The 236371-nt window shown below is 37.2% G+C and overlaps 12 protein-coding genes across 27 annotated transcripts; 10 read left to right on the top strand and 2 right to left on the bottom strand.

The window, feature by feature from the left end:
* The first annotated feature begins 3533 nt into the window (after positions 1-3533).
* Positions 3534-9330, top strand: LOC127956787 (uncharacterized). Its single transcript, XM_052554986.1, has 5 exons — positions 3534-3889; positions 7102-7293; positions 7406-7562; positions 7642-7827; positions 8555-9330. Exons 1-5 carry the CDS (start codon positions 3709-3711, stop codon positions 8778-8780), a joined length of 942 nt encoding a protein of 313 aa, XP_052410946.1. The 5' UTR covers positions 3534-3708; the 3' UTR covers positions 8781-9330.
* A 1782-nt stretch (positions 9331-11112) lies between these two features.
* On the top strand, positions 11113-13391 carry ssbp1 (single-stranded DNA binding protein 1). 3 transcript variants are annotated; one of them, XM_052554682.1, is made up of 7 exons: positions 11113-11215; positions 11671-11733; positions 11821-11878; positions 11966-12106; positions 12611-12698; positions 12784-12872; positions 12963-13391. In XM_052554682.1, exons 2-7 carry the CDS (start codon positions 11710-11712, stop codon positions 13001-13003), a joined length of 441 nt encoding a protein of 146 aa, XP_052410642.1. In that variant the 5' UTR covers positions 11113-11215; positions 11671-11709; the 3' UTR covers positions 13004-13391. The 3 variants fall into 3 exon arrangements, with proteins under 3 accessions (XP_052410642.1, XP_052410643.1, XP_052410644.1); XM_052554683.1 differs by having other exon boundaries at positions 11172-11215; positions 11653-11733; XM_052554684.1 differs by lacking the exon at positions 11113-11215 and adding an exon at positions 11314-11400.
* Positions 13392-13982: 591 nt separating this feature from the next.
* On the top strand, positions 13983-32383 carry creb3l2 (cAMP responsive element binding protein 3-like 2). Its single transcript, XM_052554681.1, has 12 exons — positions 13983-14437; positions 25673-25901; positions 25984-26138; positions 26220-26304; positions 27309-27490; positions 27569-27715; positions 27803-27861; positions 28598-28666; positions 28816-28915; positions 29021-29144; positions 30962-31205; positions 31292-32383. The coding sequence occupies exons 1-12, from the start codon at positions 14342-14344 to the stop codon at positions 31344-31346; spliced, it is 1545 nt and encodes a 514-aa protein (XP_052410641.1). The 5' UTR covers positions 13983-14341; the 3' UTR covers positions 31347-32383.
* Positions 32384-33484: 1101 nt separating this feature from the next.
* dgki (diacylglycerol kinase, iota) lies at positions 33485-70918 on the top strand. 6 transcript variants are annotated; one of them, XM_052555008.1, is made up of 33 exons: positions 33485-34135; positions 50444-50552; positions 51036-51131; positions 51558-51629; positions 52730-52786; positions 52902-52970; positions 53053-53121; positions 53212-53328; positions 55059-55133; positions 55319-55414; positions 57383-57465; positions 59058-59118; positions 59388-59501; positions 60458-60583; positions 60666-60744; positions 61645-61700; positions 61791-61853; positions 61958-62031; positions 63180-63291; positions 63375-63574; positions 64768-64830; positions 66239-66339; positions 66474-66553; positions 66744-66788; positions 67651-67720; positions 67805-67845; positions 67929-68053; positions 68153-68178; positions 68903-68940; positions 69116-69236; positions 69318-69354; positions 69442-69541; positions 69622-70918. In XM_052555008.1, the coding sequence occupies exons 1-33, from the start codon at positions 33924-33926 to the stop codon at positions 69736-69738; spliced, it is 2904 nt and encodes a 967-aa protein (XP_052410968.1). In that variant the 5' UTR covers positions 33485-33923; the 3' UTR covers positions 69739-70918. The 6 variants fall into 6 exon arrangements, with proteins under 6 accessions (XP_052410968.1, XP_052410967.1, XP_052410966.1 ...); XM_052555007.1 differs by having other exon boundaries at positions 33486-34135; positions 51555-51629; positions 52905-52970; XM_052555006.1 differs by having other exon boundaries at positions 33486-34135; positions 51555-51629.
* Positions 70919-71472: 554 nt separating this feature from the next.
* LOC127956205 (apoptosis facilitator Bcl-2-like protein 14) lies at positions 71473-74480 on the top strand. 2 transcript variants are annotated; one of them, XM_052553993.1, is made up of 6 exons: positions 71473-71551; positions 72543-72802; positions 72894-73001; positions 73096-73157; positions 73641-73913; positions 73998-74480. In XM_052553993.1, the coding sequence occupies exons 1-6, from the start codon at positions 71535-71537 to the stop codon at positions 74034-74036; spliced, it is 759 nt and encodes a 252-aa protein (XP_052409953.1). In that variant the 5' UTR covers positions 71473-71534; the 3' UTR covers positions 74037-74480. The 2 variants fall into 2 exon arrangements, with proteins under 2 accessions (XP_052409953.1, XP_052409954.1); XM_052553994.1 differs by having other exon boundaries at positions 71474-71551; positions 73099-73157.
* Positions 74481-75374: 894 nt separating this feature from the next.
* On the top strand, positions 75375-115240 carry rassf3 (Ras association domain family member 3). Of its 4 annotated transcripts, none has more exons than XM_052554267.1 (6): positions 75375-75932; positions 83350-83483; positions 108031-108138; positions 110127-110382; positions 114248-114363; positions 114446-115240. In XM_052554267.1, exons 1-6 carry the CDS (start codon positions 75395-75397, stop codon positions 114593-114595), a joined length of 1302 nt encoding a protein of 433 aa, XP_052410227.1. In that variant the 5' UTR covers positions 75375-75394; the 3' UTR covers positions 114596-115240. The 4 variants fall into 4 exon arrangements, with proteins under 4 accessions (XP_052410227.1, XP_052410228.1, XP_052410230.1 ...); XM_052554268.1 differs by lacking the exon at positions 75375-75932 and adding an exon at positions 78116-78251; XM_052554270.1 differs by lacking the exon at positions 75375-75932 and adding an exon at positions 82514-82661.
* A 1888-nt stretch (positions 115241-117128) lies between these two features.
* Positions 117129-121702, top strand: zgc:194209 (uncharacterized protein LOC570908 homolog). Its single transcript, XM_052554272.1, is given in 10 exon segments — positions 117129-117389; positions 118661-118750; positions 118837-118958; positions 119037-119135; positions 119559-119711; positions 119894-119938; positions 119941-120005; positions 120079-120239; positions 120323-120521; positions 121194-121702. Coding segments are annotated over 10 exon segments (1293 nt in total). The 5' UTR covers positions 117129-117237; the 3' UTR covers positions 121401-121702.
* A 213-nt stretch (positions 121703-121915) lies between these two features.
* Positions 121916-128656, bottom strand: gnsa (glucosamine (N-acetyl)-6-sulfatase a). Its single transcript, XM_052554266.1, has 14 exons — positions 128300-128656; positions 128091-128150; positions 127650-127856; positions 127478-127543; positions 125603-125701; positions 125353-125520; positions 125192-125274; positions 124992-125110; positions 124797-124900; positions 124384-124485; positions 124079-124189; positions 123885-123995; positions 123607-123767; positions 121916-123470 (listed from the first exon to the last, which is right to left on the bottom strand). Exons 1-14 carry the CDS (start codon positions 128477-128479, stop codon positions 123395-123397), a joined length of 1647 nt encoding a protein of 548 aa, XP_052410226.1. The 5' UTR covers positions 128480-128656; the 3' UTR covers positions 121916-123394.
* A 715-nt stretch (positions 128657-129371) lies between these two features.
* On the top strand, positions 129372-142677 carry tbc1d30 (TBC1 domain family, member 30). Of its 5 annotated transcripts, XM_052555179.1 has the most exons (14): positions 129372-130037; positions 130941-131105; positions 135052-135113; positions 135264-135329; positions 135432-135557; positions 135991-136176; positions 137017-137185; positions 137278-137446; positions 137549-137654; positions 137821-137927; positions 138698-138840; positions 139348-139554; positions 139640-139705; positions 141077-142677. In XM_052555179.1, exons 1-14 carry the CDS (start codon positions 129536-129538, stop codon positions 141970-141972), a joined length of 2970 nt encoding a protein of 989 aa, XP_052411139.1. In that variant the 5' UTR covers positions 129372-129535; the 3' UTR covers positions 141973-142677. The 5 variants fall into 5 exon arrangements, with proteins under 5 accessions (XP_052411139.1, XP_052411141.1, XP_052411142.1 ...); XM_052555181.1 differs by lacking the exon at positions 139640-139705; XM_052555182.1 differs by lacking the exons at positions 129372-130037; positions 130941-131105 and adding an exon at positions 133141-133570.
* Positions 142678-164696: 22019 nt separating this feature from the next.
* Positions 164697-180110, top strand: ntf3 (neurotrophin 3). The gene is made up of 2 exons (XM_052553996.1): positions 164697-164846; positions 176698-180110. The coding sequence occupies exons 1-2, from the start codon at positions 164829-164831 to the stop codon at positions 177463-177465; spliced, it is 786 nt and encodes a 261-aa protein (XP_052409956.1). The 5' UTR covers positions 164697-164828; the 3' UTR covers positions 177466-180110.
* A 1501-nt stretch (positions 180111-181611) lies between these two features.
* LOC127956820 (putative golgin subfamily A member 6-like protein 3) lies at positions 181612-187672 on the top strand. Its single transcript, XM_052555041.1, has 6 exons — positions 181612-181867; positions 182092-182134; positions 182297-182419; positions 182526-182594; positions 186618-186710; positions 187124-187672. The coding sequence occupies exons 1-6, from the start codon at positions 181773-181775 to the stop codon at positions 187211-187213; spliced, it is 513 nt and encodes a 170-aa protein (XP_052411001.1). The 5' UTR covers positions 181612-181772; the 3' UTR covers positions 187214-187672.
* A 4594-nt stretch (positions 187673-192266) lies between these two features.
* On the bottom strand, positions 192267-227263 carry ano2b (anoctamin 2b). Its single transcript, XM_052553987.1, has 26 exons — positions 227163-227263; positions 225951-225989; positions 225292-225627; positions 220348-220446; positions 219974-220131; positions 219760-219814; positions 219455-219506; positions 218760-218815; positions 218631-218678; positions 218479-218543; positions 218088-218222; positions 217464-217624; positions 215983-216065; positions 215420-215503; positions 214926-215012; positions 207004-207078; positions 206710-206911; positions 205885-205996; positions 205610-205667; positions 204943-205043; positions 201478-201623; positions 198230-198382; positions 198083-198135; positions 197049-197230; positions 194385-194490; positions 192267-193556 (listed from the first exon to the last, which is right to left on the bottom strand). Exons 1-26 carry the CDS (start codon positions 227220-227222, stop codon positions 193197-193199), a joined length of 3066 nt encoding a protein of 1021 aa, XP_052409947.1. The 5' UTR covers positions 227223-227263; the 3' UTR covers positions 192267-193196.
* Between the last annotated feature and the right edge of the window lie 9108 nt (positions 227264-236371).

Genomic DNA, 236371 nt, shown 5'->3' with positions numbered 1-236371 from the left:
TAACACACGTTCTAAAGATCACATTAAACCCAGAGCCTATATCTCAGAATTAGTTCTCAGAATGCATTGAGTGCTGTACATCAGTCAATACCTAATCATGTGTGTTTTCCACTTTTAGCATAATAGTAGCCTACATTAAAACAATTATGAAGAAATGTTGAGCAAATCTTCATGATGTGTGTCCTGACATGATTTTTAAACTGGAGTTAATCTGTACTGCCACTGCAGGCACTCCTCACATTTTCTTCATAAAATCTACATATCTAGTGTTATATTATATTCTTTATAATAGTCCTATATATTTAATTAATATGCATATATAATTTATAAATTGTACTATGCAATTAAAACAATTATTTATTTTTATTACAGTAATATAATAGTTTTTGTTTTTGTAATATTTAAATTAAATAATTAAATTTATTGTGAATCATTTTTAAGATATGTATATTAAACGCTAATTACATCATAAAATAAAAAATATGTAATTATAATTATATAATAAATTGCATCACAAATGAAAAATATAATGTTTTAGAAATTTGTATTTCCTTTTTCATATGATATTATATTATATTATATTATATTATATTATATTATATTATATTATATTATATTATATTATATTATATTATATTATATTATATTATATTATATTATATTATATACAGGGGTGCACATATTTTTTTTCAGACTGGTTCTCAGAAGAGAACCTGGAGATTTGGTTTGGTCCTCACACTGCATATAGCGTGACCCATTAAATGCAACTATAAAAAATGAATTAATAATAGTTAAAATATTATTACACTTTATTTATTTAGTTGTTTTTTTATTCAATAATAGTAAATAAACTAAATAATAGTGTGTGATAATATTATTAAAAATAAAAAGCAGTCCTAGTATTAAATACAAAATCATTTAATCATTTAATCATTAAACTTAAATATTTACTACTATTTTTTTTTTGCCTCTTTAAGAAGAATCGCTTTATGTATTCCCCAATTTTAAGTCACTTTGGGGGAAAAAAGCGTCTAAAAATAAATAAACAAAAGTGTTTTCATCATATTCAAACTTAAAATCAGCAGGCTTTTATTTTGGCGGGTTGCCGACAAGTAAGTATACGCGCTTCCGGATTCCGGCTGTCAGAACATATTTATATTAAACATTTTTTATTTTGGTCGCGCATGCTGACCTGCGGACCACTTATGTGCACCCCTGATTATATACATAATAATCAGACAAATATCTACCAGTGGTTTCTTTGTCAGTTTCTATTCTGTATATATAATATGCATCTATTTTACTTTTGTACAAAAAAAGCACCAAATAAAATAAAATGAAATTAAAATGAATTACAATATCAGTCAGAATCTTCAATCAGTCCAATAAATTTGACCATAATGTGCATAACACGCCACCTAGTGGAAGACAAGAGCAATTACTGTAACTGAATTGGGATTTTTCAAGTAGAATTTTGTTTTAAAGACTGTGCTGTTACAAGAAAATATCTGCAAAATAATGCAGCCAACAAGAGGAATAAAAATCTCTGTTTGCTGATTTTCTGTTGTGTAATGTGCTTTAAGTCTTTGTAATTTCTTATGGAGCGAGAAAACATAATCTGAGAAAATGCTGTACTAAAGCAAAGCTTTGTTTGTTCACATTGGGGGCAGAGCTGTTTGTGTTTTAGACTTTACATGTTTGACACACGTCTAAATCATCGGTCTGCTCTCCATACAGTCAGTAAACGGCAAATACAGGGTTGCATAACCTAATCAATGTTGCCTAAGTTACCTGTAAAGCTCTTTAGGGTTTTAGCAGGGGATGAATGTCAGGAGAATGGCTGTTCCTGCGTGAGGCTGTGAAAAGGCCGTGTTCTCCATGACACAATGCTGAAGATTGAGTGCTGTCCTCCTCTTGGACAGCATTAAAATGGTTTGATAGAGTGAGAGGAGCCACTGAGATCAGGTTTATATGCCACAATGTGCATGGGCGAGGATCTTAAAGCATTACAGAGACAGGCCGAGGTGTTTGATTAATCAACCAAACAATTTGTTATTCATACTGAAGAAGTCTGACGCTGAGAGGGAAAACTCCGAAAGACATCAGGACTGTTTGCTCGGATGAAATGAAAGTCTGATTGTTTTCCTCTCTGCGGGGTCACGCCGTCTGTCACCAGCATCACTGCACAGAGACATCGCTGTCAGCTCTCAGCGGGATATTATCAGCTGCTGTTGCACTGATAGTGCTTAGAATCTTCAGGATAAATGATCAATATAAAAAAAAAATAATGAATAAAGTAGACAAATGGATGCTTTTTGACAGATTGTTTGTCAAAATGTGGCCCAAATGACCTGAACTCACTTGAAATCAATCAATCAATCAAATGACTTGAAATTGCATCAGTGATGTTGCCATGTGTGAGGTGACAAAGGCTTTACACGTTAACTGGTATAAGTTTTAATAGAAAGGGAGAGATTAAGGCATTTAAAAAGAATGACATCATTAAAAAAAACAATTAGATAATATGATGTCTCACACTCTAAAAAGTGCTGGGTTAAAAAATAACACTTTGTTGTCACACTTTTTGGAGTCGTGATGGCACATTATGGGTTACGCTGTCAGCTGTTTACACTGACACTGATTTGAGAACAAAACATTATTTGGAATATGAAATATATGGAATATACTATATAATTATACTCCATTTTTTATATATTTGAAATAAAAGTTATTATTTTAAGTTATTATTATTGTTGTTGTTGTTATTATTAAAATAGTTAGTTAATTTTTGTGTGTATGTGTGTGTATAACTTATTAGATGTTGTAATACTGCATATGTTACATGCATTATACATATAATTTATTATATAATATTGTATATTTCACAAAAAATATGAAACGGCACAACTTTTTTCAACATTGTTCAACATAATAATACTGATAAATGTTTCTTGAGCAGCATATTAGAATGATTTCTGAAGGATCATGTGACACTGAAGACTGGAGTAATGCTGAAAATTCAGCTTTGCGAAACAGAAATAAATCAAATTTCACAATATATTCTAACAGATTAATATTTAACATTTTTTATAATATTTAAAATAGTACTATTTTAGCTGTATTTTTATCAAATAAATGCAGCCTTGGTGAGCAGAAGATAATTATTTTAAATATATAATATTATCCCATACTTCATTTTCTGTTGTTGCATAGATTGACTTTATTATTGTTATCATTATAAAAATAAAAATAAAAAGAAATATATTTTTTTAAATATTTGTGTGTGTGTGTGTGTGTGTGTGTGTGTGTTATAAAAATATGATGCAACTGGAATTTTAGTTTGGAGGAGGGTTAGGGTTAAGGTTTACCATAATTGTTTATAACTAAAACTTACTAGCAAATATACCTGCACATGTACATGAAGATGTGTAACTGACTGCAGAAACGACTTCAGCTCTGCCGTGTGTTACATTACACAAGTGGCTCATAATCAGCAGTGGAGCTGCAGCAGCGAGCGGCTTACAGAGGACAAACACACAGCACTCCATCTCTCTCTCTCTCTCTCTCTCTCTCTCTCTCTCTGTCCCTGAGCAAACAGCCTGTGTTTGGCTTCTGAAGCGCAGGAGAGTTTCTGGACTCACCAAGGACCAGTGGACATGAGTGACGGACATTCACACTTTCCATCTTCATTTTAATACGAAGACTTAGATGGCTTTGAAGGAGAGCTGCCTCACCTGGGGCTTCCTGCTGTGGTCTGTGACGTGGAGCTCTGCTCTGACTTTTACGCCACATGAAGGATCTCCGGTCAGTCCCATATTTCATCACATCACTCCACCTGCCACCAAGACGGGGGTGAATAGCACTGAAGCCCCTATGAGCAACTATACAGGTTTGTACAGTGACAATATTCTGTTATAATGATATAATGAATTCATATCATCATACAGTGCAATGCAATAATTATCAAATGCACTCAAAAAGTTTTTGCATGTGTACAGTAAGTGCATGCTTATAAACTTCTATGTTTTGCATAACTTTTTCAGATTTTTCAGAACTTTCAGCATTTACAGTAAACACACAAATATATTAATCATGCAGTTATTGTGAAATTCACATGTTGGCCTTAACATTTAAAATCTTCTAAAGGTTTTACATACAAACAGAGCTTTCATAATGGCTCAGAAAAATTCATCAGTGCGAATCAGATCAGCCTGAACTGCATAGAACTCAGATTTTATTATGATTGGAGAACATATAAAATATCCCAGCCATGCATACTTTGACTGTACTTTGCAAATAGCTTATTGATGTTTCCTGACCTAAAGTCAATATGCATGACAGATTTGTGGATCTCTGATATTATCGAGGTAATATATGAGTTTAATTGCAGTATAATGCATCTGTGAAGGAAAAGACAGCATCCTCGGGTGTCAGTTACCTTGAGGTTTTTTTGCTCAGGTGAAACAAAGGATGCTTTTTGCCACGTGGCAATGGCGGGCAGTGGGATAGTTGGCAGTTTGTCAGTTCCGTTACAGAGTTGCCAGCTTTGAAACTGAAATGGAGGGGGTTTATCGCCACCGTGGCCATGACAGAATTTGCCCTGCCTTCAGTTTTCAGTGCACTGCAAACCTGAGAGAGTCTGAAGGGGATCTGTCCCAGATAAAATGTATTTACTGTAAAACAAAAACAAACAAAAGAATAAATTTGTCTTTTTGTTTTTGCATGTTATTTGTTCTTGTACTACCTTAAGTTTAATTTGAGAAAATCATGTTTTTAGAAAATATTATTACAGTCATGTGTTGCAATGCATTATAATAAATGTATTGCATCACAGAATTTATAAAAAATGCTAAAATTAATTATGCAAAAAAAAAATCTCACATTAAAAAAAATTATATATTACAAATAATTTATAATGTAACTTTTATTTATAAATCATGGTAGTAATTCTAATGCCTTAAATTTATCTTGATTCTAAATATAAAAAAAATATAATAATATTTTTAACTACATGACAGTAATGTGAAATTAATAATCACTCTAAAACAAAGAACAAAAAAAATAATTCCAAAAATATTCAAGTAATAAGAATTTGGAAGAAAAATGGATTGCTATAATAATAATAATCCAGATAATCCATAAAGCAGAGTTATTTTAAATTGATACACTAAAATAAGTCAAACTTAAACTGAAGTAAAAAATAAAAAACTATATAAAAATAATTTTAAATGCAACAAAATCACTAAAACATGAACTAAAATTAAAATTAAAACATATATAAATATAAAGCATTATATGAACACCTGTAAAGTTGTTCCATTCACTCCAAGTCACTCATTTACCTGCAGCACACATACAGAGGCTTCAGTGTCACTTCTTTAAAGGGATTACTTAACTGACAGGGCTAAAGAGAGAAAGCCGAAGTGCACAGGAATAGCTGCTGAGCTCAGCTGACGGGTTACAGTTACACGTTAAAGATGTAAAGTCGTACCACACCGTTCCTTGCTGAAGTTAAATAATCATGCATTGACAAAACTGATCCACTCAATGTGCAGCATGTGGTCAGACTGCACCATCCGGGCCTCCTCAGCTGCAGGGACTTGTGGGTCATACATTTTTAATGCACGGCCCAATGCTTTATTTAATCGTGTTCTATTCTCAGAGAAGCTCTCTGGTGCGACCCTTGGGGAGTATGTGAGACGGGACAAAGGGGTAGAAAAGAAACTGACAGTTGAGTTATTTATTTATTTTGCTATGGAGTCGGATTGCTTAGCGCTAGCAGCATTGCCAAGCCAGTTAAGCTGAGCTTAATGAGAACAGCACAGGACTGGAACTGGTGTGAACAATAAACACCATCCAGTGACCCTGCCAGCTCAATCACACTGACTCCAGAACAGTCAATATGAGCTTTACAGCGACAGAGGAGATGAACAGTGCAGGGATGGCAGTTCTCAGCAGGAGAACACAGAAGATGCTGAATCCTCTGTGGGAATGTAGAGGGACTGGAGCAGAGGTGGATTATGGGATAGAGTGAGGGAGAATACACCCTATGGGTACTGATGGAAAGAGAGAAGGGAAAATACTTTCATCTCAACCCTTGAGGATAACTACGTACTGTTAACTAAGTCCCAGGAAAGCTTTCTTACACACATACACTCGCAGACACACTTAAAGCTGTCATTTTGATGGATTTATGCACTTATGAACATAAGTCTTGATTTTGTGATTATTGACATTTATTTTTATACTTTTATTCTATTCCATTCTGTTCTATTCTATTCTATTTAGTCACATTATGAAAAATGTATAGCAATAAGTTACACTCTATTTTATTCTATTTTGTCCAATCATGAAAAAGGGATAGCAAAAAGATGTATTCTATTCTGTTCTATTCTGTCACAGTGTGTGTGTGTGTGTGTGTGTGTGTGTGTGTAGTTTAGTCCAATCATGAAAACAACATGTAACAACAGTTCTATTCTATTCTATTCTATTCTATTCTATTCTATTCTGTTCTATTCTATTCTGTCACAGTGTGTGTGTGTGTGTGTGTGTGTGTGTGTGTGTGTGTGTGTGTGTGTGTGTGTGTAGTTTAGTCCAATCATGAAAACAACATGTAACAACAGTTATATTCTATTCTATTCTGTCACAGTGTGTGTGTGTGTGTGTGTGTGTGTGTGTGTGTGTGTAGTTTAGTCCAATCATGAAAACAACATGTAACAACAACAGTTCTATTCTATTCTATTCTATTCTATTCTATTCTATTCTATTCTATTCTCTCACAGTGTGTGTGTGTGTAGTATAGTCCAATCATGATAAACTGATAGTAAAAACAGTTATATTCTATTCTATTCTATTCTATTCTACTCTGTGTTGGATTTAGTCCAGTATTTAAAAGTGACAGCAACAAATGTTATTCTATGAAAAGTGATTAAAGTAAAGTGTTCTCTTTTTTCTATTTGATTCTATTCTTTTCTATTTAGTCAAATTATTAAAAAGTTACATTCTATTGTATTCTATTCTATTCTCTGTTTGAGTAAAGTATTTCTGAAGTCTTAGCACATTTAGAAGTGGTGTCTAACCATCTGTGGTTGGTGTTTGCAGGCCTGAGCTGCACATCGCTGCTTCCCCCTCGGCGAGGTTCTTTCTATCTAGAGAAGGGCAGTGGGATGTCGGTTGGAACAGTTTTGGCGTTCTGGTGCCTCGAGGGGTACCAGCTGGTGGGCAGCGAGAAGATCACCTGTGTCCTGCGTAGCGACACTGCTCACTGGAGCAACTACCCACCCGACTGTGAGGGTCTGTGTTCACTGCAATCATTTGTGTTTTAAGAGAGAAAAACTCATAACAAATGCACTCATGCTAGTTAAATCCCAGATTTTCAATGTGCACTATTGTGTAAATGTGGTAGCCATTCCTAAACCGGAGGACCGTGGGTTGAGAGCGGCCGTGCTGGCATCGGTAGTGAGCAGCATCATCATCCTCGCCATGTCCGTGTCCTTCATCATCTGCTGTCTCCAGGAGCGCATGAGCAAAAAGAGGTCAGAACGGACAGAAGGACGGGGCAGGTATGCACATCTGGGGAGGAAGAGACAAGGGAGCTTAAAATAGCCAAAGAGGATGCTAATGATTTCTCTGACTTTCCAGGGCGAGAGACAAGCGCAAATCATCCTGGAGGAGCAAGTGCTGGCTGGAGAGAGACGAAGGAGACTGGGAAGCTGTTCCACCACCTAATATTTACAACCTTTCCCATCATCTTGATCCCCATCTGACCCCTGAGAGCCCGTTCTATATGGGGGGACTAGCTGGTTGTGATAACCGCGGGTATCAGAGGTGAGAAAATCAGCATTGTTAAATAAAAAAAATTATGGATTAATTGATAATACTTGTCACAATCATCAAATTTCTGGTTCGATTTAAGAGACACAGTTATAGTGAGTTTATAACAATGTTTTTGTAGGCTTCCATCATGTTTCCATCACATTTTTTTTTTTCTATCAATTCTGACTTTTTTTGTTATTGCAAGTTTGTCACAATTCTGTCAAAACACAACCAATTCATATTTTTCTGAATTACCTTTGTATTTTGTATCCCATGGTGGAAACAATCTTTCACAGTAAACAGCTGTGCTGCTTAATATTATTATGGAAACTGTTATGCATTTTAATCCTTATGTATTTTTTTAAGATTCTTTCCTAAATGTTCAACATTTATATATATATATATATATATATATATATATATATATATATATATATATATATATATATATATATATATATATATATATATATATATATATATATATATATATATATATATATATATATATATATATATATATATATATATATATATATATATATATATATATATACATACATACATACATACATACATATATATATATATATATATATATATATATATATATATATATATATATATATATATATATATATATATACATTCCAAATGTCTTCACTGCCACTTTTGATCAATTTAATGTTCCCTTGCTCACTAAAAGCATGCATTTTTTAATGCTATTTTTGTTTTGCAGGAGTCAGGAAAACCTCCTGAAAGCTCCTCTTCCTGGTCTTTACCGTACAGAAAGTCAGATGTACCCACATGTGGTCCTGCAGAGGGTTCCCACACCCACAGTGCCGAGTGCCCCCAGCGCGCCCATCTACTTCCACTTCTCCACCCCTCCGCCCACAGAAAGCCCCAGTGAGCAGCCCGCTCTTCCACCGTACCCCAGCGCCGCTCCACAGCATCTGTGGCCATAGATACACACTTTTATTCAGAACTGGGGATGGATTATGGCCCCTACGTGGGAACAGCTCCTGGGGTTCAGAAAACCAAGAGAAATGATGGACTCAAACTAGAGCCGTCTAGATCAGCTCACACAGCTAGATCTAAATGTTGGACCAGGCTTGGGTCCAAATGTAGTGACATTTAGTGAGTAGCATATGTGAGTAGATTTCTGAATGACTGTAAGGTGGTCTGTTGTGTAGTTTTCTGAAGATGAAAGTTATATTAGGAAAAGTGAGGACTCCATACTGGTACTGTGATCTACTCCAGGGTTTATTTCTGTTCATTAGTTAGTAGTTTTTATTTTTGTTGCAAAGGATCTGATTACTTGCATTCATAAAAAACAAAAATGCAACTGTGTCAGGTCACATTGGAGCATCAGTTTAATATTTCTATGTTTTTTATACTATGGAAGGGTAGGAGAATTACACTGATACACAGAATACGGACATACATTGGGATCTCATAAACCTATTATACTTCAGACTTGATTTTGTTTATAACAAATAAAAAGATTTAATTAAATATTACAAAGTCCTTGCAACATCTATATATAAAATGTTTTGTAAAATGAAAAATCTACTGTCAATTTTGATCAAATTAATTCATCCATCATAACCAAAATCCAAGCCATGCTAGTTATACAGGGACTGAGTGAATGCAGAAATGACTTCTGTATGGTATTGAATAGCGCAAGCGGGATATGGGACGTAGTGTGTGTGTGTGTGTGTGGTGTTCAAGGTGACATTCCCATGGGCAGAACCAGCGCGTGCGGGCTGCTACGCCACAACAACAGCAAACTGGACTCTTTCCTCAAGAGTAACACCAGTCGGGATGTGTACGACCAGATCCGGGTCTGTTAACGTTGAGAGAACTTTGCTGGAATATTAATATAACCAGGAGAACAGGAGTGAATTGCAAGTTTTATTGCATTAATACTTTATTGCAAAATACGTATTTTAACTTGGCCACACTCTTGTGAACAGGATTCACATGTTCCTGAAAAAAACTGAAAAACAAAGCAAATCCTGCACACTTTCAATCTTTGCAAAAAGTATCAAAAAAAGTTTTATAGTGGAAAAACCTGGAAATATTATGAAATTTTAAAAGTGTGGTTGCTAGACTATTCAAGGAGTTACAATTTGGTTAGATGCTACTCTTTGTGAGATCAATCTCCTTAAGTTATCACAAATGATTAAATAAGTCATGGAAAATCATAGAAATGAATCATCCAAAAAATGCGGAAGCATTTTACACGACAAGGTAAGCTCTTGTATTTACAGCTCAAAGCATGAGTCATGGACCGGAAAACACACAGATCAAACATGTAAATGTCACAATTACAAAACCACATGGGATGTGCTTTAAACCTTATTAAAAGCCAGTTAACTCCTGTTTAATTTTCATGGATATTTGCATTAGCTTCCATATCACAGCGACTGTTTGAATGCAGTTCCCGTTCGTGGGCTGTCAGGCCCAGCAGCTGGTTCTGGTTCGGGTGGGTCCTCGGGATCCTCTCAGCCCGTATCAGGTCTGTCTGAGCAAGTACATCAGGACGGGGTTCAAGGAGGAGTCAGGTTCATGAGCTTCAGATATTGTCAAGGCTGACACACAGCTGTCATATCTCTTATAATATCCTCTGTTTTTTATAGGTACTATGTGAAGACGTCAGGGCTGGAGGACAAACTGCCCCAACACTACCCCATCAGACAGCCTGCACAGTGCCTTCTTTCCCACATAATTGCTGAATGGGTGTTTTTGTATATGCAATAAATAAACTGCTTAATCTTATTTGATTTCATACATTTATTGTATACACCTGATCTTGCTGTTATAATGCAAAGAGTTATTTTTATTGCCAAGTCCAATCAAACAAACTATAAACTGATATAAATTATTTTCCCACAATACATTTAGTGGTTTGTCTTTATTTCCCTCTTACGATTTTCACATATATAAGTTTTCATTTGTTTTATTATGGATTTTCTTTTTTCTTTCTTTCTTTCTTTCTTTCTTTCTTTCTTTCTTTCTTTCTTTCTTTCTTTCTTTCTTTCTTTCTTTCTTTCTTTCTTTCTTTCTTTCTTTCTTTCTTTCTTTCTTTCTTTCTTTCTTTTTTAAATCTGGGTCTGGGGCAATACAATTAATACTTTTAATGTGACATTCGTGCATAAATGTTCATTTGACATTCATAACAAAAATCATTTTAAATTTAAAATATACATCATATATTTTTTTAAATGCCCACAGATGAAGGCACGAACGTATAACTGAACAAAATCGCTATTTTCTGAGTGTGATAAAAGTACAGAACGGGAACCGGCGTTCGTTCGTGTTTGTTTCTGTCGGGGAATGTTTTCCCAGCGCACCGGAAACAGCGTGGGGTTATTCAGCATCAAGATCTTCTGAACTTGTAAGTCGAAGTTTATCTTTGCGTTTGACTTTTAAATAAACTGAGAAGACGATATTGATTATAATATTATAAATCGTTGGTGTAAAGAGCACACTCATTATTACATGCGTCTTCTAAACGTGACTAGTTGATGTAGGTTAAGTTAATGGCGGGAGATTAACATGTGTTTCATCATTGGATCTGCTGTAAGTTAACTTAAATACAGATCTTAATGATTCTAGTTTAAAGTATTCGAATATGACTCTTTACTATACGTGATATAATAACATTGCATCTACTATTGAAAAAAAAATATTTTGAGAGGTTAATATGTTTTTATCTTGAACTGTATCTACTTTACAAGGTATCCCGGTCTTTGCATACGGTTAAGCATAAGACATTTAACTTTACTTTTATGTCATTTATGTTTTCTATTATACCTATTTTACTCTGATAAGGCCGTTTTCTCGTGATAGAGTGAATGAGCTGTCAGCATCCTCCACAGAGCAGAGAAGATGTTGAGAAATGCCTCCGCACAGGTAACGTTAACTAAACAACATGCATAAGTGTTCATGTTTGCTCTGAAGGATGATTACAGGCTGACTGTTGTTATTCTGTCCTGACAGATACTCAAACAGTTCGTCCGGCACAGGACTACAGATACTAATCTGATCTTGGAGAGATGTGAGTGTCTGTCAGTCTCTGTATGCGCTGGCTTTTGAGTGACATGTTATTGATGATGTCCCTCATCTTTGTTTTGTCTCTTGGCAGCTATTAACCGGGTGCAGCTGCTTGGGCGAGTGGGACAGGACCCCGTCATGAGGCAGGTGGAAGGCAGGAACCCCGTCACCATCTTCTCCATGGCAACAAACGAGATGTGGAGGTCTGGGGAGGGAGAACCCACGAGTACAGGTTAGATCAGGCTGTGCACTACTCCCATCATATTTTTTATTATTATTTTTTATCATTAATATTGTTCATATATTTCCTTCATGTTTGATTTTATTTGTTAAGTACATATTTGTATTTGACTTATTATTATTATTATTATTATTAATAATAATAATAATAATTTGTATTTTATTCTGGATAAATTAAAGTGTATATATATATTATTATTATTATTAAATAAATACCAGTGTGTCCTTTGAACATATGGTACATGATTTAAAAAAGGTGATAAACAAACAGATCAGTTTAATGTATGTGAATATGCTTTCACAGAAATTGACATTTTTACAGATTTTATTTTTTAAAAAGCAAGTTGTCTTCATGTTGCAAATATATTGTAAAAAAAAAAAAATATATATATATATATATATATATATATATATATATATATATATATAATATAAATTATGTTTTATATTGTCCAATTTAAAGATCTTAAACAAATGGTTTTGTTCTTTTTTGCAGGAGATGTCAGCCAGAAAACAACATGGCACAGAATCTCAGTATTCAAACCAGGCCTCAGAGACGTGGCGTATCAGTATGTTAAGAAAGGGTGCGTTCCATAATTGTTTTCGAGCGATTTATAGATATAAAAATAAATCATACAGCTGTTGACCTAGAATAAAACTTATTTTCAGGTCTCGGATTCTTGTGGAAGGAAAGCTTGACTATGGAGAGTACATGGATAAAAACAACGTCAGGCGACAAGCAACAACTATTATCGCAGGTCAGACTTCACAACAGACTATAAATGTCTTAACTGTTTTGTTTTTGCTTTAATAGTTCAAAATTAGTTATAATTTGTCTCTTTCCACAGATAATATTGTGTTTTTAAGTGAAAATCTGCGAGACCAGTAATAAAGACGCCTTCCCAGACTTAAGGAACCTAAAGAAGATATTTTATATAGTGTTACTCTGCTCACTGACATTAAACTTTGCGTATCCTTCTGTCCAGTCTTACAGTCATACATAGAAGAAGTGATGTTGTTTGTATGATTATGTAATGCTGGTTTGTTTCCGACAGAGGGCGCTGACAGATGCACTTTGACATGTAAACACTTTCCAGAGCCATGAACTGGATTGAACTCTGTTTTAGGGGGGAAAAAATTCAAAATTTCTCTTTTTTTTTTTTTTGGACATGAAAAATAAAAGCATCATATCTGAAGTTATGTCTAACCAAATCCCGTCCAGTTTGCTGTTATGTCCTGCTAATGTTCATAAATAAATGCAATAGTTTGTCAGTAAAGGGTTTGTTTTGAATACTTAAGCCATCCGTGTCTATATGTGACTTAAAATGTACAAGACTTGTAAAGCACCACCTGGTTTCAGAAATGAAGCTTCTGAAACTGAGAGAACAGTAGTTTCAATTCTTATGTTTTTTTCAGTCTTGTCCATTTGTTTGTGAGCATTTTACCCATCGTGTTATGGTCGTTTGATTGTATTTTTAATGTTTTTTTAGCCTATAGAATATACCAAGAGTATCTTAAATGCACTTTTAAAATGAGTAAGATTACTTTTTCATGGTATTTACATACAGCTTAAATATTTTGGCAGACATTGGACTTTAGGCGGTGCATAGAGTTTGGTACTCTTGTCTTTATACGGTTTGTCAAGAGATTATGCGGAGTCCCCTTTAATTGGAGCAGCTTCACGTCAATCATCCATTTGCGTTCTTTTATTGGACAGTCGGCCTTTTTTTCTTACGCTCTGAGTGCGCTTTAAACGTAACAGCCAATCTGATTGGTCGCCACACGGATTCCAAGGGCGGGGCATTGGATAGAAAAGTTTTGCTTTTTTAAGACGAACACGCGTGGTGTTTACAAACAGCGTTAAAAAACTGAGAAAGCGCATATAATAATTTTTATTTGGAAATATCCGAAAGGTACCTGAATGTATCACAGTCCACAAACAGACCTCTGTTAAAAAAAAAAAAAAAAATGCAACTCCCATCATTTCCCCGCCCCGAATTCCTGCTCGCCTGAGAACGAAGGGGCGACATTTCTCAAGGAAGCTGAGGGGAAAGTTTCGATAACACTGGCGACGTACGAGCAACTTAGACCCAACTTTGCGCTGACAGCACCAAATTCACTCCAAATCGCGACCTGACGAGTGTTTTTTTACGGATACGCTGATAAATAGTCGTTTGTGGAGTTGATAAAGCGACGCTGCGCGTGGCCATTTACTACAAATCGAGGCATGGAAATAATGGATAGCGGGGAACCGTTTTTACAATGGGACAAAAATCTCAGCGAATTGTCCGAGCCCGGGGAAAACGACATTTTATACAGCACTGTAAGTTGGAATCTTCTTATAATTTCGTGGCACTATTGCCATCTTCACTTACACCCCTCATAGCATGTGTTGATGTGTTGCAACTAGTGTCAGATCACCCACAATGTCTCTAAACCTCATAGTTTCCTACGTTTAATCATATACACGCTTTTAAATGACTTGGTCTATCACAGAGATCGACCAAGTCAGATTACTAATGTGCCTTTGGGTTCCACTTGGCTCCAAGGGATAAAGTTCAGATGGTGCAGTCATCCAGTGACTGTATCTTGCTTATGCAGTGCCACACAAAGCAATTCAGATAAGTTTAACCCATTTGGATAAAGTCAGAATATGGTGCCCAAAGCCTTGAAGAGTTGCTGCAGGTTATGTAATAATAGGTTTGCGTTCCAACTTCTGCTCAAAGGGGCCTCTACTTGTTGCATAATTAGGGGGTTCACTGTTAGTGCATAAAGATCCATGTACTTTTTTTGGTTATCCAACATGAAGATTTTAGACTAGAATGTACATGAATGCATCAGGGAAAGTGTATTTTGGTCTCATGTTTGTAACTATTTTAAAACCTTATGTTTGTCTTACTCTTAATGACAAATCTTCACTGCATTTAGGCGTCTTTTACACACAGAATGCTGCTCAGAGATGGAATGAATGCATTTACACAGATACAGATATTGCTCTATGCTTTGATAAAGGTCTTGAATGCTTTTTTTTTATATATATATGCAGTATTGCAAAACACAGCAGAACATGTTGAATCTTAAATTTATGATCCTGAACGCGACTTCGAATTAAGTTAATTCCAGATGTGTGGTGCATTAGGAGACAAGCCGACATCCCAGTTAAATTAGCAGACAAGGTGCATAACGTCTTTCCAGACGGCATCAAAGGAGGTGCAGCAGTTTGGTGTGTCTGGTATTCATAACCCGGCAGTATCTGGGCGGTAACGCACACTTGCAGGAGAACTGTATATGCTTTGTAAAGGTTGTGAAGGGTTCACATTCTCATTCACCTTTAGAACAGAGCGGGGTCTTTGTTTTAGGGTCCCATCGGCCCCCTCTGAACACACACGCTCCCCCACCTCATGGGTTTGTATGTGCCGGTTCTCCTCACTTTTACTTTCGCTCCCCAAGGTTTGTTGACATGGAATTCCACACAACAATGCAAACTGTTCTCCATTGGAGAGAATAGAGCTTGCTTTGTGAGTTCAGCCTGTTGCATATGTCTGTTATCGTTACGCAGATTGCATGTGGGCTGTTTCCTTCTGCATTGTAATTCTGCTGCACTGTCATTGCATGGCAGTTGACTTTCGAAATGGAATTTACATTCAAATTTTAAGGCATTAGGGTGAATAAGGGTAATATTTAACCAATAGATATCTTCATAGTTCCTCAGTTAATTCATTGCATTATAAATTTTTTTTGGTGCAACATGTTTTCAGAAATTTTGTTTCAATATGCAAATGAGGCATTATATACTTTAATATGCACACATTTCCAGAACAAAAACATGAACACTAATTTATATATATATATATATAATGATCAGAATCAGAAAATGCTGTCAACAGCTTAGAAAAGGACATTTTTTGCATGTTTTAAGGAATTAAAAGTCAGACAAATAATATATGCACAAGCACCTCTGAATATAAATAAAATAAAACTGAAAAGTTTGTGTGTAAGTGCTACTGAAGTGATGATTTCTGGCTTGTGATTGAACACATGCAAATAGATAAAATTACATGAAAATAAAGTGTATTTTGGATGTTTTCTTTCCACTGTAGTGTGAAACAACACATCAAAAGCCAAACAGTGCAAAATCTCAATGTTTTTGCCTTGTCTTGACTTAATAAACATCTAGGAAGAACAATCTTATTTAAGGAATGCAATCATGCCCTTTTTAGGCCTAGTAATTGTCTTCTGTAACGAATCCGATTATGTCTTCATTTGTTGTCAGCTTTCTGTTGGGAAGGGCTTGTATAGAGGGTGTGTGTTCGTACCTACCTGTAAAACAGGGTTTTTTGTCACTTACTCTTGAACTAAAGTCTCACGTGTCGTATTTCAGGAGGTTTGAAATAGTGAAAATAACCCAAGGCTCATTCTCTGCTTCAGGACGGAGGTTAAGGAGATGCTGAGGAGAGCAGTTGGGCCGTCATGCTCAGCATTTCTTAGTGCTGATAATCACAGCGACACGATTAGTCTGGAAAGCACATTATCTCATGCAGCCGGGCCTTGTGGCAGCCAGATGTACTTTCCAGAGCGAACATGAGGAAAGGCATGCGGTTGTGCACTAACCTGTTTATTAGTCGTTCATTTTGTAGCATTTCAGCTGTAGTAGTTCATTGCTTATTTGCATATCTTCTGTATCAGAAGATCTCATTTGTCCCAGCTGATGGTTTATGATGTTATGATCCGCTGATAACACATTCAGGATCGATTCAGGGAAGTGGGGTTTCAAAGAAAGATCAGCCTGATCTCTTGCTGATACACTGGTTATTATTACTCGTATTGAGTTTGAGTCATTTTGACTCTGAGAAGTTAATGATATCACATTGGACTAAATCTGAAAATGGGTTTCCAGTGAACTATAGGGTTGGGTGATTTTATCAGTTTCTATTGTACTACGGTACAAAATAGAAATGTGTCAGAGTTTGTTATACCGGTTAAACTGTACTACATCTGTATATTATATTTACACATGACATGTCCCAAACTCAAGTCAAAGCATGGGTGTTTTTGCATTTATGCTAGACTTCTATTTATTTTGTTATGCATTCAATTTTAAATGTTACTTAACATATTAATCAGCTTTTCCTTAAATTTCCTTTGTGGTTAAAATTGTGATAAACTGGTATAAAATGACCCATACTCTGACTGTGACCACACACACAATCAGTGATGTGAAACACTGCACTGACGAGGATATCTTAAGAAAATAAGTCGTCTGTCTCGACCGTAGGGGCCGTGTGTGACTGTAAACACTGCACTGGAGTCTGGCTTCAGATTTGGGCTTTTTTGACTTTGTATTTTTAAGGTCTTCTGGGACAGAAACAGACTGAAAGGTTTCAGTGGTCAAATTTGCATAGTACTTTTTGCATTTTTATAGGAAATAGTCACACACGGCCCCTACGGTCCCCAGAGTATTTTCTTAAATACGTTTTTAAGTTTTTAAAAAGGGTTTGTATAGTTATCTGAACTATAAATATAAAATTGAAATTTATAAAATTGAGTTTAACTTGATTACCAAAATGACTAAAAATGGAAAATATAGAAATAAAAATAATAATGATACTAAAATACCTTTTTGATACTAAAGTTTTTCCATTTTGATATAAATTAAAATAATAAATTATTATAAAACATGCAGCCAACAAGAAACCACCTAGCAAAAAAACAAAAACACCTATTTAGATGCTTCATATCAGGTCTGATTATCGACAGCATCCTGGTCCTGAAAATGTGTTTGGTCAGTGCATATCATGTCAGGACAGCATGATCTTGTGTCCCTGAGCTCTCTGACATTTTGCTAACATTTGTCACTCAGGAATCACGTGGTGGTCTGGTGAGTGAGAGACCCTCTGTGCTCAGTGTGTTGGGCAGAGCCTCTCTGCTCTCTGTGGGACGGGGGGACACAGACTCGGCCTGTTCTCCGAGAGGGCAGGGCTTACGTCCGTCGCTCTTGAAGGCTGTATCTGCCACACACATTCTTGCACTCTTGCTCTGAATGGATGGTTTGTATGAGCTGCAACTTGAGCCTGGACCTTTCCTGAGGGCGCACACATTCATTACTCATTACCACGTCCCAATTTATTCCCAATTTATTACCTGCCCAGTCATTCTAAGAGCCCCTTGGAGGCTGATCTCTCTTTGATTCAGTGTATTTTGGTAGTGCAGAAGATGTAATTGAGGTGCTGTGATGCAGTAAAAAGGGTTTTCGTTTTGGAAGTACAATGCCTCATGTATGCAAACACTTTTTTTTTCTGTGACCTCAAAGCCACTCAAATTATTTTTTTTCTGAGCTATACCTAATTTCTAAGCCCTAAAATATATATATATATATATATATATATATATAATGTATAATGTATAATATTGTATACAATATATTAAAATATGTACAATAGTTTATCTTTAAATGTATAAATTCATAAATAATATATGTTAATAAATAAGTAGATTATTTTTTACATTTAGTAGCATTTTCAGTGTGCCACATTGGTATTTAAACAATTGTTTAATAGAGTCTTAGTACATTTCTTTAAAAAAAAAAAAAAAAGATAAATTAATCATGTAAAATGTATTTAGGGAAATCCAGTAAATTAAATACTTCTTCAAATAAAAAGTGCGTAATTTCATTTATTTTTCTATTCTTATTATTTGTGATGTGATACAAACAAACCAAACAATCAGATATTTAAATAAACCATACATCTGACTCAAAACAGTAAGACAAATATTATAAAACAGTTTTGGACCCATTCCTCTCTGTATTATCATTTAGATCCACGTTATTATTTAATAGTTTTCCACATAAATGTTTGTGCAAATTAAAAGCATGTTATAAAGGTATACATCCCTCATTTACAGCATTGCTGCTTGTGTATTGGGCATGCAGGGTGTCTTTCACTCCATTCAGTCCGAGGTTTCCTGTTCCTCCCTTGAAAGAGCAAACAGATTGGTGATCAAGTGTTTACATTCAATCCACATTGATTTATTTGCTATCCGCTGTATTTGCTATCCGCTTACATCCCGCCTCCTTTAGGGTCACTATTGACCAGATGTTGATTCCAGTGGAGCCGTTTCCCGAACCCCTGGAGCTCCAGAATCACCAAAAAAAAATTGGCGGGGGGAAGGGAGGATGGGACGGTCCCGAATCTGCAGGATGTGTTCAGTCATGTTGTGAATTAGCAGCACAATCAGTCACTATTGAACGGGAAGTTCCCCCAAAAAGAAAAATGTGCTTTAGTTTACACAGCCTCAGGCCATCCAAAATGACTTTTTTTTTTTTTTCTTCTGTAGAACCGTAAAGATGATTTTTAGATCAAACCCTGGTCTTTGGTGATTCATACAATGCAAGTCAATAGCTACCATCACTTTGAGAATCAAAAAAGCATTTATAGGCAACATAAAATTAGTCCCTATACCTCCTGACAATGTATTGAGGTCTTAATATAATCGTGTACATTTGATATGATTGCAGGATTATGAAATCAAACTGGTGAATTTTTTTGTTTTAGCCAATTAATGAAATCAAACTGACTGAACCAGTTTGCAGGAAATGATAAGATTTCCCAATTTATTAATGTTGTAAATAATGTTCAGTTTCTTGTATAGACCAATCGTTTCACTTCATAATTTTGTGTTGCTTGTCTACTTTTTTGACTCTCAAGTGACTAGCATTATATGTATCGCCAAAAACCAGCGTTTCAGCTAAAAATCTTCTTTTACTGTTCCACTGAAGAAAAAGTCACCTACATCTCAAATGGCCTGAGAGTGAGTAAATTAACAGCAAGTTTTTATTTTGGGGTGAACTGTCCCTTTAAGGCCTCTTTCAGTGAATTAAGCTGAAGATGACACACATTTCATGCTCAGCAGTTGCACTCAAGCAGCTTGAGCAAGAACCAGGCCAATTCCAAACACTTGGAAAGTGACTCATGGAAATAGTGAAGGACTTGTGGTGGGATTTGTCTTGGCACAACTGAGATCTGCAAACTGAACTTTAGGAAAGGGATACAAAACTTTTCCCAGACTGCTTTTGTCCCTCGCTTTCTGTCCAGATTGTCCTCTCAACTAGGGCTACATGATAAATCGCATGATTAATCATATACACTCAACAACTAAATGGGACTTTCACCATTAATTGTAGTAAGCTTTGTTCTTTCCAAATCTTGAGCGTCTCGCAACAATTCATGGAATTACTCTAGTTTGTTGATTATTTATGAGCTGATTATTATTACTTTACCCTGCTTATTGATGTAGTTACTGGAAGTTGTACTGAAAACTGTTTTGAATCACAACAGCATTGCAGGCACACATTAAACTCTACACAAACGTCCTGTATGGAGGGGTTAAGTCTGTATTTGGGTCAAAGAGACCCTTGTAATCCAGCTTAATGTCACTTAGCATTGGCTCCTGTCCTGGAATACCACTACTTAGTAATGAGACATTTCTTTTACAACAGCATTAGAAGAGGTTCGTCAACCGTGCTGGACTTGTTTCTGAGGACAAACATTCTGGCTTTCCTTAAGTCTACAGCGCTCCAGTTCAAGACAAACAGATTTTTAGTGGCTAATATCAGTGAGTCAGATCCATCCACAGATGTGTAAAGAACAAGGTCCAGCCTCACCAGCGCTGATCTTTGTCTCCTGTGGGTTGGTCTTTCCTCGCATCTGTTTTGCTGCTTAAAGCATTGCGTCATCTGTGTCCACATTTGGCTTATAAACTTCCTCTTCCTGCATACACATTCACTGCATCTTGAGAAGATAAATTACAGGCCGCTGTCCGCTGTCTCTGTCTCTGTCTCTGCGGCTCCTACTATCCAGATTCTCCAGCTGGGTAAAATCTCAGAAAGAGTCAAATTGCAGTTCCCTGCCCCCAGTGAAACCATATGTACTATAAACCCATCCAAACTAGGAACAAAGAAGCCTTCACTCTCAGAATCCACCCAGCTGGATGCAGGCGCTCGTATCTTATTCAGCAAACTCCCAAACTACTCGTACTGTTTCACTAGTATGCAATATGTGTATAGGGATCAAAATTGTGGAATTATTTTATCAAACATTAAACAGTTATATTTTTTTTAAGCATTGATCATTTGAAAGCTATAATTTTTTTTTATATTGCATATTTTTTTTTAAATGTATTAAAATAAATATTTTTATTTAAAAAGTGTGTGTGTGTGTGTGTGTGTGTGTGTGTGTCTGTCTGTGTGTGTGTGTGTGTGTGTGTGTGTATATATATATATATATATATATATATATTTATTTATTTATTTATTTATTTATTTATTTATTTTTAGCTTTTAATACATTTTATATTATTTTTAAACCTGATTTCTAATTAACTTTATTTGGATATATATATATATATATATATATATATATATATCTCCAAATAAAGTTAATTAGAAATCAAATATATATAAATATATATATAGACACACATATACCTTATTTAAAAATAAATTTATATGATTTAAAAGTAGTAGTTTAATATATATATATATATATATATATATATATATATATATATATATATATATATATATACAGTACAGACCAAAAGTTTGGAGACACCTTCTCATTCAAAGAGTTTTTTTTATTTTCAAGATTGTGAAAAAGCAGATTCACACTGAAGGCATCAAAACTATGATTTAACACATGTGGAATTATATATGGAGTTATATACAGAACAAAAAAGTGTGAAACAACTGAAAATGTGTCATATTGTAGGTTCTTCAAAGTAGCCACCTTTTGCTTTGATTACTGCTTTGCACACTCTTGGCATTCTCTTGATGAGCTTCAAGAGGTAGTCACCTGAAATGGTCTTCCAACAGTCTTGAAGGAGTTCCCCGAGAGATGCTTAGCACTTGTTGTCCCTTTTGCCTTCTGTCTGCGGTCCAGCTCACCCCTAAACCATCACGATTGGGTTCACCCCATCACTCTCCTTCTTGCTCAAATAGCCCTTGATGCCTTCAGTGTGACTCTACAATTTACATAGTCATGAAAATAAAGAAAACTCTTTGAATGAGAAGGTGTGTCCAAAATTTTGGTCTGTACTGTATATATATATATATATCATATACACACAAATTTCCTAGATGATAACTGATGGTATGTAAGTGAAGTATGAACTGTGGAGTATGTTGGTAAAGGAACTGATCCCAGACCTGGTACTTAAAAGTGATTATTTCCATCTTCAAACCACAGGAAACCTCACATCTGTCCTCCTCGGAGTGAACGCTGTCTTCTGTTCCTCTCAGAGAGAACAGTCGACACCCTGCAATTTCCAGCAATCATCATAATCATCTCATCACACACTCAAGAGTGTCAGATGTAATTGCATATCAGCCGTGACTGATGCAGAAACGACATAATAATACAGTGGCTTCATACGGCCATAACCATGAGTGAATTCATACAGAAATGACTGGTGCAAATGCATCCAGGGCATGACAACTATGACATGTCATGTCACACAACTTGAGGGTTTCACCCTCTCCTGACCTGATTTGAACTGCTGCGATTTTCTCTTCTCCGTTCAACATGAAGCGTTCACCTTAAGTGGCCTTGGAAATGCTTGCGTTTTCATTCTATGGTTTTGAGCCGAAGAAAACAGTCCAGAAAAACAGTTCTTTGCCAAATATGAAGTTTAAGTGAGTTCAGAAGAGAACACACTCTATGTGTGTTTTTGGTGGACGGCAGGGCCTGTAGAAACATCTGTGACCTGCATGCTTTCTCTCCAGACGTTTTCTCATCATGGTGGGCGCAGACAGAGCTGCTGTTGAGTAACAAAAGTGGAAAATGTAGGGCAAGGCATTCCAGAGCGACTTTGTCACTTGCACTTCAAATGGTTTCTCTCTTCTTGTTGCCTTATGTATAGGTTTAACTGTTGTCTTTCTTGTCTTTCTTGACTTGGTTGACCTCTGAGTCAGTCTGTAATTGATCCCATACGCTGACTTCTCTCCATTTTTCACTCCAGACTCCATTTCTTTCCTTCCTAGTTTGCTCAGCTTGGTCTTGTTTAACTACTCTCTGCCGAAACCTTGTGAGCTGCCTACCTAGACTGCATTGCTGTTGGTCAACGTGACCAGTTCGAACCCGTTGCCAAATCTGTGTGTATTGAAAGGAGTAGATCTTGCCTGTGAAGATTTACTGAACAACAGTGGATTTAACTTATCTTAAAGCAGCATTGTGTATTTTGTGGAGAAGGCAATCCCATAATTCATTGCAAATGTGAAAGACAGGGTTTCTGCAGGTCTTTAATTCTTCAAACTAAGGCCTTAAAATTACAAAGTAGTGGATTAAAAATTGCATGCACTGCATAGAATAAATCTCTTTTTTTCCAGTTTAAGTATCTGAACCTCTTTAAATCAAGATACATTAATAGGCAAAATAAAAATAGCTGAAGTCATGTTTTATGATAAATTGAACCAAATCGAGTGAGTTTATGCTTAAAACAGGAACAATCATCAAGGAGAAGGGGGTGAAAAGCCCATTGGTGGATGTTTGTTGTTGTTTTCGGTGTAAATATGACCTATTATCATGTCTTTTAATTTAGAAATCTTTTAACAATTATTACCTACGAATTAATTAATTGGTCTTAAAATGGTCTTTAAAAATCTTACATTGGCTTTCATAAAACCTGCTGAAACATTGGAGATAAATGTTGATTTTAAGTTTTTTTTTTTTTTTTGAATATTTTAAGTAGCCTCGGTCTTGTTTTTTCCCCACTATGAACTGAGCCCTCAGATAATGTTGACAGACCGTTGTGTTTATATTTAGTGTGAGCCAAGCTGATCTGCTAAATGGCCTTGAAAGAGTAAAGTGTGCAGTGATAAGACCTTTTCATAGCGTAACATCTCTAGACTAGATGAACAGATGCACACACAGTGGTTTGAATGTCTGTGTTGCATCTCTGACTCATCTGTGCAGATGGAGACGAGTCCGTTGTGACTGAGCAGTTTCAGATTCATCATAAATTATATTTTTATGTACGTTTTCTATGACAGTAACTACCATTAAAAAAAAAAAGGTTTAAAAGTGTGGTGTTTTTTTTTGTCTATATAAATGAAATGTTCACCAAGGCTGCATTTATTTGATTAAACATAGAGTAAAAACACTAATATTGTGAAATATTATTACAAATTAAAATAACTATTTTGTATTTGAATATATTTTAAAATGCTATTAATTCCTGGGATGCAAAGCTGAAATTTCAGCATCATTACTCCAGTCTTCAGTGTCACATGATCCTTCAGAAATCAGTCTGATAATTTGCAGATGATTTAATTATTGTTTAAATTAAATTACTTTAATTTTCTTAAACAAAAAAAAATAAAAAATAAAAAATGTAAATGATTAAATAACTGTTTAAAATATTTTTTAATTCACTTAAATAGTTTAATTAACTGTTTATAGCTAAATTCAATAATTTATTTACATTTCTTTGTGTTTTGGGCAAGTACACATGGCCTAAGTGTGATCTGGAATAAATGCACATCGATCAAATGGGCTTTATTGACAAATTGACCCAATCATGATGATTCAAGACCCTGTTAATGACAACGAGTCAAAGATGCTGTAGACTGAGCTCAACATGTTGAATTCAGAACATTCCTCTAAACTGCACCTGAGGAGAAGAGCTGAGGAAACCCTCTGACCTGAGTCAGTCTTTAAGAGATGAAATCAATGTCTGGAAGCGCCTCAGCCTGTCCAAACCCGTTTGAGGCGCAGGAGACCTTCTTAAGAAGGGCTGGGGGGCTGGAACGCACCCATAGGAATGCCAAGGAGTGGGGAGGCAGCTGTCTGTGGGTTTTGGCCCCGAATCAAAACTAGGCTTGGAACGAGCCATCTGATTGGACGAGAGAGAGTGTGATGCACTCTGATTGGTGGAGAGGGTTACCCTGTGGGCACTTGCTATCATGTTTAGTCTGTTCCTCTAGTCTAGGGTATGATATCTGATCTTCAAAGAAATGTGCTGATGTTTTACAGTCTGCAATTAAAGTGTGTTTAACTAGCTGTGGTTTAATGAGCACTTGATATTAGCTCTGAACTCACAGCTTGATCCTAGACCTTAAACCTCTCAGCCAAAGGTAAAACTCTAGTTAGACTGCATTATTTATGCTTACTCATAAATAAAAGGGGATGAAATATTGACAGTAGTTTAAGTAACATAATACTGCTAATTAATTTCATAATATATAATTTCAATTAGAATTCAATTATTAAATAAATAAAAAAAATGTTTTTGATATTTGAGGATAAAAAGAGAAAAAAATTACTTCTCTGAAAAACTAAAGAATGGTTTTAATTTTTTAAAATATTTTAAATAATAGTATTTTGTTATAAATAAAATAAAAATAAAATAATTATAACAGTATTTAAATTAATTAAATGTAATTAATTGTATTTAATGATAATTAATTGAAATATTTATTTATGGAGAAGAAGAAAAACCGTATTACATGTTAATCATTTAATTTTAAAAGCCTAACTCTCACATTGGTGTGGTTCCTGTGCAGCACTTCACCGAGCTGCTGGATGATCTGTCCCAAGAGGCTTTGCTGGGTCAGTTGTTAAGTGACCCGTTCCTGTCCGGCCGTGGAGATGCTATGGACACGGAGGAGGATCTGACCCCTGCGTCTCCAGTGCCGCCACACATTCAAGCCGAGCACAGTTACTCGCTGTGCGGAGACTCGCGCCCACAGTCGCCCCTGTCCCATCTGCCCGGGGAGCCCGGCAGCGACGCCGGTAAGACTCGGCCAGAATCTGCTTCTAGTTTGTTAACAGAAGTCAAAATCCGTCTCTAAATGCAATTTGATGTGTGTTCTAGGTGACACAGACAATGAAGAGTGGCCCATGGAGCAGGAGGATAAAGGGCTGAAGATGGAGCCTCTGCTGCTGCCCACCCTGACCCTCACTCTGACCCCCGAGGGTCCCGCCTCTGAGCCTGTGACTGACGCCTTGCTGACCCCTCCGGCCGCTCCGGTCAGACCGCTCGCTCACACACACACACACACACAGTCAGTGGGGTTTTACTGAAGTGCTGGTGTCTGCTCGTATCTGCAGGTGAAGGAGGACCGCGAGAGTCTCATCCCTCAGATTAAACTGGAGCCACACGAGGTGGATCAGTTCTTAAACCTCTCACCCAAAGGTAAAACACTGGCTCTGATATTTTTGGGTTATTGCACAAAAAATAAAGATATCGGAGCGCATTAAGGATTACAGTAAATAACATCATTTATCATAAACAGCTCATGCACTTGATTCATCCTGAATGGGTTTATTTTTCAATAATGACCCGACTGTACATTATTACACACAAAATAAATAAATGTGCTTAAATGATTTTTTTTTAATAAATAATAAAATATTTTTTTTATATTTTTCTCTAAATATTTTAATTTAAATCATTTAATAATTCTTTTTTTTTTTTGAAAATAAAACGATTTAATGCATTACATTACTTTTGTGTTTAATTTAATGCAATTTTAATTTTTAATAATTTCATTGAATAATATAATTAAGTAATTGAAACAGTACTTAAGAAGAAAATGACTTATTACACACACACAAAAAAAACTTTTAGTTTTCTAACATTTAATTAGATTTTTTTTTTTTTAGGTACATGTGTAAAAAGTATTTTTCATCTTAACTAAATTATTTAAATTAATAACATACTGTTTAAATTATTTAAATTCTATTTCGATTAAAATTACTTTTTAAACTAAATCAATATTTCATGTCTATTTTAATTTAAGCTATTTAACTATTCAAAACAGTAATTTAATAATCAAATAATTTCATGAACTAAATAATTTACTTTAGAAAAGAAAAGCGCTTAATACTCATACTAATTAATGTACTTGGCAGAAAAAGATTAAGGGATATAAATATTGAATTTTAAATAATTACTTTTTAATAAATAAAATATAATTTTATTGAAATTAAGAAATAATAATATTAATATTTAAAGAAAGACTACATAATTACCAAAAAAGGGTGATTAAACATCTAAAAATATTTATTTTTAGCTTTTATTACTATTTGAGAAGATAGATAGTTCAGAGTAATAGAAGAGATATGAAAGTCACACAGCTATGTAGAAAAGAAATCTGATTTGAAGCATCAGAATTGATGTGTGATGTTCTTGATCAGGCCTGGAGTCTCTGCAGATGCCTCCCACTCCTCCCAGCTCTCACGGCAGCGACTCGGAGGGCAGTCAGAGTCCCGTTCACCCCTGTGCCCCCGCCAGCCCCACACAGACCCCCGCTGTCCTCAAGGTGGCGCCGAGAGCCCCGTCTTCCCTCTCCAGCTCTCCTCTGCTGACCGCACCTCATGTGAGTACAGAGGCATGTTGTTCACTTCACTAACAGATGTGTTGCGCTTTCTTAACCTCCTCTGGTCTGATCTGACAGAAACTGCAGGGCTCCGGGCCTCTCCTGCTGACGGAGGAGGAGAAGCGCACGCTCATCGCTGAGGGATATCCCGTGCCCACCAAGCTGCCCCTGTCCAAAGCTGAGGAGAAAGCACTGAAGAAGATCCGCAGAAAGATCAAGAACAAGGTCAGTCTCGTAAAGCTGTAAAACACTGATGCACTCTTTAAATCTGAGTGCTAAGATTCATATCAAACTTAATATCATGACTTCCAGATTTCAGCACAAGAGAGCCGCAGGAAAAAGAAAGAGTACATGGATGCTTTGGAGAAGAAGTAAGTCTGATAAATATTCATCAGATTTAATTAGCATACATAAATGTGACATTTCTGAAAAATAAATAAGCTTTTTCCACTCGAGTTCTCAGAGGTGTTGAAAATTTAAAGATCAAGTTATTCAAGCGTAAAAGACTTACTGATGCTTAAAAGTATGTTTATTATTGTGAATATTTCATAGCTGCACTTTTTTTTAAATCTTCATTTAAAATATAGTAACTTGCTCCATTTCTAAAACCTTTTCAGGTTTTTTTTTACATTAAATATTCTTTTTCAACTATAATTAACTCAAATTATCAAAGAAAATACACATATACGGGTACATACATACAAATACATATACACGTGTGTGTGTGTGTGGGTGTATGCATGCATGTAATTTATTTATTTAGATATATACTTAAAATATAATTTGATTCTTTAAATATTAAATATTATTTGTATAGTATTTTGTATAGTATTATTTGTATATAAAATTCTGTAAATTTTGAAATAAATTGATTTGTGTATATATATATATATATATAGAGAGAGAGAGAGAGAGAGAGAGAGAGAGAGAGAGAGAGAGAGAGAGTAAAATGGGTTGCAAATCAAGTTTCAAAATCATGTGATTATTCATTTAGAAATAAGTGACATCATGAAGGTAAAATGGGTTGCAAATCCAGCTTCATGTTAAATAAATGTGCAATATTTGTAATATCTGTATGTGACATTGCAAGTGCCTCTCCATCCACAGGGTGGAGACCTGCTCCAGCGAGAACAGTGAGTTACGCAGGAAAGTCGAAACACTGGAGTGCACCAACAAGTAAGAGCCTCAACCCTTCTTTCCAGTACACTCTTCAGCCATCATTCGCTCATGTTTGGATCTCACACCTTCTGTTGCAGGCTGAGTTGTAATTTTCAGTCATGAATGATAGATGCTCTGTAAACAGTGCTGTATTGATTGTGTGGCAGGTCTCTGCTGCAGCAGCTGCACTCGCTGCAGGCGGCGGTGGCAGGAAAGGTCCCGCGGTCCTGCAGGGTGACGGGCACCCAGACCTCCACATGCCTCATGGTGAGCTCTCTCTCTCTGTGTGTGTGTGTGTGTGTGTGTGTGTGTGTGTGTGTGTGTGTGTGTGTGAGAATGAGCACTAACAGAAGCACTGCTGTATGTGTGCAGGTGGTGGTTCTGTGTTTTTCTGTGTTCTTGGGGAGTTTCTACCAAAGCCTGAGCCCCTGTTCCTCCATCACCAAAACAGAGCTGAGCAGAGAGATCTCCATACAGGACTCATACACCACTACAGGTATGCATGCTGGGATAGCAGTGCAAAAATATACAGAGACGCACAACTTCTAATTAGATATGATATGCATTTGCTATGTAATCATACATACATTTGTATATATTAAAATATATATTTTTAAAATAATATAAATATCTAAATAATATATCTTATGTGTGTGCATATATATAAATTATTTATTTGCATTATATTCATATATATTTGTAAACTTTAAAAATGATTTAATTATCCATTTAAAATTTAATCATATTTGTCTTTAAACATGCCATTTGTCTTTATATGTAAGGTTTGTATGTGTGTGTACACACATGTAAAATATACATTTTGTATATATATTTGCATATAATATAAGTAAATAATTATTAGTTTTACATGTATTTTTTTTTATTTGTATTATAGTAGTATTACATGCAAAGTATTAATAAGTATTATAACACATCACCATTTTTCCCAGTAAATATGTTTCTAAAAGTACTGTACTTTTTTCCCTGTGTCATTGCATTTTATTACACAGAACTTAATTTCTGAACTTGGTTGTTTTGTTTTCTTTGTGTGTATGGATTCATTGCGTTGTTACAGACGTCTGGTGAAAATTTCATGCCAACAGCATTTTTAGAAACATTTTATTTCTGGGAAAAATGGTGACGTGTTCAATACTTATTTTACCCGTTGTATTTTCTAGTTACTGGTTTAATAAATGTTCCTGTTGCATGATATAATAATCTGTAACACATCTTCATCAGTTGTGTGAGGATGTTTATGTGTTGATTAAAGTGTGGATGTAGTATTAATGCAGAGCTACTAGAGCGTTTTCACTCGTGTCTGTTGCAGTCCCTGCTGTATTTTGCTCATTATTCTCTGTCTCTTGTTGACTAATAAATGGAGGAACGGCTGGATTTGGATCCATATTAGTGGTCTGCGCCTCACTCTTGAGCTGCTGAGAGTCGTTATCAGTGCTGGAGTGGGCCAGTAATTATCATGCCTTTAAAAGCAGAGCGAACGCTTAATCATCGCTGATCTCTGATCCGCCCGCATCACGTTTCTCCCACGCGCGCCATTCAGTTAATGCACCGCTTCAACAAAACACTACTGTACTAATAAAAGAGCTGTTTACACCTGATATTAATATCCATCTCATGTGATACCGTCACAAATGCTCAGCCGAGACATCTGCTCGTATCAGCAAGAAAGAAAACGGTTGACCTGCCGGCCTTTTAGGGTATAATTTATAATTAATTATTAAAATATTAGATATTGAAAAAGTCCTACAATTATTATGATCAGTAAAATTAAAAGATAAGTATATAAGTGAATGAAATTTTTTAAGTTAAATATATACTTCTATATCTAATATATCTAAAATATCTGAAGAATTATTTTTATTAAATACATTATTATTTATTTTACAATTTGTTTTTATTACATTTTACATTCAGATGTTTAAATATAAATAAAAAAAGATACTTTAATATAACTTATACATTTATTAATAAACACACACACACATACAATTACTTATTAATTACATATATTATAAGATGTATAAAATATCTAAATTATGAGTGTGTGTATATGATCTAGTATGTGATTGTGTATGGTGATTTATGTAATGTAATTTATTTACATTAGATAAATATTTTACACAACACACAATAAATATAATTTTTATATAATATTTTATAATAAATACAATAGTAAATATATATATATATATATATATATATATATATATATAGATCTTTACCATTTGCATCTGTTTAATAAAAAAAAAAACAGTAAGGAAAGTCCTTCAGCGTGATGTTTGTTCATTTCTCCAGTGAGGTCCCGGAACCTGTTGTCCATTCCAGAGCACGGGGGTCTGGACGAGCCTTATCCCGTCGGGCTGGGAGGAGATTATCCCGATTGGGACCGTCAGGCCGATGTAATGGCAGCTTGGCGTTTAGAACAGCAGCACAAACAGGAGCAGGCGGAGCTTCGTGAAGCAGAGCCCCGCCCACTTATTAAAAACAGCAATGAAACACAAGGACAGAAGGCCATTCTAATAGACCTGCACACACACAGGTAACGACCGTCCTTCTGTGGCTGCTTCGATTTAAAGATTGGTTTGATAACACATGGATGCTGAACCCTGGGTTTTGTTTTGGCAGGTCAGATCAGTGGTCAAACGAGACGGCTAAAGTCTTACAGCTGGAGAGGACCTGAGATCCCTGCAGCGGCGGGCCATAGGCCTCATATTTATAGTACTGATTTACTTAGATATCCTTTTTTTTTTTTTTTAATAAACACAAAAACTCAAAAATGTATTTTTATTCCATTCCAGCAGTATATCAAATTTTGCTACTCATGTACACTGTTATCTTTTTTTATGTTTTGAATTTGTTTTAATATTCTTTCTTTTCCCTTTTTCGCCTATTTGCCCCATGCTACTGAGATTTTGTAGTAATATATTGCATTTGCATCTGTTTCCATTTTCACATGACAACGATGTAGCATGTCAATCAAAATACAGTTCCAAAGATTTAAAAAAAAATAGTGCAAAGATTAAAACTGTATTACGATTATAGACTAAAAGCTCTGTTTGCAGTTTGAAGATGGCGAATTTCCAAAGCATTTGTCTGAATATGTAAATATTTGCAGTATCCTGTATTGTAAGTGAGATGGGAGAGATATGAATTGATGTGATTGATATCAGTGAAGATGTGGGACAATATGGGCTTGACATGAAAAGGACGGATGCTCTCTGTCCCTGAAGTCCCTCGTATGACGTTGCCCTCTTTATTAAGGACAGATGGCCCTTTTTGTCCTCATCTGGCCACCATCCAACCCCCGTCTGCACTCTTGAGGGAGTAAAAGACGCTCGGTGACAAGTCTAGCGATATGAACAGTTGTGACGACCCGAGTCCCGAGCGATCTGCGACTCACTTGCACTGCGTCCTTGTAGAATTGATCTGTTATTTATTATTTTTTAGCATGCCTGCCATCCTTTTATCCTGGAAGCAAGAGCATTTTTGAAGGAGATGGTTTTGTCGTGATGTGATGCATTCAGATGCAAACATTTGTCACGCAACATCCGTGTCGGAAATGGTGTGCGTTTCTAATGGATTTGGCATAACGTCTTAACTATATTACACTTTCATTGCATCACAATGCAATCTCTGGCTCTTCCTGAAATCACTGTGCATTATGTCCTGTTTTTTCTGTGAGCAAATAAATATTTTCCTTAGTAAAAGCATTATAAATCAGACGTCTGAGTCGTTGTTTTGCTGTGTATCCATTTTAGCTTTCTCTATATTAAATGACAAAATTAGAATGATTTAAATTTGTTTGTCTTACTAGGATGTAAAGTTATATTTTATGTCATCTAGTTGCTTGACTATTAATTATTTTCATTACGACTGGATCTGCATTGTAATTTTCCTGCCTCTCAGGAGGTTTTATGCAAAACATAAAAGAGGTGTTTTCTCCACATCAGAGAGCTCAGATGATGCACCTCAGACATTAAATCACATTAGCCAAATTGTGTTAGAAGAAAAATGCATGTAGTCTCTAGACTTTCATGACTTCTTGGAAAAATGATATGTTAACCCTTGGTTAAATGTACTGTTGTGAACATTTGAGGTGATTCTTTAATTGTGACAATATATCTAGGATATTTTGGGAAAATGCATTTGTTCTAGTTTGATAAAAGATTAAATGTGCTATTTTTTATTATTTTCCTCATTTTTAAAAGGACGTGCTAGGATGTCCTCTGAAAAAAAGTAATATACTTAAATTTTTTATACATTTTAAGTTAATTTATTGCTCACCCAAATGTTTCTCTAACAAGTGGAAAAAAAATTTTTTTCTGCTCTCAATTGTCAACAATTGCCATTATCAGTATCAAAATGCACATAAATTGCACATACAATTTTATTTTATTTTTATAATTTTTTTTTTTATAATTTTTTAGATATTTTTACTAAAATAATCCCATACCATAGTTTTTTGTTGTTGTTTTGCAGGATTAGAATAAGCAGTGAACACGAGTAAAAAGTGAAACATAAAGAAAGGCACTGAACTAACAAATATATGATTTAATGTAATCATTTTATATTAACATTGACATCCATGGCTTTTCTGACAAATCAAATACTGGGGGTGTGGCCAAATGATATCAATAATATTAGCTCTTCTGTCGTAACGAAAGGTATGGGGGCGTGGTCAATATGTTAACCCTGCACAATCTGGCAGTTTTTAATAAAGGAAATATACAAGCGCCGTAAATCTAAAGAATTATTAACTAGAATGTTTATTATCTAAACAAAAAAAAAATTATATTTATTTATTTTTTCCGCTGTGTCTCAGGAGGTCCCTGACCGAACAAAGGGTTTGTTATTATAACAGTCAGGTCCGGTTTAAACGCTCGCGTCAACACGCTTCTTCTGCGTCGCGTCTGGCTCGCGCTCTCTCCGAGGAGACGCTTCAATCGCGGACACGTCAGAGATCACCACGCATTTAGCGTGTCCACTCAGAGCCCCCTCTGCCCTACTTTCATTCCCGATGCTGAAGGAGGATGAGGAGGCAAATCCCAGAATGTGCTCGCAGATGGATGCAGCTGTTGTTGTAGTTCTGCGGATCGTGCGTGCGCGCAACGTGAGTGAATCGTGAATATATAGACAGATAAATAGATAGATAGATAGATAGATATTATTAATCCCATGAGGGACATCGGAGGACGGGGTTGGAAGGACTTTTAAGCTCCAGAGGAGAGAAGGGGGTCCACTCAGTGCCGACCGGAGCATGATGGACCCCCTGGCCGACATTCGCGCGTCTCATGCGGAGCGCAGCAGCAGAGGAGCCGCCGGTGGAGAACCAGCGGACGAGCGGAAGCGCGGCTGCGGGAGAGACGCTGCGTTGGGCGGCAGCGACAGTCTGAGCAGCTTCGCAGACATGGAGGACTCGCTGGACGAGAAACTCAAAGGTCTGGCGTTCAAGAAACAGATCTCGTACAGGTAAGAAAAAAAAAATGCGTCTGTGTTTCACACTGCGATTATTTCTCCACCGTATGGAGCGGTGAAACGTGTCAGATGATTTGTTTTTTGTGCATTACTAAACAATGCGAACCCCATTTGTTGTGCAAATCAACACACACCCACCAAAATAATCCACATTGTCCCAGGATATCCTGTGAAAGGAGATTTCGTTTATTTTCAAGCGAACAGCAATGACATTAGGGCTAGTATTGTTAAATGTATCGCATTATGTGAAAAAAAACCCTTCATCTCTTTATGTTGTCGTTTGGCCTGCTATTGATTTGCAAGCACGATTCAGCTGTGTTTTCCTCTTGCACATGAAACCCTTGGGCAATCAGACAGGCACTTGTATTGAATTGTTTAATTGACATTTGACCAATTATTATGACACGAACAGAGCGATGCATGGCTGTATAATAATGAATTAGACTTCATCTGCTGTAGAGAGACCTATTCCCACATGTCAGGGTCATAAACGACACGCTTTGACACATTAAAGGTCATTTCAGCACTACAGTAATGATACACAGTATTCTCAATAATCTCTGGTGCACCCATATAAACTAAAGCCATTGATGAGTTTGTTTGTGCAATGGGGCTCAACCTTAAAATTGTCCTGGACATGTTGAAAACATCTGAAGCTTGCTTTTTTGGATGCATTGATCCTGTCGTCCATTCCTGATCATGTAAGAATTGAGCCATACAGACCACACTGGTTTCATGCGGTCTCTTGAGAAAACTTGCTACTGTTCATCTCTTCTCAGAGACCCCCAATTTGACCTCTCCCTCCCCCGTTTTCCACCTGTCCTCGGAGGAGGGTCACTACCACCCTTACTGCTCCATCAGCGTCTAAAGGTCAATCCTCCTCCGAGCAGATCAATCCTCCGCTCACAATTAAGGCCAGTCTCTGAAGAAATGATCAAAGGCGTCCTCTCTTTCAAAGGAGCGATCTATATCCATCTCCAATTCAGATAAGACGTCAATAAGTCTCGTGAAACAAACAGACACAAGACAGCATGGCCTAAAATGCAAAGCATCTTAGATAAAAGTTTGGCTTTTAAAGCAAAGCTTCTAAATATGGAAGCTTTCAAGTTTGCCAAAGACAAACACAGGCACTGTTCCAAAATCTAGTGAGCTGCCTTGGGGTTTACTGTCTGCATAGGCAGCATCTTAACTGTAATGACACCTTATAAGTGATTGATGCAGATTGAGCGCTCTGTATAACTAGCATTCTTCAAATGAAATGTACAGTATTTACATGATACTCAAATACTACAACATATATGCACCCATCCACAAATATTGGGTAAAATAGTGTGTATATATATGTGTGTGTGTGCGTGCGTGCATGTGTGTGTATATTAAGATTATATATAAAATATTTGTAAATTTTTTCAAAATATATACTGTGTGTGTATTTGTATTTATATATATATATATATATATATATATTAGTATATATATATATATATATATATATATATATATATATATATATATATATATATATATATATATATATATTAGTATATATATATATATATATATATATATATATATATATATATATATATATATATATATTAGTATATATATATATATATATATATATATATATATATATTAGTATATGGAATTGTATTATATTATATATTGAATATATAATATATTAATATAATATTTAATTTAATTGAATTGTATGAGTTTAATATAAACAGTATAAATATTTTAACAAATATATTTAAATATAAATAATAGCATTCCTTACATGAAATTAAATGCAAAGAAAAGTACATTTACAGTTGATTTCAGTGTGATTTTTATAAATCACATGTACATAAAAATATACAGAATCTATAAATTGTATTTTCACATATATTAAGAATTTAATGTTTTTTGGCAACATATTTGTAGCATGTTTATCATCTCATTTCTCTCCATTATCTTTTTCACTGAGCTTGTCGTTTAACATAGTTCTGTTCCAAAAATCTTTAACATAGATCTTATAATGCAGCACAGTCAGCATAGTAATCATGCTGCTACATTTTGAAACAGGCTTCTTGTCTGAAACGTATCTGATGTCCTAAAATGCTGCCTAGGTAGGCAGTTCACTAGGTTTTGGAACAGAGCCATCGTGTTTTTCTTCATTTCACTTGAAAAGTTAAACATGCATATTTATCACGGTCTGCTCAGGATCAGAGCCGGCCTGCAAAAAACTGGTTGTGTTTGCTGAGCTTCTGCCAATGGTGGACTCCATTGACAATGCTAAATGGATCGACCAATCATGATCAAGTGTTTTGAGGAGTGATCTTACATCTGATATGTAATGAAAAAGTATATCCATTAAGGGAAATAATGTGTTTTTACTTGGATTTGAATAACTGGTTTATATGGTGGGTGGATGGAGGGGGCGGGGCTGTAAAGTGTGAGGGATTGGTGATGTCATCAGAACAGGAAATTTGTTTTAGAAGCGGAACAAATCACATTTTGATGAAGTATTTAAAAAAAAAGTCATAATAACATGCAATCATGTGTAATTAGACTAGGGCCAGTTTGTTCATATATTTTGAATCCAGAACATTCAGTCATCACAACTAGGAAGCATATTACAAGCCAGGAAGTGATGCATTGTGCCACCAGTGGTGCTGCAGAATTGATGGGAATGGGTTTAATATTTGATTGCATACAAGTGTTGTGTTTTATCGGTGCAACTTTAATAAGGGCTCTAATGCATTTAGTCATCTGTCAAGTTGTGCCAGTCCTCCTCCCGTTTGGCACTTTGCTTCGTGCGTTTGGCTGAAGACCGTAGATGCTGCGCCCAATTAGGACGTACCCTTCACAGTCAGTTTAGCACGCTCTGTTATTTTTTATAATTCTAATTTCTAGCTGGCATTGATTCAGGATGTGAAATGGCTGCCACACCTTTTGGAAATGTGGTTGATGCCCAAGAGAAACTGTGTGTAAATACTGCATGTGTGCTGAAATCAAGAACGAGGTGTTTGTGTAGTCGTTCCATCAGGGACAAAATGTGCACATACCTTTTTTGGACCCGTGATTGCCCTTTTGTAAGTTGTGCCTCATTGGCCAGAGTCCAGCTGATGGGTTTAATCACGCAAAGGTATGTGTATGTCCCTAAAACAGTGTCTCATTTCCTGCAAAATGTAAAACCCGGGAGCACTCCTGATGGCTGACGTGAATAAGGATTTTACATAAATGGTCATAATCTCTCCTGAAGTTGGCTGTGCGTAAAGCGGACGGCTTAACTCTGATAAAGCAGGTCTTTTTGCTTTTTTTTCGCAGTGGCGGGGGGGAATTGGACTTTTGAAGCTTTTCCTTATTAGGTATATGAGTTTAAGAGGCTTTTCCTCGGCTGTTCTGTTTGGTGAAACATCCGGCTGATCCGAGCTGCACCTTATCAGGGTTCAAAGCAGAAATTTAGTCCCAGGCTTTTGTTTTGTAGTAGGCCCGAACTGCATTTCCACTGATTTATGAGCCAAATGATGGCTTGGGTGATATTTTATGCCCATAAATGAATGTCGTACATGTTTAGTTTGTTTGTTTGAGGACGTTGTATCATGCAGTTTCCATGCATTCATTTTCTTACAAGTGGTCTGTCTCCTGTCATTCCTCTGCGTGACTCAGTCCTGCACCTGAAGTCCTGGCAGAGGAGCACCTGCAGACAGCCACCACACTGGAGGTGTGAGAGACTTCATCTCCCCTCCATCTCTTCATCCGTTCTCCTCCACTTCAGCGGGAGTTAACACTGTCTCAGCGATCTAATTCTCTCTGACACTGATGGCTCAAACAGGCTCGATGGTGTTTTATAAAACATGCTATGGCAGCTGCATTCAGTGTTTTGGTGGAGCATCAAACGAGAACGAAATGTGGTTTTAGCTGTTGTAAGTGTGATTATGTTGTATGGACAGGCTTTGGTTTATTGCATCTCTTACCCATTGTGTTAGTAATTGTTTCTTAGGGTGTATTCACACCAGGAAAGTCTAATCCGGATTTTAAAAAAAAATCAGTTTCACACTGCCCTTTTTGCAAGTGAACCAGAAACTGTAAACTGAAACCACATGTGTTATTGAGGTCATGAGTTAATTGGTTCATCCATTCAGCCATACCAGAGTTCGTTTGGAAGCGGGCCGAGACCACCTCTTCAACTGGGTCTTGCCTCGGTACAGTTGTTTGGTATGCACCTGAGTGTGATTGCTGTATTCACACCTGCCCAAAAGATCCGCACCAAGAGTGGAAACGAACATGAGTTCGATTCAGTCGAGCCACAGGGTGTGAATACACCCTTAGAAGTTTAATGCACTTAAAATGATTTAACTTATGTGAAAAACCTTTAAGCAAATATAGGACAAGTGTTCTACCCTCACAAGATATTATTAGTTATAATGTTAATATTTTTTCCATCAGAAGATTTAAAATATACATTTTCAGAAAAAAAGTTGTTACAATTAAATGTAACAAATATTGCATTTGATATTGCGTACAAATAATGTTAAAGCATCTAGATGCGACAAATTAATGCTACTGAATTACGAAGCAAAAAATGTAAGATGCAAAAAAGTTATTGTATTTAAATGCGTAAAATGTTATTGAATTTAGACTCAATAACAATGTTATTGCATTTAGATGCAATGAAAAATGTTCTTGCATATATATGAAAAAAATAAATAAATGTTGCATTTAGACGCCAATATGCTATTTCACTTAGATGGCAAAAATGTTATTGCATTTATATGTGCAAACTACCATCTCATTGCCATGAATCAAATTAATTGTGTCCAGTATCATAAGTGATATAAGAATATATGGTTCGGTTGAATTAATTTTAATTTAATTAGTTTTAAAATGGATGAAGGACAGAAATTGCAAGTGGACAGGTCTGTAATTAAGAACAGAAATCTCCAAAAAAATTTGTACATTTTTGTGTTGATTTTAGGGGAAACTCCAGACCTCAGTGTAATGAATGTAAACATGGTGAATGTGTTATATGCGTACTACATATATACAGGCTGTACTGGGATTACTGGGTGGCTTCTTTAGCCGATGATGTGACAGGACTGAGTCTTATTCATGATCTGAATCCTGACACTGAGTAATTTAACTGATTGCCGAGGCAGTAATGTTGGTGGGTAATCCTACCTACTGGACCATTTTTATTCATTCATGTTAATGGCATATTAGAGGATTTCATCCTCTTGTGCTTGCTACTGTTAGTTACCCCAGGTGCATGGAAATGTCCACTGGGTGCTTGCTAACATGGTTTGCTCTTTTTGATATAAAGTAGGTGGTCTGTCCAAATTGTACATTAAAATATGAATAATTTTACATCATGGGTAAGAAATTCATTTTTTTATTCAGGAAGGACACATTAAAGATCTGAAATTTATCTTGTATTTCTCAGGTTGGATGAGGTTGTAAATACATGCAGCTCATTTGCATTTGCTCTATGCATGCATAATCTTTTCAGTACAATTCTCTGGATCTGTCTCTCTCCTGGTCTCTTTCTCTGTGTAATGTGCTCACTAATTATAGTTCGCCTCTTGTCTCTCTCCAGCTGTGGTCTGAGAGGTTGTGTGTGTGTGTGTGTGTGTGTGTGTGTGTGTGTGTGTGGATGGGTTCAGACCTTTACACACTGATAGCACAGGGTTACAGCAACCCGGGCCTTATTTAGCAAATGATTAATTCAATTAGGCAGCCAGGACCTCAGGTGGAAAAGGAAAAACCTCTGAGGCCCCTAACACCTCCGAAGCCCTGCGAGAGGCAGAACGGAGGAGATCTGGTCCTGCTTTTACCACACTAATGGAGGATTCAGGGTCCTGACACACATTAGCATTGCATTCAGACCGCTGTTTTCAACACACAACACAACATTTACCTGATCATTACCAGGAGAGCCATCTGCCAGCAAGCGTCACTCTGTGTTCAGAGGCTTTTCGGGACACGCAGGGATTGAGTGGAGCATTTGAGCAGCACAGGTCACAGATAACAACTGCATACTCATTGAGCTGCAAGTCATGAATGGCTTTATTCGACATGAACGGTAGATGTTTATTAACATTGCTAGAGATTTAAGATGTCAAGGGTTAATTTTCAGTTCAAAACTTGTGATGTTATATATCAATCCAGTCACAGAGTAGAGATAAATAGCTCATAACTGACTAGTTGATTGAGTTTTTCTAGATTATTTAGATTTTTTCCCTTGTTTTTAGGTTTAGCACTAGTTCTAGGTTTATCAGTAGTTTTTTATTTATTATTCTGAGCTTTAGCTCTGAGACACTTTACATGATAAAAACCCTCTCGGAAATGTTGCATCTTTGAATTCAATTTAAAATTGTAAAATTCAAAATTAAACCACCTTTCTTTACTTTTTAATACATTTTTATGTCTTTTGAGATTTTTATCTTTCTTTCATGTCATAGGTGTTTATTTACATTTCATCTGGCTTAGGGTGTCAAGGGTTAATTTTCCATTTAAAAGTTGTGGTTTTGGACATAGTCACAGAATAGAGATGGATCAGGAGAGTTGATTAAGTGTCGATTGAGTTTTTTTTTGGGGACAGTGTTTTTAATGTGTGTGTGTGTGTTGCAATTTTAGGATTTTAGGCTGTCAAGTTAACCCCACAGGAAAAAAAAAAGCTTTATATAGCTTCAAGAATTTAATTTTAGATTAACTACCACTAAACTTCGTAGCGGTCCGCCAGAGTCCACCTCAGCCCTGAGCTTTGCTCTTGATGGAGGGGCTATTTTGAGCAGATGGAAGGGTCAGATAATGCTTCCGATGCCTCCCCCGCACCCTGCACCGAACGCCGAGGTTAATCATGGAGGTGTCAGCAGCCAGAGGAGGAGAACAGAGAGAAGAAAGAGTGAGAGGAGGTTCATGTACAGGCAGGAGTGGGATCCATCCCTCCCACATATCTCCCAATAATGCTCTTAATCTCACACACACACACTCACACAAAAGCATCACCGTCACAGTTCTGTGTAATTATACAGTCCGATCCCACACGCTCCCACTCACGGAGCCCCGGAGTGCGCACGACGCCGAACTGTCAGGATAACATACATCTATAACGTGAGAGAACATTGCAAGCAGTGCAGAGCATTCAAACTCCTCCACCAGCAACACGTCATATGTGCATTATGTATTGCGACAGGGTAATATATTGAAAAGCATGTTTTTGAGCTAGATTTTTGACTATTTTAGTTCTTGCATTAAACATTTATGAATCGAATTAGATACAGCGACTTTTCAGTTGCAATAATAGCTATTTCAGAGCAAATTCTTAATTATCATTTATATTTTTGCGTTTAGTTGATGCTTTTATCCAGAGCGATGTGCATTGCATTCATATGCTCATGGATTTTCAGGGAATTTAACCCATGACCTTGTCTTGCTAGAATCAATTACTGTTTAAATGACAGAAATGCAAAGCTACTGTATATATTGGATATCATCAAAGTATTAAATTTTTTTTTGTAACTGTTGTAGGTGGTGTTGTTGTTGCTAAACTCCTAGGGACCAACCTAACTTGGTTTCCTGTCATTGTTGTTGGCCAAAAGGCAGACTGTGTGTGTGTGTGTTTGTTAGGTCACAGACAGTCAAGGGAAGGACACAGAAACTGCAGGGGGTCTGGACCTCTCCCTCAAAACACCGGGAAATGTGTCACAGCTGTTTCTGTAGCACTGCAAAGCAATTGAAAGAACACATTTTACATGCAAGAGCAAACTGTGCACATAACGCCACATTATTGTATCTTGTATTGCATGTCAGCACAGGAGAATTCACTGTTATTTACAGCGTTAATAAAGTTGTGCTGTCCGTACGGTTTACCCGGAAGGATTTACTTTGATGTAAGATGTTATGCTTTAAAAGATAATGAATCCATTTATCAGCAGAACCTCTTTGTGTTTAGGACGAGCATCGCTAAAGCTATTAACCATAAGAATTAGACATTTGGTACACTGTTTATGCCGCAGACACGGATGATACCTCAAGTTGTGCTGTTTATTGAATGCTCTGTAACTTATCAGATGATATTTGAGCTAAAATGTCCCATAGAATTACATTGGAGGGGAGAACCAAGCCAGAATCTAGAGAACAGACTTTTGGGTGAGCCAGTAAGCATCCACCCAGAACACCCCAGCAACTGTAAAACAACAAGATAAAACCACTCAGAACAACATAGAAACTCAATAAATAAAACTTGACGCTGTAACAACCGCATAGCCCTGTGATAAAACCCTCTCAAAACACACTCAAAACTCAAAACTCAAACTCAAAACCCTCTCAAATCCACCCAGAAACAATTTTGCCATTCAACTTGGTACCAGAACATTCAGACACTAAAGCATAGTGTCACTGAGTTTTGCTTAATCAAGCACTACTTTAAGGGGTCATGAACTGAGTAACCAAAATATACATATAAGAGGTCATTGTACTATTAAAAACATACCGTGAGTTTCAGAACTCAAAACTTTCTTGTTGGTTGCTTCTATTGAAGCCAGTCTGCCAAAATAACAGCTTGTGAAATGTGCCCCTCTATGATGTAATAGTGTGACTAAACACCGCCTCCGCAGAAAAGATCAGGCCTGCTTTTACATCACTGCTGGTTTGGCCCCGCCCACTGATTCACACATACAGTGTCATAGGCCACGCTTATTAGAACAAAGCGCTTAGATGAGGGGATTAATAACAGGACAGAAATAAGCATTTTTTTATGTAAAAATCTTGATAACATAAGTGGACCTCGGATAACAGAAAAATGTACAAAAATCTAGTTTTAGATTTTTACTTTTATATCTCCAGTCAACTGAGTGACCAGATTGCTTTGGTTCCTCTTCTTCTTTTTTTTAAGAAATCACCTTTTTCTTTTGTTTTCTTGAGTCTTACAGTGAGCTGAAGGAATGTAAAATGTGTGGCAAGAAGCTGGTGTCACTACACATGAAGATCTTCAACAGGAGAAAGTGTCAGAACGCAGGAGAGGCTGAAGTGAACAGAGCGAGAGGCGATTACCCAGGAGCACTTGGATCCGTGTGAACGGCTCTCGCCAAAGCCAGACCGCCCACGGTCCCTGGACCCGCTGCTCTGCAATAAAAAAAAAAAAACGCTCTCTTAATCAGTATTTTTGTCTTGTTTTCCTGACGAAATATCCAAACGCTCTTAAAAATACTTGAGAAGCAAAATTGCATAAGATTATCAGACGAGTAGGAGAGGGATGAATGTAGGACAAAGGGATGGGGGGAGAGTGTGGTGAAGGACGAGGTGCATGTGGCCCACAGCAGGTGAAGTTTGACCCTGACGGAGAAAGAACGGGAGAAGGATACGGAAAGAAAGGGAGACAAAGATGGAGTGAGAGTTAAGGAGGAAGGTGAGAGCGCTGTAGACCTGAGGTGATCTTGAGAAAGATAAAGGGGAAACTGTTCTTTGATAACATGCCCTACGTATTTAGTAGAAGAAGAAAACTGAGAGACTTGATTGAGGAACAGATTGTCACATCGCCATGAGGAAAGGACACATGATGGAAGGCAGAGCAGAGAGAGGACGGACGGAACGACATGTGAGGGATGACAGTCATTAGTGGACTGTGGAGGGAAAGTGTGTGTCGCAGCGTGAGGCTGGGTGGTGATGGATATAAATATCTGAGCGCTGTTGTTTGGGGAGTTCAAGCGGGAAAAGCCCAGGCTTCCTGTCTGACCGCTATACCAGCAGGATGGGAGTTCTGTTGCACACTTATACGTTTTGCTGTGCTTTTATTGAAATGCTATAAATGAATATGGTACTACACAATGAATGCATTCACAAACTAATGTATTTAAAGATTTAAAATGCTAGAAAGCTACTCCTTCCCAGATTGGTCTAACTGCTTGACAAATACTGTACAAACGCCTTCTGCCAGTGATCAGTTAGTCCGGATTTGAATCATGCATTTAAGGTGCTGTTATCAGAAGGCGCTAAGTTAATTTAGCTCAAATAATAGCGAATCGCTAAAGATGCGATGAACATTTATCAGTCAGTGAATCAGGCTTGCTGAGCTTTTCCATCATCGGCTCAAACGCAGATGTTATCCGTGTTTTCAAGAGCGAAGGCGACATCCCGAGAAGCATGGCAGTAAAGTTTGTTCTGTATGTGTGAAAATATTGTGTGAAGTACCCAGTGCAGAATTCAGTAGGATTATGAAACCGTGTCAGTGGAGAGCTTGAGAGAAAACTGAGACATTCAGGGTATCTATTCTTTGTTAGTAAATAAACTAATGTGGAAAAAAACAAGAGTTTGTTTTCTCACTTTTGGTCTACCGGGCCAATGTGTCCATAGTTGAAGAAACACCCATTTATAACTGGATCTGCCCACGGATATGTCCACCTACCTCTTCCATTTCTTCCTCATGATCCGGTCACAAGTGTGATGTATGTGCTGAGTTTGCGTATGTGTGTGTTTGTGTAGTTTTCCTGCCATTGTCAGTGGGTGTTTGTCAGGCTGCAGTGACGGAGCTCAGGGGCAAATGAGAGAAATGTGTCTCCATCCACCACACAGATGAACACATAGTCACAACAACAACATCACGGACACACATGTGCAAAAAGGGAACTGGAGGGAATTCAGCCTCGACACATTTAATCCTAGTGACTAATACTGTGACACATTTATTCAGGAAACATTAGTGCAATAGTTTAGAAACTGCATCCTTGCCTTGGGACAGGGTAAACAGCCAAAGCATTCCTAGTAGCTTGCAGGGTCTGAAAATGTTTATCTCTCTTCTGAGTTTACACTGAAATCAGTGCTTTGTTTTCTCTGAGAACATTTTGAGGTTGTTGGGAACCTTTAGGGGTCACCGGATCGAAAAAGTTTGGGAAACTGTGAATTAGTAGATGCTTTTGTGCAAAGTGACACACTGTTTCAAGCACAATGGTGATAATTTGTCTCTTGTTGGGTTCAATCTGTAACCTTATGGATACTATTTTCCACTTAGTGGGACTCTTGTTTGCAGTAACCAGAGGGTTGTCTGTTTGAACCCACTAACAAGTTAGCCACAGTCCCTCTAGGGATATGTAATTTATGTCCCAAATCTGACACATATACATAAGAGGACTTGTGAGACGCCTGCTTGCTGTAATTCGATAAACAGATAACAAGACTATGCTAAAAATGAAGCGCTGATAATATGTTTTGTGATGTTCTTATCTAGAACACTCTGTATTGCCTCTTGATATACTCTTGTGTTGTTCTGTTCATCATGCTGTTATCAGGACGCTGCTGGCTTCAGATAAAAGCACGAAGATTGAATTAGCCTAATCACTGATCTGCCCGAGATTTCTCTCAGGCTCGGGGTCTCGCAGGAGCTCTGCGAACGTGTTGATTTTGTTACACTTATTACCTTTGGCAAATCTTTCTCTCGCTTGTGTTTCTTCACCCCACGGTGCTGAGTCTTAGATCTTAATCTCTGGAGTGAGAGAGAGGCATGAGAAAAAGGTCCATGTCAAGGACTTTCTACTCTGAAGAGAATGAGGAGAGGAAGAAGGATTGTGCTATGAAGCGCCAGTAGCCTTGAGGAAGTCGGTAATGGTAAGGCTCAGAGAAGCTGTCCTTCAAGTGCATGTTTGCCAGGGCCCGTGGGCAGGAAGAGTCACAGCGAGCACACTGACCCAGTTAGAGAGCCACAAGGAGGGATGGAGCGAAACAGAAGTGGAGAGAAAAAGAAGAGTGCGACAAGTTCAGAGACTCTTCCTGCAAGCAATTTCAACAGATCACGTCCAGATTGATCATTTGCGTAAATATATGAGTAAATTGCATGTACTCTGGAAACTACTCCAGATTCACAAATGCTTCGTAAACTTCAGTTTTAGCAGTTAAATATGTGTGCGTTCATAAATTCCAACCATTCGTAAATAGGGCGCTCGTGCATGGTCATCCACAATTAGCATAATTCCCGCCTATGAATTACAGCTACGCAAATTTGCTTGTCCAGGAACTCATTGGAATATTATACTCTCTCAGGTTTGACTCCAGTATATTGCAGAAATGCAAGAAAGACTAATAGGCCATTTGCCTAACAATAAATATTCAATAAGGTGTCCACCAAAGAGCTTTTAGCCAGCTAAAAGAGTTCAGGCTGTCTCTTCAAAACGACCCCAGCTGGTGGTTGTTATGATTTGGAATATCCTCAGTGGCAACACATTACTAGTATCGAATTTTTTATTTATATTGACTTCTCTGTTGTTGTATGGATTCACATTGTCGTATGGTTGGTTGGTATTTGTCCCGCCCCTTCTCCACTGATTGGACGGATGGGTAAATAGTGACAGTGACGAGCACTGCATTTTACAGTTATCAACTCGGCTACAAAAAAGGGCAAGGGCAAATTAACTTGTAATTTCTTTAGTACCAACTACCATTTTCATGAATGCGAAAGTTTACGTCAGAATGGATTTACACAAAAATTTGTTCTGCTCGTGTTTCGTGAATGAGGCCCATTGTCTTCTCATTACTTGATTGACATCACTTGTGTCAAGACACAGAAGGATCATTCCCTTTCAGCCACATTTTCAAGAAATAACCTGAACAGCACGGATCCATGACTATTAGACTTTACATAATCAGACAACTCACAAAAAACTTTGCATCATCAGAGTGTGAGGTCATCGAATGGAGTCACATCCTGTAGAGTCATTAGATTGCGACTCGCTCAGTCTGGCCAGAGCAGAGAGCCATGCAGTCAAATACTGACAGATCCCTGGATAAAGTGTCCCTTTGTAACAGGTCGCCCATAGATTGTTTTGCATAAGGTCAACTTGGGTTACATAATGGACCTTAAAATAGCTCCAAGTGCTAGACGTGGGGCTGGCCTTGCGGTTTGGTTTTCTGGGGGTAATGATGGTAGTGATGATTGTGAGAGATTCTTGTCTGTCTCTGGTGACAGGACAGGACCTGACACCCATACACCTCCGGGTTCTCAGGTATCCTCCATCAGGTCTCAGCTGTCTGACGGCCTGATGATCTCAGCGCTACATGGGGAGTGGGAGGGTGTGCTAGGTGTCCTCCGGCTCTATCAGATAGTCATGTGTAACAGTGATGTCAGCTCACCTTGCACCGGTGGAAGCGAGCTGTCAGCTTCGGATGCTGCTGGAGAAGAGGTACGAGGCACACCGGAAGTTAGGAAAGGAGGATACAAGCTGAGAAGGAGAAATGGAAGGATGATTAGGGCCCGGAAGATGGTAGAGGAGAACCGAGTATGTGGGAAAGGGCGGAAGCGGAAGGTGACCTGGTACCACAGGCTTCTCGGCTACAGGTTAGTGACAGTCTAGTTTGACCAGGTGTTTCTGCATATCTCCTCAGCAGCAGAACTCCACTCTTTTACTTCTTTTCTTACTGAGATCGAGAGTGGGTGGCGCAGAGAGATGATATCATAGCTGTGTATGTGGGTTGACACCTGACTTAAAGCGTGGACGCAGTTTGCATCCTACACACAACTACAAAACCTAATTGGCCGAGACAATTGGAGCGGGAACAGAGATTATGATGCTGACAACACGATTTAAGACTTAAATACACCAACGGTGGCGTGTGTTGGACTGTTGCCATGCCTACGCAGGAGGGATGATATTACCAAAGGGTGTTGTGGGAAGGAGCGGCCGCTAGATTAAGCACACATCCCCTGCGTACACACACGTAAGCCCTCTGTCCATCCCTTCATGCCGGATAAACAGGAACCCGCATGGCAAATTAATACCGGCCGATGATAAATGTCACACACATGCACATCATCCTTCTGCAGTCTCTCGGTGAAGCCAGACCTCTGTCAAAGCTGGTTTTAGTAGAACTAATTCCATTATGGCAGTCTCACTGATTGCTCTTCCTGTCTGTTTCCACCGGCGTGTGGCATATTCTTTATCTCAAATTGTGTTCCATTCAGCCTGTGCGGTGTGCACTCAGTTGATTACTTTATAGTGAAATGTTCTGCTGTCTGCGACATGACACTGTGTTTACCCAGGACCGATTGTGCAACCTGATGTATGGCATCTTTAAACAGTGGACATCGTTGATTGATTTGCTTAATGCCATGGAATAATATTAAACAGAAATGTGTTACTCATTTACCTGACTGCAATGGGAAAGAGGACATGTAGGTCTCAATCTCTTTATTTCAGCCTGTGGATTTGATCATTGTAGTGCAATCATATCCTCAGAGACATTTACACTAATGATTCAGCATTCAGGATGTTTTTTAATGAAAGCTTTCTTACTCAGCTCATCATGTTGCATGTTTTCTTTTGGTCATGGATGGCCTTTTTCCGATGCCTGTGTCATTAAGTTTCACATTTTGTTGCTCACAAGTCACTCTTTCATTGCTTAAGGAAAAAGACATTGTTGAGCTCTGTTCTGAAATCTTTGAGAATACATGTTAGACCATTTTTTGCCAGGAGAAAAATCTGAGAGCTCTTGTTTCAGAAAACCTGGTTTAGATTTTATTTCCTACGCATGTGTGACATATTTGTTTATGTATATTTGTTGTCATGTTCCTGGCATTCACCACAGTGGCACGTTTCCAACGCACATGTCATCCACCAGGGGTTCTATTTTTAGCTCGGAGGGTTAAGGTGCGTGATCCCGTGGCCCCGGCTCGCTTTACAGAAGAGCTCGTAACTGGACTCTCGCTTATGTTCTTTCTGAACGGGATAATTTTAGACGAGGATTTGAAACTTTCAGCAGGGTGTCAGGTGTACGGCCCACCATTTCCTTGTGCGTTGTTCTTTTCACCCCCTGTCTCCGTTGCTTGTGTCGTGAGTGTGTGTGTGTGAAATTATACACCGAACGTTGGGTCACTTTCAACCTTCGCTTCAAAAGGGACGGCCATATGGCAGTGTATGCTTACTATGTTAAATACTGGAGGAACATCAAGTGGCAGCAGTTTTTGAGGAAGGAGCTTGGAGTTTCATCAAGTTCATTTACACATTTTAATATGCATTTGGACAGCTGGAGATGCTAGCATGCATGCTACATGTTTTTTTTTTTATATATTAGTAACCTTAGATTTTTAATGCATGTGTTAACGTACATGAGAAATGTTTTGGCAATACATACTATTAACCTCCTTAAAGCGGTCATGAACTTCCTCTGTTTTTAATTTCTTCTCTGAGGTTCACTTATAATATTACATCAAAAACATCCTAATTCAGAAGTAATATGCAATTTTTCTGTCCCGTTTTAACCCCCAAACACACACTCATCAGAGCGCTGTTTGAAGAGGCGTAGCGGATTGTAGACTCGGAAGTAAACACCCACTGATATGATTAGCTAACAGTTGAATCCCGGGCCCCAGCTCAAGGGCCTTTCATGATCACCCCCCCCCCTCTCTCTCTCCCACTTTGCTTTCTGTCTCCTACACTGGCTTATCATAATAAAGTCAAAAACACCAAAAATAAATCTTAAAATTGTTATTTTTTAAATGCATTCCGGGGCTTGGCAACAATGTTTACGAGCATAGACAACACACTACATATGTAAATCAGTGGGTGGGGTTAAATCGGCATCTCTGTAGAAGCAATCATTGATCTTTTCTGCTGAGACAAGGTTTATTCACACGATTACATCATAAAGCGACAAATTCCACAAGCGGTTGTTTTAGCCGACTGGCTTCAATAGAAGCTGTTTTTAGACTAATGACATCGTTTTGGGCTCTGAAACTTACAGCATGATTTTATAGTACAATGACCTCTTCTTATACTGTATGTCTAAAAATGAAAGGAATTTTGGGTTCTCGGTTCATGACCCCTTTTTGCTCTCTTTGTGTTTGTACGGACAGTGTGGGTCTTTTTTCGAGGGCTGTATTTGTGCAAATATAAGTCTGAGTAGATCTGTCTGGGATACTGGCGTGGGATGATGTCTAATTTAATGGAAGAATGACAGACAGAGGAAGTGATCACACGATACTGACTCATGCAAGTCCCTTGCTGGGACACAGAACAGTCTTTGCTGATTTCATACCATATGAGGCGGAGGCTCTTCTTGCATGCAGGGAATTATGGGAACTTCCTGGCCAAGCAGACTGGTTAACAGATTGGTCTGGATCATTTTGATACTGGCACAAGGTAGCCTGGCGTCTCCTGTTGTGTGTGTTTGTAGTGTGTACCTGCTTTGATGATGACTAGTCCTTTTATGTGCAACAGCAAGGAGCTTCAGCCCACATCTCAAAACCTTCAGTCCAGCAAGGCCTCATTATTTTCTCTTGAATGTGTTTACTCTTGTGTTGAAGCTGTTTGTGGTCGTTCTGCTCCACAGGAAAGCCATCTCACGCTCGGGACTCCAGCATTTGGGTCCGTCCCACAGTCCATTCCCTGCCCTGAGCAATGGACCGGCCAAGGAGCTTCGCAGCACAGTGGACTGGAGCGTAAGTGTTCTTCATCCGTCTGTCCAACTGTATGGTATTACTATTATTATAATAGTTTATAATAATAAAACTATATGTTTTTTATAATAGTGGTTTTTATTAAATAATATTTAATATATGCAGATATTATATGCACATGATGAATATTTTTGGTTTGTTTTCCTGAAAGAGCAAAACTGTGAACATTTAAGATTGCATTAGCATGGCTAATTAACTTCAAAGCTAACACTGCCCTAGAGTTGTTACATTTGTCGGCCAGCTGTATACGTTACTTTGCTGAGTGTCAATAATGTACACGGCCAACAAATGTGAGCTTTGAAGAGAGAGTCCATTAGAGTCCAAGAAATGACATTAATTTATAGGAATAGCAAGATTTATATTGGTTACTTTTCTGAAATGAGATATATGTGACCTCCAAAGGAAATGAAACACATAAATGGATTAAAAGCCACAAAAGCTTTCATCTGATCTCCTCATTTGCAGGAGAGCGCAGTGAACGGTGACCACCTGTGGCTGGAGACGAATTGCTCCGGCGATCTCTGCTACCTGGGCGAGGACACGTGCGTGGTCAAGATTGCAGTGAGTATAGCGTGGTTAAACAGGTTAAAACGGACGAGAGAAGTCAGACGGTTGCTGTATTTGCAGGGTGAGCTGAAGGCAGAGAGGAGATTGTCATTAGAGCGTTTTAGCAGGGACATTTTCTTTCATGAGATAATGTGAGGCTGGTGTGTGTTGAAAGGAAGAGGCAGCTATTAGTCTGAGAATCTACAGCAAGTAAAAGGATTTTGTTAGGCTTTTGTTAAAGCTCTGATGTTTTCATGAGCCGTGGCAACTCTATTATTGCCACTTCAAGCAGTTGGCAAAATCCTTCCTTTCCTCAGAGGAAGCTTTTTGCCGCTGAAGATGAGAGCATATTCTTCTTACAATAAGATGGATCGTAGATGTGTGCATTTGCTCTGTGACAAATTGCTGTGTGTTTTGTGCTGTTGGGTTCTCTTTAAGAAGTCGGCTCCCCGGAGGAAGTGTGCCGCCTGTAAGATCGTGGTCCACACGGCGTGTATCGAGGAGCTGGACAAGGTGAGCGGAGGCAGAAATATCTCTAATTCTCATGCACGTCATCAGTATGCCCTCCACAGATGAATGCTGACGTTTGTCTCTTCAAGCAGACATCAGGAGGATGATGAAATGGGATGAGAGGGTATAATCTAGGCATTGCAGTTATGGTTTTAGGATCAGGAGTTGTTGGTTCCTGCTGTTGCAGTGTTCAGATATATTTGTCAGTGCAATTGCACAAATAGATTTGAAAGGATAACAGTATATAGCTCAATATATATTGCCTTGCTGCAAATGTAATGAATAATTTACTATGTATTCATGTCGGATTTGCGATTTATTTCATTTATTTAATTGTATTTTAGAAATTATATAAATAGTAATGTTATATAATGTTATATAATACAATTATAGTTGAATATTCCAATACATTATGCTGAATATTTCAATACATTATGCTGAATATTTCAATACATTATTTCTAAACTATTATTTATGTTTTACTGACTTTGTGGTAATGTCTGCATTTGGCTAATTTATTGAATTTAAATATATTAGAAATTCTTAGAATTATTTAATACTTGAGAGATCACTATTTTTTAATATTTTGTCATTTTTTTAAATATAATTGTAATATGGTGTAAATATTTCAGGTTGTAAACATTATATATTACATTATATATTAATTGCTATATACTGTATAATGCATGAATATAAATAATATAAAATAATATAATAGTTCCATTTATCAGTGCAGTTGCATGAATAGACAACATTAAATGAATATCAAACTTACTTTGTATAATAATGTATATTCTTTTTGCTAGAAATGTAATAAAAAAAATATATATTTTAATAACAATACAGTTATTTCTGTTTTTTTTAATAATATAAATATTAGAAATTGTTTAGAATAATTTGATGGTTTAGAATTATTTTTTGTTTGTAAATTTTTTAAACAATTAACATATTGTATTAATACTTATGTGTCTGTATTTCACATTGTAATTGTATTTTATCAATTGCATAATGTCATTTAATATAATATGATTTAATATAACACAAGCTACAACATTCAAAGCATCTCATTGTATTATAGTTCTGCTTTCGTTGTCTCCTCACAGATCAACTTCCGCTGCAAACCCACCTTCAGAGAGGGCGGCTCTCGCTGTCTTAGAGATGTGAGTCCACCTCATGGCCACACCACTTTACATCATGCTGAAGTTTACCGTGCACTCACTGAATGAACCCTTGTTGGCACGTTTGCATGTGACCCGTTGTGTCTGTTTGTGACAGCAGAACGTTTTGAGACATCACTGGGTCCATCGCCGGCGGCAAGAGGGGAAGTGTCGTCAGTGCGGAAAAGTATGTCAAGCCTTCAAAGTTTAATGAAGAACTCCTTCGCAAAAGTCTAGGATGTTTATACCATCTTTCACAATCATTGCAGAGTTTCCCGCAGAAGTTCTTCCACAGCAAGGAGATTGTGGCCATCAGCTGCTCCTGGTGCAAGCAGGCAGTGAGTGTCACGTCAGCGTTTAACGCACTGCTTTATTTAACGCAGATTTGTTTCATCTCTTTCTCTGTTTCTCATCTCTCTGTCCGTCAGTTCCATAACAAGGTCACGTGCTTCATGCTACATCAGATCGAGGAGCCCTGTTCTCTAGGAGCTCACGCCGGGGTCATCGTACCCCCTTCCTGGATCATCAAAGTCAGGAAGCCGCAGGTACGTTTTATCAGCACTTCATGAGAAGACCCGAGTCTGAAGTTTATGTAATGTCCTGCAGGAGATGCTAATGCAAGGTGACACTAGACTGTGTTTTGTAGCTAGGCTGTATGATCTTGTCTTCTGCACTCAGTTATGCTAAATACGCTTTGATGCTAAAAGATTTGATAACAGTGTGTTTCATAAAACTCGTCTACGGAGCTGCTTTCAATGTTTCATACATTGCAAAAATCACTTCTTACTCAGTATTTTTGTCTTGTTTTACAGTACAAATATCTAAATGTTCTGAAACTAAGAAACCTTTACTTGAGAAGCAGAATGACTTAAAGTCTTGAAAAGTGTTTTCTTAATAACAATAATAATAATAATAATAATAATAATATATAAAACTAAGTTCTGCCAATGGGGTAAAAAAGAAATAAATTGCATTCAAATGTATTTTTCTTACGATTTTGGCAGATATTTTTCTTATAAGCAAAAATGTACTTCATTTTGATAATATTTTCAGAAAGCAAACATATCTTGTGCAGTTTTGCTTCACATGTAAATGTGCCTTGATTTAAGAATGATTAGATATTTGTAGTGGAAAATATGGAGGATTGTTTCCACCATGGGATGAAAAAATAAAGCTAACTGCAACATTTTCCTCACAATTCTTTATATCTCCGAATTTTCACTTTTTTATTGCAGTACTGAGATTCTGGCAAGTCTTACAAAATATGAATTCAGAATTGCAAGAAATAAAATTTTAATTGCAAGGGTAAAAAAAACAATCAAGTCAAGATAAAGTCGCAATCAAAATTTTAATTAGTTTTTCTATTGCAAAAAAAACAGAATTGCAAGATACAAAATCTTTTGAATTACTTGATATAAATTTTGAATTGTGAGATATAAACAAAAAAATTACAAAAAAATTATTTTTAAATTATCTAGCAATTTAGAAAAAATAAATAAATTGTGAGATGGATAAAGTTGCAATTGTGAGGAAAAAAAAAAGTGTCAGACTAAGAATTGCTTAGGAAATCAGGACAAAAATACTGAGTGAAAAATAAATATATATTTTTGCAATGTAAACTTTTAACATCACAGTTTATCTGTTGCCTTGAAAGCCAGAATGGAATTCGAAAACTGACCCATCATATCTTCAGTCATAGCAGATATTTAGATCACTATGATTGGTGGATGTATGCTTCGATGGGGCAGCTTTTTGCTGCTTTCAGTTCAGGAGTTGCTCAAAGGGAAGTTGCTTGCTTGTATTCAAAGTGTTTTTGGAATAGTTCAACCAAGGAAAATCTTTTTATTGTTTTCTCATCTTCATGTCATTCTGAACCCACATGACGTTTAATTCTTCAATATAAAAGTGATGTTTTGCAGTATGTTTACACTGCTCTTTACTTACAGTGTCAATTAGTAAATGTGTTTTGTATTTTCTTCATTGTATGACTTCAGAAGACTTTAAACATAATATAAATATCATACTATTTTTAAGATGTTTTATTCTTTTTGGTGTTGGACAGCTGTCAGCGTTTGCTTTAGTTGGTAAAAATGAACAGTATTTGCATCAGGTTTCTTCATCAACGGGTTCAGAGCGATATGAGGGTGAACAAGTGATGAAAAGTTTTCCTTTTTTGGGTGAAATAGAAAAATATAAATTTCTAGCCCAAACTAAACTTGGTCGTGCTGGAGTTAGTTTTGGTATGTGTTGGCTTTGTCTCTCTCCTGTGTCCCAGAGCTCATTTAAAAACTCCACTCGAAGGAAAAAACGGACGTCGTTCAAAAGAAGAGCCAGCAAGAAGGGGACGGATGTGAGTAGATCTGATTCCTGTCCCTCCTTTGAAACGATGCCACAGTGTTTTCTGAGGGCTTTCTTCCCTTAACTCCTGCTCAGTGATCATCTGTCCTCACAGTTCACTCCAGCGGTGTGTGTGTGTGTGTCTGTATTTGTGTGCAAATGTGCGTTTATTGAAGTATAACGGAGTGACTTCTGCAGGAATGGAAATGGCGTCCGTTCATGCTGAAGCCGCTGCCCTCACCGCTGATGAAACCAGTTCTGGTGTTCGTCAACCCCAAGAGCGGCGGAAACCAGGTGATCTTCTGTATAAAGACCCTAATGGAGGAATTATGTACAGTCATTATAGTACGATAAACCCTGAAAGAGTCATTATGACCAAATTAATGTACATTAAACTGCTTAATATGCAACTACTTAGCATAAATATTTCATTTAAAAAGAAATGGATACATTGCATGAACAGTTTCAGATGAAATCAATATTTCATGTTCATTTATTTTATTGTGTGGGGAGAGAGTTAAACAAGCAATCTGTGTGTCTATCAGTCTGTTGGCCTCTCTGCCATTCTTTCTATCCATCCATCTGTCTGTGTTTCTATCTGTGTGTCTATCCATACATCTATCACTGTTGTTCTGTCTGTGACTGTCTGTTCTATCTGTCTGTTGTTCTATCATTCTGTCATACTATCATTCTGTCTGTTGTTTCATCTAGGAGTCGTTTTTTCTTTTTGTCTGATGTTCTCTCTCTGTCGTTCTATCTATCTGTCTGTTGCTCTGTCTGTCTGTCGTTCTACATATCACTGTGTTGATCTGTCATTGACTGTCTGTTGTTCTGTCGGTCTTTCGTTGCATCACTCAGTCATTCTGTCATTCTCGTTCTATGACTTTTTCTATCTGTCTGTCGTTCTGTCACTGTCATTCTGTCTGTCTGTCTGTTACTCTGACTGTTATTCTATCTTTCTGTTGTTATATCTATGACTGTCCTTCAGTCTGTCTGTCGTTCAGACAATTCCAATCTGTCTATCACTCTCTGTTGCTCTCTGTCTGTCGTTGTCTCTGAATCTGTCTGTCGTTCTATCTATCAGTGTGTTGTTCTATTACTGTCTGTCATTCTATCTGTCCATTGTTCTGTCTATGACTGTCTGTTGTTCTGCTTGTCTGTCGTTCGGTCACTCTGTCATTCTATCATGCTGTTGTTCTGTCTGTCATTGTCTCTCATTCTATCACTCTGTTTAGCTGTTTATCCTTCTTGTTCAATTTGTCAGTTGGTCTATCTATCTATCTATCTATCTATCTATCTATCTATCTATCTATCTATCTATCTATCTATCTATCTATCTATCTATCTATCTATCTGTTGATCTGTCTATCTATCTATCTATCTATCTATCTATCTATCTATCTATCTATCTATCTATCTGTTGATCTGTCTGTCTATCTATCTATCTATCTATCTATCTATCTATCTATCTATCTATCTATCTATCTATCTATCTATCTATCTATCTATCTATCTGTTGATCTGTCTGTCTGTCTGTCTGTCTGTCTGTCTATCTATCTATCTATCTATCTATCTATCTATCTATCTATCTATCTATCTATCTATCTATCTATCTATCTATCTGTTGATCTATCTGTCTGTCTGTCTGTCTGTCTCTCTATCTATCTATCTATCTATCTATCTGTCTATCTATCTATCTATCTATCTATCTATCTATCTATCTATCTATCTATCTATCTATCTATCTATCTATCTGTCTGTCTGTCTGTCTGTCTGTCTGTCTGTCTGTCTGTCTGTCTGTCTGTCTGTCTGTCTGTCTGTCGTTCTGTCTGTCTGTCTGTCTCTCTATTTATCTATCTATCTGTCTGTCTGTCTGTCTGTCTGTCTGTCTCTCTATTTATCTATCTATCTGTCTGTCTGTCTGTCTGTCTATCTATCTATCTGTCGGTCTGTCTGTCTGTCTGTCTGTCTGTCTGTCTGTCTCTCTATTTATCTATCTGTCTGTCTATCTATCTGTCTGTCTGTCTGTGTCTGTCTGTCTGTCTATCGTTCTATCTATCTATCTATCTGTCTGTCTGTCTGTCTGTCTGTCTGTCTATCTGTTTACCTTTCTATCATTCTATCTATCTGTCCATCTATTGTTCTATCTTTCTAACGCTTTATTGTTCTATATCCTTCTGTCAGTCTTTCTCTCTGAGTGTCCCTCTGTCGTTCTGTGTGTGTATCGTTGTGTCTGTCTGATCTTCTGTCTGTGCTCCTCAGGGGACGAAGCTGCTCCAGATGTTCATGTGGATCCTGAACCCTCGGCAGGTGTTTGATTTGTCTCAGGGAGGGCCCAGAGAAGCGTGAGTCTCTCGATTTCAGCGCTCTCTTTCATTACATCTCAGATCATCTCTCTCTCTTCCTCCCTTAATGCGCTTTAACCCACCATTTCTTTGTCCTGACCACATTAATTATGTAGTCGTTGGATCTGAGCAGTGCTGTGTTCTGTGAGGGAGTACAGTGTTCTAGAAGCTTCTCTCCCCGCTCAGTAATTGAGCCGTGAGGCAGCACAGCACAGGCGATGGGCTCTGATGGGCTCTAGCGCTGACAGAGAGTATTAAGATGGGAGGGCAGACACAGCTGGGCGGCTGGACGGCTTTTCTTCAGAGCTGTCTGACAGAGCTGTGATTAAACTCACTCTATTAAAACAGAAAACCAACACACACTCATGCAGTGGCCCCAAAACAGTTCATCTACAATTAAAAAATGCCATTGCATTAGAAGGAAATCATGAAAATATGAAATGAAGTGTCATTTATTTCAAAGAAAACGATTTATCTATATTTTATATCATACCAAATGGTTCCAAGAGTAATTGTTTTATAACGTGAATGAACACTGAAAACGACGAGAAAATTGGTAACACTTTACAATAAGGTTTCATTTGTTAATTTAATTTATGCATTAACTTAACATTAACTTAAAATGAGCACTACACGTTTTTACAGTATTTGTTCATCTTTGTTAAAGTTAGTTAACATCTGTTCATTGTTGGTTCATTTTAGCTCAGAAACATAACATTAAAGGATACAGTTTTTGATTTTAATAATGTATTAGTAAATTATTAGATTCATAAATGCTTTAGAAGTATTTTATTGGTTATTTGTTAACTAGTGTAGTTAACTGATGTTAACAAATGGAACCTTATTGTAAAATGTTACCACAAAAATGCTTTAGAAAACACGTCTGAAGCATTTATTAATCTTCATTTCAAAGTTTACTAATACATTTTAAGCTGTATTATTAGGAATATTATTTGAAAACTTGAGCTTACATGAACTAACGATGAACAGTTGTAGTTTTTATTAACTAATGTTAACAAAGATTAATAAATACTGTAATAAATGTATTGCTTATTGTTAGTTATTGATAGTTAATGCATAGTACCCACTTTACATTAAGGTTAAGTTTGTTAGCATTAGTTAATGCATTAGATGCTGATGATAAACATTTTACTAATTTACTAATGATAAATAGATTGCATTTACCAATCTAGGCTAATTATTAAATGTATTGTTATTAACGTTATAAAATGTATTAAAATTAACGTTAATAAATGCTGTAAAAGTGTTATTTCATGATGCATTAACTAACAATAACAAATTCAGATTTATTGTTAAAGTGTTACCAATATCAGTGCAAAATGGCTCTGAAATGTGAAGTTAGTTGTGATCAAGTGATACTTGTTTTGATATTGGTTTCTAATTCGTAACATTATCAAAGCATGAATGCATGAATGTCCGTGTAATTCATGCTTTTAAATGTGCTTTAAGTGTCCAATTCTTGTTAGGGTCTTTAAACAGCGCTTATGTTTGGATTTGTTATGCTTAATGGAGGATTCTGTTAATAAGCATGCATCAGTAACACATCACTGTTGTTTCCCTCGGTCTGTCAGGCTGGAATTATACAGGAAAGTGCCAAATCTTCGCATCCTTGCCTGTGGAGGAGATGGAACGGTAAGCTGCAAGGCATGTTGGGATGCTAATCATGATGAAGTTTAGAGGTTTTGGATGCACCCCCCTCTGGTGACAAATGTGTGGAACGACAATGAACGCGCAGTGACAAAACACTGTAATTAGCTAATGGTGGCTCTGTGCTTTACAGTGTCACGCTTTCTTGTGATTAATCTCTAGATCTATGAATTATCTGAGTTAAAACTTGGATTTCCTGAGCGCTTCTGTCATTTCTGACCCCGGGTTTGAGTGGTTTGTCCTCTTTTGTCTAGGTGGGCTGGATTCTCTCGGCCTTAGATGAACTACAAATGAACCCACAACCTCCTGTAGCTGTGCTTCCTCTTGGTACAGGAAATGACCTGGCCAGGACACTGAACTGGGGAGGGGTGAGTCAACTCCTCTTAAAGCATCTTTACATTAAAAGATAAATGAATAATTGTATACCCCAGACAACTGCATTAGTCTGATATGATCAGGCTGCTCTGATTGGCTGAGAAGCTGTGATTGTGCTGTAGGTGAGGCGCTTTATAGTAAAAAAATAAGTCTAATTGAATTTTTTTTTATGTCTTTTATTAAAAAAAAAAAATTCAAAAAATGTTGTTTAAAATAGATGCCTAATTTTTTAATAGTGTGTGTGTGTATATTGTGTATCTACACAAAATGTATTTATATATATTTTTAAAATGTCTGAAATGTTATAAAATGAAAAATAAAATTTGAAAATTAGTTTTAAATGTCTTAATACCTATTTAAAAAGAATTTAATATGCTTTTTAGAAACGGTTTTAAGTATCTTTGAAAATATGTCTAAATATTTTCAAAAATGTCTCATTATGTTTAAAAAAAATTTTTTTTTTGAAAGTTTTAATATTTAAATATATGTTAAGTGTCTAAAATGTAATAAAATATATGCCTTAATATTCATCTTGGTATGTTTTTTATGTTTATGTGGTATGTTATAAAAATTCTTAATATATTTAAAAAATGTAATTTTTTTATTAACAATTTTCCACCCTTAGAAGATATATATTTCAAATAAGTTATATTAGAAAAAGCAATTACATTCAAATTTATATTAAAACAGAATCTGAAGATGTGGCTGCTGTGATTGGCTGAGAGGCTGTGATTGTCACTTATAAATGCTTATATATGCCGTTATACTCTGACTGTGTGTCTGGAGAAACACTGGTCTTAGAATCTGGAGTCTCCATGCCTCAATCTGAAGTCTGTTATTAGCAATGAAGCGGGTGTAATGATCATTTGTGTTGACGCTCTCATCATTGCATTTGATCTCAAGTTCAGTGAGTGAACCGCTCTCACAGACAGTAGCTGTGATGTTTCAGGGTTACACGGACGAGCCGGTGTCGAAGGTCTTGTGTCACGTGGAGGACGGGACGGTGGTGCAGCTGGACCGCTGGAATCTGCAGGTGGAGCGATCGGCCGTTCAGCCGGAGGAGGGAACGCAGAAGGTGACGGCTGTGTTCATAATGACAGACACAGAGATTGGGTCGTGTTTATACGCTGCTGATATGTTTGTGTGTCTGTTCTCAGCTTCCTCTAAACGTGTTCAATAACTACTTCAGCCTCGGCTTCGATGCCCACGTCACCCTGGAGTTCCACGAGTCCAGAGGTCTGTGACGCTCGTCCTGCTGGAGACCGGAGCTTACACCACATATATGAGGCGTTTAATACCTGACAGTGACGCTTTAGATGCCCTGAACACATTCTTCAGCCTTTTAATAATGTTGATATTCTTCAAATATATTCTTTAAAATGTGTATGTATTTAAAAAAAATAGATACATCCACATCTAAATAAAAGTATTCATATTTTAGTCGTAATGTCATTCAGATTTTAAAAAATTAAATTTTATAATTTTTAATGTTTATATTTTAAGAGATATAACAACTTCATATTTTTTATGAGACACATAAATGTTAAAAAAAGTCTTAATAATTTAGTCTTAATGCTTTCATATTTTAGTAATTATATTTTTTTAAATACATCTTAATATTATATAAAAATAATATATTTTTTAAAAATACAGTAATATTTTTATAACATAATAGTCTTAATGCAGTAATATTTTAATTAAAGAAAATAATCTTAATATTATATAAACTTAATATTTAAAAAAAAATGCCATCTGTCTTAATATATTTTTAAAAAACTAAATATTCTTAAAAAAAAATTAATCTTGTCTTTACATTTTTATAAGGATGCATTTTTTTTATGTAAAATATATTTATGAGTTCAAGTTCAGTTCACATTATTGTTCATCAGAGACTTTTTCTGAATACTAAACAGATATTCATTTGTAATGTAAATGTGGGCGGGGCTATGTTAATCATTATACTCCAAGGGATATGACATCATGAACCATGAAATTTAGTGCATATTGAGATGTGGCACATTGAACGTTTTCTATGATTTGACATTTAATAAATTACGTCTTTAATAAAATATCTTTATGTATCCATTGTTTCTCTTTCTCTGAGTCATGATCATTTGTCGTTGTGTTCCTTCACAGAAGCCAATCCCGAGAAATTCAACAGTCGCTTCCGTAACAAGATGTTCTATGCAGGGGTAAGCTGTGTCCCTGTCTGTCTGACAGACTGAGCAAGTGTGTGTTTCTGTGTGTGTGTGTGTGTGTGACTCGTACTTGTGTCCCCTCAGGCGGCTTTCTCTGACTTCCTCCAGCGGAGCTCGAGGGATCTGTCCAAGCACGTCAGGGTGGTGGTGAGTATGAGACTCTGCTCTGGCTGTTTCTGTCCACTCATGCTAACTTTACCATTCTTCACCTGATCTTCTTCTGTGTAGTTATTTTCCTTCTTTATTGGCAGTGTGATGGTACGGATCTCACACCCAAGATCCAGGAGCTGAAGTTTCAGTGCATCGTCTTCTTGAATATTCCCAGGTCTGTTAAAAAAAAGACTCGGTCTCAGGAAAAGTGGGCTTTTCTTTTAAAAAATTTTTTTTTTATCATGAATTCTGGTTATAGCTCTCTGTTGGTATTAAATCAGAAGAAAAAAAAAATTATATATATATTTGGATATTTACATATACGGATATTCAAAATACAGTATATATCAAATATAATTTTTTTAAATATTCAATATTATTCGTAAATATTTTAAAGATAATTTTTTTTAGATTGTGTTTTGTTTTTTGTTTAAAAATGTTAATAGAAATCTTAATATTTTTAAAAACATGTTAAAATATATTTGTCTAAATATTTTTTATATCTCTTTTAAAGACACTTTTATTTTTTTATTTTGTTTATTTTTTTTGCAAAATGCTTGTACATATAATAAAAAATATATATTATATTTTAAGCATATTTGGATAATAAAATGTTTATATGTTATAGAAAATTATTATTTATTAATATTAAATATGTTTAATTGGACATTTTAAATGTTTAGATTAAAATTTATAGTTTTTTTAAACACGTATTCATATTTAAAAAGAAATATACAAGACAAATCAAAAAAAAAAATTCCACTATTTAAACATTAAAATATAATGGCAATGAACAGCGTTATGCAAACTGAATAAAAAAAATACATGAAAAAAATAAAAAATTTTAAATGTATGTATATATATACACACACACAGAAATGTATATGTGTAAATGTATGTGTGTGTATATATATATATATATATATATATATATATATATATATATATATATATATATATATATATATATATATATATATATATATATATATATATATATATAATTTTTTTATAGAATAATTATTTTTTTTTATCTTTTGCTTTAATTAACCCTTTGAAATATAATAGTGATGAAAAGGGTCATGCAAGCTAAAAATAAAACTAAGCTTTTAGTTAAAGCTCATTTGTATTATACATCGATCAGAGTTGAATCTCTCAAATAATGTCAATAGTTCAATCATCTGATAATTATATCAGTAGTAAGTCATGAGGACTCAAATGCATATTTCCTGACTGTCTGAGGGTCTTCACCTGAAGGATTCGTTCATCTCAGTAAAGTTGTACACGTCTGTCTTCACTCTCCTGTTAACCTGCCGTCTGTAGGTACTGTGCAGGCACCATGCCGTGGGGCAACACGGGCGACCACAGAGATTTCGAGCCTCAGAGGCACGACGACGGCTGCATCGAGGTGATCGGCTTCACCATGGCCTCTCTGGTGAGCGCTTCGGATCTCTCTGTGAGTCAGAGAAAGAAGTGTAAGGCTCATGACTCACATGTGTTTCCCGTCTTCACCTCAAGGCGGCGCTGCAGGTGGGCGGTCACGGCGAGCGTCTGCATCAGTGCAGAGAGGTGGTCCTCACCACCTTCAAGACTCTGCCGGTGCAGGTGGACGGAGAGCCCTGCCGCCTCGCACCCTCCACCCTCCGAATATCTCTGAGGAACCAGGCCAACATGCTGCAGAAGAGCAAGAGACGCACGTCTGTGCCGCTGCTCAACGAGTGAGTGCCTCCGCTGCAAGACACCGCCTCTTACACAAGCTCTTTAAGCTGCCTTTTTCTCTGTTTCATAGATTTTTATTTGAAATATTTATTTTTTGAGATTAGAAAAACATGTTTCTTTGTTGTTTTACTATATGATATTTGGCAACCTGAACTAATCTTGTCATTACATTACAAGGTCAAAATGTAATATTATGAAATTTATATATATATATATATATAGAGAGAGAGAGAGAGAGAGAGAGCGAGAGAGAGAGAGAGAGAGAGTTATATTATTTGTTTTTATGGTTTTCTTGTCACAAAAAAGCTCCCCAAGCAGCTAACCACTTTTTTATTTAGCATAAATAAATAATATAAAAATGACAATATACAATAATAATATACTACTGTATGTAAATAAATAAAAAGTAATAATAAAATAATTGGGTTTGGTAAGATATTTTCTATATATATATATATATATATATATATATATATATATATATACAGTTTTGTAAAATATATTATTAAAGTTTCACATAAGCATCTTCTATTTGAATATATTATAACATGTAATTTATTTCTGTGATCAAAGCTGTATTTTCAGCATCATAACTCCAGTCTTCAGTGTCACATGATCCTTCAGAAAGCATTCTAGTATGCTGATCTGCTGCTCGGGAAACATTTATTATTATTATTATTATTATTATTATTATGTTGGAAACCATTGTGGTGCTTAATATTTTTGTGGAAAAAATAATACTTTTTTTTTTTTTTGTGGAAACAAAAAATTAAACACATTTTAGAGGTGTACATTAGTGTATAAATTAAATTTTGATACAAGTTAAACATTATATCACATTACCCCCAGCTGATCTCTCAGAACGAGGGTTGTTTTAGAGCGTTCTCCTCACACACACACACACACACACACAGATGTGAGCGTCTGGACGAGAGTGTGTCACTAACAGTCTAACACTGTGCGTGTGTGTGTGTGTAGTAACAGCACTAATCCACGTCTGCTGGTTCTGCTCTCTGTGCTGCTCTCAGTGGGGTTTTCTTTCTTTGTCTCCATCTCTCTTCTCCACCTTAATCACCGGTGGCCCTTCGTGTGTCTGTCTGTCGGTCTGTCACCTCGGTCCCGTCTCTCTCTGTCTCTGTGCTGACTGGCTTGGCTGTGCTGCCTGTGTTCCTGTGTGGCTGCGCTGACGCAGCATTCAGAAAGTGTGCGCAGCCGACCTGCGCCGCCTCTCTGCTCCCCCCGACTCCTTCTCTGTGTAAGTACGCTATCTCTCAGCACACACACACACACACACACACACTGAGGCATGTGTGTATCTGTGTGAGTCGAGGCCTCTCACTCATGAGTGTTTTGTGTTTTACACTCAGCTCACTGCACATCTTAAAGTCAACATGAAGCTGAAAAAGACCCTGTTTATAGACTAAATACAGCTTTCTGGTCTTATTATACACAAATCAGTCAAATAAAGCGTTTGTATTTAGAATCAGAATTAAAATAATATATATGTAATATAAAATGTATACTTACATATCTCCTTTTAAATTGTGTGTATGTATGTATGTATGTGTATATATATATATATATATATATATATATGATTGTATAATTAAATTATATATAATAAAATATATTGAATCAGTATATAATAACAACATATATGTATATTTAATATAAAGTAATATGTAATATTATTAATAATATAATTAAAAATATGTATCATAAATTTATATATAATTTACACTTAAAATGATTTACATGTATATTTTTACAATGATTATTATTGTTGATATGCAATTAGGATTTATTATATATACATTTTATAATAATACTTTTTATATAATTTTATATAATTTTTATATAATATTTTTATTATTTCATTATAAATATATTATTTATTTTGACTGTAATACTTTAAATATTTTTCATGTTTTTTTTATATTTTTATATTAAAATATTTTAAATGAATTAATAATGATATAATTTTTCATTTAAAAATCATATAAACGTTTTCAATAAAATAGAATATTAAAATTATTTCAGACAATAAACACAGTAAATAAATATCGGTTAATGTATTAAAGGCTACAGAAATTTGAGTAAATAATGATCAATTTGACTATGTAACTATTCTTTTAAGGGTCAATCATGTTGACTTGAATAAAGATGACAGATTTGGTCTAAACAGACCAAATGAACACGAAAAGCATTTTTATCCATTAATGACTGTGATGTCCTTACATGAATGGCTCACTAGGTGGCATGCTAGTTTCTTACTTAGGGGGTGTATAAGAGAGAAGAAGTGTAATGGAGTTGTTCCAGAGAATGCAGTGCATGCAAGTTACTGCTTTAATGAGTTATTAAAAGTTTCTGAGAGAAACCCATTGCTGTGTGTCTTTCCGACATGACAATGACTTCAGTCCTTCCTGATCTTCACCTGTCCTCTTGTGAAGCTCATTTCCACTCTTTTTCACGAGCTCCTCATCGTCTGCGATTAATATTGTTTTCATGGTTATTCATTATGAATCAGTGGAGTCATAAAGTGTTGTCTGGGCATAATCAGCAAGCAGAAGATAAAACGCAGAGCATGTCTGTTCCACCTCCACCTTTGTTGATTAGATGTTTCATTAATGTGGCATCAGTTCTCATTTGTTGTCGTATCGCAGCCCTCATGCCGTCCCTGAGCGTCTGCGTCTGCGTGTGAACCGCATCGGCCTGCAGGAGTACGAGAGCATGCAGTTCGACAAGGAGCGTCTGCGTGACATCTGTAAGTCAGTCAGAAACCTTCCCACAATTCAGTTCACTTGTTATTATACAGTGCTGCTGTAGGACAGGTGAGTGTGATGTGACTGTGTGTGTGTGTGTGTGTGTGTGTGTGTGTGTGTGTGTGTGCTTGTTCAGCGACTCCTGTTGGCATCGTGGTGGTGAGAGGAGACTGTGACCTGGAAACCTGTCGCCTGTACATTGACAGACTGCAGGAGGTGAGCACTTCCCATGATGCTTCTGTCAGACTGACTTCATTGAGCACTGAATCAATGCAATTACTGAACACAACTCAATTTAGTTTGTCATCCTGCAGTGTTGAGTTATTTCAGGTTCAACATTTAACCTCAAATCTAACTACAGCTTTGGCACCATCATGTTTAACTCATTGTTGTCTGGTGTTGACAGGATTTACATCAGGCGCCCTCTACTGGTCACAGAGTGCACTACCAGGTAAAGACCTGACCGCTCAATTCAAAACACAAGATGCTGAGTCAGAATGACAGGAATTGGAATCGATTAATACAGAAAAGAGATTAATTAATTATTGATAAAAATAATTATACCTTAATATTCTCATATATATGTTCAGGACTATAAAAATAATTATTACTGGCATCAAAATATATGTTAAGAACCACAGCTTGTTCAAATAAATAATAAAAATGAATATTCACTTTTTATACAATTTAAATCTATTAATTGTGTAATGATAACTTAATAAAATACTTATTTAAAATATTCACATCAGTATTTAAATCTTTACATTTTGTAATGATAGCATAATAAATATAAAGAGATAAAATATTTACACCAGAATTTATACCTTATTAATTGTGTAATGATAAAAAAAAAATAATTACTTAATAAAATTGTTTAAAAAAATATTTCCATTTGTAATAATAACATAATAATAATAATAATAATAATAAAAAGAAAATATTCACATCAGAATTTAAATCTGGTAATTTTTGTGCCAACTAAAATTTTATTCACATAAAAATTTGAATCTAGTAATTATGTAATATTTTGAGTAAATTGTAGCATAGTGTTAAATGAAGTAGTCTTCAGCTGTGGTCAACAAAATAAAAGTTAATTTATTAAATATAGCGATTTATAAATAAATGACGCCCCATATGTTTATAGGTGATTCATATTGAAAATAAAATATGTATGCATTCCATGAAAACTACACAAAGTAGTTATGACGATTACATTTTATTAGAATTAATTTGCACTTTTTGTATTCAAATGCACCTCAGTGGAGGAACTGAAGTAGAACTGATAGTAAATGTGGCTCTGAATTGTTTGTTAGGATGAGAGCGCAGGTCTGCCGCGGCCCAGCTCTGCACACAGACTTTCACCAAACTGGAGCTTCCTAGACTGTGAGTCACTTCATCTGTACTGGAAGACGACTACTTCTCTGTGTCAGTAAATGCTTACCGCTGTCATGTTTATTCTGTTTCCAGCTACATCAGCGGACCGGTTTTACCGCATAGATAAGGCACAGGTATTATGACCATACAATGTGCCTTATAAAACATTTATAAGCTTAAAGGAAGCTGAGTAATGTACAATTGTGTGTGCAAACAGGAGCACCTGCACTATGTGACCGAGATATGCCAGGATGAGGTTTTCATCTTGGACCACGAGGCCCCAGCGGTGAGCCAGGTCCGGGTCCCAGGGATGCCAGACGTGGTGGTGGAGCCCAGTTCCGGGTGAGACTCATCAATACCTTGTCTTTCTGTTCATTCCTGATAGGTTTATACCTGGCTACAAAGGTGACCTTTTATTTTACTCTGGTTTCCTTATTACAGGGTTGCCCTGACCTCAGACGAACAAGGTAAAGTACAAACGCATATTTCTCTGAAGTGAAGTGGTGATGAGATAGGAAACAGGTCTTGACTGTTTAGAAATGGATCAGGTTTTCTTTAGAAGTTGATGTTTTCTGTCAGAGGTCATGTGTTAAACCAAAATCACCAGCAGCAGAAATTCCCACATGCATTTCTTAAAGCTGCAGTAGGTAACTTTTGTAAAAATATATTTTTTACATATTTGTTAAACCTGTCATTATGTCCTGACAGTAGAATATGAGACAGATAATCTGTGAAAAAATCAAGCTCCTCTGGCTCCTCCCAGTGGTCCTATTGCCATTTGCAGAAATCCATCGCTCTCGTTAAGAAACAACTAATCAGAGCTGCGGTCCATAACTTTGTTTGTGTTTAAAATGTAGAAAAATGTATATAATAAGCGAGTACACCATGAATCCATTTTCCAAACCGTGTTTTTAGCTTGTCCTGAATCACTAGGGTGCACCTATAATAAGTGTTTATATTCGGACTATTTTAGATTGCTTCGGGGGTACCGCGGCGGAGTAACCCAGTACCTTTGTGATTCTTCATAGACATAAACAGAGAGAAGTAGTTCCGGCTACAATGTTCTTCCGCAAGACGCAAGCAGTTCTGTTTATTAACCGCTAGAGCGTCAAAAGTTACCTACCGCAGCTTTAAGATACCTCATGTATGATTGTTATTCATTGTTTTGACAAATTCTCAACCGTTTTCCAGCTCTCCTGTCAGCTGCTGTTAAAGGAGATGTAGGCACGGTAAGATTGTTTGCATCTCCTTGTTTGAATTTGAAAGTGGAAGTGTTTTTGAGAAGTGACTCAGCAGGGTGGCACACAAGCACTTGTGCAACTTGTTTGTTTTTCTGATTAAAAGTCACCCGTGTGACTCATTCTGTCACTCCTCTGGACTCATGATCTGTTGTGTGTGTCACAGGTGTCGGGGTGCCGCACCCGTGGGGTCAGTCTGCTGGTGCGGGACTCCCAGGGGTGCACCGCTCTGCACCTGGCCGCCCAACACGGCCACACGGACATCGTGAGTTTTATTCTGGAGCACGGTGAGTGAGAAACAAGCTCATAGACACACACAACCATGTGCTTGAGTTCTGAATTGCTAAATTCTGTTGTTGTTTTTTTAGGTTCAAAGCTGATGCTGGATTTAACTGACAGAGACACGTACGTAGCTGCAGGTTTATCTGATGATTTGCATGTTAATGATGTGAACTGGCATTTAATTTGCCTTCCATTCCTTTTTTTTTTCAGAGGCGACACCGCATTGCACAAAGCAGCGGCCCAGCAGCATGTGGAGGTGTGCAGACGTCTGCTGGAGGCCGGGGCTTCCCTCAGCAAAACTAACTTCCTGGTGAGAATCTATTTGTGTTTCCTCTTTGTTTTGACACGTGATGTGAGACTCGGCAGAGACTGTCACATTGTCCTTTTCAGGGAAAAACCCCTAAGGATTGTGCCCTGGACGCCGGGAACTCGGAGTTGGTGTCTCTTATGGAGAGCCAGCCGGTGGAGGAGCCGGAGGCGCACGAGGATCTGGAGACGGCTGTATGAACGGGCTCACACGAATGGAGTCGGAAAGATATTTACCCACAGAGAGTGGCTGTCAAGCGCTCCTCCGATCATCCGCTCGCACTCGCAGAGAAAGAACGAGAGAGCGTGAGAGAACACAGACGGAGAGCGAGGTGTTTGGAGAGCACCTCGAGCTGAGAGAGTCCTCGGGATCGTGTCTAGCTGTTGTTTTTCCACTGATGTCGCTGTGGGGTTTTAGCATTTATTTATTGCTCTTATTTATTATAACTATTTATTCAAAGATGGATTAGGTTTTGTTGCACCGCAGGTTAATTTTAGACACAAAAGACATTAAAACATGCCAGAGATAGAAGCTGTCATGCATCAATATTGTGTGCCAAAGACACACAGTGAGGAAGAACATCAACTGAAGAGAGTTCGATTAAAGGAGGATCTTCTTCCAGACTTTTTACGATTGGACCGAATCATCGCATAGATTTTAAACTCATACGTTTGTGTGCCGTTACAGTGTCGTGAATGTGAAATTATCTTCTGACGACGAGACAAGATCTGAGCCATATTCAATGCAATATGAATGGATGACATTTGTGCATTTATCTATTTAATATTACATTACATTAATGTTTCAAGACAAGTAAAGGAAGCTGATGTGTGTTTTTTTTTTTTTTTCATTGATGGCAGCTGATTGGTTTCTGAAATGCACAGGTTGTGGTTTGCTCGAAGAATGACTTTACCAAATGAATGATGTGGTGAGTTCAGTGTGGTATTTTGAACATATGCTTAGTCAATGTTATATGACTCATGCTGGGAAATTCCCAGAGAAGTTTCTGCATGAAAACAGATCATGCTGAGCCTTTGTGAGATTCTTTTACATAGAATACTGTATCATTTTAAAGCATTATTGTGCATGGAAATTGTTTTACCTCTCTGGATGTTTCTACCCCTCAGTGATTATGTAATGAAATGGCATTATTCTTTTTTTTAATGAAAAATATGAAATTGTTCACTAGTTGTATTTTTTATTTTTATCTTTTAAAAGACGAGACCACTTGAATGATTGTTTTTTTTTTTTCATTTCTAAATATATATTTTAGGTGTGTATGAGTGAGTAGACATGAGGGATATGTGGAGATGTGACAAAAATATCATGTTATACGATCTCAAAACTAATGTTTCTCATTAAAGGGCAGTCGGATGGAAAGCACCAGTATTCAGTGTTTTCTGTACAGTCACAATCAACCTAAAATTACCGTTAAGAGAGAAAACGTGCAGTTTTTCACCTGGCCATCACAGAAAAACCTCACATACTCTCATCTCAAAATTACGTATGACATGAACGCAGCATTTTTCGAAAGTGAAACATGCACAAAAATAAAACGTTTAGCATTACAATGTTCATAACGTCCATTCAATGCAATAAAAGCATAAGAATGTATGTAAAAGTAGTGACCGTTTTACTAACCGTAACTTACCTAATAGAAACGACTGATTTTGATATGAATTATGCTACTGATTTTGCATTTCGGTTGTTATGAGCTGTTAACATAATATGAATTTCAGAAGAAATATGCGTTTCCTACGAATGTTCTTCTTCTTTTTAAATTTGTGTCAGGTTAGATGCGTTTATTCTACGAAATACCATGGTTTCTGATAAATCGTTTGTCTGACTGGCTCTGAGTCCGTCACATAGACAGTAAAAGGTCTGTCACCGCGTCTAATGATCAAATATGTGTGACGTCTCACATTGGCTCCGCCCACAGCGCATAAAACCTGACCTCGAACCTTCACTGTACTCCGAGTCTGGGATAACATCGGACATGGATCACGTAGTCATGTAAGTGGGTCAACTTTCATTATATATGTACGGTTTTTATACATATATATTAACCAATTTTTAAAAAAATCACTATCTCATACTCTTGTATTTTGTTTCTGGTTGTTTCTGGTTAACACTTCCGTGATTTCGTGTTTATACGTAAGTTACAAAAATATGTCTAGAGTTTACAAAACATCAAGTCATGCGTGTGATTTGTGTCTAAACTTATGGAGATGTCTGAGACTGAAGAAAACATGAAATAAACGTCTGGAGTTTATTGTAGTGAGCGTTGGTGAACATGCCCAGACACATTCACTCATCAACACGAACGCGACTTAATACGATCAATAAATAAACGTCCGGATTAAATCACTTACTTGTAAAATAATTCTGTTAGAATAAATGTAAAATCAAAGAAAATTCAGGGTTAAATACGCTTAAATTAGAGACTTATATCGCTAGTGCATTAATGCACGAAATACTGTCCGGAGGATATATATATATATATATATATATATATATATATATATATATATATATATATATATATATATATATATATATATATATATATATATATATATATGTGTGTGTTAATTTTTAATTGATTGATTGGTTTTATTTGTAGATAATTTTCATAAGGGATATCCTCGTTTTTTGCTACACATTTCTTGCCATGAAAGCATATAAAATGTAGTCCATGACTACTTCACTGTATATTTAGTAAACAAAACCTAATTATGTTTATAAAATGAAATGTTTATAAAAATTATTATTAGTGAAATTAAATTTAAAGTAAAATGGAACATAGTTAAATTAAGCTTAACAAATCTAGCACGGTTTAAATTAAACTTTATTGTTAAACATTTGTTTACACACACATTTCACTTAATATCCTCATTATTTCTAACATTCTTAAGCTGTTAAAACATAAATAATAAAATCTAATATAAATAAACTTTACAAATATGTGTTATGGTTTGGTGACGTGTATTTCATATGTGAGCAGGGATCAGCAGCACGGTAATGGTGATGTCCAGACGTCTGCATCCGACAGTCTGGAGTTCAAACTCCTCATGGCATACACCCGTAAGAGACGACCCGCCGACACCCTCCTGAAGCAGGACGTCCCGTCTTCACCACAGCCGGCTGAAGATCACAGCAAACCAAAGAAAAATAAAAGACACAAGAGACTGTCTTTCCTCTTAAAGTGTATTAAACCACAGACAGATGAACCAGCAAACTTAAAGCAGCCAGCGACACTAGCGGGTGAGTTTGAAATATTATATTGATCTTAAAGTATTTTTTTTTAAAACCATCCCTACTGTGGAGATACCAGCGTCTGGTTTGCTTCCTTCAGGTTCAGATGATGGGGAAGTGGATAAGATGGAAAACATGGTCAGTGAACTGACCGAGATATCAGACTCTGTCCACTTTGCTCCTTCTGACATAGAACCGGACTCTGAAGGTAAGATTGAGCTGTCTTCTCTTTTGATTTCTGAAGTTTCGGTTGCTTTATGAGAGAAGAGTGCAAACTAAACTTCACGTGTCTGTTCTCTCAGTAGATGTTGTGGAAAAGCTGGTGGAGCTCCTCCGAGAACATGGCGATAAACTGGACAGAAAGGTCAGTGAAATCAAATGAGTGCTCATGATGTCATTTAAGCATGAGATGTAAACCCTGACCACCAGGTGTCTCTGCAAGCATAGTTACCTGCACTGTAATATTGTCCACCGTGCCTGTTATAAAGTACTATGTGCTTTTCATTCCCTTTTTGACAAGAATTAACCTTGAAAAAGTCCAAAAGTCTTTTATGAATGATAATGTGATTTTTTTTCTCCCATTACAATCTATATTTGTATATGTTCTTATAATATCCTGAAAATATGAAATGTTTCTATTGTTGTTTTTTATATAGTAAAAAAAAAATATATATATATATATATATATATAATAGTATAAAAATGTTGTTAACTATGCTTCAAACCAAATTCAGGGTATTCAAAAACAGGATAAAGTGCATGTTAGACCTGAAACCAGATTTGCCGTCACAGACAGTGAAACATGCTGTATACTGTAAACATCTGTTTTGTCCTGTTTTTGCTGCAGATTAAGGAAGACAAGGTGTTACACGAGAAGCTGCAGTCCTCTCTCACATACGGCTTCTTCAAGAAAGTGATGGAAGCTTTCTGTGGAAGTGTCTCTCCAGATGTGCCTCCAGAGCAGAAAGACAAGAAAGTAAATGTGGCTCTGGTCTGTGAAGCCACCAGTCAGCTTGTTGGCATCCACTACCATCCGATGACCCAAGTGCTGGGCTTAGGTGCCCAGTATCTACAGGAAAAATACTCCACGTGGATAAACAAAAACATGCATGCAGGCAATGTAAGTGTTTCAATGAAAACGCGTTTATTCACAGCAATGACATCTGGCCTGATAACACATAGAAACATGTTTCTCCTTTCACAGGGAGAAGTTGATGACGAATCCAAAGAGGAAGTCCAGTGAGCAGAAGAGATGCTCTCCACACATTACAAAACTTTCTCAGGTGCACAGGCACTTTATTAACCCGAAAAAGTGATTTATTTGTTTACAGTGAACCAGCAGGGAAAAAGCTTGTTTTTGTTCATCTCATAACATCCACGAGAGAAAAAGAGGTAGTTCAAAGCACCATACCTCACTGAAAGTGCTACAGTTACTGCCTCCAAGCATTGCACCAAAAATACATGTTCTATGAAAACCAGCATTATGTGTTTACATGATTAGCTCCACTTGTAAACTATTTTTGTAATTTAATTTGTTATTTGACCTTTTGTTAAATCTGTACTTCTGTTTTTAAATTAACGTTATTTATTTTCTTTATCACTGATTATTACAGTGATTTGTTTAAAAAAAAGTCTTATTAATGTATTTGAACTTTAACATCATAACATTAAAATAACTTAAATTTTCTGTCATTTTGTCTGTATTTTTTTTCTTTTTTTCTCAACAACTACTGTATTATAGAAGTATGTGGACCGACTTCTAATTAACAGGCACAGGAAGTTGATCAAAAAAGTTCATCAAAGTTCCTAAGACAAGAACGCATTTTGGTTTTAGTTTTTAGGACAACTTTTGATAAAAGTTTTTGATCCTCTTCAAATGTTGATTACTATATAAGTTAATTAGTAGAGGGTCTTTGCATAGTTTTGGCCATCTAGTGTATTTTATCAATTAAAGGTCATCACTTAATCTTCTGGTTTATATCTACAATAATTTCTAGTAGAATCAAGATACTATTATAATCTTTAATAACATGCATACATATAAACATATATATTTCTTAAATATATACATGCATACACTTGTATTTATAAAACATAATAAATATATGCAGTACACACTCATATTATGTAAACAAAAACTTATTTTGGATGTGATTAATCGTTTGACAGCACTAATGTGTGTGTTTGTGTGTGTGTGTGTGTGTGTGTGTGTGTATAGGCTACAGTATGTACAACACCTCTCGGGGGGGGGGGGGGGGGGGGGGGAAAACTTGATAATCAGCATACATAGTGACTGACTATGTAACTATGTATTACCAAGCATACAGAACATCTAGTCCTACAATCACTTAATTCTTCTTGACAATCAATCATACAGACATCAAAAAGAAAGTAGACCTTCTTGCCAAACTCCATTACATTCTATAAAATGAATCTGAGACACAATTTCTGTTGTTGTAACAACCCTGCTTGTAGTAATTGTTTCGATCTAATAACCAGAGCCGGTGGGTGTGTGCGCGAGTGCGCGCAGCTCGCTCAGGTGAAACATGAGACGCGCATTGTGCACCTGTCTTACCGGCTCGAGCGCTACTCTTCCGTCTTATGAAGACTGAGAAATGTCTTATCGCAGACGTCCACGAGCAGGCCTCTCAGATCTACAGGTATTTGCGTGTGTCCTCGGGCGCATTTGGTAACGCAGTCATGATGCATCACAGGAAGTACTCACCACCGCGATACTGCGCCGTCGGCTCACTGCTAGACCTGCCTCAGCTCAATCGATTACCCACCTTTCGTGTGGAAGAAGCTGAGCCGATGGAGAAGAATTCACCCAAAGCCAAACCCAGAATGCGCAACGCCAAGGTGAAGGCGGTGAGGAGGGCTCTGTCTCCCCAAGGACCGCGAGTCTCTCCAAACCCCGCGCAAAGCGACGCGCTGCCCAAGGCGGCAGAGAACGGAGGACAGCGGTCTAGAAAGAGGGGCTTCAAACCCCCGGATGTGAGGACGATATTTGAACCTTCGGCCAAAGACCCGCGCGTAAAAGAGGAGAAAGGAGAAGGACACACGTTTTGTGTGTACGCGACGCACGCTTGGTGCGATGTGTGCTGCTCGTATATCTTTCAAGGTGGCTTGACATGCACAGGTGAGAACTTATTTTTATCATATTATTACTAGGCCATATTATATGATTAGCTTAGACAAGGTCTATTCATTAGCATAGTGTACTCTTCATCAAGTCACTGGATATTGTTCCTGTAGTAGAAATTATAACATTATACTTTTTCATAAACACATCATAAACTCTGTGCATGTTCTTCAGATTCCTCACGCATCACACACTCATTTACAGGCATGCTGACAGACTGGTTTAGGCTTGAAAATTCACTGTGTTGCACCATGGTCACCCACATTTACTTATGTCACAAATATGCCTAATAATTCTACATGACATTGCCTATAGCTAAGTGTAATCATAATTCATTTGATCAAACCCAGGACTCAGGTTCTACACAAACTGAACATTTGTAGCTGTAACGGTCACTGGCAGTGACGGTTAACATGATCATTCCTGGATGAATGCCTTGCATTGTTTCCAGTAGTGAAACCATTCCTAAAAAGCATATGCAAAACATTATCTGACCTGCAGCCAAATTTGTATTGTAAATTAAGTCATCCTAAAAAAGCACGATCATACTTCTAGATACTGGCTAGAAGTGAAATGCAAGGGTATTTCTTTGGGTTTTTTATTAAATTCATAAAACACTCATATGAATTTTACCAAAGTCCCCAGTTCATTCTCCTCAAAGTGTCTCTCCGTGTCAGAACTGCCTTTCTGCAGAAGTTGTCCATTCACAAGAGTTAACTCAAATGGAACAACTGGACAAAGGTAACTTTCACTGAGTCTTCTGGCTGCTCGACTCGAGTGATCAGGTAATTGAGAGAGAGAAAGTCACTGACTCGGCTGATCAGCCTGAAAGCCATCCAATTTTCATGTGATCTAGCCTATAATTTCATTATTAGTAAATTTTAAGGGTCCACTTAGAGATCCTGGAATATGTGGGCAGAGAAACCATTCATTAACTCTGCCTCACATATTATGTGAGAGAGAGAGTAGTGTCTGTTTTGATGATAATGAGTTTGCTTGCAGTGGTTCAGCGGTTGTTGGATTTGTTTAGGTTTGTGTAATGTGGGTGGACTGGTGTGGGTCAGTGACCATGTTTACATGCACATGCACATGATTAATTACCAGACTCTGTCATATTTCAAAATAAAACTAAATAAGACAGCAATAATATTGATATTGTATGAGATGTAACTGTGGTATTTTATTGTTAACTAAAACTATTAAAAATAAATTGTATATTAATGTTTTTAATCATACACACAGAGACATATATATATATATATATATATATATATTTATATATATATATATATATATATATATATATATATATATATATGAAATGTAGAAATAAAGTTAAAGCACTACAAAAAAACAAAACAAAAAAAAGCTAAAGCTAAACAGAAATGTAAACAAACTAAATAAACAAAATCACGTAACAAAAATTCCCTTAGTAATATAGACTGTTCATTTGCATATATTCAAAACAAAAGTGTTATGAAAAATGGTAAAAAGAACACACATAGATATGTTTATTCAGAATATGCTGATTGCATGTACAGTATACAGGAATATCCAAAAGCAATGAAGCATATTTATTTAAATATACATGCTTTTATATTATAAATTGTAAAGTGTGCATGAAAAAGTGACAGTTTCCTCCTCATGTATTGTATCTTGTGTTTTTTGAAACAGTTATGATGGAGTTTGCTAATGGTCTTAATGACTTTTTAATGCAGTGAAAGGGAGTTTTCGGCCTGTTAACTGGTTTCCACTGTAGCGTCTCTGTATTTCTCTTCACGTCATTCATTGCAAATAATATTCTGTAGCAAAATGAATAAAGATATCTTTTTCCCACCTTTGTGGGTCACATTCCTTTGGCCCTCTTAGTTAGACTGTATTGTGTGCTGCTATTTGACACCCACCTGTCGGCTCCCCAACGTCCATCTGTCTGTTTATGTAACGCCAGTGACAGTGTGTCTAGAGAAGACACACCGTCCTGTCACAGCACAATCGGATCACAATGGGCTTCCCCTCAACCAGCTGACACAGTCACAAGGGGACCTAGGGGGCCAGAGAACAACTGCACAAACACACACACACACACACACAATGACAGGAGACCACAAGCAGTTAGCAGAAACTGTAAAGTCAGTGAAGATATTTCAGTCTGTAAATGCTCAAGGGTTGAAGTGAGGCTCGATGTTGTTCTGGTCATGGGTCTCCGGAAAGCCTTTGCAAGAACTTTGAGAAGACTTACTGGAATCCTCTACCGCTTCCCAAAAGCCATGCGGCGTTCTGGGCGACTGGAAGTTAGTCTGCTGTGGAAGTCATCCGGTGGGTCCAGATCTCTTTAGTGTTTTGTAGTTTTTTATCAGCAGTACAAAGTCTATGGAACAATGAGGATTAATATTAGTGTCATTTAATCAATCTAGAATTTTTTATTTTCTTAAACATATTGTTAGTGGTTGTATATGCAAAAATCACTGCCATGATGCTATATGATGCACGTGGTTGCTAGGTCATTGCAATGGGGTTGCTTACTAGCATTAGGCAGGAGTCATTCTCCAGTGGAAATTATAAGCCTAAACTTACTCTATACTAGTCTTCATTGCATATAGCAGGGGTTTTCAAACTGTGGTGTACAGGGGGTCTTTGGAAATGTTTAGGGAACAAGCATTAAATTTATAAAAAAAAATAATAAATAAGATAAAATAAATAAATAATATAATCAAATAAATAAAATTATTTTATTATATGATTGAATTATTGTATTTATTTTAAATGAAAATAAATAAATAAACAGTAGCAGTAAAAAGTATATTAAAATAGATTTTAAAATGATGAAAACAAATAAATAAATACAATATAAATCATATTAAGTACAGTACTATAACAATACAGTAATTACAAATGTAATAATGTCACGTAATAGAACTAGACATCTTTCCAAATAATATTTTTGATATATTTATAATTGTATTCTTTACTTTTTTATCCTTTAAATCTAGTTAATTAAGACTAATCAAATGTATTTCCAATGTTTAATTGGATTTAAAGGATTAAACTGAATCTAAACTGTGATGTTGAGCAATGCTGTTACTGTATGAGATTGCTTTTCAAAAAAAGGAGAAAATCAAGGACGAAAGACAGAGCAACTGGGATGGTTAATCAGCACATCCTAATGGATAAGTTAACATGGTGCTCATTTTGTTCAGCACTGATGCCTGTTGCTCACAGGTTTGACTAAACAGTCATCATCTATAGACAGTGATTATGTGAGGGTCTTGTCTGTGTGTGGTATGTTATGTTGTGTTGCTGGGTGCCGTGGTGTCTCAGGTGATGTAATGTAAACCTCATGCTTTTTAAGGACAAATGCAGTGCTAATTATTACAATGCCAACAGCTACAGACTCCCACCGAGTACTAAAATCATCCACTGAAGCCAACACCACTGTGGGAAGAGGTTCACGATAACATGCCGAATAGATCACTGGTTTAATTTCCATTGACTAAAGTCATGCATAAGAATGGAGCGTCTTCTTAATGTTTTGTCACAGACAGGTGTTGCTGTGAGTTTAGGATGGATGGTTGTGTGTGTGTGTGTGTGTGTCCTGTCTGCGGTGTGTTGATCTAATCTCGGCACGGAGACAACAGAATGTGGCTCTGCCATGAGCGCAGACAGAAAAAGAGTTATCTGTGATCAGCTGAGTAAGGACAGGCTCGGCTACTTGTTTGGTCGTCACTTGCAGGTTTCCACAAACTGACTCTATTGTTTTCGGAGTCTGATATGAGAGAGATATTTGACGAGGAAATAGCCATGTCAAAAAACAAGCAACGTCAAATTGCATTAGTTAGCGACATCGATAAATGTCATTTTGTAAGTCTGGTGGACATATTTTTATCATACACATAAAAAAGTTGTACAAATGTTTCATGATTCATCATAAGCTGCTTGTGTTTTTCTTGCAATGTTTTTTTTGAGGACATGTAAAAAAAAAAAAAAAGTGAAAGAACAGCACTTCCACCTGTCCAGCACACGCATCTGTTAAATGAAGGAGACCGAGAGTAAAAAAAACCACCTGGATCTGACGTCAGAAGCTGCATTTTTCGTTAATTACACATCATGTGTTCCTTCTTCCTGGTTCTCATAGGTCAATCAGTTCATGGCAGCATCCCAGTTTGCATACAGTACTTTACTATTAAAAATATACACTTGCTCCAAGTTTTTAATTTACAAAAAATGTATACTTTTATTCTTCAAGGATGCATTAAATTGATCAAAAGTGGCAGTAAAGACACAACATTTATAATAAGAAATGTTTCTTAAACAGCATATTAAAATGATTTCTCAGAATTAAATCATTTCTAGAATGAAAACGCAGCTTTGCTGCTCAGGAAGAAATTACATTTTTATAATAAATTCACATAGAATTTTTAATTCACATTATTTTAAATTACAACAATTCACAATTATATGTTTCCTTCTCTATTTGTGATCAAATAAATGCAGTCTGATATGAGAGAGATATTTGACGAGGACAGCACTGTCAAAATCAAGCAATGCCAAACGATAGCAGATGACATAAATGTCATTTTTCTCAGTCTGAAGGATGGGTTTACAAATGTTTTATGCTGCTTCATAGTAAAGTATGCAAACTGGGATTCATCCATAAACTGTGATTGACTATAAGTTGCATAATTTGTCTTGTTTTTAAATTTATTTTTTATAAAATAAATGCAGCCTTAGTGAGCAAAAGAGACTTTAAAATGAAAAATAAAATAAAATAAATATTACCAACCCCCACATTTTAAACGATAGTGTACTTTACTGGTAATGGAAAGTACATTTTTATTTATGTATTAAGCCACTATTGGCATCAAATTATGTCATAATTATTGTCATTGTGGTCTAATGACTATATTATTCTCACATATTATTTAGAATGGCCTGTATGTTGATTTGGATGCTGTGTATATTTTCTTGCTCAAGCATGTTATTTTTCTCTTCCACTAGTTTAAGTGAAAGCAAATGCAATGATTTTCCTAAATGAAGCTTAACTGTATTCTGTGTGAGGCTGGTAAATATTTAGAAAGTGAGGCGCTGCTGCTGTGGGAATGATGCATTAGTGTTATATGAGCTGTCTGTAATGTGTTTGTGCTCGGGAAGAGTTTAAGAACTTGAATGACTTGTTCTCTGTCAACATGCAAAGTTTTAGAAACAGAGCTCCAAATATTGCACTGTCACACCACAGTCTAAATTCGGGACTCTGTGTGTGTGTGTGTGTGTGTGTAAAGTTTGCTCCTCGGGTAGGTTTTGATCGATAGCGCCATCCCTCATTACGGGAAGTGCAATTAAGGAAGAGACAGGCCTGCACTTCCCACCTGCCCCAGAGACCTGAACAGATTGTGTGTGTGTGTGTGTGTGTGTGTGTGTGTGGGCATACATTAGCTCAGTTCCTACATGGTCCAGACCGCAGCTCTGTGTAAAGAACGGCACTTTAAGCAACCATTACCCATCATGCCCCAGTATAAAAGATCCACTTTCATCACATCCTATCATTGCTCATCCTCTGTGTCATTCTGCTCTCTGCTGATCTTTTAAAAGAGCAGCGTTCCTCCTGTTCCCCAGAGGAATATTTTATTCGAGTCAATGTCATCTCTGGCACGTTACATTTAAGCATCAACTTTGTCTTAGATGTCTAAAATTCTTAAGGTGAAATATACAAAGATGTATATGAGATAAGTGATAAGTGTTGACATACAGTACAGTGTGTACTCACATAGCTCACATACTGAACAAGTGTTAGAGATCTCCGACTTCTGATTGTGTACTTTTCTAATGAGAGCACAGTTTGAGATTTCTGAGACCTTTCTTAAACTCTAAGAAAGAGATGTTTGTGAGTTTAATGGGGACCATGTACTCTCCATTCAATCGCACTGATGTCTAGCAGAAATATTTAAGATATTAACAAGATCTTATTTGTAATTTGGGTTTATAAAATGCAGAGAAGCAAGCCTCTTAAAGACTTTATTAAATCAAAACGTACGCCAAACTAGAGGTTATGGTTTAGAAAGTTTTAAATATGCATATTTTTCTTAAACGTATGCATCACTTCACCTCAGAAGACATTTATTAACCCCCTGGATCCATATGGAGCAGTTGTGTTTTAAAAAGTACTTAATTCTGAGAAATACAGTCAGTCTTTTTTCCTCAGAACTGGACTTTATGGACAGAATTGCAATTCTGAGAAAATTCTTTTATTTTTTTTATTAAGTGGCAGACCTGGCTTCCATAGAATGGCACCAGTTGTTGTGACGCAAACTAATTTGAGAACAATAATAGTCTAATAACTCTGAAGGTTATGGGTGTAAAAGTATCTAGGTGATGATAAAATGCACATTTAAACACAAAGTGCTTTTCACACTTCCTGTCATGTATGTGACCTGAGCTTCATCATTTGACAGTCAAATCGCCCGACTCAGCACAATGAGAGAGAGAGAGAGAGAAAGAGAGAGAGTTACTCACAAATGAGCTTCCGTGGAGATTGCATGGGCGAGAGGCAGATGAGTTTGTCCTTCTGTTCTGAGAGTGAACTGCAGAGGTTGAGCTTTGTTTCTGATGGGATGTTGTGAGTCAAGCGTCTGAGACAGAAAGTGTCATCACTCGTATTCTTGAGTGTGATGGGAGCAGCATTCTGTAAACTATACAGCAAAATTACCCAGCAAGTCAAACATCAATCTTCAGGTAAGGGTGATGATGGACTTGTGTGAAATGCCTCATGTAATCTACATTGGATGAACAGACAAGTGTATGTGCGTCATGTTTCTGTGAACACTGCTGAGGACTGGAAAGCAGAGGATGCACAGCTTATTGTCTATCCATTAATTCATTCATTTTCCATCTAGTGCAATCATCAGCATCAGAAAGCATGTTTCATATGCAATACATAAAATAAATGAATGCAAAATACATAGAAATAGAGATGATTTTAACAATGCATTGGATTTAATGCTCAAACGACTGTCAGTTTTATACTGTCGAAATGTGCATGGAGCTTTCTTCCACTTTCCTAAAACACGTCTAAGCTTTTCTACGTTAAGATTTTGCATGTGCGCCATCTTATTTGCAAACCAATATTTTGCTTTCCATTTAGCCTGCCGGAAACCACCGTATTTCATTAAATCTCCTACAGACCAGAACTAATATGATGCAGTTTGTTTAAGAGAGTTGTGCTATTACTAAGCACACCATTTATTTCCCCTTGTGGGTGAAAGGACATGATAAAACCACTCCAAATACCTTAGAAATGCCCTAGAAGACTATAGAAACCACAAAGAAACACCCTAAAGAATATTCTGAATCATATTGTGTGTTATTAACTTATTATTTAGCACATTAACACAGCTGCCTGTTCTTGTTTTCTCTCCTGCAGGTTGTAAATACACGTGTCATGCTCAGTGCCGTGACCAGGTGGCGCTAGACTGTCATCAGAACGGGGCCATTAATGGCTGCCAGCACAGCCCTCTTGTTCAGGACCATCTTAACAACAATCAGTCGTCACACAGCGTGAGTACAGAGTTAATTTGTGTCTGCATTCAGGTTTACATACACATTCAATTCAATATCACCTGAACTACAAGAGTGAAAGGGATAGTTCACCCAAAAATGAACTTCCATAGAAGGAAAAAAAATGCTATGAAAGTCAATGGCAACCACCAATTGTTTGATTACCAGCGATCTTCAAAATATCTTATTTTATGTTCAAAATAGGAAAGGTTTGGAACGATATGAGGGTGAGTAAATGATGACAGAATTTACATTTTTGGGTGAACTATCCCTTTAATTAAACTTTCCCTGAATGAGAACAATCACAGTCTGATAGTGATGATTAGGTGTGACCACAAGGGGGAGATCAGTTGCAGTTAAACAACCTATACGGTAATTTCAATATTGCTGTAAATGTAGCTTGAGCAATTTTATATTAATTCTTGGTCTTGTGCATGTTATTTTAATCTTCGTGTGCAGATAACTGATTAATAGTCCTTTAGTACGGCCGTTGTGGTGAAGTTTGAAGGGTGTGTTGATCATAGCTTGCTCTAAGTAATTATTGCTTTTTTTTTGTTTCTATTTAGACGCAATGGTGGGATTTAGCTAAAGAGAAAATATGATAATAATAATAGTAAGTTATTTAGCACCATATGAGTTTAAACTCACACAATCAGTCCTATTGCACCTGGCATGGAAATAACAATAGCAGTATATTACTCTTCAGCAGAATTCCTCTGGTCCAGATTTGTTCTCATGCATCTGTGCTGTGAAGACTCTCACCCCCGATGCTCTGTAAACTGTGCAGTATGAATGAAAGACGAGCTCTGTGAATGTGTGTCTGTGACCCAGCGGGGTCAAAAGACAGGTTAGTGTGGTATGTGTACTATTCAATAAATCTAGATCTGTCAGTTTAGTCCAAAGCAGGAAGAGATACTGGAATATGTAAATTGCTGCGTTACTGTATTGTGATTGGTTAAAATACAAAACCGATTCAAATTATTTATAAATGGGTGAATTTAATGAAAACTGTCAAGAACGTCAACATTTCAAAGCAAATGCACTCCATAATCCCAAAAAAAAAAAAAAAAAATAATAAGTTTTTTTTGGAATGTGATATTATTTTTATGATAACTGGTCTTATTCATTGCACCAAATTATTAGTAGCCTAATGTAAAGTAAAATAATTCTCATTACTGTATAGTGGTGAAAAACTGAAGATTCATGGTAGTATTTCTAATCTTTTCTGATTTAAATAATATTTAAAATTAAATCTAATTACATTTATAATATAACACAATAATATAATTTAAATGTAATTAAAAATGTTGTGCACCAACACAATTTACATAAATAAGAAAGGTTTCTGCATTATAGTAGTGGAAATTTGTCAGGATAATGTGCTTAATTGTTGTCAAAATACACTTAATAGTCCTAAAAAAGTTATTTCTTTGTGCAAAATATAACTATAGCTTATTTCCCTTTTAATTTTGGAGGTAAAATATGACTCACGTTTCTTGGTGACATTGACCCACATAGCAGAGCTGTGATTCATATAAGTCATGATAAGCTTTGCAAAAAAACTCAGCTGTCCTTTAGTTTAACTGTAGTTATGCTGCAATCGTGTTCATGTAACCAAGTTTAGTCACATTTTATTTTACATATACCAAATAAATATGTATGTGAATGCCAACTGTTGCTACTATTCTGTTGCTACTATTCATATTATGTGGTTTGTTTATTTGTCTTATGGATGTTCAGCGCGTAGTGCACCGTTCAAAGACGCTGTATCGTGTGTGAGATCTGAAGTTGGTTCGTTAGTAATTTGGGATTAAACATGGGTGTGTACATTCTCACAGGACAGTGAGAAAGCAGCTGTCTGTTTCAGTCTAACGTTCATTTTAGCATGCGTCTGTCTGACTCTTCATATAGCCCCTACATTCCAGAAGCCCTCCTCCCGCTGAGGACAGTTAGTTGAGTCAGCCACGTTACTCAGGGCCAGACAAGGTCATACAAACCGCTGACTGTTGAGGGAGGGCTGGGCGTCTACATGTAACACCCACTCAACAATGCTGAAACAAACCACTGACAAAATACTGGGGGAGAAGTACATCAAAACATTAAGACATAACATCAAGTTTTTTTTTTTTTTTTTTTATGAAAGATTTTATTATAAACTTGTTTATGTCTGTGAACAATTTAAGAGTGATTTATGTTTTACAGACAAAACTGTAAAGTAAATGTTTTTTATCTTTGGTGTAAGTGTGTTTTACTTTTGAAAACACTACTGTGTTATGACTGTAGTGTTAGGTCGGCAATATTGTGTGCAGAGACTGAGAAAGAAACAGAGGTGTATAATATATGATCCAAACAAAAATGAACAAACAGACAGATGTAGGAAAGAAAGAGTTTCCCGCCAGGAAACAGTTACAGGATGCCTGCGGCGTAACCAAGCCAGTACACACACACACACACACGTCTGTTTATGTTCACACACACATCACATCAGATTCAAGCACAGATACAAACACAGACTCACAGGTGCATTGACCACAATAATAATAATTAATAAGCACCAGTCTATATAAGTGTAAACTCATGATTACTGTAAGCCAGCAGGAGGGACAATAACTTCTACTTAATTTCTGCAGCAGCTCAAATTTTTTATTTTTTAGTTTGGCTATTCCAAAGAAAAGCATGTTAAAGTTCAGATTTAGCACAAGTATGTTTCATAATAATGTGGGTCGTCCATTTTTCTCGTGAGGCAGCAGTTTGTTGGCAGGCGAGAACTGAATGCTGGGAACTCTTTGGGTGGTGAAGCTTTAACTCCACCGCACTAACCACGCGCCCATTTGACTCCTACTAAGAGATATGAAGATACATGTTACGCAATCTAGTCTCTGATTATTATAGATTTAGCAAAGATTTTAGTTCGTGTAAGACTACGATTACTCTCAGTAGTGAAGGACAGATATTTGTCTGCAGTACAGTAGTAGATCATGTGAAGAGAATGTAAATCAGCTGGCTTTGATTTGATCAGACTGATTTGATTTGGCTGTGCGTCACATTTGATCTAGAGTTTATGTCTGCAACTGATGTCAGATGTCACAGATAACATGATGTTTGACTAGGTTAAACATGCTATTCTACAGGACCACATGTCATTATGTAGAAATGTGTGTTCAGTCCAAAACAATTCACATTTATTTGAAAACACTTTGTATCAAATACGCTTCACAGGAAAGTCAGAGTTTAGCTAATGTTATTATTAAATTATGAAAACGTTGTTTCTGAATGTTAAACTAATGTTTAAAACATTACATTTTTAAAAAGTTTTCATAACATTTAACTTGGTTAGTTTTGAATACTATATGAATAAAAACAAAATGTTACATCTAAATGATTTGACGAAAAAAAGGTGAATATTTTTGAGAACATTAGATTCCGTTTTTTGAGAACTGAAGAAATGTTCTATTAACGTTACTTGAAGAATGTTTGACCAACTTTGAGAAAACGTTACAGCAAAAGTTTTGAAAACCTTCCCTGTTAGCTGGGCAGTTGATGTCACATATTCATATAAGCAGAAACAATGAATATATTTCATCAATGATTATGTGATCAGAAAATTTGGGCAGTTTTTATGTTGATTCAGAATTGCTGTCATTTGATAATGCTGAAGTATCAGAGCACAACATGTTCTGGTTTCTTTTTGCTTTTTCTCTTTGGTAGATCTGCTGGTAGATTGCTCAGAAAGTCCAGCTGATCTTTGAGTGATTAAAATTAGTTAGGCCTGTAAAATTTAATGAGTGATTTTTTTTTTATTGAACCTCGATTAATTGTATAGCCGTAGAATCACATTTGCTTAGAAGGAGATTGCTAGAAGAATTTGGCTACTATTGGTCCAATAATGCAGCTTGGGAAAATATGTTCTTGGCTGGACTGGAATGCTAGAAGAATTCACTTTGGCTTTTAACTATCACATGATGAACTAAAGGAACCTATAAATACCCTACTATGTAGGTAAGGGCATTGACCTAATTGAAGACCACAATCTGTGACCATTACGCAACTTTAAAGAAGACAAACCCTTTTAGCAGAATAAGCAGGTACTGTATATGTTTTCCCTCAGGTCTGAGATTAGAAACTGTCTGGTTTAAGAGCTAATCCCTTCTCTTTCTTCAGATCTTCATTGCTAAGTAAGAGGTATCCAGTAAACCTTTTCTGCAACGTTACTACTGTTTTCCAACGGTTTGCAAACATTGCTATTTAATCACAGTGCATAAATGCAAAATTCTATAAGTTCTCAAGTCCTAAAGAGTGTTTTTAATTAAACTAGCCTATGTTTGTAAATGAAACCATGGAGTGCCCTTTGACAGAATACCAGAGTGCGGTTGCTGTGGCTACTTCTATATCAAACAGTAATAAAGTACCTTTCCATGGAAAAGCGCACCCAGCCTGTCTGCATGTGAATGAGTGCTTTCTAATTGCACCCAGCCATCACCACATTCAGAAGGACTGGAATAGCCGACAGGATCAGCTGGATGTAAAAGTGGAAAGCTCAGCAACGGGTCGGATTGCATATTGAGGTATTTCCAAACATTTTGGACTGATAACAAACCTGTTCCTTAAAACTTTTAATAGATTGTTCTGACTCCAAAATTTGGATAAGCCAAAATGTAATATTAGATGTATAATTTGAATCTGTGAAACAGGATTTAAAATGTCAAAATAATAAAGTTAAAGGCACTATGCGGGTCAGATTTGTTCTCACAATTCATTAGGCCTTATCTTCATCCTTTCCCTCACTTCCTCACTTTTCTTTCAATCATAGAGCCATTGTATCTTCAGTCTAGAGAGTTGAATCAAGCTGTTGTTTATAGAGGTCAGGTCCACCTCAGCCCAATGTTTATGTTTAGATAAATCAATTTCAACCAAAGTAGATGCTTTCCTGGGGGTTTGGACTGCTGAATTCAAAAGATTCTGGGATAACGTAGACATTTATGCCTGTATGTACTGTAGATACCAGACCGACATACAAAGAGCCTTTAAAACTTCAAGTGACCTTCTGAAACCCACCACAAGACAAGACAGAACCCGTCCTGGAGTCAAACTGTGAACTGTGGGCCTCCTTTGTGTGGATTCTGGTACTAAATTACATTCTATTTAGTCTTTCTTTACTGTCTGGATATGTGAGGTTTGGCTGGAGAAAAGACTATGATTTCCATCTAGGGATAGTGAACACTGATTGTTTGTGTAGAAAACCCTGATCTCGGGTTGGATCTCTGAGAAGCTGAGGTCACTGTCTGTTTCAGCTTCCCTCAGATTCTTGTCTTTTTGAGTTCACCTCTTATATCTTGATTTTCCCAAAATAATAACTTCTGGAGTATCTGAGAAGAGGGAAACGAACACTTTAAAATGCTACACCCTTATGCATAATGCTCCTTTTGGGTGTTTATTGGAGTCATGTGTCTTTTGTCATGCACTGTAGAGTTACTGTGCCTTTGGGGGCTCTCGTTTGCTTTACAGTATTAGTTACATAAATAACTTGGTAAAAATAGAGTGCCTGAGGATAAAAATATTTATTATATCACTTGTGTTTTTTGTGTTACATGAAGTTCTGTAAAAGTTTGAGCCAAAAACAGAATGAATTTTCAAAACTATAGTCATCTTTGCAAAGTAATGCTTAAGTCACCTTGATTCAATGGTCTCTTAAAGTATAATTAAAGAGCAAACACTATACATGTAGCAATTTGTCATTACAGGTTTAGCCTTATAATTTAGGACAATTAGAGGACTGAAATGGCTTTACGCTCTGACCTCCTAAACCACACACTCCCAGATGAGATCATTAATGACTGTAGTAAGGTGTGTACTTCCTGAGGTCATCTACACATCCACAGAAAACTCTTTCTTTATGTATAAGCAGTGGTGTCAAAAGTACTGGCATTCATTACTCAAGTGGAAGTATAGATACTAGGGTGTAAAAAGACTTTTGTAGAAGTTGAAGTATCAACTCAAGCTTTTTACTCAAGTAAAAGTTTAAAAGTACTGGTTTAAAAAACTACTTAAAGTATAAAAGTAAAAGTAATGTAAGGGGAAGAAAATGCCATTAAGAACAAAAGCTTAGGCCGCACCACAGGGGCCTATTGTGCACTACCCCACCGCCTCAAAAAAAATTTCTCTAAAGGCCATAGGCCATAATGACTATAATGTTATATTAAAATGTTCATGTTGAAAAATTTGGGATGCACTAGGCTTCCTGTTTCAGCCGCATATATGAAAATAAAAAAATGGTGTGCACATCCCAAACATCCAATTAGGACGCAGGTGCAAGACAACTAAATGATATAGACAAATAAAGAAGTGAAGTCTGAACACTGAAAACTACTGCTCCAGAGGAATTTAATCAAGCAACGTTTCGACCTTCAGGTCTTCATCAGCCGCATATATGCCCATTTAAAATGAACGCACTTTAGTACAATGCAAATAAATTAAAGGACTAGAGATATGATGACTAGTTGCCAATAAGTATTGTTATGGTGCAAAAAGTCAAACTTCAGAGGCTTGTCATCAATAACTTTTAATGGAATGTAAATGTACATCCATGATTAGCTGCAGGAATCTGCGAGGGCAATGGACAAGAACATTGGTGCAGGCTTAGTAACAATTACACTTATATGGTTGTCTATTTACAGTAAACATTATAGTGCTGTCAAAATGAATGATTAATCCAAGTGATTAATCAAAAACTAAAACTGAAAAAGAAATCATAATCCTGATACTTTCTTGATTGATAGCTTCTTGTATTTGGTACATACGTCTGCTATGTCCAGTGTTCGGGGGGGAACGAGTTACAAAGTTGGTATAGCCTACTTATCACAACTTTGTCAATCGCATCGTCAATCGAAAACGCTAAATTATTCAAACGTCTCGCTACCAAACTACCTACAGTAGCTTAATTTGTGGAGGACGAAGAAAAAGCACTCATTTGGTAAATGAGCCAGTGAGAAATAATAACTTTTAAGTAGGGTCCAGTGCCTTTTCAATACTTTTAAAATGGTACCGGCTCCTAAACGGTGCCTGAACCGATACTTTAAAAAAAAGAACCACAAAAAAACTATGGATAACTTTAAAGAACATTACAAATATTTAAAATAAATCCATAGCTTGTTGAGCAAGTTGTGCTTCCCTTAATCTAAGGCTAACAAATGTATTTCACAATCTGGGTCAATTATTTATTTGGTGTGTAAAGACACAGAATCCGCCACGCTTCTGGGACGCTTCAGACACGCGGCGCTCACGCCACGCAGCCAGTGTGTCACCGGCCTAAGACTTTTGCACAGTAGTGTATGTATAAAGTACGTATGATTAAATTAAGTATATTTAAGTAAGTGTAATTAAAGTATGTGTTCGTTCATATGTGTTAAGGGCTAGATTTTCGCTGGAGGAAACGGCTGTGGTGTAATGAGCGAAAACTACCTCGTGACCTTTTGTAAACTGTATTTATGACAAAGAACTGCACAGATATTGATATTCTAACAATCTATCGATAAACACATACCTTGTGTCCTCTGTTTGTTTAAGTGCGCATGCGCTGCTCCGTTCGCGGTTTGCGCCTCTGCGGATTGAAGAGCGCGCTGAAAGACGGGAGGAGACCGGTCTGACGCTGGTTTCATGTGAAATTTAAGCGGACTGACTCTGAGGCAATCGGGATACCGGTTCCATACCCAACCCTACTTTTAAGAAATATATTTTTTGATAAACGAACCCAAAACTGTCTATGTCCTGGCTGGACTGTGATGTGATTTGTGTCACGTGCAGGTGCGATGGATCGCGTACAGACCAATAGGGTGTCGGAATGGTGTATGTTTATACTTCTCATCCAACCACAATCAAATTCACTCCATCCGGATGGCGCGATTTATCTGGATAGGTTTTTTTCAAGCCGAAATGAAATATCAGTAACGAAGCTATTTTTAAAATGTAAGGAGTAGAAAGTACAGATACTTGCCTGAAAATGTAAGGAGTAGAAGTAAAAAGTCGGCTGAAAAATAATCACTCAAGTAAAGTATAGATACCTCAAATTTCTACTTAAGTACAGTAACGAAGTATTTGTACTTCGTTACTTGACACCTCTGTGTATAAGAAATTGTTAAAAGTTGATTTACGAGACATTCCACACGCCCTCATGTAAATACTGGCACATAATCAGAGCCTGTGTGCTGGGAACATGAGCCATGCCACTCAGCATAAGAATGTGGGCAATGTGTAATGAAGGTTACGGCCCACAGCCGGAAAAGCTACAGGTTGCAGTCACAGGTCACCCCTGTGTCCCTCCTGCCAGACCCCATTGTTCTGTAGCAGAGAGAAGTGAGCTTGGGAATGAGTTTCCTTGCAGACTGAGACATTTTCACACACTCCTTGGAAACACTGATTTATGGAAGTTGCTTCCACTTCAATTTGTTATGTATTTTAAGTAGTTTGTGCTGCATCGGCAAATAAAATGTATTTCAAAATAATTTAGAATTTTAGAACCATTGTCATTTTTGTGTGAGAACTAATGTTAATTCAAACTGATCTCATGACAAAATATAACGATTTCGACAATACGACAATTTCATATTTTATGTGTTTTGTATGAAAACGTATGATTTTTAGGAAAAAAAGTAAGCATTATACTCCACCTCTAAAACTAAACATGGTAAACAGATTGTATGAAAACATTATAAATGGGATTGTACAGACTTATAAATTTTAAGGCCCATTCACACCAACAACCAAAATGGTACGTTATTCAAATGAAAAAAAAAAAGTAAGCATAAAGCTCTACCCCTAAAGTTAACTATTGAAAACAGGTTGTACTAAAACCTACAAATGCGATCGTATGAACTTGCACAGTTTAAGGCCCATTCACACCAAGGACTATAACTATAAAGATCACTATAACGTTTAGTGTCCACACCAGCAGCTTGTAACATTACATTATTTTGTCGTCTGCTTTTTTCAACGTGCAAGTCCTTTAAGGGTGTGTTTACACAATAATGATTACATTAATGAATATATCCTTCACGTTTTTGAAGACATGAAGAAAAATAAGTAAGTGATGTAAAATGCATGCCATGCCAGTAGTTTTTGATGTCACCTGTAAAAGAAACGCTACACATTTGTGCACATACTGTACGCATTCGTATAGAATAAAATATGTAATATGCACGTGTATGACGTCACCATTTTCAGTTCTGCATCTTTGTTGTTTACACAGAAAAAATTATTGTATCATTTTCAAAAGTTTGCATGTTCATGTCAAAATGCCTTTTTGTATAAATTAAAAAAAATGCATAAAATGTTCAATTTTTAGACAAAAAAGTTTGCATGTAAACACATCCTAAAGCTGGGTGGATTCTAATTTGCTGTCAATCGTTAATCACATGGATTCCAATATTTTCTTCTGTTTCCTTATTTTTTATTTATTTATTTATTTTGTAGTGTGAAATCTCCTATTCTCATAGAATTAGAATTACAACAAAAGGTAAAAAATCTATGATTTGCAGTGAGATTGTGTTGGTTTGACATAGTACTGACCTACCACTGATGCCTGTGGTTTGCATGATTTGGCCGTTTCTCTACTGACATGGTATTTTTAGGTCTTTTCCATGTTCTTGGGTTTAAATTAAGCACTGCCCTTCCACAAACTTCTTGAAAGCCTCAGTTTGTGGGGCGTAGTTACCCTGTCCTTGATCTACTGCAGATGTTGCTTGGATTTCAGTCTTTGGAATCAGACATTTTTCTCTTGACTGGGTGGGCTGTTATCATCAGGGACACACTGTAAAATACAATATATACATGTATAAACGAAAATTGTTTGGAAACATAATATGATAAAACCTCAGTGAAACACAGTGTGCTCTTTTGGATTGGAGCTCTTAGAAGTTGATATAAAAACTGTTTGGTGGTGGTTGGAGTAATGAATTTCGCCTGACGGATAATGCAAGCCAAACCAGATGCGCTGTCATGGGTTTAGTGGAAAATTTGCTTAGGATATCATAAATGCTGTGCTCTTCTGAATATATAATATAACAATAGTTTTCTTTTTTTCAAGAACTAGTTACATGTGCTACAACTTACATGTGTAATTTTAGGACGACTTTCTAATTCTCCAGATATCTATGATCTGGAGAAAAGTGGGACCCAACATCTTTGGATAAATTACAAAGAGCGCCTAACCCCAGAAGTGATCGGTTTGCTTGTGGAGTAGAGCCAAAACCAGACCTTATGTCCAACACAAAGTCATAAAAATGAGGCTTGTAATTTGTCATTGGTTGGGTGGGTTAATTTTTTTTTACTGGTTTGCAGTTTCCACATGGAAGTTTGCTCTTCATAACTGACTGATCAGATAACTTTACTTTTAAACACATGACCTGAAATGTGAGAAGTTGTAAAAGTGGTGGTAACCCATATTTTTTCTGTGACCATGGTCACAGGTTGTTGTCCAAACATGTTAATTAACAATCACAAGGGTGATCACAATGTTGTCGTTCTCATGCTAGTTTAGCTCACCAGGCCCAGTTCTACCTTGCTATGATACACACACTTGCACACATCTTTTACAGAAGTCTGTCATCAAAGTGTCTTCCACTTTTACACAGTTGGACTCATGTTTGCATTGGTCCACAGCTACACCCTTTCATATGGGCGTACTGCCTTGTATTAAATGCCCCAAACCTATATTTTTAGCTCAGATGGTAGGCCTGCACCAACTTGGGAAGTAGTCCATGCTATGTTTCAAAGAAGGAAAATAAGAAAGCTTGCTTCTGTATGTTGCATTCTTATAGAGGTAAGTGAACGTACTTTTTTAAAAGATTTCCAGTAGTAGTACTCTTCAGGCAGATAAATAACATTATTACAGTAGAAAGTTAAAACTATCAATGAATGGATGACAAGCGCTCGAAGCCGTTATAAAATTCCCGCCGACCTTAATTTGATTTCTGTATTAATACGCCAAGCCGCAGCTGTACTTTGCGTGTCAACAATACCGAAGACAGACTAATGGACTATTTTATGGAAGCATATGGGTAGCATTATTCAATTTGGGATGTAATATGCAAAATGACAATGCAATATGTAAAATGGCAATGCATTTCTGTATTTACATTTACATTTTCCAATACATTTGTGCAACGTTTGGTGCAAAATGAAAATTAAAATTAAATTACATAATTTTCATTTGCCATTTACTACACCAGTTTTAAAATGTAAAATGAATATTAATTTTAACGCTTTATAAGTTGCAAAATTAAAATGAAAATGTATTACAGAAATGATTAGATATGTCTAACATGTTCAAGCAAAAACTGTGGCAAAATGATCTTTTAAATGCTATTTTTCTTAATTGCATTAACACTCACAGTCAAGACACTTACGATTGCATTTTCATTCGGTGTCCCGCAATGAATGTAGCAATATTGATTGTGCACATTGAAAATGCATTCCGAGCCGATCACGTGTCCCCGCCCTCGCGCCACGTCAATCATTGTGTGAACAAGGCGGGGCTTACAGAAGGTCAGAGACTCAAGTCTCAAGAAGAGGATTCAATCAAGTGAGACAACATGGACAAGACAGTTGGTCCGTGTATGTTTTGATCATTTCGGTTTATGGCTTCAATATTTCATTCGGATTTGTGGGCGGAGCTGAAACGCTGCTTTCATCTGATTGGTCGAATCGGATTGGTTTTCATCTGACAGCCTTCAGCTCGGTCTTGTCATTCTTTCAGGCAGAATAAGAGTCAGTGCGAGTGAAGCACTGAAATGTCTGAAACTATGCTCACTGTTAATTAGCATAATATTTGAATCAGATGTAGCGGGGCAAATTCGTGCTGCTGAGACCTGCAAATTATTTCTAGGTTGTAGTATTGTATGAATATTGTCCCACTGATAAATAGTGCAAATAGTTCTGTCCCTTTGGATAACAGTGAAGTGGAAATTAAAATCAATAATAGAGTTCCATGTCTGTAACATTTACCACTCTCATCTTTTAAGTCATAAGGCACTAGGTATGTGTGTGTGTGACATTAATAAATAATTGTAAAAATGAATATAGTTACATTTCTAAATAAAAACAGTAAAATTAGCTCTATGCTGCTCAGTGCTCCTGTAGCCTACCCCAGAGCGCCCTCTCGCGGCTGTAGACGGTAATGTTTTCTCTTGGTCTTGAATAAATGTGACATATAGTCCAGTGCGACTTATATATGTTTTTTTTCCTCGTCATGACGTATTTTTGGACTGATTCAACTTATACCGAAAAATACAGTTAACATTATTATTATTATTTATTATGAGAGTAATTGACACAGACTAGAACTTTAATGTTTCACCTAATTCAGCTCATATCTTTAGACTCGTCCGACTCGTGTTGCTTGTATAACTGGCCAGACTTACCTTCCCAAAAAATCCTATTTAATTTTATTTCATAAATTTAACTATATTTATTTCCACTTTACTGTTATCCAAAGGGACAGAACTATTTGCACTGTTTTTATCAGTGGGACAATATTCATACAATACTACAACCTAGAAATAATTTGCAGGTCTCAGCAGCACGAATTATGTGCCCAGCTACATCTGATTCAAATATTATGCTAATTAACAGTGAGTGTAGTTTCAGACATTTCAGCTGAAGGCTGTCAGATGAAAACCGATCCGATTCGACCAATCAGATGAAAGAAGCGTTTCAGCTCCGCCCACAAGTCCGAATGAAATATTGAAGCCATAAACCGAAATGATCAAAACATACACGGACCAACTGTCTTGTCCATGTTGTCTCACTTGATTGAATCCTCTTCTTGAGACTTGAGTCTCTGACCTTCTGTAAGCCCCGCCTTGTTCACACAATGATTGACGTGGCGCGAGGGCGGGGACACGTGATCGGCTCGGAATGCATTTTCAATGTGCACATTGAGTTTTGCTACATTCATTGCGGGACACCGAATGAAAATGCAATCGTAAGTGTCTTGACTGTGAGTGTTAATGCAATTAAGAAAAATAGCATTTAAATGATCATTTTGCCACAGTTTTTGCTTTAACATGTTAGACATATCTAATCATTTCTGTAATACATTTTCATTTTAATTTTGCAACTTATAAAGCGTTAAAATTAATATTCATTTTACATATTAAAACTGGTGTAGTAAATGGCAAATGAAAATTATGTAATTTAATTTTCATTTTCATTTTGCACCAAACGTTGCACAGATGTATTGGAAAATGTAAATGTAAATACAGAAATGCATTGCCATTTTACATATTGCATTGTCATTTTGCATATTACATCCCAAATTGAATAATGCTACCCATATGCTTCCATACTATTTTTCTCGGCGGAAGAATTGTTTGTGCTGATTATTAGGCTACTACTAATATTTTTTATTATTATTATTGGTTTATTTGATCATATCACCCCCTCCGTTTATGAAAGAAACTTACTTGAAATGAACAATAATCAGGTACGCAGGTAGGGGACGCAACTGGAGTCAATGTATGAGAAACTGTTTCTCATTTTGATGCGTGTTTGTGGGTGTGTTCTTCCAGCGAGCCGCTCCGGTTCAGTATTGAACTCAGTTTAGTTTGAAGGGAAGGACTCGATCGGGCGCGGTTTCTGTGTGGTTTAAAATATTTATAGTGTTTTCACTCTTCATACGTTTATTAGTTACAGATATAACGCATTTAACCAGAAACGAAAAAGTGTATTTGGAATTTGCCGACTGTTTCGTCTTTTAGGGAGCAATAAAGCCGATGGTTACGGAGCGTCAGTGACTCGTGTTCACGTTTCGCAGCGTTGGCTCACCAACCCGTTTGACTTTATCATACAATACTATTTTTGCGCGCATATAAAACTTGTTTTTGGATGTGTCAGAGTTTCTCTTCAAATGTCGTGGACGAGCACCATGAGTAGTGGATACAGTAGTTTGGAAGAGGATTCAGAGGAATATTTTTTCACTGCAAGAACTTCCCTGTTCAAAAAGCCTTCGGTTAAACCCACGAACCTCAAGGTAAATATATTTACATTATATACATACATGCTTGCTTATCTAACTTATTTATTTAAATGTGTTTAATACTTTGTTTGTTTGTTATGGAAGCCTTAGTGCCAAATTGCTACAATGGAACAACCATGTGTTGTAGTTTCTGTTTCAGATTTATAATCTATGTGAATATGTATACATATGAAGGCTATTAAATATATAGTGTTTATTGGTATCCAGGTGGGATCAGCTGTTCCTTTTAAAAATTTTGATAAAACTCATGAATGGTGTTTCGAACAATCATTAACAGAGTTTAACCATATTCATGACCATCCTTACTGCATATCTCACTGTTATTTAACTTTTTGCATACGTGAGTATGAGGCAGTATCCCATCAGGCATGTCCTTGATGTTTATGACCTTAAGATAATGGTTCTTTTGTGTCAGACTTTATTAAGGAAGCACTGTTTCAAACAGTGAATGGACATAATATGACACAGGATGGATTTAGCACAGCATTGCACACTAAACACTGGTTTGTTTGTTTTATTATGCATATTATCTTTATTTAGGGAACTATTTGATTGTTTGTGACTTCTGGTTTGTTTAAAAGCATTACGTCATGCCGTCATGGCTTCGAAGTTATGCTGGAGTAGGCCATTCACAGCTCATGAAAGCTGTTTTGTTCAATAACTTTTTCAGGCTTCTCATTTGGCTGACATCCTCATGCCCCTATCAAAGACAACTGCTCATAATTTCACAGTTTTCTTGCCTGTCTCAGTCACTGGAAAAACTAACCAGTGTGACTGACCACATGTGATTTGATTATGGCCTCTACACAGTCATGTGTGACAGTAAGGGGGGGCTCAAAGAGAAGAGATTCACAATATCACCCCCACATTTCTGTCTATTAGTCGATTGTGAGAAAAATGTCAGCGGAGAGAAGTTCTCACAAAGTTAATGTTGTCATGTGACTTCACTTTTCCAGAGGGAAACTGTTGCAGATTTTTTTAGTGGGTTTCTAGGGCTCTGTTTAGAAACCTAGTGAGCTGCCTACATTAAGGCATCATATGCTTGCTGCCAAAGATTAGCTGCCTTTACAGAGAAGGCAGTCTCAGGATGCATTGCAGCAAGCTAAGTGAGAACATTACAATTCGGTCCTTTATACTTTAAAGTTTTATTCTGTAGTTAGAAGAAACCAGGAGAGGTCACTAGATTTGAGTCTGTAAACATTATATAAAGGTTTGACGTATCAACTTCTTCTAGGCTTTTAGAATGTGCAGGCTAAACGTGCGGTTTGTAATGGTGACCATACATCGTGTGAAGTAGCATCTGTAGAAGGAATTGCTCAAAAAGGAATGAGTCAGTTCCTTAAACAGCCCAACACATTTCTATAGCTCACTTCCTGTTACTTCATTCTGACAAAGAAGCCCCCTCCAAACTATTTCACCATCAGCAAAGCTAACCCAAAATCTGGCTTTTCTCAGAAGGGCACTTCAAAGTATGTGCAGGATACAAATAGATACTTCGTATCTACAAAATGTGTGTGCAACATTTAAGCGGAGCAGATATGTACTTCATCTGTTTTGTCAGCTCTTGCAAGCCACATATGCACTGACCCTGGGAAACAGCTGCTGGGGCAGGCGTACAAAACAGCAGGATCATGGGGGTTTGTGGGACACAGCGCTCAGTTCTGCTGTAGCTGAGCTACTTAAAACATTAGGGTTGGTTTGTTGCATCGTTTAATTGACTTCATTTTAAATTCAGAATGCAGTACAGGTGAAGTTTAAACATTTATTGTTTATTGTCAAAGTAAGTCGTTCCAAACCTGTATGAGTTTCTTTTTTTCTTTTTTTTGTTAAACACAAAAGAAGATATTTTAAAGAATATCAGTATACAAAAAGTAAGTGGTTGCTTTTGACTTCCATAGTATGAAGGGTAATACTATCATCTGTTTGGTTACCAACATTCTTCAAAATATATTTTTGTCCAGAACAAAGACAGAAACTCACACAGGTTTGAAACAACTTGAGGGTGAGTAAATTATTACAGAATTTAAATTTTTGGGAAAACAATCCTTTTAAGCAGCCGTTTATCTTTATGCTGAGAGAGAATGTGAATTGCGTTGTTGAAGTTGCTAAAACAGTTTTCCTGGCTTTCAGACAGTTTTGCTTTTTGGACAGTTTAGGGAAAAAGGCCTGACAGTGCTGAAGAAAGACAGACGTTATCTACAGTCCGCAGGCTGCTTTTATAACTCAGAACAGCATTGAAGTTAATGGCCTTGAATATTCACATGCTTTGCCAACATAGGCGCTGAATGCACAAAGAAACTTAGCTCTGAACTCTTGTTAAAGTTTCTCATCCATTATTTAACGCTTTTCCAGGTTTATCTTAAGATTTCCACTTGGCATGTTTTAGCCGTCAGATACTGATCAAAGTGTTCAGAGTCATTACTTCAATTCATCATTATGGGATCAGGTGATCGGTCAAATGATGTGGATCGGTAATCACGTTGATGTGAACTGTGTCTGGTAACTGCAGGAGTTCATGCACTTAGTGAGCATTAGATGAAGACTTTCATGTCGGCCACACTCAGAAAGATAAATCTAAATCTCAAGGATGTTAATGCAAACCTTTGCTGACTCCAGTCTGAGTTTACACGAATCCTGCATAGACGCCTGCTTGCTGTAAATCCAGACCGAGCAGCCAAGAGAAGAATATTCGTGCTAGAGACGATAATATTCACAGAACTGGAACTAAATGTTTATTTAACACTACCCATATCTCCTCAAACAAACCAGAATAGACATTTATAGATTGGCAAAACATTTTCCACAGTTATGTAAAATTCTTGAATGGACCACCAAAAGCTTTAGCATTTAAAATAAGGTTTAATAGGCTGCATTGCAAAGGTCTTGTGGCAGAGATTGACTGTTTATAATAAATAATCTTACCATTTATGGCAGATATTTTGATTTAACAAGATTTGAGTAAAGCCTGACTTTGTTTTCACAAAAATTGTCAGAAACATGCCATTTCACTCCAAAATGCCTTATTAAAATTATACTGTTGCAATAAATTATGTTTTTTTAAAACAAATAATAATAATAAAGCCTGTTTTAGGGCCATTATTTCATAACAATTAAGCAATTTTTTTAAGTATGTTGTACTGTGTCTTTATGCTAAAATAAAATAAAAACATTAAAATACTGTATTTGTCTAACAAGAATCATTATAATTTAGAGAATTTCAAAGTAGTGTAGTAAATGAAGTAATCTAGTAATGAGAATTTACTAATTTAAATAATATTTTTTTGTACTGTAAACATTTGATTTCAGTTAATGAAAACTATACATTTTTATAATTCAATTTAACACATTTTTGCCTTGATTTTGAGCTGTGTGGCCTTAACATGTTCTATAAAAAACCGCTAGTAGTATTAGATCTTCACATGAGGAAAAACGGTTTAGAGAAGATGTTTGAAGTGCTCTTTATACTGCAGTTGTGCAGCGAAAAACTAATTTTTCTCCAGCCATAGTACGTTGAGCTACATGTTGCTCCATTCATACCATGCAAACTCTCTTTTTATGCTTCTGTTTTGTCTGAGTTCATGTTTTGTTATATTCCCTTGCATCACAGAATGGAAAGAATTCCACTGTGTTTGTTCATCTGTCATCGCTGGATAAGTCACTTGTGTTACATGAACAGATCGACTGGGTTGAGTGGTTTCAGATCCTGCTTTACACAAACCTGAATTTTGAAGAAATCAAACCATGCAAGAGTCTCACAGAGGTCTGAAGAAATATTTTTGACTATTTAAGGATTGTTCAGGGAAGCATGCAGATTACAAGGCTCCAGTAGACCAGTAAGTTTGTTTATCAGGCATTAAACACAGCTAAAGAGAGCATCGCCACTTGATCTGATTAGTCCACAAAGTAGCATTGTGCGTCATGGAGGAGTATTTGATTATCATCCAGGTGTGTGTCTCCAGCTGCCTATTACAAGCTGCCTTTGATGACAGAGCTCCTACCCAAACTCTACACCAGCATAAGTAGTTACATATCATGTCAATGCTTCAAGACCGATTGCTTTTGAGTGTCAGAGAGACTTTTGATTTATCTTCGAGCTTTGAAAATGGGTCAAAAGTTGATGTTTACAGACATGCACATCCCACTCTCTCCCTCTCATTATTTGTGGTCACGGCTCTGTTAGGCTCATGTGGATCCACATGTAGAGCATCTGGTCGCAGTTTCTCAAGAGAAGAGCTATAATTATAGTAAAGAGGAAGATAAGGCCAGATGAAGGTGGTTCTTTCTTGGTCTCGCTGTTATGGATCATCGACTGAATGTCACGCAAAACCTCAGCCAAGTCATGTCATGCTTTGGGAATTAATTGTTGAATCTATGCAAAATCAAGCAGCAGTTGTTTTTAAGCAAAAGGAATGTTCTGCTTGACATTGAATTGGAGCAATAAATCTAGTCTCAAAGTCCCTTCTGCTACATATTAACAACAGTCTTTGCTTTAACATGACATGTTGTGTGGCATTAGAACGAGAATGGTTCTTTATTTTGTTAAGGTTTGGCCCATTTACAGTTGTCATGATGACGTACGTCTTTTTTTAATTTCAGAGAAAGCCTGTGTTGTTAAAGATCTGTGTATTTTTTTTCACTTAGAGATATGGATCCATCAGGAAACAAGTTAAGACTCCAGTTTTCCTCAAGGGTTGTCGCTTCCTGGATTTAATTTGATCTAACCGATGGCAGTTTTATTCATGCACCTAATCTGGTTGAACGTTTGTTGCAGTTTCCATTATCTCTGTCATTTTAAAACCTAAAATGGCCTTCAGTCCTTTCATCACTGTTGACATCAGTTTGTATATATAACTTTCATGTTAGTCCAGTTGTTTGAATGAAATCATACACTAGAAAAAACAGGCCCACATCGCACACCCATGCAGAGATAAGGTTATAATGCGAGTTTGAAAAGTTCTCCGAGTGCACGGGTCACATGGCTGCACCTGGCATGTGTCACATCTGATCTCAGCTGCTTTCATTTCTATGTCTTCCTTTGAAATCATTCGTAAGGTATGACATCATCGCTGAACACTGCTGTAAATGTATCGTATGTCCCTTTGAACAAAGGTCCTTCTTATTGTCCCAGCTATATCAGGATCTTTTTGTGTTAGATTAACAACATTTTTAGTGCACACTCTTGCTGTTTTTTGTTTTGTTTTTGTTGCTAGGTTTATGATAAGATGACTGTGCCAGATCTTGTACACTCTTAGTTAAAACCCTCCACACTAGGTTCATTTTAATCCCGAGCAATCGTGTGCAGAGAGGACATCCTGTTAATGATAAATTTGAAAGACTCTGTTTGTTCTCCAACTACAAATTAACTGGACACGGCTCTGAAGGGCTAACAGAGGCCTATTTGACGTCATCTATTCCCCCATTTGGCCTACATTTATTACTGAGTATAGCAGATTTGTCACTGGATATATTCTGGTTCGTGATTTCATATTTCAGCTTTGTGCATTCAATCAATCGCAAACAACAGATGAGCACCAACCATGAAGTTTGAAAGTTTTTCCTCTTTCTCTCTCACAGTTCCCCATAGCTGTGGTGAGTGGGCAGGTTTCCTAAGAATTATGACCTGCAACGTAGTACAGTGAGGGTATGTTTCAATGGTCTCTGAGCTCAGTGAATGCACTGTACTCCCATCTGGCCTGACAGGTTTGTTATGATCAGTCGGGCCGCCACGGTGAGTCAGCTCCACTTCCTTTCTGTGTGAATCAACCCCGGATCATATTCAGCCTGTAGTGTGCAGGAAGAACAAGTCCTTTTGGTCTGTGAAGGGCTCAAGTTCCTCCTTTTCTTAAGGAGTCTTCATTCTGAGAAAAAGCAACAGACTTTTTTTTACAGTATAGAGTTGTCTTTAGTTGCAAGCAAAACAAACCACACCCTGTTTTATGGTTCATCTCTTATCTTATGTTATCAGTAATCTTTGGAGCTTACCCATGAATCCTAAGTCAGACAGAGATGCCTTCTTGGGAATATTGCGAAGTACCTACTAATATGGTCTAGATTGACCTTAATTCTTTGGTTGAAAACTCTTTGAAACCAAACTGTCAGTCACAGTTTACTATCTCTGCAGAGTTTGCTGGAAGTTGGAAATTGCTGGAAGGCATCGGTCAAGCTTTCCAGTGAAATCAGCTTGTAAGAGTCCTTGTGGGGTTCTTGTGTTATTGTTGGCCTTTCTGTGGAGAACAGCAACAGTGGAGATGAAAGATCTTTTCCAGGTTCCTCACATACCTCGTACCATTTAAGCACGCCTGGCTTGCGTAATATATATGGCGGTACTTTTTCTTGTTCCCTTGGTGTTCCTTTTAGACATAAACAGAGTTATGAAACTGTAATTTGTGGGAGGAGAAGTTTAGGAGAACATTGAGGGTTAAAGGACAAAGTCTAATGGGTGTAATGACTCGAGGCATATGCGTGCATTCCCCTTTGAGGTGATGTTACAACTTCTCATAATTAAAGATCCTATGAGTCATAGAACAATGTGGATGGTTAACCTCATGAATTATACTGGTTGCGAAAGCACCAAAATACTCATGGAAGCTTCAAAACAGGCTATTCTTAGTATGAGTGTAAAACATGGATGCAGTTGTGGGTCATTTTTAGTGGTGAACCGATATTAGCACACAGTGAAAATGACATAAATATGACAGTGGGCAAATGGATAAAGCACAACATAATTTGAAATCACGTTTAAAGTTTAAAGAATTCAACACAGACTGACCATCACGCAGAGGACGCGCTATCATGCTGGATAAAAATGCACAGTTCACAAGATCTGACAGCTGGATTTTTTGAAGTTTGCAAGGTTTTTGAAATTAAATATTCATTAGTCATTCAAAGATTTGTTCAAATTAAATAAATGCGTATTTGCTTAATGCTGATTGCAAATGAGAAAGTATTAAAATGTTTGCCTTTCTATTGCTAATATTATTCATATAATATAAAAGCAATCGCTGTTAGTTCCTTTGTTTAACCGTTCTGATTGATTATTAGACAGAACTGTTGTCAAAATAAACAGAACGTCATCAGAATAAAAGTCCCACCTCAAACACATCGACCAAACAGAAAAAACGTATCGGCCGATGCCGATATTTTAAAAATACCAAATATCTGCCGATATATCGCCAACGTCTTTATAATGGTTGAACACTATTCATTTTCTTACAGAGATTTGCAGAAGCAAAATGGGGATCATTAAGACCAAAGTATACATGGGCCATCCATTGACCATATTAGTCAAGTAGATGTATCAAGTAGGTCCATCCGTGCTCATCCACGGTTGAGAAAGTTGGGAGGATTTGACTGTGCGCAAGATGGAATTAAAGGTATATAAAGGTATATTTATATCTGTGCCTTGAGCTATGTAACTGAGTGTTACTTAACTTGTAAATCCAATTGTTAAACCCAAAGATTCAAAAATATTTTAGTTTCACAACATGAAGGAAGTGTTTTCATAAATGTGACTAGTTGATGAGCTTTGCCGTGACTGTTCACCAAGCTTGCAACAAGTTCCTTGGTGGTTTCCATTTCTCTATTCCTGTTGGCCATGATTTCCTGTACTGTGTAAACCTCCCTGGAGTTCTGACTATTCTAGAATCACATCATGCAGTTTAGTCTGCCCACTGTCCCGCTGAGTAGGAAGCCACACAGAATGGTCATTTTTATGACTTTGATTGTCAGACAATCACCCAGTGAGTCCAGCCTTTGGTTTGCATAAGGATATTGATTTATTTTTTGTACTGCTCACTACAGCAACTCCATTAGCTGAGGAATGTGTTGGGGAGGAAAGGTGTGGTGGCCAGGGACTTCCTGTGGGGTAGGGGGAATGAGAAAGGGGTGTTTTATTGCAGCTTGCACATCAGTGTACATTGGCAAGCATGATGAGTGCAGTCATTTTAGGTCTGCCCAGAAATCCCCTGCTAAAGTTCTGCAAAAAAAGAAAATTGTCTCTCGGTTGTCTTGTCTTGTCTGCTGAAACTTTTGTTTTTCTGACCGTCACACTCGTCTAACACTCGTCTAACTTATCTTTCAGTAGTTCAGATGATATCAAGTGCTTTATCTGCACAAGTCAGTTCAGTTTTCAGATAGGATTGCCCCTGAAAAACCAGTCAGATCGCACCTCATGTGTCCTGCTGCCTTTAAGTTGAGTATGTCATGACCAGCAAGTGTGACAGAACTCGGCTAGCACATGACTCAAAACGAGGAACAGAAAACCTGACATTACCACATGCCACACCATCAGCTCATGGGGCATACAGAGTGAAGTTTACTTTCTCCCTTTTTTATCTTGACTAATTTTCCTTTAAAATAACCTTGATTGATCTTTCGACAAGTAAAGCAGGACCAGTCGGTCCTCAAGGATACCTTTAACCTGTTCTTTTTGTTCCCTGTCCTCTTTCAATGTGTTGCTCCACTTGAGAGCGAGGACACACAATCCTTACAACAAGGGAGATAGAGCTGCTTTTTCCATCGCATTACCTCATCGGGTTAGTGTTTATTTTGCCTTTGTCATGCTCCACTGTGCAAAGGCATCCGTGTTAACCCTGTCTTTCCTGGTTTAGTTCTTTATACATTGCTAGTGTCTACTTTCCCAAGGATTACCTCAACAGTACCTTGACAAAGACATTGTTGAAAGACCTTGTTGGAGCATTAAGTCTCACTATTACTTTGTGGGCACCAGTCAAAGATTACGTGACCAACATGCACAGTTCAGCTTGGCTAACGAACAACCCTCAGAGAGATGATGGAGACCACATCACCGAACCCATAGGCAGCACAAGCTTATGTGGTAAGCTGTGATCCCTTACATGCATTCAACAGCCCCTCGTTTATAAAGCACACAGTTTTTATTGTGGTGAAGAGGAATTTAATGGGTTCTCAGCTTGTAGTCGTGACTTCATCAAAGAGTGTTTGGTTGAGTTAATTGGTCTGATCTGAACACATGACTGAATCCTTTATTAGGAATGTCTGAGGAGTATTGTTTTCCATTCACATTTGTGTTGGGATGGTGAAGTGCTTAATCTTATGGTGTGACAGTTGGCACGTCCAAAGTATTGGAAAGACTAAGCTCTTTCATTGCAAATTTGTCTTATCATAAGGTCTCATTTATACGGTTGGTTGTGAGATCACTATACAGTAGATTTATTGATTTATTCAAACTTTCTTTTTCTCAGATATCACAAACCACCTGTCTGAAGCAGTCTCGTCTATAAGATATCTGATTAATGCACTAGTTAAGCAGTTGTTACTGAGTTAATCTGTTTAGTATTCCCCCATTCAGAGCTATGAGGGTGTTCAGGTCAGGTGAAGGGTGTAACCAACCCCTACTAAAGCAAAGTAGCACCAGAAATGGATTTACGAGCATTTGGACTGTTATTTCATACTAACTAGAGATGGTTCAGAATAGTTGACTAGTCTCACTAGTGAGGTTTAACTAGATTTTGTTATCAGCATTGCTTTAATGATCAGTTTATAGACAGGAGAGGGCTTTAGCATATTGTGCTTTAGCATTCGCCTTGGGAAAATAACTTTCTGAGAATGGTAAGCTTAAATATGGTTTAATAGTTATTTAATTACAGGTATTTAGTTATGTTATACTTTTGAAGATGTGTAGTAGTTTCCATATCACTAATACTACAGCAGCAAAGTAGCGTTAACATGTTCATTCTCAGAGCTTTAGGGCTTTATTATAAACTTGGAAATTCAAAAAGGTGTTTAGCATTTAAGTAGATGTCTTCTGGGTATGAAAACAGCCTGAGTCATGCACTGTAAAGTTCAAGAACAATGCACGCAAAAAACAAAACCACCTGTTATTGCAATCACTCCAGGCAGTCTTGGCTCGTGCAGGAGGGGAATTACGACTGTCTTTAACAGTTCGAGGTATTCAGCCTCTGGACTCTGTTAGCTGAGAGGGCCCTTGTCCGTCAACGTGTCTTCACTTCAGCCCTGGACTGTTCCCTTATAAGGGGCTCTGTGCTTTTGATTTGAGCTTGGAGCGCTCACGAAAGCAGATCAGCTTCTTGGTGATATGACCATGTAAGAGCAGAGTGCACTTCACACGTTTCATACAATATTTTGTTGTAGCTTTTTAAGGATGTATTGTTGCAGGAGAGTAAAGTATTATAAACACTCTAAGGGTTCATATTTTGGTCATGTCATTGGATGTCAAGGAAAAAGATGCATTTAATCTTTAAATTATAAATAAAAACATTGAAAAAGCAGTTATTTGTGATTAGCGATTATCTCCATTTGACACATGAATGTCACTAGGTAGGAGGAGTTGTGGGTGTTGTGGGCTCCCACTTCAGGATAAGCTTATGACAAAGAAGCCTTTGATTTGAATGGCTTCATTATTCAGCAGTACTGGAGTCGTACCTCTTCTGCTGTCAAAATGCTGAGAGGTTGACCTATGTGCTGACCTTTCTGCTTGCTCAATGTGTTATATTCACTCTCTGTGTTTCTGTGTTCCAGGATGTGGAGAAAGAGAAAGAGCTGCGAACTCATCTCACTTACGAGGAGATCAGACACAAGGTTGAGCAGTACAACACAGAGTCACGTGACCACTTTAAAATGACACTGGTGAGTTAATGGTGAACCTCCATAATCCACTTATAGACCAGTGAAAACGAATCAATCATAAATCTAATCGCTAATCATTTTTAGAATCCAAAAGTCCATCCACATGAACAGAAGTGTTTGTTACCACACAAGTCCCTCCAGAAATAAAATTCTGTCTAATATATATTATTGTTTTTTTTTGTTTCATAATAACCCTAACCTTAACCCTAATGGAAAAAAATAAACTTAAAATACAAAATCATATTTTTATATTACAGACCCTAAAACCCTGTTATGACCCCAAAACAATTTCAGGTTGTCAAATGGTTGAACTTAAGAAAACTTGTAGGACACACACATATATAAAACTATCTTTTCTTTGATGCTTTATCTTTTTGCAGTATTTCTTAAGTAATGTTTTATAATTTTTTGCTCAATAGTTACACCATTTGAATTTTTTATAGTCATTAACAAAAAAAAATTACACTTGTGTATATATAAATCATACGTAAAAAACATAAATACATATTGCATTTCTGAAAACTTGACAAATTTTTAATATACATTTTTGTTTCAGAATTATGATTGCCCTTTTAATAAAGAGTTTTATCAACGTCAAATGATACAAACATAAAAAAACATACACAACATGAATGAAAATTGTTGTGTATTCGAGTTAATTATCATTGTTGCTTTAATAAAATCTTCATTATCATCTGTCGTAAACTTTTTATCATGGCTTCTCATGAACCATGTGACAGCCATCAGACTTTACCACTGTACCTTCGTTCAGAGCCCAGCTGCTTATCTCAGGACTGTTTCTGTCTGGATAATACTAGCTCTTTAACAAATACTGATCTCAGACAGGACATGTTTCAAGAGAGCGGTGTCATCTGGACTTAACTGAACACTGTGTACTAGCATCCAGTGTCTTGGATCATTAGGTTTCAGGCCTGTGTTTCAGTAGGGTTGTGTGTCAGTGTGGTGGAGTTTCAGAGGAGGTTGTGAGCTGTAATTACACCCCCCGTGTCTCGCCTGTAGCCTGCAGTCACGGCTGCCGTTTGAACTAATGAGCTTACAGACAGAAGAAACTCAAATCTGAGCTCCATCTGGACACAGTCAGAGACCACAGCAAGATATGCTCACCAGCGTTGAGGAAGATGCTTTGAAACTGAAGCTTGTCAAGCTACAAGCTACTCATATTAAACAGTTGAACTATATTTAGCTGCCCAGTTAACGACACTATAAGTTACTGAGAAACACTTATTGAATATTTGAATATTTATTTTCCACAAAAACAGTAGAAGGAATCCCCTAATAATAATAATAATAATAATAATATGTATATTTTTATTTCCTCATTTTTATAATAAGTCTACTTTATAGTTGAATTGAGTCCACTTCACAACTAATTAACTTTATAACACAGCGATAGAACTGTGATTGAATCCACACTGAACTAAATTGAGCGGAATAATGACAATATTGTATTTTTAATGCTGCTTCAACGCTGAAATTGTATTTGTTTCATAATAGGAGAACTTTGCTAGATTATACTGTTATTTTCTTATCACTGTGAAGCTACTTTGACACAGTCTGTATTATATAAAGGGCAATATAAATGAATGCAGTTTGAATCACAAACTTACTTTAAACGCAACTAAAATATACAAATAAATCTATACTGTAATGTACACTGTTACAAAATATGATAAAACTGAATGAAAAGTATTTCAAAACAACTGTTGCGTGAATGTAAGTATTTTTCAAAAAAAAAAAAAAAAAGACTTCAATATTAGTGCACTGACAACTGAACAAATGAATAGTGTTTTGAAAATGAACTGCCTGAAAGGAAACAATTAATTGAATTGAATCAGACATTCTGAATGCATCCTAAAAATTTTCTCTAACTAAATGGCTGTTCACTTGAGAAAAACACTTGTTTTGCTACAGTAGATCATGTCTTTGCTGTTGTCATCTAACATCAGTCCTCTGTCTCTGTCCTGCAGAATACTAACGGCATGTACACAGGCTTCATCAAGGTGCAGTTGGACCTGCGGAGGCCCATCACAGTGAAAGGAGGCAGGGCAGGAGGGGTCAAAGGTCAGGAGGCATTTTACCTTCCGCGCGGCTCCATAAACACACTGCACATCAGCAGCACCAACACGGCGCGACAGGTGATCGAAGCGCTGCTGAGAAAGTTCACCGTGGCCGACAACCCCGCCAAGTTCGCCTTGTTCAAACGCTTCAGCAGAGAAGACCAAGGTGAGACGCAAACACCAACGCAGAAAATGCATCTGTGTGTGTGTGTGTGTGAACAGTAATGACTCAGGTCCCCTAGTGCATACAGTATGTATTTTTGGCAGGAACGGATGCATTCCTAAAATAGGTCAATCTGAGGAACGCGTGTGTATTTATGGATGCGCTCACACATTCAGGACAGGCCTGTTACTCTGCACGTATGTGCCAACAATACACCATGCCAGTGTAGTAAACACACGTACACAACAGCTGTTGAATGCTCTTTAGCAGATATTAACCAGCCTCCTTCCCCACATTTCAATGCCATACAGGGATATTCTGAGCTGGGGAAGGGTCAGGGTGGCCGTCTACTGAGTTTAGTAATAGTGACTAGTTGATTTTGAGCAGTTTTTGGCTTTATACATCAAACAGTGGATTCCTGATAAGCTCAGCGTTGGTTTTGCTGTAAGAATGTCAGTGTTTCTAATCCATCTCACTGCTTTGACGGACCCCAGCCACTGTCTGAGCCCTCGTTGACGTCACACACACAGCAGGAAACCAGACACGCATATGGCTCACTGATTTTAAGTACCTGCTTTCATAATCTAAGCACCTGGCTGGAATGTGCTCTGGTTTATGTGAAAGAAACAAATCATTTAAAGAACCGACTCATAAGAGTCATTCATTCATGAATCAGACTACACTGGTCTGCATTTGTTTTGCATACAGAAAGAAACAGAAAGATGTCTTGTCTCTGTCTTATTTTTCTTTATGTGGTATTTTATCTTCAGACTGCAAATCTAAAACAAAATGGATTAAAATGCAGGCATTATATATATATATATATTAGGGGTGTAACGATACGCGTATTCGTATTGAACCGTTCGGTACGACGCTTTCGGTTCGGTACGCGGTACGCATTATGTATACCGAACGGTTCGTTGGAGTAATTAATTATATTTGAAAAAAAAAAAAAAAGAGAGAGAGAGAGAAATATAATGATATGCGTTCAACAAGGTAGCCCAATAACCCAAACAACGTAACAGGCAACGCCCCTGACACTCCCGAAGAAGAAAAAAACACCATCTTATATGTTTATGTTAGGCTACTCAGCAGGCGCTCGCTCACTCAGTACGCGCTGAAGGCTCGTTGCAAAATGGCCAATGCGTTTAACAGACTAGAAAAAGAAGATCCTCCAGTAACCAACAGGTCTGGTGTTTGGGTGCACTTTGGATTCCCTTTAAGCTATAATGGTGATGGCAAGAGAGTGGTGGATAAAAAAACAACGGTATGTCGCATCTGCAACATGACAGGGTACACCAGCGGGAATAAAAAAAAAAAAAAAAAAACACCAGCGGGAATATCTGGGATATATGCGTCAGTACTATCTGGGAAAAGACGAAAAAAAGGAGAAACATGCACGCAGCAAACTATCCCTGCAGCATTTAGAAACTATAGCTTACAGGGAATCCAACCCAAACACCAGACCTGTTGGTTATTTTAGGATCTTATATTTCTGGTCTGTTAAAGGCATTCGACATTTTGCAACGAGCCTTCAGCGCGTGCTGAGTGAGCGAGCGCCTTAGGGGCCGTTCACATATCGTGCCTAAAAACGCATGGAAAACGCTAAGCGCGTCTTTCTCCTCCTTTCCAAAGCGCTTGGGCAGAAGCGCTCATGAGGCGTCTGTCTTTGCTAAGCAACAATGACGTGCTCTCTCCATGAGACGTGGAAATTTCAGCGAAGGATAAATGGATTTGCAGCTCTAAAAATCGCTTGCAGTAGCTCTGCTACTAAATTTATTTCAAAATTGCAATCCATATACAACTATGATCAGCTGATCCTTCATCTTGGCTGAGCTCTCAACGTTGTTACGGGAAAGGATGAAGCTGATTGGTTAGTTCTTGTCACATGACCCGCGGTGCGCTTGCGGCATTCTGAAAAGTTGAGATGTTTTTACATTTTGCTGTATCTAAAACGTACCGAACCGAACCGAACCGTGACATCAGTGTATCGTATCGAACCGAACCGTGAATTTTGTGAACCGTTACACCCCTAATATATATATATATATATATATAAAATATAATAATGTACTGCACTTCAGACACAAACAATATCCCTGCAAAGTCAGATTTGCACTGCTGCTTTATCTTCTCTCATTCAATTCAGACTGCAATGGCAAAATGGCTCGAAATTTGAAAAGAATCTGGATATCATATTTAAAAAAGGGAAATCATTTACAAAAAGAGTCTTAAGTAGATCCCAAAAGGATCCATTTATCCATGCTATTTTTTTTTACTACTGTCTAATGTACTTGTTTTAATGTACTGCATTTTATAACTGATCTAAATACAAAAATAATACTGCAAACTCATGTAAAACTATTTCTTCTGCCATGGTGCATTTGATTCAGATGCACTGAATAGCACTTCTGCTTGATTTATTGGATGAACTGAGCATCGTAGTACTTTGGGGAGCAATAACGCTCATCTTTAATTATTTTATAGGGAGTGTGTGTAGGAGCCAATAAGTGCTGCTGCCAGTGGGGGAATATTTGCTTAGTAGGCCATCTGGGATGATTTTTATTTTTTAGTTTTTGAGACGAAGTATTTTCATGAGGTCTCACCACCATGGGAGATCTTCATCACACTCTAGGAGACAGATATGTGACACTTGTTTGGATTGGGTTTTACAGCTGGTTTTAATGCATGTAAGGGGCCCTCCAGATCTTAAACATCTTCAAGAAATGCTACAGTTAGACACTGATAAACTCCCACCTCAGAGCTCATTCACAGACAGACCCTCATGTGTGATATCACAGCAGTATGGCATATAAAAGACCACGAATCAACCGCATTAGTGTAGACATAATAACAGCCCTGCTTGTTCTGATTAACCGCTGCTGGAGACAGAAGGAAGTGAGATGAGAGATTCCTCAAGGCTGAAGAAACGCAGGTCTGTGCCCTTTTGCACACTCTAGGTGGAGGAAATCTCCCATAATGCTAAAGTAAACGCAGAAGTTCTAGAGAATTACCTTTTGTTCTTGATATGAGGTGTTGCACTTCCTTTTTCATGCTTAAAGTTTGTTTTTGCTGTGAATTTTGGCCTTAGATCAACATCCAGCAGCATGTCTTCCTCTTTGAGGTGTGTCAGTTCTTTATTAAAGAGAACCTGATTCAGGGCTGACTTTTTAAAGTTTAGCTGCTTTAAATGACATGAAACTATCTTAGGAATCTTAGGTAGTTTTAGGAGGATCTTAGGTAGTTTTTATGCTGAACAACTCTGAGAAGTTTTGTTTCTAAAATCGATCTTTAAATGGTTATAGCTCCTTAAAGAATATAAAAAAATATATATAATTAACTGGTGTGTTTTTGATTTAGTATATTTTTTGTTAGCTAAACCCTCTCAGTGAAGTTTCTCTAATTCATCATCTTTAAATGGTTATATCTGCTAAAAACATTTTTTTTTAAATCAAAAGTTTGGATCCTGTACCAAAAACGATGAATTTTTAGCATGCTACAACCGTGAGTTTAAAGCATCGCTGTTAAAAAATGTATATCAGTTGCCCTTTGTGATCCCCGAAGACACATTCACACCAAGAACAATAACTATTAAAATAATAACCATGTTTATTATGAGCGCTCCATTTAAAAGTCATTGTTTTTATCATTCATCAGCTTGAAAAGATCCAGAGATTTCAATGATGTCATTCTTCTGTGTTGTTCTTTTTATTCTTCTACTGCGGTCTTCCCTGTTCTCAAATAATTAGAATGGTTCTTAAAACATTATAGTTGGTGTGAACTGGCCTTTATTGTTGCCTGGCGTTGTTGTTGTCTCTGATGGTAATGTTGTGTCTGTTTGTGTGTGTGTGTGTGTGTGTGTGTGCAGTGTACACCTGTAAGCTCTCAGAGGAAGAACACCCTCTCTTCCTGCGTCTGGTGGCGGGACCCAGTACAGATGTGCTCAGCTTTGTCCTGAAGGAGCAGCAAACCGGTGAAGTCCTGGTGAGCATTCGCTTTAGGTTTCTATCACAATCCTATATTAATGAAAACGTGTCATGACACACATCTTCCTCTCGTTCATCAGTGGGACGCCTTTTCCATCCCCGAGCTGCAGAACTTCCTCCGCTTCTTGGATAAAGAGGAGCAGGACCAGATTTGCTCGATAACCAATCGCTACAACGCCTACAGAGAGAAACTGGAGGAGGCCATGAGAGCGACGGGCGTCCTGGGATAAAGCCAGTGCTTATGTGAAGGAACTGTAGCACTGCTGCCTCTAGTGCTCACTGTGTGTAAAGAACACTTATTAGGTGTCACTGTGCCAAGCGGACACCCCTTCTCAGAAACTCAGAAGAGAGCACTGAGCTCCCAGAATGCACCTCAGGTGCCATATTTACCCATCCACCCTCTTTCACACTTTCAGTTGTTTCTCATGTTCTGTTCTTTTACCTCTTGTGAACGATGCAAATGTGGAAATCAGATCTGTTTTTATTTAATTGTTGGATGTTGTAGTTTGTACATATTTTTGTTTGTTGTTTTAATTTATGTGGGTGAATGTTATTATACTTTTTTTTTTTTTTTTTTTTTTAGTAAAAGAGTCTTATTCTATGGCAAATATACTTATCGACCAGAAACTGATGGGACTGGGGATTTATTTTATTTTATTTTATATTAAATACCAGATGACATAATGTGCCCTACCAAAGATAGTGTTGATGTGCTGTTGACAAAATGATGACCAGACAGACAGTAAGCGCATGTTTGTGAAAGAGAAGATTGAATATGGTGAAGTAGTGATAAGAAATGAGGACTAAAGAAAAGTCATAATCACTAGTCTCTGAAGGGATGGCTTGAATGCAAATAAAAAGCTTTTTAAAAGTAAGCATTCTCAGGTGAAGTGCTGGAACTGGAACTGAATGGATTCAGGAAGTTGGCGAAGGAGCATAGAGGATGTTGGAAAGTATGCGGGAAGTGTCATGCAGCGGGTTTGGAGCGGAGCTGACTGATGTCTGTCGGGGTCAGATGGTCTTCACAGTAAATTATGGGTTGTTTTGAGCTCTAGTTTAAGCAGATAATCATTGAACAGTGTATTTGCTGTTCGCCTCTCATCATCGACCCTGGAAAATGCGTTAGAGGATGTCTTCAAGATAAATGACTGAATATACAAGTAATGAAGATTGTTTGTTTTGAAGCTACAGTCTGAAAATAGTAGATTTAAGCTAGTTTGATTGGTGAATATATATACGTGTAATCACACCGATCTGATTTACTGTACCAAAAGTTAATTTCACGTGCTTTTCTTCATTGTAGCTGAAACTGTTACTGTTGTGAGGTACAGTAAAAGAAAAGCAGACAGTGCTACTTTGTCTCAGCACACAAGGTCGACATTTTTGATGGTGTTTGGAATGATACTTGTGTATCAGTAGGTGATTTTAATATGTATCCTCGTTTGTTTCTGTATGCTAGTGCTGCATGATGGTTTTTCTGATTGGTACTGCAACATTGTTGTCTATTGTGACACGCAGGTAGCGGCATCTTGTGGTCAACTGCTGTAACTACATCTCTGCAGTCTTAGGTCTCACCTGTGTCAATTTGATTATTTTAGACACAGATTGTGTGCTTTATTAAAAAAGATTTGTTTCTTTATTATTATTATCGGTTTTATAACCTCTAACCAAAGATCTAGATAAAATGCATAATTTAATTTAAGTTTGATGCAAATTGCCTGGTGCAATCAGTTTTACACCTCAGTAAACTGAGGTTACATAGTATAGTATCTATCTTGTCTGATGGTTTTACCAGGGCAACTTTAATTGTAAACACTGGGGTAAATATAAATTAGAGTAATTAGTGTAATTGTTGGTGAATATTACATCACGACAGTCTCAATATATGCAATCGAGGAGGATTTTGCAGGGGAATAAGACCAGTAATCTTATAAATGCTTTTTGTGCACTTTGTTTTAATTCAGGGAATTATTTTAATTTTGATTTATTAGTCTTCATCAGATGCCTATTGTCTTCCACTGTTTTAAAACGGCATTGCATCTAGTGGAAGCTCAGTTATGTTTTATAGATTTTTTTTTCCTTAAAGCTGTTTCAGAACTTGATTAGTGTTTTTTTTTCATAAACAAGCTTTTGTTTGTAGAGTAAGACTGTGAATGAATGTTATACTGTATTCTCGTGTAGTAAAGGGTTGTGGATGTGAGTGAACTGCTTTACTTATTTTCAATTTACATGCATGTGTTATATTAATTCATGCATATTTTAACGGCTGTTTTAGGACATCACAGGCCAGTGCTGTTGTTCTTTAGGTAATTTAGAGACTGCTCATGAAACACACTCTGCATTTGCCAACAAATCTCATTTGGTTCCAAAGTTGTAAGTGACATGCATATTTTGTCAAATTATATAGAAGACACCAGAAGTGGCATCCATGGAAAAACATTGTTTTTAAGATTTATGGATTAAATATGCATGGTTAGAATCCAGATGTCATGCATTTTTGATTTTGAGTTTTTTTTTTTTTTGAGGGTTTTTACCAATCGTGGCCTTTCTTGTTAAAGATTTCTTTAAATAAAGATGAAACGTTTCTCAATTCACAGCATCTGTCATCTGTAAAAAAAAAAAAAAAAAAATCCACCCATGGAAAATGTATCATTTTAGATTTGACCAGCACAAAATTCTGGTATTTCTAATTATCTGAAGTCATTAAACGAATAATTGTTTTGATCTAAATCGCACTTTACAGAGGCAACCCTCTTGCAGTTTATCTCGAAAGGTCACACAATGGCGGTTGCACAACTTTTCAGCTCATCTACTGGCTTTAAACATCACACTAAACTGTAAGGTTTTACGTGAGAGCAGAATTAGCATGTGAATGGTGTGTCCTCTGCATGAACCCGTGTCAGATGTCTTCATCAGTGACTCGTCGCACACTTCACGCGGAGAGCAGCGCGTCTTCTCTCGTGGCGTCCGTGAACACAAGCTGAACTTTATACAACTCTCAGAAAGACCTCACGACGCAAGCATGTAAGTTTACACCATTTATAGAGACCGAATATCGTATTTAAAATACTTGGACGTAGTGCCACTGCAAACGTTCACTTTGGATAAACAAACCTGGTGTTTTCATTGCTGTTGTTCACTTGTAGACCCTCAGTGTAGTTTACTTCACATTCCCTTCAGAAGTGAAAACCGTCAGCTGTCGCGGACTATTTGCGTTATTTAGTAAAAAAAAGAAGAAAAAAAAAAGAAGCGCGTTTCTATTGTGCTTTAGCGTCATTTGTGTTAATTAAAAATTATTTCACAACCTCTGATGTAGTTTTGATAATGAGATGTTCCTGTTATTAAGAAATGAAAGATAGCGCGTGCGAGTCTGGAATGCCTCAAAATTGAATATATAATCATATTGAACGTTTAAACAGAACATGTTATGACCACAGACTGTATAAAAACAAGTTATGACGTGTTTTGTGTTGTTATAATAATAGTTTAAATGTCTTATTATAATATTTAGTTGAATATAATGTTTATATAAATAAACATTATGGTATTATATATCGAATAAATATTATCGAATAAACATAAATATGACACTTAATTTGATTAATATTATTGGTAACATTGTTTTTGTTATTATTTTTTAAATTCTGAATGCCAGCATTATATGTAGTTTAATATATTTAAATTATATTTGAGTTATTTTAAGTCAGTTTTTCATTATCACTATATTTAACTGAGTATTACTAAAAAATATTATGTATAATTAATATAATATTGAAATAATAAAAAATGTAATTTTTATTAATATTATTATTATACTGTTTTGTTATTAATTTGTGATTTCTGTAATTTATTGTATTGTTATATTGTTTAAATTTTTACCATTATAATATAATATAATATAATGCTGTATATTAATATAATATTGACCACACTGCCATACAATTGGTGTTACAGAAAATCCCAAAAAGCCCATTTTTGTGATTCCTAAATGTCATTATTATTTTTTATGAACACAATGTAAAGTTAAATATAAAAATTATAAAAATAAATATTGCTATTATATGAATATAAAATGTAATTAATAAAAAAAAAGTAAAATTTATTTTGATTAATAGTTTTGTTGATGCTATTGTTTAATTTTCTGTAATGTAAATCTGTAATGATTGTTTTGAAGGTTTTACATTTTTTTTAAAGATGTGGGATGTCTTTGCTACTGTAATGATTTTATTTATTTTTTAGTTTTTATTATACCATATTTTGTACAGTGTCTGAAAGCATTTTACCCATTTCCACAGGTTAGGGACGAGTTCTGTAAAGGTTTTATTGCTGGCAGTTGCAGTTGGTGTGTATCTCATTCCCTCTCCTATCGATCCCGAGCCGTACACGTGAGTATCGTTGCAAATCTTGCAGTGAAATGATCTTCAAAGAGCACTCAGTGACGTTTAATGTCACGCTGATGTATGTTTTCCAGATTCGAGGACCCCCCGCCTGCTCTGGACGGCCCTCTGGCAGTAAACACACGATTACAGAGAGGTCGACGGCTGTTTTCCGGTCAACTCAAAGGCCCGGAGTCTTTCACGGCTGACCAGAAAGGTGAGCCTGGTCTTGAGCGTTTATCTGTTTGGTTTGAGAAATGCAGTCAGGTCTCATCTCTTCACTGTGTCTCTGAAGGAAACATCTACACTGGCACCGTCGACGGCAAGCTGTGGAGAATCAGCAATGAATCCCTCACTTTCATCACTCAGACGGGCCGAAACATCCCTGAATGTGGTAAATCCGCAAACTGCATGAGCAATTCAAGTTGAATCCTAGCAGCTTCATTGTGTAAGACACTTCATGTGGCTTGATGAATATGTATCGCGGAGACGTTTGTTGGACCCCCCCCCCCCCCCCCCCAGCTGCCGTCACTCATTAGACATGCTGAAGTGATTCACAAAGACTCAAGTGTTGTTTTATCAAAGCCTTGGCTGTTCACAAGAGTCTTGAATGCAGATGTCTTCATTAGAGCATAGCTTATGTATTTTAGTAGGCTCTCATTCCTTATGTTGAGGTTTAATGCCTCTCTCTTATTTTACTGTATTTGAAATAATCATTATGTAGGTAAAGGTGTTCTTTGGCGAGTCACAAACAGAATGCATATATACTCTGATTTTCTGTTATCAAGCATGTTGTCCTGTTGTTGTTGGTGTATAGGCACGAGTACAGACTATGAGCCAGTATGTGGTCGTCCACATAGTCTGAGACTGGACAGAGACGGACAGCTTATCGTGGCCGACTCTTATCAGGGGCTGTTCAAGGTTGACCCTTGGACTGGAGAGAAGACGTTGCTACATTCCAGCACAGAGGGTCGGTCAAAAAAGAGCTTTGCACAACAATTTGGTTGCTTTGATCAGTTACCTAATCATCTTGCCATTTTTATGTCAATTTAATATATAACTGCTTCTTTATATTTTTATATGAATCTGCCTCACTAAAATAAAATAAAAAAGCATTATATTTAAATAACCCTGCCACATTCCTCCTACAAGGAGCTGATGGGATTCCCTTTGGCTTTCTGAACGGTCTGGAGATTTCTAAAACGGAACTGTGTTTTTCACCGACTCCAGCAGTAAATGGGGAAGACGTCACGTCCGTTACGAGGTGAGTGAGCGAACATATCGTACTTCTTTGTTGAATTAAGTTCACGTGCACTAAAGGCCGCTTCTCTCTGCAGGTGTTGGAGACAAACCGTCTGGGTCGGCTTCTCTCGTATGACCCCGTGACCGGCCGTGTTCGGACGCTGTTGGATTCTCTCTACATGCCCAACGGCTTTGCCTTCTCACCTGATGAGGACTTCCTGCTCCTGGCTGAAACCAGTATTGCACATGTTATTAAGTAAGAGCTCAAGTGCAGCTTTGAATTTGTTCATTTATCAGGATGGTAGAGTATGGTGTTTAGACTTTCTCTCTGCTTCTCAGGTTCTGGTTGAAAGGACCTAAAGCGGGCACCAAGGAGGTGGTCCTGAACAACATGATCGGTTACCCTGATAACATCCGCCTCAGTGACCGCGGCACGTTTTTAGTGGGCATAACCACTGTTAGATTCAGAGGACGGCTTTTTCCACCGTTCTTGGATCTGATTGGTCCGTATCCTGCTGTTAAACGCTTCATAGTGAAGGTGGGTAAATCTTAAATATGTGGGGTTCAGAGTTATTTTAGTATCACTGAGATACTATTGTAGTTTTTATTCATATTTTGATATTTATTTTATTTAGGCTTACTTTTTTTTATAATTTTAGTTTTTATTGAATATAATAACCCAGTTAAGGTTCTTATTTTCATTTTAGTAATTTGTTTAGAATTTTTGTTTTTGTTTGTTTTTAATGTCTATTTAGTTTCTAATATTTATTTCAGTTTTTGAATTATTTTAGCACTTGAAGTTGAAATAAATGGCAATGAGAAATGTTAGCATGGCATGGCAACTAGCTGAAATAAAATATATAATAAAGCAAATTATTTTATTTGAATTAGTATATATTTTATATTAGGTAATTTTATGATTTTATTTTTAGTTAAGCATTATGCATTACTAAATAATTTTGTTGTGTGTTTTTGTATTTCTTTATTACTTTGTGTTATTTTATGTCTATTTATGCCAAATATGTCTTTTTAGTTTGTCATTTATATGCATTTATTATAATGTATACAATAGTTTGTATTTTAGTTTTAGTTATTTTAGTGCATGAAGTAAACCAATAGTAAATAAAATAAATATTGCCTTGTTAACTGGCAAAGATAAAACATAAAACAGTATTTTTTTTTAGAATCTCGATCATGAACTCTGTTGCAGCTCGTTCCTCTCGGCTGGTATGATGTTCTGCTGCCCAAATACGGCTTGATTCTGGAGCTGGGGTCTGACGGAGAGGTGATCGACAGCCTCCACGACCCCACAGGCAGCCTCACGTGGGCCGTCAGCGATGTCTTCCAGCAGGGGACGCACTACTATCTGGGCAACACTGACCTGCCGTTCCTGCCTGTGCTGGAGGAGTGGAGCTGACTCACACATGGGAAAACTGGGACTTCTGATAACCTTTCACTGAGAATGTAAAATGATTTCATTTTAACAATGCACCTCAGTCTTGTGAAAAAGCTACATGAGGTTCTAACTGTGAATTCTGTGACTTTAAGTCTGGTTATAATTGGTCTAACACAGATGTTTTAACTGTATTAGTGCCACAATCTGTTTTGTTTTATAAAGTTTTTCTGAACTGCAAAATGCACTGGTCAACGTGCACTAGAAATGTAAGATATGATCATTTCGAACAGCTGTTCCCAATAAAAAACATTTTCTTATGCTAATGTGATGCAAAAGACAGAAATAATGTTGCACTTCGATGGCAGTGAACTGACACAAAAACCCAAATATTAAAAATGTATGTAGGATATACAGATTAACTCATTGCAATTAGTTAAAAAATGACAATAAAAACGACTTTTAAAATTACATTTAGCTGAATAAATGTTATAAAATTAAGCAAAAAAATTAATAAAATAAAAACACTGCAATAAAAATGATTTCAGAATGCTTTATCAATCAAACACACAAGACAAAAGTCCACAGCAACCATTGCAATGCTACTAACAAATATCATGAAAGAATTATGTGCAAAACATCATTAAACATGTCAGGCCTGTTGATCACAGACTGGAAAGTGCTTCACTGAACGGATGTATTGAAATATTGTGAAAAAGATATGCTTATGCCTGTCTGCCTCCTCTCCGGTCAATTTGGGTGATTTGAGAAATTGGCAGTCACAGCAGAAGGTTGATGAAGGTTAGGTAGTAGTCTGAAAGTAAGTCTCTCATCGCCTCAAGTTTGTGTTGCCCACCGCAGGATTTCCCTCAAAGAACCAAAAATACACAGATTCATCAAAGACCTGCTGTGATCCACAGCTTTGGTTCATTCTCAACGGACATCCATCAAACACAAAACTCAGAGAAGAAAACATTTAAAAGGCAATAATGAAATACTAAATACAATATTTGCACCTAGTTAGTGAATCTTTTAGTTATAGAACTCAAGTGAAATGTCTGTCCAAACATAGATTGTGCGCTGCCATACGCAAGTGTCAGGAACTGAAAACGTTAGAGAATATTTTTATATAATAAGGTATACTGTGCATTAAAACTACTGTAATTCATTATCATATGCAAGCCTACTTCTGCTATGGGATAAAAAAAAAGAAATGGTAATCGCAATTTTTAATCTCACAATTCGGACTTTAGAATTTTAAAATGTAGAAGATATAAACTCACAATTAACTCGCTTTTATTGTATATAAAGTTGCAATTCTAAGAAGTTTGAATTGTGAGATTTGTGACAAAAAAAAACAAAAACAACTACAACAAAAAAACGGAATTCTGAGAATTCTCAGTATTAGTTTACATTAGGTTTTCTCAGAACTGTGGATTTATATCTTGCAATTGTGGAAAAAGTCCAAATTGTGATAAACTCACAATTGAAAAAAAAAAAAAAATAATAATTGTACGATAAAAAGTTGCAATGACCTTTTTTATTTTTGATCCTGTAGCCAAAAAACAAGCTTCCATTCTCAGTGTTGATCATAAAAGGCAGGCTTAGTAGAGTTGTGAATTCTTTTATAACTGAGGATGTGGAGTGGAATGTTTCAGACACATCTGGCAAACAAACAAATAATCCCAACAATTTTCAAATGCATTACAAAATTGGAAAACTCAAAACGGTTTAAAGCAAAAGTAAAACAACATTTTCAAAAACATTACAATAAAGACAATATCCTGTGTTAAAGCAGCAAAACTGAACGTTAATTGAGAATAAAGAGGAATCTGATGTGAATGAGAGCTGGAGGGGATGAAGGTTGTGTCTGTGGTGTGTTTGGTACCCTGGGCGCACCCTGATGACCTCATCAGAGGAGAGACCGGGCAGGATATAAAGGGAGCAAGAGGGCTTGTTTTTCAGCGCCCTTTATTCTTTCCCTCCATGTGTCTTGTTCCTGTAAACCTCTCCACGCTCTACTTCAGCGTCTGTCGTCGTTTGTTTCTGTGAGGCACGAGGCTGCTGAACATCAACCGAGGATCAAACCTGAACCTGGTGAAACAGTGACAAGCGAGCTGGAAGTTAGACTTCCTAACATCTTAATAATAATAATAATAATAATAATAATAATAATAATACAGCAATTTCTAGTGAATGCTGAGTGTTGAAGTGTTAAGGAAGCACTGACTGTGAGTCGTAGACGCCTGGCGTTCTGCAGGACTGTCCCGAGCAGGACTGCAGCATCATGAGACGGTGGTTCATCTTCTCCAGGACTTCCTGATCGATGCTCTTGGCGATGTTGCTTAGCTGAAACGGGTCTGCTGTCAGGTTATAGACCTCCACAAACACCTGCAAGCAAAGATGCTGTGCTATTATTACAGTTATTAATACATATTAAATATTTTTTATTATACTTTGCAGTATTACGGTCAGTGCGCTGTTGGAAGCACTAGCTTTTATTTTTACCTCGTTATCATCAAATTCACAGTACTGTAAGTTGGCGGCCTGTGCTACTGTGCGGACGCAGGCGTACGTGTTATTGTATGAGTCTTCGCACACACAGTCGGGGAAGCACTCCTGCAGAGACAACATCTGTGTTACAGCACTCATTTTTTGTGGTTACTGTAATGACTGTTTATTTGTGGCACACAGAGCCTCACCGAGACCCCGGGGCCCAGCAGAGGGCAGGCTGGGTCTGAGATGTTGCTTCCTTCTCCCTCATATTCCACCAGTACATCAGATCTCCACGTGCTGCTGTTCCCTTTACTGGTCTGAGACACAAAGACAACTCAAATCGAACGCAACCCCTTGTTCATTTACATTCATTTAAGTTAATTATACTGAACCTGTAGCAAGAAACACTACAAAAAACAAGCATTATGCCCAAAATGACCAAGAATGCCAATACTTTAATGCATTTTTAATTTAATTAATTTCAAAGTTAATAAATTCAAACAGGATTCACCATGATAGGAAGAAATGACATCCCGTCCATCTGAGTTTCATTGACGCAGTATCCTGCGATGTCCAGGATTGTTGGACCCAAATCCACATTTGCTATAAGTAACTGTTAAAACAGATCAATTATTTACACATAAAATTAAAAAAAAAAGCTATAAAAAAATTATATAAAAACCTTTTCTGTTAATGTGAATATTACATATACATGCTATTATTATAGCGTGCATACACAAGGAAAAAACAAACAAATCTGGTTTAGAATAAAAAAAAAAAAAAACTATAAAATTAAATAATGTGAGAAAGTTAAAGTAAACTGGGGGGGGGGGGGGGGCTGGACTGAAGATACAGTGAAGAAATAAAATAAATACTATTAAGAAAATATATGTAATTTAGTTTTTTTATGGTTGTTTATATTACCGGGCTTGTCTGGTTGGGTTTGATATTAGGACCTCGCACCAAAAGAGGAACTCTGATATCAAATTCATAGAGTTGCCTCTTATCCATTGGAAGAGAAAACTGGCCTGAGAGACGAAACAGACACATGACAAAATAAAAGCTAGGGAAAGTAAAAAAAAAAAAAAACATTTCTTCTCTATATAACTCATTGTGTACCTGTGTGGTATCCATTGTCAGAGGTGAAGATGATGTAGGTGTTACTAAGCTCTCCTCTGACCTCCAGCTTTCTCACCACCTTCTCCACCAGGTCGTCTACAGATAGTAAAGTACGCCACCTGGTGGAACAGATCATCAGTGTCGCATTACTTCATGTGCAGTATTAATATCAAGTGCATGATTTAAAAGCGTCTGAATACCGTTTTCTGTAGGCGTTATCCAAGAACTCCACTGAAGAGTTGGTCATGGGCGTTTTTGCTTGTCTGATGAGCCAGTGCTTGTCCTGAAAAACAGGATGAAATGCCATCACATATTCAAAAGATGATCCAATCAGAATATTTCAGACACGTCAGGCCCGTACCTTGCCGTGTATGTTAAAGTTAGGGTCTCTTGGTGCTTTAACGTTGGGGAAACTGCTCTCGTACTGAGGAGCAGCTGTCCAGGGCGAGTGAGGGGCCGGTGTGGACACCATCATGAAGAAAGGCCTGCGGTTTGACTTGTTTTCCAGGAAGTCGATGGAAATATTGGCCTGGAAGGAATCAGAAGCCACTGAACATCAAATGCATGAGGTCTGATGTAGTCTCGTGAACACAGGTGAGATCTGCTCGTACCAGAACATCTGTAAGGTAATCTTCGCTGTAGTTCTGTCCATGCCGCTGCTCCCTGCCGTTCACCGACAGCGTGTAGTTGTAGTATTTGGAGTTTCTCTCCTGTAGGAATATGTTCAAATCATTGCAAATATTTCACTTTAAACAAATCTGGTTTAGAATCAAAACTCGTTTTCCGAAACCTGAAAATGTAAAAAAAATTGACATTACAGAAATACAAATTTAACTTAGAACATTTAAATAAAGAAATAAAACAGTTAAATTAAATAAAAATGATTAAAATAAAGAAAAATACTTTTTAATAAATCAATACATCCAAACATTTTTCCGGTCTTTGAAAAAATTAAACAAACCAAACCAATCTGCTCTCAGTGAGCTATGAATCATGGGAGCTGCTATTAGGAAAATAATTAGAATGGCTTCAGAAAACATTTCTTGCAGGAGTTCTTGTATCAGCTTCCCAAACATGCTATATTTTAGGCTACAAACTGTTTTCCTAACCTTTCAGCTAACATTAGATTTTACAGCACTGATGGGAAAGGTTGAAGGCCTTGTCAATGTATTCCAGCTTGTCATCTTTCTCTTTTTTTTCATTTCTTCATTTACCTTCAAAACTTTAACTGTTTTTTAAATTTCTCTTTTATTTTTTATATTCTACTCATGATTCCCATAAGTAAGCCTTCGGGTTATAGTATTCTCTCTCTCTCTATCTCTCTCTCTCTCTCTCTCTCTCTCTCTCTCTCTATATATATATATATATAATTAGATTTCATTTTTTGGTTTTCATTTGAATTTTGTTTCATTTTATTAGCTTTTTTTATTAGATTTTTATTATAAAAATATTTCTGAATTATTTTATTTTTAATTTCAGTTTTCAGTTAGTTAGTAATTTTAGAACTCATTTCAGTTAGTTGCAAATTTTCATTCAGTTTTTCCATCACAATAACATCACTGCTATATATGAACAGTCAAAATATTTTTACAGTTAAATGATTACATTATTAAAGGGGGGTGAAATGCTCGTTTTCACTCAATATCCTGTTAATCTTGAGTACCTATAGAGTAGTACTGCACCCTTCATAACTCCAAAAAGTCTTTAGTTTTACTATATTCATAAGAGAAAGATAGTCTGTACCGATTTTTCCCGGAAAAACACGACCGGCTGGAGGCGTGACGAGTGGGCGGAGCTAAAGAATCACGAGCGCCAGTAGGATTTTGCGTTGAGAGTGTTTGGAAGCTGTGACTTTACCGTGAGGAAAGCAGTTTTACTCACCGCCTGCGGTTCCAACACACGATCGTGACCCTTTTTCGTTGGGACTGCATTATCCTTAAGAAATAAACGATACGCAAATCCGGCGTCAAACTGGGCCTTGTTTGTAAAACAAGCATCTTCGAAATGCAGGGAACAAACAAAAACACTTGCACAACTCCGTTGATGCTCTGTAAAAATAAACTCCATCCACTGGTCCCTTAATGCTGTTTTTTTTTTGGTAATCTGTGCAGGGTTGTCTTGCCCTGGCAACCAAAAACACACTTCTGTGACATTTCGCGACGCTCTCGCTCTGATCAGTGAACGTCTGTTGTGCTCTCAGTTCTCTGCTATACGGGAGCGCGCGCTCTTCCGGCAGAAGTGCCTTAAGACCCATATAAGGAAATTCCGTTCCATCTAACGTCACACATAGCCATACGCGAAAAAAACTTTCCGAAACTTGTGACAAACCGGTTTCGGAAAACTCCTTCAAACGTACAAATTAATTTTTGAAACTTTGTCCATGTTTAGCATGGGAATCCAACTCTTTAACAGTGTAAAAAACTCAGTATGCATGAAATAGCATTTCACCCCCCCTTTAAATGATACATCTCCTGTCTTTTTCTTACCAGGGCAAACCAGTGATCCCAGCCTGGAGGAACGTGCTCCACACCTCCTGATTTTTTATTCCCGTACTATAGCAGAGAAACAGACACGGATGATTCAAGGTGATGAACCGTCAACTGATTCACCCAAAGAAAAGGTTTCATCAGTGTGAAAGCTCCCAGTATGTGTTTTCACCTCATTCAGATACTTCCCAGCAAAGAAGGTCTGATAGATGCCGTGTTTCTGAAGGAAGGCAGGGAAAGTCTCGGGCTCTTGGGTCTTCTGCCATGCAGTGCTGCTGCAGTTGCCCTCCAGCGTGTTGTTGACCACATGATGGTTATGAGGATATTTGCCCGTCAGGATGCTTGCCCGGCTGGGACAGCAAAGGGGACTGGCGACAAACTGCATGAGAGAAGAAATGACAAAAAGAGTTGAGAGATGCTGTGCAAATTAACAGATGCAATGGCAAACATGCATCCTGGTTGATCCTCAATGCACATTTTAATTGTTATGTCTAACAAATTTATAAATATTCTCATGTAGAACAATATAAGGGCTTTTTAAGCTTGGATGACATGCAAAATCCCATAGCACTTGTATGCAACAATGAAGAGATCTAGCACAATTTCTACTCACCGTGTTTGTAAAGGTTATCCCAGCATCACCTATCAGCTTTTTAGTCTTCACCAAAGGGATCTGTAGAACGAAAGATGGCAAGATTCTCGTGAAGCAGCTCGTTTAAGTTACTAAGCCACGATACATAAAAGTAAAATGCATGGAAGAAATCAAAACCACGGAGAATGACAACAAAAAACTACTTTCTTAGACAATATAACGTTACTCACCATTCCACCGGTAGACACATCTAGATCATCAGTCAGGATTAAAACTATATTCGCTCTGGGATTCATTTTAGCCTCGGCCAGACTGTTACAATGCAAAGTGACGCAGATGAGAATAACATGTAACATACCAAACGGAGAAGAAGCCATCTTTAGTGCCGAATTAAAAACACATAAAGCCATGACCTAAACGAGGACCTTTTCTTGAGATAAAAGCATTAAATTCTGTAAGGAAAGGAAAACGCTGGTGCAGCTAGCTTGCCTAGTCTTGTGTGCGAAATTACTAATCATACTATGGCGACTTTTTTCCTTCATGAATATTATGTAGACGTTCTGGCGTTGCTTGGTTACCTCTTGTGGCGTCTGGTCACGTAGCCTAATTTATATTCATAAGCCAGCCCTACAGCAGACTAGGATTCGCTCATTCGCAGGCATACTATAACGCCCATCTACCAACGTCTGCCTGACAGCCAATCAGATTCCAGGCCATTACTTTGCGTCATTAATATTCATACGCTTACCCGTCGTCATAGTAGGATTAATAAAACTGTCCTGTTTCATCACGTGGAGAGACGGAAGCCCCGGTCAGCTGATGTTTACGTTCAAAGGCATGATGTCATTCATAAAATGTATGTTTTATGGCATATGTGATCTCTTTTTATTATCTCGACTACTTAAATCTCTATTACGTCACAAAAGTTGTACAATATTACTATAATGCAGTTACTCGCTTTAATTTTGAAAACCATGAACTCAATTTAACCATATCAACATTTTAAAAATAATTCTAACGATCTTTTAGTAACTTATTTCGCCTTGAAAAAAAATAATGGTCATATTGGCGTGTATTTCAATTATTTTTTATTAAATTAAACTATTTTTTTTTTTTTTTTTTTGATAAAAGTAGTTTTTACCAAATACTTTTTATATTTTTATTTGAACACGTTCATTTAAAAACAACTGATGAATATTTCTCATTCACCTGTTGTTTCAAAACTTTGTTTGAACAGTTTCGGACGTGGGTTGAACTATTCCTGCTGCAGGGGCGTGCAATCAGGATTTAGAGCGTTCAGGAAGGAAACTGGAGCCTGGGAAAAGCGCTGCAAACCCCGCTCAAGGAATGGAACACACCCGGAACTCGAGTTCCTTATTGATTCATCTATAACACTGTCTGGTTTGTACTTGAGTGCAGCATGTGTGCACGAATGTTTAATGTTGAACTTTAAAGAGGGCTAAAACATGTCTGGTGTGGAAGTCGCCAAAGAGGAACTCAAGGAGATAGACATATGTGACATCTGCTCGGATGAGGAGAGCGGAGTTTTTCTTAACTCAGGTGCGTCGTACTTTGACGGCTTCTCAGCGTTTCACAAATGGGCTTCAAAAGAACGTTCAGTTTCGGACGGAAACTGTGAGTGCGCCAAAACAGCTTCGGTCTCACTGTGCAAGTGCGCAAATGTGCCTCATGGAGCAACAGCTGGAGAGATCCGTATGGAGAGAGCAGGAGGAGGTGTGTATTCGGATGAAGAGGACATGAGAGCGTCCCGCTCATCATCTATAGTGGACTGTCTGTTAGTGGAGCTCTATGACACGTACAGTAATAATGTCAGAGAGGTGGACAGCTCGACCGAAGCCTCTAGCTCAGATGCCTTCCTGGGCAGGAGTAACACTGGCTCCAACTTTCTCCAAGAACTTCAGGAGAAGCACACGAGGCGCCATCAGATGAAATACTTGGCTCAAAAAGGTGAGCCACTCACACAGTCAATGTATTTTTATTTATGTGAAGCACACACTATCATTTATTCCAAGAGTTTGGAATAATTACAATTAAGTTTGGAATAATTAAATTTTTTCATGTTTTTGAAAGATGTCTCTAATGCTTTTATTTAAAAAAAAATAGGCTACAGATAAAATCTGTTACATAGCAAAATATTACAATTAAGAATAACTGTTATATATATATATATATATATATATGTATATGTGTTGAGTCTTCTTTTAAAAACATTCAAATCTTAATGATATTAAAATCTTAAATATAAATTTTTTATTGGAAGTATTTGTGTTATATGAACTTCTACTGAATGATTGTTTGAATAATTTACAGAATTAAAATTTTTGAGAACCCATATTTATTTGTTCAAATCATGATATAAAATAAAGTCTAGATATAGTGTTTTATTTTTGAGGTTTTCTATCATTTTTCAAAATGTTTGTACTTTTTGAAATTATTATTATTACATTTTCATTTTTTATACTTATTTTATTTCATTTTTGGCTGTTCATTTGCTTCTGGAGTGGCATTACTCTTAAGCAATATTAAAATAAATTTCTCTCAATATGGTTAGGTTGTTTAAAATGGTTTTAGATGAAGTAATGTGCCACTTTGCAGAACTGACCCAGTTTTAATGCCACCTTTGTTTGTTGAAGTAACTGTATTGTTGTCTCAGGTGCTCAGGTTATTTGTAGGCCATAATGACAATTTACATACAGAGGTTACATACACAGTGTTAAATCCAAATGACCTTAATCTGTCTACATAAATTACAAGTTATGCACACATTAATCTGAGATTTGTGTGATTTTTCATTTTCCCCAAAATGAAGGCATTTCATATAGATTTAAACCAGCTTTATTTTGTGCTCAGGTCTGGAGGAGCTGAAGTGGATCATTCAGGAAGTGAAGTATCGTATTGGTGTGCAGTCGGCCACACTGGTGCGTCAGGTCAAGAGGAAGGACAGACTTCGGCAGAAGTTTCAGAAGAACTGTGATATAGTCACTGCCTGCCTGCAAGCCGTCTCTCAGAAAAGACGTAATTACAAATCATTCTCTCATTTCACTCCTCTTCCAGTCATTATTGCTTTAAGTAGTCAGTGTTATATTACCAAAGGCTTTCTTTGCTATTTGAAGACTAATGTATTCTAGATCGAAAGCATGTCTTTACTTTCACTGGCGCTTGATGTCTGTTATTCCTTAAAGGAATAGTTCACCTAAAAATGAAAATTTGCTGAAAATGGACTCGCACTCAGGCCATCCAAGATGTAGATGAGTATTTCTTAATGAGAACAGATTTGGAGAAATGCAGTATTATATCATCGTAATTTGTTGTGTAGCGTGCCCGACACCGCATCCAACATTTCTCCAAATCTGTCCTGAAGAAACAAGCTCATATGCATCTTGGATGACCTGAAGAGAAGTAAATTTTCTTTTAAAGGGGTTTGCAGTATAGTTTACATAGGTAGCGGTTGCTAAAAAGCTCTGGGTCCCATATATCAAATGCATTTTTTCTTCACCTTTTTCTAGTTCTCTGTTGATGTTTCAGAAGACAGTGCTCTCAAATATCTCGCCACTATCACAGGATTGACTCCTCCTCAACTTTACAACTTAATTATTTGCATTAGATTCAGAGCATAAACTATGTTCAATATCACTGAAACACAATCCATTTGGTTTCAGAGGCAACTCATTCATGTGATGAGTTTATGACACTTTCATGCAAATTTGCACTGTAAAGTTGTTGAACTATTGGTCTCAAATTTGTATTTGCATTTTGCTCACAAATTAGTAATGGTGTAGTCATTGTGCAGCAGTAAAACCTTTACACATTTGGATGCAATGAGTGCTTTTGTTTTATGTATTTGGCTCAGACACAAGTTGTCCAACAAATACAGTGGCCCTGCATCTTTTAATGTCTTTTTCCTCTATTTTATCTACATGCAGCATGACAAGTACTGTCAAACAGGTACAGTATGAAATCACATCCAAACCATTCATCAGTCAATGTCTATTCTTAATGCCAGAGGTGTCACTTTGTAGTTGTGAACACTGATCTATAATAGAGAATATATAGATCAGTGGTTGTGAATGGTTATGGTTTAGTTTTTTATTTGTTGGCATGTTTATTTTTGTAAACATGAGAAGCATGGTTTATTACTGAATGTGTGTCATAATTAATACTAGAATGCTTATCAAATGGAAATAATATAATAAACATTTTCTATATCAGGGCTTTTTTTTTTCGCCAGAAATTTTTCACCAACTGTTTTGTGTCTCTCTCATAAGTAGCATTAAGTCTGCTCTCTTCATAGGGTGAGTTCAGGTAATATTTGCTAACTTTTGAGCAATCATTAAGAAATGTTAATGATCAAATTTGCCTGATTTACCCTTTTGTTTGGATAGTTAGTTTAATTTGAAATAATTTGAGTCAAATTAAAATAAGATGACCTACATTTTTTATTTATATTTGCTTATTTCTTTCACTAATAATTAATGACTTCCTCAATGTTCAAACAGTACAAATGTTCCTTTGTAAACTATTCAGACTGCTTGTGTAAAATGACTGAATTTATGGAAATTAAACCATCTTATCCTTATTCATATCTCTAATTGGGTCCTAAATCAAGAATGTTTACTTGTATTCTTAAAGTAAAGGTTCTTTATTGGAATTGATGGTTACATGAAGAAGCTTTGGCATTCATAGAATTTCTCCATTCCATAAAATGTTTTTTAGTTTTTTATAAACGCTCCTCACACTGAAAAAAAAGAGGTTATTTTAAGAACTGTTTACTGTTGTTGTTGTTTTTTTTTTTTTTTACCAAAAATGCTGCTTCTGTGTCATCTCTGTGGAACCCCCCTTTTGGAAGTTTTTAAGAGTATATGGTGTTATATTTCCATATTCCTACTTGTTTAAGATTAAGGCTAAAGTTGGCAGCATGGCACTAGTCATGACTGTTCAAGTCATTGTTTTCTTCAGCTGTTTCTGGTCTGTAGCCCATCCTCCAGAGCTCCAGCGCTCTCTCCTCCCTCTCAACCCGGAATGTGACGCTCATATGTGGGTGTGACTGTGAGACACGCGCATCAATGCGATATTCCGCCTCACCCATCCTCCGCGTTCTGTTCGATCACCTTTGATGCTTTTATTCTATTTAAAGTTCATATGCTTTAAGTGCAGACAATGCATGTTCACGTATGATGATAAAGGATGCGCGAATGTGTTGTTTTCCTCTGATTTATTGATCGGGTCGATCATAACGAGTAGGATTTATTTTTAGATAAAATGATTCTCGGTATGAGATCGGTGTAAATGCGCGGTCAAACGGAGCCCTCAGGTTTTTCTCCAGATGAAGCAGGGACGGTTTGTTTCCTCTAAGAGGTCGAGGGTTTGTGTGAAACAGCAGAATGCAGCTGGAGGGGTCGGTAATATTATCAGTAATGTGCTGAAGAAACGCAACGGCATCTCCAGAAGAGCGCCGCTCCTGCTGTGCACCCTAGAGCCAGGTGAATACAGCATGCTTTTAAATATTATTTTTATTCGTTATTAATCTTTGCCCTGTCATTGTTGATACAACTATTGATAGGATTTCCTCCGCCCATTTATTTGCACTTTTGCTGAATGTAGAATGGTGTTTTTGTGATAATCAGGTGACCTAAAGGGCCTTCCCATATTATGTCGTATTCAATATATATTTTTCTTTTTGCAATATTAATATAACTGTGAATTATATATTTCAGTAAACTGTATAAGTAGTATATATGTTAATATAATAATTTTTAATGGTTTTGATTTTTTTTGTCCTGAAATTTGTTTAAGGGTTATTTTTGTCCCTTAAGAAATGATTTGTTATTAAGTAAATATTACTCTCTCTTTTAAATATTATTTCTGTATTAATTGGTCATTGCTTTAAAAGTTTTAGGGTAAAAGATGGCCCCTTTTAATATAACAGGTGTATTACACAGCACATGACTAATGCTTTTCGCTCAGACCCTTGTGTCGTGTCGTGTAATGGAACATGAGTGCAGTAGGAGCGCTGGAGGGATGATTGTAATCGTGTAGGTTAATCCGGAACAGAGCCGGCTGACGAGGGAAATGCAGAAATGGTGCCATTCTGCTCCTGATTGTTATTTATCGCATGGAACTATGACCGAGATGGACTCTGGTTGGTGTTAATTTCTTTTTATGTAGCAGAAAAAAAGGTCTGTAGGAGAAGTAGCCGCTTTCGTGTTGGTGAGGTAGAGTTGTTTATACGCGATTGACAGGATTTTGCTTATAGCAATGGCTACTGTGAAAGTTACATAACTGTAAAGAATTCATCGTGTTGTTATAACCCTTCATCGCTCAATATGACGCCTTTAGCATTGATAAGAAACAGGGTTTATTTCGCCTTGATACATGATGGTGTCGTGTATCCGGAAGAAACCGCAGGCGGAAGTGAGATTCAGCACCGCTTTGGAACGGACAGCGACATTTATCAGCCATTCGATCTCCCGCGTTTGGTTTCTCGTAGTCGATAAAAATGGACTAATACACTTGTCGTTTCCAGTAACTTTTTTTTTGTTGTTGTTCATTTATTCCTGTTAGACAGAAGCGACTTAAAAACATGAGTTAGGTAACCTGCCTGCCATAAATAATGAGCCACTGAAAGAAAACAAACCTCCATTATATATGAGTTACAAAAGGGATGTTAGTACATTTGTAAGAAGAAAGAGTATATATATATATATATATATATATATATATATATATATACACGCACACACACACTTTTCTGACCAAAACATTCCTCTTTTCTTGTTTAACCACTTTTCTTGTCTGTCCATTTTAGTTGGATATTTTTAATTTTTTTAATGAGTGGCGATTGCACAAAATCCCTTCATTCATTTGTTAACGAGACACCTGCAGCTCCAGAGGATACGTCTTTATGGTCATTATTGTCTCACTGATGTCCACTGTTTTGTCTTTTTTTTAAAATTTGTTATAGGGGTGGATACCAGATTGAAGTTCACCATTGAACCTTCTTTATGCAAGAACGGCTTTCAACAAGTATGTACCAGCTACCCACTGTTGAAGATGTGTCCAACTCCCCCTAAATAGATATAAATAAACATATAACATATAAATCATAAACATATAACACATAAAACATATAAATTGGTTAGCATGTTGATTGTTTGTGTTTGTTTTGCTCTGTAGTGGTACGACGCTCTGAAGGCAGTGGCCAGACTCCCAGTAGGGATTCCCAAAGAGTGGAGGAAGAGGGTAAATGTGTTGGAAATTTCTCTCTTTAGACACTGACAGGCAATGTTTTCATATCTATGACATTTTCTGTACTGTATAATGTTTGGGCTTTTTTTGGTATAGGTATGGCTGACCCTAGCTGACCAGTATCTCCACAGTATCTCCATAGACTGGGAGAAAACAATGAGATTCGCTTTCAATGATCGTAGCAATCCAGATGATGACACTTTGGGAATCCAAATTGTGAAGGTATGTGTGTAAATTAAGTCCAAATTGTGAAATGGGAACTCACAAAAAGTGATAAATGTCACATATTGCCTTTATTTTATATATATATATATATATATATATATATATATATAAAATATAGTGAAGTCACTAAATAGGCAGTATTAGTTGTACAGTCATTGTAAGCAAGCAAATAAATCATGGATTTAGAGTAGGCATTTAGCGTTAGAGATTTTTAATTGAATCAAGTCAGATAAAAGGTTATATGGTGCAGCGGGATATTTGCTCATTGTAGTGCGTCAGTTTGTGGGTAATGTAACAGTAGGTGTGTTTGTGTAGCTCTGGAGAGAGAGAGAAAGGTGATCTATCGGACACGTGTGGACACAAATGAGCAAAGTTCAGTGTGCCTATTTACATAAGAACAGAAGAACGCTTTGTTTCCCGCCTCGTTCAGGACCTGCACAGGACCGGCTGCAGTTCATACTGTGGCCAAGAGGCGGAGCAGGACCGCGTGGTGCTGAAGCGGGTGCTGCTGGCATACGCCCGCTGGAACAAGACTGTCGGATACTGTCAGGGCTTCAATGTTCTGGCTGCCCTCATCCTGGAGGTCACAGAGGGAAATGAAGGAGATGCGTTGAAGGTTTGCTTGGACACCTATGAGCTCTGTGAATTATATTTTTTAACCTTTATTTTTTAACCCTGGACCACAAAACAAGTCTTATGTCGCTGGGGTATATTTGTTGCTATAGCCAAACATACATTATATGGGTCATAATTATCGATTTTTCTTTTATGCCAAAAATCATTAGAACATTAAGTAAAGATAATTTTTCATTAAGATATTTTGTAAATTTCCTACCATAAATATATAAAAACTTCAATTTTTATTTGTAATATGCACTGCTAAGATCTTGATTTGGACATCTTTAAAGGCGACAGCTTTTTGCACCCTCAGATTCCAGATGTTCAAATTGTTGTTTCTCTGCCAAATATTGTCCAATCCTAATAGACCATATATCAATGGAAATCTTATTTATTCAGTTCTTAGATAATGTATAACATTTTTTGAAATATTTTGTAAAAATTGACACTTAAGACCAGGGTCACATTTTTTATTTATTTTTGAGGAGGCACCAGATTAAACTATTTTTAAATGCTATTTAAAAAAATATTTTATTTTATATTTTATTTTATTTTTACAAATTTTATTACATGCATGATTTTATTTTTTGTCTCCTTTTTTTCTCTTTCTTTTTGATTTACTTTTCTTCCCATTTGTATATATTTTTTTTAATATTGAATTTAAAAATATTTAATTCCTTTTTTTTTAAGTTATTTAGTTGGTCAAATCGCATAATTGTTTAAAATATTTTATTTTTTATTTAACACATATTTAATAATTATTTCATGCATTCATATTATTATATAAGCAAGTAAATATGCTAAAATTCATTATGTTTTATTACTGTTGTTTTGAAAGGTGATGATCTATTTGATCGATAAAGTGCTCCCCGATAGTTACTTCGCCAATAACCTGCGTGCCCTCTCAGTGGACATGGCTGTGTTCAGAGATCTGCTGCGACTGAAGCTTCCAGAACTTTCTCAGCATCTCCACCATCTCCAGAAAGTAGCCAATCGGGAAGAAGGAGGTGTGTAGTAACCCTGTGTATCTATAGCTTACGGATGCAAAAGAACAATGTCTGTTCCAGGTCAACTGCAATGTGTCAGCATTGTGTTTCAGGGAGCTATGAGCCTCCGCTCACCAACGTCTTCACCATGCAGTGGTTTCTGACCATGTTTGCCACTTGTTTACCCCATCACACCGTGCTGAAGATCTGGGACTCGGTCTTCTTTGAGGGCTCTGAAATGCTGCTGCGTGTAGCTCTCGCCATCTGGGCCAAACTTGGAGAGTAGGTTTATCAATCATCTGTCCATGATAGAGAGTGGCAGAATAGGCCAGATTCCAAAGAAAGATTGGATCTTGTATCAAGTGTTCTGCATCTCTCTCTCAGGCGAATTGAGGAGTGCCAGACTGCTGATGAGTTTTATAGTACTATGGGCTGCCTGACGCAGGAAATGCTGGAGCACGACCTTATCGACTCCAGTGAACTCATGCAGGTTGAACTAAGCATATAAAAGATCTTGAATAATTAAAGTCATTAATAATATATAAACATTATCATTTAACTAAATCAACTATAGTAGCTTTAATGTTGCAAAATAGTGATAAAAATGCCGAAAGTTTGCTTTTGGGGCTAAAAGCATGTGTTTTTCGTCCTGACAGACGGTCTACTCCGTGGCCCCGTTCCCGTTCCCCCAGCTGGCTGAGCTCAGGGAGAAATACACCTACAACATCACCCCGTTCCCGACCCCTGTCCGAGCGAACAGCAGGTATGAGAGCTGAAGACACTCGACACCCACAGCACAGATGGCATCCGTGAGAGTTTAGTAGTCATAACACGTGATCGTGACTGCAGGGTGTTGTTTTATGACACATATTATTGTATATTGGCATGCAAATATCAAATGCAAATGTTCTTCACAAACGTTATACTCAGTTTAAACATCATTTTTTACTTTTAAAAAGAGATGTAGGCAAGCAACAGTGCAATAGTAAAGCATGTAAATTTTTCTTGTATTTCTCTCCATTTAAAAATATTTATTAACATATTTCGGTTATTATTTAATTTATTTTGGATTATCTGTAAATGTTTATTTTATTTTATATTTTATTAATTTTTAAATATTTGTTTTCCATTTTATCTATCTATTTTACTCTGCAAAATATTGAATTAGTGTGAGTGTTTAATTTTTTTATTATATTATATTTTAATGTATTTAAATTTTATTAATTTTATTTTATTATATTATTTAAAAACATTCTAAAAAGTCATATTTTTCAATTGTATTAATTAATTTCTTCATATTGTCATACTTAATTACTTCATGTTAAAGCTTAGAACTGTATTTTTGTTTCTGTTTTTAAAATATTAACTATTTTATTAATAAATACAAAAATGATTGTTACATAATCTAATCTGCATAATATATTATATTTAATTATTTAATACATTTTCTGGGTTGTTCTATTTTTTTTTTTCATATTATAATGTCTGTTTTATTTTATGCAATATATTGTTTTGTTTTTTCCCCATGTATAGTCTTGCACTCCATGGATGGGAGAGTGATGATGATGATGCTGACATGGATGATGAAGACTATATTGTCACCGCTCTGGGTTGCCTGGGGCCTCTTGGAGGACTTCTGGCCCCTGAGATCCAAAGATACCAAAAGCATCTTAAAGGTCTGTGTCTAAAAAAGCTTTCGTAAGCCAAAAGCTGAAAGCAATTTTATATTTTCGTACACTATTTAATAGTGCAGTCTGTGAGGTTACAAACTTAACTCCTGCTTCATGATTTATATCCTGCTGAACACAGGAATTTATCAAATGCACAAGATGTTTCATATGGTGTTTAACATTTCATGTGTCTCTAAAGCTGTACTGGCAGTGTCAAAATAAGGGTGATCTCATGGAGTAATGGAAATATGAGCTCAGTGTACCTAACCCTGGCGAATCCTTCCCAATCCTGTCTGAATTTGTCCTCAAATGGATTGAATTCTCAATGCATTTGTTAGTTCTTGTTGTCTCTGAGGTGGGTAGACTCTTTCCAGCTGTCCTTAATTATAGCCTTCAGTTCCAGTGCAACTAAACAAATGAAAGGTTTGGAAAGGAGCCGACGCAGCCATTACTCAAGTTACCCAATAAAACGTGTCTCAGATTTTTTTCTTTGTGTTTTCATCTGCCCTGCAGAGCAGAGAGCGGAGCAGAGCTCTCACGACAGTAACATGGCTGAGCTGAGTCCCGGGGCGGTGGGCGCGGGGCGGGCCGAGCACCAGGCGGCCATCAACAGCATGATGCTGGAGCGCATGAGCACTGACATCAGCGCGCTGAAGAAACAGTACTCACGCATCAAACAGAAACAACTGCAGCAGGCTGGGCTCCTGTACATCCACACAGGTACAGTGTGGGCTTTACAGTTGTAGATGAGTTCAGGAAGTGACTGAATGTAGTGTGGGTCAGTGTGTTGTGACATTTTTCCCAGGACCTCCAGTGGAAGCGGAAACTATTGAACCTCATCGAGCCAGTAAACAGCAGAAGCACCACACTGGTACTGATTTTGATGGGTCAACTGTGGTTTCATTCTAGATAATTGGTGTTTTGATCGGTTTCGGGTCTGCTACTGTGTATTGCAACAAATCATACTTCGTTTGGCATTATTGTGATGGTTAAATTGATTAAAAGAATTTTTTCTTTGCAGGGGATTGGTATATGTTAAAGCTTGTTAATTATTTCTCAAAATATTGGCACAGACAATATGGGCAGCACACCAACATAATGCCGTTTTACTTTAGGAGTCCAGAGTTCAAGCCCCTGCTCACTGACCTTTCCCGATCCCATCCGCTTCTCTCTCTCCCACTTTGCTTTCTGTCTGAAAATACCGTCCTAAACTAATAAAAGCAAGAATGAATATATATATATATATATATATATATATATATATATACTGTGCAGGTGCATCTCAATAAATTAGAATGTTGTGGAAAAGTTTATTTCAGTAATTCAACTCAAATTGTGAAATTGTATTAAATAAATTCAATGCACACAGGCTGATGTAGTATATGTCTTTTGGTTCTTTTACTTGTGATGATTTGGGCTCACTTTTAACAAAAACCCTAAAATTCACCATCTGAACAAAATAGAATACTTCATAAGACTAATAAAAAACTCATTCTTAGTATGTTCATTTACTGTACATGTACTCAGTACTTGGTAGAAGCTCCTTCTGCTTTAATTACTGCCTCAGGTCGGCGTGGTGTGGAGGTGATCATTTTGTGGCACTGCTGAGGTGGTCTGGAAGCCCAGGTTTCTTTGACAGTGGGCTTCAGCTCATCTGAATTTATTGAGCTCTCGTTTCTCAATTTTTTCTTGACAATAGCCCATAGATTCTCTCTGGGGTTCAGGTCTGGTGAGATTGCTGGCCAGTCAAGCACACCAACACCATGGTCATTTAACCAACTTGGCGATGTGGGCAGGTGCCAAATCCTGCTGGAAAATGAAATCAGCATCTTCAAAAAGCTGGTCAGCAGAAGTTGCAGTGACTTTGGTTTTCAAAAAACAGTAGACCAATACCAGCAGATGACATTGCACCCCAAATCATCACAAAACTTAAATTACTTCAGTCTGTGTGCATTGAATTTATACCGATTTTTGTGAATGACCCTTTAATCTTTTGGTTTACTTTGCTGGATATAAATGATGAAAAAAATAAACATTTAAAATAAGATAAATGGTCTATGATTAATTTCATGAAGTGTGCAATTAATTGCAATTAATCACAGAAAAAGGGTGTGATTTAATTAGAAAAATGTTATCGATTGACACCCCTAAAACAACAAAAACAAAATATATATAAATATATATATATATATATATAATTTTGATTGATTGATTCTTACTCATTGATATTGATTCTTCACAGATAAGTGTCCAGCCACCAGTATCCTTCCCTCTCAAATCGGTCCCTCCCCTGTGGTCAACCATCTTCTACTGGGCAGGAGGCCCAGACCTGGTCAGAGGCCCCCAAAGAATGGGGTCATCCATAACGGTGAAGGTCCTCAAGCCCACTCCACACCCAGCCAAGATCAGATGATTCGGGCCAGACATCACTCGCCCTGGAGAACACATGTGCGAGCGCACCGAAGGAACATCGCCAGGGCACGGGCGCAACTCGGGTTTGATGATTCTCTGGAGATAGAAGATGAACAACTGAGCAAAACAGAAGAAACATCTGAAGAGGGAACACGTGAGGATGAAGAGCAAGAAAATTTGGAGACTGTGAGCTCTGGAGAAGGAGAAGATCTCCAGGAGATCAACAAGCACTTGTCTTCTTTGGAACTGGAACCAGAACATTCATCTGAAGCTTCTGATCCAACTCCACAACCAGACACAGCTTCTGCATCATCTCCAGAACTAGCTTCTGATCTATCTACATCATCTCCAGAACCAACTTCTGATCCATCTACATCATCTCCAGAATCAACTTCTGACACTCCTACACCAACTCCACCACCAGAAGCACAGCCAGAGCCCAAACCCACAGCCTCAGCTCCGCTCCCATCCACCCGCCGTCCAGGTTCAGACTCCTCTAGCTCAGAAAGTGGAGGCTCCCTCAAAAGAAGCCCTTCAACGTCAGCAGGAGAACCTCCGAAACCACAGCAGATCTTCTCCCCATTCCCTTGCATCAAAACCCCTCGCAAGTCCGCCACTGCCAGAAACTTGGGCCTCTACGGTCCAACTGCCAGGACTCCAAACGTACACTTTCCCCAGATGAGCAGAAGCATGAACCATATTGGAAACACCACAAGGCGGCGATGATGAATCGTCGACTACAGACGAGCACATATTTAATTCTTCATATCAATACATTTGGGTTCAAAACTCCAACCACGAAAGCACATCTCTAGTATGTTTCCAGATGCTCCAGAACATCTACATTTAGGAACAATATTGGATGATTTAATGCTTCCATGAAGTTTATAACATGAATTTATGAAGGCTGTTTCTTGTGTTAACCCTACCTAAACATTTGGGAATCATACCTGACATTGAAAGTATCTCTTGTTGCATGTTCAGGTTAGCAGTATTCACTACAATGCACTATGTATGTTAACTTACATGCTTCAAAGCTCTGAAAATCACATGTATGTAAAATACTCATGCTAAATGACTGGGAAATGCTGCAGTTCTGCACTATTTAATCATATAAAGTTAACCAATTTTCCATGTTCGCTTGTTTCTGTTGTTTTAACAACACTTGTGTTCATTTTCCAATCATGCCAAGCCATTCATGTTTCTTTTATTTTGATCTTTCCTTAGTAAAATATTTATTTATCATCTGAATGACCCAAGTTGTTGTCATGAAGTTTTCTTTTCTGATGCTCTGGTTAAAACTCTCCTGCAATTTAATGTCCATTTGAATGTTTCTCTTCTCTATTCATCTCTGGTGCTTATGAGTAACGGAGGATCACAAATGCCCCACAAAGAATAAAAGACTTGCAAGTATGATTAAAATAATAAAAACGCTTCAGTTTCTACTTATTTCTGTTGTTTCCACTCCAATAAGTAATTTGTGTTTGTTTTTGAATTAAAACCACAATATTAGTTTTTCAGGCATAAAATGATTTTACATAAAACATAAGGCATAAAGAATACTTAAAGATTCTTAAAGAAATTGTTATCCAGCGACATGCATGAACTGAATGGAAATGTATGCATGTTCTTATGAATGTGGCATATTCTGTTGTTTTGAACCAAAATAACCACCAGTATCTTACACTGACATGATTATATGAGTGTCTTCTGGGCATTTAATCTTCCATCATTACAAGGAACTGATGAATAATTGAAATGTAAGATGCATTCAGCCTGAAGAGGTTTTATATTAAGCCCCTCAAAAATCTTTTAGACACGTTTTTAGATCCTTCCATACTGTAAAGAATTCTTGGTATGATGTGTAAAATATCAAATCAAGGCCTGTGCTTGCTCAAGTCGTCCTGAAACTCACTGCAATATAACCAATACAACTGGTTTAACTGCAATAATAATTGTTTGTCTGTGGTGTTGCATCAGTGTGTTGTGAGAATGTAGGCAAAAGCAATTCCTCTTCTGCAACTTTAATGCATGGTGTTGAGCACTTTGTTCATAGAAACGGTTACATGTTTACTTTAGTGTCTTCAGAGGTCTTATTAAGCATCAGAAGGTTTGCTGAAGCCACCACTATTTTGTGAGAATTTTGCATCATTTTTAAATAGTCTAAAAGCATGTAACAAATCAATATTTTCTTGAATTAGAATATTTTTCCAATTTTTTTGTTCTTTTAAAAATTAAATGTGATAGGATTTTAATACATTATTGCCAACAACGACATGCTTCTGTGTGGTTAGCCCCGAAAGCTTTCAGTGTCAGGGAGGCCAAACTGACAACCTCTGAAGTACAATAAATATGGTGAGTAACAAGCCATTGTGTTTTGTAGCATTGTTAACACTTGTTTACAGCTCAAACTTTTAGCAGACAACTATAGTCATACTATATATTCAGTAGCAATAGCATCTCCATATGTGAGCATACAAAAGGCTGGAAAGTATTTCTGACTAAGCCTTTAATAGTTAGCTAGCTATTGCATGATGACACATGTTTGCGGTTACAGCAGTTTATGAGTTTCACCGTGCGGTAGACCTCAGGTGATAAGAAACGTGTATTTAAAACAGTTTACAGTTGGGGATTTTCCAGATTTCTGGATTCATTTTATGAACTGACGAAAATGGTTTTACCCTTACACTCTTGCGTTTTATAGCCATTGTAATAATTGAACACCAGATGTCGCTGTTGAGCTAGCTTAGTTTTTCTTCTCAACTAGCTTTAGAAACAGTTTAGGAGCTGATTGTGAGAAGAAATGTCCTGTTAATTATATTTCAATACATATAAGGCATTTTAATGAGTTTTTCCATAAAGATGAAAGACGTCTTTTCCCAAACATGCAAAGAAAGGTCATGTTGAGAAAAAAATGAGTCATAAAGTAATTAGGGTTATGATTTCCTTTAGGGAGAAAAAGCACAAATGTATACATGTCATCATCATGATAGGCTCAAACATCAGCTCTTCTCTTCCGCACAGAGACATTATTGACATGGTTTTATTGTATTGGTGTTCAGCCGGCGCCACAGTGCTTCTACAGGATCTAATAATTAATCTATAAAACATCATAATGTTCATAAATCCACATGAGGAAAGATGTTTCCTTGCCCCTGGCTAATATGAAGATGCAGTCATTCAAAAGAAAAACACATATGAATCAAACAGACTTAAAAACTCCTTCAGCTCCAGTTTATTATTTAATCTTCTCCAAATACCCAAATAAACCTTGAGTGTCATTTGTGCTGGATTTATGCATCACTGTGTCCTTGTGAGAAAATGTTGGATGCAGACTTCCCAAGGGATCCTGGAATGTTCTGAATTTAGTGTTCTGATCGAATGGGCAGACGTGCCTGTTGAGACTGGCAAGAGGCCGAGTTCAGCTTGTATTTACTCCACGTATGATATCCTCAGGGGCCAATTTGTCTCACAGGGCAAAGGACAAGCTTGAAATTCACCTATGAATGATGCGACTGACTGAGTTTGCTTTTTTTGGTCATCAAGGTGTTGCTTTAAAGCTTGCAGGGGTCAGAAATAGAATTGATTCAAATGAATTTTCACATTTCTTAGTGCGAGAAAAATACGATGATTATGTTGTCATGTTTGATTTGAAAATGTTTCATTGGAAGCAAGAACATCTGACCGGCAGTCATATGATCAATGATATAAATTAAGATTATAGCGACCTATTATAAAAAGAGCAGAATCTTCCATTTCATTTTAGATCTTTAGATTTTCTCATTTTTTTAATTCTAAAAACTTTATTTCGATTTAATTTTATACCAGATTTTTTTGATCCACAACTATAAAATAATTGAAAACAAGAAAATGTTTTTTTGTTTGTGATGATTCCATCAGCTTGATCCATTGCTGAAAACATCTCATAATAAAAACAATAAAAATAATAATAAAAAAATAAAATAATAATTGATAAAATTAAAATAAAATAAAATAAGATGTTTGGGATTTTTATAGCCACATAATCCCCTCTTAATTTTTTTTGCCATCTTATAAAAAAACAACAACAAAAACATAATGATTAAAAAATAATAAACAAAATAAAAAATATTTTTTGGTGATGATTCTAGCAAAATGATCCACAGCTGAAAAAGATTGTCATCAAATATAAAAATAAGTTGCTGCCATATTATCCAAAGCTGAAAAAAAATATTGCAATCTAATGAAAACAATAACAAATAATAATTATATAGGAATATATTGTTTGTTATGATTCTAACATGATCCACATCTTAAAAAAATATTTCAATATAATAAAACATTATATAATAATGAAAACAAGAAATAACATAATAACAAATTTAAAAAACATGATATTGAAAGCCAGTGTGTGCAAATGTAAAAAAAAAATACATTTATAGAAATATATTTTTTTAAAAGGTCCACATCATATGGATGTGTTATGATGATGCAATATGACTTCTGTTTTCCTGTCTGTTTGAAGTTCCTATGGAAAACCCTATTCCTGCCCCACCCAGTGACCCAGTAATGACTTTATTCAGGAGCAGAGATACTTCCGGTTTGTTAATTAATTGGCCGAGTGACGGGCACAGTAATCGCTCAGTCCGGTACAAACATGGATTATTTCTCCGTCCCGTCACACGGGAGCTGGGACAACATGCGTGATTCCCTCACTGATGTCCTCTTCTGCTCTGCTCCTGCACGACTGCGCCGTAATCTACATGTTATAATCCATGCATGCATGACGGGGCGTAATCACACTTCCTCTGCGTTTCCGGCAGGATTACTGTGTGAGGAAGTGAAGGCTTACACAATCTGTGTGTGTGTGTGTGTGTGTGTGTTGTACAGGGAGAGTTTTATATTAATGTTCAAAGAGCTAATAAAATGCATTGATAAGCGATGTTTTTTCCAAAATTTGGATCACAAGGATCATATGAAGAGCCTGATCACTTTTATGAAATGAAATTTTATAGATCTGCTACATTTAAAAATATATTTTTCAAAGTTGTAAATTAAAGTGAGATCATTGGAGTGTTGAAGCTTGTTTCTGTTTTTTTTTTTAATAAAACAAATAAAAATGTACAGTAATCGCAACTGAGATTCTGAGTCCACATAAAGAGTTTTCTTTTCAGAATTAGATTTTTGTATCTTGCAGTTCTGAGTTTATATCTTGCAATTGAAAAAAGTTTTATATATTACAATAGATTTTTTTTCTAAGAATTGCTAGTTAATATCTAAGTTTATATCTTGTAATTCAGATTACGTGTCTTGCAATTCTGAAAAAAAGTTTCTGAGCTGATATCACACGATTTATTTCTCAGAATTTAAAGAAAGTCTGAATTCTGAGTTTACTGTATATCTCACAATTCCGACTTTTTTTTCTCAGAATTGACAGAAAAAAAGGCCAGAATTCTGTTTATATCTGTCAATTCTGACTTTTTTCTCTTTTTTATCCCATTGCAGATCGGTCAGTGATGTTGATCTGCGGTTTTCGCTTTCACTTCTCATTCATGAACTTTCTCTTTGTATAAGAGAAGTTACGTGGCATTCAGCAACACAAACACAATCATAACATGTCAATGTAAAGAGCAGACAAGTGCAGACAGGGCTGTTCTCTGGGGTAATAATAACTATAATCAAGCAGACGTGCCCACTCACTGACTCATCTACAGGAAAGGTCATACACACATTAAGAGCTTCAACCATGCATTCAGCAAATGGAAATTTAATAGTCTGATAAAAATCAATTATTAAAAGGTCAGTTGGTTTGTGACCTGCAGAGTGATTTAACTTTTTTTTCTGCAGCTAAAATAGTTCTTGCATTTGCACTTGTCTACATACGCTTTGCCTTTTCGTCCCCAAGGGCTCATAAACAGAGCATGGGAACTAATGCAGACTATGTATTTGATTAATGGTTTCATTGTAAATTTTGTCCTGTGTGCTTGATGACACAAAGCACGTAAAATCAGCTCATAAGGGAGGTTCCAGCCCTCCTGGTGGAAACAATGCCCTGCTCTTAAAATGGGTGCAACGACACACACAGTTGAATAAGACGTGGAATTTGACGCCAGACATAAACACAGAGAGACAAATAAGATTAACATTGGAAGTAATCAGCCACTTCCTACCAGTGAAAGTGTATATTTGGGTGGTTTGGTCTCATTTTGTGCCAATACCTGCCAGTTAGCACAAGCATTTAATTCCTGCAATACAAATAGACATATAGACATAAATCCCAATAATATGAGTGAATAATGTGTATGCAGTAATACACTTTATTTCCATTTTGAAAAGCAGCAAATCCATTATGCACAAATAAATACAAACAAAGAACATTTTTAGAATAACAAATATTTAAATTGTTATTGATTAAACTCACGTTTTTGGATCATTAAATCATACAAATACCCACAAAGAAAAGATAAATGTATATTCCATATTTATTAAAATTGTATAAGACTTGTTTTGCATTTAGTGTTGGAAAAAAAAAGGGTGAATCCCCGCTCTTGGCAAAAGATTGACACGTTTAAGTATGTTGTGTATCACAAACAACAAAGCTTGAATTTCCCACAACTATTGCAAACACAGTAAAAACATGCTGCATGCCAACCAAACACAGGACTGCTTCCTTCATATAAATATCCTCTCTCTACCCTACAGAAGGGGCTAAAAGTGGAAAAATTAAACACTGCACCTAAAAAAAACAAAACAGCAAAACCTCGCTTCATTTCCACAGTGGACATGCATTTATAAATAATTTCCACTTTCTAGTTTCTCCATCTCACAGAAACTGTCTGAACTGCACAGAGTGAGCTGTCAAAAGTTGGACAATTCCCAGTCTCCCTCTGCTTTTAGTAAGGCAGAACGGGGGAAAAGATGAAGAGAGCAGTTCACTGACGGGATGAGGATGTGGCACAGACCCCTGAGACATTATTGAGTGACATTGAAAGCCAGAGGAATCTTGGCATTGAGACTCAATGCTCCTGCTGTAAGCTGACCATTGACATAGACCAAGTCTTTTTATTTATTTATTTATTTATCTAATGAGAAGCTGTGTATCGTCTTTTTAGTACTAAATGACATGTAGAAGTCATTCATTAGTTTGCCCCAAAGTGAAAATTTGCTGTTTATTTTCCCACCCAACTTTTTGTTTTCTTAAGCAGAACAGTAAAGATGATTTTTAGCCAAAACTGTGACCTTTGGTGATTATAAAATGGAAGTCAATAGCAACCGCCACTTGAAAGTCGAGAAGAAGAATATACAGACAGCACAAAATGAACACTTGTGCTTCCTGATGATATATTGAGGTCTTATGAAGTGAAATGAGTGGCCTGTGCAAGAAACTGAACATTATTTACAGCATTATTACCTGTTATCCAGAGCGCAGGCAAACCGTGATATTATTCTTTTCCACAAAGTGGTTCTTTTGGACAGTTTGTTTCAATTCAATGATTCAGTACACTTGTTTGTTTATGTAATCATGCAATGACAAAACATATATGTAATTATGTTATTACAGCAGCCGATTGATGATGTGAAACACAAGGTAATAAGCTAGTCTTAAACAACTGCTGGGTCAAGCAGTGAACCGGTTTAAAAGAATGATTAGTTTGCGAACCAGACATCTCTAAGGACTGGTTAGCTCTGAATTACAGGTGTTAATATTGTAAATAATGTCCTGTTTCTTGCACAGACCGATCGTTTCACTTCATAAGATCTCAATGTATCAATTTTGTAATTGTGTTGCTTGTATATATATATTTTTTACTCTCAAAGTGCTTTGCATTTTATGAATCACCAAGGTTTCAAAATATTGTTCTGCTTAAGAAAAAAAGTCACCTACATCACCTGCATGGCCTGAGGGTGAGTAAATTAACAGCAAATTTTCATTTTTGGGTGAACTATTCATTTACCCTGCACTATATTCTCTTCAACATGTCTGTATGATGACCGCAGGCCAAATTAAACTGCATCGCAAATTCCTGTTCTGATGCGCGGATACACAACATGTCTGTTGTCAAATACTTTCTGTTGCCAGACTTCACAACCTCACATTCGCATCCATCTTTGTAGCTCTCAGCTTTCACCTTTAGATGTCCTCAGAGGAAACCAAAAGCACCAGGTAACCACGTCTCCTCTGAAGAGAAGAAAGCAACCGAGGGATGCGGGAAAATACATCCCGATATCTACACACACACACACACACACACAGGAGAATGAACGTGAGGGCGAACAATGATGTCCGTTCTTTGGGTTCCTACTCTTCGGTCGGACAGGTACACATCAGTGACCTGCTCATTGAGCTGCTCTGAGAATCTTCCATAATCAAATGCAAATAATGTAAGTAATACGGAGCAGAACTGCTGGAGTGAGTTTCCACCGGCCTTTATTCAGACTCAGGGATGTGGAGGTGGACAAACGCTCAATGGCTGCCTTTTAATGGAGATAAAATGAGGGTAAAAGGAAAGCAGGAAATGGTAACCAGGATACAAATGGCACAAGGAAATTAAAAATTAATTGATTCATTGGTGAAAAATATTTATATATTAGAACGATCAGTATGGAGAATCGACACAACTGTAATTGCAGAGACAAAGTCCTTTTAATAAAATTTCCCTATGAGTTGCAGCTGTGTAATTCACTGTATTTGATTGATTTATTGTGTACATTTACATTTATTATATAAACACTTTTCTCTCTTTGTATTTACTGTTTCATATATTTAAAAACATTGTAAAATTATTGTAATATTACATTATATATAAATGACATGTACAGTTCTCTCTCCACCTTCAATACCATGACTTAGGTGCCCTTGAGCAAGGCATCGAACCCCCAACTGCTCCCCGGGCGCCGCAGAATAAATGGCTGCCCACTGCTCCGGGTGTGTGCTCACAGTGTGTGTGTGTGTGTTCACTGCTCTGTGTGTGTGCATTTCGGATGGGTTAAATGCAGAGCACAAATTCTGAGTATGGGTCACCATACTTGGCTGAATGTCACTTCACTTTTTTTTTTTTTTTTTTATATTGTTTCTTTGTGAAGCACAAAATACTTTGACTGAACAATGCAGTGTATGCAATCAAATTAGATAGATACATTTTTAGACTGAACAATTTTTACACTGATATTTATCATTTATGTAATGAATATAATACATAAATGAATATATGAAAAAATTATATTTATTGTTATTTTCTGGCACAAATGACCTGTGTTTCCTGAGAATGGCCCATTATGATGGCCAATCAAGTAAAAGCACAGGAAGTCATGATGTAATATGGAGAATTAATTTGTCGTGACGCAATGACCCCATAGCAAATCCGCTAATGCAGTAAATACTAATGTAATATTACCAGCCGATAAGCTGGATTACAGACAAAACACAGAAATAAAACCACCTGGGGATTTGAATTAACAAGCTTTCAGAGGCCTTGTTAGTCCCACGCACGATATTGAAGGATATTATGTTCATGGCAAAATGGCAAAAAGTGCTCCAAAGTAAATTAGGTCAGTGAGCAGAATGGACCATTCAGTATAGGCTTTCAGTTAAGGTTTTTTGGAAAAACAAAAACAAAAGAAAAAAACATACCAATACCATGCCTCAGAACTTGTACAGTAATCCTTTAGGCTAAATTACCTTACACTACAATTTAAGTATTGACAGCTGGAGCTGAAGAGTGAACATACCGCTAAAGCACAAATATGCACACGGATTCACACATGCACACACATGCAGTTTGGAAAAACATCTAACGTGTCTAACGTGTGACATTGCCTGTAGATGTAAGACCTGAGCCTACATTTGAAGGGTTACGGGGGTCTCCAAGAGTTCAATGTGAGGCATGAAAAACAAAGTCAGTGGGCAAGTTTTTTTGCAAAAAAGATGACAACTCCAAAATCTGAGAGTAATATTGGAATAGTGTTTGTATTATTTGGTCTATAGAGAGATTAAAAAAAGAGGTGCATGTCCCAAGATTCATATCAAATTTAAACCTGTAAACTAATCCTGACATTTAATTTTCCAACATGCTCAAAGCTGTTTAGTTATGAGATCAGTACAGAAGATATTCCTACATGTGTCATTCAACTGCAAGAGCAGAAAAATTAAACCTTCAGTGAATTCCTGTGAAATTAGCTGTCTAAAATTCAATGCATTTTAGTGTAAATATGCTTTATACATGTATCACGTACATATATATGTTTTATATAGCAATATATATTTGCATATTATTTTCATTAATTTACATTTCTTTTATGCATATGCTGAAACAAGTTTGCTGTAGGATTTACTTTAAAACAACTTTCACTCAGAAATTGCTATTAAATTTCACAAAGAATTACTAAGAAACAGCAAATAGTACATTGAATTAAACTAAAATAGTATCTAAAAATTAAAATAGTATTTTCGGTAACACTTTCATTTAAGGGGGGGGGGGGGGGTACAATGGTGTTTCATGTATTCAGAGTTGTTCAGTGCTAAAGCGATGGATTCTCATGCTGCACAGTGGCTAAATTAACAAATAACCAGACACCACCTGATTCAAATATTCCACCAACGTTTAAAAGTAATGACTTTATACATTTCTTCACTGATAAAATAGATAACATCAGAAATACAAAAACAAATGTAGATTCTACAGTGTCTAATACTACACGAAAGAGTTGTTACCTGTAGCCGAAGAATCGCTTCTCAATATTATTAACTCGTCATTATCTTTAGGTCACTTCCCAAAACCATTCAAGCTGGCGGTTATCAAGCCTCTTATTAAGAAACCAAAACTAGATCCTAGTGAACTGGCAAATTATAGGCCTATTTCAAACCTTCCATTTATGTCTAAAAGTTTAGAAAAAGTTGTGTCTGCTCAATTGTGCTCCCTCCTACAAAAAAAAAGATCTGTATGAAGAATTTCAGCCAGGTTTCAGGCCACACCATAGCACAGAAACAGCACTTGTTAAAATTACAAATGACCTGCTTCTTGCGTCAGAACAAGGCTGCATCTCATTGCTAGTTTTACTTGATCTTTGTGCTGCGTTCAACACCCTAGATCATGACATACTCATAGATCAATTACAAAACTATACAGGTATTCAAGGGCAGGCTCTAAGATGGTTTAAATCCTACCTGTCCAATCGCTACCATTTTGTTTATTTAAATGGGGAGTCATCACCAGTAAAATATGGAGTGCCACAAGGATCTGTCCTAGGTCCTCTGCTATTTTCAACATACATTTATTCATCTTGCTGAAGCTTTTATCCAAAGCAACTTACAGTTGCTATATATATGTCAGAGGTCGCACCCCTCTGGAGCAACTAGGGGTTAAGTGTCTTGCTCAGGGGCACATTGGTGTCACACAGTGGATTCGAACCCGGGTCTCTCACACCAAAGGTATGTGTTTTATCCATCTAAATGCTAATAAATCATGGTCTAAAACAAAAACACTTGAACAGAAATGGTTTTCTTTATTTCACATTAGGTTATGTAAGATAAGACATGTTGTAGATGGCTCCCGACCAGGATGAAAGGGATCACATTCATCTTCAAGCGTATCCTATATCTGTAAATAAATAAAGGAATAACGTTAACCTCGATTCCTCAAAACGTTGTTGAACAATTTTGTCCCGTTGCTTTTATGGACTCTCGATGGGCTTCTACATTGACTCTATGCCTCCACGTCCTCCGGATTGCCTCATAGACAGTAAAAGATTGCTTGTGAGCTTCTCCTCCTGTCTATAAGGGAATTTTTCTACTGTGCGACAGAGAGTCCTTACACTATCGGAAATGTCATTATTGATATAACTTAGTAGTAATATACCTGCATCCCCCCTATGGGGCCCACTGTCATGTTTTGCAGGATGTGCTTGCTTCTTCCTCGTGATGCATCGGCCGCCATTTTTTCTGACACAGTGCTTTGTTGTGCATTTGCTAATTAAAAAAATGAAGAGGACTTATCTGTCTGGCAGCCAGAAGCAGATTGACTTCAGATAATTATATGAGAACTAAGGGAGTTGAAATGGCAACTGAGCTAATGAGTGATCCTCTGCTGCCATCTACTGGATATAATGGTAACTTCTTGTCACTTTCATCCTAAGTATTTGTTTTCCACCAGGAGACAATATTTTCCCCCTGTCTTCTTCATGAATGAAAGTGAACATTTAAATAGAATTTTGTCAGAGTAAAAAAAAATAAGAAAGACTTTAAATTATTATAGGTTTTTAATATGTATTTTATATTTTGTATGGTATCCCTGGGTACTGTGTCTTGCTGCCAGTGTGGAGCCCACAAATCAATATTATAAATATCATTACATTTACCTAACTAATTTGAGGTTAAGGTTCGTAAGCACCATTTTTAAGGTGACAATCCTTTACTGTAAGTATGAAGATTGTACTGTATCTTCAAGATTGTAGTTGTACAGTATTGTATCTTCTGTCATAAAGATAACGATTGATATTTTGTAAAAAAAAATAAGCACTTTGTTTTGAAAAATAAAAATGTATGTTCTATGTGTTTTAACTACCTTGTGTATGTTGTATAAATATATATCGATGTAACAAAGATATATTAACAAAATAATCTTTTAAAAGCGCCTCATCTATTAATTTTGCCTGGGGCTCCCACTTCATCTTGGTTCACCCAAGTGCATCAGTGCAGTATATTAACATCATGTAAGAAGTTAAATGAGGTCAAGTTAATATGTAAGGAGAAATTTAAAGGAATAATGGAAACCAACCTTAAATATAAAATTGCTGAAAATGCATTCCTCATGGAGGTTTAAGTTTTAAATTCATTAACGATGGATTTGTTTCTTTCAAACGCAATTTTTTTTTTGCGGCAACAGATCTTCATTTTATGAGTTTGGACTCTCATTCTGACGGCACCCATTCACTGCAGAGGATCCATTGGTGAGCAAGTGATGTAATGCTACATCAAATCTGTTTCATTTAGGATGACCTGAGAGAGAGTTAGTTTGCAGCAAATTTTCAGATTTTTTTTTTTTTAAGTATTTCTTTTAAGTAATGTAGTACTTCAGGGTGTATTCACACCTGTCTTTTTTGGTTCGACTGAATAGAACTCAAGTTCGTTTCCCTCCTTGGTGTGGATCTTTTGGGTAGGTGTGAATACAGCAACCGCACTCAGGTGCAGACCAAACAACCGCACCAAGACCAAGAGGTGAACTCAGCTGAATGGATGTGTGAACCTAAAACAATAATTAAAAAAAAAACTAGTTCAAAACAAGTGAGCTAGCAGACTATTCTGGAGTGAATACAGCCTAAAATATAGTATGTTGGTACTACTATAGTTACCATAGAACATTTTTGGCAGAATGAAAGCCAATATGTACCAGAACACGTTTAGAGGAATAATGAAACCAACACAACAACAGCATCATCAACAACAACAACAGTGCACCTGCAATTAATCATTGTGACTTACTGTCAAATAGCAAAAATGTTACATGGAGGGAGAGATTATTCCTTACAGTCACTCAGAATGAGGATGAACCTTAGAGAACCAGGAACACACACTAGAACAGATGCCAGAAGTGTTTGGCACGGGCCAGTCAGCTCTGTAGAGGAGTTTATGCTTGCAGTTGTGTATGTGAGTTGGCTCAAATAGAAGTTGCTCAATAAAATATTCACACTTTGTTATTCTGTGGCATCTTCTGCAGTCAGTTCACATCTGAAGTGACATACTTTAATGAATAAAGGCTATTTGTTGGCATTGATGGTTGAATCAAGAACCTATGGTTCCATGAAGAACGTTTAATAGAACCTGTTCAATTCCACGAAAGGTTCTTTAGCGCAAAAATGTTGCTTAGATTTTTTTTAATGATTTAAAAAAATAGCATTTTGGAACCTTTTTTATAAAGTGTTTGGAACCATTATTTTTTAAGAATGTAAGCTTTTTTTCTAGTCAACATACATTTGCTGTTTGCTTATATGTACAATAGCTTAAAAACACTAAAGAGCATCTCTTTAGAAACTGAGAACAAGCATCTCATCCTCCTTTACCCATAAGCAAAAAAGCAATCGCTGACCATCTTTGGCCATTAAATCCAGAAAGGATTATGGATAAGACCTCTTTTGTGTCTCCTAAAATGACCTTTAATGATTATTAAAATGGACAAAGACAAAGATGATGACGCAGTTTACCATACGTCACGCACTGATAATATCAGAGTCAGCTATTACCACGGATTCATCCCATCGATCTTGGTGTCGCTACTGTCACTCAAGGTCTTCTTATCACCCTTATCACCATCTGCTGGATAATCAGAAATCTGTGGGCAAAAAGGGCACCCTGAAAATAAAAAATGACTCATTGGACAAGATGAATCTGCAGAAGAAATTACAAAAAAAAAGTGTATGTCTTCACATATGTATTAGAAGTGTTGATTTGTGGGTTTAAAAATGTCTGCTGGTGTTGGCAGTGAGGTACAAAGACGCTGTAAAATTCAGCCTCGCTGGCTGCCAAATGACATTCCTAAGCCCCTGGGTGTTGAAATCAACTTTCAGTTCAAGATCCAACATAAACATTTACCTGTGTGGTAACTGACTGTGAATGAAACACAAGATCATCTTCCTGAAGTACCACTCGAAACTAATCTAATCTCCCTATTCTTTGAGTTTAAGGGGTTCATGACATGAACGCAGGATGAAAGAATATGTAATTCCCCATTTATATGATATTTATAGGCCTGCTATACTGTAAAAAGATCATTTAAAGAAATCAAGCAGCAAAAATAATTAATGTTTTAACTTACTATGGAAATAGATTCAGTATCAAGCTGATTTTGATGCAACAGCCAGATGTCATTTAATGGAGAAAAATTATTTCAAATATATTTCAAAACAAAACAATAAGATTTTAAACAGAGGGGGAAAATTAAGCAGCTGGAGCCACTTGAGAAACAGGATGATGGTCAAATGAATGGGTCATAGACAGGTTCATGTTTCGTAAGTTTTTTGTAAGTACTCCTGTAGTTGTTGTAAGACATTTCAACCTAAAACAAGTTTAAAACAAACTCGCAAGTCGTAAAGTGTGATTTGGCAGTGGTTGCTTCTTGCAAACCCAACAGACAGTAGCTGTTGTGGTAGGCCTATTAAATATCATAATGACTCAGTCCAGGCAAAATCCAATTAATGACAAGTTAAAACTGACAGACAGTTTATTTCCACACTATTTTGTGGAGTCTGCACCTGTCACAATCTATAATTACTGTGTTTAAGTATCCATGCTTGGCTTTGTAATCAAATGCAACAACAGCCACTCGTCCGTAGATGAGTAGTCACAAGTGCTAAAGCATAAGTAATTTTACCCTGACTGGACACTACTCTACTTTTTAGCATGCATAGTTTGTATGCATACTTGACCACATTGTGAACACCTGCTTAATCAGTCAACTTCCTATTATAGTCACTCCCAGTCTAATGTGGGCACATGGTGAACCCTCAAAACACCTGAGGGCAAATAGAAATTAAATTCCAACCTGATGCATGCTGAATGTGGTTGTGATGAATCCAACTTTGAACTGAGGTGAAACTGAAGATGACCCTATCTGGCAGTTTTCAAAGCTTCAGGAATGATCTGACCACAGACTAGTCTTGGACAAGCTTTGATCCTCGGATAATGTTTTGTTGAATTGTACTCGCCTGTCAAGTCCAGGTAAAGACCCTCTTGCCCACCATGTGGCGTATATATGACACCAAACCATACTCCCACTTATGGTTACAAACTCGCCTGCTTGAAACTGACAACGAGCATTTTTTATTTAACAGAAGAGGCTTTGGAAATTTACTTTCGTGTTCTTCCTTATGCTCACTGTTCAACAGCCTGATACATGATTTGTAAAAGCATCAGGAACTACTGTACTGTATTATCAGAGTGTCATGTACCTTAAAGGGAAAATTTTAGACACAGTGTGACGGTTGATTAACGTTTAAGGTAAGAGAATCTTTGTGCTATGACTCTGTCATTTAAGCATGTGCACTAGCAAGCAAGATGAACCTCTTTGAACCGACAGTCTCGGGCTCACCTGTTTCAGATTATCGGTGTTGCATAAGTGCAAAAACAACATTAATTGTGGCTTTTAAAGACATTGCTACCAAGGTGACCACCACTACATCATCCACACGCTGATTAAATTGCTCTAGGACAGGAGGCTAGACCTTACAGAGAATTGTAATATGTTTTTTTTTTGTAATAGATACCTTTTGTGTGTGTGTGTGTGTGTGTGTCATTTACCTTTAAGTTCATATATTTAAAGGCAACAAGATTTCTCAACATTTAAAACATGCAAAAAGCAATGAAAACCAACAGAATATTGTCTTTAGAGAGTGCTAAACTCAACTGAGATTACTGTACTCCTATTAATAGCTAAGAGCAAAATCAAATCAAGCCTAAATATTTCAAAAACAAACACGCAAGGCTTAGGGAATGTGAAGGGGTTTCTGTGGAGTTCTGCCAGTACAGACTCCTGGTTACACCTGTAGGCACATTTCAAATCATGAGAAGCATACACCCAAAAATAAGTAATAAAGGTGCACAATAATAATAAAAAAAGAAAAAACTATCTAAAAATTCAGAACATGGTAAAACAATTTGTCAGAGTTGTTACTGTAAGTTATATTAAAGAAAAAAAATGAATTATGTTTGGTACCATTAATGGTTCTAATGTATACTTTCACAACACGAAAGTGCTTCGGCACTCTACAAAACGTATTTAATGGTGCCCCTCTGCTATCGAAACCACAGCATGACTAGCGTGGTTTCATTCATCTCTAAGCAAAAGATGTTTTGTCCCTATATGCTTCATTATTTTTTTTACAAATTGGTTGATTGAATTATTCAATGAATCACAAAGGATGTATTCAAATATGCATACATCCCAACTTTATAGTTTACAAAAAAACAGTATGTGAAATGTTTTTACATTCATAGCAAAACTACTTTCTAAGTGTGCATCCAATAGACACTTTACTATCCCATGAGGCCACAGGAGAGAATTTGTGAATGACAGCAAAGCAGCACAACTGTACTTCACCTGACAATGACAACATTATTAACATTATTACATTTATACTTATTTAAAAGAAGTACATACTCAAGAAAGTATGTGATTGTGGATGCAGTAGGTCTCTTGTTCTGGTTCTGAATGAATCTGTGGTTTTAATGAATCCTGTACATGTACATGTACGTCATCTTCATAATTACGTCAATTATTGGGGCAAAGATGCACATTACCAGTATGTTAAAATAAAGTTTTTTATTTCATGTTTAATGTTCTTGTTTAATATGTATTTAAATGAAATAAGCTCTTTCTTTTATGAATTATTTTCTTATTTGCAGTGTCCGTATGTGTGTAGTGTGTGTGTGTGCTCTTGTTTTTGTGACATACAGTATGAGGACACAACTCTGTATAATCACATGGGTATGACGCAGGTATTACAAGGAGAGGGTGACTTATGAGGACATAACCCATGTCCCCATTTTTCAGGGTTAGGGTTAGGTGTAGGGTTGGTGTAGGGCCATAGAATATACATTTTGTACAGTATAAAAACCATTACGCCTATGGGATGAACCCACTTTTCACAAAAACAAACGTGTGTGTGTGTGTGTGTGTGTGTGTGTGTGTCTATATCTATCCCACAGTTGTTGTTCAGAGAACATATTTTCTCTGGCAATCTCACTGTGTTTTGTTTCTAGTTATATCTGTACCCACAGGAGAATAAATGTGTTTGTGTGTGTGTGTGTGTGTGTGTGTGTCTATATATATGAGAGGTCTTGTTATCTTGGAAATTGAAACGGTCTTGTATCTGAGCATTATGGGAAAATACACTTTAATAAACTGATTAATTTTCTGCCTAATTGCCTTGTTTAAATTTATATAGCACAGTGGCTCTGTAGTTTTCAGACATGGCACTTGACGATGACAACGACAAGACTCTTTTGAAAGAGGCAAATGGAAAACCCCCGCTGCAAGCTTGATGCGATTTCAGTGCCGCTTAACATTGGGAGCTAACATTCCCCAGCGGGCACCGACTGCCACGTTATCTGTCTCTTGTGTTGTAGCAGTATTGCTTAACAACTCTCGTATGGTATTTGGCCCTTATCTCAATGGGCAATCTAACCCTATGGAGAGAGCACTCCGCTCCGCTCTAACAGCAGCCCAGCAGGTAAGCTGAACCCCGGGCCTTGAGTTACGCTGCACTCCCTGGCTCACTTTTCAGGTCAGTTGTCTGCGCTGTCGGTTTGGGCATACAAAGAGCACAAGGGAGGCCCTGTCTGCAACCCCTCGATGGTTTGGACCCAACGAGAACTCCCTGGTGTTTGTGTGAACGCCGCGGTCGGGTCCGTTTGAAGAGAAACACTTTAAAAGACAAAGCGAGAGGGAAGAGTTGACTGAAAGCAGTGTGGATGCTTAAGAGGCTCCATGTAAAAGGGAGGAGAAGCGGTGTGGGACCCAGGGGAAGAGAAACAGTGCTGCAAAGACTCAACACTTCCACAGGATACAAGACAGGGAGAGAGGAGGAAAGACCACCAGTGAACGCCTAAGTGTGAGAACAAAGTAAATCAAATTTGGGAAGCAGGAACTGGGAGGCCCCATCCACCACGATTTCCACAGCCAAGTTGCATCCCGACACCGTTTGAACTTTAATACGCTAACTTCAATACAATAACTATGAAGGTTGTTTATTGACATTTACTTCTGTCAGCAAAGAACCTTTAACATCCATGGAATCTTTCCATTTCACAAAATGTTCTTTTGGTTTGGAAAAATGTTTAGATCTTTCAAATGTTCTTCACACTAAGGAAAAAATTTATCATTGTAGAATGGTTCACTGAAAGGTTCTTTTGGTTCTTCACTCTTAAAAATAAAAGTTCTTTATAGTGGAAAAGGTTTTTAAGTGTCTTTCAAACTAATAAAACCCAAGAATGATTTTTTACTCTTAAGAATTGAGGTCTCTTATGTTCATTGATGGTTCCGTGAAAAACTTTTAACATCTACAGTATGGAAACTTTCCATTCCATAAAACGGTTCTTTAGCTTTATCTTTATCTTCAGTGTTCTTCATCAGGTTCTTTGGGGAACTGAAAATGGTACTTCTATGGAATTCTATGTGAAAACCCTCTTTTGGAGCCTTTATTTTGAAGAAAAGATTGTTTGTTCAGGTTATTAAAGTTATCTTCATGCTGAGTAAAGCGTTGGTTCTCTTTCATATCTTTCACTAAAATATTATTTTGGGAAACAAAAAAGGTTCTTCTATTTCATTTTTAAGAGCATACAACATGTTTCTGCACATTATCAACTTTGTTTCTGGCGCCATCTTCATTCATTTGTGTTCAGGGTTGGTTGGGGTGAGAGTTGCAGTCGGGCAGAAACTTGATCTGACCTGCACCGACAGCAGCGCGCTCTCCTCCCCTCCTCTTTCTTTCAGTCTCTCTGATACGTCTCTCCCACCTTCCCCTCTAGCTATGGCTTGCTATGACGAGGGGCAGAGATCAACGCCCTGATGTCCTCAGAGCCAGGTGGGAGACACTCCATCTATCACAAGCAAGTGACTTTTGCGATTCCACAACGGGACTGTAAACAACAGACTCATTGTAGGTGCAGGTGCTGAATGCTATGACTAAAAGAATAAAATGGACAAGGAAGGAACGTGTTGAAAAGTACCTGAAACATTAACCATCTCCACCTATTGTTTATGTTTGTTCAACCTTAGTCCATCTACTCTGTCAAATATAAAACTGCTCAGTGACCTTATGAGTAAATCTAGTTATGTAATGGCTTCGCAGGAATCCTTTATTGAATGCTCAACAAGAATAAAGTGCACATAAATCACTCTATACTTCTCAATTACTCATCCATGTAATTCTTAAAATCTCTTTCCGAGTACTGTACATACAAAATGAACATAGTGCAAATAGACCATCACACGTGTAAATGCAAGTATATAAATATTTAATTTGGCAACACGTTCACTTTTGCACGGGCCGCATAATTTATTGGTGACGTAAAGATACTCAAACAGCAACTGTTTTGATACACTTGGTTACAGAGCTGTCTGCGCAGAGATTTACTCAAAAGGTTCCCCGTCATTAAACGGAATAAAAAGCCTACTTACAACAGGGAACTCCTTTAGCCAACCACAGGTGCCGGCATTGTTCTTACTCTTTGTGTGGCACTATTTGAAAGGCAGCAGTAGCTGTGTATGCTGAGGTTAGCAGAGCCCGCTGTATGCCAGTAAGGTGTGCCTTGCATTCCTCTCAAACAAAACACATACACACACCACCTGGCCCAACCTGAGTGCTGCCGATTCACTCGTTTGTAAAACATTTTGTAAGTTTAAAGCTGAGTCAGTATTGGGCAGCATGAAGGAGCATTGGCTCTTGTGTACCTGGTGATGGATAACAAGAGCTCTGGAGTCTCTGGATAGGTTGAATCATCATTAATTGTCTGAAGCGTCTTCAAAAAGGTAGTTGCATCTGCAATAACTTTTAAAGAGAAAAATCATAATCGAAAAATGAAAGCAACAATACATGGGAAATGAAAAGGATTTTTAAAATTAAATGATGATGGTTAGCAAGGTGCTTCAGTGTGGCCAAGACAAGATTTAAAGCAATTAAAATAATAGAACATATGAAAGACAGAACGGAATACATGTTGATTAATGGAAAACTGACATATTATTTATAGAGTTTTAAATAAAAAAAGCAGAAATTGCATTAAATGGACAAGCCATACACAGGATATTAATATAATATGGTACAAAAAATGCCAGAAAATTAACAAGGTAGACTGCAACCCCAGAAATACAATTATATACAAATATATATAAATGAAATGCAATTCACCAACATAGTTGAAACTATTCCTGTTACTCTTGCACAAATGGTGTCAGTTATTTCATAGAAACTGAGCTTTGTTATTACCCAGTTCTGATTCAGTTGCTGAGACTTTACCTGTTGCATTCCTTGAATTAAAATGAAGTGTTCCTGAAAGGCTTTAAATAGAAGTGACAGGATGCATTTCCGGTCTTTTTGATAGTATCAATGTTCAATCAATGGTATCTTCCTCTTGGACTGGTTTAAAAGACTGGTTTACTTCATTTGTGAAATACCCCTAACATGCCTACTTTAAGCAACTGATGTCTTGATTTGATTTTCACAAATCAGCTTCCTGGTTGGGGGAAGACTAAGGAACTTCTACAACTTCCGGAGGCGCAACCGATTGTGTTGTTATCATGAGCACTGACAGAGAACATCATTAAGGAAGATTTGTCCTAACTGAGACACGTGACAATATCATAACCCTAACATCTCTCTTTGACTTTTAAAGTCAAATCTAATGCTTCATAGCCATTTCAAAAGAGGAAGAAACACAAAAATTCACATTTTACCAGGAAGTTCACACCAAGTATTAACAGGTAAGATGCACTCTTTAGCTCCTGGGTGGCTTGCTAAAACATTGGGTTTTGCACAAGGGTTGAAGGTTTTAAAGGTAATTTTAATGCTCTGGCGTCAGACTTGTATATACAGTTTTTGTCCTCCCCGTGTGCCGTCATTTCCCTTATTTGGTTTTTCCTGTCCCTAATTAGCTCTTCATTTGTTTCCATCTGTGTTTTATTAATAAGCTCGTTTTCTCCAGTGTTCTTAAGCCCTGTTTCCCTGTCTCCAGCGTCCGCTGTCAAATGTCTGTTCCCCATGCTATGTGTGCACATTCATGTCTGTAGTTTAGTCTTTATTTGGATTAATGAAGATTGCTCCCTGTGAACTACTCCGAAAACTCCTCGCTTCCTCATTCCTACACCGTAGCAGTAATTGAATCGTGACAGAACAGTGGACAGAAACAGAAAGTGAGCGGTGCCTCTTCTCACTGTGTTTTCCGTTTTTTAAAAGTGTTTTTAATATCCCATTTGTTTCTCTTCGCTCAAGCCTGCTGGCCGCAGCTTACAAGTGTGCTGGCCATTCCTGAGTCAAGTCCACAGGCAGTTCCCGAGTCAGGCCCGCTGGCTGCAACTTTGTCAAGCATGCTGGCCACTGCAACATAAAGGCAGTTGGCCGCCTAGTTAAGCCATAATCAGAAGAGGAGAAGGCCCTCTTCCTAGCCCGAGAGCGTGCCCCCGAGCTCACTCCAGTGTCGGCTTGAGCCCCCGAGTTTAGCCCACAGAGGGCTCCGGTGCCTATGTCTGGCCAACTGAGGGCCTCGGACCCCGTAATCCTTCTCAATTATTTTTTGTATGTTTTCATGGTACTTCAGAGCAAAAAAAAAAAAAAACGAAAATTATATACAGTAGGAGGGACTGTCTTACGTTCTTGTATTTGCATTGATTGTCCCATTGTGTCTGTTGCTCTGCAAAGGTTAAAATGGTTTATTGGGTTTCTCAAGATACCTATATGTCATCTTTTAAATACTCAAGATGTCATCCTACACAAATATCTCCAACAAAGAGTCGACAAACATTAGAAAAGGGTGGATTATAGAGGATTGATGACTGTTTCCTGTCACACCTGCCCTGCCCATTGTAAAATCACTCCGATTCTCAATCTACTCTTATAATTTCGATGACAATTTTAACTTAATTCAGTGACTGGGTTATGCCAAATGCCCGTGAGCTCCAACTAATTTAGCAAAGAAAAAAATTCTTCAGTTGACAGCCATATCTGAGTTATTAAGATCTTTCAAGTAAGTTTTTACAGAGCAGATGAGAAAGTATGCCTTTTCTTTCTCCTCATAGGAAGTTTCTTTTGTTACCAAACAAACATGAAGAATAAAACCTATTATCAGCTCCAGTAACAGGTTGTCTTGACAAGTTTCTGTCAAATAGATCTTCATAGGAGATGGATGATAAATAATTTATCACAAAAAGTCCAAGCACATAACATATAGAACAGTATTCACTTAAAAAAATAAAGGTTCTTTATTGGAATCTATGGTTCCATGAAGAACCTTTAACATCCATGGAACATTTCAAAGGTCATTATAGTGGAAAAGGGATCTGTAGAGGAATAAGTAAGAACACTAAGAAAACAGAAAAGTTCTTTGGGGAAATTAATGGTTCTATGGCATCATTGCGAAAACCTTGGAACATTTATTTTTTTAAGAATGTAGAAAGTAAGTCAAATTATTATGAATATAATTCAAAGCTGTTTTGAATTTACATGCGTTTACATTTAATGCTAATCTGGTCATTAGTTAAAAAACAATAAAATACGTGTTTATGTTTTTTTTTTAACTTATTGGACTTACAAATGCATGACTGACTATGGAGAACAGCTTCACTTTGGACTAAGCAAAGCAACCATATAAAAGCCATCTGTGCTGGATGTGCACAGAAGAGTATAAGATTATGCTAGTTGCGATAGAGAGAAAGAGAGAGAGAGAGAGGGGAGAGAGAGAGAGAGAGAGAGAGAGAGAGAGAGAGAGAGATCTGCGCGCTGTACTCGCCAGTAAGACTCTGCACGCACCGCGCGCTTTCTATCTGGGAACTTTCAAAAAGGATTCGTTATAAACTCATCACCTTCATGTCGGCTCTGCTGAATATTTCCTCACCGATGCTATGGTTACCTTTATTACGGTATGTACCTTTAGAAAGTTTGTTTGGTCGGACTGCTTCCATGGATCGTTCGATGGCAATCTGAAGGTCTTTTGGCACTGTTGCGCATTTTCTCTTGTTCTCCAGGACAGTTTCTGCGCGATTAACCATTGAAAAAGATCATACAGCGAATATTTGCTCATAAAACAACACATTTTGTGACAGCAACAACTGCGTAATTTGCGTTATTGCTCCATAACATTAGAGTAAACGTGTCTGAGGAACTTTCTGCACATTTGTGTATTTGGGAAGAATGTGAATTGCTCAGAGCCTCGGGCTGAACTGAAAACCAGTACGGGCAAATTCACTTCTTACCTTTCAAAGTGCTCTTCTCTTTGCGCACAAAACAATAGAGGGCCGAGATCATTTTTTTCTTCTTCTAACTATAGAAGTGTCTAGATCTGTCTATAATTGTAAATGTTAGCTTAACTTTGCATCTCTCCAAATATAGAAATATTTCTTGAGAAAATGAAAGGTTCAAATGCAGTAATTTGAAAAGTTGCTTGACTTTAACTGATAAGACAACACTAAAACTTAAACGCAATACTTAAATGTTGTCTAAACATTTTGCTATTGAGTCTTTCCTCCGAGAGCTGGCTGAGATTGGCAGACAATCCCTAAAATAGATAATCCACATAAATCTGTGCTGGAGATGCCAGTGCTTTCAAAGCCCTTTAAGTTTTTCGGAGGGTTAAACTTGCAACTGGAAGTTGCATGGATGTGTTTTTTTTTTCCACTTGTGTTTTGATAGTCCTGTCTGTGTTTGTTTCTGCTTATGTTTCCCTGCTGTGTGTGTGTTGAGGGAAGTCTTGTGCAGACATGCTCCTGAAACAAGCATCTGTCAAATAAAGGATTTGACACGAGGCATCCACTGATGGGGAGGCTAAAGGGTTAATGCAAATCATTTAGATGTACTGGTGAACATGTGTCACAATAAATATGGAACCAGACTGCGGTGAACCTTTGGCACTATTTGAGGACTTTTCTCTAATCTGTATTAAGTCATTATAGAGATTAATAAATCACAAAATCTGAATTTCCTGCTATTTTGATGACTTGTAAAGACAAGTATTTATTCTGAGTGAGAACGGAAGTAAAGGTTTCTTTAGTAAGTGTATGTAAATAAATACTTGACACATTATTTATAAAAAAAATAACAACAACAAAAACGAAATTGCATTTTCTAGATTTGAAGTTGTATCTATTTTCAGAAAACCATCTTAACCAGGCCCGGTGACATTGCACACCTCTTACACAACAGGTGTTTTAGTCCACTTGCTGATAGGAAAACACTTCACATATGTGAATTTCTCAATTATTATGGCTTTGAAATGCTTCCAGGCTCTACAGTAGTCTGAGTTCATCTGCGTAGTGGCTCTGGAAACTGTAGTGGTAAATGTTTGGCCAGTTGCAGTGGATCCTATCTGTCACTTTAAAATGGGAACAGCAAAAAATGTTGGCTGGCCATCAGGGGATCTCATCAACTTTATCATCACAGTCTCTTTTTTTGTTCACCATTTTTAAACTGTGGGAAATTCACAACGCTGACCATATATGGATCTTCTCATTATAGAATTCTTTATGTATGCCCAATCATGCAGATAGATAGAGCATGAAAATATATGTTTCATCTTGATAAACGTGTCTTGGCTGTTTTCATATTTCGAAAAGTGTGCTTCGCTAACCGGTTACAAAGTCTAAACTGTCAGTACACTTCACTGGCAGACCCATAATCAAAATGACAGATGGCAGACAGGCAGAAATACATCATTTATCAAGGCCAGGTTCAAAGAAATTAAGCACTTCTTTGTAACTCTTCATTTTCTTAGTAACTCTTCGTTTTGCATAATATTGATAATTGTACAGAAAACAAAACCTTTAGTTATAGCTAATAATAGCACAACAATACTGCACAGCTTAACAGCACAGAATTTGTAAAAGTGTTTCCATTCTTTTCTGTCACGTTTACCTTATCAGCACAGTATTGATATTGAATGACATGGTACATGGAAGCATGGCATGCTGGGTATTCTAATACTTTCATACTTGTGCTTGTACTTGCACTGTTTGCTAAGTGGCTAGAAGAGCAAATGCTATACCAGAATTTGACTGTGCATTTCCATATGTGGCTGTAGTTTTGCTAATACTGAGAATCCTAAGCAGAGCATAAAAAAAAAAAATTTTCCAGGTGTTAAAAAAAATGATCTGTTGGGTATTTTGGGCTAAAACTCCACAGACACATTCTGGGGACACCAAAGACCAATATTACATCTTGTAAAAAGGGGCATAATAGGTGTCCTTTAAACGTGAAGCCATGGTAGAAATATCCACACTTCTGAGTAGGAAGTAGCTACAGCTTTTGTAGTTTGTATCCTTGACAAAGTGTTGCTGTCAGCTGCCAAACACCCATCTATCAAATTACATTGAAATAACCAACATGATCATGTTACAAACTCCAAGGTGTGTTAATTACACTAACTGTTTGGCAGTGAAACCCAAAAACAAACATTCAGATCTTTTCCTTGTTTGTGAGATCAGCATCTTCTGTTTATGATTTTAAAACTAAGTTACAGACTCATTTTTTACTCTCGCATTTAATTCATTATAATTCTTGTTCTGATTTTAACTTATGTTTTAGTGTGTATATTTAGTATTATTCTTTTTATTTGACCTTTTCTCTTTTGTACAGCACAGTGGTCAACTCTTGTTATGTTTATTTGTGCTTTATTTTTTATTTTGAGTGAAAAAGATATCGTATACAATGTTTTCGGAACCTTTTAAATAACGTTCTAATCATGACTGGACATTATTAAACTCTTAGAATATTAAAAATAAACATTCAAATAATTTTAGAACGTTGCGAGAAATGTTTGATGAAACTTTAAATAATGTTCTAATTCCGACAAGAAAGCTGGACGTTCTTAGAATATCGAGATACTTTACAATCATTTCTAAATAATGTTTCCACTGTTTTTATAACCTAAATATTTTGCCTGGGATGCTGCTTGTGAGACCAAGATGATAACTAGAACTATAAAAGTCTTAAATCTTAAGGAATTTACCCCTTTACTGGTGTTATAATCGCTCTAATAGTGCCGAAAATGAAGGCAAATTTGACATATTTTTCAGTCTTGTCATATTAACTTACACTTGTCATATACCATTCAGTGTGTTGGCCGATAATCAGAACTTACCAAAAACACATGTCGACTGAATGATGTGTGCTGAAGGGAGGCATGACACACACTGCCAAACAGCTGTAATGCGTCCTCTACACTGATCGCTTAGCGAACAACGCACGTCACGAGGCACTGAAAACATGAAATGCTAAGCTAGCTTAGTTCATAAAAACACTGCATGTGAACTAGAGTAAACTAATGCTCACGTGTACGTACTTTGAGCTGATAGTTTACACAGCTTGACTAGCTTTCGATATTGAAAGTCTGAAAACCTTCGACAAAAACCCACCAATAAATCATAACAACTGAAATGTTTGTCTTCTGAACTTAATATGCAAAGTTAGACTGCATCTGCATATGTTTGCTTGTAAGGAAGGCCACCACTTGATGGGTTTTAAACACTGCAGGTCAGGTCTTACATCTCAAAAACATTCAGAACCAAGCCGAGATGAATCCAGATGGAAGTTAGTACAGGGTGCTGGTCAGGAAAGGAGATTGTCCAGATGGGGGGGGGGGTCTATTTTTTTGCTCTTTTAGAGGAACATCTGGAGGCAATTGGACAGCATTAGGGTTTAGACGCTCTTCTCTGAAAATCCTGGGTGGATTTCTTCCGCTGGCATGCTGCCTCCTAAGCCATTCTGAGTCCATCAACTTGGGTAGCTCTTCTGAAACACACAAGAAAGATGTACGGTCGCAGTGTCATGTCCAGTAGATACCATTAGATAACATGTTATTTTGAAAGATGCTTTCAACGTGCCAGTGGATTGCTATCAGACAACACTTTTAAGTGCTTTAACCCTTTTAACCATTGTACTATTTCTATTTCTCCGGTGATATGTATGCATGTTTCAATCTCAAACAATAGCTTAACAGTTCATAATGCGCTTCAATGGAAAACGCTTTCCAAAGCTAAAACCTAACTCCATGTGACTGAAGTATACAAAGTGTATCAGTACAGTATCTGTTCTGTAGTAGACATGTGGCACTGCTCCTCTTACAAACCCAGTCTGTCAGAAAATAACCCTAAGAATGGGAAACTGGTTGTGGACTTTCAGTGTTGGGGAAAGTTACTTTTTTTTACTCACCTGGGTTGAACTTGCTAACAACAAATAAATTAATAACAATAACACTCTTACTGCATTTTTGCTTATTTTTATGGTTGAATTTGACCGTCAAAGGTCATCAGTGAGATTAAATACATAAAGTATATTTGTGTCATTTAACAGATTTAATTATTGCAGGTCTGCATCGTATTCTGAGTTTGCATTTTGCTGTTTTTATTAATTTCTAGGATTACTGAATGAGTTTTTGAGCAAGTGAGATGAATAAATGCATTTTTATATTTAGTCTAGAACTACAATAACCATCATGTTTACACAGCAGAGAGACAATGCCTCCATATCTTATGATTTTTCTCAAGATGAGAAGAGTTCTCAATCAATAAATAAAAAACAAAGTAACTTGCATTATCTATTTGAAAGTGAACCTTTGATATTATGTTGTAAATTTAAAAGTAATGCGTTACTAGCTACTGGAAAAAAAGGAATCATATTACTTTGGTCAAATTACTTGTAATGCACTGTGTATAATCATATATTTACGCAGATGTCTAAATGGATTCGGCTGAAAAGAAACAAATATTTGCTGTAAATATGTCAATATGTCAATACAAACTGGCCATTGTGTGGATTAGTCAATGAATTCTAAAACTGTCCAGTTCATGTTGATCGTGCAAATCCAATATCTGTATTATCTAAGCGTGCCGGACTGAACGGTGTGTTAAATGGTGCATTGGTTGGTGTGAAGGCTGTTGCTAATCTCAGGCCAATCCTCTAGGAGTTAAAAGCTCAGGGAGTTGTAAGCCTCCTTGGCCAGTCTTAGATGATGTGCGTAGGTGGTGAAGAAGCCCCAATGCCGAGGCCACCGACACAGTGCTGTGAGAGATTAACACCTGTCATACATGAACATTCTCTTCTGTAGGTTTGAACTTCAAGTGTAATCGAAAACAAGAAAGAAATATGGATGCAATTGCTTGTTATTTGTTGTATATCACAGCTGTTTGACGGAAAGGTTTGCTGTTGGGAGAACGGGTATGCTGTGCAAAGTCAAAGAAACAAAATTCATTTTTATTCAGACTTCTAGTGACCTTTTGGTTACTGTTCTAAAATGAAGGAAACCATAAGTGTTTATAAGGATTAATCCCGAGGCAAGTGCAGAGCTGTGCATCGAGTGGCCTAAACCAGTTAAAGGAGATCAAGGACCAGATTTTGACGCCTAATGCTCTTGTGTCCTGAACTAAAAGTTCACGGAGCGTGCTGTTTTATGCACTTTAATATTATGTCATTATAAAATATTGACTTGAAAGCCAGGTCTTTTGTTTTCCAGTGAAAACTAAAACAGCTACTAGCAGGCCCATAGCTGGTAAGGTCACAAGACTCAGGTTATATAAAAAGTAATTCCTTTTTGCTGAGATCAAACTGATTGCGGAGGACAGTTTTTTGTGAGAGTCATTTGTGTGTAAGTGAAAAGGAATTTCTTGATGTAGTTTCTGAGGTAATTTACTTCTAAGGCGATGGACTTGTGAGCTCTTAAACAATGCTTGCTTGTTTAGCATTTAGCCAAGGAGGTTGTTGGGCTGTTATCTGTTGCCCTCACTGCATCTATTTTGGCTGATGAGGAGCATCGCCAGATTAAAAAGGACCCAGGGTGATTTAAAAACAATATCCCTCTGAATCGCTGAAGATCAGTCCACTCCTAGAGCTATGAATCTGTCCAAACCTGAAATACAATGTGATAACCTTAAATATTCTGAATGTGTTGCATAATTTTTATTTAGCCCAAAGAAATGACGACGTGCCGTTCATCGTGCAAACATAGTTATCAGCACTGCACAAAAATTAGACTAAGTCTTAGCAAAAATGGAAAATGGCTGAACGGTTAAGCTTGTACTGTACGCGCTCACCAGCTAATCATCACGATTTGTGTTTCGAACTTGATGCCACTTGAAAAGTCTTATCTTGTCCTGGACTTTTCACAATTGTTCCAAGCACGCAGACAGCTTTTCTCTTCTCTGACCTAGTTTAAATGCATTAGGGCGTCAACAAATTTGGGCATTGCTAAGAAAGCAACCCAGAGTCCATTAACTGCCCTATCAGCTGACTAGGCCAATCACATGAACTTATCGTGTCATTCCAGGCGCTTAAAACAGTCTGGTGTGGTTTGGCTGGGAGCTTGTGAGTGAACTGCCACCCAGGGAAATGGTCAAAATCATTCACTACTTTCATGTCATGCTCAATTTGGGTCAGACGTGAGAGTTTGTGTATAAGTGATTTATCCCCCAGGTGGGCATGTGGCACCCTTACGAAAGGAAAATATATTTACCAATATATTTCTTAAAATATATTGTGATATATTGTAATATATTATTTACCCTTTTTATTTTCTAATATTTTATATTTTTGAATACATTTAATAATATATTGATGATACATATATTATATAATATATTGCAAAATATACAAATGATTGCTGCTTTCAATATATTGCAATATATTGGAAAAAAATAAATATATATAAGAATGTATGCTAATATATTACATGATATTTTCCAATATACTGCAATATATTTTTGTTTCATAAGGGCAGACACCATTTTTCTCCAGTTTAATTGTATTAAGGGAATCATTGCGGCCCACTGTGAGTTTGGGCACTTCACTGAGTTTGGCTTTTGCTTTGTTATTTCAGTTGTTTATAACGAACAATGTTGTAACCCCTTTTCATTTTTATCAGAAAATTATATAATGTCTGTTATTGTGCGTTAATCATATTCAACAAAATAACTTAGAAAGCAGCCTTAAATATGTTCTTAATTGTCTTTAAAAAATAGAATTACACTTAGTTTACTCAAAATAGTAATGTTACTTTGTGAAAGTGCTTTTTGCTGTCTTTTCACTTTCTTTTTAAAAAGGAAAATGGCATTGCAAACTCCTATAGCAAGCTCAATAGCCTTATTTTATATTGCACATAAATCCTGAATCCTTGCACACAAAAGTTTATATAAAACAGCATAAAAATAGGCCAAGAGTCTTCTGAAGTCATCCACTATATGGGGAATATTTATCAAAATGTATTCAAAACCTTTCTATCTGCTGCATCTCTTGATTCTCTTTCGCGCCAGCACAACTTTGTACTGGTGCAATTTATTAAACAGCTTTTATTTTCGTTAGTTCCTCACAATTAGCTAATATGACTTCAGAAAAGTTAGAATAAAATGTATTAGACATACTGTAAGATCTAGTTCTCTGGTGGGTTTTGTGTGTGTGTGTGTGTGTGTGTGTTTTGGAGCCATCATTGCATGCTGCATCAATATTCTTCAAATGCAGCCCCCCCCCCAACGTACAGCTAGCATGGAGATTTACACTGAATGAAAGTGTGAGCAATTCCATATTAGCATTGCCATACTGCAACTTTTTACTTAGAAATGGTGAAGCACTTGGTTCAGTGTCTCAGGCTGATCTGCAATCATTTGTGATGTTAGAAGAATCTCCCCCTACCAAACCTCTATTTGGCACCTTCCTGAAGACAAACGTTTAAGCTGCTGTTCATCCAGGAAGAAACATGAATGCACATCTGTGCTCCTGTGAGACGTGAACTTCCTGCATTTATGCAACATGACAGAACAAGGCACATAAAGAAACATGTCATGGTCTTAGAGATTTTAAACGTGTTTGAGAGGAAAGCTCTCGGAAAGGCCCTCTGCATGGATCAGACCTTAAACTCTTGTTAGTTTAGTGAGGGATCGCATTAGCCGTGCTTCCTAGAAGGTCTCCGACAATGTTTGCAGCACATGAAGAAACACAGCTAAGTATTTGAGCGTAGTTAAGAGGATGTGAAGGATTATCTATTCAAACATGGTCGAAAGAGATTCAAGTGCATGTGCTTCTCTCACATCATTTGTTGTGTTATAAATAACACTTCAAGCGAACCAAGTTGAACTTTAATGTGACCGAGTTGCTCATAATAGGTAAATTTTGGAAGCTTAATGTAGAAGAACCCTTTTAAAACCTTGCTGGACATATACAAACATAGCCAAGCATTTGATCGCACTTAAGAGGATGAAAAAGATTATCTGTTCAACCCTGGTCTGGAGCTCCAAGTAAATTTCCACCCCGTGTTCACCTGAATGAACCCAAATGGTGAGAATAATTGATGTTCATTCCAGTATCTTGCACTTTTGTGTACTTTTCCCCAGAGGCTATGCATTTATGGGGTATAAGATGGAAATTGTGTTGACAAAGACGAAGCATTTCAAATTGATGTTTTTCTGTTCTCAATTAAAGTGCACATGGGAATGTTGCACAATTAAATTCATATAAACATTACAACAAAATCGTAACCAATACACATACATTCTCACAGGCTCTCTGGGATGGTCATGTGACTCTTGCTTCAGTATGAGCACAGCACATTTTTGGTTTCAGGCAACAGTTGTTTGTTTTTGTGCAATGTTTTATTTTCTGACTTTCTTTTATTCTGCTCATGTGGCAGTTAAAATTACATAATTTTTTCTTTTTCTTTTTTATATGATTTCTTTCATTAAAATCAAATTAATGTATTATATTTAAGTTCATTTGTTTTGTTTTTGTAGATTTATGGTACTAAATTATATGAATGGAATAGTTAATTAAAAAAAATAAGGAAAAGGTGAAACTAAAAAGTAAAAAAGTGAAACAAAAACATTTATTATTATGAAAAATGAATTAAAACATTTTAGATGAAATGTACTGTAGGTTTTACAAAACATGTTTTAGTTATTAGCATGTTAATATCTTTAGTTTTGTTCCAAATTTGAGGCTGATATCGCAAAAAAGTTAAATTATTAAGATTTTGTTAGGGCACAGTACAAAACGTTTCCACAAGATAAAAAACACTTGAAGTTCATTCTGTTCACTCTGAGTTATTTTTCACTGGAAATATTTTTTTCTGGACCAGCTTTTCACATCATGTCCTTTTTGTGTGTGTGTGTGTGTGTTCACATAGCAAATGCCAAAACATTTTGTATCATTAAGATACAGTAAACAAACAAACAAAAAAAACTAAAAAACTTTATTTTGGTCAAGATTGACCAGAGACAAAAATTACAGAAAAACACCAGAGGGTTGATAACAAACCCCAAAATACTCTGTCACAGGCCTGTTTACATTTTAGGAGGCTGTTATGGTGTATTTAGTTTTGGCCTTATTTTGATTCTTAGCAGATTTACTGCCTGAGAATTTAGTGCAAATTTGATCACTTTGTGTCTTGTTAAATGCCCTGCAAATGTAGATTGGATTTGGTTTATCAAATTTAGATTATTAGCACACCTTGGAATTAAGCTGATTCCCTTGCAAAATTCTTTACTACAGATTATATATTTAATACAATTATTCAGTCACTACTTCAGTAATGTGGTTGTTGTGAACTCAGCAACTGCACAGGCAGAAAAAATGAATCTATAAAGGCAATGAAACGGAATAATTTTCGACACCACTGCCTGTAAGGTGACTTTGTCATGCCGTTCCTCTTTTTAAGTGCCAATCGTGTAATTTGCGGCATCACCCCTGCCAAAAATCGAAATTAGTGATGCTTATTGACCGATAATGAGGACGGAGTGATTAACAGTCTCCTCTGGGCAGTGTGGGTCTGATTCACACTCCCTCATTCACCTGTGCCTTTCAGACATCAAGATTTCAATCTCTTAAACAATAAAGGTCAGTGTTGCTAGTACGCAAAGACAACTGGCTGCAAACTTGTGACATCAATGAAAAATTTGATAATTTTCTGTAAAATCCAGTTGAACTAATCTGAACTCTGTGTCAAATGATAAGAGATCAAACATTCCTACAGAACAAGAGGTATTTTGTGTCCGTTTTCGTCATTAAAGTCTAATTTAAAACCAATCGTTTATATAACAAACCAAGAATCCCATGACACTATCAACCATCATGCCAAGACCAAACCCTGCAGTTCTTCGAAGGCAAGACATGTGGCCCGGGGCAGCGTAAAGATTAGGAAGCACACTGCATATTAATTTTCATCTCACACTTATGCCAAATGGTCCTTTGATGTAGCAGCTGTAACCCTTGATTGTCTGCAGCACGTCTGTCTTTGTGCATCAGTGTCATCATTAGTCTTCAGTTCCTACACTTTGCACTGTAGTCTGTAGTTTTGACCGCTCTAGATGTTTTGCAGCGGCCACAATAGCTTGCATTCTCTCGTTAAATCAGTTTGATTTCAGCTGATCCCAAAATGCACGGTTGAGACGTTGTCAGTGTCTGGTTATTCAGGAAGACCTGAGAAGAATGTCTAGTTACGAGTTAAGAAAAATAATTCGTATCCTTGTCATACCAGGAAAGTGACGAATCTGATGATTGCCAAGTGAGGCCTGCCGCTTGCATACTGTTGAAGAGAAAATTGAGAAGCTGTTAACTGTAATTGTTAGTTTTAAAGTAACCACACAAGATTATGGTAGGCCACAACTCTTACCTTATTTAGCATGGAAATCTGCACTAAATATCACCAACAGCTCACAGAGGACGGACCTTCTTACTTGAAGCAATGTGGAAAAATGCACTATTGTGTTAAAAGAATACAGTAGTTTACCCAAAATGGAAAAAATATTAATATTGTTTCTGACTTAAATTTAGATTTGACCATTTTTAGGTTACCTTTTGCAGTGAAATTAGCATTACATGTGTTACAGTATTTCTTTATCCTTATTAATGTTATAAAAAACATCTGTTCATGTTAGCTTAGGTCTATCACATAATAGTAAAACACATTTTCATTTTAATAATGTCTTGGTAGATTTTAATAATGTATCGGAAGGTTTTGAAATTAACACTAGTTAAGATTAATAAACAAGTGTTTTTCATTGTATTTTCATTTTCATTCACTGATAGTGTACAGTAACTAACTGTTACTAGAAAAATCAAGAAATGTGCTGCTAGTTTTTTCCATGCTTTTACAATAAATCCTTCAAGAGGACCCAAAACGACTATAAAGTATCAAAAAAGTCTCATAAAAGTTGACTTGTACGCTGTATGTTTTAATGAACAAATCGAAATGTAAGTGGTTCTTGAAAAGCTGTAGTCCCTATTAATTATAATTGCATGGGGAAAAAGTTTAAGTACAGAAATAAAAGTTACACAGATGAATAAGTGATGTATTTTTTTCTTGAATCCAGTTAAAATAATATTTTATACTATCATGATATGGTGTACTCAAATGATGCTCCAATGATTTAGCAGACTCTGCTTTTGCACTTTGTGGTTTCTGTTTCATGCTATTGTGCTCCGCCATGAAACAGAACGTACACCGTGCCAAATAGATGTGCCAGGAGCTCAAATAAATATGCCAAAAGGGAGGCCACAAACACGCTCATGTGCATGTCACTGCAGGCCATCTTTTACCGCACACCCATTAACTGTGTGCCTTGATGGCATGCAGATATTCTGGAGAAGTGCCACCGCTTATTGTCATGCAACAATGAGCTTCATGAGAATTCAGTGCTGTCACAAGGCCAAAAAAAAAGAAAAAAAAGAAAGTTGATTGCTTTTGTTTGCTATATATTTATAGATTTATATTTTATAAATCCGTCTTCTGTTTCTCCACAGATCTTACAGGTGAATCTAGTGATGTCCATCTTGCTGTACGTGATGTTCCTCATGTACCTCTATGGTATCTCAGCTTCTACGATGGACACGCAGCGGCCCACGCAGGACCCTATCAACACACTCATCATAAAGCTCCTGCAGGCTGACATCAGTCGCAGCCGACAGAAGCAGGATGACGTGCTCCCTTCCTACACCTTAAACCCACCCTCAGTGACGGATTACAAGGAGAACATCAGTGACCAGTCCATGACGGACATCTCGACAGAGCTTCTGCGTCAGCACAAACGTTACAACTCGCCCCGTGTGCTTCTCAGCGACCGGCCTCCGCTGCAGCCGCCACCGCTCTACCTCATGGATGACTTCGTCAGCAACCAGGATGGCAGCGGTGCCAACAAGACTCGGCAGAAGCGCAACACTGAGCACAAGAGCTACAGGGGCGAGTTTTCAGTATGCGACAGCGTCAGCCTGTGGGTGACGGACAGGACCACTGCTGTGGACATCAAGGGACAAGTGGTCAAGATTTTGGGGTCTGTCAATGCAGGACGCACAAACATCAAGCAGTACTTTTACGAGACGAGATGTGACACCGGCAAGTCCCAAAAGGGCAGCTGTCGGGGTATCGACGAGAAGCACTGGAACTCACAGTGCAAAACCTCGCAGACTTTTGTGCGTGCTCTCACTCAGGATGAATCGTCGGTGGGATGGCGCTGGATACGAATAGACACCTCGTGCGTCTGCGCGCTCTCACGCAAACACCGCAGGACGTGAAAAACACCTCAGCCGCTTCTCCACTGTCTTTTTTATGTTCCCTGGGGGGAGGGCTGTAAATATATAAATATAAATTATTATTTAAGTTATATGGAATGCATATAGTTTATACATGTCTATGTATAATGTATAAATATACTTGTTATTTATTTAAGTTGTTTGCAAAAAAAAGAAAAAAAGAGAGACTTACAATAATATGCAATGCCGCTAAGCTACAGGAGCATTGCATGCTGAATTGTGCCTTGCTCACGTATCAGAGTCAAAGGACACATCACTCCACTAGACCTGGACCTTGGGAACAGTTGCAATGGAAAACACAGATCACTCAATATCATATTAACTTCAGTATTGTTCATGAAAACCAGTTTTTCTACTGAAACAGGCTGCCAGTATATCCTCTTCGTGTCTGGGAAAACGAGTCACAGTTGGGATGTTGTCATATTTTGTTTGGAAATGTGTAAACATACAGTATATGTGTATCAAAACTGCATGAAATACCTAAGAAGTATATATTTTTCTAAGCACTCCTATTAGTGGTTTAAAGATGCAGAAACTTGTGCTTGTGTAGGAGTCACTCCTAGCAGAACATATGAACCAAAAAGTGACGGTTTAGTGATACACAATCTGGGAAGTATTTTGAATTCTAGATGGCCTTCTGAAAATGTTTAACATCATTTTAGAAATTGAATTGAGTGCATTCCAACATAGCCGCAATGAAGTGGGAACGACAACATCCATGTATTGACTTTGAAGAGTCCAATCATGAAATTATTGCTCACCATCGTGTAGCTCAGTAGCCCTGAAGAAGCTCCTCAGCAAATGGAGGATCAAAGACTCCTCCCACTAGCCATGCCCTTTTCTGAAGCCCTGCCCAGTCTACCAGAAACAACCAGAAATAAGCTTACTACACTTTTAGTCTCTTTTCGATCACCTGCCATGATCAGTAGCAACTTGACCACCTTAAAGAATGAAGCCAGCACACATAAGAGCAGCATGTAAACAAAATGGGCCGTCGCTAATGACAATGCAGTGTTACACAGAGGTAAAGCTGCCTTAAGACGATGTGCATACTTGCAGAGCTGGGATTTGAACATGTAATCTCCCCCTTAATAGGGTTTCCCTCTTGTCAGACTCTTCTTAGGAGATAAGCATTTCGCCGGTGCGCTGCGGCTAAAAAAAGGCCTGCTGTACATTTATATAAAGAAACTTGCTCATCGCTAGTCAGGAGATACTAAGGTGAAGATTAGCAGATACTAAGATTTGCAATATGCAATGACTTTTTGCATGGATCATGAATCAGCCTCTTGAACAAATTAACATGATTTGTACTCCTTCACATTAAATATGATATCAAGACAACACGTTTGTCAGCAAAGCGTATAAGAGAATGTAGGCAGCATTTGAGGCCATTTTAAGAGCATTTTTAAAAGGCCAGGCAGATGCGGCTCGGCTTTTGTTCAGGCTTATTTTGGTGACGTATGACCCAGGTCACCTTTGATTGGACAAGCCGTCCAAGTAGCCATAAGAATCCAAAATATACCACCTACATATCATATTTACTTTTGTACCGGCATATAAAACTTGCAGGTTAAGCCAGGATGGGGCCCAAACCCATTACTACATCAAGTGAAGTGCCAAGACTTCGTCCTCCAAGGTCTGAGCATAAAGCTTTATTAGCATGAAATTGCATTATATTGCGACTATAAAAAGATCAGCATAAAAAAGTGTTTTATTGCTTTTTAATGCTTCACGGGTTGCTGGATTAAAGGCAATTTTTACATTTTTTTGTGGCTGACGACTCTGTTCGTGACCTGATATTCAGTGCTTGTATTGGATGGGAGGTTGTGAAACAGAGAAACAGGGTATGGGCTCAGATTTGAAACCACAGACCACCAAGTATACAACACACCTTTTTCAATCTCTGATTACGTCCCGCTTCAGTATGGCCCTCTGCGGAAAAACAGGATAAAAGCTGAACACAGGAACTCCATTTTCCAAGGATGCTGTTGGGAATTGGCCCACACAGTTGTCCAAATGAATTGCCTTTTCTGTAAAACACATTATTACACTGGAACATGAGGATCCCTAAATGATTTTGACTTCTTGGATGACATTCACCGAAACATTCCCATGTATTTTATGCTGTCTTGAAAATCCCTGCTGGTGTCATGCATACTGTGTAGGATTCTTGCTGCTTTAAACCACTACAACTACCCTTATAATGGACCAATGGCCATTGCCGAAACCCAAGGACAAGGACTCTTTTATGATGAAATGAAACTGTGCCAAAACACAACAAACTATATTTAAGGACTACATGCTTCTTAATAATATTCAGACATGAATGTTATCACTGGTATGTCAAAAAATCAGATTGCAAGACAAATCCCTATTTTAGTAAAGAAGAAAGATGGTCATTGTTTAGTGAAGTAGTTTGTTTTGGCTGTACCTATAACCCATTGTTTGTATTTTTATTTAATGTTTTTTGAAAGAGAGACTTTTCCCATAATGGCAGTGTTTCTCAAAATGTCTTTCTCGTGCTGATACTTGAAGGAGTGCTGTTTATCTGGCCTACAACATCCTCCTCTTTTCGCTGCAAGGGCAGTCTGTGTGAGATTTGTCTGAATAAAGGTTTTTTAATCTTACTACTGATTACGTCCTTTTGGGAATCTACTTGAATAGTGTTATTTGTAGGAAGTAATGTCGCTCTTTGTATGTTAAACATGTCAATCACAGAATATCGGAAAAGAACCCAAAAACCTTTCCCAGCCCCAAATCTTGAGATGATCGGTGTGTGTGTTTCTAATCAAACATTGATGGTCTCTTCAGAACCCAAGTAACCATGGGAAGGCGCAGAGGACTAAACAACCTTCAGTGAGTAAATACATTAGTTTGCCAGAGACCACAGGAAGAAAATAGCTCTGGTCAATGGTTAATTAACATATAATCCTCTTGCGGTGTATTCTTAAGAGCAAAGCCTGAGACTGAGTGATCTTGAAAAATCACTGCTGAAAAAGAGTTCAATGAGGTGAAAGGACAAGCAAATGAGGCTAACAAAAATAAGTGTTTGTTTAAATGTCAATATCAGAGTCAATCTTGTGAGAGTAATTGTGATTGTCAGATACAGTGACCTTATTTGACCATTTGGATATTAATTACCTATTAAAAATGGGTGAATGTTAGTGCATTAGATAAAAATGCAAGGGGCATCTGTGCTCAAACAATAATGGCTTTTAATTAGCCGGTGTTCTGATGGTTTTTAGTGGATGTTTAAAGTAATTTCTCCTCAAAATCACACAAGTGTAGTTCATGTTAATTGTGGATATTGCAAAATCAGGAAGTGTTAATAGTTTTTTGTATTTTTCAAAACTATCTTCGTGTTTATAGTTTAAATTCTAAAATAAACTACTTTTAAGTGAGAATAAAATTTGAACTAAATTCATTGCTTAATAATGAGCTAAAATGTAGTTTGCTATATAATTTTGCAACCTTTGATTTTATGTTATTGTCTTGTTTGTTAATGTGAGGCATCACTGAAACAGTTGTCAAAGTGTCAAATTGACAAATTGTCAGTCTTTGGCAGTACACAAAAGAAGCTATTTTGCAGTTTTTGTTCACATTTGTGTCTACAAATAACATTGCACTGAAGCACAAGTATCCACATACTTTTTAAAGAGTGTTTAAACGAATAACCTCAATAAACTCATGTTTCAGGTTTTAAAAGTTCAAAGGGATGTCAGAGTGATGGGTTTAAGTCTTGACCTTCACACCTAAACCACAGCACCTCTGAAGGCTATGGTGGTTAAAACTAGTAAAACAATCCAAATACCTTTCCTCTGGCTAAAATATGCAACCTATACACCTCTCCCCAACAGACACCTTTATGATATACATTCCTAGTGGGGTTTGCTGCTCACGTCTCTGGTTTCTGCTAAAGTGCCTGTCTGTGGTGTCACACCACCCACTTTATGTCAAACACATCTCCATCAAATACAGCTTTTGAACCCTATATGCATTCCAGAAGATCCGATGACATCACCAAAAACAGCTCTGACCTCTGACCTCAGGTTGATTGCACTGCCCATTCACACTGACCTTCGATCAGTCACATGGTTTCTTCATTTGGCATGAGACAGAGAAGCTGATTGTAAATCAGTATGGAACAAAACTGCGTTCAGAAGTGTGAAGAAAACATATTGACATGGAACAATTCAATTAATCAAAAGTGAAGGGACAGTGGGTTTTATTAACACCAGTGTGATTGTTTTAGCAGCCCCGTGTGTAGAAATAACTATGATGTCTTTTGTATGCCGTCAGAGTATATTAGCATTTGCATGAGGTTTACCAGTGCAGAGAGCAAACGAAAGGAGAGCGCAAAGAAACTGGAAGCTTTTCAGTCCAGGTGAGCTAGCAGAGATATTCTCATCCAATTGAATTTCACAAAATGATGCAGTTATACTAAAGCAGACAGAAGAAGATAAACTAGCATTCCTGCTACATTTGTGTAGTAACTGTGTTTAAGATGCCGTGAAAATGGGCTGATGGTTGTAACAAATCTTTTTTAGAGTATGATTTAAAGTCAGTCTGACTGTGAAAAATGTGACTTTTCTGCTTATTTATTTTTAGGATGGCTCATGCAAAGAGGTTTTCTCAAATCCCCATGTCTAAGGTTTTATGTTTCTATTGCAACTTTTTCATGCATTTTTTGTCTATGAGGATATTATTAACAGATTCATTTAAAACCTTCATCAAAACTGCTAAACTTAGTTGGAAACATTAAAAAAGGCTCAATTATTATCTCATCATGTGCATTGTCTTACTATTCACTCAGTGCATGCGAGATCTCTGTAAAGAGGAAGATTACACTTTCCTAAACTGTCTTGGGAAGCAGGATGAGAGGCTGGAGGACAGTACATGTCTGGAGAGCGAATATCAGGAAAAGCAAGAAGAAAGGGTAAACTTGTTTGCTATTTTCCATCTTGTAAACCTCCAGAAGTCTGTGTTTATTAATGCATAATGACTTTCATTGAACATCTCAGCTGTTTTCTCTGTTACGCTAGATCCGGCATCGACAGGAGCGCGAGCAGCTGGAACGAGAAAAGCAATGTGAGAAAGAGGAGCAGCAGAAGGTATGTTGACTAACATCAAAAAGTCACCGCAGGGCTATCACTGCAGTCTGCAGTGATAACACTAATTATATCTGTCTCCACCATCCACAGCTTGAGTCTGTCCAGGGACGACAGACCTGCTTCATCAGATTTACATTGTCAGGCTAACTGTGCTTGATTGCATTACGTCTGCATTGTTCTTAACTTTGGCTGCTCATGCAGTGACCTCTGTATTGCATGGCCAGGTTACAAAGGTAAACATACTAATTCAATATTAATGCACTCTAATGAATTTCTGCTTACAAATATTTTAAAAATAGAACTTTGGTTTAGTCTATTCCACTTTATTACGGTTTTGTACGGTCATCAACCATATGACTGTCAAAAAAATATCACAGAGAATGCATCTAGTATTTAGGACTGTGGTAAACAGATGATTCAACAAAAATACACAGTCTGGGTGCAAAATAACTTGGCGCCAGATTCCAAGAACATTTGAACAGAAAACACTGGGACTAATCTGTGGAAAATGTCCAATTTGTTTCAATCCAAAACCATTTCGGTCAGAAACACAAAGGGGAATATTCAGCATCTACTTTTCATGCTACTGAGTAACCCACATTTAACTGATCTCAAATTTAAGTAAAAAAAAAAATCATATGTTATGTTAGCTTATGATGTACTTTTGAATGAACTCTTTTGCTAAATGAATAAATGTCAATGTTTCTGTTTCGGGGGTTCTCAGAAGCTTAAGCCATCATAGTTGGGTAAACCTTTACATTTATATACATAAAGTACAACAAATATAATTTTTGCGTTCACACTGCCCACATTAATGAACAGCATTTACTCTTAAAAAGATGGATAACAAGAGATTGATTGTGTTGTTCAGAAGAGAGAAAGATGTCAAATATTCCATCATTCCCTTAAGTCTTTGAATTAGAAACACACGCACAGCAGCATTAACTAATCTTTTTAACATTTAAGTATTTAAATGTACATTCAGTTTTTCAAAACTGAAAGCTTACCAAAAAATGTAGCTAGATTTACAATGTTAATATCTGTGAAAACACATAAGCAGTCTTTAAAATGTGGATGAAATATGCAACCAAGCTTGCAATTTTGCACACATGTACGCGTATCACAAGAAATCTGTGTTCAAAAATAATGAAACAAACTGTGGCAGTATCTGGGCATGTAAAATCAAGTATACCGTTAGTTCTGGCAGTTTACATTAGATGAGCTTGAATCAGCTGACTCTTAGCTGATCCTCGTCTGCCTATATAGGCACACCATGCCTATCATGACATTATTATATAAAGTCTATTCAGTTTAGTCGACACATAGCCAGACCTTTTAACTGATGGCAGAAGGTCTGGGAATCATGGCCACTTTGAACGGCTAAGGACTGCCCAAGAGGCCATATGACTGACAGGTAAATTAACCAATCACATTTAGTTTTGTGCTGTGTCATGTTTAGGGGCGTGGAAATGTCCCCACAATAACACACCAGTGTGTAAAACTCTGGAAGTATATGCGGCGAACTTTACATATTTCACATACTTCTGAAAATAGTTGATCGTGAAAACAGGTGCTACAGTTTCCTCTTCCAATTGGGGGTTTGGCATCACAGCATATTAGCTTCCAGGTAGAACGTAAAAAAATGTGACACATACATATCAGATGATGACTCCAATGATGTCTCCAATTTTGTGTGCCATATGCACCAGACATTCAGCCAAAAATCTGTGGGTGTGATGTCTGAGGCTGAGGCTAATTCAGTATTCATCAGCTTTATCATTTTGCTCAGGAGCTAAATACCCTTCTCCATCCCCAGCTCCTCATTTTGTGCACAGTCAGGACTTGGTCTTCTTATATTCAATCAGACTCCTTTACCCTGAATTATGTTATTTCATTATATTGTCATTAAGAACATTAATGATATCTGCTACATTTATGTTGGTTCTGTTTCTGTGTATCCTAAGGGGGTTATTGCTGCTGTCCCCACTCTTATGCATGCTAGGCTGCATAGATAAGCAGGGAATTTTTGACCACAACAGAACAATAAAGCCAATCCAAACTATATGCTTATTATTAAATCATCCTTGCCAAAAGTGATCCTGACAGAACTACAGTCAGACTTTAAATGCAAGATGCAATGGTTGAGTACACGCTACCGTTTAGCTGTTAGCAGGACGCTCAGGGAGTGTGTTTGTGTAAGTTGATGAACCCCCAGCTGCACATGGATCTGCTGCCAGTGAAGTCCAAGACTAAGAGCCAAGTGTGAGGTCACTGAAGGACAGCCGTGTTGTTGTTGTCCACTTGGCTGCTGTCATAAATTCAACAGCTTGAGGAATTCCTGAAACGCCTAACTCAGGGCTCGCTTAAGAAGAAACCCCAATGGGATCAAGTTCAGGAAAGCATAATTGCTCTTCCTTTCTTTGTCAAGTCAGTTAAATAGCCTTGAGCTCTGCCTTTTAAGGCTACAAACAGACAGTCCACCACTCTCACTTCCTTCTTCTCCAGCTGCTCGAAGTCTCCCTGCGAGTTTCCATGTTTGCAGCGCATCAGTCCTCTGATTAATGAACAGGAGGATCAGGGAGAAGTGCTTACTCTTCTTTCCCATGTGGGTACTATTTGATTTTGTTATCATTCATAACCTACATCCCTCGAACCACAGATCTCATCAGATAACCACACCCTTCGTGTGTTTGTGAGTGTGTGTTTTTGGGAGAGAACAGTCTTTTTCTGTTTCAATCCCCTGAGGGAGAAGGTGTTACAGTGTGTTTTATCTCTTATTAGTTTGAATAGAAGGCGATGTGTTTCAATGTCTTCCATATGTTGAGTACAGCTATATTTACTGCATGGCCTATAGCTGTGATTATCACTTTAGAGACAGGAAGTAGCACCCACAGAATATCTGGGGGAGCCTGTAGAGGTCAAAGATTAAGCCCAGCCTCATTCCTTCAGCCCTACATCAGGGTCTGCCTCACCAGATCGGTCTTTAGACACAGGCTTGTTTCTAAATAGTAAGGGGTAAAAAAATAACATCAGACGGTTTGGGAAAAGCTGTGTAATTTCTGATTAAGATCAAACCAAGTTTATTCTTTGAAGTCTATTATGCATCTTAAAACATTAAATAATAAAATAGAATCTGCTAATTTGCATAAAAACATATTACCTCATTTGATTTGTTCCAAAAAAATTTAACATAATAACAAATAAAAAAAAATTGCATTATAAATGTATAGTTTATGCAGTATATATCTTCAACGAAATTATGCAAAATATTTTTTATTTTTTTATCTGTGATTTTCTGTCATTGTTTGGATTTAGTAAAACACCCACATATAGCAGAAAACATCTGGGTTCTGTTTTTTTTTTTTTTTTTTTTTTTTTTTTTTTACTGCCCATAATTCTAACCTTGAAATCAGATTTAGGTATAAAATTGTCTTCAGAAGCATTCATACATGCAAAATTGGCTAAGAATTGAACAAATAGTTGTAATCTGGCTTGACAGATGTTAAATACATAATGTCTTTGTGGCAGTTTTTAATTATTAAGAAAACATCATGATATTGACATTAATAACATCTTCATATTATCATATAACCCGTCTGATTAACATGAATGACTAATCAGTAATTAGCAACATGGAACACGCCAGTTAATGTTAAGAGGTTAAACAATCATAACAGAGGATTTGAATATTATCTTAACAGTGCAGTAGACCAAACAGGTTTATTTCCCTGCCACAAAGATGATGGAAAATGGTTGCATAAGGCTTAAATTGGTACAACAAGCCTTGACTAATATCATAAGTGGACAGCAGGGTATAAAAAGGAAATGCTACAAAAATACAGCTCCCTTAATGTTATTTATGAAATTAATGGTTTCATAACAACACCCTAATGTCGTTACAAAGCTGCATCTTCCTCTTTCAAGAGGCCCACCATTACACTCTTGTTTTCAGCATTGCTTACTAATCAAAACCCTGTTGAGAACTATGAACATGCTGTGTGTTTGTATTTGTGTCTGTGAAAGGAGAAAGACAAGCAGTGGAAAAGCCATGTGGCCGAACTGGCGGTCCAACGCAAGGCCATCCATGCAAAACTAGACAGACTACGAGAATTTAGGGTGCGTTTTGACTGGACACACATGCTGATCCACCAACACACATATGTAGAAAGTTCACTAATGTTCCCAGGCACAGATGTGAGGCCCAAAAGCAGTATGACTGAATGTGACCAGATGTCGAATGTATCTAATGCAAAGAATGCTAACCAATACCATACCTGCCTGATTTGAAGCAATGACCAGGCACAGATTAAATTCCTCATGAAATTTTCAGAACATATTATTCAAATTACACATTTTAAAAAGAAACACTATTGCAAGACATTGACTAAAGAAGAAAATGGTCCGTGGAAGTGGACAAACCACAAGGCATGTCCACTTGAGATCTTCAAGCTTATAGGATGTTCACTTACAATACTGTATATCTTCAAAAATCATCATAGACATTAATGCGTCTCTGTTTTCATTTCCAGGACTTTCAGAAGAAAGTTGTGCTTCAGGATTTGGGTCTGGATCCAGGTTCTGAAAATGAATCTGTTAAGCACCTTCTGATGAGACTGTAACTGGGTTTACTAGTAAATAATGACATAATTAAAGAATTAATTAAAATAATTTGAACTGAATTGAAAGAAATTTAGCATTAAATCAATTGTTCACCTTTGCAGTGAATGCTGAATTTCTCCAAATCTGTTCAGATGAATAAATAAACTCATCTATATCTTGAATGGCCTGAGAGTTAGAATTTTCAGGACATTTACATTTTTGGGTGAACTATTCCTTTAACAAGCTATCAAAGTCTTAAATGAAATATATTGTTATGCAGTGATCATATATCTTTGCAAGATGTGTTAATATTTAAACCTAAAGCAGAAAGTGTGTATAAAATAACATGAGTGAAATCATATTTCTACCTCGTTATTAAAGCCACTAACTGGAGCGAGTTAGAATAGAGTGAGTTATGTTCAGTGTTCAAAATGATTAAATAACAAACTCACTGACTCTGTGGCAAATAAATTGCAGCTAACAACTTAATGTGTGTCACATGTCCGATCTTTCACTGTAATATTGCAGCAGATGAATATAAATGGACAATAAATCGCATGACTGCGGTGAGGAGGGAGACCTGAGGAAAAAAACGAGACAAACAGATGAGCTCAGATTCAAAAAGAGAACAAGAACCAATTAATTCTCATGCCTTTCAGTGTCTTTTATGCATCTTTGGTGATCTCCAGCACAAAAGGTGGTGATGGAGAGAGTCAGATGAGAAAGGAGAATGCAAAAGAAAGGACAGAAGAGAAAGAAACAGGTGGTTCCAGTGGTTCAGGTCTAGCATTAAGGGAGAACGGCAGAATCGTGTTACAGCATGTCTGACCCTCCAGGGCAGAAAAATGCCACAGTCTCCAGTGTCACACATCCTTGCATCCCAGAATTCCTTTCTGCACGCCGCAGCTCTACATCAGCTCAATGTGCTCTGTTGTGTTTATTTTCTGACAGGCACACTAAGTATGTGTAACTGGGCTGGACAGCTCTGATTTATCATCTACACTTAATGTGCACTGCAAAACATGCCGTCTTTTCCAAAACAAGCACTCCAGTAAATAGTTATAGGCAATTCATCCCATCATACTGCTGCATTCCATCCGAAATGAAACACCCATCCAAGAGTAATTCCCTTTTGCATTCCCTGGCAGCTTTACCACTCATCCACCTCTCTAAACTCCAGTTCATTTAGCATATTAAATATTTCTAAGCAATTTTGGCTCATTCAGCACCCATTTTGAGCCTTCTAGGCAATGACCCTTGATAATCATAAATATAACTTTACAAAGTATAGAACTACGGCTATGTTCAGAAAAGCATACGTATATCTGCGCCATATACAGTATGTGCTGTGCACATTATGTTCATTTTCAGTATGCATGGAATACCTGTAGACCTGCTTAATTTGCAGAATGTTTTTTACCACAGTGCATTGACCTTCCTGGTAATTAACGTGCATTTATTCACTGCAGTGTGAAAGTAAAAATAAAATATATGCATTTTAAATCTTGCAATTAAATGTAATTAAAAATATAATAAAAAACTAAAAAAGGGTGTGGGGGGGGGGGGGCATTCTGTAGAAGACACAAGCTGATTGGCCTCTTGTGCTGATTCTACAGCCAATGAGATTACTTGTTCAATATGTGAATATTCTGGTAGAGGTGTTTGCTAAAAGTTGGTCCTCCAACCACTATCAGAAGTCTAAAATTCAGCACCTCAAGGTAATTGAGCTTACAAAACATGTTGTGTGGTCTGCATTTGTCAGTTCCTAAATGCAGCAAGTAAACACAAGGTGTGTATGAATGGGTCTTTTGGGCTTGATTGTACTGGTTTTAACTTGTATTGTCAAATAAATCAAAAAAAGGTTAAAATCATGTTTGATGTTTAACAGGTTTTTATGTTATGCAATGAGTGAATAAGGCATGGAAGCAAAGCTAGCATGAGAATATACATTTTAAATCAACAACAGCAGCAAGCAGTAACACAAACAAGCAGTACTTGCAGAGAACATGTTTTAAGTGAAAATTGATGTTATCAAATAGCTATCAGATTATCAGATAGTATATTTTTGTTGTTGTTGTTTTTTAAGTTTGCAACTATTATTCAAAATACACTTACATTGTGTTTGGACATAAATGCATGTTGGCACAACCACCCTACAATGATAAAATCCACCCACTCCACATTCAAGCAGCTGTAACGTAAATAATGTCTGCAAGCAATCCCAATGCTCTGTGTTTGGATGCAAGACTGAGCATAGAGTCTTCATTTCCTCCCAACATCTGAGCTGTTGAGGACGATGTGAATTTCTTAAATTTTTCAAGGTAATGCGCCTCAAATTCAACCTAAATACGTGAATCACTTCTGCTTCTACTGATGCTGTTTCTATGCAATGTAGAGAGAGACGCCCTCCTCTGGAGACAGGGCGGGAAAATGCACTGCAGCTCATTTGCATTTAAAGCGATACACTCCAAAACAGTGTTTTTTTTCTTCTTTTTTTCTTTTTTCTTTTGTTTTTTAGACAAGGCCAAAAAATGACATTTTCCAGTTGTTAAAATAAATGATCTGTTGGGTATTTTGTGCTGAAATTTCCCAGACACATTCTGGGGACACCCAAGGCCAATACTACATATTGATAGAACTGGTATAATTGGTGTTCTTTAATGTAATTTAATTTGAAAAGACTTGAAATGAAATGACAACCAAGCTGATTATATAAAAAAAAAAAAATCAAGGAACTTCAAGGAAACGTTTTACAGTGTTATAGTGCAATTTTATTTATATTTTGCATGCAAAGTTACTTTCATACAATACAGTACTTCATTAACTAGTAGTAAGCTATAGTATTCCATTCTGAACAGCTTAAGACTGGGAAAAGAAGAAGGACAGGAAATGAATGGCTATCAGTCACAAATCAGGTCATCTGAAGGTTTAGTTGAGTTGACTATGAAATGCGCCATTGGCAGAGCTTCCGTGGAAAGGCACAATGGTTCGATCTTTGAGTGTAGCTAACACCTGAAACCATGTGAAAGCCTGGTGTGTGACGATTCCAGATAAAAGCCAGTGCTTTAGGCCATTTAAGAGAAGTGAACCTGAATGCAACCCCCGGTGCCTCTTTTCTGCTTTTGTGTTATGTTAAACTACTGTTTAAAGGATAAAAATATAAAGGCTTGAAACGTAAAAATATGCACTGTGCAAAAATTGCAAGCAAAGATTAATTATCCAGGAAACATCCATCTGGGAAGCATGAAATTCATGTCCTCTGATAATTTGGTGACTCTTATAAAAAATCCTTCTGACATTAACAATGCATTGACCCCAGCATTTTCCGTCCCATGCATCATCTTACCCTTGGAAGGAAGGAGAGAGAGATTCAGGTTTGTGTCACAGATCTCATTCCAGGTCCTTTGCCCATCTCCATCTCCATGTTCATATGTTTAATTCACAAACCAGAATCTCTGACATTAAACTCCTAGCATGCACCAGCACAACACTGTGTCTTCAGCTAGAATGAGAATAAGTTGCAGTCAATCATAATCACTGATATAACTGATACTAGCTTATACTACTTTGCGTAGACAGATGTTATGCATAACCAAGATGAAGAACACTTGCTCATCAATCTTTAAGATGCACTGAACAAATCCAGGTAAATCTGGCCCTGTGATTGTATTGTGCTGTGTGTGATGAAGAAAGGCTTTGGGGACGATTATGCACAAATTAGACACTTCCGGCCCGCATCATGCAGCAGGTTGGATTGTTATTGTGTAAGAGGACTATGGTGTTTTCTGAGGACACTTCTTCTTAAACCTTACACAAGATGAAACCAGGAGTACTGCATCAACTTTGAATGCAGATTTAAATATAATTTGATATCTGTACAGAGTGCAGTGCCAATGGGTGTTGGTTAAAAGCCTTTTTTTATTTTTTGCCTTTGGTTAGTGTGTCTCTTGTCTGTTGTTTGTTTAATTTTGAGCTTACAGTATATATGTTATGGTAAGACTTTATGTTAAACTCCCATTAGTAAAAGATAGTTAATGTATCATCTAAAATTCGCTAACAATGAGCAATTAAATACTGTATTTGTTAAACTTTTTTTTTAATGATTTATTGTTAATGTTAGCTCAGGTCTATTAAATAATATTAATAGACAACTTTAATTTTAATAATATACAGTATTAGTAAATATGAAAATGAACATGAACTAAGATTAAAAATGCTTTAAAACTAATGTAGTTATTTAATGCTAACTAATTAAGTTAACTAATGGGTTCTTGTTGTAAACTACTAAATATATATATTTAAGTGAAGTACCCTCACTCATGAAGACTTCAAGAAGTTGATAATTGGACAGCTTGTGGAATAAAGTAATTTTTAACAGCAAATAAAGCATTTTATAAATAGCATTGTCCTTTTTTTGGCTTTTGTCTGGTGCCGCATCCACAAGTGACAGAAGTAAAATGTGATATAGCAGTCAGTGCAATATAAAGTTGCCCTTTCACATCTACAGTACAAAGCAACTTATATCACCTCTGTTGAAGCCGAAGGGTCTGACAAAACACTTCTCAACTTTACATATAGCCATCATATGAGCTGGACGTTCAAGCTGATATGTCAAGTTACATGGCGGCAGTCCTTTACAGTTGAGCAGCTTAACTCTTGCCCAAATCTTATGATTTTTAATCCGTGGGAAATACAAATATTTGTGTATTTTTACCCTCGTTCAGAATAGTTGTGTAATGAAACTATTAAGTGTATAGGACAGACTTCATGGCATCTGCCAAGATTATAATCTTCTTTAATTATGAAGTCCAGACCCCAGGGATAGATCAAATGTGGCTCTAGGGTGAAAACACACAACTATCCAAGTACTGTCCTAGTAAAACAGATAAAGTGAATAGAGGAACAGCATCTACTAAAGCTAACTGTGTTAAGCATGTGTGGCAATCATCAGGGTATTACAGTCCAACAAACAACCTGCGCATCTGCTAGAAGTTGAAAACACAAGTGATTTGGCCCCACGGGACTTGTAGCCTCGTAAAGCCTCGAGGGCAAGAAAGAAAATCCACTTGCGCATAATTGGGATTAAATATTTATTCTTCTTGCATGAGTATTAAGTCCTATGAGGCATAGTGAATGATGAATTGATAGCCAGATGTTGGCACACAACATCCATCCATGATTCCTCCCTTGATAACTGTAACCCCAGCTCAAACTTCCCATAACAGTGAAGGCAAATTCATGGGAGGAATATAGTTGACATGGCACAAAAAGACAGCAATGCTGTGCGGTCCAAATCTACAGCCCTGCATTTTATCATCAGGAGGCATAGCATAAATAAATGGATTGACAAACATGAGTTTAATTACATATTGCCTTAATGTGTTACATAATGAGCTGGATCATTAAAAAGACAAAATGCCACACGTTTCACAGAATACGTTGCAGTACCACATCGAAATTGTGTTATATGCACATTAACTTACTAACACGCATTATAGTCTATTAACCCAAGAACGGTCATATTGATGAGAACGAATACAGCCTACAGTGATGCTGTTACCTGAGAAAATGAAAGATCATTTGCCATTATATGCTACATCTTGTGGACAATGTGCAAAGTGGTTTGCATTTGGACAGCATGTACAGATTGCCTAATGTCACCAAATATGTGCTGCTCTTTACGAGTGTGTGCTGACAGACATCCTCGCTCGAGAGCTGATCGTGGAGAAAAACGTGAGTTTGAGAGGATCCCGCTCGTGTTCTTGTGAACGCCAGTGCATGTGAAATGATCGCATCTGCAAGCAGTCCTACTAAAGCTCAAGTTTGTGTGCAGACGTGCTTAAAAATGGTAGGAACATCTGAGGGTTTAAAAAACAGACATTGAGACTACAGTTCAGTGACCAAAAGGAGTGACCCATAATTCTCTGATACAAAAAAAAACTACGCTCAGGCACTGTGAAACCCTCTCCACCAGTGGACTCATCTTCTCTCGCCCGTCTTCCCTCACACGGCCGTGTGTTGGGTGATGTCGCTTCGGGGAGACATGGACATCTGGCGGGTGAACTGGCTGAAGCTTGCAGCTCGGGGTCGGGTACAAGGAGCCGGGGACGAAGTGGGAGGGAGAGGTCCAGGTTGGGTTTGCTGAAGTGGCAGCGAGGTCTGATCCGACACTTTCTGCTCCTCCTGGTGTTCTTGTGTCAGATCTCTGGAGAACAAGCTCTGGATCAACTGCAACTTCTCCTTTTCTTCATTCAGGAAGACATCCACCAGAAGAGTCTTCTCCTTTTTCAGCTGCTCGCTGATGTTTTTGGGCACATCGGGGATCACCCAGGCCACCAGCATGCTCATGGTTATCACCAGGTTCTGGAGAAGTGGGAGACACACACGCACATTTATATTTACACACATATATCAATGGGTGGGACGCAGGAAATCCCACTCTTCAGTGGCTGTGATGAAAACATATCTTTCCATTCAATAGATGGAGGATCTTTTACACACCAGGTAGCATTTCAGGTATTGGACCTCTGCCAGGGACATCTATACATACACTTCCTTAAAATGAGGCTCACATAGAAGAACCAATGTGCTGCTTAATATTTTAGTGAAAACTATAATGTATTTATTAATCATGAGTGATCAGTTTAATGCGTACAAACTTTTTTCTGACTTTTGAACAGTAGTGTATGTCTTTTAAAGAGGAAAATACTGAATTTAAGACATTATTCATTGAAAAGCACACTTTTCTTGTGCTTTTAAGAGCTTCACATCTATGATTACCATACAATGTTGTTTATTTTAGAACAACACTTGGAATGAGTGAACACTTCTTTTTTGAGTGAACTATAACTTTAACTGTTTGGTATAGTGTTTAATTACATTTCAATAGAATTAGTTTCCACCCACAGCTGCTGACAGCAGGACATTTCTACTGAGTTACAGCAATTATTCTGACCAGCTTTTAGACTATTAATCCAAATGTGCAAAAACTGCATCATTTATATGTGGTTGAAGCTCTCGTGTTGCTGAGGTAGCTACTGTGTGGCTTTTTCATTTGCTTGGCTTTGACTGAAAAAGGACAAACATTTACGTTCCTCCATTCATAGTCACTTTATTGTGTCCATTAAGAGTAAAACTTTTATTTTAGGCTTTTAGATTGGAGATAATGGTATAAAAAAAAGAAGCTTGTACCTGGAACAATATGACAAAACCTAACCGAGCCGCTAGAACCGACCAGTACTGTTTGGAGAAATGGTAAGGCTCAGTCGACCATGGTGGTTCTCTGTAGTCTTTGTACCTAAAATTAACAAAAAGAATAGACATCCCAAGTCATTTAAGGCTAATTCATCTCCAGCAAGGATCTATTTACTGGTTGGCAATAAAAATGAGCAGAAAATTTAAAACACATGCTTCTAGCCAGGCTACAAAGGGCAAAACAACACAACAGCATTATTAATCATGACAAGGACATTTTTAGTGCAAAAGAAGGAACGGCATATTTGTTGTTTTAGTTTACAACTACTTTGTATAAGTAGATTTTTTTTTGTGTTCAGAATGCACTGAAACTGTTACTTTTTGATTACCAAAAAGTTTCAAATTAATATTATTTATACTTACAGTATTAGTGAGCCATTCTATTATTTAGGGTACATTTCATTTTCATCAAAAACATAATGCTTTCTCTACCAATGAAACATCTATTGGTTTCAGTTGATTAATTTTATCAGTGTAACTTATCTGCTAGTTGCCAAGCTATTTTAATATTACAAAAATGTTTTCCTTGGTGGTGAATCAGCTATGTTACAGACAAACTGTGCATAAAAAGGGAACATAGTTAACAATTTTTACCATTTTATCTCAGATTATCAGTGGCAGGCCTTGCATGGCCAAGAAATGTTAAAAATAAAAATATAAATACAGCAAACCATAACAATGTACCCAACAAACAATTAAAATACTCACTGACAATATTGGAGATCATGCTGGTCACATGTTTTTGTGATATATATATATATATATTTATTTATTTATTTATTGCATTATTTTCAGGCGTCAATGGCTAGTAACAGTTGAAATAAGTATATTTTTCTAAGGTATTTAGATTATAGAAATAAATTTAATATAGATAGTCTAACATTTTCATTCAACATTTTGATCTTCTCAATTCAAGAAGCACCCAATGCAAAAACAAATTTAAGGACATAAAGGCAATTTCATGCAAATTGAAAAACAAAATATATGTGTGAGATAATAGTTTGGGTCTTAATGCATAAAATATATTTCCGGAGAAAATTGTTAGGAACATTTTTTTAATTATCATCAATGGACATGAAATGTACCCTAAATTATAGAACGAGTCTAGTAGTTGTAGGACGAGGAGGTATTCCTGATCAGGATGATTGAAAACTGAGCATATTTTGATTATATCTTCAGGCCTAATTCATTAGAGCAGGCTGTTCCCAAAAGTTTTGATTTCCTCTATTGAATTATAAAAAGTAAACTCGGAGTCTTTAATAACCCACTAAGGAGGTAGATTTCATGGCCATATACAGTAGTCTACGTGGAATGTGTTAGGCTGGTTTTGATTTCCTCAGACAGTCAGATATCTTCATCTGAAGACATGGTCCCTCGGGTGAAGTCCTTGTTTGGTTATACAAGTCCAGAAAGGGCAAATATGGTGCAGTAAAAACATGGGCTTGATGTGTTCCTCGACCTTATTTTAGAACGCTGACAAGCTTGCCCTCTTGCTCCCTCTTCATCTATCTGTTCTCTTAACAAACAGACTGAGGGTCAAAGTAACCCAGACATCAGATTGCCACTTCTCTTTGGTCCGAGTAGCAACAAACGAGCGTAATCTCATTCTCAACTGCTTGGAGCAGTTAAAGCAGACAGGTTCTGATAAAAGCACTTTTCTTGACATGCTTCTGATCTGTGTTGTGAAGGCCGCCCGAGATAAATCAAAGCATTGGTGAGACCTCACACTTCAGGGTGATGGAGTCCCATCTAGAGCTTTCTCTCTCTGTCTCTCTCTTTCCTCCACTTCAGTGTGAGGCTTAAACGCTGTTTGCTATCCCGATCTGAAAATAATTCTTTCCAGAGAACTGATGAACACAATTACTATCACTATCAACACAAACAAACAGCACTGCTTTATTAGAAAACATTGTTTCACATTAAGATGGTTTATAAAACTACTGCATGTTCTTCCACATTTTCTTGCTCTGATTTGGAAGTAAAGTCTACAGAGTTCTGTGGAACTGTTTACGATTTAATAAAATGCATGAAGCTAAAGGTAAAAAGGTGTGAGTTTATCTGAACAACAGTCAGATTCTGCAGTAGTCTATTCACTACCAGGCCCATAACGCATCTGTGAGAGTGCAATAGATTTCCAAAGAACTAAATATGAGCGTCTGTTAAATATTTGGGTTAATTTGAGCTCTCAGCTAAATATGAAACCATGTGGTACAGTTCTTTGTAATTTACCACTGAATTAAGGATGCTGAACTGGATAAGCTGGTTGATTGTTTATGACAGTATTTGTACAGTAAGTACTATACCAATTCCTTTGCTGTCCTATCTGAGTTTTTTTTTTAATATGATAAGGAATACCTGCAATCTCCCGGTGCTCACCATCGGTGCTCATGGATTTCAATTTCTGTCTCGAGGTCCTATGCTGATCCTGCCTACCCCCCAACCCCCCCACCTCGCCCCGTTTGGACTAAATGTCCATGGTTGCATGTTTTATCAAAGCAATAGGCAGCTGTGCATCCCAGTGATTTTACCACAGGAAAGAGATCTTAAATATATTGTTTGGTTTAATAATTCTTATTAATAATATAGTGCATTTTTTCCAACCTGCAGAATGCAATGTCTTTGCCGAGACTGGAGACGGAAGGCACAGTTCCAGGTTTAAAGTTGCTGACGTTAAAATAAGAGAGCGTGTGGTTGATGAAGCCATGCATGGTCCCCGTCTCGCTGTACATGTACTGGTAGACCAAGCGAGGGATGAAATCTGATGTGAAGGCTATGACAAAGGCCTAAAAATAATACAATACCAGGTAAGAGATCAAAATATGTAATTAATATGTAAAAGCAAGAAACAGAATTTTTGGTGAAACTTTCATTAACTGTAACAAAGTTCAGATGAGGGTTATTAGTTAACTCAAACTAAAACCATAAAAATACATTTTTGTTACCTAAAAGAAAACTTTAACTGAAATAAAATTTACAAACCAGCTAGTTAGCTAGTTAACAAAGCAACCGTAACTTAATAAAATTAATAAAATCTATACAGACAAAAAATTGAACAAAAATGACTACAACTTTAACTAAAATTTAAATGAAAACTGAAAATATAAAAATGCATAGAAACCCATAAAACTCAAGATAATTCTCAGGCTGAGCGGTGATGGGTGGCATTTAATTGGATCAGAGAAGCAATTTATAGCTGTAACATTAAACAAATACTTGATTTCCAAAAGAACAACACAGCTGGAGGGAATCAGATGTCGGGCTTCTGAGTAAATGTGGCTTTCTTAATGAAAGTTCAGAAAGAAGCTGAAGGATCTTTACCATAAGGATTACTAGAATATTCCTCTCATATTGGGAGCATCACATCTATTAAAATAAATCTGCTAGGGATTTTGAGTAAGAGAGACATTGATGAAGCGAACCGAACAAACTGATTTCTTCCATGAATAATGTGGATTCAAGCATGTACAGTAAGTACAAAGAATCCTGGTCATCTAAGTCTTAAGAAAATAAAACCAATGATGCACCCTGGTGTCTTTTTGAATCCCTCTATAGGATAAACTTTCCATAAGGAGGAGTAACAGTATATGACTAGCATGTGGTAAGCAGCAGAGTTATACAGTATAACAGAAACTCACATTGATGATAACTGAAAACTTTCCCAAACCACTCAAGATGTTGTACCAGATACCTGTGTGAGGAAACAATTTGGTTAAATTAGTAGATCCGAGTATGATTAAGAATGCAAGTGAATTGTTGTGTAAATGTTAATGCAAGGTTTTCACCGATATCTTTGGCCCTAACGGCATTTGGCCTGCGAAGCTCCGTGACAAACTTCTTGGCGTCGAGGCGGATCTCAATGACATTGTTTAAGAGCGCGAAGAGCGGAGCCAGCGGGAATGAGGCCACAAAGAGCGTCACAAAACCAAACTGAATGACTGCAGAATGACAAACAAACAAACATGGAGATTACATGTTGAGACGTTTGGGTTACAAATTGAAGTTTGACTGACAGAACTGTAAGACTGCTGTTTATTCCAACAACCCTCCAGACCAAACTGGCCCAGCTCTCTGTTCCTAGCTCTATCTGTCGGTGGATCACCAGCTTTCTGACAGATAGGCAACAGTTAGTGTGACTGGGGAAATTCACATCAAACAGCTGCTCTACCAACACTGGTGCCCCTCAGGGATGTGTTCTCTCCCCTCTGCTCTTCTCCCTTTACACCAACGACTGCACCTCTAAAGACCCCTCTGTCAAGCTCCTGAAGTTTGCAGATGACACTACAGTCATCGGCCTCATCTAGGACGGTGATGAGTCTGCTTACAGACAAGAGGTTGAGCAGCTGACTGTCTGGTGCAGTCTTAACAACCTGGAGCTGAACACGCTCAAAACAGTGGAGATGATCGTGGACTTCAGGAGAAACCCCCCTGCACTTTCCCCACTCACCATCATGAACAGCCCTGTGACTGCAGTGGAGTCATTCAGATTCCTGGGAACCACCATCTCTCAGGACCTGAAGTGGGACAATCACATTGACTCCATTGTAAAAAAGGCCCAACAAAGGCTGTATTTCCTTCGCCAGCTGAGGAAGTTTAACTTGCCACAGGAGCTGCTGAAACAGTTCTACTCAGCCGTCATTGAGTCTGTACTGTGTACTTCTATAACTGTCTGGTTTGGCTCAGCAACAAAATCGGACATCAGAAGACTACAGAGAACTGTTCGGACTGCTGAAAGGATTATTGGTGCTCCCCTGCCCACCCTTCAAGAACTGTATACATCCAGAGTGAGGAAAAGGGCTCATAAAATCACTCTGGATCCCTCACATCCAAGTCACCCCATTTTTGAACTTTTGCCATCTGGCCGGCGTCTCAGAGCCGCAAATACCAGAACAGCAAGGCACAAAAACAGTTTCTTCCCCCAGGCAATCTACCTCATGAACAGTTAAATGTTCCCCACTTATGCTTATGCAAACAAAAGTGCAACATCCTTATATTTATTTGTTACCCCTCCATCCTAGTACATCCCTGCATCTTTTTCAATCCTATCCCATTATCATTTATAGCACAATTGTTTATACACTTATTTATTTGGCTACATTTTTTTTTTTTTTTTTTTTTGTCTGTGTGTTGGTGTCTCTGTGTACTGGAAGCTTATGTCACTAAAACAAATTCCTTGTATGCGCAAACATACTTGGCAATAAAGCTCTTTCTGATTCTGATTCTGATTACCAGACATTAAGGATTAAATATTGATTTTATGCAACCATTAAACAGTTTAAGGGCCTGTAATATTTCTTAATGTTTTTTAAGTCTCTTATTTTGAACGAAGCTGCATTTATTTGATCAAAAACACAGTAAAAATCATACAGTTTTTAATAGTAATTTATTCCTGTGATGCAAAGCTGAAATCAGTCTAATATGCCAATTTGATGCTTAAGAAATATTTATTATTATAATACATGTTATTTTTGTGGAAACCATGATACTTCTTTGTCATGATTCTTTGATGAATAGAAAGCAGAAAAAAATATGATAATTAATTTTAATGACATTACTTTTAATGATATAATATGTTTTTCTTCCACTTTTTCTCAATTAAATGCATTCTTGCTGAATAAACGTTACTTAATGACCCCAAACTTTTGAACCGTATTGTTACTAAAAATAAATAAATATAAATTAATAAATACAAATAGACTTGTACAGTGTATGTGCTCACAAATAGATCAAATAACTTCTTATGAAAGGTCCACAAATCATTGTTACAATGGAAAAACCACTAATTATTTGATGTGGTGATTCTCTAGGTGTCTTTCTACAGTAACTTGACATTACCAGCACGGGTATCGAACACAAAGCAGATTATTTGTCAATCAACAATACATGGAACATAAGCCTTGTGGGAAACTGCATTTCCTTCTTTGGCTTGATTGACACATGGCTTTTTTTCTGTGCAACATGCAAACAATGGCTTCGAGAGAGATCAGGCTGGAGGGTATCCTACATAAACATCCATACGAGTGGGTCTCGTTCTCTCGCTCTCACTGAGAATATCTTTCACAGTGTGTAGGTGGTGATCTCCCTCCAGTGTTATTACTGAAGGTCTTGAGCTCATCTTCAGTTTCTCCCAAATCGTTTCATTGATTTGAAGAGTCTCATAGGTGTTTCTTGTATGAAGAACTTGAAAAAAATAAAAATCGGTTTTACTTGGCAATGGATTAAAGCATCCATAGATTTTCGAGAAGAGACTAAGGCACAAGTTTTATCACGCACAGGTCTCTGACAGACAGTTATGCAATTCGCCTGCACTTCAGAGACTAAACCGTCCCACATCAAACCACTCAATCAACAATCACAATAGGGAACCATAAAAATCTCTACAGCTCATATAATTACAGAATAAAACTCTTGTTGTGTACTTGCATGAAATTTTTATAGCAAAGCAAAAAAATCTACAGTCTTTACAATAGAGCTATTTTGAACAAAACTGTTTCGAGTTAAGTTGAAATAAACTTTATTTGCTTGCAAATGTGTCAGGAAACATCAGTCGGCGACTTACGCTCTCAGTATAATTGGGTTGTATAAATGCAGGATGAATAATAGTAATTCAAGTTTGCATTGGTGTTCAGATGTTTAACTTTGCTGTTTATCCACTAGGTTTTCAGATCTTTTGCAGACGCCTTCATGTCATCTTGCATAAACACTCAGTCAGATGTGTATCACCGTAAGCCACATGTTAGTGAATGTAGGCCCTTTCCCGTTTCTAAACACAGCTGTAAACCAAATGCTTGTTCACACACTTCACATGCTCATTCATAATTCTGACTCTTAAAACCATCACAAACTCTAATAACGGAGTATCTCTTGTAAAACACTGGGGCGTGTTAAATCTAGAAACCTATGCATTCCTCAGAAAAAAAATCCTGCAGTTCCCGCCGAAGGGGATGAGATAGATTAACCAGATGTTTTCTCACAAGGCTTCATCCCGAAGATGCTCTACTTTGACTTTAAAACAGAGTGAAGTGCCACTCACTCATCTCCATGTATTCAGGAGTGAGTCCGTTAAAAGGCTCCAGGTCATAGTCCAGGTACCACTGCTGGCGGCGACCCGACTGCTCCACAATCTCCTTGGGCGCCCGCTCTTTGTCCTTGAGTGTGCGGCACAGCTTCTTCAGCTTTCTAAAGCGGGAAATGAGAGGGAGAAAGAGAGCGAGACCGAATGTAAATACACAAACCATTGCTATAAACTTGACCTTGCAGCTAACATGACCAAGATTTGATAATGAGTCAAATGTCAGGTTTGTTTCTAAGAACAGCATATGAATTTTATGCACACATATTGTGTCCTTTGTTTATATTGTGGACAAATGCAGGGATGGTTTTTCATTATATATATTTATATATTTATAAAACATGGTTGCACTTTATTTTCCAGTACGTGTACTTCCATGTACTTATAGTGCACTTACAGTGTATTTATCTAAGAAAGTTCTGGTAATACAAGGTAACTACATGGGTTAGAGTTAAGTTTAGGGGTAGGTTCAGGGTTAGTACCTAGTTATTACATAGTTATTGTAATTACTATAATGGGAAACAGGACTGTAAAATAAAGTGCTACCTAAAACATTTAGATATACATATATGTTAATTATATGAAATATATACATTTATATATAATAAGTTAATATAAACTAATATACTGATTACATGAATTAATACAATTTTTATAAATACACATTCCAGCATCATGCAGTGATTTCTGCACAGGCAAGCACCAATCATTTTCTTCAGGAAATGGTTCTTCTAACATCATCAGAAGAACATCGTTTTCTGAGCTTTAACTTAATTTAAATTCCATTGTGTAATTCAGTTCAGTGATCTGGCATGTGAATGAACTTGCAGTGGCATGAATCTTGGCCAGACGTTCCATGATTTATTGGTATTACCACACACAAGGGCATACAGGAGACAGACCGGTGCGTCGGATATACACATACACCGAAGACTCGGAAGAACTCTCTGGAAATCTCATTATTGTACACATCTGTTAGCTTTGATTTGGATTTTTCTTCAAATTGCATATACACTGTCTGTTCCAGTCGGGTTACATTGATAGGACAAAATCAAACAGATTGCAAAAATCTGCAGCAAATCTGTTGATTAGTCAAGCAACAATACAGAAATTATTAAATAATCAATCAATTCAATGCTAAAATTCACAGACAGCATGACTAAAGGTCCTACATGTGTAAGCCCCGACAATACCTCAAACACTAAGTGAAGATAACAAGACCTTCAGGTGACCATAAATAACTCCTAAAGTGATGGAGCTATTTCACGTTTAAAGACAATCCTCTCATAAACTTCTCATTAAGCAGTCTGAGATTTCAAACCACAAAGAATATGTTGCTTACATAAGTGAGTTTTGAAAATTAGTCAAATAGAACTATTGGCCCATGTTTTAAAATTACAAAACTCAGTGTAACAGAATATGTACCACCATTAAAGCGTACCAGAAAACATGTTAATTACTGCAATGCAATCATGACCACAACCTACTTTTGGTCTAATTTAACCTGAGGTTTTTTTCCAAGTCCTCAAGACAGAAGGAATGTGCGTAGACTCCACTTCACTCTAGATTCAAGGCATCACGTTTGGAGAGTCCTCATCAGAAAATCATCAAATGAAAGCATGACAGCTCACACTGAACTGGTCAATATAGTGGACAAATTGGTCCATGTGGTCCATCCGACTATTAACGGTGCCAATAAAAACCCCTAAATGCATCTGCTACATTATTTAGTCTCCAAAACTACAGCCTTTTCCAGCACATTACTTTTTAATGCACGCCTTTGTATCATAAGTGCTCTCCTCCATCCGTGATAAAGCTCTCGTTTACCAGCTGTTGAAGTGCATTTGCATTTGAGAACGTGCATAGTCACACGCAAACCCCTACTGGTAATCCCTACAACAACTGTTAAACTACAATTAAAAGTCATTTATTCAACCTTGAGTTTCTTTCTTTAAATAAGAAGATACATTGAAGAAAGTTGGTAACCAAACAGTTGACGGTAGCCATTGAATTCCATAGTATTTTTTTAATTATATGGAAGTCAATGGCTATCGTCAGCTGTTTGGTTACAAACATTCTTCAGAATATATTCTTATATGCTCAACAGAGGTAAACTGGCAGTCTTTTGAACATATAAGGCATGCCACTGGTCTGTGGGGAGATTAGATCGGTTAACTAGGTCAGGTCTTTTCGTGAGGGGAATATCGAGTCATTCTGACCTCCATCATGTTATATTGGCACCAAAGTCCACTTTAGTGCCTTCCGCTTCCCCTCCTCCCAAAAAAAATGAATATTAAGGTGATTAATTATAGATTTGCATTCTTAAATTAACTACTTTTGAACTCTGAGGTAAAACTGGGGGATCGAAAGGTCATTTGCAATGACAACATTATGGAACATGCCAAAGACTTGTTGGAGCGTTTTACATGCTCACACATGGTTTACAACTAGAGTAAGAGCAAAAAAGACTAGTAAATGACTAGTGAATTTGGAGTAGCTGTCATTCAACTCAAGTGAGTTGCTGTTGTAGCCCGTAAATAGATGTTTTAGGGTCGCAATCTATGAGTAAGATGAGCAGCAGGGAACAAAAGGCATTCCTTTTGAATTCCTTGAGTGTTTCTGGCCAGTTGCGTGAGTTTAAATTGTCCAAAATGTGTGACAAAGATGTGGAGAGTCATACGATGAATCATAAATGAAAGCGTTCATGTTTATCAGATAACTCACATTCAACTGGATGTATCATTCATCAAAGAGATCCGCGCGGAAATGGATGTAAAGAAAAAAATGAACCGGTGTTCTTGTGAAGGACAAGGACAAATAGGTTAAATAGGGATTTCCACACAAGGGAAAGTCCATTCAGACTCAGAGGTTCATTTCTGCACCCAGGGGAAATCATGTCCCAGATCTTTGCAATTGTATGCTCGTGCATTAATGCATGCATGTGCCACACACACTAGGCACTCTGCTGCACAAATGACACCTGTGATAATTTTTCTGTGTATCTGTGCTGCAAGTACAGACTTCTCTCCATATATTCCATCAACATCAATCACACCGATTTGCATTTAAACCTGTTCATTAATAACGTGATGCGCCGCTTGTGCAAACATGTGAACAGGAATCCAGCTTATTAGAGTGCAAGGAGAGGCGTGTCAGAAAGTTTGCCTGCGTGCAAAGAGGGAGTAAAAGGAATTGAAGAAAGGAAAAAAACAGCAAAATAAGACAGAAAGGCATTGGAGCAGAGTGGGAGCAAAGCCCAACTCACTATCCTGGGATTTCCTGGTCTATAAACCAACTTTGACAAGAACAACGTTTACCTGCGTTTATCTGAAGGAATGATCTTTCTAAGGTTTCCAGATAGAAAAGCTATTGTGTTTAGAGGCAGAGAGTGTTTATTAAGATCCATGGAGAGAAGCGGGAACTTACGGAATGCCAATCTCAAAGATGTTATTCTGAATAAGCTGCTTCCCCAACATGATGATACTGAGCTGGATACAGAGTTCAATCAGACAGCCTCCAGGAGCACACTGGGAAGAAAACGTACAAGATGTTCTGACAGTGTCACGTTGAGTAGAGCTGCAGGATTTGTTGGGAGGGGGGCTTATTTTTCTGATAAATATTGTGATTTAAAATGTTATTATATTGTATTTGTTAATATTTCATTGTAATTATAATTAAATAATACATTAGAATGACAGTAAAAAGTTACAATAGTATTTTTTTAATTTTTTTAATAGTCTTAAGTTATTAAAGTATTTAAGAAAATTAGACATTAACTGGAATAAACAACTTTATTTTAGCCAACAAAAAAATGCTAATAATGAAAAAAGCACAACAAAATAATTCTAAAACATCTACTAAAATTAAAGTAAAAATGGTAAAAACTAATTCAAAATATAAATAAAAACTTTATTTTTGTCCGTCTTTATTTCTTATTCAAACGTTGAAAACTCTTTTACTGACAAGGACACAGTGTTGTGCTTTACTGTGAAACAGTTGTATTTGATTTTGCTTTTATTTTGATACATCACGCAGCCCTGACGTTGAATATGACAATCATTCAGGATGCAAAAAAAAGCAAAACCATACTCACCTCTTCCATACGGTAATCGTTGAAGACATAAACGTAGTCACCGGGACGGCCAGCAAACCTTTAAATAAAAAACGAAAACTAGTGAGGGTCATGGGATTTGTCTCGACCCAAGAAAGTAAGTGCCAAGGGTCACATGCCTATCTTATTTGAAGCCAGATGTTTGTGCTGCATTCAGACTTCACGTTTAATGTGCTAGAGGCTGAATATGTGTGGGTTTGTGTGCTTTTCTTCTGCAATTAACTACGGTGTGTTTGTGGTCTAACTTGTTTACATACCTCCCTTTGAAGAAGGCCACATAGAAGATGGGTGCATAGGCATTCATGAACTTCAGGAGGAAAGCCTTTAGAATGAGACGCTCCTCAAAGTTGGTCTCTGTTTTAGGGATCTCTGCAGACACATGAATGAAATTTCTTTGGGATTTAAACAGATATGTTCTGGATAAACTGCACAGCATTTTGAAAGCGTGTAGTTCTGACAGGTATAATAAACATGGGTGGCTTGGAAAATCCTCCCAACATGTTTCTGTTTAGCAACTTCTATTCAACAGGTTGAAGGTTGAGAGAAAAACATTTGGGTTTGGGATTATATGTTCGTGCCGTCCCCTATATCTTAATCTGCCACAACAGATTACAGACAGCAATTTTGTCATTCACCATATTTCAATGTATTCATTAATAGGGCACACTCAAAAAAGAGTCCTAATTCTATATATGTATAGAAAGAAGGGAAGCATATTTATATATATATATATATTTATATAGAAGCATGAACTGGTGAGTTTGGAAGTAGGTTAAAGCATTAGGGTGTGCCAGACTGCATTTGGTCAGACTTTAAGAGCAAAAATCATGAAGTACAGGAAAATCTATGTCTTATTCATGAGATGATAACACATGCTTCCTTCCTTACATATCCACAGAGACTCTCATTTATTAAAACATCTCTTAAGGAAATCTCAGTGATGACTAACTGATAGGCCACGTTTTCTCCAGTGTTCGTGGAGTGGCTCAATCAAAAATTAATTTCATGTGAGTGGGCAAAGAGGGGAAGAAGGACATCCGAAAGAAGGGAAGTTGACCAAAAGTGGAAAAAAAAAATCTCACCTAGTTCTGTCAGCCAGGCAGCCACCATGCCGTATATCTCGTCCAGAATGAGGATGACCACCAGGTTGATGATGACGGCGGTGGCCGTGACGGTCACCCGTACGTTAGACTTGACGTCTGGATCTGGGCTCATCGCCATGAGGGCGGAGATGGTGATGCGGTAGATGATGACACTGAAGACAGCAGAGCAAGTCACTCCAAACTACACGGACAAAAGAAGACACAGAAGTAAAGAAAAAATTAAATATGGATAATCACAAAAACATCGCACCAGAGACGACGGATAAGGCTTACCATTAACAGAATAGAGGAAATGTTGATTAAGTATCCAGGCAGTCTGTCCCTCCATGTTAGCTTCTCATGTCCAGTCTGTGAAGGGAGAAAGACATTTAAAGTGACTAATGGAAGTATGTATGTATGTGTTTCAGTTTCTGCGGTGCCTTTATATTTGCTTTTTTTATCCTCAGCTACTTTTATAGTGACTCAGAACTAACTTAATGGGGAAATAATTTGGCTGCCCACTTAAAAACATGCCAACATTAAAGGAACACTCTTAAAAAAACATTTATTCTAATTTTCCAACTCCCCTAGAGTTAAACAGTTGAGTTTTACCATTTTCAAATCCATTTAGCCGATCTCCAGGTCTGGCGGTAGCACTTTTAGCTTAGCTTAGCATAGATCATTGAATCTGATGAGACCGTTTGCATCTCGCTCAAAAATGACCAAAGAAAAACAATTTTCAGGTGTTGCGTAATATCATTGCTCCTGCTGCACCCATGGTACGGCAGCAAAGTTCCTTATTTTTACACCATGATGAGAATATAGTTCCTAGTCATATCGGCCTAGAAAATCGCAACTTTTGATTTTCTGTCGGTCTTAGCACACAATGTAACTACAGAATTTTTAAATAGGAAAAATATAAAAACTCTTTGGTCATTTTTGTGCAAGATGCTAACCGTCTAATTTAATGATCTATGCTAAGCTAAGGTAAAAGGGCTACCGCCAGACCCGGAGAGCAACTGACATCCAGCCAACAGGAAGAACCTATTTTAATGACCAAAGCAACCTAAATATGCCTCTTTTGCATTTAGATCAAACTTAATCAAGCCAATAACAACATTAACTGTGTGTGCTAAACTTGGCTACACAGGCAGCAGTGGACTGAGGGTGGTCTGTTCCCATTGGATTCAGTCTTCCTTCATTGTCAAGCTTTGGACAGCAGATCAAGAGGTATGTCCCTCTGAGGAATACATGTTAGAGGACATAGAGCAGGAAAATGGATTTAGATTTAGTTCTGTGGAAATCGGAGGGAAATGAATTAGCAGGCCACAGGAATGTGAAACAGCAACTTATGTTCCTTTTAAGTCATAGAAAAATGTCATTAGTGTTTGTGTTTGACAAGAAGTCGTAGACAGTTTTTCTAAGTAACAAGTGCACACATAGTTCTTACTGTTTACTATCTGTAAGGCTTATTGAAAGGAAACCTCAAAAGTGATTGATCTGAAGTTTAACGTATTTTCTTCAGAACAATCTGAGGTTGTAATACTACTTATACTCCAAAATGCACACAAATACGGCTGAAATCATTTGGTTTTAATTAGATGGAAGGATTATTGATGCTTTTTTGTAATGAACAGAACATCTCCCTCAGCTTTGTTGCAATGCATTCTGGTATTTCATTATCTGTGCACGATATATGCAATGCTGCATGATTATAAATTAGACAAAATGCAATTTTGCTGCCTACTCATTTTGCATTTGGAGCATGCCTATGTTTCCGTCTATTGAGGGTTTGCAAAAGAGCCCATCTCATATTTGTTGATGAATGGAGATTAAACATGAATGAAGATAAAATCTACCTCTTGCAATTGGGCTCATTATGAGGCAAACAGCACCACCTAGCATGGTGCATGTCTAAACCCTGGCAGCCGGGAAAAGCCACAGAACACTGAATGCAACCAGGCACAGCTTTTCGAGATGCCACAGCTTTAGGGTCTTCAGAATAACGAATGTGGGTCACGCAATTGTGCCGTTAATCATAATCCACCCAGTAATGAGAGGAATTGCTGCAGGTCTGCGGTTTTACCAGTAACTGAATCCTCATTAAGATTCATGACGCTATTTAGTGAGAGGCTGTGATACCCTCTTAAAATGCATTAATATCAGAAGAGGCCAAGTTCTTGGGAAGCCTCGCTGGCTAAAGGACAAGCAGAGATGCATATTTAAAGCTAATGCCACAGATATGCTGTGAGGTGCCACAAGTATCTAATAAGTAGGCACATATGGGATTTGAAAAATGTAGCTTGTATGCTGATTTGTGAAGGAAAATCTATGCAATGGATGTAAATATGGTAAAATGTATTAGGGCAAAAGGATTTGTAGTATTTTGTAAATGTGGGCCATTCAAATTCCACTGAAATCTGTTGATCTTTCTGTGGATTTCTGCAGGCGCGGATTCGGTGTGAGCTTAGCAATAAGTTACAATAACAAAAGATGCCTGACAAAAGAATGCAGAGGAATGGAATTAATAATTCATATAATCAGCCACATCATACCACTGTAAAAACAGAAAGGGAGAGGAAGGAAGAAGACAGGCGGCATTGTTTTTAAATAATTAATACTTTTTATTTTTAATTTGCAGATTTAATATGTCAGATAAGCACTGAGATACTTCAGTATATAAAAAAGGAATGCATATTAAATGTATAACTTAAATGCAATTTGGATAAAACTATGTGCCAAATGCATAAAGGTTTAATATTTTATTTTATTTATGTTTAGCCTTTGAAATTGACTGATAAGAGGAGATTTTGCATTTAAGAAGGTTAGATCGTCATATTAGAAAAGTGGGAAGGACGGTTCACATGTGGTCATATGCATGCATGATAACTTAGCAGCCAGTGTCTGTTTTATACTGGATTTATCACTGGATTAGTTTAACAGCTCAGTGACAGTGAAGTAGGTTGGGCACTGTAGATGTGGGTTTCCACAACTACATGGCCCTGCACACAACAGCTGTTGGATGGAGAATATCGCTTCCTTGAGCTTAAGTCAAGATGCTCTCCAACCCTCTTTGTCTTTTATTTTGGCTGTCTAGGAGTTTTCTTGCAGAAATGTTACTCAAAAGACTTCATAGTTCTTTAACAGCAATAAAACCTTTCCCCTGCACAAAAGGTTCTTTAGATTTTTTAAAAAATTTTATTGAAATGTTCTTTATGGAGGCTCGTTATTTTAATTTTTTTTAGATTATATATAAACATAACACATTGGCAAACTTCTGGACTTTTGTGATGCAACAAACTCTCATTGATTAGACTTCATGTCAACCTGACATCACATTGATCTACCCTGCAGACATGAAAATGTCAATTGGCTTGCGTTTTGTTGCCACACGGTCTCTCAGAAACACACACATACTCAGTCGGACAACACACAAGCATCCCAGCGGGCCCACGCTAAGCCCTTTGGGAAATTAGTGACAGGATCATCAGTGTGGGGATTTCCTCCATGGCCATATGTCGCTTTGCAGAGATGCCGTGTTCACATTGACATCAACCCCCCACCCTCCGAATGTACTGTAATCCGGAGATGCAAGAGAACCGGAACCATGCCAGTGCCCACGCTAGCAACCAAGAACACGTAAGCCACCACATATACAGTACAGAAACCACCGCATTTGAGATGGAATCAAACACAGCCTACAAGTTAATATTTCAGGCTGATGGGCTGACAAAAATAGCTTTTAGGGTCTTTAAAACAGGCGAAGGTCCATTAAGAGAGGCTTGAATGAAGATTGTCTTTTGAGCGTTGGGTACAGAAGGGAATAATCTGATGTGAGCCCCATCTGACAGATCTGAAATCCCTTTAAAACACACTCTCATCTCCTTCCAGCTCTGTGCTCTGATCTGAGACGACCACCAGACCAGGATTACTGTATAGACAAACCTACGTGCTTCAGATCAGCATGATCTTTCTAATGAACAGCTTGAGCAGGAACACACCGCACCATAGATTAAATGTGGGACGGATGACATCTAAAGATGGATGGAAAATTAAATTATGCAACATTGTGTATTAAATGTCCCAGACTTCCTGCTCAGACTTCGATAACATCACTAATAAAATCAGAAAAATCCTTCATCATACATATGCACACTTTCAGTAAGCAAACAAAACTCTCCTTGCATGAGAATTGCATAAGTGTTTTATTAACTATTTTATGACTAAAAGACTAAGAATTTGCCAGTTAGGTAAAAAAACAAAACAACAAAAAAAGATGTATTCTCTGAAAACAAGGCTTATCATTTTACATAGTTTTGCTTCTCAAGTAGATTAATCTTGCTTTAAGGATATTTAACATAAAAGGTTTAATGTAACATTTATCATCATTAATAAAATCCGAAAAATCCTCCATCACACACATGCACACTTTCAGAAAGCTCTTCTTGCATAAGAATTGCATAAGATTTTAAATGTTTAATATTTATTGCGAGATGTTTTAGTATAGTTAAAAAGGTTTTATGCTTAAAATAAAATAAAAATTCCAATTAGGAACCAATTATCTTACATAGCTTTGCTTCTAAAGTAAATGTATCTTACTTTATGGATATTCAGAATACAGGGTTTTACATGACATTTATGGGCAGATAAATCTGATATCGGACACAAGAAAAACAATAAACAGGTGTGCTGAAGAATATCTTGTTTACTTTCTTTTGTATATCCAAGATTTCAAGCCACAAACCTTTCAATCTTTTGGTTTTCAAGGTTTTAGTCCTTTGGACACAGAGTGAATGGAACTGAATCCCGAATTGAATAAATCTGCATTGAAAAAGTACAAATAACAACTCAGTCAGAGGTCAAACATTTGATCTTCTCCTCCTTAGCCAGATACACACTGTCAGAAAGCAAATGCAACTCTCTTCCTCAAAGATAATGAGGAATGTTCCCTGACTTTGCTTCTCGAGGCGATGAAAACATTTTGCTCTAAAATTAGCCATGGAAAGGGTGTGCTGCATTTTATTAACAAACATCACTAATGTGTCCTAAAGATAGCTGCCAAGATGACAGAGTTATGTGATAAAGGCTTTTAAAGAGCCGAAGATAAGAGCAAACCCGACCGAGCGAATGAAGGAGTGGGATTCGAGTGTCCATGTCTCTATGGAGATGTGAGGACTTTGCATAATTCAGAGGTTTGGCGTTCAGCCCAGCATGGGAGGACGCTTGCATACACCCATGCCTACTCACACAAACGCACTGGAATCTAGTGCGCTCTGCTGGCCAGCCTGTGTAGCAAACTGCACTTAATCTGTATAACAACAAATCTCTCGCAGAAAAGGTCACACTTTAACAAACTCAGCATGTGTGTCAAGTAAAATAAGCAGACACATTCTCCTTCTAACTCCCTGAACTCAATACCTTTCATCGACCGCTTTTTCCGCAGTCGTCCCAAACCGCACAAGCACCATGTGGCCCTCTTAAATGAGTGATCTGGGGATTTTCGACAGACTTACTGCCTTTTCAGCATTTATTGGTATTTTCAGAGGGGTTTTGGGGTCTTGTGGCAATATAAATGAGCTGTGAGTAACATGGGGAGGTCTGTCAGTGCTCAGTCACAAAATCCTGTGGGCCGTGGTTTTTCCACCACAACATCGCTTCCAGAAATGGATGAGTATCAACTGGATCATGGTGAGTGCTGCTTATTTGCTTGACAGTGAGTATGTGCTGAATAAAAATAATGACTTAACTACTGCATGTTTTTTTTTACCCACATGAAGATTAAGCAGAAATTTCCTCGTTTACGATGTCTGGCCAATCCAATCCAAACTGCACTGATCTGAAGTCCAGGCTATTTTGAATGAAGTCATTAGGATGTATAGTCTCAATTTAATGTTCTGCATAAAATCTAGGTCAGGACTGACCGTGGGCCATGATATCTGGGACAGAGAAGCTAAACATAAGAATGAGAAAAGGCACCATAATGCAAGTGACGGATGGAAATCCCCCCAAAAATATGCAACACATTAGGTCAGGGGTCACTGAATCTGTCTGAAAGTATGTCACAACTTTACACCTCCTGTGCTGAACAAGTTTTAATGAGGACTATGAATTCCCAGTGAGTCCAGAGAGCACCATAAAGGTCAAAGCCACTGCTAATATTGTAGCTTATCTTCTCATAATTTTTTTTTTTTTCAGTGGGAAAGACATAAGTCAGACAGTTAAAGGACATTGACATTGAAATTGTTCATTATTTTTACACTGCTTCCCAAAATAATATTTTTGTTAGAAAAACAACAAAGATTTTATTTTTTCCTGGTAATGATGTGCAAACATCTGTAAAACAAGATTTACTTGAGAATCAGAATTGCATAATATGTATATATCTTGGATATTTAGCATAAAGTTTCTGTTCAAGTGACATTTATTGGCATATAAATCTGAAATCTGACATGAGAAGTACAATATACAGATGTGCTGAAGCATATGTTGTCTACTTCCTAAAGACTGCCTTGATTTTATTCTTTCAACTATATAAGATTTTATGCCTTTTAATCTTTAGAAAACCCAGTGACTGTAATGTAATGTAATATCTCGTTGTAGCAGCCTGGTAAACGTTAATTCCCAGCAGATTGATTTAGATTTATTTATAATATTTGTATTATTCGTAAAACTACTCTTTAAGGCCAAAAACCCCACACTGAGTCCAGGCTTGACTTTAAACCAGGATTAATGTTCTACAAACCCTGTGAAACCTTAATAAGCTTGGACTACTGACACAGTTGGACACGTAACACAACGCACACACACAGAAACGAGGCTACAGATGCCGACTTACCAATTTACAAGCCACATTATGTATAGCCTAATTTATTAGGTTAATTTGCCTAACTGCATTCCATTCAAGACAATGGCCCCAAGCAGTAATGTCAAACAGACAAGCACAACCCGCATTTTCCAAATGAAACACTCAAATCTCTGAGGATTACACTTTGTGTGTGAACAAATGAGAACTTCCTGGACAACATATTTTACTGAACAGAGAAAAATGACAACATAACACTTGACCTTTGACAAAAGGAGAAGAAACCTTTAAATGATGTTACACTTTGACTAATGTTCAGTTACGTGAAACCAACAGAGCAAACTGAGAGATCTAATTGTATTAGCCTGACATGCACCGTCCAACAACAAGAGGATTACGGCAGTGAGAGACGGCCGTATATGACCTGTTGTGACCACCCCACCCAGCTGAGCCCCTCTGACAGACACATGGGCCATTTACAAATTAAACAGGCTCAAATTATCTCACTAAATATGCATATGTGCATGTGTGAATGGGCTGTAAGACATTCTTTCAAAGTTATTGACAGGAAATGATAATAGACTAGAGGACAGACAGAGAAGGAGGACAACACAGTGACACTAATGGCAAGACATCCGAGGTGAATAGGGTAAAAATGCAATGTTGGATATCACCATATTTCCCAGATTTACCGATTACATTAAGAATAAAAAAACTGAGATCTTATCAAAAATTAAGAAAAGAGTTTTCTGCAATGTTGTTTAAAGTATCCAAATGAGGTACTAGTTTATTTGCATTCACTTATGTATTCTTAACTGTTTTAATCCATTTAAATATTATTTTAATAATTATAAGAATTAATTAATTAATAAATAAAGTATGCTACTTTTATTTCTTATGCATCTGTGATTATTTTATTATCTTAAAATAAACACTTTCACATACTATGAGATACTATCTAATTTATTTGCAGAAATTTCCAAAAAAGAATTCTGAGCATTGGAGAAAGCCAGTTTCAAAATTAACATTTTAGTATTTAGGTTTAAACAATTGCTCAGTCTACACATTATATTGTTCAGGAAATCTATGCAATAGTTGAAGTGCAATAAAATAAACACTATAAAGTGTATTTTAGATGTTTTTTCCAAATAATTCAAGGTTATGAAAACCCAAATAGTGCATGAGAAAATGTTTTTGCCTAGAGTGTCTTGCCTAAGAGTAAATAGGCCATAAAAGAGCATTCAAAATTAGCTGGATTGCTGGGTCAGGATGCTGTCACACTGGATGAAAGGGGAAAAAAACCTTCCAACCTTCCAACTAGGGAGTGTAATATAGAAACTGTAACACAAGCAAGTGGAAACAAGGCTCTGGAGAGATGAAGGTGAGAATGAGACAGAGAGAGAGAGCCATTTACCGGATTCCCAGCTGCCATGGCTGACAGTAACCTCTGCCTCCATTTGTCCTTCCCCAGTTCCCCGCTCTCGTCCACAGCTCTCTCAGGCTGGAATACACAGATCTGAACCGTCACACAATCACTGACGAAAGAGGGCAAAACTCTAGGAAAATCTAGGCTTTCCGGAAACCAAACCAGATCTACATGAGTTTCTCTATTTTTCTGAGCATCACCAACGCAATGCACAGCCTACGAGCCCCAAAGCGCCAGTGCCAAATGCTTCAGGCCGGAGCAGTGCATGATGGGCAAGCTGTGCAAAAAAAGGCCCACAGCATTTGGCACCCCCTCTATCTGCCCCTACATCCATGGCAGTTCCCTTTTTGACTCTTTTCAATAAAGCATTTGCATATTAAGCCAGAAGCCAAAAGGAAATATATTTAGATCTTTTTAAGTCACCCATTAATGAAATGCATAATGCATAAAGCACATAAATATGGTAAATACAGCCTGCCCACCTCATTTTTGTTCTTTGTATTATTTTTCTTCTTCCTCTGCCTCTTCTGAAGGAGAATCGTTTCGTATTTGGGTCTAGGATGTTCCTAAAGAGAAAAGGACAAAGAGTAAATAGCTTTCTACTCTTGTGCGAGACCCAGTGGACAGCTGCAGACAGAGAGTTTCAAACCATTCAAACAGGTCAAAAATCCAGGGCAACACAAGGACACAAAAGACTCAACATCTCAAAGAGCAGCAAGAAGAGAGTTTCAAACGTAAAACTCAAACCTTCGCTTTTTCCTGGCGGGAAAGATTGCGTTTAGAGAAACAACAAGTTAACATATTGGTGAGTCCATTTTTGGCCGAGACCACATGGGGACAGCCACATACAGAACATTAATACTATCAGATAGGGATGCCACCATTGTGTCGCATCACATAACAGTCAGCCTTAGTCATTTTTAGTTGGTCAGTGTGTTAGGAAACACTGTCATTGAAATCAGCTCTTGGCCTGTACACTGGAATCCAGACAAACACTAGTGAGTAGTGAGTAACAAAATGTGACTATGTACATGTGTGAATGTACCTCCTCCTCCTCCATGCCTGTCAGATCCCAGCTATAGTTCAGACTGATCTGTCTGCGCTTCCAGTTCTCTAGAAACATGGCAGCTAAAGAGAGGGAGAGATGAGGCATTCAGCAAATGAGTCCTGACAAATATGAGCCTTGTGAAAAGCAAAAGATGATTTATAAGGGGCAAAGTGTTGTTCCTTAATGCAAGATAAATCACATGTCATTTACAAGACCATTAAAGGAATGTTTTAAAAAAAATGTATTATCCTGCTACAGTAGTTCAATTTCAAGTTAATCCAACATAATTCTATCACGATTTCATCATGTTCAACCAGTTTACTTAATCAATTTAATTAAATTGCAAATATTATTTTTGTTGTGTTAAAGTAAACTAGGAACACATTTTCCACTTCCCATCATGCTTTGCATTGGGATAGGGAGTGTAAATGTCGAATTAAAGTTATTTTAATGCTTTTTTTAGCAAGATGAGGAAATGGGAAGACTTGTTAATTTTTTATGTTTTATAATGTTGGTATTTGAGAAGCTTTATGTTATTTCGGTAGTTTTGAGAGTTAGTATTGTTGTAAAAAGTTAAGATTGAGTGCTTGAGTTTTTAAACTATGGGAGTGTCATGGATATAACCAACACCATTTACTGGCTGGCAGCACCTAATATTGTATGCATCAATAAAGTTTTAATTTAGTTTTGTTAGTATATTTAACAGTTTAATTTAGAATAACTCGGAACAAAGACCAAGGCAGTGTGTGTGTGCTCCCAAACAGCATTGCTTGGCTAATTAATACATCTCAGTACCTACTTATGAACAGATGCAGTCTCTCTACACACTGCCTGGGGTCTCTGTATGAGTAATAATGTATAGCTTCTGCTACCCCACATAGGTGCCATGGACAGGGCAGTGTCAGGAATTGAGTGGTTTCACAATGCCCCCATCAGCCGGGCCCGTGGACACAGGCAGTGACAGAAAGAGGTAACACTACTCTCTCGCCATTCAACATCTCTTCAATTCCATCACTATGGAGACAGCAGCACTTATGCACTTTAATGCTAACCGCTCAAACTGGTCTCATATTCAAGAGCACCAAATGACAGATCAGTTACAGCTCATCAAGTAAATAATATACAAAAGTTGCTATTATCTAAACTAGGTTAAAAAAACTAAGATAGAGAGTAGTTGACGGGAAACATTTGGGTATATTTAAAATACACACATTCCACTGTACAAAAATCTTTCTTTAAAGTGAAAAAAGGTTCTGTAGATTTTTCAAATGTTCTTCACATGTTTTTTTAATAACTGTAAAAAAAAATGGTTCTTAAATAGAATTTTCACAAAAACTCCCTTTTGGAACCTTAGTTTTTAAGAGTGTAAGTTAATCACATGTTGATGCACAATATAAACCATCAGATCAATGGATTTAAATAAAGGTTTGAAACAATAAGCAGTGAGATAATGAAATGAGAGGAATTTTGAGCCGTACCCCAGAGGGACATGAAGACGGCGAAGAACACGGTGGCTGGGTTGTCAAAAAGATGGCTGGCACGAGCGGTGCCACACGCTGTGCTCAGATGCCAGTAGTCACATGCTCGATCACAAAGGGGACACATAGTGAAGTTCTGATCCTCGTCACACATCTCCTGGCTGGCAGAAATGCACACAAAAAACACACATCAGCGTGATCCAATGTCTAAAGCATCAATTAAAAATGAAGCACTATTTTATCTCGTGACCTTGGAAAATGCAGGTGCACTAGACACAAACATTAAATGCGGTCTCAAAAATAATACCGTCTGGCTCACTGTGTACTCAAACAAGTACTGACATATAAAAGGATCACAATATTCCCTGTCCTCCCCAGAGATGTTTCAGTCACAAACACATGCTGAGCACATTTTTAAAGCACTTGCAATTCTAGCATAAATTAGTCCTATAAATCAGATGAAAGCACATAAACAGTAGAGCTATGTTCATTCATTCTAATTATCACTTTAATATCAGCGGAACACAATAATCACAGTCCATTACTCTCAAGCTGGCAGCTGTCACATGTCTACCAACAACAGGGACCCATGCCCAGCCCACGGTGGGCTTTATTGGCACGTACCTAGGTATGTTTGTTTCCACAGTGGCCCAGCCATAGAAGAACACGATGATGCCCACCACAGATGCAGGGATCAAAAGCTGAGTATAGACACCAAGCCAGGCAAAGTAGAGACCTATCTTCTCGCCAAAGTACTTCCTGAAAGTTACACAGAAAACACATGGAGTTGATCTACATCAGAGGTGTGCAAATGTCTTACTACAATGGACCATGTGCTAATTCATAGTAAATGTTGTATTATATACAACTGTGAATTATAAATGAAGATAAGCATGGAAAATGTTTTTTTTTTTTTTTCAATTTTAGCCTGACATGTTGGGCCAAATCTGTGCCGCAGGCCCTGGTTTTGGCATCTCTGATCTAAAGCAATGTGTCAAAATGATCTGAGAGTTACCTGATAAGATCAACAGGCTGATACTTGTAAAAAGCCCCGTATCTTGCCCATTCATCATGTAACAGCTGAAACCGGTAAAAGAAAAATACAGAATTTAATCACATTCTCCCTTCTGATTCATTGTATAAAAATGCAACACAATAGCAGCATACTTGTCTGTCGTTCTTCCCCTCAGCTTGTCCACTGGGGTGGAAGTCTCCCTATAAGCATACAAAAGCACAATTCAAGTCAACCTGACAGCAGAACAAATGGCAAAGGAATCCAGAAAAAAAAAAACTCACATCGTGTAGCGGAAATGCTGAATCATAGACACCGTTGGCTATCAATGTCGTGATACCTGTGAGGCAAAAAAGAGTTCACCTTAAAATACCCGGGAATAATGATTGACTGCTTTGACTTTAAAGTGACCCAACTTCATTGCTTTTGGAAAGCTGGCAGCCTGAGTCCTCGAGGCAGAAAGCAGCTGACATGTGGAACACAGGCTTTAATCAAAGTAATTAATCAGTCCCCTAAGGAACGAACACGTACACTCTGGTGATTAGCCCTCAATTAATAACGTAGCTCCCCAGCAACAAGCTGGAAAGACCACCACTACCCATCACCCCCCTCTTTCCACCTCAATGGACCCGGCTTCAATTCGGATCCCAATCCCAGAACTTTATGACCCAATTCACTCAGTTTGTACAAAACCAAGTGAGAGAAAGTATGAAAGATGGAAAGAAAAGGAGGGGTATGGCTGGAGAACTAAAGAGAGCACCAGTCTTCCCTTTTATTGGATAGCCTCGATCTCCCAGTAGCCCCCGGTGGTCCATCTGCACAGTGGCTCAGTCCAAGGGAGCATATGGCATTGGCTTGTGTTGCACCCTGTCCCAACTGCACCGTGCCTACATCCAAATCTCTCATTCTGGCCCTGACTATCCTGAGGATTCCCTGAACGCTAGTCCATGCTTAGGTTATGGATTAATGTATTACTAACCCATGGTTTGGCAGGTCCGTGTGCAGGCGGTGCGTCTGAGGATTTCATACACCTGGGACAGAGAGTGAGAGAGAAAGAGTGAGAGAGATACAAGCAAACAAGAAACCTGAAAATTGTTCCTGGAAAAACCCTGGCAGGATTGGTTACCTAGAAGGGTGCCTAGATACGTCAGTCTCCTGCTGCTGGCAAATAACTTTTTTTCCCTTTTGTATATCATGTTCTCTTCTCAACATTCAAAGAACACATATCACATTGTACCATTCTGACTGAAAATAACTTTTAGGAGCAAAGCAATAGAGACTCACTATTCGGCTCCTTGTGGCGTTGTCGAAGAAGGTGTCCTTTGATTTGATGTTGTACCTGCAAAAAGGCCAAAAATAGCAATGAGACATCCATGAGTTCCAAGATTCATTTGGCAATCAAACAAATCCTTGCAAGTCCTCTAAGAAAGGAACACAATCCCATGTAACCCCTGATGACATTTAACCCCACATCACCCCAACCACGGCAGGTTCTCACAGGTGGAGCTTGTCCCGGGAGAAACAGTGTGAAAGGAACTTGGTACGGCTGTGTTCTTGCTCCTGATGGGGTACTTTGGGCTGGAACGGTTGATTTAACTTCCGCCACACTTCGCTCATGGTGGCCGCCAGACCTTTTTCTTCCCTTAATTCGTAACTCTGAACAAAAACAGTTTTTACAGTCAAAAATTGGCAGCATTAGACCAACAATCAGCATCAGTCATCTGTGCTTTTCCCACTCTCCCTTTCATACATCAGAGACACACTACATAACGCATGCAGGGACTTCTGAGGGCTTGTGGCAAACTCGTATAAGGACATCTCAAGAGACTCGGGTCTGTCTTGAGATTAGGAGGGAGCTCTGCTGTGTCTTACCTTCTTGGTGGGCACCTTGATCTTGAGAAACTCTGCCTCTCTGCTCAACACCTGCCAAGGCGCATGTAGCCGGATGAAAGCATGACCATGAGCCTTGTTCTGGGGAAAGAATTGAAAAGAAAGGTCTTGACATACAGCCTCCAAGTGGATTTGATAAATGAAATCAGAGAAACTAAAACAGTTCTAAAGCATAAGTGACCTGTTCTTAACATAAATTTTGGTTCAGGCCAGTTAATATGAGATCAATGCTAACCCATATGCATTTCCAATTAAATTTTCATTCATTATTTTGGTAATTAGTTGACTTTTATTGAATTTTTATTGTATATGTACTGTCAAAATGTGCAGAAACTGTACCTTAACGGAACACTCCACTTTTTTTGAAAATAGGCTCATTTTCCAACTCCCCTAGAGTTAAACAGTTGAGTTTTACTGTTTTAAAATCCATTTAGCCGGAAAGTAGCCCTATTAGCTTAGCTTAGCATAGATCATTCAATCTGATTAGACCGTAAGCAAAAATGACCAAAGAGTTTCGATATTTTTCCTATTTAAGACTTGACTCTTCTGTAGTTACGTGTACTAAGACATTTTAATTTTACAATAAGAATTCAATTCCTACGGAGCCCCTCACATGACATGCAAGAAAAAATAAATAACACAATTTACTAATTCATTCCCTCAATTTACTAAAACGTGCACACTATTACGTTCCCTCGATATACTATTGTGTTCCCTGGATTTGCTAAATCATGCGCACAATTTAGCAAATCGAAGGAACGAATTAGTAAATAGTGCGCACAATTTATAAATCGAATGAACGCAATAGTAAATCGAGGGAGTGCAAAAGTAATTGTGTGCAATTTAGCCTTATATTTTTTCCTGCATGTCATGTGTGGGGCTCCGTAAATTCCTAACAATAAGTATCAGATTCTGGAATCAGAATTGATTTTTTAGTATTTTATTCTCTTTATAGTTTCTATATGTTTTACTGTAAATGCATTTCACATTCATTTAAACATACTGTGGAAATTATCGCCTGTGGTAATCGACAGCATGCAAACACAAACAAATAAATTGAATATAACCTAGAATAGGCAGTATCAATATCAAAAGAGTGGCAGATTGTCATCAAGCCCATCTAAGAGCCCTTAAAGAGGGACTATATATATTTCATAAACTTGGGGGGTATGAAAATGATCTCTTTTTACTAGTTGTAGCCATGAAACCTAACACTGAAGCTGTGTCGTGCCTATACAGAGATGACAGTAACTGTATCTGTCTGGCAGTGGTCAGCCATGCCATTTAGAGAAGCATGTGTTAAGAAGAAAGGAAGATGAAACTGAATAAGACATTGATATGAGAGTGATGAGACAGAAAGAGATGACGGAAACCTAAGGACATCCTCACCATCCCATGCGTTTCAACATCACAGGTGTTTTATCTCTGCCTCCTCCACACACACACACTCATAAAGGAGAGATAAAAATAACGTGGATCTGAGAAGGTTAATTAGTATAAGATACTCCAATTATTTCTTCATCTCAGCAGGGTAAGGCAATTAGGTCGATTTGAGCACAGTCTGAGTGGGAGCCATCACTACAGAAACCGGCTGCGACTGATATTTGAGGGGATCCAAAGACCCATGAGCGGAAACGGTTCTTCATGGCAGGTTGAACCCTGTCTTTGGCATTTGGTATCATGAACTCAAGCAAAGAGTTGAGAAACAACTCCTCTGAATGGATGCCATCCTAATAATTTATGGCTTATACAGTTTTGCAAACTCTAGCCTAAGGTGACCAGACGTGCCACTTCCTGGTGACAGGATTTCTAAATTGACTTAAATAACCAGGTGTTGGTTGTTTGATTGTTGTATGGCATCAAAGTATCACAAGAGCGATTCGAAAGCATGGGGCCATCTTCTCTGCTCTCTATAACTCTCGTGGTACATGTCATACAGCAATAAATCAGCTCAGCACAAATAGCTAACACCTGGTAATTTTAGGCAATTTAGAAATGCTGTGCTGAACGTAAGTTGCACTTAAATAGTTTGATTTGAGACTCGACTCCAAATCAAAGGTCAAGACTTTAGGTCCACAATAAGAAACTATACTGTTTATTTTGCGTGCCATAACTCTTGTGAGATTATGCATCATTTTGAATTACAACATTCTTCACAACAGCATTTCAACATGGTGACTTCCTGGTTTAATGTCCTGAGGTTTACAGACGATGATAACGAGGGAAGAACTGGCATCAACTTTAGAAAATGCCTGCATATCTGAAATTGTTTTGCATAAAGCATTCTAGAAATATTGAAATATATAATGTTAAATGTATGTTTAGCATGGTTTGGCTTGAGGGAAAAACAATCCCAGTTACCATAGTTACCCATTCATTTTCTATTCAGAAAATTAGAAGTTTGTATTGAGTGCATTTATAGATTACTCAAATTAGCATGCAATACATAAAAAATAGACTTGTAGCTTGATTTGGACTCCACCTCAAGGACATGAGACTAGACTTGTGAACATCACTTGTTGTTATTGATGCTTATAACACATCTAAAGAGGATAAAAATGCTGAAATCTTTAATCTTTAATTAATCTCTGTAAATGCATCATGCATGAATAATTACACCATCGAGAAAAGTGCAATTGTTAAACCCTAAAATCAGATATGTTGTTTCAGCATGGCCCCTTTAGAAAAAAAACACAATCACTAGCTGTGCAAATTGATGCCAGATTACAAAAATTGTGGAAAAATCTTTCTCACCACATCATCCTTCTGGTTTTGTTGGTTTTAGGCTTGTTTTTTTTTTATTTATTGCCATTGTTATCCACCAGACCATGGCTTTTAAGATAAACAAACAGTTAATGCAGCCTCTGACACATGATACCCCGCGCCAGTGACGTCCCCTTGAGCATTAAGGATATTCATAACAAAACTTCACTCCCTATAAAGTCAATCCACCTGCCTGCGCATGCATGAAACAATAAACCAAAACTAGTCTATTCTAGAATTTCTGAAGATATTTGAGAAAGCATATCCACCAGAGTGATAGTAAACTGTAACGTTGTGCCACGATCAGAGGAACAAGCAAGGTGAGACATGGTTCTAAAGTGTGACTGGACCGCTGTCCCTGTTCAGACTGTCTTCAATCAAACTTCGCTTACCGGCTGAATAATTCAAAGTGTCCGACCGCAGGTATTTGTAGCGGTCACAGTGCACACCTCAAAACACTGACCGGGGCAAAACATTATGTAATGACTGAGATCGGACAAAGCAGAAGACTATTGAATTAAGGTTCAGTGATCACAATAATGATGATGATGATGAGATGATGAAAGCCATCATGACAAAGCATGTTACTGCAGGCACATCATGCCACCTTTCTAGGGTTTCCATGGGGAAACAATGGTTTGGAGTGCATTGTTTAATACCTTAAATGCATGATAAAAACACCTCAGATTCAGATGATTAAGTCCGAGTTTAAAGGTGTGTGTGTGTGGGGGGGGGTTCTATTATTTACAACAATGGCAAATAGAAAAGCTTTAAATTTAGACCAGAAATGTGTTCCCTTTCAGAATAGGGTGCAGTTAACTCAGTGTGCTGTCAAAGGCTGGTTCACAGCTCTTCTAAAAGAGAGTAGTCAATCACTACTATTACCTGCCTGATAATCTCACTTGGCTTCAAACAAGCATTCACAATCTAATCACCCTACAGATGCAGTATAAAATTATCACAAAGACAGAGATGCACAATAACAATGCTATTGTGCTATATTATGCTATTGTGTACAAGAGAGTATTTCATTAGACAAGAATGCATGTTGTTACGTCCAGTGACGTAATCACTTTTTTGTTATCTGTATATGATATGGTTCTTATTGTTCTCTCTCTCTCTCTCTCTCTCTCTCTCTCTCTCTCTCTCTCTCTTTTGTCCAGCCCTGCCCAGCTCAGTTTGTTGAAGCCTTTTAGAGTTCTTTATAGTTGTTATCTTCATTAATCTGAAGAACTGTTGACTAACTCTATGTTGCTGCCAAGAAGCTCTAGATAACCATTCTTGCTCTGTGTTGAGAAATGTACTGTAAGATATACAGCTTTGCTGTTTTACACCTATTTAGTTTTTCCCTTGTTACCAATTGTTTAAGCTGTTACTCTGTTGATTGTTACCCTTTTGGAAGTTGTAGGGAGGTGGGTGCCTTTTCTTTTGTAAAATACATGTTTTTTCTCCTGGTTTGAGGATTAGATAAGGAGTGAGTGAGATAATTGTGTTGTTGATTTTCATTTATTTGACAGGTTAAGAAAGAATCTAACCCCCAGAATAGAAACACTGTTGTTTGTTATTTTGCCATTGTTCCCCCTCCTGAAGTTTTTTTGCTTCCTTCTTAATTTTACATTCTTTTGTTTGAGAATTATGTATACTCCCAGCACTCTCTGAGCTTTTAATAAAACCTGTTAACAGGGATCTTGTTGTTGTAGTTGTTGTTATGGTGTGGCAGGGGCTCGGGTTAAATGCTCTTCGTAAACCCTTAATATTGTTATATTACCTTTAAACCCCTAAACACTTAAGACGTAACAATGTCAATGAGCTTTTTAAGGAAGAAGAGATCACCTGATTCCCCAGATACGATATAAAAACAAGCTCACAAGCAACAGATGAAGAAGAGTTCATTTGGGACCATTAATAATACCATACAAATACAGTCCAATTACTCCATAATGGGCCATCTTTAAGAGTAATGGCTTACGTAACGAAACAATGATACTTGACTCTTCTGATCTAAAGTGACAGCTTTCTGTAAAATCAACACCAGATGTGGCCCTTACAAAAATCAAAAATGCAATTAAATACATCTGGCTGAAGCAAAATCAGCTAATTCTCAAATGATGGAACCAACACATGCACACATTTCTAGTCAAAATCTAGTCAGGTTCTACTCACCTCTTTATCATGCTCAATTTCCAGCCCAGCATCCTTTAAATTACCCTCAAACTCCTCTCGGATCATGATTTTCTCCCCATCTGCAGGGTCCAGGGGTCCGACGTCCACCACCACCTCCGGAGGTTCATCCTTCCCTCCCTCTTGTTCTTTCTCCTTCACTCCTAAAGGATAACTACCATTGGAGATGATGGACAGTCTGTGTTGACTAGGAGACCCCCTGATGGAGGATCGTTTTCGGTAGTGGTACACCAGCACATAGTCCACTTTCCTTCGGCCGTCAGCAAAGCACAGCCTTTTGCGAGGGTCCTGGTCCATGTCCATCAGGTTACTGGCCACCTGAACAGGTGAGAGGAGAATGTAATGTACCCAGGCTCACTGTTCATCAGCAGTGTGTGCACGCATATCAAATTCAACTCAGGAGGGGAGGGGGTTGGGTGGAGGGGTGGGGGTATGTGAGGATAGATGTAGGGCAGACTATTGCTTCTTAATTTGGCTGCTCTCAATACAACTCAATGTAGATTGAAAATGTGAAGCAATAGCCACTTTTCATTGATGCCATTATTTCCAAGTTACTGGCTGTAGAACTAATGCTAACCTGTTTGAGTGTTGCAGCTAGTATTCTAGTAGTACTAATCTTGAGAAATCAAAAGCATACTTACATGCACCTTGTTGTCACTTGTCTGCAGCATGTTGTCACACTTCAAGAAAAACACAAAAACAATAAGAAACAGCAACACTTCCTCTGCGTTCCAGGAAAATTGTTTGCGTCTCTGGTGGCATGCCCGTTTCTGATGTCACCCTACCGAGACGTCACCATCCATCTTTCCCTCTGTTTATCCATCGAACTCTCAAAGCATGAAATACATCCGTCTGTCTGGTTTTGGCACCGTTGACTGGGAAGCGCAAAGCTTTGCTTCACGCAAAACAGAACACATCTCCACAGAAACTTCTGATTTGTCCCTGACTAATTATCCCTGGAGGAATACCTGCTTGTCTCCAAGCGCCGGAGAGCATCATTACTCGCCAGAGGGGCTTTCGCGCTTGCGTAAAGATGGAGTCGCCAACAGGTTCAAGACCATAAAAAAAAAAAAAAAAATCCGCGAACATCCGTTTATTTCATGGTGAATCTCTTTTATATAGCGCTTGGTTTGAGTTTATATTTAGGATTCGGGGATAAGTGCCCCCATGAGCACAACAATCTGCTTGCTAATGGAGAAAAAATTGTAAAGTAAAATAAACAGAGAATTAAAAAGAAAGTTAGGTTATTATAAAAAAAAATAATGTTATTTCTATCCTATTAATAAATAATGTGTACTTTGCCGGTGGTTTTCTTTATTTTATTTTATTTTACACCAGGAAACAATTACTTGCAAACAATCACTTCAGGGATAATGTAGATTTCCTGTTATTTTCAATCGCATTTGACAGTTGGAAAGTGTCATGTTCAAACCTTTCCTGCTTTTACTAAGTAGACAGCTTGAAGTGTTGAAATATTTAATAATTTGTTTGTAGTTCATACATTCTGCATCTTTCTCTGTCAATCGAGCAGTGAGAATCCCTGAAATTATATGGAATAAATTAATTTTAATTTAAGCTCATTTATTTTCATTTTAAAACTGATTACATTTTACAGTACATCAAAGTTACCTCAATTTTAATCATTGCATATGATAAGCTCACGAATCGGGAAAGTTTTTCCATGCACAGCGAAAAACGGGTGCTTATAGGAAAGTGGCAGTTGTGGCACTTGTTATTTGAAGAATTTGTGTGTTATTATAGCCAACTATACTTACACATTATATATAAAAAATAATCTACAAACACACAAAAAAATTTATTTGCCACATAGACATGTTGAGCACGCTACTCACAAGATGCCAAGACTCTCCAATAAAGTCAGATGGATCAAATGTGCAGCTGATGGAGCTCATGACTTTAATATCAGATACTTCCTTTAAATCACTGCAGATAGAGGAGGACTCACTCAAGGCAGTGCTGACTCCATTCAGAACACAGTTATTCACCTCTGTTAATGGAAAAGGTAAAGTTTTAATATCAATTAATATCTATACATTTAACATCTGTATTAACCTGTCTCCAAAAAATGTGACTACATAGGGTAAAGAATGCACTTTAACCTTTAAAAGACCTCAAAAAGAAACGTTAAAAAGATGGTACACATGGGAAAAAAATGCAAACCATTTACATAAACAATATTCAACAAGCTAACATGAACAATTTGTCAAATAAATGTCACCTACACAGGCACTTTGCATTGTATAAATCATTTAAATATTCATCATACATGTACATTTTACTGTTGTCAACAGCATGTTGTTATCTGGACAGAGCACAACCATTCGGTTAAATTAATCAAGTACAGTTTATAACTAAAAACAGGAGTTTTTAAAGTGCTGTCAATGCCTGTATAGCCAATTATCTGTCGACGGGTTTTGCCATGACTTACCTACATACGAACAGGATTTATTCATAGCCATGTTGCCGGCGAGCTGAAGTGCAACCAGGTATGGGACGCTTGGAGACTGTGAAGGCACAAAATCCTCTCCAGGCTTAATTTAATTCCATGACTGCTGGAGAGAGAGAGGGCTTATGACTGTGCCAAACTTCAACTAATTTCCAGGACCTTCTGTCACGGGTGAACAAAGCCCACATGTCATCCAGGTCCACCAGAAATGGAACCCATTAAATACTGAGAGACCTATTAAAAACTGAAGCCGATTCTGTGGAAATATCAAAGATGCTATTAATGGGCTTCCGGTTTGGCAATGTGAGGTGAAGACGCGTGTTTGCAGAGCTCCCGATAGTTTCTGATAATATGTGCTTTAATAGTGCCATTTAAATTATTTAAAATGTTTTTTTATAAGTGTTAAAACAGTGCTTCGTGCAATCATACTGATACAGCAAGATGACCAATAACAAATCAGTAGTAAATGCCATGCTAACAATAAGAACCAGCATAGCTAGCAGATTAGCTACCATGTTTAGCGCAGGGATTCCTGAAGAAACCCCTGCAGATAACGATGGTCTCTCTATATATGAGCCAGCTGGTAACAGAGTTAACAAGATATCGGTGAATGCTTTAACAGAGACATTGTTAAGTTTTCAGTCCCACCTGTGCGCCACAGAGACACTTACAAGCAATCATTTTTCGACACTGCCTGAGGCTGAAAAACAATTAAAACTCTGAAGGAGTAAAATGTGATGCTTGTGGATTGAGTTGATGACTTGAAAAACTGGTCACAGAGAGCAAATCTCAGGATTTTAAACATCCCTGAGAATAGCGAGATAGGCCAATCTACTGACACGTTGATGGGCCAGACAAAATGAGGTAAAATACAAGGGCTCGACTTTGAGGATCTATACAGGCATCTCAGCCGATCTCACCAGAAAGTGCACCACTTTTAAAAACGTCAGACAGCTGTTGTATCAGAAGAATGTGCTAATTAATATCCCATACTCAAAAAAAAAAAACATATTTCCAAAGGTGGAGTGTTACATATTTTTCTTTTACTGGTATAATCAATTGTGTTAAAATGAATGTATTAACCAGATTATTGTATTTGTTTCAAAGCCTTCCAGTCTTCTTGCCAAAGTCCTTTTTTTCAGTCAACCAAAAGGTTGCTGTTTTCCTATATATGATTTCCTCAGAGGATCAACCAGAATGTTTTACAAAACATGGGATCCTTTAATAATCTATATCCTCCAACTTTGAGCCAACCCACCCCTGGCCAAGAATACGCAGTGAGTTTCTTGAAAAACCTAAAAAGGATGGAGGACTGGCTTTCCAAAATCCGCTAAATTATTATTGGGCAGCAAATTTACAAAATGTTATTTATTGGCTTCAGTCCCCACATATATTGATTCTGAATATTTTTGCTAATTACAATGATCTGGTTCAAAAAATATTTTTCATTATCTCCAGGTTTGACATTTTGCTCTGTGTTTCCTCAAATGCCCACAGAATCAGGGTTGGACTTGGTTCTTAAGACCCCTACACACCTCAAGGCCCTCATTTCCAAAATATATAATTTAATTATGACATTCCAAATAGATCACTAGATAAAATCAAAACAGGATGGATAGGAGAGTTGGGAATTGACATATCTGAAGACACTTGGGACAAAGCTGTTGACAGAATTAAATAAGACTTCTTCTTGTGCACGACTCAGGGAGGGTCTGATTCAAATGAAAGTTCTCTACTGTATCCACTATAGTAAAACCAAACTGGCTAAACTATACCCAAATATAGATGAAACATGTGAGTTGCAATGAACTGAAGGCAGATCTAACCAATATATTCTGGTCATGTACTAAACTGAGACAATTTTGGTCTTAAATATTTGAAATTGTCAACTCTGCATTTAATTTAAGAAATCAGCATAACCCAATAATGGCTTTGTTTGGCGTTACAGGTAACAATGACAGATAACGATGAGTACTTTCAATGTACCTTGTTCTGATAAAAATATAATAATAATAATAAAAAGCTATTCATGTCTTGGAGTGTTTACTCTGTCTGGCAGCATCACTAGGATGATGCACCTGCCCCATTCACTGCAATTATGTCGCACACTAAAATATTAGTGTCAGGGTTTGGCAAGGGAGGACCTAAATGAAGAATGAACGGGGAAAACAGTTTATTTAAAAGAATGAGAACACAAACAGATGAGGCGGAAAGACTGTCCACACAATAGGGCAGGCCACACGACAGGAGAACAGCTTGGTCGGATGGAGGTAGCTCCAGAGTCTGTGGAAAAAGGAGACTTGGTAGCAACTGAAGGAACCACAGGCTTGATCCTGTGTATGGGAATTCTTGAAGCACCAAAATGTCAGTCATAAAATACTAGAAATAACAAACTGGAACTTATGAAAACAAAAGGATAATGATTGGAAAAGGCTAAGAATAAATAACTAGAACTACAAACAAAATAAAGACAGCAACCTTGCTGAAAACTAGAGAGGAAATAAAAGGGGGAAGCAAAAAAATGCAACTAAAATTAAAAAAACTAAACCACAAAGAGTGGAACTAGACTATAGATTACACGGGAACAAACAAAAACTAGAAAAACGAGGGAAACTAGACAAGATTAAATATACTGAATAGCGAGTTCTAACAAGACTAAATATGAAAGCAAGAAGAAAGTACACAAGGCACACAAGGATCAGATGAACACAATTGGACAAACAAGGGCTAAACAAGGGGGCATGGTGATTGAAAAAGTGACAAAAGCTATAGCAACTGCTTCTGTAGCAGGAGCAGAGTCTGGAGTGGGCTCTGGGGCTATAACAGGGATGTCCTTAGGGGCCTCTGAACCAAGTTCAAATATTGACTCTGGGAAGCCCTTGGGGCCTGTTGAAATGCCCTCCTGGGCTGCAGGAATCGACTCTTGACTGCCCCTGGGGGCTGTTAAACTGCTCAAAGACAGTCTCAGGAACACCCTCGGGGGTTCTAAACTGTCCTCTGGGGCCACAGGAACAGACTCTGGGACTGATTCTTGAGTGCCCTTGGGGCTCATTCTTGGATGACTGATGCTGACTCTTGACTTCCCTCTGTAGCTGCAGGAACTGGGCCTTTAGGAATTAACTCCAGGACTGGTACTGAAGCTGACTCTGAAACAGACACTGGAACAGACTTTGGATAGAACTGGGATGAGGCAGACTCTGGGCAGGACTGGGAAAAAGCAGACTCTAGACCTAGAGCCAACACTAGACTCTGGTCAAGGGCTCGAGCGGATTCTGGAGCTCCAGGGATGAAGCATATTCAGAGCCTGTGGGGGGTAATGGATTGAGACTGTGACAGGGAGAGCTGTCTCCTCAAGACTGGACTTCATGGTCATAGCAGGAAGACCAAGCTGATCAGGATTTACCTCTGTGGTTATAATATTGAGGTTGAGCTGCTCAGGGCAACTTGAGATCCTCCAGAGTAAGTATATGAAGGGTCTCTGAACAAAAGGTTCTAGCCCTCCTGGCACAGGACCTCCTGCCCTTACGCCTCCCAGGGCAGGAAGTTGTCGGCCAGAATGAGGTTGAAGACCTCCTTCAGGACAGAATCATCATATTCAAAGCCACTAGCCATCGTCCAAAAGAATTGGGCATAGGACCATGGTTCCTGGTCCTGCTGACGAAGCAATGCCAGTGCCTGCTGGAGCGCCAATCTCCCTCTGCAGTGGAGCAATCTTTATACTCATTCTGCTTGTTCCTAGAATGGCTCGTTTGTTCTGTCAGGGGTTGGCAAAGGAAGACGCAAATGCAGAATGAAATGGGAAAACAGTTTATTAACAAGAATGAGAACAAACAGATGAAGACAGGAAGACAGTCCACACAACAAGGAAGGGCACACAATGGGAGAAGTGGTTGGTCGGATAGAGGTAGATCCAGACACTGCAGCAGAAGGGACCAACTCAAGGTAGCAACTCAAAGAACCACAGGCTTGACCCTGTGGACAGGAGCTCTTGAAGCACCAAAATGTCTGTCAGGTCAGAAGAACCAGCAACCAGGGAGGACTCAGGAAGTAGGGCAGGAACCAACACAACAAATGTTGTTTTATAACACAGTTCGGGAGGAGCAGTCGCAGTTCATTAACCTGATTAACACAAGTGGAGACGAATCAGTAATCATCTCATGACAAGGTCTAAATAACAGCAGAACCTACCTCTGTTCATTGACAGTTTTCAGCATCCCTCCTCCACCCCATTTCTCCTCACTTATAGATCCATCTACTCTTACCACAACCGGGGGGAGTACTCTGGGTTCGGGCCACATCCCGAGCTCAGAGCCCTCCACCCGGACAGCACGCCAGATACGCATAACCTTACTGTATTAATATACGTAGATGTGAACTCGTGAAACACACAAAGACAATACAACAGGAGATACAAGAGATAAGCAGATCAAAAGCAAAAACTTGCAAACCTATGCCTAGGCAGAAAGAAAACTAAAAACTAAACTAAACATAAAAAACTAAAAATATACTACAAATAACAAACTGGAATTTATGAAAACAAAAGGATAATGATTGTAAAAGGATGGGAATAAATAACAAGAACTACAAACAAAATAAATAGACAAGACAGCAACCTTGCTGAAAAATAGAAAGAAAAAAAAAAAAAAAAAGCTTCAAGAACAAAAAAAAAAACCCACAAAGACTGGAACTATTCTATTAAATTAAATTCACATTTATTTGTATAGCGCTTTTTACGATTCAAATCATTGCAAAGAAACTTTACAGAAAATTTATTTTCTACAATATTTAGTAGTAGCTTATCAGTGGTGACTGTCAGTTTTTGTGCATATGACAGAAATGTTCAGAACAATTAATGCAAGACGTAGTCAACCAGACAATGAACACTATTAACAGCAATTATTATATGATGCAGTCACACATGTAACAATACTTGGAACTAGACTATAGACTATACACGGGAACAAACAAAAAACAAAAAAAACAAAAGGAAAACTAGACAAGATGCAATATACTGAATAGTGAATAGTGAACTGAATGCAAGCAAGGAGAATGTACACAAGGCACACACGAAACGAACTAGCAAAGAGCAGAGGGAAATGAGCATGATATAAAGGGAGCAGAGCACACAAGGATCAGGTGAACACAATTGGACAAGATAAGAGGAGCACACAGCCAACACAAACAAAGACTTAACCATGTGCTTAGGCACAAAATAAACAAAGACATAGTAAACAAAGACAGGACAGACAAGACTGCCAGGGCAGGATCCTGGCAATTACCGCAAGCAGCCTACATGGTTCTCTCAAATTTATGGGAAAGTTTTATATATATATATATGTATGTATATTAATGATTTATACAATGCAGAGTGCCAGTGTTGATGACATTTATTTGAATTTAAATCATAAATATGTATATGACTTATATTTAGATATTACTAGAATATAAATGTTTTGTTTTGAATAAAAATACAGTAAAATAGTTAAAATTAAAGAGCTGTAAGAAGTGCCATCTTTTAAAGTTTCTTTTTGAGGTCTCTTAAAGGTTAAAGTGCATCCTTTACTCTGTGTAGTCACATTTTTGGCGAAAGATTAATATAAATGTTACATTTATAGATATTAATTTAGATTAAAACTTTACCTTTTCCATGAACAGAGGTGAATAACTGTGTTCTAAATGGAGTCAGCACTGCCTTGAGTGAGTCTTCCTCTATCTGCAGTGATTTAAAGGAATTACCTGAGATTGAAGTCATGAGCTCCATTAGCTGCACATGAAAAATCTTGTGAGTAGCGTGCTCAACATGTCTATGTGGCAAATAAATAAGGTTTTTATGTGTTTGTAGATTAAGTTAAATAAATAAATAAACTGTCAGTATAGTTGGCTATAATAGCACAAAAATTCTAAAAATAAAAAGTGCCACAACAAAAGCACTTTCCTATAAGCACCCGTTGTACTCTCTGCATGGAAAAACTTTCCCAATTCATGCGGTCATCATATTCAATGATAAAAAATTTGATACTTTTGATGTACAGTAAAACTGCATATGTATGTAGCTAGTGAGAAATGAAATGAGATTAAATAAATTGATATTAGTTATAAAATATTATTAAATATAATTTCAGGGATTCTCAGTCTCACTGTTCAATTGACAGAGAAAAATAAATGGTTGTGGAGGTTAATCATTTAGGTACAAAAATCCAGAAAATAAATTCAGACAAGACCTGTTTGACCTGTGTTACTGGATTTAACAACTTCTGATTTTGTAAAAAAATATATACATGCATGGTTGCATGGCATGTGTTCACATATTTTCACATTCACACATTGAGTAATTGAGACATGATGACATTTAATCTTATCTGCGTCATGGTAAAACCAAACATCCTTTTTTGCTCTTTTGCTGAGAAAACCTATTGCATATTTTTTAGTCATACTCTGGTGTCTAGTGCATGACCATTCACACTCCTACTTAAAATAATTTTCCGTTTACTCACCCTCATGCTTTTCTCATGTGTTAACGCAATAAGAATTTAATTTTCCAGTGTATTAATAATGTTTTTGGTTAAGTCTAATATTGGTACTGTGATGCACGTATTCTGGGACTGTGACATGATCAAGGCGTACTGGAAAGAAATAAACAAAATGGTTCAGAAAATAATTTCTACAACTTTTGATCTATCCCCAAGTATTTATCTATTGAATGGTAAAGCTGAATTACATCTCAGTCATAGTCTATAATTTGTGTTAAATCTCTGTACTTATCTGGCTAGAAAATGTATATATTTGTTTCCTACTTCTGGAGAAACTCGCTTTTTGATCATCTGTATCTGTTCCCCACTCTGAGCTTTCTTGAGAATTTAAAGGGACTGATTTTTTTCTCTTTTTTAAATTGTATATATAAAATGTTTTGTTTTAAGAACATTATTAAAGATTAGGTAACTTTGAACAAACGTTCTACTGACTGGAAGAATGTTTGTTCATAACTTGCCAAAACATTAGCCAAAGCACTGAGAATTCATGCTAGCTGAAAGTTATCTGGTCTTTAAAATGTTATTAAAATGTTAGAACATAAATATTATTTATTCATCATTCATATAACTGTTTTCTAAAACATTTTAGTTTAAACAGTGCATTCAGAAATAATATTTTGCCTTAATAGAAACATTAGCAAAATGTTATAAGAACATAATTTTGTGAGCTGATATGTAATGCTCTTTCATACAGAACATCATAATTCTAGTAAAACATACATTTGAACACACGATTGCCAAGATTTTTAATTTGCCAAGCTACGTTCTATATCTAGGTCTATAGGAACTCTACATATTCAGATCAGTGAGGAGATGTGGAAAGTCCTCCATTCAGAAATGCCGCTTATAACCCTCACCAGCTCACCCACACAGCTGCTCTCGATTTGCTTGATTTCCTCTTGGAAAAAAGAATGGGGAGTGTGTCACGTTTTCTTCGCGTATGTCTTCAAAAGCCTGCCCGTTAAATCAGCCTTGGTGTTCTCATTCATTACACGCCTTCTACTTATAGACATATATGCCTAAATTACTCACATAGTTCTGGATGGTACAGTTGGGATAGACATGGCCCACTGAAAAGGTACAGCCAGTTGCACTGTAAAGACCTGCTCTCATATATATATATATATGTATTATCTTTATCCATGCTCTACACATATGGTGGAAGATAAAGGCAAGGCATTGATGGAATTCAACTGTGCAACAGGCAAACCAATGTATATACCTGAATTAATAACAGATTCCATCTACAGAGTTTTGTGGATGTGGAAATGTTGCAACATTAGCACTCTCTTGTGGTTAAAAAACGCTTGGTTGAGCTTTGATAAAATAATCAGAATTTTAGCAGCGTATGTCCTCATGTGGTCAGCAATCACATTGCAACCTACTTAACTATATGTATATATGTATAAAAATTACCAATAATATGTCCCTACCCTTCTCAAAAATGTTACAATCTGAGAACCACAAGAGGGCGCCATTAACAGCATCATTACCCAACACCAGCCTCCAATGTCCTGAACTCAAAAGAGCCCTTTTTTTCCAAAACTGTTCGTTAAAAATAATTCTACCAGAAAGACTCAGAGAAGATATTGTAACAATTCATCCATTTATTTATGACCTAGCAAGCTATATGGTTGTATTTGGCGTAGGCCCCATCCGTAAATAGCTGTCTGAGGGTACAAATTCAGTATTTCCTGCCTGAAGATGAAGGCAGGGGCGCAGCTGAACCCCGTGAGGTTTTAGGAGGGACCATCCTGGTGGTGGTGGGGTGGTTGGAGGGGAAGAACATCCTGCGGTGGTAAGGGAGATGGAGAGAAGATGCTTGTTATTGGTGAGGGAGGAGCCCATCTTGGTGGTGGAGGGGTGGGTGGTGGTGAGTGAAGCATTCAGCATCTGCAAACTCAGACAAGTGTAAGCACAGGTTCTTTTATACTTCTATTATTAGAACGTGATTGGACAATTGAGAAGGTAATAGGTGACGCTAACAATTGAGTCTTCCTGGCAGAACTTATGCTAAAGCTTTTATTTCTGTTGAATTATAAATCCAGATGAAGAAATGTCAATG

This window comes from Carassius gibelio, chromosome B4 (genome assembly GCF_023724105.1).
Source record: "Carassius gibelio isolate Cgi1373 ecotype wild population from Czech Republic chromosome B4, carGib1.2-hapl.c, whole genome shotgun sequence".
In the NCBI taxonomy this organism is placed as follows: Eukaryota; Metazoa; Chordata; class Actinopteri; order Cypriniformes; family Cyprinidae; genus Carassius; species Carassius gibelio.
The sequence above is the reverse complement of the archived record's forward strand: the minus strand, read 5'-3'. Positions and strand labels throughout refer to the sequence as shown.

Excerpts from the sequence above, each read along its gene's own strand:
- LOC127956787 (XM_052554986.1), top strand. The coding sequence starts at position 3,709 with ATGGCTTTGAAGGAGAGCTGCCTCACCTGGGGCTTCCTGCTGTGGTCT. Across the intron at positions 3,890-7,101 it reads CCCTATGAGCAACTATACAG|GCCTGAGCTGCACATCGCTG; the intron begins GTTTGTACAGTG and ends TGGTGTTTGCAG. Across the intron at positions 7,563-7,641 it reads CGGACAGAAGGACGGGGCAG|GGCGAGAGACAAGCGCAAAT; the intron begins GTATGCACATCT and ends CTGACTTTCCAG.
- ssbp1 (XM_052554682.1), top strand. The coding sequence starts at position 11,710 with ATGTTGAGAAATGCCTCCGCACAG. Across the intron at positions 12,107-12,610 it reads GGGAGAACCCACGAGTACAG|GAGATGTCAGCCAGAAAACA; the intron begins GTTAGATCAGGC and ends TCTTTTTTGCAG. Across the intron at positions 12,699-12,783 it reads TATCAGTATGTTAAGAAAGG|GTCTCGGATTCTTGTGGAAG; the intron begins GTGCGTTCCATA and ends ACTTATTTTCAG.
- creb3l2 (XM_052554681.1), top strand. The coding sequence starts at position 14,342 with ATGGAAATAATGGATAGCGGGGAACCGTTTTTACAATGGGACAAAAAT. Across the intron at positions 28,916-29,020 it reads AGACCTCCACATGCCTCATG|GTGGTGGTTCTGTGTTTTTC; the intron begins GTGAGCTCTCTC and ends GTATGTGTGCAG. Across the intron at positions 31,206-31,291 it reads ATAGACCTGCACACACACAG|GTCAGATCAGTGGTCAAACG; the intron begins GTAACGACCGTC and ends TTGTTTTGGCAG.
- dgki (XM_052555006.1), top strand. The coding sequence starts at position 33,924 with ATGATGGACCCCCTGGCCGACATTCGCGCGTCTCATGCGGAGCGCAGC. Across the intron at positions 55,134-55,318 it reads CCAGCAAGAAGGGGACGGAT|GAATGGAAATGGCGTCCGTT; the intron begins GTGAGTAGATCT and ends TGACTTCTGCAG. Across the intron at positions 59,119-59,387 it reads CCTGTGGAGGAGATGGAACG|GTGGGCTGGATTCTCTCGGC; the intron begins GTAAGCTGCAAG and ends TCTTTTGTCTAG.
- LOC127956205 (XM_052553993.1), top strand. Across the intron at positions 73,002-73,095 it reads CATAGAACCGGACTCTGAAG|TAGATGTTGTGGAAAAGCTG; the intron begins GTAAGATTGAGC and ends CTGTTCTCTCAG. Across the intron at positions 73,158-73,640 it reads GCGATAAACTGGACAGAAAG|ATTAAGGAAGACAAGGTGTT; the intron begins GTCAGTGAAATC and ends TTTTTGCTGCAG.
- rassf3 (XM_052554267.1), top strand. The coding sequence starts at position 75,395 with ATGAAGACTGAGAAATGTCTTATCGCAGACGTCCACGAGCAGGCCTCT. Across the intron at positions 108,139-110,126 it reads ACCACTTTAAAATGACACTG|AATACTAACGGCATGTACAC; the intron begins GTGAGTTAATGG and ends TCTGTCCTGCAG. Across the intron at positions 110,383-114,247 it reads CTTCAGCAGAGAAGACCAAG|TGTACACCTGTAAGCTCTCA; the intron begins GTGAGACGCAAA and ends GTGTGTGTGCAG.
- gnsa (XM_052554266.1), bottom strand. The coding sequence starts at position 128,479 with ATGGCTTTATGTGTTTTTAATTCGGCACTAAAGATGGCTTCTTCTCCG. Across the intron at positions 127,857-128,090 it reads GGATAACCTTTACAAACACG|TTTGTCGCCAGTCCCCTTTG; the intron begins GTGAGTAGAAAT and ends TCTCTCATGCAG. Across the intron at positions 125,275-125,352 it reads ACTTTAACATACACGGCAAG|GACAAGCACTGGCTCATCAG; the intron begins GTACGGGCCTGA and ends CCTGTTTTTCAG.
- tbc1d30 (XM_052555179.1), top strand. The coding sequence starts at position 129,536 with ATGTCTGGTGTGGAAGTCGCCAAAGAGGAACTCAAGGAGATAGACATA. Across the intron at positions 130,038-130,940 it reads GAAATACTTGGCTCAAAAAG|GTCTGGAGGAGCTGAAGTGG; the intron begins GTGAGCCACTCA and ends TTTTGTGCTCAG. Across the intron at positions 139,555-139,639 it reads GCTCCTGTACATCCACACAG|GACCTCCAGTGGAAGCGGAA; the intron begins GTACAGTGTGGG and ends CATTTTTCCCAG.
- LOC127956820 (XM_052555041.1), top strand. The coding sequence starts at position 181,773 with ATGCCGTCAGAGTATATTAGCATTTGCATGAGGTTTACCAGTGCAGAG. Across the intron at positions 181,868-182,091 it reads CTGGAAGCTTTTCAGTCCAG|GATGGCTCATGCAAAGAGGT; the intron begins GTGAGCTAGCAG and ends ATTTATTTTTAG. Across the intron at positions 182,420-182,525 it reads AGGAAAAGCAAGAAGAAAGG|ATCCGGCATCGACAGGAGCG; the intron begins GTAAACTTGTTT and ends CTGTTACGCTAG.
- ano2b (XM_052553987.1), bottom strand. The coding sequence starts at position 227,222 with ATGAGCTCCATCAGCTGCACATTTGATCCATCTGACTTTATTGGAGAG. Across the intron at positions 206,912-207,003 it reads TTTCCTCTATTCTGTTAATG|TTTGGAGTGACTTGCTCTGC; the intron begins GTAAGCCTTATC and ends TTGTCCGTGTAG. Across the intron at positions 197,231-198,082 it reads AGTTTTCAGTTATCATCAAT|GCCTTTGTCATAGCCTTCAC; the intron begins GTGAGTTTCTGT and ends TATTATTTTTAG.